The 277,880-nt window shown below is 59.0% G+C and overlaps 6 protein-coding genes across 10 annotated transcripts in view; 3 read left to right on the top strand and 3 right to left on the bottom strand.

Moving 5' to 3' along the window:
* KBTBD12 (kelch repeat and BTB domain containing 12) overlaps positions 1 to 40,470 on the top strand; it is a 46,965-nt gene extending 6,495 nt beyond the window's left edge. Inside the window, exons 2-6 of the mRNA XM_065935451.1 lie at positions 722 to 1,903; positions 6,716 to 6,986; positions 10,006 to 10,156; positions 27,546 to 27,743; positions 39,075 to 40,470. Coding sequence (XP_065791523.1) covers positions 834 to 1,903; positions 6,716 to 6,986; positions 10,006 to 10,156; positions 27,546 to 27,743; positions 39,075 to 39,256 — 1,872 coding nt within the window. The 5' untranslated portion in view covers positions 722 to 833 and the 3' untranslated portion in view covers positions 39,257 to 40,470. The remainder of the gene's footprint in view (positions 1 to 721; positions 1,904 to 6,715; positions 6,987 to 10,005; positions 10,157 to 27,545; positions 27,744 to 39,074) is intronic.
* A 19,017-nt stretch (positions 40,471 to 59,487) lies between these two features.
* SEC61A1 (SEC61 translocon subunit alpha 1) lies at positions 59,488 to 72,743 on the top strand. Its single transcript, XM_065934038.1, has 12 exons — positions 59,488 to 59,632; positions 59,769 to 59,836; positions 62,620 to 62,685; positions 62,772 to 62,850; positions 63,798 to 63,929; positions 65,590 to 65,699; positions 65,972 to 66,125; positions 67,731 to 67,891; positions 68,796 to 68,993; positions 69,239 to 69,430; positions 69,790 to 69,866; positions 70,917 to 72,743. Exons 1-12 carry the CDS (start codon positions 59,626 to 59,628, stop codon positions 71,101 to 71,103), a joined length of 1,431 nt encoding a protein of 476 aa, XP_065790110.1. The 5' UTR covers positions 59,488 to 59,625; the 3' UTR covers positions 71,104 to 72,743.
* Positions 72,744 to 78,003: 5,260 nt separating this feature from the next.
* On the bottom strand, positions 78,004 to 108,999 carry RUVBL1 (RuvB like AAA ATPase 1). Its single transcript, XM_065934037.1, has 11 exons — positions 108,782 to 108,999; positions 105,250 to 105,336; positions 97,656 to 97,788; positions 92,449 to 92,600; positions 89,818 to 89,907; positions 88,948 to 89,097; positions 87,344 to 87,407; positions 86,117 to 86,315; positions 82,237 to 82,339; positions 79,203 to 79,294; positions 78,004 to 78,389 (listed from the first exon to the last, which is right to left on the bottom strand). Exons 1-11 carry the CDS (start codon positions 108,920 to 108,922, stop codon positions 78,230 to 78,232), a joined length of 1,371 nt encoding a protein of 456 aa, XP_065790109.1. The 5' UTR covers positions 108,923 to 108,999; the 3' UTR covers positions 78,004 to 78,229.
* A 6,613-nt stretch (positions 109,000 to 115,612) lies between these two features.
* EEFSEC (eukaryotic elongation factor, selenocysteine-tRNA specific) lies at positions 115,613 to 224,620 on the top strand. 2 transcript variants are annotated; one of them, XM_065934035.1, is made up of 7 exons: positions 115,627 to 116,019; positions 163,244 to 163,451; positions 170,759 to 170,855; positions 171,634 to 171,798; positions 207,665 to 208,306; positions 212,444 to 212,600; positions 224,241 to 224,620. In XM_065934035.1, the coding sequence occupies exons 1-7, from the start codon at positions 115,722 to 115,724 to the stop codon at positions 224,426 to 224,428; spliced, it is 1,755 nt and encodes a 584-aa protein (XP_065790107.1). In that variant the 5' UTR covers positions 115,627 to 115,721; the 3' UTR covers positions 224,429 to 224,620. The 2 variants fall into 2 exon arrangements, with proteins under 2 accessions (XP_065790108.1, XP_065790107.1); XM_065934036.1 differs by lacking the exon at positions 212,444 to 212,600 and having other exon boundaries at positions 115,613 to 116,019; positions 224,241 to 224,384.
* Positions 224,621 to 245,382: 20,762 nt separating this feature from the next.
* DNAJB8 (DnaJ heat shock protein family (Hsp40) member B8) lies at positions 245,383 to 246,078 on the bottom strand. The gene has a single exon (XM_065935450.1). It carries the CDS (start codon positions 246,076 to 246,078, stop codon positions 245,383 to 245,385), a length of 696 nt encoding a protein of 231 aa, XP_065791522.1.
* Positions 246,079 to 260,877: 14,799 nt separating this feature from the next.
* On the bottom strand, positions 260,878 to 276,519 carry GATA2 (GATA binding protein 2). 4 transcript variants are annotated; one of them, XM_065934032.1, is made up of 6 exons: positions 273,237 to 276,519; positions 267,267 to 267,543; positions 266,249 to 266,890; positions 264,790 to 264,935; positions 262,850 to 262,975; positions 260,878 to 262,518 (listed from the first exon to the last, which is right to left on the bottom strand). In XM_065934032.1, the coding sequence occupies exons 2-6, from the start codon at positions 267,493 to 267,495 to the stop codon at positions 262,219 to 262,221; spliced, it is 1,443 nt and encodes a 480-aa protein (XP_065790104.1). In that variant the 5' UTR covers positions 267,496 to 267,543; positions 273,237 to 276,519; the 3' UTR covers positions 260,878 to 262,218. The 4 variants fall into 4 exon arrangements, with proteins under 4 accessions (XP_065790104.1, XP_065790106.1, XP_065790105.1 ...); XM_065934034.1 differs by lacking the exon at positions 273,237 to 276,519 and adding an exon at positions 270,380 to 271,266; XM_065934033.1 differs by lacking the exon at positions 273,237 to 276,519 and adding an exon at positions 268,785 to 269,090.
* Between the last annotated feature and the right edge of the window lie 1,361 nt (positions 276,520 to 277,880).

Below are 277,880 nucleotides of genomic sequence, written 5' to 3'. Positions count from 1 at the left end.
GCTGGAGAAAGCCGCCCAGCAACCAAGACCCAGCGCGCCACAGGCACACAAGTAAAATCATTTTCTAAAAAGGTGGCCATCTATTCTCTCTTCATTCACCTTGGCAGGGAGGTCTTTCCAGCCCTCCTAGAAAGATCTCTGCCATAAGTCAGAGAAGTATTGTTCGTGGTTAATAATTTATTAGTGTGCGGTTTTGTTTTTTTTTTACTATCAATGCCATTGTTTTAGATACCACAGTAGTTGTCTTTTGTTGTTTTTTTGCTGTTGTTCAGTCACTAAGTTGTGTCTGGCTCTTTGCGACCCCATGGACTGTAGCCCGCCAGACTCCTCTGTCCATGGGATTCTCCAGGCCAGGATACTGGAGTGGTTGCCATTTCCTCCTCCAGGGGATCTTCCTGAACCAGGGACTGAACCCGAGTCTCCTGCTTGGCAAGTGGGTTCTTCACTGCTGGGCCATCAGGGGAGCCCCCGAGTGGTTGTCTTAATATAAAAAGTCTCTGCTTGGAATGAATGGTTACTTATAAGTGACAACCCACTCTAGTATTTTTGCCTGGAGAACCCCATGGACAGAGGAGCCTGGTGGGCGACAGTCCGTGGGGTCGCAAAGAGTCAGACGTGACTGAGTGACTAATGCTATACTGCCTCTTAGAACTAATGCTGCATGTTTGAATTTCAGAGAATCTTTTTCTTAGAAGAAACCTGCCTCTTTTCTTCCCCTCAGGAATGTTTCATGACATCTCTGTTGCCTGGTGAGTAATCAGACATGAAAACAGGCCCTCAAGAATCAAGCTACGTTTAAGGAAGACTTACTTAGAGACGTTGGAGAGGACACCATGGAGTGCAAATCTGAGGGGAAAGAAAAATACCAACACAGCTTGAACTTACTGAATAAAATCAAGAACATGAAAGATTTAGCGGAGATGATTGATGTTGTAATCGTCGCGGAAGGGGAGAAGTTCCCTTGCCACAGACTGGTCCTGGCTGCCTTCAGTCCTTATTTCAAAGCCATGTTTACCTGTGGGCTCCTCGAGTGCACCCAGAGAGAGGTGGTGCTCTACGACATCACGGCGGAAAGCGTGGCGGTGATCCTACATTACATGTACCACGCGGCTTTGGAGATCAGCAACGCCAACGTGCAGACTGTGGCCATGGCCGCCTACTTCATGCAGATGGAGGAGGTCTTCCAGGTGTGTCAGAAGTACATGATGGCCCACATGGATGCCTCGAACTGTGTCGGCATCTATTATTTTGCAAAGCAGATTGGCGCTGAAGACTTAGCTGATCAGTCGAGGAAATATTTGTATCAGCACTTTGCTGAGGTGAGCTTACACGAAGAGATCCTAGAAGTGGAGGTGCACCAGCTCCTGACGCTTATTCAGTCGGACGATCTGAACGTGTCCAGAGAGGAGAGCATTCTGGACCTTGTTCTGAGATGGGTCAATCATCGCCCAGACCAACGCACGGGGCATCTCGTGGAGCTCTTGAAGCAGGTTAGGTTGCAACTGGTCAGCCCTTCCTTTCTGAGACAGGCCCTGCGGAGGAACACAGTGCTGCTGTGCGATGCAAACTGCATCGACCTCATTCAGAACGCGTTCAAAGCCATCAAGACGCCCCAGCCGCACGTCCTGAATCTTCGTTACGGCATGGAGACCACCAATCTCCTGCTGTGCATCGGCACCAATGCTTCAGGGATCAGGTCAAGACATAGGAACTATGGGGACGCCAGCTTTTGCTATGACCCTGCATCGCGGAAGACCTATTTCATCTCGTCTCCCAAGTACGGGGAAGGTTTGGGCACCGTGTGTGCTGGTGTCGTCATGGAAGACAACGCTATCGTCTTGGCTGGGGAAGCCAGCGCCTCCAAACTCTCCAGACAAAAGACCAAGAACGTTGAAATCTACAGGTTTGTATCCAGCGATGTGCTTGTAAGTTTGTTTCCATTATCTGGCTTTGACACTGGCAGCAGAAGTTACTGCTGAGAGAGCATGTTTTAAGTCACAGGTGTTCTGAATTACCCCACGATCATGTATTTTACATAGAGGTAAAATTCATAATGAAAGCATCCACATTATTTTCCCTCTCCGTTTCATTGTTAAGAATCCACCTGCGATGCAGGAGACCTGGGTTCGATCCCTGGGTTGGGAAGATCCCCTGGAGAAGGGAAAGGTTCCCCACTCCAGTATTCTGGCCTGGAGAATTCCAGGGACGGTATGGTCTGTGGGGTCGCAAAGAGTTGGACACGACTGAGTGACTTTCACTTCACTTTCATTGTTAAGAAGGTATAGATGAAGTTGCGTGAGTTAGATGTGTATATTTTACAATTCCTCTGTATATTTTCACTCAGTTTTCACTGTTTATCCATATGCTATAATCGCTTTGCTTTTGAAGAATTGCATATAACTTTTAACAAGAACAGTGACTCCTTTGAGCTGACACTTTCTAGTTCACAATTCAGAGAAATAAGTAATTTTTTTCTTGACCAAAATATACTGTGTATCCTGTTAGTTTTCATTCTGTGCCCTGAATGAGCCTGTCTTTCCTAAACCTCTTGGAGAAGGAAATGGCAACCCACTCCAGTATTCTTGCCTGGAGAATCCCATGGGCAGAGGAGCCTGAGGGGCTACAGTCCATGGGGTCGCAGAGTCAGACACAGCTGAGCGACTAACACCCACTTCCTAAATCTCTAAGAGTGTAGAACATTGGCAGCCAAAGGATGCTTCAACCTAGAGCTGTAGGAGGAGAGGGGTGACTGCTTAGCACCCGCATCTGTCTAGGTCTTGTACGTGAAAACAGCAGGACTTCAGCCCTGAAATGGACCTGGGTGAATAACTCTGCACGTAGGTCCTCAAGCTCTCCTCACACACCATCCCCTCTCGGGGCCCCCGAGCCGGACTTTCTCAGACTTTTCACTTGGGAAGTGCTTCTCAACAGCAGAGTGGGGACAGAGAGAGGAGGAGAGGTCTCTCTTTAGCTGTCATCTCCTCGCATCGCTGGACCGCTTCAGGCTCCAGCGGGCGCCCCTCACCTCCTCACGTTAAAGGCATGTCGCTTCTGCCCAGCAGTGGGGGCGGGCATGGAAACCCTAGACAGTGACTGCCCCTCTAGTCTCTGCCCGCAGCCACAGAGCCACCCCTGAGCGGGGGCGGGTTTGCACCCCAGGTCCCTGGGGGGAAAGGGGCCTGGGTCTCCTGGGGGGAGTCCTCTGGGCCCCCGATGCGGGCTTCCTGTTGCTCTTCCCCTTGGAGCCTCAGGTTCTTTTGGTCTCTGCTTTCTTCCTCAAAGAGGTGCAATTCTGCCATCAGAGTTCATTCTTCACAATCTCCAGTCCTCTCAAATCTGCGTTTTGATCCTTGAATGTCTCTCCTCGTAACTGTCTTCAAAACCCCACTTTCTATTCGTCTAACTACGCACCCTGCATCCCCTTTCTTCTCTGTCTTGAACTCATCGTGTTTCGCGTCACCCACAGGCTCTCCCACGCTGGGCAGAATTGAAGTCTCAGTTTCCCTCCTCACTTCCCCCAGTGATGAAACTGACAGCAAGGTGAATAAAGAGACAATCAGAAGCGTTTGCTGTTGGTGTTGCTCAGTTGCTACATCGTATCTCCTTGTGACCCCGTGGACGGCAGCACGCCAGGCTCCCCTATCCTTCACGATCTCCCAGAGCCTGCTCAAACTCATGTCCGTTGAGTCAGTGATGCCATCCAACCATCTCATCCTCTGCCGTTCCCTTCTCCTTTGCCCTCAATCTTTCCCAGCATCAGGGTCTTTTCAGATGAGTCAGTTCTTCGCATCAGGTGGCCAAAGTATTGGAGCTTCAGCTTCAGCATCAGTCCTTCCAGTGAATATCCAGGGTTGATTTTCTTTAGAATTGACTGGTTGGACCTCCTTGCAGTCCAAGGGACTCTCAAGAGTCTTCTCCAACACCACAGTTCAAGAGCATCAATTCTTTGGTGCTCAGCCTTCTTTATGGTCCAACTCTCACATCCATACATGACCACTGGAAAAACCATCGGTTCAGTTCAGTTCAGTTGCTCAGTTGTGTCCAACTCTTTGTGACCCCATGAACAGCAGCATGCCAGGCCTCCCTGTCCATCCCCAACTCACAGAGTTTACTTAAACTCACATCCATTGAGTCGGTGATGCCATCCAGCCATCTCATCCTCTGTCGTCCCCTTCTCCTTTGCCCTCAATCTTTCCCAGCATCAGGGTCTTTTCAGATGAGTCAGTTCTTCGCATCAGGTGGCCAAAGGATTGGAGTTTCAGCTTCAGCATCAGTCCTTCCAATGAATACCCAGGACTGATCTCCTTTAGGATGGACTGGTTGGATCTCCTTGCAGTCCAAGGGACTCTCAAGAGTCTTCTCCAACACCACAGTTCAAAAGTATCAATTCTTCAGCACTCAGCTTTATTTATAGTCCAACTCTCACATCCATACATGACTACTGGAAAAACCATAGCTTTGACTAGATGGACCTTTGTTGGCAAAGTAATGTCTGTGCTTTTTAATATGCTAAGTTGGTTATAACTTTTCTTCCAAGGAGCAAGCATCTTTTAATTTCATGGCTGCAGTCACCATCTGCAGTGACTTTGGAGCCCCCAAAAATAAAGTCAGCCACTGTTTCCATTGTTTCCCCATCTATTTGCCATGAAGTGATGGGACCAGATGCCATGATCTTAAAACCATACTGGAAAAACCATAGCTTTGACTAGATGGACCTTCGTAGGCAAACTAACTGTCTCTGCTTTTTAATACACTGCCTAGGTTTGTCATTGTTTTTCTTCCAAAGAGCAAATGTCTTTTAATTTCATGACTGCAGTCACTATTCACAGTGATTTTGGAACTCAAGAAAATAAGGTCTGTCATGGTTTCCATTGTTTCCCCATCTATTTGCCATGAAATGATGGGACCGGATGCCTTGATGTTAGTTTTTTGAATGTTGAGTTTTAAGCCAGCTTTTTCACCCTTCCTCTTCACTTTCATCAAGAGGCTCTTTAATTCCTCTTCACTTTCTACCATAAGGGTGGAGTCATCTGCATATCTGAGGTTATTGATATTTCTCCTGCAATCTTGATTCCAGCTTGTGCTTCCAGCCTGGCACTTTGCATGATATACTCTGCATTTAAGTTAAATAAGCAGGGTGACAATATACAGCCTTGACATACTCCTTTCCTGATTTTGAAACAGTCCAGTTCAAACTGTTGTTCCATGTCCGGTTCTAACTGTTGCTTCCTGACGTGCATACGGGTTTCTCAGGAGGCAGGTCAGCTGGTCTGGTATTCTCATCTCGCCAAGGGAACATTTCGCGCAAAGATAGGCACAATAACGGACAGAAATGGTGCGGGCCTCACAGAGGCTTGTGACAGGAGCGAGCGGTCTCTGTTTACATCTCTGCTGTGTGACGTCTGCTTCTCACGCTGTTTATCTTTGCAGGATGCCCTGTCTGCCTGTCCTCTGTAGTTCACAGACTTCCATGCAGATATCCTGCCTCTTGACTTAAAAGAGGAAGTAGATTCCTCGCACTGCATAGGTTGTTTCTTTTTTAAACACACACCTTCCCATCTCTTTCATCTCTCACGCTTTGGCAGACAAGCCGCTGAGGACGTGTCGTCTTTGGACTCAGCCTCTGAAAGCGCCGCGAGCTTTCCCCACTGTCGTCTTCTTTGTGACACATCTGAAACAGTAAGCTCTCCAGCTTCATCTGGGCGCTTTATCTCCTCGTTCTTAATTCAGAATGCTAAATCAATTACCCAGTTGCCCAGCAAACATGTACTTCCCAACCTTCACGGGATATATTTTTGTTCTTGGCCTCTTAAACCATGTCTCAGAAAACTCAGCTTTTGAAGATTTTTTTTTTCTTTAACGTGGACTGTTTTTAAGGTCTTTATTGAATTTGGTATAATGTTTCTGTTCCATGTTTGGCGTTTTGGAGTAAGGCGTGTGGGGTCTTAGCTCCCCCACCAGGGATGGAACCCCCACGCCCTGCATTGGAAAGTGAAATCTTAACCACTGGCCCACCAGGGAGGTCCCCCAGACCCCAAAACCCATTTTCCATCCTACTGACACATTCACCGTCTATTTCAGGAGCCCCCGCCTGTAGACACCCGGCCCTCCCTTCTATAAAATCCCCACAGTTCAAAGCAGTGGTGAAAATATTGTCTGTGATGTTAGGAACCCTGGTTTCCTGCCTAAAATCACTGAGAAGACGGCTGTCCTGAGGTTTGATAGATGTCAGCATTCAGTTTGTGACCAGCCAGACAAACTTGAAGGAAAAGAGCGATCTTTTGATAGAAAAGAACAATCTTCTGACTTCCCTGTCCAACCTGAAGTAAAAGGTCGTCCTGGGGAAGAATGTAAGAGTTGGTCTAGAACAGCTTGGAAAATGCCTGTTATATGTTCAACTGTCAAATGTTTGACGCAAAATAAGTAACCTATGCTTAGAAGCCGTACTCTGTAAAGAACACACATAATTTTTTTCATCTGTTTCCTAACAGAACTGGTTTTTTTTTTCTTATTTTCCATATTTTTCCTGGGGTTTTTCAGGCATGACTTAGCAATCAAACAACAACACGTATCACTATCTTATATTGATGCTTCTTTCCTCTCCAATTAGAAGAACCAAATCCTGTTGTTTTCGGTTGGAAAAGAAGCTTGCGTTTCTTTGGCAGGTTGTTTCCATGTTAAATCTAACCCTGGTTCTCTCTCTGTTAATTCACAGGTACCACGACAGAGGAAACCAGTTTTGGGAAAAGTTATGCACTGCAGAATTTCGAGAGCTCTACGCTCTGGGCGCTGTCCGCAACGACCTCTATGTGATAGGAGGACAGATGAAAGTTAAAAACCAGTATCTTATCACAAACTGTGTTGACAGGTACTCTGTGGAGCGGGACGCCTGGAAAAGGGTGTCTCCGCTTCCTCTGCAGCTGGCCTGTCATGCGGCGGTAACGGTGAACGATAAGCTCTACGTGATTGGAGGCTGGACCCCTCAGGTTCGGAGAGCTCCCGTGTGCCTACTTGGCGTGGCTGCGCTGAGCCTGGCCGCTCTGTTGAAAAACGCTGCAGTTGTTGAATACTAAAAGAGGGTGGCCCACGTCTTTGGTAACATGCTTTTTTTGTTACAGAAAATCAGACAAGATTTTATGGTGTGAAAGCGGCTTTGCTGTTGTTTAGTCACTAAGTCGTGTCCGGCTCTTTGTGACCCCGTGGACCGTAGCCGCCAGGCTCCTCTGTCCATGGGATTCTCCAGGCGAGAAGACTGGAGTGGGTTGCCATTTCCTCCTCCAGGGGGTCTTCCTGGATCAGGGTTCGAATTGTGTCTCGTGCATTAGCAGGCGGGTTCTTTACCACTGAGCCACTTGGGAAGCCTGATGAAGCAGCCTAGGGGAATGAATGTTAAAGTGCATTATTCTAGACCTGGTTTCACTCAGTACTTGTGCTGTGTCCCTCAAAACCCGCCCATCCTTGCAGATGATGAAGGAGGCCTGTGCTGAGGGCTTATGTGTGGGAAGCATCTCAGCTCAAGGCAGGAAGCCGGACCCCCACCCCAGTTCTGTCTGCGCTACAGCTGCGTGACTGGGGGGTGTAACTCTTAGGTCTTTTTATATAAAACTTCTCACTCTAAGTGGGAAATTGAAATACGTATGTGTGATGTCACAGCCATCTTCACAAGAGGATACTGTGATTTTCAGCCCCTCTGGCTCTGCTGGGCGTCAGCAGAGGGAGAGACCAGGGGCCAGGCTGAAGTGCGGCGAGGCACGGCTGCAGGGTGGGAGAGCCCGTGGTCCCAGGCACGGGCTGGGACCCTCTCCCCTTCTCTGCTCTTTGGTGGCCCTGCCGCGCCTGGGCCGTCACAGAAGGCTCGCCCAGCTGCCTTCTGCCCCGGCCGTCCAGTGCTTGTAAAAAGATTAATCTCACTAGCGCGTTGTCTGCCCCACGCTGTCATTGTTGTTCAGTCGCTAAGGCGTGTCTGAGTCTTTGCAACCCGGAGGACTGCAGCTCGCCAGGCTTCCCTGTCCTTCACTGTCTCCCAGAGTTTGCTCAGACTCTTGGCAAACTCTTGAGTTGGTGATGTCATCCAACTATCTCATCCTCTGCCAGCTTTTTCTCCTCCTGCCCTCAATCTTTCCCAGCATCAGGGTCTTTTCCAATGAGTCGGCTCTTTGCATCAGGTGGCCAAAGGACTGGAGCTTCACACGACATATACTAGTTTTATTTTTGCCTGTATGAGTTCTCCTTTCTCCAGGTTTGCTTCGTGATACATCAGTTGTCTGATACCTCTTTTTGTAAGCATTTCATGAGTTCCATTTTGCCTTTTAGGATGTATCATATTTGTTTTTAAAATTTTAAACTTCACATTTAATACATGTTTTAAGTTCATGCTATGCATCGAAAAGTAACTTAGATTTAATCACAGCTAGTAGCTGAAGCCTGAGAGATTATTTGTAATTAAGCTTTTTCAGAGATATTCATTATGTAGTTAATTTTACATGAATGTGCTCCAAAGAAAAGCTTTCCTTCCATTTTTTTAACACTAAAGTAGAGATTAAATACTTAAATTATAAGGAAAAGTAAAACAATAAAGTCAGTATTTCCTAATTTATGTCTTTGAACATGTGACTATTTCCTAGATAATGAAAGCCTTTGCTAATCTGTACAGAATACGATACATTAAATTGCAAGATAGCCTGTGATTGCAGTATAGTGATTATAACCCTGAGCCAAAACTAATTGCATGACTTTATCATAAGCAAGGAAATTATTTCAGTGTTGAACACCTGCACGAAAACAAAAAGCAACAGACACTTAGTCATCTTTAGCTTGACGTCTTAGAGGTTCCTAACACATCACAGACAGAAAATATTACTTTACCTGAAGTTTGTTACTGGTGTTGTTGCTGGAAATTTAGGAGTAGGGAAAGCCACATTCATCTATGTGTATTCAGCTTCTAATGTCTCTACTCATTTTATATATATTTATATATCTGGAGAAGGAAATGGCAACCCACTCCAGCACTCTTGCCTGGAAAATCCCATGGACGGAGGAGCCTGGTAGGCTGCAGTCCATGGGGTTGCTATGAATCGGACACGACTGAGCGACTTCACTTCACATATATATATATATATATGTGTGTGTGTGTATATACACACACACACACACATACACATTTATTATATATATATATTTATATACATTTATTGTATATATATAATAAATGGGGCTTCCCTGGTGGCTCAGTGGTAAAGAATCCACCTGCCAATGCAGGACACATGGGTTTGATCCCTGATCCAGGAAGATCCTCTGGAGGAGGGAATGGCAACCCACTGCAGTGTTCTTGCCTGGAAAGTCCCATGGGCAGAGGAGTGTGGCAGGCTACAGTCCATGGGATCTCAAAGAGTTGGACATGACTCGGCAACTAAATAACAAATGTAAAATAAATACATAAAAATAACTGCAAATAATTTCTATTAATCCATATATCTTTAAAAATTAAATTCAAACCACTCCTATACTATGGGATAAAAATACTCTCATTACTAAAACACTCAATTGTTTTTGTAGCTTTGCTCTATTTGGATTATAAAAATGTTATAAAGAAAAATGCCTTATAAATTATTAAAGTTAGTTTCTCACAAGCATTATTTAATCAACCACTATAAAGTTTGGTAAAATAAAACTACACTTTAAATACTATTCAATAAACCTTGGCTTCATTTTTTAAGGCTTTGCAATGCTTCATTTAAAAAAAACACTGTATTGTCTTCCTGCTAAAATCACAGATTCTTTGCTAAAACCAACACCTTACCCCCATTAGCACAGAATATAAATCGCTCCTCTATTGACAGTGTACTTATAATCCCAAGCCTTGGGATTTGGAGTGTCTGTGAATATAAGTCACTGTAGTTAACCTCTATTTATCTTGCTGGCTGTCTGCTTTGATTAATTGCACTCATGTGCTCACAAAGATCTCTAAATGGGCTGTTATTATATTGGCTGTCATATTTCATATAGATGGATCTTCCTGACGAAGAACCTGATCGATTGAGCAACAAGCTGCTGAGATACGACCCCAGCCGAGATCAATGGACGGAACGGGCGCCCATGAGGTACTCCAAGTACCGGTTCAGCACAGCCGTGGTCAACAGTGAGATTTATGTTTTGGGTAAGGAGAAGCTAAATGACTCCTTTTATTTTTCTCAGCAGTTTGCCTCCATGAAAATGAAATATTCTTCCTTCTCGCATCCCAGTTCAAGTACACACACCACTAGCCCCTGATTTTCTTTTATTTTCTAGAGCACAGTCAGATAAGATTACATGAAAGTCCACTGACGTGTTGAAAGCAAATTTACTTTTATCGAATTTTTAAGTCATCTGGAATCCAAGAACAGTAGGGATACATCCTAATATACCCACCAGGTAAAATGCTGTGAAAAGGCAATAAGCCTTTGGCCACCTTACATGGATCAAAACATACGCTTTTACAACCAACTGGTTCTCTGCACTAATTAAAGAGACTCATGTGCTCTTTAGAGGGTTAAAAAAAAAGAAATGTCACCGGTTATGCCAGTCCTCTTCACTTTGCCTCACTCACCAGAATTCTACTAAGGTGTTATCAGATGATGTTTTATCTGAATGCACTTGCCCCTTACCTTTGGAATGAGTGTGTGTGGTCTAACACTGGCCAGTAGGGGTTGGTGAGAGGCTGGTTCCTTCCCACGGAGGCGGGTCCAAGGACTTCAGGGCATCCTTGCTGCCTCCCTGTCCTTCCCAGTCCTGGCCTAAGCTGCTTCCCTCCTCCTAATTCACCCTCCGCCAGCTTGCCGTCCCCCTCGCATGAGCATGGGAAGACAAGGGCTGAGATAGGCTGAGTGCACTGGTAAAATGATGCCGATTCGTTATTTCAACCCCTTCTGCAATGCTGGCCAACTGGCAAAAATAATGGGTAACAGAGAAGTGGCAAAAAAAAAAAAAAAAAGAGAAAAGAAAAAGAAATATGGGCTGAAAGCAAACCACATCTTTGAGTAGTTTCTTTTTTTTTTTTTTTTTTAAGCGAAATGGAAGCCATTATCTCTTGGCTGTGTGCACAGCATGAAACAAAATAATTAATGCATTGCAGCATTAATAGTTGTGTGATTTTAAGAACAAGAACATTATGCCACATGATTTATGACTGCCTCAGTTAGGAGACCCACTTGAGATTATAGTTAAGCTTTTCCTCTGGGTATACATTTGTTGCTTTGGTTGTAACTATATGCAGTGCCACCTCCAGTAGTGATAACATCTAAACTAGGATCAGTCTCCTGGGATTGATGTATATGGAACTCAAGGCGCAAAGGGCCGATCTACTAATTATATTAAAGTTGGAGGCAGTGGAAAGTGGGATAAAAGTGATTGTCGGTGGAAGCACAGTGAGATTCTCAGCCCCTCCCCAATGTGAAAACACAACTAGGCTAAATGTGAAGTAAAACCAACAGTGTCATTTCTGTAAATTGTATGGAAGGGACCAGATGGTCAATACAGAAATCAAATTGATTATATACTTTGCAGCTAAAGATGGAGAAATTATATACAATCAGCAAAAACAAGACGTGGAGCTGACTGTGGCTCAGATCATGAGCTCCTTATTGCAAAATTCAGACTTAAACTGAAGAAAGTAGGAAAAACCACTAGGCAATTCAAGTAGGACCTAAATCAAATCCCTTATGATTATACAGTGAAAGTGATGAATAGATTCAAGGGATTAGATCTGATAGACAGAGTGCCTGAAGAACTATGGACAGAGGTTCCTAACATTGTACAGGAGGCGGAGACCAAAACCATCCCAAAGCAAAAGAAATGCAAGAAGGTAAAGTGGTTATCTGAGGAGTTTTTAGAAACAGCTGAGAAAAGAAGAGAAGCAAAAGGCAAAGGAGGAAGAGAAAGATATACCCAACTGAATGCAGAGTTCCAAAGAATAGCGAGGAGAGATAAGAAAGCCTTCTTAAGTGAACAACACAAAGAAATAGAGGAAAATAGTAGAAAGGGAAAGACTAGCGATCTCTTCAGGAAAATTAGAGAACATTTCATGCAAAGATGGGCTCGATAAAGGACAGAAATGGTAGCGACCTCACAGAAGCAGAAGATATAAAGAAGTGGTGGCAAGAATACACGGAAGAACTGTACAAAAAAGATCTTCACGACCCAGATAATCACGATGGTGTGATCACTCACCTAGAGCCAGACATCCTGGAATGTGAAGTCAAGTAGACCTAGGAAGCATGACTACAAACAAAGCTAGTGGAGGTGATGGAATTCCAGTAGAGTTATTTCAAATCCTAAAAGATGATGCAATATGCCAGCAAATTTGGAAAACTCAGCAGTGGCCACAGGACTGGAAAAGGTCAGTTTTCATTCCAATCCCAAAGAAAGGCAATGCCAAAGAATGCTCAAACTACCGCACAATTGTGCTCATTTCACATGCTAGCAAGGTAATCCTTAACATCCTTCAAGCCAGGCTTCAACAGTACATGAACCAAGAACTTCCAGATGTACAAACAGGATTTAGAAAAGGCAGAGGAACCAGAGATCAAATTGCCAACATCCTTTAGATCATAGAAAAAGCAAGGGAATTCCAGAAAAACATCTATTTATGCTTCATTGACTATGCTAAAGCCTTTGACCATGTGGATCACAACAAACTGGAAAATTCTTAAAGAGATGGAAATACCAGACCACTTTACCTGCCTCCTGAGAAACCTGTATGCAACAGTTAGGAAAAAAGCAACATTTAGAACCAGATATGGAACAATAGACTTGTTCAAAATTGGGAAAGGAGTATGTCGTCTTCTGTATATTGTCACCCTGCTTATTTAATTTCTATGCAGAGTACATCATGTGAAATGCCAGGCCAGATGAATCACAAGCTGGAATCAAGATTGCTGGGAGAAACATCAACAATCTCAGATATGCAGATGATACCACTTTAACAGCAGAAAGAGAAGAGGAACCAAAGAGCCTTTTGATGAAGGTGAAAGAAGAGAGTGAAAAAGCTGGCTTAAAATTCAACATTTAAAAAACTTAAGATCATAGCATCCAGTCCCATCACTTCATAGCAAATAGATGAGGGAAAAAACAGAAACAGTGACAGATTTTATTTTCTTGTCCAAATTCACTGTAGACAGTGACTGCAGCCATGAAATTAAAAGACGTTTGCTCCTTGGAAAAATGCTATGACAAACCTAGACAGTGTATAACAAAGCAGAGGCATCACCTTGCCAACAAAGGTCCATCTAGTCAAGGCTGTGGTTTTTCCAGCAGTCACCTATGGACGTGAGAGTTGGACCATAAAGAAGACTGAGCACCAAAGAATTTGATGCTTTTGAACTGTGTTGCTGAAGAAGACTCTTGAGAGTTCCTAGGACAACAAGGAGATCAAAACAGTCAATCCTAAAGGAAATCAACCCTGAATATTCAGTGGAAGGATGGATGCTGAAGCTCCAATTCTTTGGCCACCTGAGGCAAAGAGCCGATTCACTGGAAAAGACCCTGGTGCTGGGAAAGATTGAGGGCGGGAAGAGAAAGGGACAACAGAGGATGAGATGCATGGATGGCATCTCCGACTCAATGGACACGAGTCTGAGCAAGCTCCAGAGATAGTGAAGGACGGGGAAGCCTGATGTGCTGCAGTCCATGGGGTCACTAAGAGTCAGACATGACTTAGCAACTGAACACATGCTCCTTAGTTCAAGGATTGTCCATGGACCAGATGCTTCTGGAGGTCATCTGGAGAACCTCAGTTTAAGATCCCTAATGGGTGTTTGTCCAGTTCTGTTTACTTTCTGAAACTCTTTGAAAATGTTCATCCCACATTAGATCTAAATCAGCAATCTTCCATTTCAGTGCATTTTTTCTGAGACTCGTTTTTCAGATTAGAGGCCATTTACAAAAAGAATTGTTGTTTGTTGTTCAGTCGCTAAGTCGTGTCTGACTCTGCAGTTCCATGGACTGTAGCCCACCAGGCTCCTCTGTCCATGGTATTAACCCAGCAAGAATACTGGAGTGGGTTCTCACTTCCTTCTCCAGGGGATCTTCCTGACCCAAGGATCGAACCCAGGTCTCTTGTGTTGGCAGGCAAATTCTTTACCGCTGAGCCACCAGGGTACAGTACAAAAAAAGAGGACAGCGTTTTCTGTACCTTAACTCTTGGGTGCATTCAAGAAAACTGAACGTTTCCTAGAGTCTATGTGTAAAGTCTCCTACTGATTCACCTTTATGGGTGTTTGCATTTTGAATCTTTGTATTATTGTTGCTTGTCCAGCACCACTTAGATGATGACATGGACAAGGTCTTTGTCTGCAAAAGGTTTTTCATCTTACCTGCAGGATAAAACCACCTTTAAGTGAGTAGACAATCCAGCTTTGCAGTCTGAGTTCACAGTAGGGCAGAAACTTTTCGTGGTGTTGGAAATTGAAGAGTCTGTGCAGCTACACTTTCCAGATAACTGATGCCAGCATCTTTACCATTTTACCTGTTTGGCTGTGTCGGGCCTTAGTTGTGCCATTTGGCATCTTTCCTTGAGGTGCGCGGACTCAGCATTTACAACGCATGGGCTTGGATGTCCCACGACAGGTGGGATCTTAGTTCCGCCACCAGGGATGGAACCTGCATTCCCCTGCAATGCGTGGTGCATTCTTTTTGTTTGTTTGTTTTTCAGAGTTTTCAAAATTATTTTCTTTCATGTGTTTCCATGGTATTTATGTAAGTTTTCCATTTCATTTTTCAGATGATATTTATGCAATATTTGGTAAGATTCTCTGAGAAATCTTTGTTCCTTTGTTTTTAAAAATTAATTAATTTTAATTTGAGGATAATTACTTTACAATATTGTGGTGGTTTTTGCCATCCATCAACATGAATCATTCACGGCTGCACATGTGTCCACCGGATCACCAGAGAAGTCCCAATGCCGGCACCTTTAAGTGTGAAATTTTGGCAACATTTTTAACTAGAAAAAAATGTTTTTAAGTTATCACATTCTTCTCTATGTCATGAGAAATTACTTTGAGAGAAAGTAATAATTACTGAAGAATTACTAGATGCTAGGTGCTGTTTCCATGTACCGTCGCAGTTGTCACAATAGCCTAGAAGGGAAGGTCTTCGTTTACGTTTATCACCCAAACAGTGTGATTAAATCTGGGATTCGGACCCAAATCTGCCCCATTTCAAAGCTAAAATAACTCTTAAAAGTGACTCGGCCATTCTGAGCAGCAAAGTCGCGCTCCCTGCATGTGCGCGCCATCCCCCGGTTACGAAGGACGGCTTCTGCGGGCTGCGCGTCTCACCGGTCCTTCCTCTCCCTTCGCCGCTGGTGCGGTTTCTTCACTTCCCGCTGCTGTCACGGCCCGTCCATGCAGGCGTGCAAATTCACCTGCAGGTTGCCCGCGTCGGCCGCTGTGCAGACGCACAGACCTCACTGGTACGCTCCCTGGGGCCAGGAGGCCACGTGTCTTTAGCACAGACTCCAGGTTTTGCAGAGTAAAGCTCCGATGCCCGTCACGGCCCGCTGCTGCCTCTGTTCGGGGTTTGCACCCGTGTTCTGGGCGCGCAGTCTGGCCTCTGTCACGTGAGGGCGACTGTTACAGAGCTGGAGCCACGGGGACTGGAAAACCTTGAAGCTAACTGCCGCAGGGAGAGAGGCAGTCACACGGGGCAATCTGGGCTCTCTGATCCACAGCCCTCACCTTCACCTCATTATGTTTGTATAAGTCTTCTGAGTTAATCCCATCTGTACAAAGACTCCCCAAGTGTCTTCTTTGCTGAAACAAAGTTCCTTCTACCCTGTAAATTATGAACACCCTATGATTTCCCTGGTGACTCAGACGGTAAAGCGTCTGCCCGCAATGCGGGAGACCCGGGTTCGATCCCTGGGTTGGGAGATCCCCTGGAGAAGGGAATGGCTACCCGCTCCAGTATTCTTGCCTGGAGAATCCCATGGACGGAGGAGCCTGGTGGGCTGCAGTCTGTGGGGTCGCAAAGAGTCAGACACAAGTGAGTGATCCCACTTTATGATTTCCAGCAAGTTGGTTCACTTCTCTGAGTCTGTTTTCTTCATTCATAAAACAAGGCACTTAAGGGAGATGAACACTGCTGTGTGTTCAGTTGCCCAATAAATAGCAGAGATGGTGATTATTATCACTTGAAATAAGTAGGGGGGGGGAGGGCTCCCTCGGCGGTCCACCGGTTAAGGCTTCTCACTTCCCATGCAGGGGGCGTGGGTCTGGTCCCTGGTCAGGGAACTAACATCCATGTGCCTCACAGTGCAACCAGAAACAAACCAAACAAAACAACAGCAAAATACGTGTGTGTGTCAGTGCGTTAGTCGCCCAGTCGTGTCTGACTCTTTGTGGCCCCTTGGACTGCAGCCCACCAGGCTCCTCTGTCCATGGGATTCTCCAGGCAAGAATCCTGGAGCGGGTTGCTATTTCCCTCTCCAGGGATCTTCCCCACCCCGGGATTGAACCCAGGTCTCCTGCATTGCAGGCGGGTTCTTCACCACTGAGCCAACGATGCCCGTATTAAAAACTCCTGGTATTTAAAACGAGCTGATTTCCATGCTTTTTCCTGAGAGCTCCCTCGGGCAGCCCGTTCTCAGGAAGAGCAGGGCAGAGGGGCTGTGTCTTCACGGAACCCTTTGAAATTCTCTGGGAGGAGCCCTGTGGGAGGCTGCTGCTTGAGGCCATGCATTTTAAGATGCTTTTTTTTTTTTTTTAAGAAAACTCTTTTGTCATTTGTACTGTGAGAGCTCATTATAAGACACAATTAAGCTACTTTAATCCAAAATATGGCTTAATCCTCTAAAGAAAAGTTGTGAGTGTGCACTGTCATTTCAGAAGCAAGCATACTGTATTCAAAAGTGTAATTGTAATCCTCTAAAAAAGTTGTCAGTCCAATAATTTTAGGTTAAGATATCCTATTGCTAGGAGAAAATGTTCTTAATTCCTTGTTTTCAGGCTTTCAATCCTACTTTTATGAAGAATAAAGTAGGAAAGAAATTACATGAAGACTCCTTTGTAAAGTTGTTTTTTTTTAATGTGGACCACTTTTAAAGTCTTTGCTGAATGTGACACAGTCTGCCTCTGTTTTACGTTCTGGTTTTTTGGCTGCGAGGCATGTTGGATCCTAGCCCCCCACTGCTGTTCAGTCACTGTGTCCCACCCTGTGGCCCCGTGGACTGCAGCTCGCCAGGCCTCCCTGTCCTTCACCATCTCCCAGAGCTGGCTCAAACTCACGTCCTTTGAGTTGATGATGCCATCCAACTGTCTCATCCTCTGGTGTCCCCTTCTCCTTCCGCCCTCAATCTTTCCCAGCATCAGGGTCTTTTCCAATGAGTCGGCTTTTCCCATCAGGTGGCCAAAGTATTGAAGCTTCAGCTTCAGTCTTTCCAGTGAATATTCAGGGTTGATTACCTTTAGGATGGACTGGTTGGATCTCTTTGCAGTCCAAGGGACTCTCAAGCGTCTTCTCAAACACCACCGTTCAAAAGCATCAATTCTTCGGCGCTCAGCCTTCTTTATGGTCCAACTCTCACATCCATACATGACCACTGGAAAAACCACAGCTTTGACTATACGAACCTTTGTCAGCAGAATAACGTCTCTGCTTTTTAATATGCTGTCTAGGTTGGTCATGGCTTTTCTTCCGAGGAGCAAGCGTCTTTTCATTTCACGGCTGCAGTCACCATCTGCAGTGATTTTTGAGGCCAAGAAAATAAAATCTGTCACTGTTCCCACTTTTTACCCTTATACTTCCATGAAGTGGTGGGACCGGATGCCATGGTCTTAGTTCCGCGACCAGGGATCAAACCTGCGCCCCCTGCATTGGAAGGTGACGTCTTAACTCCTGGACAGAACTCCTCTGTACACTCTTATTAGTAAAGCTTTGAGAAAAATAAACCCTCCCGGGCTCCACCTCATTAAACCCAACTCATGACGCTTGTTATAAATCACTGATGGATGCGGTACCAGAGGCTTTCTTTCTCTGAAAAAAGTTTTTGTGAAATTCAGATTTCGTAGTATCAGTTACACCTTTGAATGCAGTATTCTTTCTTCTGAGATGACAGTGCACACTCATAAATATACTTGGGGTTTTCCTCAAGTGTTTTTAAAAAGCCAAATTGGATTCCAGAGTCCCTTTAACTTGATGGGTCAGGCGAAGTCAAATATAGAAAGTGAGCCACGAGATCTATTTGTGGAAAATGCTGAGACCTGTCCCGGGCCGGCCCCGGCGGCCACTCGGCCGTGTCCCTGCCTGCCCCGCCGCGGGCCCTGGGGGTCACCCCTGAACAGGCCTCCCTTCTGCAGCTGGGTTCCTCTCTTCCCTCTGCTTTTGAGCCTCTGCGTCTAGACTGGTGCATCCTCAGGGTCTGCAGGACGCCGCCCCTCGAGGGGGTTTGTGTGAATCGGGGGCGCTGCTCTCAGCGGGACTCTGGCCAGGCTCCCCGGACACCCAGGGGCAGAGACCTGCCCTGCTCATCCGTCGTGTCCGTTCTGACGGCCAGCCCGGCTGTTCACGTGACCGGCGCTCGCAAACATCAGTTGATGGAACTGACCTTTCTCTCCTCCTCCTCCATCAGGGCAAAAAGACTCAAACAGCATCAGAGTTCCAGGCGTTGTAGGGAATGTTGCAAAGCACAGATTTTTCACTTCCCTGTCCAGGGAGCCAGCTAACACCAGGTCTCCCCACGTGGCCATGGGGTCGTTTTCATAGGGTGATGGCACCCCTTGAGGGGCTAGTTACACAGAAGGTTCCAGTTGTTGCAGTAAATGCGTGTCAGTGAGCAGTCCAAGGTGAATTACATTATGAGAGGACCAAGGCTCATCATCGTGCTGATTTTGCCTTTTTATGTCTTTTGATAAAATTTGAAGCAGTATTTTTTTTAAATGTTTTCCAAAGTAAGCTTAAAAATTTTTTTTTAATTTATTTTTACTTTGTAATTTTTTTTTGCTGCAGCAATCGGCATGTGAAATCTTAGCTTCTGCACCAGGGTTTGAACCTGTACCCCCTGCATTGGAAGCACAGAGTCTTAACCTTCTAGACCCCCAGGGAAGTCCCCTTGAAGCAGTTTTTAAAAAAATATAAGCTTGTCTCACGTCACCCAGGCTATTGATTAAAATGGCAGAATCCTGGCCCCGACCTGTGGCGAATTCTGGGCTATCAGGTCTGAAGTGGGGCCTGGGGTCTGCTCTGTGAGAAGCACAGAGTACCAGGCGACTCTGGTACGGATGCCTGCAGGACTGCATGTGGCAAAGCTCAGATGCTGGGTGAGGAAGGGAAGAGGGGACGCCGTGTTCACGGAGGCTGTTTTTTTAACATGCTCACAGCATTGACTAAGCTTCTGATGCGTGAGCCGCCCGGCTGGTTTTTAGGCGAGAGCAGAGGTGAAGGGGCAGGGGTCCCCCGGACAGCGCGTGTCCCAGGAACACGGGCCGGCACTGCCCAGAGCCCCCGTGTCTGCAGGCCTCAGGGCGGGCTGGGGTGCTCTGATCTCGTCCCGAGAGTCTTCTGGGCCTAGAGATAGCTTCTTAGGCGTCTTACGCTCATGGACAAGGAAAGAAGGTGCTTTTCCAACGGCCACAGAAGTTCAGTGGGGCGTCCCAGTGCCCGCTTTATTCTGAGAGCAGACTTGAGTTTGGAGACACAGCAGCTGAAGTGGCCTTGAACCAGACAGAATGGCTCGCCGTGTTTTTGCGGTCAGTACCCGTGAGAGGTCTTTCCAGGGAACCCTGTGAAGGGTTTTCGCCTTGATTACCTGGCCCCCTCGCTGGGGAACCCAGGATCAAGGGCTCCCAGAGGCCAGAGCCTGCCTGGGGTTCTCACGGGCGAGCTGCAGTCGCGGGGCCGCAGAGAGTCCACGTGACTGAGCCTCCCAGCTTAGCGCTCATCGCTCCCGTCACTGACATCCTAAGGCCACAGAGTCGGCGGACCCACATCTCAGCGTGGCGGCTGGTGGGGATGTGTGCTCTGCCCGATCGATGTGTAACGGTAATGCCGTATTATAATGGCTTCATATTTGCCTTCCATTTCCCAAGACTGAGCTTTATGTACAAAAAAAACATAAAACACACACACACACAAAGAGCTTAAACTTGTTCTCTAGCACCTAGTAGAGACATGAAGTAAATACCCAAAATATACATATGAATTGCTTAAAAGTAACTGGAGTGCCTTCCCTGGTGGCCCAGAGGTGAAGAGTCTGCCTGCCGGTGCAGGAGACACAGCTCTGATCCCCGGCCTGGGAAGACCCCACAGGCCTGGGAGCAACTAAGCTTGGAGCCAGAACTGCTGAAGCTCACACACCCCGGAGCCTGCGCTTCACAACAGGAGAAGACACCGAAGTGAGAAATCACAACTAGAGAAAACCTGCCCTGCAACTAAGACCAGCACAGCCAGAAATAAACACATAAACTAAGACCAGCACAGCCAAAAGTAAATACATAAAATTATATATATAAAAAACACTAGCTAGAAGTTCACAGCGATTTTGATGTTGAAAGCAGAGAATGTCAGAAGCTGCTACGCTGTGAAAGCCCCGGGTGGACAGGGATGAGACCGTTACCGAGAACAGATGAGAAATGTCTGGCGGACGCTGTCCGGGTCTCTGACTATGTTTGCCGAGGAGCTAAGGATGCAGCCAAAACCTTGAGCAAGTGCACTTTCTACGCTTTGCTATCATGAAAAGAGATAAATTGCTCAAAGCCACACCCAAAGCAAGAATTCGTTCAGCAAAGCAGATCTAGGTGTGTTTTCACGCGGCCTGGTGTCCAGACCGATCAAACCTGGGCCCCAGCTATAAGAGTGCTAGAGTCCTAACCACTGGGCCCCCAGGGAATCCCCGAGATCTTTTCTCTACAGTAATTATTCACCACACACTATCAAGCCCCCTTTAGAAGAAGCTCAGGGAGCAGAATGGTGCATACTCTGCCTTCACACATTGCATCTTGTGTCTATGTTTGCAAGCTGTGGAGTGCATCTGATCAATGCGTCTTTGCTTGGTCGCCAGACAGAATTATCGGTACAAACTCAGCCTGTGTCCTGTTACGTTATGTCCAGCCTGAGTTAGGGGGGGTCAGTGACTCTTTAGGCAGGCAGACCCGGGGGCAAAGCTGAGCCCAACAGCAGACAGAAACAAGGTCCATACCTGCGCTGGGAGTCCTATATCCATAAGCAGATCCTGTCTACAGTCTGACAGGGAGTGAGTGTTCAGCTGTTTGCACTTAGGGCTTGACCAGCTCTGGAAAGCTAGTCATCACTCTGTGTTTTGACAGAAGAGTAGAAGAAGAAAATGGTACCCGCGACGTGGGTGAGGGGCTGGACCACACACACCCTCAGCAAAGCTTTGTTTCTCAGCTGTCTGCCCCAGTGAGGAGCGTGGGGTGCACGGACGTGAACGAGGCATCCTTCTGCCGTCCAGGGGCCTGCAGCCTAGGAAGACACACAGGAGCAGCGTCCTCATGGGAACCTTGATCTCTATTCAGAGAGCAACAGGCGCCCAAAGGAGGGGATGGCCGCTTGCAGACACACAACGCCTTTCTTTGGGGTGATGGCTGAGCTGAGCCTTGAAGTAGGGATTTGTCCTCCTGGGGAGGAGAGACCCGTCCAGGCGGAGGCCAGCCTCCACAGCGGCCTCAAGGGGAACCACCTCAGTGTTCGGGGCCCAGGCTGAGCCAGCCTGGAGCACAGGGTGCTGGGAACAGGGCGGCCAGGAAGACAGGCAGGGAGGGGAGGACTGGGCAGAGGGGTGGCTGAAAGCCAGGCACGCCTTCGGGAGATGGACAGACCCGAGACATCTGGGGGCGCCTGTCTGAGGGTGGCAAGGTGGCAGGAGGGCAGTTCCAAGGTTCTGATCTCTGCAGGCGCTCCTTCACCCCCCTGCGGGCTCGGCACTGGACCTGCTAGGACCTGCAGGACGAGCTGGGGAGGACGGCCAGGGAAGAAAGGAGGCAGAGATGGGTCAGAGTCTGGAGGAACAGAGGTGAGGCGCGCTGAAGTCCATGGAGGCCCAGGACTGGGCCGGAGGGAAGCCCTGCGGTTGTCCGGAATCAGCCACAGACAAGACTGCAGCTTCTCTGATGCCCGGGACTTGGAGCCAGAACTTCTCTCAACCGCCTGTATTCCCACTCGGCAACTGTCAGACATTTCACGCCCTTGAGTTTCCCTCCAAAATCAAGCAGAGTCAAGCGCTAACCAAGGGAACTCGGTTTTCCCTTTCAGCTCTTTTGATTTTTCCTGGTCATCTGTTTTGAAAAGCATGCAGAATGGAGGCCCGTGGTTGTTTTCTTTGCAAGAAAAGCTGGTGACGGACGGGCAGGGGTCAGCGGGTGAACAGGACGCCGCACAGACGGAGCGACACCGCCCGGGGGTGAGCGGACGCTCCTGGGCGCGGCCGGGGAGTTTGTGAAGGCAGCTGACCCTGCCTCTCACCCTGTGCTGGAGGGCTTTTTTCTTTTTCTGAAAACACCCATTAGAGCCCTGCGTTAACTAACAGGGGATGAGAAGTGAGGTCGTGTCTGCGAGGGGCTCAGGCTTCACATCTGGAACTCCTAAATGAGAGCAGAACAAAAGCAGAGCTCTTCCCTGGCGGCTCAGTGGCAAAGAATCCGTCTGCCAGTCGGGGGGGCGGGGTGCGGACACAGGATTGATTCCTGACCCGGGAAGATGCCATGAGCCACGGGGCAACTAAGCCCGCAGGCCACAGCCACTGAAGCCCGCACACCCTAGAGCTGTGCCCTGAGCCAAGAGACGCCACCGCAATGAGAAGCCCGTGGGCACCACTGGAGAAAAGCCCTGCACGGCAACGAAGACCCAGCACAGCCATGAATAAATAAATACGATTGAAAAGGGAGCGCAGACGGCCTGGGTAGAGTGACACCGCCCCGGGCACTGCAGTCTCAGGAAGGGACCGTGCCCCACGCTGAGTCAGAGCAGCCCCTCCGCCCGACCCGCGGCGGCCTCACTCCTGGACGCCCCCACCCCCCAACAGGATCCTCCAGCCTGTCTCCCGTGGGGCCACGTGACAGCTCCCACCCCCGAAACGCTTGGCCTGGTGCACCGTGTCAGGGAGCCTGCCTCCCTGCCCGGAGGTTCAGCTTATCGCTCAGCCCTTCAGCCTCCCATCGCCGCCATCCAGCCTCGGAGGAAGCAAGATTCGCCCCTTCAGTCAGTAAGCCCTTAATCACAGACATGCAGATAGTTGAGAGCAAGCAAACCGAAGACTTCAATGGCTCCTGTGAACGCTGGCTTACTAACAGCGTCTGGAACACGGAGGAGGAGGGATGACCATCCCCCCGCCTGGCTACGTGCTGGCCGCTTGCTCACACGGGTGCGTGGGAAGAAATCAAACTCCTATCCTACTGGTGATACTTGGGTTTGCGACACATGTCTGCTCCTCCTCACCACTCTCCTCCGTCACCTATAGGTTAATCTTTGCAACGCTTTACGAAACTGAAATTATCACCCAAAACTTACAGATGAGAAAATTGAGGCTTAGAGAAATTATATTGCCTAAAGCTGTTTGGTGGCTTAGGCAGTAAACAATCTGTCTGCCATGCGGGAGACCTGGGTTCCGTCCCTGGGTGGGGAAGCTCCCCTGGAGGAGGGCATGACAACCCACTCCAGGATGCTTGCCTGGAGAATCCCATGGACGGAGGAGCCTGGCGGGCTGCGGTCCACGGGGGTCGCAGAGAGTCGGACACGACCGAGCAACCAAGGCTTTCACTTTCATTTTCTGTTTTCAAAAGCCCAGATTTTTTCCACGGCCCAGGGGAGCCGGCAGCAGTGAATGTATTTATTAAAGCTTGCCGAGGGACTTCCTTGGAGGCCTGGAGGCTGACTCCGAGCTCCCAATGCAGGAGATATGGGTTCAATGCTTGATCCGGGAACATGGTCTCACATGCTACACCTGAGACCTAAAACAACCAAATAAATAAATAAATACCTTTTTAAAAAGAAAAAAGAAAAGAGCTTGTTCAGCCATGGAAGCAACTCTGGGAGCTTGTCAGACTCCAGAGTCACCCCTCCTCTGGGACCGAGCCCCGAGCGGGGCAGAATAAGCCTCCCGATGGCAGCCTGCAGGGCAGGGACACAGGAGCAACCCCGCGCCGCGGCCCAGGCCACGTGGACAGCAGGTCCTAGCGGAAGTCAGGGAGGACCATGCCTTGCCGTCCCCAGCCCCTGGCCAGGCTCTGTGTGGCGGGACATTGCAGCTCCGCACAGGGAAAGGCCACGATGGCCAAACGCACGAGGGGCAGGCCTTCATCTTGGCAGAAATAAAGGCGGGGAGAGAGGCACCCCCTTCTGTAACTGACCCCGTCCCGGCCCACCCCAGCCCAGAAGAACTGAGGTGTGTACATTGCGCCGGGGGTCCGCTGACGTAGGACTCACAAAGAGAGCTTCTGGGCGCCTGCTTCTGACCTCAGGAAGTCAGGCTCTGGTGGCACAGAAGTGAGAGATCCGGGGCGGCTCATTGACATTCTAAGGACGCTCTGATCCCATTGCAGGGTCAAGAGGCTTCTCTCGGAGTGCCGGCGCCGACTTATTAATAAAGACCACGCTTTCGTGGGACGGTTTATCTAATCAGCCTCCACTTTCAGGTTAAGTTCGTTAAGTCGCTGGCACTAGAGGGCCACCGAGAGCATGCCTGGTGGTGGAATTACATCCAGGGGAGACGGGGGGTGGGGGGGGGGGTGCGTTCGGGGGCCGACGGTCAGAAACAAAGGCAGAGCCCGCGTTGCCCGAGTGGAGCCTGTTAACTCTCTGCCAGCTTAGCAGAAGGCACAGTTACGTAAAAGGGCTGAGCGGCACCATTAAAGGCACTTAGCGATGGGGGGAGGAAAGTGACAAGCGACTAATTATCCCAGCGGCCTCCAGCATAAGCCCCCTGCTTCTTGCACGTGATCCTGGGGGAGCTCCCCTGATGGGCTTTATGTGAACTTCTGATCACATCCAGGGCACGGGCTGCTGGCTGTGCCAGGCTAATGGCCACCGGCTTGCATGCCCTCTGCACGCCTCCATTGACCGGTCGTCCCCAGTGCTCGTATTAACAACAGAAGCCAGCCCCGTCACCGCTCTCCCCATCTCAGGGAGCAGGGAACTAGGTGGTCTCATTCTTACCTGATGGGTGGTTCCAGGGTCAGCGGCTATGGACAAAGGCTCTTCCTTAAGGCCGTCCTGCCCCCCAGACAGAGACTCCCCGATCTGTTGGACGAAGCAGCCTCTGGCCACCCCAGCGCCAGGGGGGACGTGGGTCTGTGAGCGTCAGACAGCGCAGTTGACTGAGGCCCGCGTGGCCCCTCCTTGGAAGCGCAGCCACTCAGACTTGGCATGGTAATGGGCTAAATTATTTATCCAGGCGGAAAAGAGAGAAAGCGCTAAGAGCTTCCTATGTTTACAGCCTTCATCCCTGGATATGTCCTCAGACCGGAAACGGGCCGGGCTCCATCAGCAAAAGGGGGGAGAAAAGGCTTCCTCCCACACTCTCCTCCATAGTGTCTATTCTGGGTGGGCCCGACCCGGGTGAGAGCAGCCATCCCTCAGTCCTCTCCCATCACTCAGGGCCGAGTGTCACGCATGTAACACGAGGACAGCTGTGAGAGCTGGCCCATAAACAAGGCTGAGCGCCCGAGAACCGATGCTTTCACACTGTGGTGTTGGAGAAGACTCCTGAGCGTCCCTTGGACTGCGAGGAGATCCAACCAGTCCATCCTAAAGGACATCAGTCCTGGGTGTTCATTGGACGGACTGACGTTGAAGTTGAAACTCCAGTACTTTGGCCACCTGATGTGAAGAGCTGACTAATTGGAAAAGACCCTGATGCTGGGAGGGATTGCGGGCAGGAGGAGAAGGGGACGACAGAGGATGAGATGGCTGGATGGCGTCACCGACTCGATGGACACGAGTTTGAGTAAACTCCGGGAGTTGGTGATGGACAGGGAGGCCTGGCGTGCTGCAATTCATGGGGTCGCCAAGAGTCAGACACGACTGAGCGACTGAACAGCAACAGAGGAAGGAAGACTGAAAACCGCCCGGCGGCGGATGGAAGGGTCACCGGCAGCACACGCATGGGCGCGGGGTTAAACGACAGAAGGAACGCCACGAGGCGTCCTGGTATTAGTCCCTAAGAGACACGACACGCTGGGCAAAGCCTGGGAGAGCCGAGAGGTCTCAGCGCTGGCCTCGCTGTTGCTGTAAACACCAGAGCCGAGCCCCACCCACACCCCGCTGCCGTGACCCTTCCCCGACCCTCCGGGGTGGCCGAGGCTGGCACCGTCCCGACTCTGGCGGGCCGTGCAGAGCAGGTTGTCCGACCGGGTCTGCGTGCAGTGGGGTCACCGATGAGACGACTGCCTTCCGCTCCAGGGCTTCACCTGCTTCCCAGGAGCCGCGCTTCAGACAAGGAGAGACAGCCCCGACGTTTACAGCCTTTCGTGGTAGGCAAGCTCCTGTTTCTTATTACGGTGGACTGGAAGTCCTTATGCCATCACCGCCCAGGTGGAGGGCGGGACTTAGAGCCATAATTAAGTACATGGCGTTTCTGTTAACTTGTTGCAGTCTCTGGACTTCGAGCGTAAGCGTGTCTCCTGAAAGGTGCCTGTCACGACGTCTGCTCTCTGTTATTTGTCCATGTGGCTTTCTGCCCCGTTAACTTCCTAACGGCAGGAAACGGGCCTCACTCTTTTCTCCGCTCATCATGAGCATGCTGCCGGCTGTGTAACAGGCCGTCAGAGAGCGCCTGCTGAATGAACGGGCATTTGGGTTTGGGGCCTCCCTTTGAACCCTAAAGCTAAAATTTACTAAAGGCTGGCCTGCCCTCGGGGGGAAGATTCCTGCCCCCTGAGAAGAGAGGGAGCGGGGACCCGGTGGTTAGGCCTCTGCCCTCGCATTGCACCGGGGACAGGTTTGACGCTTCATCAGGCAGGTGAGATCCCGCAAGCTAGTAGTCAGTGCCGCCAGAAATAAATAAAAGCAGGAGGCGAGGGGGACATGGGCTGCGACAATGGGAGGGGGAAGGACGTTTGCTCGAGAGCCGGGTCCCTGGAATCCTAACGACCACAGGACGGCAGATGGACGGTGGAACTGGGTCACCCTCACACTCAGACCGCAAAGTCCTCCTCTCAAGGGAGGCCCTGAGACAGCCAGTGCGCTTGCATTACCAGACGTAAAGTAGGTAGCCCACGGGAGTTTGCTGTAAGTCTCAGGAAACTCAGGGGCTCCATATCAGGCTGGAGGGGTGAGATGGCGGGGGAGACGGGAGGGAGGTTCAAAAGGGAGGGGACGTGTGTATATGGGTGGCTGATTCAGCGTGAGGTTTGACAGAAAACAGCAAAATTCTGCAAAGCAATTGTCCTTCAATTAAAATAATTAATAATTAATTTAAAACAAGAAAGGAAGCATCCCGGGAGAAGCACCAGGTGCCCGAGAACGCCCAGCCGTGAGCCTGGGGTGAGGGCCGGGTGGGGCAGGGCATGCCCGCGGGGACGGCCCACCCCGGTCACTCTGTCGCGTGTCCCCCTCCGCAGGTGGGATCGGCTGCGTCGGCCGGGACAAGGGCCAGGTCCGGAAGTGCCTGGATGCGGTGGAGATCTACAACCCAGACGGGGACTTCTGGAGAGAGGGGCCCCCCATGCCCACGCCGCTGCTCTCTCTGCGCTCCAACTCCACCAGCGCAGGCGCCGTGGATGGGAAGCTCTACGTCTGCGGGGGCTTCCACGGAGCAGGTACCCACTGGGCTGGAAATGCCGCCACACCGCCCTTAACCGGCCCAACCGACCATCCCTGGGGGGGTGGGCTGAAAGGCTGCTGCTGAGCCGTGAAAGACGCTGGAATTTTTGGCCTCCAGAGGAGGGAAATTCAATCCAGGGCCAGTGACGCAGCTTGATCGCTCAGAGCTTTTGTATGATAGCTTTATTAAAGTATAAAAGAGATAGAGAAAGCTTCTGACGCAGACATCAGACGGGGGCAGAAAGAGTGCCCCCCTGCTAGTCTTTGGCCAGATAGATGTTATATAGCTACCAGCAGGCTGCTAATTAGAGAAAGGTGAGGTCTCAAAACTCAGAGAGAGGCACCAGGCCCCTCCCCCACAACATGCATTTTGAGATAAGCTTGGTACCCGGTGAGTCATCCCGGGCCATCAAACGATTGACATGAATCTTAAAGAAAGGCAGATTCCCAAGCAAATATACAGTTTCATTAACATAGATTAGGAGAACAATGTATGAATGAAACATACTGGTTTGTCAAGTCGGTTCTGAGTCTTAGGCGGAACTGCCTTGAAGACAGAGTCTAGGGTAAACGCATAGCACGTTAACATAGCTCAAGACAAAAGCATCCATGAGAAAACCGCGTCTAGCTCAAGGTCTGAGCAAATGGGAAAGTTAAGTTCAGGTGGAGCCAGGCGTCGTCATGGCAACACAGAATGTTAAGAGAAGCCTCTTGTTAAATTTGTGTAGAGAAGGGGAAAAATCTTGACCCTTATAGTTTGTTTCCTCCTGCCGCTTAAGAGAGAGAGAAAAAATGTCTGACACTTGCTGCCTATTCCTCCGTTTGGAGACCCCCGGCCTTCCTGCCTCTTACCCTCTCAGGAGGCTGACTCAAAGTCGGTGACCTCGAGCGACCTGCCAACCTCTGACCTCGGGTCTTCACACCCTCGGGGTGGGGCTGCTCCCTCCTCGGTGGGTGGCAGGAATGCGTCTGGCACATGGCGGACACGCGATGAGAAGGAGTTGAACACGAGGAGAGGAGGAATGGGCGGGGAGGCTGATGTCCGACCGCATAACTCACACGCGTGAGGAGCACACGGGAGCGGGAGGAACCGAGGCGCTGGCGCCATCCACGCCTTTATCGTCTTTATAAAGATCCTGTCCTCCGCAACTCCTATTCCTGCACCGCTGCCACTCGAGATGGATTGCTTGAAAGCAGTTCTAAGAGAATACGTGATCCATGCATTCATCACCAAAGTCAGGTTCCATAAATCTAACTGCTTCCGTTGCTGCCATCTGCGGTATGGATTTATAATTTTTAATGCAACAGGGAGAATCTTAAATATGCGTAAATCTAATAAGCGGCTGTCTCCAAAGTTTGATTAGTTGCCCTGGTAACTAAGGTGGAAAGCACTTACACTAAAACGACCAGACGTTTCATTCTGACCTCCCTAATGGACGCTGGAGGCCAGGACCGGTCCAGGAAGAACACGCCTCTGGAGCACTTACAGCTTTGGATGCATGCCAGATAAAAGTGGCACAGCCCTGCAGAAAGCCAAGCCCGGGACACGCCTGCCTTCCTGTTGAAAGCACATAGACATGTTTAAGTTAAGGAATAAAGTTTTCATTAGGAACTAAGAGGCTTTGGAGCTATGTGAACCCGATACAATGAGTGTGCCTTATTAGGCTCCTGATTCGAACAAATCTTCTGCAGAAAGATATTTTTTCAGATACTCTGGGGAACTTGAACGTGGACTGGAGTGTGAGATGTGTTATGCCCGATGTCCGAATCCCCGAGCGGGAAGAAAAAAAGGCTTCTAAGACAATGCAACTCGCAAAAAAGGGAAGTTTATTACTGACTCGAGCCAGGGCCTTCTGCCTCACCCATCACAGTGGTGCAGGGTCAGAAAAAGCCCCGAGCCCAAGCTGTTAGCAAATTTATAAGATATGCATAAGCAATTAGTAGCTGGCTTAAGCGGACTGGTTACATGTTTGCAAAGCAATTCTATTGGTACAGACTTTCGCGGGCTTTTTCAAACCTGGGCGTTCGCGGGCTTTTCAGTTTTCCCTTTGTCTCTTACTGGGCGCATATTGATTGGCTGGCTCCAGGTTACCTGATGGGGGTAGGGAATCTTACCATTTCGGGGGAAGCTAAAACTTAATCCAGGCTGCCTGTCATGGTATTAACCCTGGCAGCCTCACAAGATGGACTGGAGTGTTAATAGCATCTCATGCAAGATGGTGTTGAGGAGCTGGTAGTTCTGTTCGGTCGTGATAATGTGTGTTGTGGGGCTCTCCTGGTGGTTCAGACAGTAAAGAGTCTGCCCACAGTGCGGGAGACCCGAGTTGGGTCCCCAGGAGGCGGGCATGGCAACCCACTCCAGTATTCTTGCCTGGGAAATCCATGAACAGAGAATCCTGGTGGGATATAGTCGGGTTCGCCAAGAGTTGGACACAACCAAGGGACTAACACTTTCACTTTTTTCCCTGTAGTTTTACATGAGAGAGGAAGGAAAAGAAGAAACGTCATGAATGATTAGAGACTGTATAGAAGTTTTAGAGATGAAAATGACATGCCGTCTGAAATCTGTGTTGCTCTACCCTAGCAAATTTTATTTAATCGAATGAGGGCTGGGTGCTGGGGGTGGCAGGAATAGATTTCACAGCCTTGGTGAAGTGCTGGTCATGTTTACAGCCGGGTAACGGCTCCAGGGGCTTTACTTACTACTTTCTTATTTTCATTTTGGCCACGTGGATTGCGGGATCTTAGTTCCCTCACCAGGAATCAAACCTGGGCCCCTGGTGGTGAGAGCACTGAACTCTAACCACTGGACTGCCAAAAGCCTTATTTACTAGTTTTTGTATGCTTGAAAGTCCCCGTAATAAGAAGCCTCAATTTTCCTCTATTTGTTCTTCATAGAATTTTCCAAAATGTATTTTTAATGGCTGTAATAGCTTTTATTAGTATACTTTGGACACCTGATGCGAAGAGCTGACTCATTGGAAAAGACCCTGATGCTGGGAAAGATTGAAGGCAGGAGGAGAAGGGGACGACAGAAGATGAGATGGGTGGATGGCATCACCGGCTCGATGGACGTGAGTTTGAGCAAGCTCGGGGAGTTGGTGATGGACAGGGAGGCCTGGCGTGCTGCGGTCCATGGGGTCTCAGAGTCAGACAAGACTTATCGGCTGAACAACAAAATCTCTTTTATGTTAAACATCAGACGGTCACATAAAGGTGGCATCTGTCACAGCAGCAAGAACCCTGGCCGGGCAAGGAGTTCTTGTCGGGATCCTCACTGGAGCCACGAGTGTAAGGAGGCGTGGGAGGGAGCAGAGAGAGCCAGGCGCCCCATCTCCACCCCCCACCCCCGCCTTCAGGGCTCCCTCCAGCAGTGAGCTCAGCGCTAACCGGGCAACAGGAAGAGGAAGAGGAAACCACAGAAGCCCTGCTGGCCACGGCCCTGCCCTCTGTCCTCTGACTGCGGGCTTCCTCTGCACCCGAAGAGATGGGCAGACGAGGCACAGGGCAGCCTGGGGACCTCCGGAGCAGTGACTGGTAACCAGTGTCTAAGGATCCAGAAGATACACTGCTTCATCTCGTTCCGTGTCTTATCTTCCTTTGTATCATACTGAGTTAGAGAATTGATATCCTGTTTTTCAAGACTGTCTGAGCCAACCTCTTCTCCTGGAACAGTAATGGACTAATAATGCTTCCAGCCAGAGGGAAATGGATTTACCACACAAGCTCTCAAAGTCCATTTTAATTATTTGCTTCGAAGACAGTAGACTGTCCGAGACTGGCGGAGTGAGTTGCCACAGGGGTTTATGGAAAACAGAACAAGTGCATTAATACAGTTGCATGCTCATGATGAACTGGGGATCTCAGGATCGGGCCTGAAAACAAGCACTGAATTTTCTCTTCTTATGCAACACAAGCCTACACGTCCCACTTATTTACTCAGAAAACCACAGTCAGGAAATGTCTCTGGCTTCTTCGGTGGCTCAGTGGTACAGAAGCCGCCTGCCTTGCAGGAGACCCGGACAGAGAAGAGTGGCAGGCTGCAGTCTGCGGGCCGCAGGGGTCAGACTTGACTGAGCAGCTGGGCTCAGCTCGATGGACCCCAAAGCGCATAATAAACACAGCGATACGGTTTTGGATAGAATGGTGGGTGGAACACCTCTGTTTTCCCCACACTCCCTGAGAAGGACAGTACGAGGAACGGACACAGTCAGACGAGGAGGAGGGGACGGCGGACAGCAGCGACACCGCGCGGGAAGCGCAGAGGCTGGGCGAGTGGCCGCCCCGGCGGGAGCTCGGAGCTCACCTGGCAGCAGCAGGAAGCGCAGACCACAGACCCCGGGAGGGACCAGCGGCTGCAGGAGGGGAGAGGGTGACGCTGAACACACGGGGACAGAGGCAGGAAGGGGACCCCAACTCCTGCCCTCCCACACCGAGAGAAAGCCCCTCCTGCACCCCAGCAAAGACAGAAGCCGAGGACGGGGCAGGGGGTGGGGGAGGTGATCGGTGATAAAAACAGGGAGCTTAAGAGAACAGCTACATCCCGAACCTCGAGAGCACCAGCTTTCTTCCTTCTCTGGCTCCCAGATGTGGGCCATACCTCTAGGCAGGAGACTGGACGATTCTCCCCTGGGGATCGGCCAGCACCCCCCGCCCCAGAAAGGAAAAGCAAACTCACCCCCTAAAGAACCTCACAGAAAAGGCTCCGTGGCGTCCCTCTGTTACAGGTGAGCAAACAGCTGGGAACGATCGGACCTCTGCGGAAAGTGTGTACATAGCAGGGAGAAATCAAAACACAGAGACGAAGAAACAGGCTGCAGGAGACAGGCTATGCCAGGAGGGGACGCGTCCTTGGAGAGAAGGGAGAGAACGTGCGTCGGTGCCACAGGGTTCCTGGAGGTTGAGAACACAATAGGAAAGAAATCCAGAGCAGAAAGCCTGGGGTGCAGGGTGGAAGGGACACCTCAGCAACGAGAGACAGAAAGAGTACGTCTGCGACGCCCAGCATGTGAATAACAGGCGTTTCAGCAAAAAAAAAAAAAAAAAAAGGAAGAGAAACAGCGATTGGACGAAACACCCCTGCTGTGAATGAGGAGAGTTTCCTCGAACTGAAGTCCCCGCAGAAAGGAATCGGCCACCCCAGCAGAGCGGGAGAAAACTGACGTGAAGTGAAGCACGTCCACGCAACGACACGGGACACGGGGACGCAGGAGGGTCCTGAGAGTCCCGGAGAGAAAGGGCTCGCCTCGGAGAAAGGGTTGGGAATCAGAGGAGCCACGTTTAGGAAACAGGACGCTGGGAGCCAGAAGAAAGGGGGGCCAGTGCCTTCAAACGCCTATCGGACAGCCGCCTCCCTGCGCCGCCGCCGTCCCTGCCGAACCGCCAGATGGGGGGCGCGTTTTCAGATGTGAGACACGCTGTGTCTCCCAAAACCTGTCTCCCCCGTTCCCTTTCGTTGGGTTTTCCTTCACCAAAAACATCATCCAAGCCAAGTAAGAGTAGGAAGTGGGGGTCCGTTGGCTAAGACTCCGAGCTCCCAGTGCAGGGGGCGCAGGTCCGATCCCTTGTCCGGGAACTAGACCCTGCAAGCTACAGTGAGACTGAGGATCCTACGGGCCGCACACAGCTAAGACCCAGCGCAGCCAAACCAATACACAGAAATAAATATTTTTTAAAGAAGCATAGCTGGGGGCCGGGAGACAGTTAAACACTGCAGGGGCGGCCAGTCGCGCGTACTGGCCATTATAAGAGCTCCCGGGTGCTGAGCTTGGGGCTCCCCTCCTCCAGAGCCGCCCGCTGGCTGCTCAGGTGCCACGGGCGCGCTCCGTGCTGCCGTGGGCTGGGGGCTCCAGTTACTGGCAGCTTTAATATGCGGGTGCACGGGGTCCTCCCTCCAGACCCAGGCGTTTCGGGCCATCTGCGGTATCCTGGAGCTGCAGCAGGCTCACCGGCAGATTCTCAGACTCCTCAGAGCTCTCGCCCGGAGTCCGGGACTCACAGGGTAAAAGACAGACTCACCACCTCTGTCGTCCACCTCCAGCGCGGACCGAGGAAGCCAAGGTTACATTTCAGAAGGATCAGCGCTCATGACACCAACGCTTCACAAACTCACGGGATACAGGAGAGGGGGGAACATTTCCAGCTCTTCTGGTGAGGCCAGTATCTCCCAGATACCAAAACTGGACAGACATGGCAAGAAAGCTACAGGCCAGTATCCCTGAATGAATACGGATGCCAAAGTTCTCAGTAGAAGCCGGCAAGCTGAGTGCAGCAGTGTGGAGAAAGTTACTTATGCCCCACAACCAAGCAGGGTTCACCCAGGCCCGAGAAGTTGGTTCACGAGATTAATCAACGCGGCATACTATCCGTATATCTGCAGAACAAAGGACAAAATCAGGTCGATCATCTCAGTAGATGCAGAAAAAGAATTGGACAAAATCCAACACCTTCCGCGGCATAAACGCCCAAAACGGGGACAGAAGTGGACTTGCACAACCCAATAAAGGGGTCTGTGAAAACCCACGGGTAGCACCAGACTTACTGCCAGACTAACCGCTCTCCCCCAAGATCAGTAACAAGACAAGATGCCCCCCGCCCGCCCCGCCACTTCTACTCAACATTGTACTAATCAGGGCAGTCAGGAAAGAAAATAATAATAAAAGGCATCCAGATTGGCGAGGAATAGGTAACTGCCTAGGACATGACATTTTATTCGGAAAACCTGAAGGGACCCACCAGAAAAGCTCCGAGAGGGACTTCGCCGGCGCTCCCTCGCTTGGGACTCACCTCGTGGAGCAGGAGATGCGGGTCCAGCCCCTGGTCGTCGGGGAACTAAGATGCCACACGCAACGGGGCAACTTGAGCCCGCACGCCACCACTACGCAGAAGCCAGCCTGCCGCAGAGAGGGTCCGGGCGCTGCAGCTGCGAACAGATGCGGGAAAACAGACAAACGTTCACAGAAGAGAAACGCCACCCGAGCTAACACGAGCTCATCAAGGCTGCGGGGCACCAGACGGATGCACAGAAGTCAGCCGTGTCTCCACTTGCTCACAGCGACTGCTCCAAAACTAACGTGGGGAGAGCAGCCCCAGGACGGCCCTGGGGCCAGCGGCTCAGGCTCTGCGCTCGGGCCGGGTCAGGGAGCTCAGTTCCACACGCCGCAACTAAAGGTCCCGAGTGCTGCAACTAAGCACGGCCAAATAATTACTAAATAAATGGATTTTCAAAAAGAAAAAGTTCCATTTATAGTAGTGTCAGAAATACCAAGGGCCTTCTTTAGTGGCTCAGACGGTAGCGAATCTGCCTGCAGTACAGCAGACGAGGGTTGATCCCTGGGTTGGGACGATACCCTGGAGAGAAAGCTGAATGGCACCCACTCCAGTGTTCTTGCCTGGAAAGTCCCGTGGACAGATGAGCCTGGCGGGCTTCAGTCCCGGGGGTTGCAGAGTAACACACACACACACAATGTGACCCCCAAAACCGCAGGACTGGTACAGTGAAAACTGCACATCATTAAAGACATTGAAAACCCAAATAAACTGTAAGACATGGCACAGAAAAATTAGCAAACTGATCCTAAAGTTTACATGGAAATGCAAGAGACCCGGAACACTCAAAACAATCTTGTAAAAAGAACAAAGTTAGAAGACTCATACTTCCTAATTTCAAAACCTCCTTCACAGATATAATAATCAATGACTGTGTAGCAGGGATGCCATGATAGACATGGAGATCAATGGAATATATTTGAGAGTCCAGAAATGATACCTTATTTAATGGTCAGTTTATTTTCAATAAGACTGCTAGACAATTCAATGGGGAAAGGATCCCCCTTTTCAGCCAACGGTGCAGGAATAATTGGATATCCACGTGCAATGCTTGGGTATGCATTCACGTGCAAATGAATGAAGTTTAGACCTCACACAGGCACAAAAATGAACTCAAAATGGATCAAAAACGTAATCCCAAGAGGTAAAACTATACACTTTCAGAAGAAAACGTAGGTGTAAATCTTTGTGATCCTGAATTAGGCGATGGTTTCTTATATAAACTTAAAGCCCAACTAAGAAAAACACAGATACGTTGTACATCAAATTTTAACTTCCGGGCAATGTCAAGAGAATGAAAGTACAACCCCAAGGATGGGAGAAAACATCACACATCTAATAAGAAACTCGAATCTTGTGTCTATTAAAAGAAGTCTTACAAATTAATAATACAAAGAAAACTATTGGTAACACTCTTTAAAAAACTGCCGAAGGACCTGAATAGACATGCATCCAATGAATATAAAGAAATGGCCAAGGGGTCACATGACCAGCCACTAGGGAAATGCAAATCAAAACCAGAGTGAGACAGTCCTTTACGCCCACGAGGGTGACTGTGAGGAGGAGGAACAGACAACAGCAAGTGCTGACAGGACTGGAGAAGCTGGGCCCTCATCCACGGCTGGTGGGATTGTAGAGCGGAGCGGCTGCCGCGGAATCTGAAACCCGAGGTCTCTGGAGTCACATTGTGTGTGTGTTACTCATTGTAACACATGGACAGCAGCAGTTCCCCTCCGAAGCACATACACCAGAGAAATGAAAATATCTGTCCACACAAAAGCAGTACACGAGCGTTCAGAGCAGCGGTATTTCTAACAGGAAAAGTAGGAACAATCCAAGTATCTGTCAACTAATGAACGGATAAATAAAACACGGTCCATCCGTGCAATGGAATGTTACGTGTCGATAAAGGAATGAAGGCTGACACAGGTTACAGCATAAATGAACCTTGAAAACGTTGTGCTCGGGGAAAGACGGCAGTCACAGAAGACCCCAAATGAGTCCATTTATACAAAATGTCCAGAAAAGGCAAGTGTGTGGAGATGGGGTGTCAGGGGCGGGGCAAGTGTGAGCAGGAACTTAGTGCTGATGGGGACAGGGTTGCTTTCTGGGGGTGCCGAGAGTGTTCTCAAGCCAGATGGTGGTGGTGGTTGAGACAGTTCTGTGAATATACAAAAAACCACTGAACTGTTCACTTAGAAAAAGACAACAGCAATGTGAGAGTTGGACTATAAAGAAAGCTGAGGGCCAAAGAATCGATGCTTTTGAGCTGTGGTGTTGGAGAAGACTCTTGAGAATACCTTGGACTGCAAGGAGATCCAACCAGTCCATCCTGAAGGGTATCAGTCCTGGTGTTCATTGGAAGGACTGATGCTGAAGCTGAAACTCCAATCCTTTGGCCACCTCATGTGAAGAGTTGACTCATTGGAAAAGACCCTGATGCTGGGAAAGACTGAAGGCGGGAGGAGAAGGGGACGACAGAGGATGAGATGGTTGGGTGGCATCACCGACTCAATGGACATGAGTTTGAGTAAACTCCGGGAGTTGGTGATGGACAGGGAGGCCTGGCATGCTGCAGGCCATGGGGTCACAAAGAGTCGGACATGACTGAGCAACTCAACTGAACTGAACTGAATGTTTAAGAGCTAGAGAAAAATAAGAGATAACATATGAGGAAAAATTATTAGAATGACTGTAGGTTTCTCCAAGCAAAGAGACCGGAAGCCAATGGAGCGGAATTTAAGCACAGAAGACGCACACGAACGCACACAGTCGGCCATCTGAACTACAAATCCAGCACAAACACCCTCCAGAATTGAGGGCAAAATGACCATCACACTGTCTCAGGCGGGGGAAAGCTAAGAGAATGCATTGCCATCCGGCCTGCTTTAAAGAGACAGAAGGAAACTTCTCTAGACGAAGGGCAACGGTATCGCTGAGACGATGTACTGGAGGAGAAGGAGAAACAGGAAAACGGTGAAGACCCGGCTAAAGGTGATGGACGAGGTTTCCCGCTCTCGTTCTCGAGCACGTGGAGGGCAGCTGGCAGGAGAAAACAAGCGTTGTCTGATCGTGTCCTCAGGGTGGTCAGTGCCACACTGAGAGGCCGCCTCCTGAGGCGACAATTAAGTGGAAAGGGGTCGGTTGGCTGAGGGTCTAGATGCAGAGAGGGGAGCTCCCGCCTCCACCTACGGGATGAGGCATAAATGCAAACAGTCTGTTCAAAGATGCTGCAATCCTTAGAACAACTACTGAAAAATAGCTGTACAAAGAAGTATGCTTAATAAAACAAAATTAGAAAAAAAAAAAAGCATGCTTAAAGCTCAAGATAAATTAAACTGGGATATTTAAAATATTCAAGCAGTCCAGGGACTTCCCTGGTGGTCCAGTGGCTGAGAACCTGCTTTCCAGTGCAGGGGACGCGGGTTGGATCCCTGATCGGGAAACCAAGATCCCATATGCCTCAGAGCAGCTAAGCCCGTGAGCTGCAACTACTGAGCCCGCTGGTCTAGAGTCTGTGGTCCAAAAGAGGGTGACTAGACAAGCCCCCGTACCGCAACAGAGACGCAGGGAAGCAAAAAAGAGAGAGGGAGAGAGAAAGAAAAATCCAAGTAATCCCAAAACAGGAAGGGGACGCAGAGCAGAGCAGAAGTCCGCGCTCAGCAGCTCGGGAAGGTCCCCGGAGGAGGAGACAGCAGCCAGGGCTCTTGCCTGGAGAATCCCGTGGACAGAGGAGCCTGGCGGGCTACAGACGCTGGGGTCACAAAGGCTGGTCGTGACCACACACAAGGGTGAACCTGGGGGCCGTTGTGCTAAGCGGGACAGTCCAGACTGAAAAGTCATCCCCGTGTTGTCTGACTGAGACACGGACTCCAAAATAACCAAACTCACAGAGGCGGACAGTGGAGATGGGAGTGCTGGGGACTCGGTGGGCAGTGGGGAGGGGCAGGAGACGGGGAGATGCTGGCCGGAAGGTCCAGACCTCCAGCTCCAAGGTGAGGGCATTCTGGGATCTAAGGACTGGCTGGGGCCTGCAGCTGATGGTACTGGGAGCCCCTGGTGGTCCAGTGGTCAGGACTGGGCGCTTTCCCAGCTGCAGCCCAGGTTCAATCTCTGGTCAGGGAACTAAGATCCTACCGTTTGGCCGTTTGGCCAGGAAAAGAAGAAAGAAAACAACACTGTATTGTGTACCTGAGATTTGCTAAGTGTTCTGAACACACACAGAGGCACCATGTGGGGTGAGGGGTGTGTGAATAGCTTGACTGTGGGGCCATTCCACAGTGTGTGTACGACTCAGCCGTGCATGTCTGAATAACGCCTGAATGTGAGGCCTCGCAAGGCCTTGCTTAGTTCCTTAAATGTCAGGAGCGCTGCGTCTTCCGCAGTGCGATGTTCATGCTTGGTAGCTGACTTTTGGTGCACGCTGCCTTCCAGAGGAAGCTGTGTAATGGCGGCAATGACCTCTGCGTTCAGTGCCGTCCTTCTCTGTTCCTTTTCAGATCGCCACGAGGTTATCTGCAAGGAGATCCTGGAGCTGGACCCCTGGGAGAACCAGTGGAACGTCGTAGCCATTGATGTCCTCATGCACGACAGCTATGACGTCTGCCTGGTGGCCAGGATGAACCCCCGCGACCTCATCCCCCCGCCATCGGATCTGGTGGAGGAGGGCGGGGGGCGCTGAGGCCAGCGTCGCCGGGGGCCTCCCGTGGTGTCTGCGGAGGCGGCACTGAGCCTGGGGGGTCCACATGTGCATCCGTCACCAGGGACCCGTGCGTGTGCATGCGTAGTGGCCCCCAAGCAGAGCAGCGCGTGCTGGGCACTGCAGGGGATGTAGGGTATGCAGACAGGGGACACCGCCTTTGCAATGTCTTCCTTGAGGTCGGAGAATAAGGACGGAGCTGCCCGCTTCAGTCACAGTTGAGCAGCATCGGGAAACAGCCTTCTCCCAAAATATAATTTAGGAATGTTGTTTGAACAGCCCTTGGACACCCGTCTATTTCACTCATCATCTCTGCTTCTGGAAGCGCACTGCATCCAAAGAGTGCATTCTGCTCACCGTCCTTCACCAATTTCCCAAGGGCTTCACATGCACAAGACTCTTACTTAAGCAGGAATAGCCAGTGGATCCCCGCTAACTTCCCCAGGGGAGACCAGCGTAGACAGAGACCACTTTGGAGCAGAGCCACGTGACTGTGTGGTTGGTGTTCAGTCGCTCAGTCGTGTCCGACTCTTTTTGACCCCATGGACTGCGCACGCCAGGCCTCCCGTTCCATCACCAACTCCCAGAGCTTGCTCAGACTTATGTCCATCGAGTCAGTGATGCCATCCAACCATCTCATCCTCTGTCGTCCCCTTCTCCTGCCTTCAATCTTTCCAGCATCAGGGTCTTTTCCAAGGAGTCAGCTCTTCGCATCAGGTGGCCAAAGTATTGCAGCTTCAGCTTCAGCATCAGTCCTTCCAACGAATATTCACAGTCGATTTCCTTTAGGATGGACTGGTTGGATCTAGACGTGACTCTGAGCTCTGGGAGACAGCGGAGGATGGGGAGCCGGGCGCACTGCGGTCCACGGGGTCGCAGAGAGTGGGACCCGACTTAGAGAATGAGCAAGCTCCTCTTGTTGGACAGAGTTAGCGATCCGGCCTCAAATGCTTCCCTGTCCGCCCCGTTCTCAGCTGAGTTGAAGGCTGTCCCAGTGTGTGTTGGGGCGGAAGTGGGGGGACTCAGGAAACCTGGACGGTTGCTGGTTCTCTTCCGTGTGAGACAGGATGGCCTGGGGCTGGGCAGGGGCACAGGGTGGGGCTGGGGGAGTGATCTGGGCGCTGAAGCATCATCGTTCTCACTGACTGACTTTATAGCGAGCAACCGCTTTACAATGAATCATTAAATAGGATCTCACTGACAAAATGCTGCTCCCACTTTGTTTCTCCTGTGATTTAGGGCAGCTTTCATTTGAGGGGGGCGGTGCTAGGGCTCCCCAGGCGGGAATCAGAGTCAGGGAGGACCGTCTTCCGGGACATCGGGGGGGGGGGGGGGGGGGGGGCGGGTGGCCAAGGACAGGAGGTGGCCCCGTCCCCAGGCCAGTCGCAGCCCCAGAGGAGACGGGCCGATCACAGAAGGCCCCCGGCGAGCAGAGGGAGAGACAGGCGCTCTCCGGCCGAGGCCCCAGAGCTGCAGCGACTGCGGGCACCTGAGATGAGCGGCTGCTGCGGCCAGTGCCCCAGGGCGGGCGGGGGGCGCAGCCTGGACCCCCGGAGTCCGGGGACGAGGTCGCGGGGACAGGGACAGACAGGCCCCTCGCCCGCGGGGCCACCTCCGGTTGGCTCTAACAGGACCCGGGACTCAAAGGAGGGGGCTGGCACCACCCCCGAGGCGTCGGTGACTCGCTTCCTGGAGCGAGGTGACCCCAACTGCAGGGGCAGGGGGGCGGACGGGGGGCGGCCTGTGCCCAGGCCCGCTCGGGAAGGCGTGGCGGGCGGGGTCAGGGCAGGGGGCCGCCTCCGCGGGCTGTCCGGCCGTTCCCTCCCGCGTGCCCGCCGGCCCGCGCCCCCCGGGTCCTGGAGCCTCGCGCGGCGGGGCGGGCGGTCCGCGGAGCAGCTGCGCCCCCTGGCGGCGGCGCCGGGCAGCGTGCCCACCGCGAGCCCGAGCCGGGGCGCCAGGCAGGACTGGCCCCTCTCGGAGGGCGCGGGGCCGCCTGCTGGGGACACCGCCTGGACGGCTGGGCCAGGAGCAGCTCGGACCCCCAGGGAGACGGCCCGCACCGGGGATGAGCAAAAAAAAAAAACCTGGGAGAACAGGGAGAGGGATGAGCAGGCTTCACGGAAAGGGAGCCTGGCGGGGCCCGGAAACCAGCAACAAGAGCTCATCCGCTTGGATTCGGCAGCCGCAAGTCCACCCGGGAGCAGCGGCCGCTTCACGCCGTGCAGGCCAGAGCGCGGGCAGCCCCGGGGGCGCGGGCTGGCCCCTCGTGGTGGACGTGCAGGCGGGCCGAGCAGCCCCCGTGGGGGGCGGCCTGGCGTCACCGCGTCGCCCCCACCCCCGGAGGCTGGGCTCACGCTGACAGCAGGGTTTCTGCGATGTGACCCATTTGCAAGTGACCCTGCGCCCGGGGCCACAGGAGAATGCACGGGCCTGCTTGCAAACCCCACAGCAGTGAAGCGGATCAGAGCAGGCACGCTGGAGAAGGAAATGGCAACCCACTCCAGTGTTCTTGCCTGGAAAATTCCACGGACAGAGGAGCCCGGCGCCTACAGTCCATGGGGTCACAGAGAGTCAGTCACCATTGAGTGTCTGAGCACCAAGACCTGTTTCCCAGTGTCCTGAATTTTGGGGCCATTCTAAGGGTTTCTTCCTCTGTAACACTCTGTTTTCATTTATTAGCACTTCCCTTTCCAGGAGGAGAAGGGAAAGGTGGGCATAAGGGGATTGTGAGGTGAAAGAAAAACAGTGTTGACAAATAAACCACAAATTAAGGAGAGACAATGAGAAATGGCTCAAGGGAGAAACAAGTTAGGGAGAAAATTCACCCACCTCCTTCCCCAGTTTTAGCCATAAACAGCCCATTTCCCCTTCCTGCCTTTTCTTTTTCTAACAGCACCTTGCTATTTTGCTATGGTTGTTTCTCAAAAGTGGGTTAACTTTTTGAAAGCTGAAAGTAATACATGTACCTGGCAGAGAAAATGCAACATTTTTAATAGGATGTTCAGCAGAAAAGTAAGGTTCTCCTCATGGCAGATTTCTAGTTTACTCCCCAAAGGCAACTATGACTACTAAATTCTTTTGTAAACTTTCAGAGCTGTTATGCACATAAGTAAACATCCTCTCTGTTTCTACCTTAAAAAAAAAAAAAAAAAAAAAAGAGCAGGCACGTGTCTTCGAGGTGGAGGGGGAGCTCTCGGAAATACAGCGCCCAGTGCAGACAGGCAGCAAAGCAGAAACTGCGCACACCACCATGTGGTCGGGCTGGACACACACACACACACACACACACCACACACACACACACACACGCACACACACGACACACACACACAGACATACTCCCTAAGTGACTCAGAGAGACACACACACACACGCACACACACACACACGTGCCCTAAGTGACTCAGAGACAGGGCCTGGTGAAACAGAGTCACAACAGTCTGGGGGAGGACTCCGCGACCTGGCTGGCGGCCCGGAGGGAGGGGTACAGGACGCAGCGGGGCGGCTCTGCGGGCTCAGTGCCCTCCGAGCGTTCCCGGGCCTCAGTGACTCTGATCCACGCCACGTACGACACGGGGTAGTATCTGTCTGTCCTGGGTGTTTCAGCTCAGTCATGCCTGACTCTCTGCAACCCCATGGACCGCAGCACGCCAGGCCTCCCTGTCCATCACCAACTCCCGGAGCTTGCTCAAACTCATGTCCATTGAGTCAGTGGTGGCATCCAACCATCTCATCCTCTGTTGTCCCCTTCTCCTCCTGCCTTCAGTCTTTCCCAGCATCGGGTTTCCATGGCATCTTTTACCCATTTCTTTATACTTCCTTTTACTTTTACGATACATTTTGTAATAATTTGGTTACAGCATTTCTCGAACCTTGTTTGGAGTGAGCCCCACACAGCGAGAGCTCCCTGGACTAACCCGGCCTGGCGCCCCCTAGTCAGCGTGTGGCCTTGGTCACTCAACTTGCTGCTTTTGTTCATGTTGATGTCGGACAGACGCTCAGACCGACACTGTCGAGAGAAGTGAGGGAGTCAGTCCTCCAGGGAGTCGTCCGGGGGCTGCGATGAGCCAGGCAGGGGGCAAGGTGGACACCAGGGCTTCGAGGCTGGGCAGATGCCCTGGCTCCGAGGGTGGGGGCAGGGTGGCGAGTCGGGGAGCTGACCCGAGCCCCCGCCCGAGCCCCCGCCACGTGCCCCCCCAGGGCAGCCAGCGACGACAGGTGCACCCCACACAGAGGCGGCTTTTCAGCCACCTTACACCCTCCCGTCCGTGTCCAGGACAGGCCCGCACGGGGCACACGCAATTTTCTTTTCATCCAACCCGAGCTCACTTCCCTTTACACCTGAAAGACCAGCCTTTCTCAGACAATCGGCAGAGGAGGCTGGAACCTGAGGAAGCACTCGGTGGGCGGGGTGGTCCCCACACTTCAGGGTTTACAGCAGTAATAAGCAAACTTTCTGCATCAAGAGCTGAATGGCTAGATGGTCTGACTTACAGTCTTTGCTGGTTTCTGTTGGGGGGGTGGTGTTTTCCACATCCTTTAAAGGTGCAAGTCTTGCACTGAGGCCTCTAGGGTTACAGAAATCACTTGGGGGCGGGCAACCTAGGGACCTAGGCCCCGGCCCAGATGCTCTGCGTCGGGAAGTCCAGAAGGCCTGAGACGGTATCTTCCAGGGCAGCCACCTCCCTCTACCCCAGCCCCTGCCCTCCAGCTCACCCCACCCCTACCCAGACCCTCCTGTGGGGAGAAGGGGTCCCCCCGGCCCCTCCCGTCCGTCCCCTAGGACCCCAGGAAGGCCCACCGGGCCCAAGCCACCCAGTGCAGGCCTGGCGCCCCCTGCAGACCTGGAGACCTGGTCCCTGCGCCCCTGGCCTGGCCGGCCTGGCCTACAGCCGGCAGACGGACGGGACGTGTGGCCGCGGCTCTGTTACCCAAAGCCCAGCGCTGCTGGGACCTGAAGCTGGCCTCCCCCGCCCGGCTCCTCACCACCCATCTGCAGTCCCCCTTCCTCCTCCCACCCTCATCCTGCAGGTTTTATTCCGTTCCTACACCTCAGCCAAGCAAGCAGAGGGCCGAGTCCCCGATCAGCCTGCTGCATGCCTTTCCATCACCCCAGCTTGGGGAGGGAGGCCGCAGGGACACGCAAACGGCCCCCGGGTCAGCCCCCGGGTCAAACAGCTGAGCAGGGGCGGGATGGAGGAGTTCAGGGTCCAGAGATGGAAGACATGCTAGGCTGTGGCAGCCCTTAAACTGTACGCCCAGCTTCCAGAAACACCTTCTGCCAAGCCCAGGCCAGTGGGCGTCAAAAGGGAGAATTTCCAGCAAAGAAAACAAACCAAGCCTCTGCTGAGGAGTCGAGCGATCATCGGCAGAAGAAATGGGCCAGCACAGCTTTGTAGCGGTTTTATTGAGATTAAATTCGCACATCGCAATGCTCACCCACTGAAAATGCACAGTGATTCAGTGTATTCAGAGCTGTGCAACCATCACAACCACCAAGTGTAGGACACTTTTTATCACCCTGAAATGAAATCTCAAGGAGAGAAGGAAATAACAGGGAGCAGACACGGGACTGCGACGTTAGGATGAACAGACCTCACTGCCAGCCGCAGATCTCCACTCCTGTGTCCTCTGATACAAACAGGAGCTGAAATTGGCCTACTCGTGCTCGTTAGAAAAAGAGACCCTCACACACCCACTTTCCAGGCACCCCTTCACTTCCTCCATCCCCACCCCCCACCCCCGGGAAACACTAGCCTGACTTCTGTCTCTTTGGCGGCCTATTCTGGATGCTTCGCACAAGCGTGGGCCCCTGGGACTCTCCTTTCGCCAAGCACCATGTTTTCAGGGCTCAGCCACGTTGTAGGAAGAGTCAGCACTTCACTTCTTTCTGCTACCGCCGTAAGAATGGATCCCTTTTATCTTTATTCAGTCATGCCAAGGCATGTGGAACTTCCCCGACCAGGGATCAAACCCAAGCCCTCTGGAGTGGAGGCCGAGTCTGAACCACTGGGCCGCCAGGGAATTTCCTATTCGTCCATTCCTGACTGGCTGGGCTGCCGCCTCTTTTTAACTCATGTGAATAGTGGGGCTATGAACATTCCTGGCCAAGTTTCTGTTTGAACATCTGTTTTCAATTCTTTGGGGCTTATATTTAAGCGTGGAGTTCCTGGGTCAGCGGGTAAAGAACATACCTGCAATGCAGAAGACACAGGAGCTGCGGTTCAATCCCTGGGTCAGGAAGATTCCCCTGGAGGAGGGCATGGAAGCCCACTCCAGTGTTCTTGCCTGGGGAAACCCATGGACACAGGAGCCCGGCAGGCTACAGCCCACGGGGCCGCAAGGAGCTGGGCGTGACTGAGTGACTGAGCATGCGGGACAGCTCACAGGAACAACGTTTAACCGTTAAGCCATAAGTCACTCATTTAATTCTGACATTTAATCATTAGTCATCTAGTCATTGAGGAAGAGTCAGACGTGTTTTCCAAAGTGTTGACAGTGTCTTAAATTTCGCCCAGGAGTGTACCTGTAGGCAACCCTGCATCTGGGGAAATGAACCAGGAGGTCTGGACAGGACACTGAGTAAGTTGGTCATAGCTTTCCTTCCAAGGAGCAAGCATCCTTTAATTTCGTGGCGGCAGTCACCACCTGCAGTGATTTTGGAGCCCCAAAAAATAAAGTCTCTCACTGTTTCCTCATCTATTTTCCATGAAGTGACGGGACCAGATGTCATGATGTCAGTTTTCTGAATGTTGAGTTTTAGAGCAACATTTTCACTCTCCTCTTTCACTTTATGAAGAGGCTCTTTAGTTCTTCACTTTCTGCCATAAGGGTGGTGGCATCTGCATATCTGAGCTTATTGATATTTCTCCCAGCAATCTTGATTCAAGCTTGTGCTTCGTCCAGCCTGGCATTTTGCATAATGTACTCTGCATATAAGTTAAACAAGTAGGTGACAATATACAGCCTTGATGTACTTTTTTCTGATTTGGAACCAGTCTGTTGTTCCATGTCCAGTTCCAACTATTGCTTCTTGACCTGCATACAGATTTCTCAGGAGGCAGGTGAGGTGGTCTGGTATTCCCATCTCTTTAAGAATTTTCCAGTTGGTTGTGATCCACACAGTCAAAGGCTTAGCACAGTCAATAAAGCAAAAGCAGATGTTTTTCTGGAACTCTCTTGCTTTTGATAATAAAGGAACTTTAGCCAGAACTTCTCAAAATTCAGTAAGAAAATCCAAACAATCCATTTTTTTAATGGTCAGAATTCTTGAAAAGATAGTCAACCAAAAAAAATAAAAACATCTACAGATAGCAAATATGCATGAAAAGAGGCTAGAACGAGTCACTAGGAAAATATAATTTTAAACCACAATAAGAACTTAGAGCCGGTTATATAGAGTGAAGGGCTTCCCTGGTGGCTCAGATGGTAAAGAATCTGCCTGCAATGTGGAAGACCTGGGTTTGACCCCTGGGTCGGGAAGATCCCCTGGAGAAGGGACTGGCGCCCCACTCCAGCATTCTTGCCTGGAGAATCCCATGGACAGAGGAGCCTGGTGGGCGACAGTCCACAGGGTCGTAGAGTCTGACACGACTGAGTGACTCACACACACACAGAGTGAAGTACGTCAGAAAGAGAAACACACACAGTAACACAGGGGCCCATGTACAGGTGTGGCTGACGCACGCTGTCCCACTGCAGAAGCCAGCACGGCCCCGTGAGGCAACATCCTCCGTGTGAGACACACACAGTAAGATGCCGCACAAGAAAGACTGAAATTTTATTAAAAACCTAGCCCGAGCAACTGCTGGCGAGGCTGCAGAGCAACTGGAATTCTCAGATGCAGCTGGTGGGTCTGCAAAGCCATGAAGAGGCAAGCTCGGCACAGACAGGCTCCAACAACGCGGTGAATCGGGCGTCGGCCGAGCCGGAGGACCCAGCCGCAGAGCCAACACGGTCCCGTTCGTATGGAGGTGTGGAGAAGGTAAAACCGCGGGGACAGAAAACCCGTCGGTGGTCGGCAGGAGCCGGGACTGGGGGCTGGCGGGGGCGCTGAGCACAGAGGCACACTGGACCCAACTCTTGTTGGCTTGACTACGGTGGTGGCTGAGGACTGCACGCGTTCGTCACACGCTGCGCAGCCGTCCGGAAGAAAGGCGGAATTTGGGGGCCTCCCCCAGTGGCTCAGCGGGAAAAGAACCCACCAGCCAGTGCAGCAGGCACGAGTTTGACCCAGGGTCTGGGATGACCCCACGGGCCGCGGAGCAGCCGAGCCCGTGGGCCACGACTGCGGAGCCTGTGCTCCCGGGCCCGGGACAGAGACAAGCGCAGCCACAGTGACAGGCCCGCACGGCGACCGCAGTGACCCCGCCCGCTGCAGCGAGAGGAAGCGCGCACAGCCACAGAGACGCAGCAGAGCCGAAACGCGTGCTCTTGGAGAGAGCCGATCACTGTGCGCACAGCCGCACGGACGCCGCTCACAGACATGAAAGGCCCCACGCTGCCTGCCTCTGTGCACGCAGAGCTCCGGAATGTGCAGAGGTCTGGACAAGAGGTTGGAACGGCGCAGACCTGGCGGAGCCTGTGGAGGCACCAAGCTCCCTGTCTCGGGCCTGGACGTGCTGACCCAGGTATAGTTGCATGTGAACGCTTTTCCTGCTGCGTATCTTACTTAGGCTCAGCGATGCAGGCCCCAGCCTCCCCTGTGTGAGGAGGGACTGGATTCCAGCCTGTGAGAGCTACGGGGAAGGTGTGTGCACAGCCTCTGGAGAGGGTCTCTACAGGGAGGAGTGTGACTTTCCCTTCCTCTGTCCTGCTGGCTGGCCGGAAGGCAGGTGCAAGACTGGTGCTTGAGCAGCTCTGCTGGGTGCTGAGGTGGCGCAGGCGACGGGGCAGTGACAGGAGGGGCCTGGGCCTCTGAGGCCGCGGAGCCTGCCGGCCGCGCTGACACAGCCTCCTCCAGAGTCCTGGCCGCCGACAGAGAAACCAAGTGTCCGGGCTGCTGTTATTTGGGGTTTTCTGGAACAAGCAGCCAGACCTACTCATAAGTGATACAGACACCGGGGAGGACGCGTGAGCTCTAGAAGCCTGTGGCGGGTGGGCTGGCTGGGGCTGCCCGGGAGTGCGGAAGGGCAGTCACTGGGCGGTGGGTCCTGGCAGTGGACGCTGGGCCAGAAGGCGCTGCGGAGGTCAGCGGTGGATGCCGACGTGAGGACCATAACAGAGCAGCATGGGGGGTTCGGATTTCCAGGAATTGGGAAAATGAGGACTTGACAAACACGGCAGGAAGCGAGACGCAGAGCAGGTTTGTGAAGCCAGAGGGTGACCTTGATTTTCCTTTCCATCAACTCCTGAGCTGATGGACGCCTGAGGAAGCACCCAGCGTCCTGAGTGCGTCACACACCTCCCCTCCCTGAGTGCTCAGCGCCGGACACCGCTCAGGTGAGCACGACTCGGGCGAGGCTACCTGCCTTGGTTCCGGGGTCCATCAGAGACCTGGGCTTGAGGCTGCGCCTTCTGAGTCCAGAGCCTGAGCTCAGAATCCCGATGACGGGGCTCCTCCAACACCCTGGGCTGAGCACCGAGACCCCGGTGGGTCTCAAAGGTGGAAGGTGAGCCCTGCCCCACGGGCCTGGACCTACCCACTGGGAGCCGCCGGCACTCGGGGACCCTTTCTTGCTGTGGGGCGCCTGGCATCAGGCCCCCTTGGGTCAAAGTCGCTACTGCACAAGAACGCACGCGCCCCCTTTGGTCTTCAGCACTTCCCTGGGTGGTCCCCATCTCCTCCTGGGAGCAAACTGTGTTCGGAGAGGAGACGGGCAAGGCAGAGCAGCTGACCCGGCCCCCGACCCGACCCCCAGAGCCCGGCCACTCAGGACGGAGAAGCGGCGCGGGACGCTGGGCTGCCCCAGGCCTCCAGCTCCCGGGGCCCGACTCCCTCAGCAGACGCGCCCCGAAGTCCCCGGCACCCACTGCTTGAAGCTTCTCGGAGTCCAGGGGCAGGGCAGCACCCAGACTGGAGGCTGAGCCAGCCCGCACCCCGGGGCACCTCTCCCCTGGAACCCAGCCCCGTCAGGAGGCCGGTGGAGCCCCGACGCCCCCACAGAAGGTGCCGGGAGCAGCCCCTGCGCTCGGGGGGCCAGCGGAGGGTCAGGGGCTCCCTGGGCCACAGCCCGCTGCCGTCACCCAACTCCCGGGAAATACCAGAACCTGGTAATTAAAAAGCTCCAACTTTTTTCTCTCCTTCATGCTTAGCCCAGTTTCACCCAGCAGCAGGAAGCCGCATGCAGGGCCCACGCACCTGTCCCCTCAGAGGAGGTCCTGGTGCCCACCGACCGCGCCGTGCGACGCTGGGGCGCAGACCCCGCGCCGCGGGCCCCCCTCTCGCAAGAACGGCCGGCCAGGGAGCATGGGTTCCGGGGCCTCCAGCTCACGCTGTCCCTTCTTAAGGCAAAGGCTCCCTTTGCTTTTGAACTGACTCACTCTCGTCCTGTGGGCTCCAACCACCCAGGGCAGGAGGACCCTGGCCGGGGACCAACTCGGAAGGGTCGGGAACACTGGCGGGCTTCGGGAGGCTGGAACGCATGGGGAGCGACGTCGCCCAGGTGAGGAGGACACCCGCCCGCAGGAAGCCACAGGCGCCAGGCACGGGGGAGGCGTGGGACAGGGTGGGAATATTCCAGGCGGCATGGCCGGTCCTGCAGGCCAGGTCAGCCTGCATCCCGAGAGGCCCGCACACAGCCCTCTTCCACTTCAGCTGAGAACACCGGCTTTTCGTGTTTAAAATTATCACCTGCTTCAGAGTCAAACCAGGTGCAGCTCGTCTTCAAGAAACATAGCAACACACGCCCAGGACTTGGAAAAGGTTTGCAGCTGCTGACCCACCCAGAAACGCCCACTCCCGGAATTCTATCCCAAAGAAATAATGAGGGTATGTAGGCAACATTTTGGTCATGAAGCGATTCATCCCAGTGTGATTTGTAACAGGAAGAAAAAAACAGTGAAGACTCTAAACCCCTAACTTCAGGGAAATCGCTATATAACACCGTGGCTGTAACACGACTATATAACTCCCTGGAGGCACCTCCCAAGAGCAGAATATTCAAATATGGTTTATGGGGAAAAAATGTTAGTAATACAAGGAAAATAGTACACAGTAACACTGAAAATACTTATCTAAATATCAAAACTTTTGAAAATAAAAAATGATTTAAGATGTAAAAGCATTACATAAAAAGACCTGTGGTCACGATTACATTACAAACAGGTGCGGAACAAAGAGACAAGAAACCGACCTTCTTTCCAGACGGGAGATTTTCCATCACTTGTTTGTGCATTTCCGCATCTTCTAACACCTCTAATGCCCTGAGTCACTTTATAATCAGAACAGGGGCATCATGTTTGCTGAGACCCCGTCTTCCTACCAGCAAGAAGACACTACTCTGCTCACCTCCACCCGGTCACCGTCTCCTCCCTCCTCCCTGGTGAGACCCAGAGCCTGGCTGGACCCGACGGCCCCCTCACCCCGAGTCCAGTGACTGCCGCGGGAGAGAAGACGCCTCAGAACCACAAGCCCGAGCAGGCTTGCGAGGGCCCTGCTGCCCTCCTGGGTGGGGCCAGCCCGAGACGCCGGGCCTCTCAGAAAACCTGAAAGCCTGGGCTGACGTCCCTCGCTGGCACCAGGCTGGGGTGAGTCAGGCTGAACCCTGATACACTCTGCCCCAGCACCCCACACTGCACACCCAAGATCGCTTCACTCGCTCACAAGGCCCCAGGACTCACCTGCACTTGTGAGCCCACGTGAGAGTTGACACTCGTACCTTAGGACGCTTATTTTTCCTGCTTTATGAAAGAAGGCAGTGCAGTCGGGAAGAATGAGGTTTACGAGCAGAAACATGCAACGGTGAGAAACGGTGGCTCTTGGCACCTGGTTTTAGGTGTCGTGAGGCCCAGCTGCAGCAACGGCACCACCTGCCCTGCAGGTCAGTTGCTCAACCAAGTCCTGGATTTCATGAGCTTATAGGCAGCTTCCTCTCTTGCACTGGCCCTGAACTTGCCACTTAACCTGCCACCCTCAAACCCTCCCGATGAAATTGTTAACTGCTGTCTTACTCAACATTCGATTGTTCTGTTGTTCATGCCGGAGGAAGAAACGGAACAGGCTCCGTCTTGAAAGCAGGGTTCCACCTTGGGCCAGACTGTGGACTCTGAGCTCTATGCCCAGTATCTCTGGAAACGATACACCAACTGGAAAAGCAGGCCCCGGGAAGGAAGAGCCCCAGGGCTCGTAGCTAGACTCTCTGCCCAAAAGAATACCCTCATTATCTGTGTGATCACACAGAATCATACATTCTATTACGCTTATTGGGGTATGACCACAGGCCTATTGATAACTGTCCAGTGTTTACCACCTAGGCTTCAGGCATATGAATCAGGGCTTAACTTTGACTGTATCTTTCTTTTCCTTTGTTCGGACTAGTTTCAGGGAATTTGGGGAGGTGGGTTTGGGCACGTATATAAGGTTTTCACAAAAACTGTTCGGGGCCCTTGGCTAAGAGCAGACTCTGCCTTGGGCCCGTGGGTGTGATAAACTGCACCCCACTGTCTGCATCGTCCTTCTGAGTGAGTGTGTTTCCCGGAACACGTGGCTGCAACAGCGTCCACCCTCTGGCTTTCTCGCCCATCCAAGCTGAACCCCTAGGAGAGAGATCCAAGTTGGTCCCACAGTTCCTCAAAACAGTTTTGGAAATATGAATCATCCCTGTGCATACATTTCACTTATCCAACACGGAAGAACAGTTTCTAGTAAGTTTATTTCCAGAACAATAGTATTTGTGTCATGTTATTAAAAAAAACCCATAAACTTATGTATGTGACTAGACTGCAGTAGAGTGTAAGGAGTGACCTGTTAGTAATGATTTGCTTCTACGTATTGAGACTGAAATTGCTTACTTTAGATGTGGTTTCTGAGAGGGGATGCAGGTGTCAGAGACGGTCAAGAAGGTTACTACACACAAGCCAGGGGGCTGTCTGCAACATGACGGCCGCCAGGAACAGACATCCTGGCAGGACGGTGCGGAGGCCAGTTCATCCCGCGGCCAGGGACAGCTGCGGGATAACAGGACCCTGACTGCACACAAAACACACCTTACGGCCCCCAGGAAAGACCCAGGCAGCAGGCTGAGTCCTTCTTCGGTCTCACTGCCCTCAGGACCAGCCACCAGCACACACTGCCTCTGCTCGCTCTCCTTTGCCTCCAGATCATCTCAACTGACCTGCCCATAAGGCTGGATTCTCCCTCCTAGAGAAGTCTGTTAAGCCCTTAAGTGACTTTTTTCCACTTCAGTTATATTTTTACTCCCAATTCCTATTTTTTTATTGACATTCTCTATTTGGTAAGACAGTGTTCTCACGTGCACACGTGTGTAGTTGCTCAGTAGTGTTCGACTCTTTGTGACCCTTTGGACTGTGGCTTGCCACGCTCCTCTGTCTGTGGGATTTCACAGGCAAAATACTGGAGTGGATTGCCATCTCCCTCTCAAGGGGAATCTTCCCAACCCATGGATCGAACCCTCACCTCCTGCGTGGGCAGGCAGATTCTTTACCACTGAGCCACCAGGGAAATGTTTGTCTCTAGACCTGACTCAAGTCTGTCCATGTTCACAACAGCTGACTTAGTCTTGGCCTAAGCCCAACGTCTGGGTACCCTTAGGGATGGCTTCTGTGGACGGCTCGTTTCCTGTGTGTACACCGTATTTTCATTTCTTTCTTACCATGTTTCATGTCGTTGACAGCATGGTATTCTAAGCAACATAAAGTAGCGACTCTGGAGTCAGACTCGCTCCCCTCCCCGAGGCTGGCCTCAGTTTCCGTTGCTGTCTGCTGATTTACCTGAACTGCCTGCAAAGCAATGTGCGGGCCCTGGTGTCTCTGTGGAGACGCTCCGTGGTCAGCTAGTGGTCAGACAGGGCCCCCAGAGTGTGCCGAGGGCCCGGCCCCGTGCAGCTCTGCTCAGCCCTCACGCCTGCTGTGGGGCCTCGCGGTCCCGGAGCCAACACAGCGCCTCCCAGGTCTCCCTACAGCCAGGCCTTCCAGAAGAGCCGATGCTTTCGGGCTTCTCAAGGGCCCCTGGACCCCTGGTTGCCCATTCCCCTCCTTCTCCTTTAAACTTCTGGCTTAAGCATTATTCTCCCTCAGGCAGGCAGTTGTGATGTTAAACCACTGCTGGGGAAAAGGCATTTTGCACTGCATGAACTCTGAGCTTCAATTCAGTTCAAATAAAAACTGATTTGCACTTGGGGTCTTCCAGAGAACCTCCAGGCAACTCAGTCTGAGACTCAAATATTCTTTTTTTTTTTTTTTACAACTAAGTCACAAAAATCACTTCTGAAGTACCTTTTAACCAGCAGGTTTAATTTACTATTGTGTTCAGCCTCAATCCGTGTAGCTTCACAAAGCAGTTAGCCAAATCTCAAGATTCAACCAAAAAGTTCATCACTCATCTTCCCACCAAAACCCTTTTTATATTATTGATTAGACAACCCAAAAGTTTTTCTCCTGAAATTGATACTTCATTTTGTTTCAGTGTACCTACTTTTTATCTACATCTGTTTCAAAGTTTCCTTTGCTTGTAAGCCTATGTTTGGAAACCCATGGACAAGAGGAGCTTGGCAGTCTACGGGGGTCGCAGAGTGTCTCTACAAAATCCATGTTAAAGCCTTAACCCTCCCACTCAATGTGATGGTTTCAGGAGGTGGGGCCTTTGGGAGGTAATCAGGGCTGGGTGAGGTGGGAAGGCTGTGGACAGACCTTTTTGGTCATTTCTTCTCATACTGTAAGACTCATCTTGAGAACTTGCTGCAACACCACTTCTTCAGCCCCTTCTGCACTGATTCCGAGTCGGACGTTGGGCCTGGGAAGCTGCATTTCTAACGAGCTCTTAGGTAACACCAGCGCTCCTCCTCTGAGGCTCTCACTGTTTAGCTGGTGTTTGGCCCCAGAGTAGCAGCCAGTGTGCCGTGTGTTTTCTTGGGAGTCTCTGACCTTGCCCTGGGAGGGCATTCCAACATGCAAGCTGAGGCATCAGCATTCATCCCTTCTGCAGGCCGGGGGGCCGTAACTCAGCAGGGGCGCCAGGGTCTTGGACAGCAGCTGCACGGACAGGTGTCCTCCCAGCCGGCTGCCTCCCCCCTCCCCGCGCAGACGGCCTGCGCGCTGAGCTGTCCTCCATCACCCACTACAGTGCCCACCAGTCCCGACATGCTGCTTTCAGGAAGCAGAGCTGCCGGAGGAACGGCCGCCAAGAGCCCCCCTGTTTCAGACACGGGGCTGGGGCTGATGTAACTCCTGCAGCTTCTTCGTCCCTTGGCAGTAACGGATTCTAGCCATTTGCAAAATTTTAAACAAATACACATCTTGGGCTTCCCAGGTGGCACTGTGGTAAAGAACCCACCTGCCAAAGCAGGAGAATGAAGGAGACACGGGTTTAATCCCTGGGCCAGGAAGATCCCCTGGAGGAGGACATGGCAACCCAGCCAAGTACTCTTGCCTGGGAAATCCCATGGACAGATGAGCCTGGCGGACTGCGACCACGGGGTCCCAAAGAGTGGGACACGACCGAGCACACACACGCTCAGAGTCACAAGAGAGCCTGCTTTCTCTGCTCCGCTCTCCCCCAGGAGAACTCGGGAGTCTGCAACCCACAAGCGTGCTCACAGGACCCCACGGTGCTGGCTCCCCGCCCCCAACTCCGATCTCAGACTCCCAGCCTCCAGAACTGTGAGAAATACAAGTCTTTTATTTAGGAGTCACCCAGCCAGTGGTGTTCCGTTAACAGAAGCCTGACAGACTACAGCAATTCACACATGTTCAGTCATTCCATAGTCCGTTAAAACAATGGCAGCTCTCATAGTTAAGCTATTTTCTCATTAAACTAAAATAGTGATATTCCCATTTAAAACATCTCTCATTAAAGGCCAACACTCTTAAAACCTCTGCACTTCAGCTTCTATCAGAGAGAACACACAGCATACTTACTTCCAAATTGCTGCTGCTGCTCCTGCACGTCAAGCTGTCCATCAAGGTTCAGTTTTATTAATTAATCCGCAGCTCTTTCTGATATTTGCATGACACGTGGTAAGAAATACAGTTTGTTGAGAAAAATACAAGAATTACTTATTTTAGATCTTGTATTGCTTTATCCAAAATTAAGTTCTATCGCAAATTTTTTCACCTGAACCACATGTTTTAACAGCATCCTGATGAAATGTACATATTTAGCACTTTGATCTTTTAACACATAACTTTTGAGCACTATTTGTAGCCAAAACTTGTCATGAGCACTAACTCAAATTCCTGGTTAAAAAAAATCAAGTCATTTTTTATTCCAGGACTACAGGTTTTATGTATTGAGTTGGCCAAAATGTTCATCTGGGTTTTCTGTAACATCTCATGGAAAAACGCCAAAGAACATTTTGGCCAACCCAACAATATGTATTTAACACGAGTTTTACTTTGTGCAGAGTACTGCACAGTATCAAAACAAGTTCCAGGCTGGGACTCACTACTATTATAATTCCTTCTTAGTTCTTCAGACTAACAAGACTCAGATTTATTATATTTAAAAATATTAAAAATTATCCAGATTTTGTCATCTCTTCACTTTAGATAGTTGTTCTTAATATTTATAATACAATCTTAAGCGTATAAGCATAAAAACACTGCACACTTGCTATAATTTAAAAGAATTACACTGGGCAGACAAAACTTTAAGTCAGTGATTCTCCTAAAGCAATCTGCATTCTGTTAACACAAACAACTTAGCCGCAGTCCCTTCAGTGGCACAGACCAAACTGTGCCATGAATGTTCCTCAGATGTGGTTACAACAGCAGATTCATGTTCCCCAGTACTAATGTCCTAAAACTGTCAGCACAAACCACTGAGTTTACATGAAAATTTATATCAGCTAATTGTAAGAGTACAATTGGACAGGAGCAGTGATCAAAACCATCCCCAAGAAAAAGAAATGCAAAAAGGAAAAATGGCTGTTTGAGAAGGCTTTACAAATAGCTGAGAAAAGAAGAGACGCCAAAGGCAAGGAGAAAAGGAAAGATATACCCATCTGAATGCAGAGTTCCAAAGAACAGCAAGGAGAGATAAAAGAGCCTTCCTAAGTGAACAATGCAAACAGAGGAAAACAATAGGAAAAGACTAGAGAAGTCTTCAAGAAAATCAGAAATACCAAGGGAACTTTTCAGGCAAAGATGGGCACAATAAAGGACAGAAACAGTATGGACCTAACAGAAGCAGAAGATATTAAGAAAAGATGGCAAGAATACACAGAAAAACTATATAGAAAAGATCTTAATGACCCAGATAACCATGATGGTATCAGCACTCACCTACAGTCAGATATCCTGGAGTGCAAAGTCAAGTGGGCCTTAGGAAGCATTACTACCAACAAAGCTAGTGGAGATGAGGGAATCCCACCTGATCTATTTCAAATCCTAAAAGATGATGCTGTTAAAAGCGTTGCACTTATTATGGCAGCAAATTTGGAAAACTCAACAATGGCCACAGGATTGGAAAAAGTCAGTTTTCATTCCAATCTCAAAGAAGGGCAATGCTAAAGAATGTTCAAACTACCGCACAACTGCACTCACTTCACATGCTAGCAAAGTAAAGCTCAAAATCCTTCAAGCTAGGCTTCAACAGTACATGAAAGAACTTCCAGATGTACAAGCTGGGTTTAGAAAAGGCAGAGGAACAGAGATCAATTGCCAACATCCACTGGATCATAGAAAAAAGAAAAGAGAATTCCAGAAAAACATCTACTTCTGCTTCACTGACTATGCTAAAGCCTTTGACTGTGTGGATCACAACATACTGTGGAAAATTCTTAAAGAGATGGGAATACCAGACCACCTTACCTGCCTCCTGTGAAACCTTTATGCAGGTCAAGAAGCAACAGTTAGAACTGGGCATGGAACAGCAAACTGGTTCCAAACTGGGAAAGGAGTGTATTGTCTGTATATTATCACCCTGCTTATTTAACTTATATGCAGAGTACATCATGTGAAATGCCAGGCTGGACAAAGCACAAGCTGGAATTAAGATGCCAGAAAAAATAGCAATAACCTCAGATATCCAGATGATACCGCCCTAACGGCAAAGTGGAGAGGAATTAAAGAGCTTCTTGATGAAAGTGAAAAAAGAGAATGCAAAAGCTGGCTTAAAACTCAACATTCAAAAAATTAAGATCATGGCATCCAGTCACATCACTTCACGGCAAATAGGGAAACAATGGAAATAGTGACAGACTTTTGTTTTCTTGGGCTCCAAAATCACTGTGGACAGTTACTGCAGACATGAAATTAAGACGCTTGTTCCTTAGAAGAAAAGCTATAACAAACGTAGACAACGTATTAAAAAACAAAGACATTACTTTGCTGACAAAGGTCTGCAGTCACACATACGGTTTTTCCAGTCATCATGTATGGATGTGAGTGTTGGACCATAAAGAAGGCTGAGCACCGAAAACCTAATGCTTTTGAGTTGTGGTGTTGGAGAAGACTCTTGAGAGCCCCTTGGACAGCAAGGCGATCCAACCAGTCCATCCTAAAGGAAATCAACCCTAAATATTCATTGGAAGGACTGATGCTCTAGCTCCAGTGCTTTAGCCACCGGATGCAAAGAGCCGACTCATCTGAAAAGACCCTGATGCTGGGAAATATTGAAGGAACAGGAGAAAGGGATGACAGAGGATGAGATGTCTGGATGGCATCACCGACTCAATGGATGGGAGTTTGCATAAACTCTGGGAAATGGTAAAGGACAGGGAAGCCTGGTGCGCTGCAGTCCACGTGGTCACAAAGCACTGAAGAAGCAACTGAACAACAGTACAATCACTATGATAATTTTTACCAAAAGCGTTTCAATAGTTTCACCATCAGGATGGTGCAGGGTCACATGTGCTAAATACCAGCTCTGAGCTACGAGCTGAATTCTGCCCAGGGGCTAACACAAAGCTGCAGCAGTTATTACAAAGGGGTCCTGCACGGGACGATGGGGCTGCTCTCAGAAGCAGGCCGAGGAGGGTCGGACTTGACGTCTTCCTGTGGGGGATGCATAGCAAGTGCTACCACATCTGGTCACTTCACTGAAATTCCTGCCCACCTCCTGCTGGCATTTGCATTTTCCACCCACGGGTTAGGTTTCCAAGAATGGCCTTCCCAACTTAGAAAAAACCCCGAGGGAAAGACCTGCTAGAAATGGGAGGGAAGCGAAAAGAGAAATAGCAATCCCTAAACTAATACTGGTGGAGAAGGCAATGGCAACCCACTCCGGTGTCCTTGCCTGCAGAATCCCAGGGACGGCGGAGCCTGGTGGGCTGCCGTTTATGGGGTCGCACAGAGTCGGACACGACGTTAGCGACTTGGGAGCAGCAGCAATCTAATACTGCAGAAAGCACCTTTCCACCCCGGCCTCTCCTGCTCCACCCGGCCAGCTCCAGGCTGCGCTCCGGGAGCCTCCCCTAAACCCAGGCAGCAGCGCCAGCCTGCCTCAGACGCTGACGTCACGGAGTCTTCTTCCTCAGATTGCCTCTCGCGTGCCCCCGGCGATCACAGCTGCTCGGACATGAGCCCCAAACCCCGCGCCCAGCACCCCTCGCCCCGCCCAGCGGCCCCAAGGCCGTGAGCCTCATCGCCCCCCTCACGCAGCCCTCCGTCCAGCAGGCCTCCCACCCCCGGAGACCTCGGGCAGGCGCAGCGTCGGCCGCGCGCGCACGGCGCCTTTCCCGGGGCGCCTCCCCCGGGAGGGCCCCACGGGCGGCCCCGGCCCTTCCCACAGGCCGCGGGGCCCGCGCCCCGAGCGGCCGCGGGTTTGCATGCCGGTCGTCCCGCCGCCGCGCGCCTGCCGGGCGCCAGGCGCTCAGACGGCCCCGGGACAGGCCTGCACTAAGGGGCTCATGGTCTACACCCGCGAGACGAACCGCACTGCCCCGAAGCGTGGGCGCACAAGCCGCTGTGGGGAACGGCTTCCGGGGCCCAACACGCGGGCCCAACTGCGCAGGCGCACGCCCCCTTCTCGGCGGGCTCCGCGCCTCGCCCCGCCCCTCCGGCCTCCCTCCCGACAGGCCGCGCGGCCCCGCTGCACGCCGGGAGTTGTGGTCTCGGCGCGGGCGATGCGAGCGGGCGTGGCGCGTGGCAGGAAGCGGAAGCGGCCGCCGCGGCGCTAGCACTGACGTGTCTCTCGACGAGGCGCGGCGCTCCAGAGCAGGCCCGGCGGCAGTGGAGCGGCGGTCGGAGCGCGGCGGAGCCGAAGCGGGACCCGGAGCCGAGCAGCCGCCGCCATGGGGAGTGAGTCCCTCGGGGCGGCACGGGCGCGGGCGGACCCCCGCTCCCCCGGCAGGGAAGCCCAGCCGGCCCCGCGCCCCTGCTCCCCGGGGCGGCGCGGGCCCCCAGCCCTAACTCTCCTCTGTCTCTCCCCCCAAAGTCAAGTTTCTGGAAGTCATCAAGCCCTTCTGTGTCATCCTGCCCGAAATTCAGAAGCCGGAGCGGAAGGTGAGTTGGAGCAAGGCTCGGGGAGACTGCTGCACCCCGGTGAAGCGGCCCCGACGCGCCGAGTGGACGCCCCTTCCCCCGAGTCTGGTCCGGGCGGCGTGCTTTCCCCCGAGCCGCGCCGGGCTTCGGGTGGAGCGTCCGCTCTGGACGTTCCTCGGGTGGCCCGAACCCGGGGGTTGCGCTGCCCCGAAGAGGACCCTGGCCTGAGTGAGGAAGGCCTCGAGAGCCTCAGACGCTGCGGTTTGAGCTTCTCGCTCTCCTCCCGCTCCAGTGGGAGCGGATCGCCGGCTGTCCTCTCCCGGAGATGCTCTTTTTGTCCAGATGCTGAAGGGAGTTGAGAGCAGCCACTTTATGTGTGTAACTGAGTTTGTCCCTTTTCCGTGTGCCCTCACTGTATGGAGAATGAGGACATACTGTGACCCCTGTCTATAGCAGGTTCATTAAAACTTGGGAAGATAGGAATGTAGAGCTCTGTTGACGCTTTATCAAGGATTTTTGCATGTGCACGGCGTCAGGCCCAAACAGTTGCCAGTGTAACCGAAGCTGTTAAGCAAGGAAGAAAAGCTTCACTGGGTTCTTAGGATAATTAACAGGAAGGTGTTTTTGTCCTCACATTCTTTGCATCTCCTCGTATGTGCTGGCTTTGATGGGCTGATAGGCCAAGTTGTGTATGTGTCCCCAGCACAGTAGAAAGGGCCTGGCTCTGGAGGCAGGCTTGCCTGGGATCCACCCTCACACAGCCTCTTAATGTGTGACCTTGGCCTTGTGTGTAACTTGAGTGTGGGGAGTGAGCAGTAGAAATCTGTGCAGGGTATGGCAGTGGCTCCTGAAGGGACTGACTCTGGAAGACACTGTGTCTGATGGCAGCCTTGAAGGAAAGGATAGGAATGCTAATGGCATAAGGAGGATGGAGTCTGCTGAGGCAGAAGACCAGTGGGTGGGAGGGTGTTCAGTATTGATAGAACAGAAAGGGTGGGCAGGGAGCCAGACAGATGAGAAAATTGCTTTGGGGTAGGGTAGAGGTTGAGGGGATTCTGCCAAGAGAGTGAACTCCAGAGGAATGGGAGGCAAAACTGGGATAAACAGTTTTTGATGTTTTGCTGTTGAATTTGGCTGCCTCCAGGAGAGGAGACTTGGTTATTTAGGAATGAGGAGTGCTGTAAGACCTGTCCACTATCTTTCCTCATAAAGAATCATTCCTAGCTTGTTATGTTACTGGTCAGCCTGACAAGGCGTTGATCTCCTTGGCTGCCTCCTGATTTCCCGGTGGGAAGGGGTGCGGGAGCGTTCTCAAGAGGAAGAGTTCTATGGACTCCCCCCAGCACACATGGAGTGTCTCAGTGTCCGATCCCCGCGCCGTGGTGCACTTGTCCAGTGGGCAGCGCTGAGGTGCTGTAGCCTTGTCTGACCAGAGAGCTGTGGCTCCGGCTCTGTGCTCACTTAGAACAAAGCTTAAAAAGTGTTTCTGAAGAACACGATTTTGTTCACTTACTACCTTCACTCACAAGGTGTTTCCGTGTTAAGATTCTTAGTCCACAGAATAACTCCTGTGTTTTCTAAGCCTTTAAAGCCATTCATTCTTGCTGTGCAGGTCACAGGTGCTATGAAGACACTTAGCTTTCAGAGTAGAGGGGGCTTGGGCAGGGTGTCTCAGCTTCCCCAAAGATGCTTCTTAGTCATCTGTAAAATGATTCTGAATAGTCAGCTATCCTACTGACATACCTGAGGAGCTGTGAAAACTCTTGTTAAACAGACGCTACCAGTAGTTAGTGAGTCGGCTGAGGATGCAGCTCTCCCTGCTCCTCCAGTGTATATAACATCGTTTTACCCTTAATTCGAAGAATACTGGAGAATACACAAAGAAACACAGGTTTCAAATTAGTTGATTCCAGCATAGCAAGATTTTGTCCATTACAAAACCCTTTCAAGTGAGAAGTGATGCTCCTGTGCTGTAAGGCCGAGTCTGGTTTAGGAATCACTTTCTGTTTCAGAATCACTTTCTGTTTCTAGTCTTTGATCTTGGGTCGGATCCTAAACTGTTCAAACTGACGGTTAAGAGCGCAGGCTTTGTACTCAAATCCATTACAGCTGTGGAATCTGAGACAAACGTGAAAGTGAAGTCACTCAGTAGTGTTCAAGTCTTTGGGAACCCATGGACTGCAGCCCACCAGGCCTCTCCATCCATGGGATTCTCCAGGCAAGAATACTGGAGTGGGTTGCCATTTCCTTCTCTAGGAGATCTTCCCGAGCCAGGGATTGAACCTGGGTCTACCGCATTATAGGCAGACACTTTAACATCTGAGCCACCAGGGAAGTCCATTTTTCTAAGATTCAGTTTTCTTGTAAAACAGTAAGGATAACATTACGTTGTGTGAAGATTAATTGAGATGATGTACATGCAGGTCTTTGCATCTGTGCCTTATACACAGAAAGGCTTCCCAGGTGGCTCCGAGGTAAGGAATCTGCCTGCAGCTCAGGAGACGTGGGTTTGATGGGTCGAGAAGATCCCCTGGAGGAGGAAATGGCAACCCACTCCAGTATTCTTGCCTGGGAAATTCCATGGCCAGAGGAGCCTGGCGGGCTACATTCCGTGGGATCACAGAGTTGGCTGTGTGTGTGCGACACAGAAAGCATGCAGTACACACACTTGCGTTCGGTGCCTGGTGTGGACTGTCCTCGGTTTGCTTTTCTGTGAGCAGAGGGAGGCGTCTGAGCAGAGTCCGTTTCTGCTAATTTGCGTATGGAGATAACTTCTTGTCTTGATTCGCTCCGTTCTGCCCTAGATTCAGTTTAAGGAGAAGGTGCTGTGGACCGCCATCACCCTCTTCATCTTCTTGGTGTGCTGCCAGGTGAGCCGGGCCTGGGTCCAGGCGCGGGGCCGGGCGGTGCGAGGGGGCCGGAGGCATGTGCCTGACTCCTCTCTGCTTGCTTGCAGATCCCGCTGTTTGGAATCATGTCCTCAGACTCCGCCGATCCTTTCTACTGGATGAGGGTGATCCTCGCCTCCAACAGAGGTAGGGCTGGCCTCTGCGCCCCGGGCCGCGCGCTTGCCTGGCCGCCGGCGCTCACACCGCGGGCCTGGCGTTAGACGGAGCCCAGAGTGTTTGGAGGGAGCGTTAGCGTGCCGTGCTGACACCGCCCAGTGAGTGCCGGGCTCGGCGCCACGCACGCCATCCTGTTAGAGCTGCTCTGCAGGCAGGACGAAACCTGGAGCCGGATGAGTCTCCGTGGCGGAGGTCTTTAAAACACGTGGGAACGCAAGAATGCCTCTTACACAGCTGAAGTGGTGACATTTCTGTCTTTCTCCTGCTTTGATAACATTCTTTAGAATATGTAATTTGTTTCTCAGCTGTGTCTTGTCCATATCTACAGGTTCCATATACGTGTCCAAAGAAATAAGTGCATGAACAGTGTATTGTATACTCTAACCAGTTACCTGTTTGGGGTGAGGGGGGATTTTGAATGTTTATGCTGATACTGCTTTTGATTAACTCGTTTTAAAAATATGGTTCAAATTAAGTTCTAAATCAGTTGGAAGTATAGCTTGTTTCAATATAATGGAAATAGAGGTTTACTAGAAACTAGATACAATTGTATGGCCCTCATCTCCAGACTCTGGAAATTATTCTAATGTTATCCTTTTTTGTTAACTGATGAAGAGACAAACCTATCTTATCTCTGTACGACCAGCGTGAATCTGTTTTCATGAATTTAAATGTAGCAGTCAGTTTAAATGCCATGTGACTCCTAAACAGAATGTTAGCTGGCGGACTGAACAAGATGAATTGAATTACCCTCTCACTGCTGATATTTGGGGCGTCTGTCTGAGTTGAACGTCGCTGGCAGACTGAAGCATGTTGGGTTCGTGCTGGGGCACGTAGTCCAGCTGTGTGCGACCGTTTTCTTAGCAGCATCTTGCTCCTCCACACTGACGTCAGCTGTGTTTTGCCCCCTTCCTAAGGCACGCTGATGGAGCTGGGCATCTCGCCCATCGTCACCTCTGGCCTCATCATGCAGCTCTTGGCTGGCGCCAAAATAATTGAAGTTGGTGACACCCCGAAAGACCGAGCCCTCTTCAACGGAGCCCAGAAGTGTAAGTGGAGTTTTAAATGATGTTCAGATGTCTGTAGTTGAGAATTTGAATTTGCTATGAAGTTTGGGTCATCAAAAATTGGCTTGGGGTTTTCGGGGCGGGGGTGGGGGTTGGTTGTCTTCGGCAGGAGTGGGGGCGTCGTTGCTGTAACCCCCTATTCCCCCCAGCCCCCTGTGGCCTGTTAGCAAGTTGGGAGGGGCTGGAGCAGGCAGAGGAAGGGTGCTGGTGCCCAAGGCTGCAGGTCCAGGGAGGGAGCCGGGCTGGAGAGCCCGCCCTCCGCCATCACCCTGTCCTTCCCACTTAGCAGCGGGGCTGTGGTAAGAGTTCATTTGAACATTGTCTGTAAAACACCAGTGAGCGGCTCATGGTGGTGCCTGGCAGAGTGATTTTCCTCCTGTGGGAGTTTTAAAGGAGTCACTTTAGAGGAGTGATGGTTCTCTCCACTTAGCTCTGCCGGGTACCAGCTCTGTGACTCTGGGCGGTTAGATGCAGCTCGTGTCCCAGTTTCTTCACCTTAAAAATGGGGGTAATGGTATTTTCCCCGTAGTAAATCATAAGCAGCACTGGTAAAGTCATCAGAATTAGCCGAGTTAAGCCTGACTATGGATTGACAGGTATTAATCAGGAAATAATAATTATACTTTCCTATCTAGCCATTTTTCCTTCCACACCAGCATGTTTTAAGATCTTAAGTTAGTAGGTTAAAGAGTTGAGCACAAAAGACTAATCTAGTTTAAACTTGTCAGTTTCAGACACAAATCAGGATTTTAAAATATATATGTGCGTTATTTTTCAGAAGTATAGATCAGCTGTTTTCTCTTTGGTCTTGGACTTTATAAAAAAATTTTTTCTGCTCTTTTTTCTGCCTTAAGAATGCGGTCTCATTGAGCACTTTTAAGAAGTCAAAAAGGGACTATATGACAGGCGCTTTGGAGTAGAATATATATTGGGGCGGGGGGTGGCAAACTACGCAGAGAGGCTGGAGCTGAATCCCAGTCCTATGCTGTAAGAGCCACGTGTATCGTGCGATCCAACAGAAACGTGTGGATTCCATTGTGCGTCCCGGTGGAATGTAGTGAATGATACAGGATACAAGACTGTCCATAAAGAGGAAAGCCTCCTTTGGGAGAGCTCCGGGAGAGCTGTGTGGCGGGGGAGTGGGCTGAGTGAACTGGTGGCGTGATAGGTTTTTCCTTAAATAATACATTAAATACAGACTGGGAAGGGCTCGCCTCATCGAGCAGTGTGCTGTGCCCTGAAGCGCGAGCCTGTTGGGCGCCCTGGGCGAGCGCTCCTGGAACCCGGGCCCCCGATGATGACCTCAGTGAGGTGTGCAGGTTGCGGACGTCCCTGAGTTGTGTTCACATCTGTCGTAAGAAGCTGGGTGGTGACGCTTCCAGTCTTTCTCCGCCCGTCACTGAAAGGAGATGCGTCTGGGAGGAGGTAGAATGAGAGAGCTCACGAGCTTTTGTTCAGAGTTTGCGTTATCGTGCGTTATTGTCACTCTGTCGACGTGGGTGTGGAGCGTTCCTGGCCGAGCTTCCTGGGGGCAGGGTCTGTTGTCCTCACCTTGGTCCTGCTGGCACGCAGTCGGCATCTGGTCACCGTATCCTCAGGACGCACGGCAGACCCCTGAGCACCGTTCTCCTCCCGCCTCTAGTGTTCGGCATGACCATCACCATCGGGCAATCCATCGTGTACGTGATGACGGGGATGTACGGGGACCCGTCCGAGATGGGCGCCGGCGTCTGCCTGCTCATCACCATACAGGTAACACCAGGCCGCACCCCTCTGAGGCCCTCACACCCACCCCTGCCCAACAGCAGACCTGAGTCGGGCTAAGAGAAGCTTCCTGAGAAGAGGTCCAGGTCCTGGGTTGCCCTCTGAGTTCAGAGGAGACCCCAGCAGCTGGCGGGCCCTCTGCCTTCACGGGTTCACATCGGAGAAGCTAGTTCCTGAGGAAGGACAGAATTGTGCTATGGGGAGCAGTCATGCCATCTTTTTAGGTTTCTGTACTTTCTTTGTTTTTTTAATACTGACAGCTCTTTGTGGCTGGCCTGATTGTTCTGCTTCTGGATGAACTTCTGCAAAAGGGGTATGGCCTGGGCTCTGGGATCTCCCTGTTCATCGCCACGAATATCTGCGAGACAATCGTGTGGAAGGCGTTCAGCCCCACCACCGTCAACACTGGCCGAGGTGAGGCCCAGTGCCCGTGGACGGGGTTCGGTGAAAAATGCCAGCGTCCCCCCATTTCAGGGAAGAGGTGCCCGTGGATGGGGTTCGGTAAAAAGCCCTTGCGCTCCCCCGTTTAAGGGAAGACGGATCAGTTTTAGGTACAGCGCTTCTGATTGTTCTGTGTGTGTGTCGGTAAAGGTTTTGAAGATACAGGTTTCTGCTGACACCCATGTGTCACTTAGGGTTAGGGTTACAAACACGGGCGCTGCCGGGACAGCCGGCCCCGCCCCACTCGGCGCAACCTGGCCGTCACTGTACGGGCGGAGCAGGGCTTCCCTGGTGGACACCCACTTGCTTCCAGCCTCTGCAAGGGGCGCCTTGTAAAAGAGGCAGGGATGTGGGCGCTCGCAAGCTGAGCTCCGATCCTGGCCGCACCCTTGGCTGCCGGGATTAAAGGACAAATAACGTGAACTCGCGGGACTCCAGGCTCACAGCAGGCGCACGGTGAATGTGAGTAAGGGCGCCAGCTTACAGAGGGCGTGTGCAAGGAGAAGTTCCGAATGTTCAGGGAAGTATGGCTGACTAGGAAAGGTTTTTTCATCACTAAATGTGTTATTCACTCAGAAGAGGCCTAGGAGAAGCAAATGTTTGCACACATTTGACTGCTTTCTTTGAAGTAAGGGCCAAAAACAGTCCCTGACCTCCAGAATCCACGTAATCTTGTCACTAGACTGAAAGAGGTCCCCACACCGGTGAAGGCCGCTCCTGCTCCTTCCCGTGAGCCGCTGGTGGGCGCGCTCCGCTCCCTGACCCTCTTCTGGTCTGCTGCCGGCCTGCCTCGCGGCGCCCTAGTGGGCAGGCGTGAGCTCCGACGGCAGTCAGCCGTGTGTGGGCGCATGTGTTGTCCTCTCAGCCTGGCTGTTGGGGTAAGGAGCAGGGAGCCCGAGCCTGCCTCTTCTGGACAGCCTGGCCGCAGGGCTGGGTGCTGTGCTGCCAGGGAGCGCCCAGGGACGTGGGGTGGGCGCCTCTGAGCCCCTCGGGCAGGAACCCTTAAGCTGGAGCGCCTCTGAGCCCCTCAGGCGGGACCCCTTAAGCTGGAGCGCCTCTGAGCCCCTCAGGCCAGGATCCCTTAAGCTGGAGCGCCTCTGAGCCCCTCAGGCGGGACCCCTTAAGCTGGAGCTCCACAGACACAGCTCTTCAGACGTTGAAAGTCTTAGTCGATCAGTCGTGTCTGCCTCTTTGCAGCCCCATGGACTGTAGCCCGCCAGGCTCCTCTGTCCATGGGATTCTCCACGCAAGAGTACTGGCGTGGGTTGCCATTTCTGGATGGCATTTTCTCGACCCAGGGATTGAACCCATGTCTCCCACGTGGCAGGCTATCTTGACTGGCTGAGCCACCAGGGAAACCTGGTGTTTAGACAATCATTCCACATGCCTGATGGCCCTTGACTCAACAAGCCACAGAAGTAAGATCAGTTCATTCAAAAAGGAAGAATAGCCCCCTCTGCAGGTTGAAGTCTGCAGAACATCTCCGTGGTTCCGGAGCTGATCCCGTTCTCCTGGGTTCCGGCCGCCAGGGTGCTTAGGGCCGCCCCGAGCTCCTCCATCTACCTTCGCCCGTAACAGGAATGGAGTTTGAAGGCGCCATCATCGCGCTCTTTCACCTGCTGGCCACCCGTACCGACAAGGTCCGAGCCCTGCGAGAGGCGTTCTACCGCCAGAACCTCCCCAACCTCATGAATCTCATCGCCACCATCTTCGTCTTTGCGGTGGTCATCTATTTCCAGGTGCGCTCAGATCCAGCCCTGGGGAGTTAGGCGGGTCTGCATTTCCCGTGCCCACAGCCCAGGGGCGGTGTGAGCCATCGTATAGCAGTGAAATGAGCAGGGGGCATTTGACGGAGTGGGTTCTGTGGGCTTACGGGAACTTGCCTGAGCTAACAAGCTGAGGCAGCTCTAGAAAAGTGAATCAAGGCCTGAGACCTCGCTGCTGCTTAGCTGAGGTCTGTAGGTGTGAGTCTGCCTAGCTTGCTTCCGCACAGGAGACCTCAGCTGCCCACTGCTTTTCTCTAGTTGGACTCGTGTTTATCTTCCATCAGCCGCCTGTATCCTGACATACGGGTGTTTATACCGCCAGGCACTGGGGGCTGAGCACATCCGTTCCTTTGGTTGATGCTGGTTAATGACATGTTAGCTCTTTGGGGTCTTGGGATTTGATTGTCGAGGTTTTATTTTAAATATTCTGAACCCTGTTCTAGGCACTGGGAGGTTGTTTTTTTTAAAAAAGTACATAAAGGAAGCCCTTTTTATTTTTCAAGGGTTTCAGCGGGAAAGCTTGCATTCATAGAAAAATAGAGAAGCCTAGCTTCTCTGCAGTGAGTGAGACCGTCCGTGAAGGGCCCTGCTGGGCATGGGGCTTGTCCGGGGCTGCCGCGGGAGCGGGGGAGGACTCTGGCGAGCCACCGATAGCACTTCCTGTTTTCCACGTCGGTGTTCCTGTAATGCGGTGGACTTTGTTTTTTGACAAAAACACTGCTGTGCTTGGGTGCATTTTAAGCAGCTTTCCTGGACCCTTCTGTGCCTTTGCCCCGAGGGCGGTGGCGGGTCGGGGGGGACGTCGAGGCCCCGGGTCTGAGCCCTGCGCAAGGCTCGAGCGCGGCAGTGAGAACCTCGCTTCTGCTCGGCTCCTCAGGGCTTCCGCGTCGACCTGCCCATCAAGTCGGCCCGGTACCGGGGCCAGTACAACACCTACCCCATCAAGCTCTTCTACACGTCCAACATCCCCATCATCCTGCAGTCCGCCCTGGTCTCCAACCTGTACGTCATCTCCCAGATGCTGTCCGCCCGCTTCAGCGGCAACCTGCTGGTCAGCCTGCTTGGCACCTGGTCTGTAAGTGCAGCGGCTGCAGGAGCCGGGGCGGCCGCACGCCGGCGCGAGGGCCGTGGCCGGGCGGGGCTGGCCCCGTGTGCCTTGCTCACGAGCAGCCTTTGGTTTCCCCCGATGCTCTCCGGCTGTGCCTGGCGCAGACTCGGTGACGTTTCTGGGGGGACAGCTGCGCTGCGGGCGCCTGCTCAGAGCTGCGTCTGCTGAGGTGAGGTGAGGAGCGGCGCTCACGCTCTCTGAAATCCCCCCAGGACACTTCCTCCGGCGGGCCGGCGCGGGCCTACCCCGTGGGCGGCCTCTGCTATTACCTGTCCCCGCCCGAGTCGTTCGGCTCTGTCTTGGAGGACCCCGTCCACGCCGTGGTGTACATCGTGTTCATGCTGGGCTCCTGCGCCTTCTTCTCCAAGACGTGGATCGAGGTCTCGGGCTCCTCCGCCAAGGACGTGAGTAGGGGCGGCAGCCTCTGGGAGGGCTCCACGCGGCCCCAGCGTCCTCGCCTGCGGCGAGGCGGGGCTCGGCTTGGCCCTCCCGGGGTGGGCCTGTGCACACTCGTGGCAGTTACTCCTTGCTAGAGCCAGTCCCAGAGCGTTAGTGACCGTGGCCGCAGCCCGGGATAAATGAACCCGCGCTCGTCTGGGCGGCAGCGGGCAGAGTAAACGTGACTTTCCCTGCACCTTCTCGGCGGCGGTCTCACCGTGCCGAGGGTGCTGGGGGGCGCCTGCGTCTGGTGACAGGAGAGTCTGCCCGGCCTCGGACTCCACGTCTGAACTTGGCCCTTGTCCTCCCGGTGGGCGTCACACAGGTTGCAAAGCAGCTGAAGGAGCAGCAGATGGTGATGAGGGGCCACCGAGAGACGTCCATGGTCCACGAGCTCAACCGGTGAGTGCCGGCCCTGAGGCTGACGGGGGTCCCGGGGTCTTCAGGCATCCGCGAGCCTGCTAGTGCCGATGCTGGCGAGGTCGGCTCGGTGCCCCGGTCCCTGCCTACAGAGAGGCAGCCAGAGCGGGGAGACCAGAAGCTTGTGGCGGGCAGTGCGGTGAGGGTGCTGACGGAGCGGCTCCTCGCCCTGCTCCTGCGGGGGGTTCTCCGCAGGGTTCTCTGGGGGCAGTCCAGGAGGAGGGTGGAGGGTCGGGCGTCTCAGGAGCGTCCAAGTGCAGGTGAGGTCAGAGGGGCTGGTAGAGGCCGCTGGGGGGTCGGCGTGTGGAAGGCCCATGCCGGAGGCTGAGACCGCCGGGCCGGGTGAGGGGGCTGGACTCAGGTGGGAGGGGTGAGGAGGCTGCGGCAGTCTGCAGGCCTCTCCCCCCGCAGTGGGGCTGCCCCGTGGGCAGCAGGGTGGGCCCCAGTGAGCGCCTCAGACTCTTAAGCCACCTTAGCTCACTCTGCCTCGGTCCGTGAGTGAATGAGTGAACGTGGTGGTTTCCTGTAGAGCTGTGTCCAGGACCGGGTTCTGTAGTCAGGGCCAGGTCTGTCCTGGGGACCACAGCTCGCCTGCCTCGACGACAGGCAGACAGTGTGGCAAACGCCAGGTCATTTTCTGGTGCCTAACGGGGGCGGGCAGTTTCGTTCATTCCTTTAAGAATTCTCTGACGCCTCTAGATTCATAGTGCTGTTGAGGAGAAATATAACGAAAAGTCATAAAGGGACATTTTATGTTACCTGTCTTCAAAACCTTTTGTGATGTTTTCAACGTCTCGATTTGGATTGGTCCTATTTCAGTAGCCGCCAGTGACTTGCGTGGCAGCTTATGAGACAGCAGGGCCTAGTCTAGACCTCGAGGCTGCCTGAGCAGGTGAAACCTCACGGGGTCGTGGAGCGAGGGAGTCAGGGTCCCCGGGCAGAGGTACGTGGGTTACTGCACAGCGGCCCCCGTGGCCTGGATCAGGCCCGAGGACTCTGGGCAGCCTGTGGCTGACGCGCGCCCCTCCCCAGGTACATCCCCACGGCCGCGGCCTTCGGCGGGCTGTGCATCGGGGCCCTCTCAGTCCTGGCTGACTTCTTGGGTGCCATCGGGTCTGGAACCGGGATCCTGCTGGCGGTCACCATCATCTACCAGTACTTTGAGATCTTCGTGAAGGAACAGAGCGAGGTCGGCAGCATGGGGGCCCTGCTGTTCTGAGCCGCGGCCCCCGGACCCGGCAGAGGCGGCGTGCCCCACCGCGGCCGAGAGGGGACGAGGGAGCCACGCTGCAGAAGCTCGTCTCGGGAGCTGCTGAGTCTCAAGGACTTCGGTTCAGTCACGTGTTTGAATTTCACGTTCTTTTCATTCCACTTTGTAAAGTGTTAGAAATTTTCCAGTTTAGAATTTTGCTTTTCGTTCCGGCAGTGGCAGTGGCACTGCAGAAGTGGGGCCTCCCTTGGCTGCCGGCCGGAGGCGGGGCTGGGCCGTCGGCATCCCGGCGCCCACGCCGCTTTTGTTAGCCTTTGCACCTTCTCAGTGTCGCCGGCGACCGCAGCAGTCTCGGCTGCCCCGCGGAGGGAGCGTCTCGTTGGTTAGAAGCACAAACGTTGTTGAAACGTCTCTGTCTCAGGTGGCAGGAGGTGGGCCCCCGGCTGCAGGCTGTTCTCTGCTGCCTGAGGGTGGCTCGCTGGCGTGTCCCCGTCACAGTCCGGCCAGAACATCTGGTTTAACGGTTTCTCTGGAAGACAATCATTTTCCCTTTTGAAGTTAGTTGTTTAGGACAGGGTTTCTTCCAAAATAGAGGGATGAACTTCCAGAAGACCCGGCTGGCCCGTCTGTGCGGCGTCCTGTTGGCTGACCAGGTGTCCTCGCTGATGGAGCCGGGCTGGGGGCCGCAGCCTCGCAGCCGCGCCGGGCTGAGCGCGGTCCGTGGTGCGGGGGCCCTGGGCCATCACCGCTTGCTCTCTGCTGCGTCCCCCACCCCCGCTCCTCGGGAGGGGAGGAGCTGCGGCCGGCCCCACACACTGCCTTCTAGGCTGAAGACTTCCCATTTGTATTTTTTTAGAACGTTTTTACTGTGCTTAGGACCAAACACAGGTGAAGTCAGTGCCGGGATGCCTCTGGTCTGCAGTGTCACCAGAACTGCCCAGCAGAGAGGAGACGGGCTGTAGACCCAGGGCGACGTCAGGCTCGGAGACATGGCTCTTTTGCCAAATTTCGCCCGTGTTTGATACAGAGACAATTATGTCTGAGACAGATTCTGTTTGCAATAATAGGTGACCTAGATCTTAGGAATTAGAACCTTCTCAAAGGCCTTTAGGGGAGCCCCTCTCGGGGACCAGCAGAGTTAGGTGCCGCAGCCTGAGGGGTGCTCCCTGGAGAGGGTCCCCCTGGACGCGTGCAGCCCCTCGGAGACCAAACCCACCAGCAGTGGGCACACGGCGGCCTTTGAAGCACAGAGCCAGGAGAGGTGGCGAGTTTGGCACCCATCTGAGTCCAGGGGCTCCGAGACCTCACTGGCCGTGCTGCCCAGGAAGCAGACCAACCGAGGGACGAGACCTGCCCAGCACCACCTGGCGAGTCGGCAACAGCCAGGATGGGCCCCAGCCGGCCCCCCCAGGCCGGGGCCCCCACCCACCACACGTGGCCTTGTCTGACCCAGTCCCACGTGGAGACCTGACGCCCCGCAGCCCCGCTGCAGCCTCGGGCCACGGCACGGCTCGGGCGGCTGACCCGCCGTCACTGGTCATGGAGGCGGGCTGACCCTGACTTCCAGGGGACTGTCACTGTGGACGCCCAAGCGGCATAACTGAGATAAGGTGAATAAGAGACAAATAAAGCCAACTTTTTACAAGCTGCCTGCTGGTGGCCTCTTGGTTTTCAGTTCTGTTGCCAAGGCCAGTGAGAGGAGGGCATGGCCTTGGCTGCCCTTTGGGGGCCCAGGGGAGGTGTGACACTTGAGTCCCAGTTCTGCACGGGTGCCCAGGGCTCCCCCTTGATGGGAACCTGAGAGCTTCGTTGTCCAGGCGTCTGCCGCTGCGCGCGTGCGGGCCTCTGCAGCCCCTCCGGGAACGGGTGTTGGCCTTAGCTGTGAGCGTGGCGGCTGCCAGCGCTCTACGTCCAGGTCGAGAGGCTGCTGCCCGTGGCTGCGGCACGCGTCCTCCCACACCTGGCCGCTGACAGACGGCCGCCTCGGAGGGCCTCCGCTCTGCCCTGGACCCCCAGCACTGGGCGTGGCGCCGGCAGGCGCGATGGCCAAATTTCCAGCCGTTTCCAAAGAGCTGGATGGCAGGCGTTTCCACAGTGACGTGAGCCCGTGCTGTGGGCTGTTGCTCTTGTCCAGACGAGGCTGCACCCCAAGCTGCCCACCCCGCCTCGGGCCCACGACGACACGTGGACAGGGCCTTCCTCCTGAGCCATCCACGTGGAGCCCTGGCCCTCCTCCCATCCAGGAGATGTCTCTGGGGGCGTGCTGGCAGGGCAGGGTGGGCCCTGGGGCCCTCGGAGGGACAGGTGCCCGGGCCTGGCCTGCGGAAGCTGGCACTGAGGCGTGAGACAGGCGGGGTGCCCTGTCACGACCCCCAGAAACTCCGGTCAGAGGAGCTCCCCCGTGAGGCGCGGCAGCCCTCCCCGCCTGGCAGTTCGGCTCTGCCTGTGGCGGAACAGAGCCCTGGGGCCCCTGCCCGCGCTGCCCACTCAGGGCCTTTTCTGGAGGGCAGGCTCCTCCTACCCCACCAGAGAAGAAACAGGCCCCGGGAAGCTGCTGCGGGGGCCTCTGCCGGAGGCCTCTGCGGGGCAAGGAGAGGGGGGCCTGGGGAGGGCCGCCCACCCCACTGCACGCAGGAGCCTCCTGGGGCGCAACGGCCGCCCTCCACCCCTGCCTGCCCCACACCCTCCCCGGCCTGCTCCTGCTGAAGGCCTTTACTGGGCCCAGTTCCCCACCCGGCTAAGTCCTCAGGAAGCTCACTGCAGGGGAAATGGGTGGGCGTGTGTTCCTGTCCAAGGGTCAGCAGAAGGCTCTGCAGGGATGTCAACACCTCTTAGTGCCTGGTTCCAGACAGTCCCATGGGCCCCCTTGGGCTGTGGCCCCCAACTTCCCTGCCCCAAAACAGACTTTTGGGGAGGGGGGAGGGGGGCATCACACTACCCTGAGTGGTATATATGTGAACATGCATAAAAACAAGAAAAGTGCGAAGGAGTGGAGGTGAGAAATATCCCTGATAAAAATGCTAGAAAGCAGAGGGTGGCTGACGGCAGGGGGCAAGGGAGATTTTTAAAATTAAAAGCCGGGTTCAGTAAGGTTCCCTGATGCTCTTTGCCCCGTGGGCATTTGGACGCATGCTCCTTCCCTGCCCCTCCAGTGGCTTCCTCTCCATCGCGGGGCAGGAGGGCCCGCTCGGCCACCACGGGCTGAGGCGGGGCCGGGCGGCGGCGCTGTGCGCGGGCGCCGCGCGGGGGCGCTGTGGCTTCGCAGAGGCGGGGGGTGCGCGGCCGGCCGGAAAGCGGTAGGAGGGCCTGGCGCGAGCCCGGCTGCTGCTCGCCCCCGTCAGCTCCCTCCCAGCCGCCCCCGCAGCACAGGCTCGCGCTTCTTCCCGCCCGCATGCTGTCGTCTGTCTCCAGCCTGTACTCCGTCGCGCACGGGGCCAGGGGAGAATGAGGGCGATCGGGCCAGACCCCAGGTTTTCAGACGCCGGGCCGTGGGGAGAGGCTGGCGTCCCGCGGCGGAGATCGAACGGCGGTCCCCGCGCCCAGCCCTCGCGCAGGGCGGCGCACGAGTGTCCTGGGGCCGACGGCCCGGTGCGCGCGCGCGTGCGTCCCCCGCACCGCCGCGTCCCCATTAATCACACGGCGACGGCGGTGTCGAGCGGGCGGCCGACGGGCGCCCATCGGCGCATCTTATCGCGCCGGCCCAGCCGCCGCGCGCGCCGCCCATTGATCGCGCCGGCCGGGCCGGGGTCAGCGCGGGCCGGGCGCCTGACAGCGCATCCATCGCTGCAGACGCGCGCTGACGGCGGCCCGGGCGGCGCGGCCTGGCCATTAATCACCGCGCCTGCCGCGAGTGACGGCCAGGGTGACGGGGCCAGCCAGCGACAGCCAGCCCTGCGGCCGCCCCGGCACCCCTTCCCCGGGGCCTGCTGTCCCCAGGAAGCGGAGGCAGGACAGGACTGGATGACTGGACCCCGTTCCACTCTCAGCCGGCCTGTCCGCAGACGCCAAAGGGCGGGGCTAGGCTGGGACAAAGCGGCAAACCAGCGCCCCCATCCCCGTTGCCCAGCCCTGCCTGCACCTCGCTGAGGAGGGGGCCAGGGGGCAGCGAGGGCCAGCACACCCTTCCTGGAAGCAGTGGACATTGAGGAAAAGGCCCAGACCCCTGCCGGCTCTCTCCCCTCTCCAGCCTGTGGGCCTCACTGAAGGGTCCAGCTGCAGGGGACCTCCAGCCTTCCCAGGACGGGCTGTCAGGGCCGGGAGGGGCAGGGCGCGGCGCCCGGCTGCTTCTGGTTCCTGTTGGATGAAGTGTGGCCTCCTCCTCCAAGAGGGACAGGGGTCGGGACTCTTCACTGCATCTCAATAAATGGGGCGCCTGATGCAGCCACACCAGACCCCCCAAGTCCACACACCAATCCATCTTCACAGGAGGAAACCACAGCTCAAGGACCAGAGGGATCAGGGCAAGGGTCAAAGAGAACCCAAGCTGGGAACAGCAGGGAACGTGCCCGCCACTGCGGAGCTCCATGCTGTCAGAAAGGCAGCTGAGGAAGGTCTGCTAGCCCAGAAGTCACCCCGTCTGTTTAGTTCTAAAAACCAACAGCCTGTAAGAACCAACCTTGGGGGTGTAACCTAAGAGGTGTGGTGGTGAAAAGACATGGGCTGAAAAATGGAAGCAGGGACCCTCCCTTCCAAGAGCCCTTAGGCCCTGGGCCCTCACATGCATTCCTGGCCATTAACACCGGCAGCTCAGCCAACTGGTTTGCTGGGAGGCACCCAGGACAGCCTGGGACCAGAGCGTGGAAGATTAGCCACTTCCTACCAACAGCCCCCTCCTTGCCTCACGTTAATATTACAACAATTCTTCACGTCGGAGCTGAAATAGTGCAAAAAATGGGGCTGCTGTAATTGTTGGTAGATTGTGTGTCAGCCAGATAAGATGTAACAAATACTTCACTCCCCACCAGGGTCTGTTTCCCTCTTGGTAATGGATGGAGAAACTTCTCATAGTCGGCGAGGGATTGGTCGTAAAAACTTCGCCTGGAAGATTAATGTAATAATCACAAGCTTTGCTGGGAAAAATAGGAGGGAAATTAAAATAACCCAGCCTTCCTACCTGTCCAGACCCATCTCCCTCACTGTGAGTGCCGACGGACGAGCAGGCCATCTCTCTGGGCACCACCAAGGCCGGGAGACCTGGGGAGTGAGAACAGGGGGCTGTGAACACACACGCCCGTCCTCCCCAGGGCTCGAGGGCCCACCCCCGACAGCCCGGCACGCTGAGGGGCACGCCTCCGACCACCTGACGAATCGTCACTAGCTGGGCAAGGGACCCCGCAGTCCAGCCCCGGGGTGCTGCTGTGAGCACGCGTGAGGAGGCGCCCAGCCCCGCGGCCCAGCAGGCCGAGCTCTCGCTGCGTCTGCATCTTCGGTTCACGCTTCTGTGGGTCCAGCGCGGCTGCAGCTGGGAGACCAGAGACACGGGCGCAGACGCTGGGGTGAGGGGCAGCCAGGTCAGGCCAGCGCGCACGGCCCTGGCCTCGGGAAGCACCCCGCCACCCCTCCCTGCCCACTGCCCTCACACCCCCACCTCAGGACCCCCATGCTGGGGAGCAGCAGGACCCACACAAGACCCATGCTGGCAGCGGGAGTGTGCGGACCCCAGCAGTCCGCCCTCCTGCCCAGATTCCCGCTCAGGCTCTGGGGACGGGGTGCGTGCAGGCTGACAGTGGTGCTCAGGACTCCCGTCTCGGCGGGTCCCCTCTCGCGCACACGAAACCACCCAGAGAGCCTGCCCAGGGGCGCTGCTCCTGTGCTGAGCGCTGCCTCCGCTGAGCAGCAGGTGCGGGACAAGGGCTAGCCTGGCAGAGAGCGCCGTGCTTCTCCTTCCGGGCACCGACACCCAGGCGGTGTCTGCCCAGGCTCCGCAGGCCCTCCCTCCCAGCGCCTGACAAAAGACGTCGTCCCCGTGACGGGGGCACGGCTCAGGACACAGGGTCCAACTGAGAGGGATCCCAGTGGTCAGAGCTGAACAACTTGAGCCGGAGAAGAGCGTCGTGCTGGGTTATCAGCCCCAGGGATGTAATAAAAGTCCAGGGCCCTTCCTGGTGGTCCAGCGCTCAGTCTCAATGCTCCCCGTGCTGGGAGGCCACGTTCAAGCCCTGGATGGGGAACTCCATGCCGCAACCAAGACCCAATGCAGCCAAATAAGTTAAATAATAAAAGTAAAAAATCCAGAAGTCCATCCTGACACAAAAGGCAACAGATGATCTCCAGGGCAAAGACACTCAGCCTCCAGGAGGTGAAGTGAAGGTACCACCCCTCTGGGAGGGCTGTGCTTAAGGACGCCTTCCAAGGGGGACGGTGAGGAAGGCAGACAGAGAAACGTGATGGCACGAGCCGGGCCGGGGACCCGGGTCAGCACGGCAGCCAGGAGCCCTGCCGGCGGGCACGCCTGACAGGACGAGCCGGGCCGGGGACCCGAGTCAGCACGGCAGCCAGGAGCCCCGCCAGCGGGCACGCCTGACAGGACGTGTTGGAAATGGCCCACTGCTCTTTCTCCTAGTGACCCTCGATCCCAGTTTAATTATGAGAAAAACACCAAACCAGCCCCACTAAGGGTGATGTGACAGAGGACCTGACCAGCACTCCTCAAACTGTCTGGGTCATCAGAGACGAAGCCACAGGCGTGACGATGGGATGTGACGTGGGCGCCGCATGGCTCCTGGGGTGGACAGAGGACAGTGGACCGCTGAGGAACGTGCAGACAGCCCACGACGTGCGCCACGGGCTCAGCGCACGCCACACGGCAAGATGCTGACGGCCAGGGACCCCTGGGCCGTCTTCACAGTCCTCTACCTCCACTGCTCCAAAGCACAAAGGTTCCTTTTTAAAAATCAAGGGAGTCAAATATCATCGAAATAACCTATCAGGATTTATTAGAAAGCACACCAGAGACAGGGTTCCTTCAAAGCAGCCAGGAGAGGAGTTACAATAATTTAAAAGAAACACTTCCACGCCGACCTCACAGCACTGCTCTCCACCCGGGGGGGACAGACCCCAGCGTGGCTGGACCTCCTGTCCACGGCTGGCCTGGGCCTGGCTGACCGCAGTCCCCTGGCAGAGGCCCTCGGTCTTCTCACTTCATGTACTTGTCCTGCTGGTCAGCCAGGATCTTGGCCGAGGACTTGGCATCGTAGAAAAGCTCGCTGATCTCTTCCACGTGCTCCTTCTCGATGCCGTCCTTCCCATTGATCTTGGCCAGCAGGTTGGCCGGGGTCAGCAGCTGTACCGCGTACCTGGAGTGGCCGGGGCAGGGGTGAGGCGTGGCCACGGGCAGGAGCCCTCCCCATGCCAGCGGGAGCACTGCTGAGCCCCGGGAGCTCGTGCAGCTGCTGCAGACTCGGCAGGCGAGGACCGTGCTCACTTCCCAGGGGTCTGGACCTGCCACCCCACCAGAGGAGCCAGAAGTCACCAACGCGCCGTAAGCCCCGCTGCCTGAATCTGTCACCGCCTGAAGTGCTCCAGCAGGAGGCACCCGCAGTACTGGAAGGGGCCTGCAAACTGGGGTGCACACAGCGGTAGGGAGGCAATGCCAGGGTCCAGCCGGGGCAGGGCACGTGGCGGGGAAAGGAACACGTGCCCCTGAGAGCACACGCGCCGTCCAAAGGCGAGGACGTCCCAGCGCTTCTGCAGACACCGTGCCACGCAGCCAGCCTGCAGCTCTGCGAGCCCCTCAGAAGTGAGGAGCCGACGCCGAGGGGAACGGGCCGGGCTGAGCACGGGGAAGCCGTGACTCACAGGAAGGAATCCGGACAGAGGGGCGCCCTCCACCAACCGGCTCCTGGCTGCTGGGAAGTCAGCACAGCCGCCTCTGTCGGCGCGCCTCCCCACCCACCAGATGGAGGTGCCGGGCTGAAGGGGGCCGCCTGCCCCGCCCCCGTGTCCAGTCCTGTCCCCCTCCTGCACCCCAGGGGCCGCCGGGCAGGGGGAACATCTCAAGGATGGAGGACTTGCCCGCCACTCAAGCTTTCCCAACACCGCCAGCAGGCCGTTCTGGCCCTGGGCCGGGTCGGTACCCCCGTCCTGCCGGGGCCCGGCAGCCAGCTCACCTCAGAGTGGTCTTGGTACCGATCTCCCCCAGGTGGTTCAGCGCCTCCTCACTGATGTTGATCCCTTCTGTCTGGGCTCGGATCTTAATGATCTTTGGGAGAGAAACTGTGATCAACAGTGTCACCTCCTGAGAGCGTAGAGGCCCAACCCGGGCGGGCGGGGCAGAGCCACCCCGTGGGGACGCAGCCACACACCCCCGAGGAGGCAGCCAGAACCTCCTTGCCCTGCCCCTCGGGGGCTCCCTCAGGGCAGCCAGCCTCAGCCTCCCTCCCCAGGGCGGGCCCCGCCACCTGTAAGCGCATCGGCAAGGAGAGACGCTTTTTCTGTGCCTGACAAATGATGGTTCAATAAATTTTAAAAGTTACTTTTAAAGATTCAGCAGCCCTCATAACCTCACTGGGCGATATCACGTCCGTCAGGAAGAGGCTGACACACGAGCGCTGAAGATCAGGGGCTGGTGGGAGGCAGGCTGGGTGGGGACGGCGGCACGCGTGGCGCGGGGACCCGGGCCGCGTGGCAGCGCTGAGTGATAAGGGGCAGCGGGGTAATGACGCTGCGTGTTGTGTAGCTGAGATAACTCGGGCACGTCGAGCCTTGTATAATACAGGAATTTTTCACTCTGGCAGCTTCGTAAACAAGATATCAAGAAGCCCTTGTTTAAATTAAAGCCATAAAAATGTACCCGGGATACAGCCATGGAAGTGGGAAAGACTGAGCCCCAGGCTAAAGCGTCACAAGGGCAGAGGGACCAGAGGGTTAGGAGGTGTCATCAGGGAAGACGCTGCTCGGAAGCAGGTCCCACAGACGTGAGCAGGGAGTGGGCAGGGGGGCAGAGTGCATGGGCGGGTAGCCCCTCTGCAGTAAGTGGCGCCGCCAGGGCCAAGGGCCAGGTGCCGGCAGGAAGGTCTCAATTCAGACCTTTGTACTAAATGCCCTGAGCGCTAAAATGCTGTCCACTTATTTAAACATTTCACAAACACTGCGCTGACCACATCAAAGTTATCGGATCAGCCAGGGGGCTGCCAGGTGTGATCTCAGTCAAAAGCATCTATGTGCATGAGGGGTCCATCTGGGCGCTGCAGGGAAGTGCAGCTGAGCAGAGAAGTCACAGACGGGCACACGCAGATGGCGGGGAAAGGAGGCGCGGGCGGCTCCTGCCAAAGGACGGCCCTCCGATCATGCCCGTCAGAGCAGCGCAGCTCTGCACTTTCGAGTAAAAAGAGCTTCCCACCAGCTCTGCCCCGAGGAGTTCCCGGGGCCTCAGGGAGCTCTGGGGAGATGTGGACATGGGGCCCTGGAGCCGGGTGGGGAGAGCCCAGCCTGAGCGGCAGACCCTGCAGGGTGTCAGGGACGCTGCGCTCTCACTCTCCCTGGGGCAGGTCACAGCAACGCCAGGAGCTCCTGCTCCAGACCGCTCACCAGCGACAGTTCATAAATTAGATCTTTAATCATTTAATAACCTGCAAGGGATAGTTTATGAGGGTGTCGGCGCTGGTGGCAGAGTACACAAGTTACATCACTTTGTTTTTAGAAACCCCCCAAGCTCCAGTGGAAACGCTGAGACTGTCCCCTGAGCAGCAGGAGCAGTCAGGCTTGTCCTGGGGCTGCTCCGTCCGCTCCCCGCCCAAGAGGAAGGCAAGAGGCGGCCCCCGCTGAGCCCACAGGCCCTGGGGCAGCACGCACATGCCAGGGGTAGGGCAGCGTGCCCCGGGTGGAAAGGAAGCCACAGAGGCTGGCTGGCTGATCTTGCGATGCCAGCCTGGAGCCCTGGTCACTGAAAGCTGCTGTGAGGAGCCTGTGAGCAGCAGTCACGCCTCCCTGAGTTCCCACGCTCAACCCTGGGGCCTCCCAACGGCCCCGAGAGGAGGGAGCGCTTGTCCTGTGAGCAGAGGCGGAGGCCCACGGAGGACACCACTCAGCCACGAAGCGCTGCGGGGTGCAGGGTACCACCCCAGCCACAACAGTTGGGGTGAGGAAGGGACCAATTTCTCCTCTGCTTTTGCTTCTGCTCCTAGTCAAAGCCTTGGCTTCAACCTAGCATTCATCTAAGAGCAAGAGATTATTATGTGGGGACAAGGCCTCTAGCCATGGACCCCATCTCCTACCCAGCTGCTGCTGTCAACTACAACCACCTGGGTGTCCGACCCATGCCAGTCACGCAGGGAGCGCTCTGGCTCTACACATCATGGGGACTCCTGGCCGCTGGCCAACAAGACACGCAGGGCCAGGCCAGACAGGCCACAGGCAGGCGGGGGGCTGCTGGGGAGGGTCCAGGAGAGGCCCTCTGACCTCCGAAAGGAGCGGCCTGCTGACCAACTGCCACAGAGACTCCCTTCCAGATGAGACATTTCTCACGGGGAGGAAGCTGGTGGCAGAGACATCAGGAAAGGGGCTTCAGGATGAGACAGCCTGGGTCCCAGTCCCAGTCCTGCCACAGATGAGCCGTGTGAACCTGAGCAAGCTAACCAGCCTACGTCTCAGCACCCTGCTCTTTAAGAACATCAGTAATAACTGTCTACCCTACCTCGAGTGACAAACGACTTGGGGATCGAATGACTCAGTACACCATCCAAGAGAGTGATCTGGGAGGAGAGGGTCCAGCAGAGTCCCCAGGATGTCAGCGCAGCCCTGGGCCAACCCAGGTCCCCAGACATGGCCATACGCTGACCCCACAGTGAGAGACCTATGCCCCAGGGAGACCGTCTGGGGTCAGGGTGGGCAGAGCAGATGGCTGGGCCCCATGGCGCATGGCCAGCTTTGTGTTCTGGAATCGCCACTCAGGGCTCAGCTAGCACAGGGGGAAAGGATGGCTTGGAAGGCCCAGAAGGGACGGAGCTGCCAAGTCTGCGGGCACACGGCTGTGGCTCCGGCTCTGTATGGAGAGCTGGGGCTGCGCTCTGGGGACGAGACATGCCTGTGGCCGACAGCTCCGTGGTGGGCGGTGGGGGACCAGGGCCATTCACGTGTGCCAACCTGCTTGGCATCAGGGACCTGGAGGGAGAAAAGGGCAGGGGCGGGGGCGGGGCTGTCCACCTGTTTCATCTCCTGCGGGGTGTACAGCATGGTCCGGATGATCATGACTCGGTCCAGAAGGTCGAGAGGGATGCCGTGAGGAGAGGTGATGTCCTCCGTGCCCCTGCAAGGCCAACAAGTTCCACATCACTCAGGCCTCTCTGGACAGTGGAAACATGGCTGAGGCCCTGGTGATAACAAAGCAGCTAGTTCTTGTCCTGAGAGTCAGAAGCAGGACCGCAGAGGACACAAACTAACTGAGGCGGCATCAGAAACCACGTCATTATTTTTGCAAACATCAACACCACAGGAAATTGGGGGAGGAGGGAAAGGCCAACTGAAATCACATAAAAAATGTTCATATAGTTATCTGCCAAATTTTCCTAAGCTGTACTAAGTATGTAGATTTTTTTGTTTTGCTTTTGTCCATGTTGTTTCAGTATTAATAGCCTGTGACCCAAACGACTGGGCATTCAAGTAGTTCCTAGTTGTCGCTGTTATAATTAATGGTATTTTAGGCATACTGCCATGAACATTTCCTCAGCATCTCTCACAGAGCCTGACACAACCTTGAATATCTCCCTAAACACATGAACGGATGAATGAAGGAGTGTGTTAATTTTTGAAGCCACACAAGCGATCTGGCCCCACCATACTGCAGCCAGCACTGAGCAGTCTAGCAGTTTGCTCCTTAAAGATCTAGGAAAAGGAAGGTCTAACACCTCATCTGAATTTGCATTTTCTTGATTATTAATGAATCATTTGAATGCCTTCCCTTATGTTCATTAGTTATTTCTTTTTGGGAACTGTCCAATCACATCCCTTGTCTCTCTCTCTCAAATCCTCAGCCAAGCCAGTGAATGGCCACCCCACCGGGTTGAACAGCACCAGCTCCCAATGGGCTGTGCGCTGGGCAGACCCTGTGGCACACCTGCCAGGCTCCAGCTGCATCTGGAAGCCCTGCGAGCCGAGCTGGGGGCTCCTGCCTCCAGCAGGTCCCCAGCTCTGGCCTCCCCAACTTGACCAACTGCAGTCTATGGTCATCACCCGTCAACACAACCAAGGGAAAGGGCAGGTCAGCTAGCTTTAACTTTCAGTATCAGAACACTCGGTTTCCTATATCAGTAAACATTCTAGAAATGTAACTTCAGTAAAAGAGTATCTGTGGACATTCTATCCAAGTCAGTTGAAGTGTAAATGTATGTTGATTATTGCAAGTATAAAATGTTGTCGTGGACACATGCCATAACAGGATGAACCTTGAAAATGCAATGGTAAGTGAAAGAAGGCAGCCACAGAAGGGCAAACACCGTGTGATTCCACCTCAGGAAATATGCAGAAGAGGCGAACGCACAGAAGCAGGGTACATCAAAGGTTACCAGGTCTGAGGGACGGGAATGGGACTTCCTGCTGTGGGCAGAGTTTCTGTCAGGGCGACGGACAGCTCTGCAGCTAGATGGTGGTGACAGATATACAATGCTGTGAATGTCATTAACAGCACTGAGGTGTGCACTTAAAAATAACTAAGACAACAAACTATGTTATATGCATTCTACCACAAAAAAAAAAGAATAAAATACTACATTAATAATTGTTACATCTAATACTTAAAAATAACTAAGACCTTTTCAAACAAAAAGGAAACAGACTAGTAGCAAACACAAAATATTAAGATACCATTAGAAAAAACAAATCTTTTTCACCAACAAAGATTTCTAAAAATAATAGTAAAGAATTAAGATAAAATTCTATCATGATTAAAATCTTATTATTTGGTATACCTTTAATTGTCACATTAAACAAAATAACCTTTAAAAACTACATTGAATTTTCAGTTATTTAATTGTTTAGGTCGTATGTTTCTCTTTTTAAATCCTATTTAGATATTCTCCTGAGAAAAGTTTAAGAGATCTCAATTTGCCATCTTAAAATATCCCCAATTCTACAACACTCATAATAAATTATCTTCATTTCAGAGACTTCATAAATATAAAAAGTCTGAAGAACAAAAGATTAGGGGAAAAAACACAACAGAATTTATCAATATGTGTTAAAAATTTTTCTTATAGTTTTGAGTTCATAAAACTAAAAATTTAAACAGGAAAAAAATAAAAACAACAACCTCTGCTTAAAAAATACTAAGCACTTCTGAGGAATTAAAGACCAAAGACTGTGGAAATGTGTTCAAGCTCTGACTCTTAGGTACAAAGTTTCTTTCAGACAACTTATTAGAGAAAATGGCTTCTGGAACACACGTCCTTCTGGATGGGGCTGGGGCCAAATTCCCCAGGTCCCACTGGGTGGGTTCTGAGGTCAGGGCCACCCTCCCGTGCCTGTTTTTTCCCTAGATGGAATGAGACGAAGAGGACTCTGATCCCGAGAGCTCTCGGCCGGAATCGGCTCTGCCCGCGGGGCTCCCTCGGCAGGGGGCGCCATCCGTCCAGGCTGGGCCCATCTGCCCGCTGTCACACTGAAGCCAGGCCCCACCAAAGCGAAGTCCAGAAAACACACACGGGGTCTGTGTGGCCGGACACCAGGTTCACCAGGCCACATGTCATTTCCAGATGCTGCCCAGGCAGCCACGCCCTTGTTGGCCTGGTCCAAGCTGCCTTCCCTTCAAGACCAGAAGACACCTGTGAGGGTGACGAGCAGTGTTCTTAACAAGACAGCATTACCGGGATTCAAAGAGGGGCTGCAAGATGCTGCCGCCCACTTACACCGTGCACGCGAAGCCTCGTCTGCGCGAGAATGGTCACTTGAGTAGGGGGCCTGCCCAGAGCCAACAGCACGGCTTCCGCACAAGCTCAGCGGAGACAGAGCTCCTCTACAGAGGCAGGTCTAGGGTTCAGGTTGGTCTGGGCTCCTCACTCGCTTTGGCTGCAGCTGTGCTGAGACATTCATGGTCTTGGGGTCTCTCTTCAGATTCCCGCTCCCCCTGGGCCAGGAGCATGCATTCTCCGGGCCCTGCCGCCCTCACCACTGTGCGGCAGGCTTGCAGAGGGCCCTGCATCACCCTGTCATGGCCTAGCACTGCTGGGAGCAGGCCCAACACCCACGGGATGCAGAAGACCAGAAGCCAACTAGTGGACACACTGGTGCCTACTTAGGCACTGGAGAGGGGCGAGTCCTCTGGGCCCCCTTCCTTTTCTAACTGTCATTGGTTTCTGGCTGAGTTGGGTGTTTGTTGCTGCGTGTGGGCTTTCTCTAGGTGTGCTGAGTGGGGGCTACCCTCCATCCTCACTGCAGCAGCCTCCCTTGTTGAAGAGCATGTGCCCTTGGGCACGCGGGCTTCAGCGTGAGGGCTCAGGAGTCAAGCTGCACGGGCTTAGCTGTCCTGCAGCATGTGGGATCTTGCTGGACCACGGAAAGAGCCCATGTCCTTTGCACTGCAAGGCAGATTTTAACCACTGGACCACCAGGAACGCCCCTGGGCTCCCCTCTTGAAGGTGGGCCTTGGGGGTTGGGGGGAGGTGCCAGTGTGGCTCCAAGCAAAGGTCTGGACCAGAAGGAAACGACAGGCTTCGCTGTCTGAGGCCTGGGTTCTTGTCCGCTCTGTAGCCAGGGACACACCATGCTGTCCCTGTTTCCTCATCTGAAAAGTGAAGTCACAACACACACCTCGGGGAGCTCACAGGGGACGAAGTCAACACAGGCCATGTCACTGAGGGCTGGCCCACCTGACCTTTCCAACCAGATAACCAGGTCACACCCACAGGAACCCCAGTTACCACGAGGACGCCCTCATGCACAGGAACAGGGCGACTCTGCTGGAGTGAAATCAAGCCACTCCGAGTGTCTCCCTCAGAATGAACAGGGCGCCCTCCTCCCCACCTCAATGGGTGACGTGGCGCGGTGAAGTGACCCTGCAGACACCAAAGAGCCTGGGGGGAGGCGTCGGTACCTGATGACGCAGTTGCCTCGGTTGGACGCAAAGATGACGATGGGGGCGATGGAGGACTCGAGCGCCCGGTGCAGGTAGGTGAAGCACTCGATGTCCAGCATGTGGACCTCGTCCACGAACAGCACGCCCGGGACCAGCTCTGCCACGCCCTGGTCGATGTACTTGTTCACCACCTTGTTGATCTCTCCCCGCAGTTTGTCTAGGAGTGGGCGAGGGTGACAGGCAGGGTCAGCGCTGTGGGGGGGCCATCGCCTTTCTCTTCGTTCCCTCCGAATCCCATCCAAGCCCGAGTTAGAGCTGGGCTTGACTGTGAGCTGTGTGAACCCACCATCAGGCCACGACCCCACTGCAGGCTTCAGTTTCATCTGAAAATAGCGCTGTTCCCTAAAACCCGGAACACGGGCACGCTACCCTGAAGCTGTGTTAAGCCTGTAGACACTTGTCTTCACCAGGGCGCACACCTCTGGCCTGGTCTGTCACACTCCCCACCAGGCCTTATTATCTCACACCAGCGCCTGGAAGATGGCAGTTTTCATATGCAAATTTCCCTGTGCTATACTGAGTAAATGACCCTTTTTCGTGGCCTGTGTGACAAAGCTTCAGTTAATTAACTTTCAGTCAAGCGCCTCGAAGGAATAGGGTGCGTTCAGAATCCTCTCTGGAGGAAAACCTGTGAGGAATGACAAGGCCTGAGGAGAGGTCCCATCTCAGAGCTCGAAGAGGGACGAGCATCTCAAAAGCTGGATAAGTGTCCAAGGTCACGGTTCTCCTTCTGCAAACCAGCGCCTGCACCACCGGAGGAGGGGCAGCCCACACACCCAGCACCCTGCGCCAGAGCTGCAAGGCGGAGCTCTAAGGCCTGTTACGAGGACGCTGCTCTGGGGTGCACACTGTGCCGCTGGCTGAAATTTGAAAGAAAACAGCTTTAACGCTGACAGTTTTCAAGTGACAAAGCTATCTGCGGTAATTAGAAAAGAAGGAGCAGACAGTTAGCAAGAGGAGCAGGGTAATCACAGGCCCAGAAGGGCAGCCAGCCTAGGCCTCACCCGGGGAGGCAGGCGGGGGCTGCTGGGGCCAGCGGGCTGTGTGCTGCAGGCGGGACGCGCCCGTGACCGCCTGTCTCCCTCTCGGGGTGCGCGTGAGGATCCAGCGCAGCCCCCGCTGTCAGGTGGGGCAGGACCCCGCGCGCCGCCAGGCTCGGGCCCCCAGCACTGCGCCTCGCCTCACCTGTGATCTCCGTCTTCTTGGGCTTCATGAGCTGGCCCATCATAGACAGGATGTCTTGTCCCCCCTGCACAAGAGAAGGTTCAGCAGTCAGTCTCGCTTCCTAAGGCAGTTGCAAACGCCTCAGCACCACCCCCCCAGGGCCCCTCATCAACTGGTCAACTCAACAGGGGTCCTGAGAAGCAGAGACCCCTGGCACCTGCACTGGAAGCTTGAGGAGCGTCTCAACACAGGGCTTGTAAGAGGCTCCCCGATCCTGCAGAATCTGGCAAAACCCCCGCCCCAGCCATGCCTCTTCCCGGTCCTGAACGCCTGCCCGACTCCACAGAACTGCCAACCCTTCCCTGGGCATCTGACTCTCCAGGACTCACGTCGAGCCCACCTGCCAGGAATCACATCCTGCTTCCTAGGAAGCTCCGACCCTGTCCCGCTGCCCCAGCCCTGGGGGGCGGCGGCGACTCTGGCCCCGCGTCCTCTCTCCAGGCCGAGCCACTGGAGTTCTCAGGGCCTGGAGCCTGACGGTGCGGCAGGCGGCCCCACAGCAGGCTCCCCAGCTGCCAGCGCCCCGTGCAGGCAGCAGAAGCCAGCTCTCCACGGCCAGCCGGGGCTGCCAGGCCCTACCAGGCACACAGGCGGTCCCTGAACACACAGCAGTCAAAGGTGGCAAATGTTTCCTGACCACTGAGGACATCTGATCCCCAGAGCAGCCCTGCTAGGTAGGAAATATTATGCCCTCTTCTCAGAGGAGCAAAGAGAAAGCCAGAGAGCCCTAAATCATAGAAAACCCGAAGATCCAAAGTGACCATTAGCTGAGCCAATCAGTGTCGGAGCAACACAGTCCCTGAGCTGACTGAGAGTGGCTCCCACAGGCTGGTCTGGGACAGCCGCTGCACAGACAGAGCGGAGGTTCTTCAGCAGTTTCTTGGCCAAGGCTCCAAGGGACAAAACACCCACGGATCGGATTTCAGGTTAGAAAGCCTGTCCCCTTGCTAGAGGGGATAGCCTCTTTTAGGATGAAGAGGAAACCAGACCCAAAGACCACCAGCGGGGAAAGAGTCAGTTCTCTGAAGCGCACATTCCCCAGAGCCGGCAGAAAGTCATCCCGCGCTTCCCCACGTTTTATTAGTCAGGACACAAGCATCCATCTTCTACTCACATGAGGAGCAGGGACAGCTCCAGCTCAAAGCTATAAAACTGGGGGTTCTGCTAGGCAGGGGGAAGACCGCTTTGTGAGGCTCTCTGAAATCCTGCAAAGGGCTCAAAGAACACTCCTGCCCTCCGCCATTCACACCCAGAGCATCCCAGGCCCGAGCCAGTGCTGGAGGGAAGCCAGGGAGAAGCTGGCCAGCTCAGGCCAGAGGCTGAGCTGGGAGAAGGAACAATGCGCAGGAAGCCATCTGTGACTGGAGCATTTGAATTGGAACAAAGGAGCCCCTCGTCGCTCTTGTCGATGTTAATTGCTGAACATTACAGACAGAAAAGGACTGTCTGCCCTAAGAAGCGACAAGACTGACAGCTCATCCAGGAGCCCCCAGCCCGCATGAAAGGCTCCTGCTCACTCGCAGGGCCAGCGGCCGGCTGCCCAGCATGACCCGAGGGGTGGGTACCTGGGGTCGTGCGTTGGCCACGTCCAAGTCATGCAAGGTGACGTCCTGGATGATCTCCTTCTTCTTATGCACGTCCCCCTTGGGCAGGGGGACATACTCTTCAGCTTCAAGGTCAAATTCTGTGGCATAGGTGTCACACCTGCCTTGCCTCTATAGAGACAAGAGAAACCTGAGTGCCTGGTGTGGCCCCCTGCCAAGTCCCCATGCACTCAGTGCAAGATAAAAGTCTCCCGGTCCCAACTGCGGCCAACAGCCGCCTTGACAAACTCCAAACGTGGCCTGGTCCCATGCTGCCAAGAGAAAGCGCTATCTGCTCATCGTTGGGCTCCAAAAACCCAGCTGAGAACACCCGACACTTTCTCCCAGCATCTCCCCCTTGTTTTAACTGCATGCAATTCCCGATAAAGGGCAAATCCAGTAGATTAACTGGAGACGGAGGGGCTGCTCAGACTCTTTTGTAGGTGGGTGATTTAGTGCACGATATGAAGTATTATGCTCATCCATTAAACAGTGAGGAACTCCATACAGGACCCTTGAAATCAGATACTAATGCAGCATTCCTTTCCACATGCATATATCTTGGGAAGAAAATACCAAAGAGATAAAAGGAAGATTAAACACCCTGCACATTTCAATTTGGAAATGACTACCACTATTTCACCTCCTCACTTTTCTCCCCTTCCAAACAGGTTTTAGTATTTTTCTCACAGACTGTCTGTTTTCATCACGAGAAGGTTAAAGAATGCAGACAAAGGGAAAGCAAACTTGGGTAAACATAAAGGGGCAGCGGATCCAGCAGCCCTCCCCACACGCCCCGGACCCCGTGGAGAGAGAAGGCCCCTTCCCGCCCCCGGGTCTCTGCGGTGTTACCTTCACGGCCCCGCTGTTGGCTTCAATGTAAATCACATCTCCAGCTTCCACTCGCTCTTTCTGCAAACTTTCAAAAATGCTGGGGTCCAGCTTAAAAAAAGAAAAAAAAGTGAACCAGAGAACTGTAATTCACATTATATTCTGACATACTGTAAGGTAGCTTCCCATATGAGAGTTGACATAGTCAGTGACCACACGGAGAAAGAATGTGTGTGTGTGAGGACGTGTGAGGTGGGCTCTAGAGCCCGAGTGTCCCAGAGAGCAGGCAGGAGAAGGGCACAGAGCACTAAGCTCCTCGTTCCTTTGACTCCAGAGGCTGCAAACTGGCAAACACGGCTCTAACCACTTCCAGGTGGGGCCCATGCTGTCCGTGGGAGCAAAGACCCTAACACCCCCTTTTGAGACTGCTCTCCCAGCTGCAATCCCTGGCCCTCCCCACCTCGGACGGGGCTGGCAGTTTCTGCACCAGAGGCAGTGACAGAACCTGTTTACTCTCCACGACTGCCCTTCAGCAGGCCTGTGGTTTTAGACAAGGCTCTCTGAGCTTCACTTTCTTCACCCACAGGACAGCACCCAGGCGTAATCACATTACAGATGCGATTCCTTCAAAGGAAACATAAAACCAGGATCTCTCTGAAGGAGTGGATTCAAATCCCAGTCTCTGCTCCTTGGGTGCAACCGCTTCTCTATCCAGAAAGGAAAAGCAGCGCGTCTGGGGAAAGCTGCCTTTCTCCAGATCGTCCAGACCCGGGCCACCTAGGTGATCAATATTCTGGGAGAGCATCTTTCGTAAGGAGTCTTTATTTAGAAATGTTTCTCTCTGTTAAACTTCAAGGGGAGCTGCTACTCTCAACTCTCAAACAAAATTAGAATAAAAACTTACCAGGACTCAGTAGGAAAAGCCATACATAAAAGAACACATGTTGTATGATTCTATTTTTATGAAGTATTCAGAAAAGGCAAATATACAGAAACAAAGTAGATTAGTGGTTGTCAGGGCCTGGGGGTGGGAATGGGAAGTTACTGCAAATAGGCATGAGGTTTCTTTCTGGGGTAATGAAAATGTTCTAATATTGGATTGTGATGATAGCTATATCACTTTGTAAACCGATTAAAATTCCTTGAGTTGTTCACTTAAAATGGGTGAATTTTACTTAAAATGAGACTTCAATGAAGTTGTTACAGACAGTAACCACAGGAGCCCAGGGCTCTAACCTCCTGGACCATGGCCCTGAGTGAGGCTGGGGTGTGGCGGGCCCCCAAGGTGGGGCTGGGACAAGGGCGGCACTCCACAAAGGAAGAGGCTTGGCCTTCACGCTGAAAGAGCCGTCTCTCCAAACAGCTTGCACAGATGCTCAATGTGGCAGGAAGTATTCATTTTGAAAGCAAAACATTCATCCTCTTGTTATTTTCTTAAAGACTATGCAAAACAGCTTTATGGATAACTGAAATTTAAACTGTATACCTTATGTTATCTATCTTACATTGGATAGTACACGTTCTTTTTTTCTTTTTTTGGCGTCAATCATTTTTGTATCAGTTAATTTCCCAAATGAATTGACTGAAGATGTAATTACTGGAAAAGTGGCAGATCCTGCTAAGAAATGTAATTAATACAGAATGGGAGCGATGAGGGGGGAAGTTTAAGAGAGATATTTGCAGAGGCAAGCTCCTGAGATGGAAACCCTGTTAGGACAAAGAAAAATGGCGCTGTGCAGAAGTGACATTTTTATGATCTCCATAAAGCCGTGACCAAGAAACCACCTTACAGAATCAAAGAACAATAAAATCTCAGAGGAAAGCAAAGATGGAGACGCTACACGGGCAACCTACTGCCGTCTACAGATAGGGAAATGGAGCCCCAGAGAGCTCAACTGACTCCTAAAGGTCCCATAGAAGTTACAGCACAGACAGCATCGTCGGCAGGACTCGGAGAATCTGCCCCGCCACTGACTAGCTGCGTGATCCTAGGAGAAATGCTCAGCCTCCCCGTGTGCCTCAGGGCTCTTTTATCTGTAAAATAAGGGAAATTACACGCACACACACAGATTTGTTGATGCACTTGGTCCAGGGCTTGACACATACAATAAAGAAGTACTGTGAAGAAAAGCTTACTCCTTATTATTAATAAGGCAAAGCCACAATCAGATTGCTCCGCTTCACAACATCGACAGCTACTCCTTCCCACTGGCCCGTGTGTGACACTCTCAGTCATGCTCTTACACGAGAGGGGTGGGAGGCTCAGCCGGGACCTCCTCCACCGCCGCCACCACACTCCCCACAGAGCCCTGGCCTGTGCAGAACCCACCAGTGAAGCCGTCACGGTCTCAAGGTCCCAGCACACAAAAGGGACTGCAGCCGGGACTCCGCCCCGGGCCCCTCGAGACGGCGCTGCCACGGCCCTTCGGCTCTCACTGGACGACTCAGTGCTGCTTCTCCCGGGAGCACAGTCAGCGGCCAGGCCCAGGCGTGCGGTCACCCGGCGGGACACAGGACGGCATCACACAGCTCCGGTGCTCGCACACAGCCTCCTCAGCGCGGCGAGGAGGAGCCACCCTCTCCAGTCGCCCGCGTGCCCGCCCTGCCCGCACGGGGGCGCCGCAGCAGAGCAGCACCCAGGCCCTCGCTCACCTTCAGCTGCTTGGTCCCCTTGGCCGTCTTGAGCCCTATGATCACGTGGCTGATGGTCTTGCCATAGCCCCCCATGGGGTTCTCCGTCTCACACGGGGCGAGCTCCGTGACCTCACCTTCATATACCTCCTTGGTCTCCTTTATCCGAAGCCCTGGGAGAGATGACAGAACAAACCCTGGTGAGAAACTCGACGCCCCTCGCTTTTTCAACAGTCTTTTTAGCCATAAAACCTCCACGTTACAAGAATCAGCGAGCTAGCCTCGCTCACACATAGTCCTAGGGAGGGAAGCACTGCACAGACGCAGCCCCAGGGGCGAGGTGAAGGGTCCATCCCTCTCCAGGGAACCGAGGACTGGATCCGAGTCTCCAGGACCCCTTTCGTCTGACCACACTACAGGGCCAACTCACTGACAGCGTTTCCCATGAAACTAGCCCTGTCCTTCCCCTTCCAGTCAATGTGGGCCTATAGGCCCCATCACTCCCGTCCTGCCAGCCCTTGAGTATGACCTCCCCGCATCTCTATCTAGTTTATACTTTGCCCAAAGGTAAAAATGGAAACCTAAGGGAAACACAGACTTAGAAGATGTAAGATTGATCCCAACTAATCTATCATGTAGACCTTTATTTGTATCCTAATTGCACAATAATACTATAAAAAAAACATATTATGACACTTATAGGACAACTTGAAATTTAAACATTAGCTACATATGTGCTGATATTTAAGAATTTATTGTTAATTTCTTCTAGGGGTGAAAGTGGCATTTTTAAGTTCTTATTTTCCAGAGATACACACAAATATTTATATTTATAGGTCAGAAAGCAGGTCTGCAATCAGATGGGCCATGGAGAGCCTTCGTACCACTTGACTACTTTTCTTGGACACTTCCAAAATAAAAATTTTAATAAAAGCAAAAAAAATAAAATACTACTTTACAACCTCCAGAATCACTAAAATTAAAAAGACAGGCAACATCAAGGGTTGCTAAGGATGCAGGACACTGCCGGTGGGAGTGTGAGCTGGTGTAGAAGCAATGTGCTGTTTATTATCTCCTAAAGTTGAACACATGAATATCTGTGACCCTCCAATTCAACTCCAAGGTTTTTACTCTCAAGGCTGCAGTGCACGTGTGCACTCAGGGACACAGCCAGCAACGGTCATGCAACGCCAGTCTTACTTGCCAAACACTGTCAGTGTTTCCCCACGTCTGCCCACAGTGAAGAGACACCTGCACTGTGACATATTCATACAAAAGAACATCATGGAGCAATGAGAAACGATCGTGGCTACTCGCAACCACAGGGATAAATCTCAGAAACGGAAGGAGAGCTGCCACTATACAGATGCTTTGGGGTACTGGCGACCATCTCTTTCTTGACTGGGTGCTGGTTTCACCAGCTGGCTTTTCAACTTACAACAATCCACCAAGATACACACCGATGTTCCGTACACTCTTCTGTATGTATGCACCAAACTACCAAGTCACATCAAAAAGAAATAAAAAGCAATGTCTAAGTAAATAATGGGGCTTCCCTTGTGACTCAGTTGGTAAAGAATCTGCCTGCAATGTGGGAGACCTGGGTTCGATCCCTGGGTTGGGAAGACACCCTGGAGAAGGGAGAGGCTCCCCACTTACAGTATTCTGACCTGGAGAATTCCATGGACTGTATAGTTCATGGGGTCACAAAGAGTTGGACATGACTGAGCAACTTTCACTTCACTTCAAGTCAATAATAGCAGCAGGACCAGGCAAAGGAAGAACACTGCCGGCGGAAGCTGAGAGAGTACAGCTCCAAGTCTCTACTGTGTCCAGCGAAACGCTCACCCTGCAGACTCACCTGACCCCACCCTGACTGCATCTCAGCGAGACACTCATCTGCAGAGTGAGCCAAGAGCTCTGCTCTGCCCGTGCCGTGGAGATGCCAGCTGGCGAGGGTGGGGAGCCCTGCGGTGGCCTCGGTGCCTCACCATCAGACTCCTCTGTCCTGACAGGGAAGATCCCACTGGCCTGTGGTGTCACACCTTCTCAGTCACTTCCCACTTTCAAGCCCAGCCATTATCACTGGGTTGTTCTCCTTCTTTGCCCAGAAACCCAATCAGGACAAAGACTCAGATATTAGAGTTAAGGAACAGTTTTACTCTCCTTCATTCGACCTGACCGACTACAAACAGAAGTCTTAGAATAGCCCCGAAGGAGACGCTGAACTTCATTTCTACTGCACCTAATGCTTAGTTCGTGAGAATGAAGACAAAAGTTTTCCAAATGACATGAATGCACTAGAAGATTGTGACAACATGGAAATTTCTGTACCTTTAAAATGAACTTTGATTTTTTTTTAAATCAAAACTTATATCCCACAGAGACAAGCTCCTTCAAATGGAAGGCTTCCTTCTATTTCCTGGCAGACGACGGTGACACGAGATTCCTGAGTGGGGAAGAAAGGCATTCCCGTCTCTCACTAGCCCTGCATTTGTTTAGAAGGTGCTCTGTGCTGACAAGCAGGCAGGGGATGTGTGGACGGACAATGAGACCGGCTGTTAGCCAGGAAAGGGGCTGGGCTGGCGCGCTCTCTGGCAACGACATCGTGAACGACACAGGTTTCATCTGCTGGCTCAGGTTTCTAAATCCCTGACAGGGATCTTCATCACGTCAAGGAAACAGCACAGACTCCTTGCTTTTTATTTCTGGTCAGCTTACTGCTTCATCCCCACCCCCTCTGCCACTTCACAGGAACTCAAAGCAGAGGAAGATGCACAGGGTTCCTTTTTGAAGGCAGTCAATGGCCTGCCTTTTTATTGTGACAGGACCAAGAAATTCCTCTTCACCTAGCTGCCATCAAAAGAATCATGTTGCCCTCTCCCCTCAAAAAGGGCAAATCACTAGACAGATGCTCAGGAAATTTATATTTTTTTCAAATTTTAAGGCATTTAAATTAACTTAAAGCAACTCAGACATATGCATTCATGTAAAGGTGAGCTTTGTCATCTTTTACCAGTTTCAGAAAATAATTTTCTAAATAAATAAAAATATATTTTAAAAGCACTCAGATAACTGGAACCAATTGTAACATCTTACTTTTTTTTATCTCATCAGCTACTGAGTTAAATAAAATCTCTGGCACATGTTCCTCAAATTCTTGGAAAGTACTCAGAAAGAAGTTAAACCAGGAAGAGGGTCCTGTGAGCCCTTTCCACTGGTATTCCAGAGAGAACACAAATGTAATAACAGGAGCTGAACTTTACAAAGACGAAAGCTGTAAGGAAGCAAGACACAGCACCTGAAGTGAATTCTGTGCAGAGAAAGTTTATCAATGGGGCCAAACTACGGCGCACTGCCCGGGACACACACGGTGCACAGGGCTGACTGCTCAGAAGCCACCGCCACGGCCCTCACGCTCTGCGGGGACGTGTGCGGAGTGAGGGGCTGCGACCTGGGGCAGCGTGAGCCATGTCTGCTGCTCTGCACTCTGAGCTGAACGGTCGCTGCGTGAGCATCTACTTCATTACTGCTAAAATGTAGGTATTTGTACACTTTTCTATGTGCATGTTACATTTCAATTTAAAATATAAAATATATAAAAAATCCAGTGTTTCAGGGTAAAAAAATATTTAAAAAAAAAAAAAATATTTTCAGTCAGATTATTTTGCAGTTTAGAAAAAAATCCAGAACGTAGCCTGCTTTGCTGGGACCCCCGTGACTGTGCAGGAATGGAAGTGTTTCTCGTTTTACAGGACATATCCCAATTTCCAAACACCGGCAACTCATTCGAGAGTTATTAAAAAGCACTGTGTAAACCAAACAACATATATCGATCAGACACAGAACTGAGATGCAGAAGCTCTGTTTCCTTCTACCTGCTTCAAAGTGCAGCACTCCTCTTATTCAGAAAAACAGCACTGACCACCCCCCACCACGGGCCAGGAACTAGGGCGACACAGGGACGTGGTCCACTGCACCCACAGGGACATTCAACAGATCCTCCTTCCCACGCTTCCCCTCCACTGAAAATGGCAGCACCCGGCAATCACCCTCACTTCCTCTCTCTTCCAGCCCCACGTCTAATCTTTCAGGAAATTTCATCGCTCCACCATCCAACTGGACCCAGAATCCAACCATTTCTTTCTACCTCCACCAGGCTGGTCCACACTCCACCACCTCTCGCTCAGACCCCTCATCAGCTCCTTGCTTCTGCCCTCACTCTCCATCCCAGCCAGAGGGATTCTCGTGAACCCAAAACCATTCTTCAACTGCATCTCTTTTCACTCAGCATAATTTGCAAAAGCCCTATACAACATACCCTTAAACTAGACGCTAGATTCTGAGGAAAGAATTCTGGGCTTAGACAAATTCATTCTTTCTTAAAGTCTGAAGAAAACTTAAGTTTTCTAGTAAATGTCCCTCTTGAAAGGTACGACACAATGACACAGGTGTTCTGACAAGTTTTCATGACCTATTACGCAGCAAGTACATCCTAGAGATAAATGCAGGTCTGAGGGAGACTAAGATTTCCCCAGACCCAGGCCCGCAGGCGTGGGGCCAGGAGAATGCCCCAGAAGTGCTGGCTGGAATAAGGGACATTTCGGAAGAGCAGTCACTCTATGCTCGAAGTATGGAGTCACAGCATGGGCCCCAGGGTCAGACAGGTGTAGGCTCAGACTATGGTTCTGTTGCTCCTTACTAGGTAGATCACCACAGGCAAGTTATTTAACTTTATGAAACTCTGTTTTGTCAGATGCAAAATGCAGAGAACTTCCTCTTGGGCAGTAAAAGGTCACGGTCAGTAAAGGGCCTGACACGTCACAAGCCTTCAGCATGGGAGCTCCAGGCTCTGCGAGGTCAGTGCCACCGCCGCAAAGCTCTGCAGCCCCACACAGCTCCTGGCTCACTGACGGCACGCATGCGGGCCGGGCGCTCTGACGGCAGAACACACAGCGCTGCTGGCTCACGTCCAGAGCCTTCTCAGTGGGCTGTCAGCTCTGAGAACACAGTGAGGCTGCCAGGAGAACCTACTCTGTCAGACGAAACCCCAAACCATAGCTGGGGCCCACGTTTGCTGGTCGCTAAAGCACTTTTCTAGAAAAACTGGGGTTTTGTTTCGTTTGCAAAGATAGCACTAATGGTGCCAAAAGAAAAAGAGCAGCACCACAGATACAAGTCCTAGAGGCGCTTTCGCCAGGAGGACGCAGGCGCGGGCGGGTACTCACCAATGGCCCTGCGGAAGTTCTCCATGAGCACCTCCGTCTTCTTGATCTCCGTGGAGTACACTTCGCTCCCCACCATCGGGCAGAAGGGGACCTTACTCCCCAGCTCCTGAGCGATAGCCAGAGCGAGAGCCGTCTACACGAGAAAACAAAGGAAAGGCACTTGTTCCACATTCTTGAAATACAATAATTCAGGAACATATGCTAGAAGCAGAAATTATTAACGAGGGACTGAAACTCTAGTCCTTGCAGTTTTAACACTGCTTGCATGTTTCGCAATGACCACGTGATGACTCTTGCGGACAGTCACTTTCTCGTGTGAGTGGCGTCTCCAACGGCCCCTGTCATCACAATGGCTGTCACCACTGAGACTCGGCCAGTGCAGGCCCAGCCCCCGATGCTGCACAGGCCCCTCCCACTGACCCTATGAGCTGGACACCACTACTCTCCCCATTTCACAAATGAGGACGCTGAGACACAGATTAAACAACTCGTCCTTGGTGCTGTAACCTAGAAAATGGCAGAGTAGAGCCTCAGAGTCTGGCAGCAGGGTTCCAGAGATCATGTTCCCATGAGAATCAGCCGAGGCTTCCAAAACTGTTCCCTCAATGTTAAAACCCGGTTCTGACCACGTCGCAGTAGAACAGCTCTGCTGGGTCTCTGAGATACCGCTTTCTATCTTTAGAAAGAAGCCATCAACTACAGCCCATCAGAAATAAGTAATCAAGGAACAAATGACTGGATGCTCACTTTATGCTGAGTGGCCCCACAGTCCGTGAAGAATGACACCCAGGCTGGGATTCTGAGGCTAGGAGTTGGTAAAGGCACACTTGAACGTGCCCACATAAACTACAAAAAGACTTTTGCTAAAAACTACAGCTGCTGAACAGATGAAGACTTAGATATACGATCAAACATCAAGTATGAAGAGCCAGAACCTTAAATGCTGCTTTCAGCTTTCCTCGACTCTGACACAAAAGGCCAGGTAAGGCCAGCTCCCAAGGTGCACAGGCTAAGGAAGACAAGAAGCTTGCTGCTGGAGAATGACAAGGACCGCTGAGTTTTAAAACTGGCCCAATAAAAATTCCTCTTCTAGAAAAAAAAAAAAAAAAGGTTCCTCTTCTGTTCACTGCTGACGGTTTAATCTTCACTGTGACCCTGAGCACATGGGCCAGCCTGGTGCCTGACTCTCATCTGTCAAATCAAAGTCCTGGGTTAGTTACTGGTAGCAAGCTGATTGCCCACAGACTGCTCCTATTTTGGCCTGCAGACTCTCAGGTGTATTTTTCAACTTAGTTGCTGCCCACGCTTGAATGTAGGGAAATTTCACAGAAGAATAGTTTTTAGCTTCTTCTGAGAAGCAGGCAGCTCTGGCCACAACGGGCCCCAGTGACCATACGGCTGCACCGAGTAGACACCCGGGCCGCTGCCTCCCCAGCGAGGGCTCGAGCTGGCTCCTGGGCGCTTCCTCAGCCCCACCGCCCATGCGAGCAGGCGTCTGAGTCTGTGCCCTCGAGGCCGGTATTTCTAGAGCTGTGCTCGCCTGTGTTCTGAGAATGAAGGGAAATCTCTAGAGCATGACGGCAAGGTAGCAGCACGCTCAAACAGGACTCCTGTGGGAAGAGCCACAGCCCGGCCAGGCCCACCTTCCATCCAAACGCTCACCTTCCCAGTCACTCTTCTTCCTCTTCCCCCAACACTACAGGCCCCAACTCCCCTCCCTCAGTTGTGAACTCAAAGACAGTGCCACACCTGGTGCAGTGCAGACCCCCACCACAGCCAAATACAGAAGAAATGACCTGTCTATTCCTGTAACATATGAGAACTGCGTGGTTAAGAAATGCCTCGAGGGGGTCCAGTTCCTTCCACTTAAAGGCTCTCAGAAGGATGGCACAAGACATGGCTACTGCGTGGACTGTGCCCGCACCCGCTATACAGGACAGGGCGACTTGCACGAAGACTGCGTGACGGGAGCTGGGAACCTCCAGACGTTCACGCTGGGTTCAGAAAAAGCAGAGGGACCAGAGATCAGATTGCTAACATCCGCTGGATCACAGAAAAGCAAGAGAGTTCCAGGAAAACATCTACTTCTGTTTCACTGACTACGCTAAAGCCTTTGACTGTGTGGATCACAACAAACTGGAAAATTCTCCAAGAGATGGGAATACCAGACCACCTTACCTGCTTCCTGAGAAATCTGTATGCAGGTCAAGAAGCAAGAGTTAGAACCAAACATGGAACAATGGACTGGTTCCAAATTGGGAAAGGAGTACATCAAGGTTGTATATTGTCACCCTGTTTATTTAATTTATATGAAGGGTACATCATGCGAAATGCTGGACTGGATGAAGCCCAAGCTGGAATCAAGATTGCTGCAAGAAATATCATTAACCTCTGATATGCAGATAACACCACCCTTTATGGCAGAAACTGAAGAGGAACTAAAGTGACTCTTGATGAGAAAGTAAAACAGGAGAGTGAAAAAGCTGGCTTAAAACTCAACATTCAAAAAACAAAGATCATGGCATCTGGTCCCATCACTTCATGGCAAATAGAAGGGGAAACAATGGAAACAGTGAGAGACTTTATTTTCTTGGACTCCAAAATCACTGTAGATGGTGACTGCAACCATGAAATTAAAAGACACTTGCTCCTTGGAAGAAAACCTGTGACAAGCATCATCAGCATATTAAAAAGCAGAGACATTACTTTGCCAACAAAGGTCCCTATAGTCAAAGCTATGGTTTTTCCAGTAGTCATGTATGGATATGAGAGTTGGACTATAAAGAAAACTGAGTGCAGAAGAATTGATGCTTTTGAACTGTGGTACTGGAGAAGATTTTTGAGAGTCCTTTGGACTGCAAGGAGATCAAAACAGTCAACCCTAAAGGAAAACAGTCCTGATTATTCACTGGAAGAACTGATTCTGAAGCTGAAGCTCCAATATTCTGGCCACCTGATGCAAAGAACTGGCTCACTGGAAAAGACCTTGATGCTGGGAAAGATTGAAGGCAGGAGGAGAAGGGGACAATAGAAGATGAGATGGTTGGGTGGCATCACCGACTCAATGGATGGCGAGTCCATTGAGTCCAGGAGTTGGTGATGGGCAGGGAAGCCTGGCATGCTGCATTCCATGGGGTCAAAAGAGTTGGATACTGATGACACCACCCTTATGGCAGACTGAGTGACTGAACTGACTGACTGGCTAGCACAAGAGATCCCGCTGAACCCTCCCAACCAGCCTATGAACTTGATCATCTACTTCACATTTTATGGATTTAGAAACTGAAACTCAGAAATTTCCAACTCACTCAAAGTCAGTTAGCAAGCACCAGGGTCAGAATGCAAACCCCAGTCTCCAGGACCTACTTCTGCATGACCACCCCCAAGCAAGTGGCACAAAGATATTGTTGCCAAAAGATTAAAAAATCAACTTTATTTTCAGTCTCATATGAACACCTTTTTCTAAAACCCAAACACAAAGCCCCATTATTATGAGTGTGCAACCTTAAGAGGGGAATGGCCACATTCTGAACAAGCACCACACTCCTGCCAGCCACTCAGCTAAGTTGCCTACACCTTGGGGCCCACGGGCTCACAGTAACCTAGGAGAGTTACCACAAGCCTTGAACATGTGGAGAGGGACTGGACAGCCCATAGGCGCTGAGAGCCTCTCCTGTCTCCTAGAAGGAAAACAAAAGCACCAAGGACCCACGGTTCCAGCAAACTGGCCGAGAGAGCCACAGCCACTCCTTCCTGCTACAAGACATCCAGGGTGAGTAAAGAGTCAAGACAGATCCAGAAAGAAAAACTACCATGCCTGGAGAGCTGGGCGTGTGTTTGATAGATGCCAGAAACCATGGATACAAAGAAGCCTTAAAGAACACATGTCAGTAGACAAGCTGACCACAAAGAAACTCTCTAAGGGCCAAGGACGAGCTTGTCAGTCTCAGTGCAGCTCTGGCTGAGGAAGGCTCCCTAGTAGGCTCTCAGACAGCTTCAGGACTGGACTCTACACGGCCTGATGGCTAGAAAACCCAAGCCACAAAATTCCTATCACGTGCTCTGGGCTGGGAGCAAGCAGGGCCCCTCACAAGTCCCCTCAGGAAGTACTCGGCCCTAATCAGGAGATCAGGCGAGCCTCAGATTTGATCAAACACAAGTCCACAAGCAGACACAGGATATAAAATGAATAAGAAATTGTTTCATGAACAAGAAACAAGAGGCTATCAAAAATAGCCAGATTTTGAAGAAATGAAAAATTTTAAAATAAGAGGAGGGAGAGGCTTCTTCATTACAAAAAAAAGTAAAAAGAAAAAAAAAAGCAAGCTAATATATATTAATGAGGCAGGCATGGCAACCCATTCCAGTATTCTTGCCTGGAGAATCCCCACAGACAGAGGAGTCTGGCGGGCTAGAGTCCATCGGGTTGCAAACAGTTGGACACAACTGAGCAACGAAACACAGCACAGCACATATGTATTAACAGAGGACACAAGGGATTTAGAAAGTCACTGTCTTGCAACCACCAATGTGATAGCTGATACGGCAAAGACCACTGAAGAATGCTACAGCCATCGGGTAAAAGGATGTTCCCAACATCTCAGTGTCACTTCCCAGAAGACTGTGAGTTTCAGAGGGAGCCAGTCCCCTCAAAGGAGAACACGGCGTGTTGTCAGCCTTCTGTTGTGATGTAGGTTCCAGACACAATACCACCTATGTAGCGCTCTGCCGAAGTGCTGAATGTTTCAGACACAATCAGACAACTGCTGTAGGATATTCTACAAAACAACTGTCCTAGACTTTTCAAAACTGTCAACATTGTAAAAAGAACCAAAAAAATGCAGGGAAGGGTAAATGTTCTCAATAAAAAGATTAAATAAACTATTGTGAATGCAACGTGAAGTATGTGATTATAATTCAAATAAGAAATCTAAAAAATGAAAACAAAATGAAACAAACAAAAAAAAGAAGCACAAAAAATGAAAGAGCCAAAAACTAAAACAACTTACAGATATTTTAATATGAACTAAATATTAGCTAATACTATTAGCAACATTACATTTCTTGGGTGGATAACAGTATCATGGCAAAGAAGATCCTGGCACTTACCTTCAAATGGTTTAGAAGTAAAATGCAGAAAACACAAATGTCACAAAATACTTACCATTAGTTACCTATGAGTAGGGTACAGAGGCGTTCACCAAACTGTTCTTTCCACTCTTGTAGATTTCAAATTTTTCAAAATGAAAAATATTCAATGGACTGTACTGAAGAGTACCTTTCTCACAGGTTACAAGGCAGACTAGAAGAGAAATCTAAAGAAGCTACCCAGAATGCAGCAGAGGCAAAGAAACAAAAAACATAAAAGCGGTTAAAGACTCTGAGGACAAACTGAGAGGCTCTGGCCCAGGGCGCTTCAGGCTGGAGAACTCGCTGCAGGGACCGCTCTCTGCACTGCAGGCCCCATGGCCTCCACCCACAAGACGCCAGGAGCACTCGCTGTCCCACCAAGCGCAACAATCGAAAGTGTCTCAGGACAGGGCCAAAGGGTCCCAGAGGGCCAAGGTGGCCCAGGCAGAGGACCTCTGCAGTGGGGCATCACCTCACCGGACTTCAGGAGAGGAAAGAGACCAAAGAAAGGCAGCATCTGAGGAAAACAAGGCTAGTCAGTTCCCAGAACTGATTAGACATATTACATACTCAGATCCATATCAAGCAGGATAAATGAAAATAAATCCACTCTTTGACATACCACAGTAAAACACCAAAACCAAAATATCCCAAAAACACTCAGAGAAAAAAGACAAAATCCTCAAAACTAATCTTCTCAAAAGCAACACTAGTAGCCAAAAGGTAGGAAATACCATTGAGAGAAACAGCATTGAGAGAAAGCATGTGTCAGCTGAATGATATATCCAACAAAACTATCTTTCAAAACAAGGGCAACACAATTAACACAAACCTGACTTTGCCACCAATAAACTTCTAGAAGGAACTTCTTAACAACGTGGTTTAGGAAGAAGAAAATGGAAGGAGAGCAAAGGTCTTAAGATACGAAAAGGAACAGCAAGCAAATAAGTGGTAAACACAGTGATGGACCTGGAGAAGGAATGAACCACTCCAGGATTCTTGCCTGGGAAATCTCATAGACAGAGGAGCCTGGTGGGCTAGAGTCCATGGGGCTGCATGGAGTCGGACACAACTGGGCGGTAACACGCACACCGTGACGAGCAGAGAGGGAACGGACATTCACGTGTACAGCCCTTTAAAGTTTCACAAATATAGCACTTTTTCCTCAACTTTAAGACACCAATATAAGATATACTGTCAATTCAATCATATGACTTCAAAATGATAAAGTCATCATCTTATAACTACCAGTTTAATAACTCTTCAACAGGGAGGGCGGTGCTACTGCTTCAGAAAGCCTAAGGGACCTGCCTGGGGTCTCAGCACCAGGGTGTAACCCCTCTCTTTACAAACTCACTCCCAAGCTTCTCCTCTCCTGCATCAAGTGAGTGAATGAGTTGCTCAGTTTTGTCCGACTCTTTGCGACCTCATGGACTACACAGTCCATGGGATTTTCCAGGCCAGAATACTGGAGTGGGTAGCCTTTCCCTTCTCCAGTGGATCTTCCCAAGCCAGGGAATGAATCCAGAATTCCCGCATTGCAGGCGGATTCTTTACCAGCTGAATCCTAAGAGAAGCCCAAGGATACTGAAGTGAGTAGCCTATCCCTTCTCCAGCAGATCTTCCCAACCCAGGAATCAAACCGGTCTCCTGCATTGCAGGTGGATTCTTTACCAACTGAGCTATGAGGGAAGCATCAAGCAGCGCTCTTAAAGAACAAGTAGGCCCAGATGGTGTGTTTCAAGCACCCGGCCAAGCCCCTCACAGATCCCACAAGCTGTTAGGCATCTCAGCCTAGAAGGCCCTTTTCCTTCCTGCAAAGCCAAACCCTCTCCCAGCTTCAGGAGCAACTGTCAAGCCTCAACTCCTCCAGTCACACCAGCCCAGGCGCCACCTTCTGCTGCAGTGCCGGCTACATTTACGGGCAGGCGACGCCCTGCAGCTCAGGGCTCAGCTGAAGACTTCCCTGCTGCCACGGCTTCCTCTCTGCCCTGGAGAGCCTCTGAGGCCCCTGGAGAAAAAATCCTTGAAGATAAACATCTTTTTCCCTTCTCCTGCCATCTCTCACAGTCAGAGCAGTGCTGCGTCAAGTCAGCATTTGGAAAATTGCCTGCTGACCGATCTTCTTTCCCTCCCAAGTAAGATGTCACTCCCAAGATTTTACGACGCCCTAGGCCAACAGAAATGTATTTCCAAAGGAGACTTTAAAGAGATAAAAGACAAATTACAGGCAATGAGACCCCTCTGAGGACTTCATTCTCTTTTCTCTGGAGGTCAGCCAGGATAATTTGAATTTTAGAAGCATGGATTTTAGATACTCAATTGTATTATTGCACATCAGTTTTAAAAACATACATATAACCAATTCAGCTAAACAAAGACGAGTTAAGACACAAATTCAATTTGGTTTAGACATTAAGATCAACCTCTTGGGCAGATTTTTAAAATGAGAGAAAATGAGTACCTTGCCAGTTCCAGGAGGTCCTGCCAACAAGACAGCTCTTCCAGCCATTTTCTTGCTTTTGATTAATTCTACTATCACACCACATGCCTAGACACCACAATGGAAAGAAATAGTAAATCAGTATTACAATGCTTCACAGGAGGAAAAAGCCCAGTCTCTGGCACACACAGTTCACAGACTCATTCACTGAGGCCAGGACGCCACAGGGGCTGGGGGCCATGAGGCCCACAGAGCTCCAGTCCTAGCCGGGGAGACAAACGCAAAATCACCATGAAGAAAAGAGAGCAACAAAACGGCAAGTGGCTGGGGGCAGAGGTCACTCTATAGGGTGAGGAAAGACCTCTTCGACATTTTATCTGATATACGAAACTCCAGGCAGGGCAGAAGTCAGTGTTCCCGGCAATTCAAAATACAGGAATGAGCCTGGCACACCCAAGGGACAGAAAGGCTGCATGAACCAGAGCTCAGAAAACAAGCAAAGAAGATGAGGCTGTGGAGGCAGGAGGGGCAGGACTTAGAATAGGACCTTCCAGTCCACGGACAAGTTGGGATTTTACTCTGCCTGTAATGGAACATCAGTGAAAAAGTCTTAGGCTACATGTCCTGTTCTGAAGATCTGTTTTTAAAGATTCTTGATGGCTGCTATATGGAGAATGGAAATGGGAGCTGTGGCATATACTCCAGGGGCCCTCTAGAAATTGGACATAAAACTGTATTTATATGTTCACATGTGCATTTTTCCAGGGAGAAGATTCACAGTCTTCACTAGATTCTCAAATTAACCCACTAAGTACTAAGAATCAATGACATATTCTACTAGTTGGCCATCAGTTAACTATCCCAGAATACTGCAAGCAAACCCTGCATGTGATGTTTAATCTATGGCATCATAAGATTCAAGAAATGCCTTTCAAATCCTCAAGATTAAATTATTTGTTAGCATATTTTAAGTATTCTGAGTATTAAGCCATTTTGTACAGTATACACATTGTGTGTGTGTATATATATATATATATATAACCACATACATCTATATGTATATATAGTTGACCCATGAACCCTTGAAGCTGGGATGCGCGATCTCCACAGTCGAAAATCGGCACATAACTGTACAGTCAGCCCTCCGTATCTGTGACAGCAGCCACTGTCCCAGTACTTACATATTGAAAGAAATCTGCATATGGTAGACTCATGCAGTTCAAACCCATGTTGTTCAAGAGATGACTGTATACTGACACATATATGTATGTACATATACAGAAATTCTATAAATGGGTCACTGATTTTATGCATTTTAGAATACTTAAATATATTGGAGCAAGGCTGAGAAGGTCATGCGCCCTGAACACCTGCATCTCGAGACTACGTAACACAAGGTTTCTTACGCTGATTCACAGCGTGACTCTCTACAAGGCGCATTCTGCTTGTCTCAAGGCAGGTCACAGCTTTTCTCCCTGGGCAGTACCTTGCTGACAAGGTCTTGTGAACACATTTATCTCTTCTCTCACTTTCCCCCATGGACTACGGAGATATACCTTGCTCTCACACTTAAGACAGCCCCTCAAACAAACGGGTTCAAGGAAAGCATGTGGATGTGCTCTATTCCATTTCTGGCTCAGCTGGAAAAGCACAGTACACTTACACAGCCTAGAAGATATTCTTCAGAGGTCACATTTTTAAAAAGATAAAAGACCCACTGCGGTCTTTCGATAGTAACCTCTGATACCATAATCCTCAGCATTGGAACTCTTTGGGCAATTCAAAAGAGGTAGAAGACTTTTCAAGCCTTGTCTATGTACTCTTATTCACACACTTCCTCTTCCCTTTAATATTCTTCCACTTAGGCTCCTTCTCTCCAGTGAAACACTTCCAGTGAATTCCAAAATTTAAAAAAGTATAAACTGGAAGGGCCTTTAAAAAACTGTAACTCTCATTTTTCAGATGAGGCTATTAAACATCAAGGAGGCTGGTGAGTGACCAGACTCAAACAAGGACCTGGTGGCAGAGCTGGGATGACTAATAAATCAGTACATAAATTCTGAGTCCCTATAATAAGCCAGGTTCTGGATATTTAACACCACCCGGTCTCTATCCTTGAGAAGCTCATATTCATATGGAGGCATACAGCATCCGAGTTAAGAGCATGGATTCTGAAGTGAGGTTGCCTTGACTTTAAATCCTAGCTCTACCAATCACCAGCTGAGTAATCTCAGATCCATAACCTAATCTCTGTGAAACACAACTTCCTCATCTGAAAACAGAATTCATAACATAGAGGCACAAATGCTAATGGATTTACAGTAAAGTATACTAATGTCTACAACTGAGTTTGAAATGAAAGGCAGATTGCTGAATGGATAAATGAGCAGATAGAAGATAAAGCAACGGTGTAAAATGTTACTTGTAGAAACCGGGCACATGGGTCTTTCAATTTTGTCGTATGTCAGAAAAGTGTCATAAAAAAGTAGAGGAGGGACAGTATAAGGATGGAGGGGAACAATAAGACAATGGAAATGGAGCTGCTTAGCACATGGAGATCATTCAACAACTATCTGCAGTGACAGCCTCTCAGACAGCAGAAGCTGGATAAAGAGAAACTTCAGTCACCTTAATCCTGTCACATTTTCCCCTCTGGAAGGATGGTGCTCAAAATGAAGGCTTCTCTTTGGCCCTTTCTTAGCACAATTAGGCTAGAGGGCAAGAGTCTCAACCTGGACTTACATAGCTGCTGAGCCACAGCAGAGGTCCCCACGGGCAAGGGGCTGAGGGGGACTACACAGAGAGCGCTGTCTCAGGAGTCAGAAACACACAGGCACAAATCCCAGTCTTACTGAACTGAGTGGCCAGTGGGTAAACTCAGCCAGCGGACTGAGTGGCCAGGCCTCTCACCCTGAATTTTTTCATCTACAAAAAACAAGGAAAAAAAAAAAAAGCATGAATAATTCTGTGATAATAATGTAGGTGAAAGGACCGGGCACCATCATCACTTAGTAGATGTGGGCTTTAACTGGAATGGTCAAAAAGGACTCGGTACCTGACACCTGCCAAAGCTGGTCACTTTCCGACTTTAAAATCCCAGAGTCTCCCAATGCGCTCTCAGAAGCCCCAATCTGGGGCCCGCAGAGCTCCCCCCTCCCAGAACCAATCCCCAAAGTCTAACACTCCTTCTGTTTAGCGGTTTAAACGTTTGTATCTGAAGCGCAAACGGGAGAGCCGGGATTTCGCCCGTTTTCTCCCCGCCGACCCCCGCGCCGCGCCCACCGTCTGGGCCCAGGTCCGCCCCGCCCAGGCCCAGTTCAGCGCCCCCACCTCAGCCCCACGCCCACCTCAGCGGCCTCATCTCAGCCCCACGCCCCGCCTGAATCCCGATCTCAGTCCCCACCTCAGCCGCACGCCCACCTCAGTCCCCACCTCAGCCCCACGCCCACCTCAGTCCCCACATCAGCCCCACGCCCCGCGTCAGCGCCCCCGCCTCAGTCTCCTCACCTCAGCCCCGCCCCTCAGCCCCCGGCCCCGCCGCCCGCCGCCACACCTCACGCGCGTTCTCCTGGCCCACGAGTCCTGAGGCCGCTTGCTTGGCCAGGCCGCTGTCGTCCAGCCCCAGCCCCTTCACATGGCTGTGGGAGGCGATTCGCTGAGTCTTAGTGGTGCTCTTCACCTCTTCGATCTTCATCTTGACAACCGGAGCCGGGGAGCCCGCAAAGCCCAAGCAGCGCGCACCCTGTTACCACGAGGCCGTTACCAAGCGGTTGGTCCCGCCTTGGTCGGCGTCCCATTGGCCGCGGCAGGAACGTCTCCGCGCTCCATTGGCTCCTGGCTGCGCCCGTCGCGGCTGCCGGGGAGGGCCCGCCCACCAGCTTCCGGCGGTGTCCTGGGGTTGGCTTCCCCCCTGGCCGGCGCTTCCTTCCTGGGTAGGGACTAGAGGGGCGGCGCTGTAGCTCATTAGGGGCGCGCCTCGGGCACTTCACCGCGCCTTCCAGTCCATGAGCGCGTTCGAACCGGTACCGCTCTGCGGAACTCAAGTTCGACCTCGGTATTGGAGATGAAGAGACAGGTTTAGAACTTAAGCTTCGACCTGGGCCCGCTGAGCAGTTTTCTGACGGCCACTTCTCTCGGCGTCTTCGGGGAGGCCGTGCTCAGCTTCCTCAGGGGACCTGTCCTCCTCTGCTTTCCCTCGCCTCCTGTGGGTGACGTTTAGTGTAATTCCTAGTCCGGGTGAAGATGCGGGCGAAAAGAGGCCCCTCAACTCACCCCAGAAAGCGCAGCAAGTAATCGGCAGTTGGAATTCCTGCTGAGGACTTAAGGCGTGGCAGCCTGTGGAACCCTCATCCCATCCCTCAGATTAGACGGTCATCCCACGGCTGCGTCCTGTCCAGTTTCCATGATAATGTCAGCGCTGCCTGGAACAGTGTACCCTTCCCATCCACCCACCCTTTCAACAAACATTTGTTTGCACCTGCTCTGAGCCAGACACTCCAGCTCACTGGGATGCAGACTTAAATACAAAATCTCCAGCCTTATCAAGCTCAGTCCTTAGCTGGGAAGCTTGCGACGGTGAGGTGCCAGAGCAGGTACACCGGTGTGGTGTGCAAGCCCAGGGCAGGCCACCTGGAACAGCTGGAGAGCTGAGGAAGGCCCATGAAGTGGCATGGTAGTGCCCGCACAGAACCCTGATGGTAGGCTAACGTCCTTCGGAGCAGATGGTACTTTGCCATGTCACAGATAATTGGACTCAGGTCCAGAGAAATGAAGGACTTGCCCAGAGCTCAGGGGAGCTTTGCATCAGGGTTGAGACAGACCTGAAATCAAATCCTGCTGCAGTGGTTGCTGCTGACTCGTGTCTCCTTGTACTTCTCCTTCGTAACTTTTGAGTCTAGGTTTCCAATTATTTGCATGACTATCAGGTCAGTGTTACTCTCTCCCACTAAACTGCAGGCATTGTGAAAGTGTAGACCACGTCAGTGCCTGGCACATAGTCTGGCTCACAGCTAAGGCTTCTTCCCGGTTCTGGACCCCCAGGTACACATAGGGTCATGAAGTTTTGCTGCATGTACTTTACACACTGGATCTTACCAGACTTGGTAATGGTTTCTGTCAGTGAATGGAAACTTTTGTTTCCCACCTCCTCTTCCACCAGTGCTGTTGCATTTTTTTCCTGCTAAAGAAGTGTTCAGAAATCTGATCTGACCCAGTATTCTCTTTTTACAGGTGCGGAAACTGAGGCTGTAAAGGAGGATGGAGTTTGTCCAAAATCATAAATTGAGCAAATGCCTTTCCAGGCCTAGACCCCAGGTCCAGGGTGCAAAGAAACTGGACCTGGCCGCAGAGTCAGGCAGTTCCTTCTGTTTCAGTAGAAGATGATGTAGCAGGTCAGTCTCCAAGTGCGTGAAGGTAGGTGAGGCCATAGCAGTAGACTTGATTGTTATGCCTGCCCAGCATCCTTACCCCCTGACGCCCTCACTCTCATCCCTTCCCCCTCTGGGCACCACATGGCTTAGATGGGCTGGCCCTCCCTCAGCTTTGTTTCGGGGATGGACACAGGACCCTGGCCTGGCTGATCAGAGTGTCCCCTCATCCCCAGAATAGTGATTGCTTCAGAAATGTGAGCCGACAGTCCAGTGACATGCAGTCCTGCACCTTTATGGGAAATAACAGGAAAGAGCCTCGGTCCTGCGTCTCCAGGTCGTCTTTGCCACTTCATGGGAAGGCTCCGCCTGAGAGTGAAGCCCGCACAGAGGGAAAGTCCGCTGGCAGAGGCTCCTGGGGCAGTCCTTCACGTCCCAGATCCAGCCTTGCGCACTTGCAGGATGAACAGAGCGGACCTCGGGGCTTCACATAGCTTGAGTTAGGTCTCCATCCGTGGGCCTGTGAGTGACACATACAAGGTGCGGGGTGGACACTGCGTCCCAGCTTGTGCTGTGTGGGCCCTGGCTTGCTTGCCGGTCTGCCCACTGTCTCACTCTAACCCCTGACCCTTGCTCTTTCACCACACCAGTCCCTTGACCCCATCACTTCTTCATCCAGGCCTGATCATCTCAGCCTCTTGGTTTCCAACGCTTCTGCTCCCTCCTTGCTTTGAATTCTTTCACATCTGACCTTTGAACCCACAAGTCCAGGTCAAGCCTGCCTCTGCCTTCTCCACACCTTGAGAAGACTGCTGAGCCTGGAGGGAGGCAGTCACTCAGGGAATCTGTGGAGCCACACACCCAAAATGTTCTCCAGCCTCAGCTGAGCGCTCAGAGCATATCCTAACTAACAGGACATTTAATAATGGCCTCCGGTAACCAAACAGCGCGGCTCTGGCGTAAGGACAGACACAGACTATGGGACAGAATAGAGAATCCATAAATAACCCTCAGGATATGAGCAGGGGAGTCAAGGCCGTTCACAGGGGAAGAGCTGAAACTGTAAGTTTTGGTGACTTTGGGCTTAGCATAAGTGACTGCATTTGGGGCCTGTTGTTTTGTTTTTTAACAGCTTCCTCCTTCTGATCAGTGTCTCAGCCTGAGAGATGCGATAAAAATTGAAGGCGTTGGTGCTACTCTCAGCTACCGCTGTGGAGCCTTGCAGTTTCTGCTGAAGCTCTGTGCGGCGCTCACAGCTCGTGAAGCCGGGTTCACAGTCTTTACCTCAGAGATTCTGTTCCTGACGTTTCAGTCTCAGGCCTCTTGCTTGGTGGTTGGTGACTGCGAACACGCATTTAAAGCGTTTGACAGAATACAATGCACTATGAAGATTACGGCGATGATTATAAGCAAGATAATTCCCGGGGCCTGGGGTGCACTTCAGAGCCTTGACCCCCAAGATCCAAACCAATCGCAATCAAAGCCAAAGAAAGTCCTTGTTGAAGGAGGCCCCCTCGTAAGCTAATTGGCTTCGTCTCTGGTCTTATATTCCCACGTTCTTACCAGCATTTGGAATGACCTCCCTTTCCGATTGTTGCCGAGTGCACTGGTATGCTTGTTATTTCATCTCCAGGTTGATTTCTGGGAACAGAAGGGACAGATCATTTTGCTGGCATCTTGGAGGTGGTGCAAAGATACACAGCCAAATAAGATTGATCCACATGGTGAGAACATTACTGCCTTTTTAATCCTTTTTATTTTTTTTAACACTTTTATTTTTCTGGCCGCACAGCTTGTTGTAATGAACCTTGATCCCTAACCAGGGATTAAATCCCGGTTCCCGGCAGTAAAACCCCACGTCCTAACCATTGGCTGGCCAGGGAATTCCTCTGCCTTTTTAATTCTGATTGAGTGAATCTTAGGGGGTGGAGTATGACTCTCCCTTTTTAATACTTACTAGTCTCAGTTTTTATTGAGATTTTTGTTTTTCCCAGCTATTTGTGGCAAGTGATAATGTTTTTCCATGTATAGGGAAATTTTTCATTGACGTCAAACTAAAGAAAACTCTGTATACTTGGATCTTGCTTAAATGATGAAGATGGCTCAGATCACCGAGGTCGAAGAAACCTGACATGAAGCAGGGGTCAGCTGGCAGGGGGCAGAGGGCCTGAACAAGTCAGCGCTCGCCGCCCTGCTCCCTCCGCCGTGAAACAGCCCTCACAGCACCTTTGTTACTAGGAGAGGTCGGTGGGATCTCTGCGTCGGGCCTGGGCACTGGGAGCGGCACAGAAAGTGGCATCATAGCTCTGCAACGCAAAGGCGTGGGCTCTTTGCCCCTTTGCCGTCTGCCTCCTGTGTGTGTGCTGCCTTCCAGTCATCATGCCCTGCTTTCCCCCGAGAACTCTCCTGGGAGCTGCTGTGGAGCCTGGGGCTGGGGTCAGGTCAGCCAGCCGCCTCTGCTGGGACCTGTCTTCATGCCAGCAGACTTGCCCCACGGCAGCAGTGGAGCCTGGCAGTAAATGCTGGGGAAGCAGCTGAAGCCTGTGGGTCCCCAGGCACCCCCCATCCCACTCGTGTCTTGTGGCAGTGGGGTCAGAGGTGGGGGGAACGTGGTCGGACCAGAGGACAGGCGTCAGGCTGTTTCCGGTGTAAAGTCTTAGCTGTCAGGCTGTGATCCTCTGACCAGGTGGGAGGGAGTTATGAGCCATTCACTAACTTAATGAATGTGAACGCAGACTCCACAGTCTAGTTAGATGTCTGTGTTCGTTTCCTATGTCTGCAGTAACCAGTTCCTACAAGCAGTGTCATAAGACAACTCACACGGATCCTGTTACAGTTCTGCCTGTCAGTGTCCAAAACAGGCCTCACTGGGCTAAAATCCAGGTGTGGGCAGGCTGGCTTCCTTTCTGAAGGCTCTGGGGAGCTCCCCCACGCTGGGTTTTCCAGCTTCCACAGCCTGCCCACCTCCTGGACTCATGTCCCGCTTCCACCTTTAAAGACAGTAATGGCCAGCGACGTCTTCTCATTTCACCATCTCTGGTTTCTTCTCTCCCTCCTCCCTCCCAGGGCCCACGGGATAATCTGGGGTAAGCCTCACACCTCAACCTCATCTCAAGATCTTTAACTGAGTCACACCCGCCAGGTCTTGTTACCATGCAGGCCAACACTGTCGCAGGTTCCAAGATGTGGACATCTTTGGAGGTCACTGTTCTGCACAGCCAGCCTCCCCCGCAGGGGTCCTGTCACAGCCCAGACTGATTTCCACAGGTTTTAGTCCGTATCAGAGAGCATACGTTTGTACTGCTTGTCCTGGAAAAAGATTTCAGGTTTTTCTCTGATTGTGCTAACTTGGGTCACACGCTCACTGCTGAACCAGTGGCCATGGCTAGTGAAAGGAACCTGAGTCTCAGGTCCATCCCTGGAGCTAGAGTGGGGTCAGCCCCCATGGTGACCCGGAAGAGAAGAGTGTGATGCCTCCGAGGACAGTTGAGGAGGCTTACAGGAGAAGAGGGAGAGGACCCCGCCGCCTGCAGAACGTAAAGAGCTTGTATCCATGTTCAGGTGGCTGAAGCTGGGTGGGGGGTGCGGGGGCACACACGGGGCATGATTCCAGCTTGTGGGGACCAGTTCTGGCCAGGACAGCAGCTCCCGCCCTGCAGCTAAGGGGGCATTAGCAGAGCTGCTCAGCGCTGGCAGTGCGGTGGAGCACAGTGGTGGCCTGGTGACAACCTGATCGGACGTTAGTATGGGACATGCCGAGGAAGGTACATGGTTAACACAGTCACCAGCAAGGTGGATGGCCTCAGAGAAGACGGAAATTTCCATTTCACTCCTGAAAGAATCTTTAAAGCCAAAACTCAAATCAAAGAGCAAAGTATAATAACTTCCTCTGGGTAAATTTATAATTAATCCTGGATTAATTGGCCTTAATGAAGTTGAATTAATTACTAGCTGTTTGTAAAGAACTTTGAACTACCTTAATACAAAATAGCATTAAAAGAAAGGAACCAGCATTGCATTAACATTGAGAAGAAATCCCAAATAATCACAGTTCTGCAGGCTGCTCCCTGTCAATCATTCCCCAGGGACTGGGCCCAGCCTTGGAACCCAGGCTGGGACTCAGGAGTTTGCAGCAGAGGAGGGTGTCTTTGTGGGCTAGAGGTTTGGTGGTGGCTCCACTCAAGAAACAGTTTGCATGTGCCCGCCTCGGAGCAAGCAAAGATGTGCAAGGGTCCTCAGCCCCTGGGACAGGGGCGATCAGCAGAGCATCTGGTCTAAAGCAAAGTGGCTTCCCTGGGGTAGAAGCCAGCACAGAGACAAAGGACAGAGAGGCAGGCGTGATGGGACCTGCGTCTTGCTGGCAAAGGCGCGCCAGTTCCTGCGGGGTGTCCCTTACACTCCTCCTGGCACACCTGCCAAGGCAGAGCTCTCTGCTTCCCTGCTGGGTGCTCACCGCACCCCCAGGATACAGTCAATCTGGCCGACCTTCAGACAACCCAGAGCTGCCATCTCCTTGGCGCTTGTGGAGATGGGGCTGGACTCCCCAAAGGGGCTCAGGCCCCACCCCGAGGCCCACTGCTGGGGAAGGAGCTGCGTGTGAGCCGGCTGCTGGTGGAACTGGACTAAAGCTGCAGCCCAGCCACCAGTGAGCGTTTGCATATAAGTCCGGCCAGGTCATGGCTGCAGCCCACAGCCCCAGACTCAGGGGTTCAGCAGGCAAATGTTCCTGGGATTTCATACAGAAACACTCTTGACAGGCGGGGCTGGTAGCCCCAACCGGGGTCGCTTGGCTGAGGATGAGCAGTGGCACCCCTCCATGCAGGGCCCCTCTGGGCACTTTAACTCTGCCGACCTCTCTCCTGAGAGCCACCTGCCGGGCCCAGGCAGGCATCTGGAAGTGTGGTCCGTGCCGCTGGCCGTGGGCCACCGCTTTCCTGTGGGCGGCACTTCCAGAGCGTGAGGGCCCAGCCCGGGACGTCCGCGGACACACAGCTTCTGCTTCCAGTCTGGCGCTTCGGCCGCCCCGGCGCCCCGGCGGGCGGACCGGGGCCGGAAGCTTCGGCGGCGGAACTCGCGCGCCGGGCGCGGGCGGCGGGGGGGCCGGCTTCGCGGCGGACCGGCGGCGGCATGGCGGGCCGGCGGGTGAACGTGAACGTGGGCGTCCTGGGCCACATCGACAGCGGCAAGACGGCGCTGGCGCGCGCGCTCAGCACCACGGCCTCCACCGCCGCCTTCGACAAGCAGCCGCAGAGCCGCGAGCGCGGGATCACGCTCGACCTGGGCTTCTCGTGTTTCTCGGTGCCGCTGCCCGCGCACCTGCGGCCGGCGCCGGGGGCGGGGCCCGAGCCCGAGCCGGAGCCGCAGCTGCAGGTCACGCTGGTCGACTGCCCGGGGCACGCGTCCCTCATCCGGACCATCATCGGCGGTGAGCGCGGCGGGCCGGGGGGCGGGGGGCCGCCCCGACGGCGCCGAGCGTTTTAGGTCTTTTTACCACGTGTGTGCGTGACACACTTGCCCACTTGTTCGCAGCCCAGGTCGGGGAAGCTCAGAGACCCGCACGGGCCCGGAGGGAGCAGCTCGCTGTCCGCCGGTGCCCCGCTGCCCGTCCCCGGGAGTCGGCCGCCGCCCCCTCCCGCGCCGTTTCCGTTTCCGGGAGCTCCGCTTGGCGACAGGGCGCCTGTGTATACGTCGACCCCCTCCTCTTCTTGTTCTTCCTTTTTTTTGTAAACAAAGTGGTAACGCCGCCTGCGCTATTTCACTGGATACTCCAAGCTGCGGCCTCTATATGGAAAGCAGCACCCCCTCCAGTGTTCTTGCCTGGAGAAGCCCGCGGACAGAGGGGCCTGGTGGGCTACAGTCCATGGGGTCTCAAAGGGTCGGACACGACTGAGCAGCCCAGTGCTCACAGACACCGCAATACATCATTGTTTTTCAGCGTCACGTGAGAATCCGTAGTGCAAAGGCACCACCACTCTCTTAATGTCTTAATGATGGGCATTTATGTCCTTTGCCATTTTTGCTCACGATGCTTCTTCAGTGAGTTTTCTAGAACAGACGTCTTTGGTGGGTGGGCTTGTGTGTCTGTAAGGAGAGCCCCTAGAACGGACATGGCTGGGCAGAGGGTCTTGGTGGTATTTCTCAGATGCCCTCCTAGGATGTACCGTTTCATTAATTTTAACGGTACACGTAGTACATGAGTACATTCTACTCCTTTAGAAATAGAACATCACAGCCCAGGTAGAAGGCTGCTGCTTACCCCTCCCGTCCCTCCAGAGGAAGGCGCTAGTGTACCTCTGGGGAATTACCTTTTCACACCCACTGCAGTACACTGGACTTCACGGACAAGGAGTTCCTTTTATGTAGAAGAATGGTGCTTTAACGCAAGCACGTGGCACAGAGGGTGTGTAGCTCAGAGACTCTTCCTTCTCACTGTGGACCCAGGACCCTGGTATCTCCCACCTGTCTTCTCCTCCTGTTCCTTCTGACGGCACTCCCTGGGCCCACGGGCACATGTAGGAGCACAGATTGTTCAGATGGTCTCATTGGCCTGTTGGTGGACGGCGTCATTGAGCATAGGGGTCCCCGACTGTACAGATGACTGTCAAATACTTCCACCTTGTCGCCTCCCGACTGGTCCATGCTGCGGGCAGTCTGAGATCGTTTCCTGTTTTCAGGAGAGGAAATGGAGGCACTTCTTACAGGTGTTAACGCAAGACCTGAGCACATGGAGGCGATGGGCCCCAGGCTGCTGCTCTTCTTCCTTCAGTAGATCAGGTGCCCGCCTTCCCCTCCGGGAAGTGAGAAAAGAGTGACTTTTCCTTCTGAGTAGAAGGGAATGCGTTCGAGTGTCTGCCAGCCTGTGGCTACAAACCTGTGTCTGTGCAACAATGCTGAGTGGAGGGGCGTGTTGGGGGAGTGCGGCCCCATCTTTCCGCTGAGGAAACCGGAGTTCCCTGCACAGGGGCTGGAAGCTGCTCTGCTGCCCGTGACCTGGGTCTGTGAATCCCCGCGTTATCCTCATGACGCAGAGGCTTCACACGTCCTGGTCTTCTCGAGACGGCTCCAGAGGCTGAGTCCTGGCTTCTGTGCCCGGACTCCTGCGTCCTGGACCTTGTCCTTCCTCCCTGGACCACGGGCCCTCTGCTCCTCCCTCGGCTCATCCGTCACGCAGTGGATGGATGATCGCCAGATCAGGTCAGCTCTCAGCCTCAAGAGTGTCCTGAGGCTGCTCGTTGCCCGCGTGGGAACCACGGTCTGGCCTGTGTCCGTCCTTGTCTTCTGTTCCCCGGCCACCCTGGCCTTCTCCTTGTTGGACGGGCCAGTCTTGCATTTGCTGCTCCCCCGTCTCGGCCCATCTGACTCGTCCCCACCTAAGTCTCAGCTTGAGCGCCACCTCCTCGGATAGGCCCCCTCGGACCTACTGGCCCAGTGTCCCTGACTCTCTGCCCTCCTGCTTTCTCGTGTCCCGTTGTTTCCCGCGAGCCCTCTGTGCTGTCTGATGCGCTTGGTGGTCTCGCCTGTTGAGGCTCTCCGTCCTCCGTGGGAGCCAGCAGGAACAGTGCCAGTCTCACCAGGGTGTCCGCAGTGCCGTGACCAGGGCCAGGCCTGTGGGAGGCACTCGGTGAGTTCTGAATTAATGGAGCCGTGTGCCAGTCCGAGGCTGTCGGGGGCGGTGACAGGTCACCAGCAGGGTGCCCGCCCCCTGCGGGCTGACAGCAGGGCAGAGAGTGAGCAGAACACAGGTCAGAGGGTCAGAGCTCCTTCCGAGCCGTGCTGACCGGCCCATGGAGCAGTGGCTCTCCCAGTGTGAGCGGACGCGGTGCCCATCCGCCCTAACCCTGTGATGGTGTTTCTGGGCAGTATTTTCCTCTGATCCGTTTTAGAGTATAAATCTTTCAGAGTGAGAACTTCGGCAAGATTCAGTGATGGGGCTTGAGTGGGGGTGAGGGACTTGGACCCATCCTCGCTCTTGCCATGGCAGGAAGGAGGAGGTCTGACAAATGCTGGCGGCTGGGCTTGGCCATTTGTAGTCGTCTGTGGCTGCTAGGATTAACAGCGCAGTGTCGCCCGGGCTCTTCTGCCTGTGGGTAATGAACGGCCGCTCTGTGCCCGACTGTCGCCCTGATCACCGGCCCCCGGTGCCCCGCTTCAGCGGTACTTCCACCGAGCTTGCCCCGCTCTGGGCCTGCATGGCCAGAGCTACTGAGCTGTCACAGCCTTACGCGTGTGGCTGGGTTCCTAGCCTTGGAGGGCAGTGGGCAGCCCCCGGGAGCCTGTCTCTGCCGGCCGGCGGGGAGCATTCTTTATGACGCTTAAGCTTCTTCCATTCTTTGTTCTTCCACATCTCCGAGCTCACGGGACAGCATGGAGCAGCACCGTGCTTTCAGCCGATCTCTCCAGGAGTATGCCTGCAGCCTGTCTGCGATGCTCTCTTTGGACCCTGAGAAGGCCCATGTGTGAATGACCATGCGTTTCCCCCAGGTTTTGACTCTGCTCGTTGGCCGTCTGCATTTAGCGCCGAGCAGGCCGCGTGGCCCAAGCAGAGGGGCCACACAGGGGACCGGCCACCCCAGGAATTCAAGTGTTGTTCTCATGCAAAACCAACCAGGCAAAAAGACACTTCTTGTTTTCTCCACCCTAGTCTTTCATGGATCTGTCTAGAAATTTGTTGTGTTGAGTTATGGCATCTTATGCTTGTCCTCAAATGCTGAGGCATGTTTAAGGGCGATGATACAAGTGGAGACGCTTCCTCAGCTCTAACTCCTTTGGCTCCTAGAATCCGTTGGCTTTCGTCCCCTGCCGGGTAGGACCCCTTCTTCCAAGCCTGGATCCTTCAGTGTCTCTAGGAGACCCAAGTCAATCTCTGCCTGCAGCAGCAGCCGCTGGCCAGCAGGTGACTTTGCTGGAGGTTGGGTGACAGTGTGGGAGCTGTGTAATGTCAGAGACGTGGCCTCGAGTTTAAATGTATGCAGAATATTTGAGCAGGAACCAACCAGGAAGAAAAATGGAAGCAGGTAGTCATATCTCATTCTGCTGGGGTACATTTTTCTTCTCATGGGGCTTGCCCTTGAGAACAAAACATATCAAATGTTAAATCAAAGAATATTTTCTAGTCATGCTAGGAATAGAAAATAATGCAGACTTGCTTTGGCGAGGCGAATGTTTTGCTGGAAGGTTATAATCAAAGTCAAGAGGAAACCATAGCCACAGCTTTTGGTAAAGCTGTGACCACTTAAAATTAATTGCTTTAAATTTCTCACTCAGTCTCAGATTCACTCCATCCAGGTTGGAATAAGGTTTGGGCAGGCATCCCAGGAACCAAGCAGTCGGTTAAACCCTGAGACCTATTCCCTGCATGCCTGCCCTTGCATTGGCCGGTCCTGGCCCAGGCTGGGCCTGAGGCTCCCTCTGACCAGCAGGCCTTTGAGGCCATGCTGTGGGAGGTGATGCGGAGACCAGTCTCTGGAGCTCTGGGGACCCAAGGGGACCTGGAGGTCTTCCACCTGCTGTTCCCGCAAGCCTGGAGGCCTCCGGGTGGCTCTTGGGCCAGGCAGAGTGGACTGTCAAGGCTGTTTTGTTAAACATTTGTTCTGAGATGTAATTCACATAGCATAAAATCTGCCCATTTCTGGTACACATTTAAGCGTCTTCAGCCTGTTCCCAGAGCTGTGTAGTCAGTGCCGCAGCCTGAGCTGCATCGGTGTGAGAAGGTCCACACAGCCATAGGAGTCCCCACCTGCTCCCTGCCCCAGGCCGAGCCCCGGCGGTCCCCACGCCCTCCCTGACCCAGGCCGAGCCCCAGTGGTCCCCACACCCTCCCTGACGCAGGCCGAGCCCCTGCGGTCCCCTCGCCCTCCCTGACCCAGGCTGAGCCTCCGTGGCCCCCACTCCTTCCCTGACCCAGGCTGAGCCTCCGTGGCCCCCACTCCTTCCCTGACCCAGGCCGAGCCTCTGTGGCCCCCACCCCATCCCTGACCCAGGCCGAGCCACAGCAGTCCCCACCCTGTCCCTGACCATAGGGGTCCCCACCCCCTCCCTGACCCAGGCCTGGAAGCCTCTCGCCTGCTCCCGTCTGTCCGTGTGCCCGACCTGGAGTTTCGTACAAATGGAGTGACACGTGATGTGGCCTTTTGTGTCTGGCTTCTTCGACCAACATGTTGCTTCCAGGGTTCATCCATGTTATAGTGTGCACAATGCTTCATTCCTTTTTTAAAAATCCATTTTTGTTTTCAATTGTGGTAAGATACATTTTACATAAAATGTACCATCGTAACCATTTTTAAATCTGCAGTTCAGTAACCTCCATCTCCAGAGCTCTTTTCTTCTTACAAAAGCAAAACCGTGCCTGTTAAATTCCCCTTCCACCTTGCTCCTTTTTATGGCTGAATAGTACCCATTATAATCCTAACCCTAAAAATCCAGTCATCAGTTGAAGGACGTCTGGACTGTTTTCACTTTTCGACCATGATGAGAAACTCCACTGTGGACATTTGTGTTCAGAAGTTTGTGTGGACGTATGTTTTCACTCTCCTGGGTTTGTACGTAGGAGTGGAGTTGCTGGGTCAGAGGGTAACTGCTTCTCGAGGAGCTGCCGCTGGTCTTCCGCAGCAGCAGCAGCGTCCGCGCGTCGGGCTCCTCCGCGGCCTCGCCAGCACTGGGATTGCCCGGCTTCTGGACCACAGTCATCCTGGTGGGTGTGAGGTGATAACTCACTGACACCTAAGCCTGCGTTTCTCTGTTGTTTTCTTGTTCTGTTTGTTCGTCTTCTCTGGGGAGCGGTGTGTCCGGATCCTGAGCCCTTTTTTTCAAATGGCTCATCTGGCGTTCGTTATTCAGTTGTAAGAGTCTTTATGTATTGTGAGTACCAATCCTTTGTTAGGTATCTGATTGGCAAATATTTTCTCCCCTTCTCTGGGTTGTCTTTTCTCAGTAATATTTGTGGTAAACAAATAAGTGAGTTGAATTAAATGGACGTGGTTTGAGAGGACCGTGTGTGCCCGACACTATTCAGGCTGTGAGGGGTGTCTGGAAGTGCCATTTAAAGGCTCTTAGGGCCCCTTGGGTCCTCCTCCTGGACCCGCCCACCCCCGTCCTTAGTGCCGCAGGAGGAGGCTCTTCCTGTCTGCCCGCCCCGTGGAGGGTCTCGCCCCACACTGGGGTCTTGTGCAGGTATGTTATGATGGCCCCTGTGTTAAGCTCCTTTTTTATAAAAATTCATTGCCAGCATGTCACAATCAGGAGCTTTTATGTAACAGCCCAGAAGTCCACTGCTTCGCTGCGCGCGCGAGTATACACCCAAGCGCAGAGTCCACGGGGCTGGAGCTCCGGAGCCTGGGGCGCCTCCTGTCAGGGGAGGCCCTGGGGTGCTTTCACAGGACCTGGGGAGGTGCGTGGAGCGGGCACGGCGCCCGGGAGCGTCTCCCTTCCAGGTGGGTGCTCCTCTGGGCCCTCGATCGTCTTGCCGCGTCCTGCCAACTGGCCCCAAGGCGGGGGTTTCCCTCCACACTCAGGGTCGCCCCCAGAAACGAGGCTGCTGGGGCCCGGTCGGAGCTGCTGCAGGCCGTGTGTATGGCCTCAGCCCGCACTGCTTTGGGGGGAGCCCGGCTCCTGAGTAGCAGTTTGTACGTAAGTCAGTTTGTCGAAAGCGCAGACTTGTGCCTCCATTCTCCCTGGATTATTGGAGTTTTGTGTGTTGTTAATTGGGCCTTTATTTTCTTGTGATTAGGCTCCTGCTGCTTTGAAGTGGCTGAGGCTGGTGGGGAGGGGGACTTAGTTGACTGGTGATCCTCTCTTGGCAGGAGAAGAAAACAAATTTTGCTATTGAGAGAGGAGCTGAGTTTCCCTCTGCCATATCTCTCAGGCTAGGACGATGCCTCTGTGTCTCGGGGCTTCAAGAAGACTGCAATCGCTTCCTTTGTCTCTAACCTACTTCCCGAGGATGTCTGTCTGCTGGCACGCACAGGTGCTACTGCAGATAAACCTGACTGTTCCCTTTTAGAGTTAGTACTGGGAAATGCCAGCGCCGACCTGCTGGACCCCCTGGATGCGGGGCCCCTCCTTTGCCACTCGGGGTCACTCGGTGGCGTAAAGCTCCCTGAGTGGAGGACTCAGCCTCTGTCACCTGATGTCGGGATGAAGGCTGTCTGCCTCCTGGCTGTGCGGCAGGGCGGCGCTTACTCTGCTGGGGTCACGCCAGGTGAGTTTCAGGGCCCCCTGCCCAGGGCACCCGAGACCCTGCTATGTGTGTGACCCCGGCGTTCCCTGCCCTCTGAAATGCCATCCGTTCGGAGGCGGTCCTCAGAGCTTCTGCCCCAGAGAAAAAAGACTTTCCGTAAGTGGGGCTGCTTTCCCTAAGCACCTCTGGGGTCCACGAGTGGGCAGAGCACAGGAGGCCGGGAGGACGCTGGGGTCCCCAGCGGCGTCGGCCAGGCGGGGAGGGCTGGCCCCCACTGGCTGCACGTGGCGTGTTTGGAGAGCCGGTGCGGGGCATGCCCAGCACCGCCAGCAGGACGCTCAGGGCTGCCGGGGTGTTCTCACCGCACAGCGCAGCGATAGCGAGGAGCTGTGGGCAGCTGCGGAGTCCTTGCCCCGGGCTGGTGCAGTCGCGCCCGGACACTGCAGTTTGACTCAGGGTGCTGAAGTCACGTCACGGCAGGCGGTTCTCCACCTGCTCTCCAGGCGCCTGTGGAGCTGGCTGCAGGCCCCCAGACTCCCTGTCCGCCAGACTCCAGTGGCCCCTTCACAGCGCCCCGCGCCCCGGTTCTCCACAGCAGGGGCCCCCGCCCCTCCTGCTCCTCCAGCGGCGTCCTCAGCAGTGCGCCCGCCTGCCCCTCTGCCCAGCGCGGCCGCTCCCGGACAGGCCTCCGCCCAGCCCGCGCCGGGGGAGCGCCACCTGCAGCGTCTCGGGTTCCAGCCCCTCTGCACGCTGTCCTTCCCGCCCGAGCAGAGAACTCTCTCTGAACGGCTAACACGGTTATTTCATTTCGCTGCCTAAAAGGTTTTCATTTTCTCTCCGTTGGTGTAAAGGCCAAACTCGGCAAGAGGCTGACAGGGCCCTTCCCGAGGGCCGCTGTGTCTGTGTCTCTTGGGACCCCGGGCTTAAGGAGCTGCTTGTGGGTCTCTCTGGCTCTACCCCGTCTCGGGGAGCCTCCCCGTGCCCACGCTGGCCCACCCCCCAGACCCGCTGTTCTGCCCTCCGTGGTCAGTGCGTTCACTGCGCCCGATGCCTCCGAGGCGGGGTCCTGCCACCACCCGACTCCAGGACCACGGGCAGGGCCTCCGCGCAGGCGCAGAGCAGGCCGGCGGGCGCGGGTGAGCAGGCCGGCCCCTGCGCCGCGGCCCGCACCCTGCCTCCGGCGGGGCTGGGAGCCCTCCGCCACACAGGGTTCACTGCGGAGCAGACCTGCCTGGAGGTCAGACGAGTTAATCTTCCAGTGGAAATTCGATCCTCATATTTCATTTTCAGGCCACTTTGCGTAGCAAAGTAGTTTAACTCGGAGCAGATTGCTGCTGTGCTGACGGTTAATTTCATGGCCCGCAGAGGGTCAGCACGCGGGGCCGGGGCCGCAGTGACCCTGTGCAGCTGGCCGCACACGGTGACAGCCCACGGCCTGTTGTCTTAGGGAGCCCGTCTCAGGCATCCCTCAGCGCGGCGCTCCGGAGTTAACAGGGTGACCTTTTCAAGAACATTTTTAAAAGCTACAGCACAGATTCCTCCCACACCGTATATTTTCCTTTCTCCACGCAGTTCAAAGGGGCTGGGTTGTCTCATAGGTTTTTCGCCAGCGATCTTCAGCTTGACCCTGGTTGTTTAAATCTGCTGGAGGAAATTTGAACAAACTTGTACTTTGGTAATTCTTCTGCCTCTGTGAACCTTTAACCTTAAGGTTTCTTGGAGAGCCTGGGGCTGCATTGTCACCAGCCGGCCCTGCTGGGGCTCTCAAAGGCCATTGTCTGGCGCGTCTGTTTCCACTTTGCTACTGGAGTTCTCTGGAGGAAGGGTATTAATTCAGACCTGATCTGCAACAGGACGAGGACTTCTGAACTTGCCCCCGAGCTCGGGGATGGGGAAATGAACATAATGCGAGCCTGTGGGCCCCGTGGGGGCCTTCAGTAGCTGTGGAGGTGGGGGGCCTCTGGGGCGGGCCGGCGTGGTGGCTTCCCGCCGTGACCCACCTCAGCCAGCGCTTGTTGGCAGCAGGACCAAAGGCAGTTCCTGCCCCTGGTGGTCCAGCCTGGGGCCCGAGTTCCCCCTGATGGTGACCTTCCTGGTGCACCAGGCCCTCAGGAACCCGGGAGGCTGAACGTGAGCCTGGGCCCCACACCCTGACGGGCGCGCCTGTGACTGCACCCTCCTGGGGAGAGGGGCCGGGCTTCCCAGGCCAGAGGGCGTGGGCTGGGTGCAGGGCCTGCCAGGGTCTCCATCGAGTTCTTCCCGTGCTCCCCATAGGAGGGCTCCGAGACCCCAGGAGTGTGTGGAGCCTCGGTCACGGCATCGGGGGCGCTGGTGTTTGACATGGACTCTGCCCACCTCCTTCCTGATGGCAGCTGCTCTTCACAGGAGGCTGGGGGCTGTTGGAGCCCCTGGCCCGCCCCCGGGGCTTTCTTTCTCTCCTCCCAGGATTCATAGCGCCCTGAAGATCTGGCCAGGGGACCTGATTCCTTATGGTCAGACATTGAGGAAGGAAAGGCGTACTGATGCATTCACTTTTTCATTCTTTCTGCAAACCCTGAGCCACACACCCGCGCTTGGAGCGGGGTTTACGCAGGCGATGGGACAGAGTGGAGCTCAGTGTCCGCCGTGGGGGCAGGGCTGTGCGTGTGAGCGTGCGGGGAGGAGCAAGCAGGACACGTGGGGGCAGAGCAGCAGGCAGGTGGTCCCGAGGCTGCCCTGCGCGTCAGGGGCTGCTCCAGCCGGCTGCCAGAGCTGGTGTCCACAACAGGAGCCTGCTGTGGCCTGGCCTGCTGGACAAATGTGGCTGTTTGGGGTCTGTCCATCTCCGGTTTGCCAAAGGACAAGGCCGTGCGTGTCCTGCGGTCCTGATTGGAGGACAGAGGCCAGGAGGGAGGGCTCCGCCAGCTTCACATGCCAAGTCCTCTGTCTGGCCCTGGACCCCCTTCTCTTCCCAGAGGGGAGGGCAGGACCATGGGGAAACAGGAAGTGGCGGGTACTCCTGGCTCACGTGAGCTGGACAGCAGCCAGGACGCCGGGACTGCCGAGCCAAGCGCTGGGCGTGCAGGCAGGGCCTGGAGGAGCTGAAGGTGCCAGTGCCCCTGTCTTTCCCTCTGGGTGCTCCCAGTCCTCTGGGGGCAGACTTTGCACTTTCTTCCCCAGTGGGCGTCCCTGGCGGCTCAGCTGATAAAAGAGTCCTAATGCAGGAGACCTGCATTCAATCCCTGGGTTGGGAAGATCCGCTGGAGAGGGCAAGGCTACCCACTCCAGTGTTCTGGCCTGGAGAGTCCCATGGACTGCATAGTCTGTGGGGTCGCAACGAAACGGACACGACTGACGACTTTCACCTTCGTTTTCACCTTCCCCAAGATGAGTCTGGCATGAGGTCTGGCCCGTCTTGACCGTGTCCGGGAGGGTGCGTGTGGGTGTGGCGGCCGGGTGGCTTGTGGTTCCGAGCAGACCTGGGAACGGCCTGAGAAGCCAGGGCTTTCCTTGTGGGCTCCCGCCGCAGGTTGGCCTCCACTCCCGTCGGTCCTGTCCTGAGGGTTGGTGGTTTACATCCCGTGAGGCTCTCTCAAGATGCTGGGGCGGTCTTCTGGGCACGGAGCCCGGACCCCAGGGCGCAGGTCACCCTGCAGGTCGGGGCCCGTCAGAAGGAAGAACCCTGACTGAGCTCTGGGGGTTCCTCTGAAAAGCAGCAACTGGGGTCCCCCCACATGTTTATTTCTCCCCCTGGAATCAAGTGGAATATTTTCCTGGCAAATATTTCCTAGGTATAAAGAAGTACTGTAGACTTGCTTTGCAGATTCGTTAGTCGTTTCTAAAAGTTTGAAAAGTAGGTAAGAAAACCCGCCGTGGAAACCAGTGAAGTTTCTCTTCGAGGAATGACTCTTTTCTAGGAAAGATAAGGGACAGTTATTTTGGGTTTGACTTCGTCAGCCGAACCTCCCCGTCTCCCTCTTACCTCACTGTCTGTCCCGGAAGGGGACACTGGAGCCAGCCCCCTGGTAACACACGTGTCTCGGCCTTTCCCGACCACGGCCGGGCCGTGCGGAGGCGGCGCTGGGCGGAGGCGTCCCCATCTCCCTGCCGACTCGGGCCTGTTCGGTGCACAAGAGGGCAGTGTTTGCTCGCGGTCCTGGGTGGAGACATCCGTGTGGGGTAACAGGTCAGCAGAGTGAGAAGGACCTCGGGCTTTTCCGAGACAGAATAAGCCGTAAGCTTCAGCCAGGGTGGCTTCCCGTGTGCGCCTTTAAGCGCCGACCCCTCCAGAAAACAGCTGCTTGCTGTCTTTTTTTTTTCCTTAAAAAGAAAAATATTGTTTCTTTGAACGTTTATTTTTCATTTTTTTTTAATCAATGGAAATATGGTTTGCAGCCTTGTACGTACAATGGCAGAGGTTAAAGAGTGTTGCGAAAGAAAAACAACCGCCTTCCAATTAAAAGCCATATGGGAGGGTTTCTGTTTGAAGCCAGGGGTCAAATGTATATGCCGCCCCTTTCGCGTCAGTGTAAAGATTATCAGGCTTAACTTTTAAAGCATTTGAAGATGTGGGCTCAGTTGTCAGCCCTCTTCACTTGGTTTTCTTTTTTTTCTGCAAGTTTGTGATATTAGCCAAAGCAGGGACTTTCTAGGAGAAAAAAGAGGTGCTCTGCCTGCCTCCCCAAGGTCACAGTTCCGGCTGACTCGACTGCGTCTGCTCTTATCCGAGGATTTGCCTATTTTCAGCTCCTCCATGGCGTTTTCCCGGAGCGGCTTTCAAGGCTGGAAGACACGTCTTGGTGCCCAGTCCTCCTGACACCCCCGTCCCCCAGATTCGGGGTCTCACGGCCTCCTTGTTCCCCTCAACCTGGAAGTGCAGGTTTCAGGTGCCTCTGGGAGGGGACAGCCAAGCCCCCGAGGAAGTGGGTGGAGCCCAGGTGTGGCCTACCGCGGCTCCAGGCGGCCCAAGGCACGGCCACTTCCCTCCCGCCGGCTGCGCGCCTGGGCCGCCGGCGGTCACCCAGAGCACGGGCTGCAGGACCGCCGGCACGTGGTTGGACAGGCTGTGGTGATGTCGCCCCTCTGCCCCGCTACAGGAAGCCGAGGACTGGGGGTGCGGGACGTGAGGCCAGAGGCACAGCCGGGGGTGGCTGCCCGTTCTCCGTCGCCAGCCCCTCTGCCTGCCCGCGGCCGCGCGTGGGGATCCAGATGGCGCCTCCGGGAGCCATCAGGAGGAGAGGGGCTCCCAGGCGTGGCCTGTATGAGCTCCCTTTGCCACCTTTTCTGGTCGCAGCGTCCGTCTGCCCAGGAGACTGCCTGCACAGGGCAGATGCAGCGTGCAGGGCGGGCGTGTGAGCACACTGTCCCCTCGGGCTCGTCCGTAGGTCAGCAGCGTCTGACGCAGAACCTGACCGTGCCCGCCCTGCCGGAGCCTGGGGTGGCCTTCCCGCTTGTATTCCTTGGAAGTCCCTCTTCCAGCTTTTCTTAGCAGGGAGCCTGAGCTGAGGCTTTCAGAAGAGCCTCATGCCCTGCTTCTCCAGGAACGCAATCTGTGAAACGCCAGAACCCTCGAGGGAGCCTGGTTTGTAAGGGGACGGAATGCTGCTTCCACCTTGGGTCCTGAGCTGGTTACCATCTTCGGTGCCCGAGGCGGGGGTGGCGAGCAGGGAATGGAACGGACGTTCCTTGGCAGTAATTTCCAGGCAGATTCTTGAATGCCGTGTGTGCCTCGGGTCACCGTCAGCTCAAAACGGAGCAACACGGAGTGAGAATTCCTACAGTGGGGACGTGCACGGCGCCCCGCAGACATGCGATGGCACAGATAGGGAGCTTTCTGTGTGCGCAGATTCCCCGCGCTATCTGGAAAATTCAGATTGAATAGCCATTCTGAAGTGCTCCCTTTTAAAAGAAGTCCTTCCGCGAGCGTTGCAGCCCGAGTAAATACCAGTAATTTTTATTTCCCTCTCCTTATCGGTGCCCCTGCTGAAATGCTCCTGCACAGCCTATCTGGTCTTTTCAGGTGAACATCAACTGATTAGTGTCAGCTTCCAACCTGAATTATGATCCGCCCTTCAAAACACAGGCAGCTTCCGCACCTCTGCCTCTGGAGCTGATTGCCAACACCCCGCAGTACCGGGAGGCAGCCGTGGGTGGAGGGGATGTGCTGAAGCGTGGCCCCGGGCGCAGAGGGCAGGGCTGTGTGCCTACATGTGAGAGGGCGCGGGGCCTGCCGCTGCCTCTCGGGTGGGTGAGGGGCTGCGTGCAGGCTGGGAAAGTCTCCTGTGGCCTGGAGGAGATGCCCGCTCTGGCCTCTGCCCCCCGAACCACCCCCATTTCCTGGGACCTGCCCCCATGTCTGGGGGCTGCCCTGGGGGCGGCTGCTCTGAGACCTCACGGGCCTGGGGGGCCGAGGACAGAGCGGGTGTCCTGGACCAGGTTTCTAGCGTCGCCTCCTCGTGCATCCAAGTGTGCTCGGGGGCCTCCTCTCCTCCCGTAGTGCAGTCGGCTCAGCCCCAGGCCGCCCAGGTTTGCAGGCCCGGTCACTGTGGGTCCTCTGCGTGTCCTCCGGGCCATCCGCGGCTGACCTCCCCGAGGGCAGAGGCTGCCGGGCTGGGCCCTGTGGCCACCAGGACTGAGGGGGTTTTGGCTCTGGCGCTAGCTTGTTGTGTGACTGGCTGTCTGACTTTTCTGATCCCTCGTCTCTTTGCGTGCTGCGGAAAGGAGTGATGGCTCTTTCACGGGGCATGCTGTGGCAGCCGGGGTACGGTCGGCTCCGGCCTGGTGCCCTCTCTGCTGGGGGCGTGCAGACCAGCTCTGAGGGTCCGCACGGGACACCCCACTTTGAGGGCTTGAGAGAGTCGAGCACCCCCTTCCCTCAGCGCTTCAGACAGCGGGAGTGAGCTCTGAAATTATGCAAGAGCTGTGTTTCAAAGAAGGAAGTGAAATCCTTGCGCTTTTTCAGGCAGAGAAGGGGAGGGAAAATGGATCCATTGTTTTGCTTGGCGCTTGCACAGGATGCAGGGCCGAGCTGCCCCCACCCCCAATGGCATCACCGGCTGACTTTCTTTCTCTTTCTCTTCCTCCCTCTCGCCCGCGTCCTACTCAGACTGCACCAGCACCCCCTTCTCCCCGAGTCGGGCTCAGGTTCTGGCCTGGGACGGCGCCCTGTACTGGAGACGCGCTGACGCTGGGCTGTGTCCTCTTTGGCGGCCTCTGGTCAGCACCTGTGTGTGTTTGCAGGGGGTGGCCGGTGCTGGCCCCGGGGCTGAACTTGGGTCTCGTGAGGAGGCTCCCCATCCTGGGAGGGTGCCGTCCCTCGCCTGCGGCCAGGGCTGGGGGGGGAATGGATGTGGACAGAAAGCTGTGGGCTGACCGCTGCGTCCCGGGAGCCTGGGGTCGCAGGCCAGGCGGAGGCTGGTAGGCACCGGGGGAGGTTGTCTCGGGGGGCCATAAAGTCCCCGCCGCCTCCCATTCACACCTTGGCACAGCCCGGGCGGGCGGGACAAGGGCCCAAGTGGGAACCCCTCGGGGGCAGTGGCTGCTCGGAGCCTCAGTCTCCCCGTCTTCAAACAGGAGTCACGGTGCAGGCTCTGTGAGGCTCCCTCCGTAAGCTGTTGCCTTACCCCAGTGCGCGGCTCTGAGACCCACAGAGTTCGCTGCAGCCTACGTGCTCTCAGTAAGCAGCATTAGCTATTAGGAGCACAGCCAAGTGTGATGTGATGTTTTAATTTTTAAAAGATAGTTCCCATAAAAATAAACCATTTGTCAGAAGTCTCCTTGTGTCTGGTAGGAGAGAGAGGCCGGATGGATGGCGTCTGACATGGTGGGAACGTAAGATGGTCGGGTCTACTTTGTCTTCGACCGTGATGTCATTGGGGAGAAACTGAATTGCCACACTTGAAGCACAAGCGCTTCGTTACGTGAATCTGGCTGGAAAACTGCAAGGCACTTGGCACTGGGAGGAGGCAGGGCCCGCAGCAGGAAAGAGGGCCAGATAGCAGGGAGAGACGTGGACGCTTGTTAGGAAGTAGCGGGTTTCGTCTGCCAGGAGAGGCCGGGCGGCCGGAGGCCCTAGCTTGTTCTCTGCGTGTGCATTGAGGGGTGCCTGTCCCTGCTGAATGCGAGCGGACCCAAAATGCGTGATGGGGAGCACGCTTTCTTAAAGGGATCTGGGCATCCATACGGCACAACAGCGTAAGTGGAAATGCGGAACCGCTTAAACAGCTTCAGGTTTCGAGTCTGAGAAGCTGAATTTGAGCCGTTAGCTGTGTGACCTTGGACAGATTCCCCAACCTCCTGGGGCCTGGACTTCCGGTCTACAAAATAGGAAAGAGTCGTCCTTAGGATGAGAAGAAGCGAGCCTGGTGCGGGACGAGCTTTCAGGAAACGGTGCTGCCTGTGAGCGTTGCGCCCCGGGCAGCAGGCCCCGTCTCCGTGGCCGTGGACGTGGGCTTCCCTGAGACACTCTGGTTCCTCTGTAAACGAGCACCTGGACCGCCGGTTCTGTGTCGTGGGGGGCTCATGGGTGAGTTCACGGGACTGCGCCTGGGAAAGCTCTTTTCGTTAACTCCTGATTTTAGTACCAGGACAGAAAAAGGCTCTTCAGAGCCTTATGTGCTTAAACCTGGGGAAAAATTCAGAAAATTCCGGTTTTTCCAAAGACTGGATGGGGTGCCCTTCTTTCAGTTGGGAAAACAAGTTCCCCCCGAGTTTGCTGTTTATTTGGAGGGCATGTTTGGTTCCCACTATGTCAAATATAACACATAACATTGATGTATTTTGAAGTTTTCAAGCTAACAAACGTTAACCCTTTATGAGGGTTTTTAAGTGGCCTTGCTGATTTTCCATTTCCCCCAGATCTGCATGAGTGAAATTTCTGGAAGCTTTGTCTGTCTGGTCGAGCAGACAACACGTCCGTTTAGAGACGGTGGGGAGACCCACGGGCAGCCAGTCTCACTGCAGCAAACTCGGGGACCTGCATGCGTTCGCTCTGCTGTGGGGCTGGTGCCTGAGGCCCAGGGGTTGCTGCAGTGTAGAGGCTTGCGTCTTCGAGAAGCAGGCTCCAGTTTGTGTTTATAAACAGGAAGGTTGACCTGCAAGGAGCCGGGTGAAGCGTCCAAGAGAGAGGGCACGTGGCCCCTCGAGCGCGTGTTCGTGGCTGTCACACCCGTGAGCCGTGCACAGACATTCTTGGTGCAAGTGGTCAGCGTCCGGGCCTCCAGAGGTGCTGTCCACAGACGCGTGGCCCTTGAGGGCAGACTTCAGGCTCGGGAGGGGTCGGTGTGTGCCTGGACACCTCGGGCCAGCAGGGTGCGCCCAGCCCGCGGTGCTGAGCCGGGGCCCCCGGGACGCGGCACGACTCGGGCCTTGATGGCTCTGCTACCGAGGGGCTGGACTCGAGGGTGTCACCAAGGAGCGTCTCTGGGCAAGTGAGAAGTGTCAAAGCTGTCTGCTTTTCCCACAAGTGAAACTTTTAAACAGCTTTTCCCTGTGATGTTTTCAGCATATGAAGTGAAACTGGAAGCAGTCTCCATAAGTCACTTATATTCTGGGGGCTGAGAAGCATGAAAAATTCAGCTTCTGAAGACGACTCTTCACAGGAAGTCAGCAGCAGCCAGACCCGCCCTGGGGCGGACGTTCTCCAAGCCATAACCGTGGTACCGCGGCTGTATGCAGACTCAGCCGGCTTAACGGTGATGTCTCCAAGTGTGACTCTGGAGGTCAGTGCATTCGGGGGCCGGCATGTTGGTAGAGCTGGCATACAGGCTTCAGGTTCAGAGACACACCTTGCTTTCCCGTGAAGCTCACTCACCGTGCAGCTTTCCAGAACCTCCCGAGGCGCATCCATGATCGACGAAGTCCAGGCCCCGAGCCAGGTCAGCCTGGCTGCCCGCTCCTCTCCCGTGCAGCTCCCAGACCTCCTTTCTTTACCAGACCCAGACACTGCTTCTCACTGATAGCTCTGCCTTCTTGTACTGAATCTCCCAACCCCTGCTATTGTTACTGGCATTGTCATTTTACTGTGAAAACTCCTGCGGGACCAGCATGGGTCTCCGCAGAGAAGACGCGGCTGTGCCTTGGGCCCAGTGCATGTGAAGCCGCGCGGGGAGTGTGCCTGTGTTTGCGGGCGTCTGCACCTCACGGCCGGAGGGAGACTTGCTTTCACAGCCTGAAAAGGCAGCCGTGCATCCCAGTTCTGGGGGACGCCAGTGTTCATACCGACTTGTTCCAGGGAAAGGAAAGGAAGCCCTCGGTCCCGTTTGAGCCTCTGGGATGAATGGGGCCTATTTCTGATTCCGACTTGACCGAGGCGGTCTCTTCGTTTCCCCAAGTGCCGCTTCCCAGGATGAACAAAACATGTTCTGTGCACGAGAAACGTGAGATGCCGGCGGCACGGGGGAGGAGGGGCCGAGGAAGCTGTTTGCAAAACTACTTAAAATAAATTTGAGGGGTCAAACATGGAACACAGTTGCCAAAGAGAAAGGAAAAAACGCCTTAGGTCAGTTCAGCTGAGTAGCTGGGCATTCACATTGGCCGGAGGACTGAGTATTTCTTGCTAATCAGATACAATCGGCCCAGATAATATTTGCGTATCTGAAGCTCGATCTCCTTGCCTGTACGTCAGGGAAGTTAACCTAGCGGGGCGTGTTTCTCAGTTCGGTGATTTGGATGAACAGACGCTGCTCGGAAGAGACATGGGCTGTGCACCTCATCATCCCGGGTTCAGACCGGGGTCTGCAGGGTGCCTCCCAGAGCCCTGGGCCGCAGCAGCAGGGCTGGCTGCATTAGCACTTCACTGAAAAGCGATCGGTGCTTCTAAATTAAACATGCAGAGTTATCTTTGTGAGGCATTGAGTGGGAGGTTGCTGGATTATTGAATTTGGCCCGCAGTTTAGCGAGTTCAGCAGGGACTGGGGGTGTCAGAAGCAAATTAATATGCAAGCGCATCTGAGTCAGCAAGGCAGGAGGTTATTGTCTCATCAGGGCAAAAAATTCCTTCCCCGTGATCCATACTTTTCAGGAGGCAGATAAAACCTGTTGTTTGAGGTTCCCATCTGAGTGACGATTTCAAATTGCAGATTTTAACCAGTAAAACGCACACGATGGAATAATTGCATTAAATGGGGAAAAAATTGCTCTCTTATCTGCATGATACGTAGCATAGAGGAAGCCTGTAGTGGGGGGGTGGTGGTTGTTGTTGTTCTGGTTTTGTTCATATAGGTCGGGAGAAAACGTCATTTACTTTGTTATAAAAAAGACTGAGGTGACCGGAGCACGTGAACTTGCTTTGTCCCATAAGGCCGAGTGTGATTCCGCCTCTGCATCCTCTCGCCTGGCCCGGCGCCCTCAGCCGCCGTGGTTTCTCGAGCCTAATGGCCCGGCTGCTTCCCAGATCAACCCTGACCCCTGTCCAAGGCAGCCCCTCACAGCCCCCTCCCGGCCGGCACGACGTGCGTTTCTCATGGACGCTGAGCCCTGGACACGAGGCTGTGCAGTCCGGGCTCAGGCGTCCCTCCTAGTCCCCTGTCTGCAAGCGGGAAGGTGAGATCTTGCAGAGGGGTGAGGAGGCGCGTGTGCCCGGGCAGCTGACACGGCGGATGGCCCGGCTACCCCGCCCCCGGCCCCACAAGCGGGAGATGCTCTGAACCAGGCTGCCGGGGAGGGTTCGGGGTGGGGGGGCCTGTGACGGGGCCGGAGCTGCGGTCGCAGCCTCTGTGGCTCGGGGAGCTGGCGGGTCACCGCTCCACATCGCGGCCTGATTCTTGGAGGCGGGAGGCCTGGTATAGCCAGACGCTTCCGTCTTTCAAAGTCATCTGTGACTTTAAAGCAAAACGAAGAGAAGACGGGCTCCCAGGGTGGCAACAGCCTTCAGTTCTGTGTTTTCCGTGGAGCCCCTCTCCTGGAAGCCCCGGCCTGACAGCCTGCCTCATTGGGACCCGACCGAAGGTCATTCTTCCCTTTCCAGGGCCTGAGCTCCCCTCAAAGTGTGCAGCCCCGGCCACGTGGGGGCACTTGAGGACACGGCCCTGGAATTCACAGCCGGCCCACCGTGTCCTTGGTGCAGGAGATGCAAGCTGCATTCCGGACGCACGTGGGTGGCGGCCTGTCCCTGGCGCCGGGCCCTTTGTCCTGCAGATGAAGGATTCGGCGCGTCGGTGCAGTCCCACGCCCTTGCCCTGCGGAGCGCTCTGAGTGCGCTGTGTGTCTGCTGCCCTCCACCAGGACTCGTGTTCCAGTCACATCCCGCCCGGCCGGTCACACGTGCCTGCAGACGGTGCGCTTTCTGAGCGCTCTGCTGTGCTTTCAGCCGTGGTCCTTGGTTCCCAAGGGGTCCTCCTGCAAACCTCCCGCCTGATTTCAGATTTAAGGGGGAAAACACGCACAGAGCAAACAAAAGCTGTGGTGTAAATGGAACTGGAGCTTGGCGGCAGCTAGTGGGATTGCGATAAGGGCGGGACAGACCTCTGACAGGTCTGTCTTGGAGGAGTGTGCTGGCCCTGCACGGCCTGACCTGGCTCGTGGTGGGGGGCTCCCTACCCTCGGGAAGGTCCGAGGGGTGAGACGTGACCGTGAGTACTGCAGGGCTAGCGTGGTCAAGTCCTTTGTGGTTTGTTCATCTTTCCGGTGAAGACAGTCCCCGGGTTGAGTTTGCAGAGGGCAGCTGACGGTCCCAAAGCTACGGCTGAGTCCCTGCTCCGCTGTGCGGTCCCCGCTGATCCCTGCAAGATTTCTGGGAGGAAAGTTTGTGTTTGCTGTTGCTTTTTAATAAATGAAGGAAAGATGACTCAGAGGGTGCCCCACACTATGTAGTGGGAAAGTGACTGAGGTTTTATGAAAAGTGCTCTGTTTTCCTTTAGGCACCTCACATCCGCGGTGGGAAGCACACGGGGACTGGAAGACGCAGGGGCAGGATGTCCTGCGGCCTCATGTCTGGGAACTGCCCTGGGGTGATGCTGCTCACTGTCCCGCGTGGAATCGGGGTGTCCTCTTCCTCTATGCGCGTGGGTCCCGGGGTGTGGAATCAGGGTGTCCTCTGTGCACGTGGGTCCCCGGGTTTGGAATTGGGGTGTCCTCTGTGCATGTAGGTTCTGGGGTGTGGAATCGGGATGTCCTCTGAGCTCGTGGGTCCCGGGGTGTGGACTCGGGGTGTCCTCTGTGCATGTGGGTCCCGGGGTGTGGAATCAGGGTGTCCTCTGCCTCTGAGCTCGTGGGTCCTGGGGTGCGGAATCGGGGTGTCCTCTGCCTCTAAGCTCGTGGGTCCTGGGGTGTGGAATCGGGGTGTCCTCTGCGTATGGGTCCCGGGGTGTGGAATTGGGGTGTCCTCTGCCTCTATGTGCATGGGTCCCAGGGTGCAGTCCCGAGGAAGTCCTGCCTGGTGGCAACCCCCCCACACCCTCCTGTCCTCCTGCTGCCGGCTCCTGCTGCCCCAGCCAGCCTCCGGGGCCGTGTCTCGGATGAGTGGCTGATGGAAGGAGCAGCAAAAGGCCTCTCTTTCCACTTACCCTGTGTGTGGTCTGTCATCTCCACCATCTTTGGAATCCCGCCAACCCAGGCTTGAGTTCTGGGTCCTCTGCTTTATGACTCGCTGAGGGACCTCAGGCTACTGCTTAACCTTTCTGAACTTCAGCTGGGTCACAAGTGAAAATGGGGCTCATAGCTTCTCCCCGTGAGGCTTGCTATAAGAAAACAGGGGAGACACTCTAGCCCGCATCCCCCGCTGTCGGTCGGCACTGCCGTAACTCCTCTGGGCTGACCTCTGTTGTCTCGTCTGGTCCTGATAAAGCCCAGGCCCCATCCTTCTGAGTGACTTCAGTGAGGTCCCTGTGGAGGGCCGGCCTCTGATGGTGGTGGCGTGGACATGGGATGTCACACTGTAGTCCCAGAGTCCACGGGCTTGGCCGCTGGGTGGTGCCGGCCTGCCGCCTGCCCACAGGTCTGACGTCCGCTCCACATTCTGTTGCTGGTGCGGCTGGGGCTCTGTACACGCACGTTCATTCCGGAGACGGTCATGTCTTCCCGAGGACCAAGGAAAGCTCCTGGAGTTTGGCTTCCTAGGAACGTGACCTGGGACAGACGCCCCATCTCCTGCCGCCTGTTTCCATGTCTGCAAACTGGGGAGGCCGCACTTCACCCCTCGTGTGTCGTCAACACCCCCAGGGGCATGGCCCCGAGCAGGTCCACCCTCGGTTGTTGGCTGTATCCTTACCTGGCCAGTTCGTAAAACTTCTGAAGAAGAATCTGAGCTCCTGACCCCACCTGAAGTCGCCTCCTGCCCTCTGTCGCCCGTGGCGGGGACAGGGCGGGGGGTGCATACCGTCGCTGCTCAGGCCGCGCTGTCTGTGTTGGGTGTCTTTGTGCCCCGACCCCTCTCGGGACCTCACGGAAGCAGAGTCCTCCAGGAGCTGTAGACACAGCCTTCCTGACGGGCTCATCCTGCTCAGCGCTGTGTCCTCAGGCCTCCTGCACGCTGCAGCGTCTGGCAGAATCACCTTCCTTTTTGATGCTGAGTAATGCTCCGCTGCCTGTATGTTCTTCCAGGTTTCCACACCTGGATGAAGTACATGAGCACACTCCCGCGCATGCCAGTGCATGTTTATTTACGCCGTCCCTGTAGTTTTGCGCTTTGCTCTGACTTAAAGCGCGCTCTTCCGCGTGTAATTGTGGTCTCTGTCCGTGTTGTTGACGGCGGCGGCGGCGGCGCGTTGCGCTGTGCTGAGAGCGGCTGCTTGCTTTCCTCCTCTCTCGCAGAATTCGCTGTGTGGAGCTGACCGCGCTTCTCGGGACGCGGGGAGTGTGTGCTCTGCTCTGTCTCGCTGCCCCGAGATGCGTGGTTGCACCGTGAGGTCTGAAGGACGGCTGAGCCACGGCGGCTGCGAGCTGTGTGAGGCGCAGCCGCCGTTTCTGACACGCGATGCTAAAACTCCGCAGCCTCTAAAATCCTCAGTGTGTTTGTGGGAGTTTGGAGGTCAGCTGATCTGAACTGACTGAAGCTATGAATAAGTTTTTATAAAAGTTATTTGTGAACCTTTACTTATAAACTGTTTATTTTTTCTCATTTAGTGTGGATGTAAGTAATGCCCCATCCCTGCTGTGTCACTACATGATGAATGGTGTATTCTTATTTGCGTAGAATTACCTTTCTATGGGTAATTTTTTAAAATGTTTTCATAATCTGGTAATTGAAGTACTTCATAAGTAACTTCTTTTTACTTAATGATACAAGGTGGACATCTTTAATTTGTAATAGAGCCTTCCTTTGTATGGTGACTATATATTTTTGAAAACGGTTTTTATAACAGCTTTACTGAGATTTAATTCATGTGCCGTACAGTTCAGCCATGTAAAGTACCGATTCAGGGGCGTTTGGTCTCCACAGAACCGTGTGAGCGTCAGCACCACCTCCGTCACACAGTGCATCCCCCGGAAGGAGCCCCGGCCGGCGCCGCCCTCTGCCCCGCGGCCGCTCGCCCCCTGCCGCCGCCAGGTCTGTGACGGAGTCCCGCGTCTGTGTGGCCCTGCGTCCGCTTGTCCCGCTGGGCAGCGTGCTCTGGGGCAGGTCCCCCTGCAGCAGGAGTCTTGCTTCGCCCCTTTCTGTGGCCAGAGGACGTCCCGAAGTTTGAACAGAAGACGTTCTGTGTGTTCGTCATCTGAGGGACATCTGGTCTTCGGTTTTCCGCGGCTATGAGTCATCATGGGCATCTGTGTTCAGCTGTTTGTGTGGACGTATGTTTTCGCTCTCTTGGGTTTACACCTAGGACAGGCACAGCTGTGTCAGGCTCTGCCCCTGTTTTCTAAGGGTCCCCCCCCTACCAGCCATCAGACTCCACCCCTGTTTTCTAAGGGTCCCCCCCACCCAGCCGTCAGACTCCGCCCCTGCTCCCTGAGGACCCCCCCCCCCAGCCGTCAGACTCCGCCCCCGCTCCCTGAGGACCGCCCCCCCCAGCCGTCAGACTCCGCCCCTGCTCCTTGAGGACCCCCCCCAGCCGTCAGACTCCGCCCCTGCTCCCTGAGGGCCGCCCCCAGCCGTCAGACTCTGCCCCTGCTCCCTGAGGGCCCCCCCCCCCCGCCGTCAGACTCCGCCCCTGCTCCCTGAGGGCCCCCCCCCAGCCGTCAGACTCCGCCCCCGCTCCCTGAGGACCGCCCCCCCCAGCCGTCAGACTCCGCCCCTGCTCCTTGAGGACCCCCCCCAGCCGTCAGACTCCGCCCCTGCTCCCTGAGGGCCGCCCCCAGCCGTCAGACTCTGCCCCTGCTCCCTGAGGGCCCCCCCCCCCCCGCCGTCAGACTCCGCCCCTGCTCCCTGAGGACCCCCCCCCCAGCCGTCAGACTCCGCCCCCGCTCCCTGAGGACCGCCCCCCCCAGCCGTCAGACTCCGCCCCTGCTCCTTGAGGACCCCCCCCAGCCGTCAGACTCCGCCCCTGCTCCCTGAGGGCCGCCCCCAGCCGTCAGACTCTGCCCCTGCTCCCTGAGGGCCCCCCCCCCCGCCGTCAGATTCCGCCCCTGCTCCCTGAGGGCCGCCCCCCCCCCCCACGCAGCCGTCAGACTCCGCCCCTGCTCCCTGAGGACCGCCCCCCCAGCCGTCAGACTCCGCCCCTGCTCCCTGAGGACCGCCCCCCCAGCCGTCAGACTCCGCCCCTGCTCCCTGAGGACCCCCCCCAGCCGTCAGACTCCGCCCCTGCTCCCTGAGGGCCGCCCCCAGCCGTCAGACTCCGCCCCTGCTCCCTGAGGGCCGCCCCCCCCCCAGCCGTCAGACTCCGCCCCTGCTCCCTGAGGATCCCCCCCCCCAGCCGTCAGACTCCACCCCTGCTCCCTGAGGACCGCCCCCCCCAGCCGTCAGACTCCGCCCCTGCTCCTTGAGGCCCCCCCCCCAGCCGTCAGACTCTGCCCCTGCTCCCTGAGGGCCGCCCCCCCAGCCGTCAGACTCCGCCCCTGCTCCCTGAGGACCCCCCTCAGCCGTCAGACTCCGCCCCTGCTCCCTGAGGACCGCCCCCCCAGCCGTCAGACTCCGCCCCTGCTCCCTGAGGACCCCCCCCAGCCGTCAGACTCCGCCCCTGCTCCCTGAGGGCCGCCCCCAGCCGTCAGACTCCGCCCCTGCTCCCTGAGGGCCGCCCCCCCCCCAGCCGTCAGACTCCGCCCCTGCTCCCTGAGGATCCCCCCCCCCAGCCGTCAGACTCCGCCCCTGCTCCCTGAGGCCCCCGTGTTCCCCGCAACGGCTGCCCCGCTCTCCCAGCGGCCTGGGGGAGTCTGGAGTCCCCACAGCCTCGCCGGCACTCGCAGTTCCTGGCTCTCTGGCTGCACCCGTTCGAGTGTGTGATGTGCCGGCTGGTCCTGCGTCCGGGGGCTGAGGTGGGGAGGGGGCGCCTGGGGTCGGACGCGGACACTGGGCGCTGGTGACCGGCTTCCGCGTGGGGACGGGCAGCAGGACCCGGGGTGCCCCAGCAGGGCGGCGTGGGGCGTGGTGGGGTGAGGCCGCGGCCGGCCCCCGAGTCGTGGGGCAGATGAAAGGCGCCCCGACCTGCTGTGCTGTATGCCGGTCAGGTGCGGCCCTTGGGTTCCTGGCGAGCTGCCGCGTGGCCCCGGGCGGAAGCTTGGCGCGGTGCTGTTGCTGACCCTTTGTACTGGACAGGAGAGTATCTGCCTTGCAGACCAGGCTGGAGATCAGGTATTTGGAATGCATAGCTAATATGTTCCACCCCGACCTTTGGCATTATTATTCCACAGAATCACATCTAATTGACGATTTCCAAGCGTCCTTGTACATTTCGCCCGCAGAGCAGAGCCCGGGGGGGGGGGGGGGGGGGGGTGTGGGGGGGGGTTGCCCACAGCCCCTCCAGCCTCGCCCACCTGTTTTCGGCCCCTCTCCTGGGTGTAGAGGAGGGGCGGTCCCGTGGGAGGACGGCCTCCCCGCGAGGGTCTGCGGGAGCCGGATGGGGGTGGGGGAGTGCTGGGTGACCCACTGCGCCCTGCCCAGTCCTCTCGGCTCCGCACTGCGAGGGCGAGGGCCAGGCGTCTTTAGTGACTGCATTCCCCTGCGTGTGTCCTTGTCTTCCATGTGTGGCGGCCACAGAAACTGGCCTTTTTTGAAATTGTGATAAAATGCACAGTGTGGACTTCACCATCATGACCATCTTAAGCGCAAGTTCAGTCGCATTCATTGTGTCCCCACGTGCCACCATCACCATCCTGTTTCCAGAACTCATCACTTCAGACTGAAACTGTTCCCACGTGGCACCAACCCCCTGCCCACCGCCCGCCACTCCCCTGCCGAGCTCACGCTAAAGGGCTGCCTGGGGTCTGAATGGAGCTTGTCTGCTGCACGGCCATTTCTCTCAAGGAGGAAGGTTTCTCCTCGGGACTGACGGGGCGGGCGCTGTCCAGGCGGGGCAGGCTGGGGTGGCAGCCACTCCCAGCCCCGCGGGGCCCCCCAGCCCGTGCCTCCCCCCGGGGCCCCTGTGCCTGCCGGCGGCCTCATCTCCTGTCTCTGCAGGATGGACACGGCCGCTCAGGGCTGAGCCTGACACCTTCAGGGCCGCGGCCCATTCGGCAGCAGTTGGCCCATTCGGCAGCAGTTACTAGAAAGTTGGCTTGGCCCAGCGTTTCTGGGGACTGATTGTGGAAAATCTCTCTAGAGCCTTAAATAAATTCTACTTGTGATTTCGTAATTCACCTTCTAGGGAACATCGACATGAGCCAGAGCTGTATGCTCAGAGACGGTCTCGCCTCTCACAGTAGCCGCCCAGTGGGCGACCGAGGCGCTCTGCGCCGCCCTTCCTGGAAATGGTGTTTACAGAGGGATTTAAAACAGGAAAACTCCCATTAAACGTAAGGTTACGTGAAGCCGTGGGGCCAGGAATGCCGCTCCCGCCCAGCTCAGGAGTGCCTGGCTCCCGAGACACAGGCAGACGTGGAGAGAGACGTCAGATGTCAGTCCAGCGGCCGACTTCCGGGGCGGCTGTCGGTCTCTTGGTTTCCATGATGAAGGAGGGGCTTCTCCCGGTTTTTCCTTTCCCCGTGTTATTTCCCGGAGTGTCTGTAATGAGCCCCATGGGTCTGCCCGTCCTCCCCGCACAGGTGCCTGGACTCAGCCCCACGCGGGGCCGCTCGGGCGGGGCGGCACCGCGCACGGCCTCTGCTCTGCGTCTGTTGGCAGTCTGGGGCTCTTCCTTTAATCCAAACGCGTTTTAAGGTTTCAGGGCCAGGCTGTTCTGTGGCTTCTGTTGAGGAAACATAAAGAAAACCTACCTTCCTCGTATTTGTTAACTACTAAAGCATTTAAAATATTATTTTTCCTTCTCTGAAATAACCAAAGCACAGCTGACTCGCCGTCACCATGCGGGGCTGGAAGCTCGCCCACAGTTAGGTCCGCGTGATGGAGGGAGCAGATTTCACAGAAGTAGCTGCCACGCGCTTGGGGGCTTGCTACTCTGCTGCCCCAGAAAAGAGAGCCGAGCCTGGGTCTTGCTGAGCACCATGTTTGGTGACAGCAGAGGAGCGTCCCGGAGCCACTGTCACTGCCAGCTCTGCCGTCTGGGGGGGCAGGGGGCGCTCCCTCTGCAGCAGCAGAAGGCGCCTCTCCGGCGGGGCTGCCAGTGCAGGAAGCCGTCAGTTCTCAAAGATGACCGAACCTTCGCTCTGGCCCTGGAGGCTGGGCTGGGGGCTGGGCAGACGGCAGAGCCAGGGGTCTGCCGCAAGGACTTGCTGTGAGGTGAGGGTCAGCACGTCCCCACGGTGGCCAGACAGCCAAACTGGGCTCAGGTGGGGGGGAGCTCCGGCCTGTCTCCCCAGCAAACGGCGCAGGACTGTCCCGGCAGGGCCAGGGACCCCAGGCCTGCAGAGGCAACTCTGGCCTGGCTGGGCCCGGGTCACGCGCTGCCTGCGTGGGACTGGAGAGTGGGCAGCCCTCCCCGCACGCGGTTCCGTGCTGGAGCCAGCAGGGAGGCCTCAGAAAGCATACCTGAGGCTCTCGGCCACTAGTGTGAGGGTCGGTGCCCAGGGAGAAAGATAAGGAGGCAGCCCATTTACAGTGATTGTCTTCTGAGCTCCGTAAGCCCAGATGGCTCGTGAAGAGAAAGTTCGGAGCGAAACGACCAACCTCTCATGATGACCTGCACACTGGACACGCACAGAACCCCTGTGCTGGGTCTCCCGGCCCTGCTGCGTGTCGGGTTTTCATGGAAAGCAGGAGGGAGTTGCTGGGCTCGCGGGTGGGATGCGCGCTCCGACCCGGGAACACAGAGGCCCTTTATACAGTCTCGAATACAAAGCCATTGTTTTCTGACTGTGAAACTAATACAGGCCTATTTTAGAAAATTTGGATAATAGGCAAAATTATAAGGAAGAAAGTCATCATCCAGTTGACATGGTTGAAATTATAAATTTTATGTACGTTTTTTCTGCAGCTTTTAAAACTTCGCCATTGTATTCTAGGCAGTTGTCCCCACACCATTGATCACGTTGTGTAAGCATCGTGGTTTCATGCCCGCAGGCGCCCCATTGTGTGAACTCGTGGGGACAGGGACGCGCCTTGGCTCAGAGACGTGTGCTCAGAAGCCGGCAGTGACTCCCTGGTCCTGCTCGCTCCGGGCCTGGGCTCCCCACCCGTGACCTGGGGTCACGGTCAGTCCCAGCAGGCCCTGCGGAGCGTCACGAACCGGCCGCCCGGCTCCGGCCTCGCCGCTGAAATGTGGCCGTCTCTGTGCTGGGTGCTTCCTCTCGCACCCGCGCGTGCGTCCTGCGTGCTTGTGGGACCCCTGTGTCTCCCCTTTGCACCAAGGCAGAGGTGCGCACACACTCAGCCGCCCCCTGCGGCCCTGGACCCCGGTTCCGCTCTGCTGCTCTGAACAGTGGTGCCCGGGACGAGTCTGAGCCCCAGGCCGTCCTGGCTTGGTTCACTCCCTGGGGCTCGTGCACGGACGTGGCACCGCAGGGCCGCGGGCACGGGTGTGTGCACGCCTCTCATGCTCACCACCGGGTTCCCTCAGAAGGCAGAACATGCCCGCGCTCCTCAGCCCTAGGCAGGGCTTGTGGCAAGCCCTGGTCATCAGCCCCTGAGTCCACGTGCCCCCGCCCCTCCCCGTGGCCCGCGGGCCTCCGTGGCCACGCCACCGTCCCTGAGCGGCCCGGGCCCCTCCCCTCCTGGGGAACCTTCATCTGGTGGGAAGGCCTTGCTGCCGCCAGGCAGTCCTGCCTGCGTAGACGCCCCTCTGTCGAACAATGAGCACATTCAGGCCTGACTCGTGTTTTCAGTTATTAAAAAGCGGAGCCGCCTGTCTCTGCCTGTGACTTTAATCTCTAAGCCTTTATTCTCCCCCCACCCCACTTCCCAGCGCCTGGTATCTGTGTGAGTCCAGCCCCGGCGCTCCTGCGTGCAGGCCTTCTGGGCGTGTGGTGGCTCCCCAGCAGCGCCGATGCCTGCGGCCCTGAGCAGGACTGGGCTGGGGGCTGCGGCCGGGAGGGCAGTGGCCGTCCTTGTCCGCACGTCCCCGGGGCCTCACTCACACTTGCTTCCACACGGCTCTGGGTTCAGAGTCGGTGGAGCCCCATCTGCCTCGGGCTAGCGTAGTCTTTATGAAGTTTACATGGTCCTACGGCCTCTCAGCATTTCCTCCTGGGAACAGTTCTTGTGCTTGAATTATATCTGATAAAAGCAAGTCCCAAGAAAGGATCTTCAGTGATAACCTTAGGCCTCCCGAAACAGCCAGAGGCACGGGACTGGGCAGCCGTGCCCTCCGCCTCAGGAAGGAGCTCCCTGGGCAGCAGGGTGGATGCGGACACGGCTGAGCCCGGCTGCACATGTGGGGCCCCTGGGCTGCGGGGCTCTAGCAGAGGACAGCCCTCCCGTGCAGCGCCCCGTCATCCAAGCCATCTGCCGTCCTCAGGACCCGTGGGCACCCCACACCAGGCTGTCAGCGCTCGGTGTCCGCGCTGTCTCCTGGCTCTGCTAGAACACACCTGTCAGCACCTCGTGGACTCTCAGAGAGGTTCTGTCTTAGAAGCAGAGACTGAAGGGGCAGGTGCGTTTTCACAGATACGCCGCCGGCCTGGCAGTGGTAGTCTGGGTATCAAGTGCATTACCATCAGGGCCCCAAAGAATGGATGCTTCTGAGCTGTGGTGTTGGAGAAGACTCCTGAGTCCCTTGGACTGCAAGGAGATCCAACCAGTCCATCCTAAAGGAAATCAGTCCTGGGTGTTCATTGGAAGGACTGGTGCTGAAGCTGAAACTCCAATACTTTGGCCACCTGATGCGAAGAACTGACTCATTGGAAAAGACTGAATGCTGGGAAAGATTGAGGGCAGGAGGAGAGGGGACGACAGAGGATGAGATGGTTGGATGGCATCACCGACTCGATAGACATGAGTTTGAGTAAACTCCTGGAGTTGGTGATGCACGGGGAGGCCTGGCATGCTGCAGTCCATGGGGTCGCAGAGTCGAACACGACTGGGTGCCTGAACTGAGCTGAACTGAACCATCAAGGAAATGAAGGCTACGTCTAAACTCTCAGGACCACACTATCTCCCTTCTCTGCCCTGGCACACCAGCTCACACACCAGGGTCTGCAGACTTGGGATTGAAAAGCTTAGTCACCTCTCCTCTGTTCATCCTGGCTTTACTGCATGCCTACTGTGAGCCAGCCTCCGATCCCGTGGCGGGGGACACAGGAAGATATCCCCTCTCTGAGCGCCGAAGTGAGCCCTCCGTGGTGGCCGAGTGTTTGCAGCTCTGCAGCCTCGCCTCGGGCAGGCCGGGGGAGAGTGTGGGCGGGAAGCACACAGCACTGACTGTGTGAAACTGACTCGAACGCGGACTCGCTCAGCCGCCGCAGCAGCGCTGCGGGACAGGACTCTCTGTCCTGTGCGCTCAGGGTGACCCCTGACGTGGGCCATGACGTGGCCCTCGGGGTGGAGGGGAGGTGCGCAGGACGAGAGGAGTCCGAGGCTGTCCCGGCATGGGGCAGTTTGCTGTTGATCGTGCGCTGACCGCTGCTGACCCCAGACCCGAGCTGTCCACAGTGCACCCTGGCGATCTGCGTCTCCTCTGCTTGGCTGTTGATTTTTACTATTATTAGGGACGCATTCCTGCCATTGCAGTGAAGTCCGCCTGATGAAAGGCTCCAGACCCCAGCACAGGGTGCTCTGGTCTCAGGCGGCCTTTGTCTGCGAGAAGCTTGGCCTGTAAACGTTTTATTAGACCATTAAGTGGCCTGCGGCTCTCCCACACTCACTAATGCCAGAGAGGGCCGTGCACGCGCATCCACTTTTCTGAAACTCTTGCTCTTCCGGAGGCTTTGTTACACTTTGACCTGATTTTCTCTGAGTCTCGCCCCGCGGATCTGGCCTCACCTGCGTGACTGGGACAACCGTCTGTAGGGAGGACCTCCCTGGAGTGGGAGGCGTGCTGATGACTCCAGGGCCCAGAGCTCCTAAGCACGGCTCTGCTCGTGAACCTCCTGGCCATGCAGCGCTCGGGGGCGGGGTCCGAGGGCACCACCTGGGCCGCACCTGCGTCCGCCTCTTCAGGGTGACGTGATGACCCTGCACACCTCACCGTGCAGCCTCGGGAGCATGCAGACCGCGAGCGCTCTGGCACTGAGTCGTGGCCCATGCCGTGCGAGGCGTTCTGGGCACCCCGGCAGGAGCTGCCCAGGGACCCAGGCGGTGTTGGGTCCTTCCTCTGGGCAGTATCTGCAGCCCCGTGTTACTGGCCCCCTTGGGCTCCAGGGCAGGCAAAAGGTCCCCGTGTGGGTGACCAGCCACCAGCCTCGAACGCTGTCCGCGTCCTCATCAGGCCCCAGAGGAAGGGCTGAAGGGGAGGCCGCCTCTCTGCCAGGGGCTGAACTCATCGCCAGACGCCAAGGCAGTGTAGTGTCACAACTTGTCACAACAGCAGAAGAGAGTCTTCCCGGCCTGTCCACATCTTACGCGACCGCTGAGCTTGTGTACACGCCGCACTCTCTCTGCTCTCGCTGGAGCCGCGGGCGAGGTGGGAGGTGTGTGCGTGCAACACGTGCGTGCTGCCCTGGAGGGCGTGGCATAGGGGAGGTGCCGTGCATCGGAGCACGCCTGCACACCCCTCACGGTCCCGGCTGAGTTGGCATTTCTGGACCACCCTTAATATCATACTACAATTTCATAAGAAAAAATTTCGACCTAAAAAAAATCATTCGATGACAGATCATTAATATAATTTGGTTAGAAATACGATATGAGATTTAAAAGTTTCAGCTTCCTCGGTTACATCAAATGAGGCATCTAAGCAAAGTTCTGCTCCAGTCTGTGATGGCTCCTTCGAGCCTGCTTTCTCTGTGGACCGCGACCGAGCAGAGACCCGCGGCCATCGGGGGCCGCAGAGTGTCCGCGGGGTGGTGTCGGGCAGCGGGGCTCCCTGAGGCCCCTTTGTTTCCAGGGGGAGGCTGGGGGCTGCCGGGCTCCGTGTCGCCTGAGGGCTGTAAGTCAGGGGCCATTGAGAAGGTGTGTGGTCAGCGGGGAGCGGCTCCCCAGTCTCAGAGGAGGAGGCGGCTGCGCGGTGACGCCGTTGTGGAGGCCTGGGGGCAGCGAGGTGGGGTCCGGGCAGGTGGAGAGCTGAGGCAGAAGGTGGGGTGTTGGGTCACGAGGCCCCAGTGGTGGCGAGGGTCCGCACAAATGCCAGCTCTGAGCTGCAGCCGCTGCGCCGTGGCCCTTCCCTGCAGCCGGGACGGCAGTGGACGCTCCTTGCAGCTGGGCATCCGCACGCCCAGCGGGCTCCCGGACTGAAGTCCAGCTGACTCAGGCCCTGGGGGTGAGGGGTGAGGCCTGCTGCATTTAGGACGGGACTTCCCGGGAGGATCAGGCTCCAAGGAGGCGGACCTCCCCTCTGTGTGACATTGGGAGCAGGCCTGAGGGCGTGACGGCGGTGGCGGCCGAGGAATGCGCTCTGCACGGCCCATGCGGGTCGAGTGAGGCGAGTGTGCAAACGGGCACTGGGGTTGCTTGGAAAATGCCCTGAAAGGTCAAAGGCAGGGTGCTGAGGGGAGGAGAATCCTTGAAGTCTGCTGGTGTGTAGTCTTCATTCGTGAAGGGCAGACATTCCCCCCAAACTGCTGCTTGGAACCAGCAAGCCTGTGTGCTGGGTTCAGGCACGGCTGGATCCAGGCTTGCCTCCGGCCGCTGCCTCTCTGCAGTTGGGGAGCCGCCCCGGGCGCTCAGCACAGCTGCTTTCTGCCGGTCGGCGCCCCCGGCCGAAGATGCAGGACAGACCGAACGGCCAGCCGGGCCCCCAGCCTGTGCCTGGTGCTGGGCCCGGGGTTCCTGCCACGTTTGGGGGCGGAGCCGGGACAAGGGTTCTGGAGGAGAGTGGCGCCCTGGGCGGCTGGTGGCCGGGGTGCGGGGCGCCGTGTGGGCCGCAGGTGGGGCCCGCGCAGGTCTCCAGCCCCTCAGAGCGGGAGCTGTTCTCACGGCCGGCAGCCCCGCAGACCTACCGGCTTCCGTTACAAACCAAGCATTCGGCTATTTTTCTTGCTCTGGGAATTGTTGATAAAAACTGTCTGTTTAGTTGAAACATTGCAAAAGTTATACAGGAAAAATAAACAAATCTGAGGACCTGGCCAGTTGTGGCCTGGAGGGACATCAAAGTTTGGCCGGTCACCAGGCCCCGCTTGCTCCGGGGTGTGTCGTGTCCACCACAGGCCGGGGGCTGGGAACCAGCTCCAAATCCCGGGCTGCTCTCGGGGTGGGCGTCCTGAGCCCCCGCTGGAGCAGCGGGTGGTCCACGCAGGCCTTCCACCTGCCCCAGTCCAGGGGAACCCACCCCCCCGCCCCAGGCGGCCCCCTCAGGCCTCTCCTCCCTGGCACCCGCCCGCTCACCCCACCTCGCGGGAGCACTCACCAGGGGCCCTGTGTGCCGCTTGCAGGGCCAGGGTCCCAGGCCGCTGCTGGCGGGGCCACGCTCAGAGCAGGCCCGGGGCCCCCGCTGTCCGTGGCTGCTGCTGGGCTGCAGGCTGGGCTCTGTGGCTGGACGCTTTTCCGGGGGCGAGAGCAGACTTTCCCGCTGGCAGCGTCCTGAACGTCGCCCTCAGGTCCCTGGCGTGGCTGAGGGCGCCCTCTGCAGCAGACTCGGAGCGGGTAAAACGTAGCCAAGCGTCTTCACGCTAACGTCTTAGTAGGTAGTCACTTAAGTTATAAAGTATTTGTAGTTGTCGTGAAGTACATTTTCTTGTCCCAATTTTGGGAAACAGCACAGGAAGAGGAAAATAAAATTCGCCCGAGGCGCTGGGGCTCGGGGTGGCTGCAGAGCTTGGCCAGTGGGGCGAGAGGGGCGGGGCCCCGTCCCGGGAGAGGCAGAGAGCCGCGGCAGGGGCGCAGCACTGCGCGCTCTCTCTTAGCCCACGTCCCTCACGGGGCTCTCTGCCCGTGGCCTTGAGGGCCCAGGAGGAAACTGCATGCTGTGCTTTGCGTGGCTCAGGGCCCTGAAATCCAGAGGCAAGTGGAAGACGAAGCCCCACCGCAGCGGGCTGCCCGAGCGGACCTGTGTGCCTGCCGCCTGGCCCCGGCCCAGACGGGCCTGTGAGAACCGCTCTGGAAACAGCTGGTGACAGGTTCCGTGCTGTCAGCCTTTCTGTTTTCCTTGTTACCAGAAAAACAATCAGCTCCGTGTCTCACGCACTTGATGAAGCGGCCCAGGCCCAGCTGTGGCTCAGAGCAGCTTCTGCTCTCCTTGCTTTCAGACAGGCCATGGGCGGGCTCCCGGGCGGGCTCCCAGGCCGAGCGCAGGGCCCGCGTCCAGGCTCAGCTCGTCTGTTCTATTCCGTCCATCCTTCCCGTCTACCGGGCTCTGCTAGGCGTGGTGCTGGGCTGGCCTCGGGGATCCAGGAGCGCACGTGAGGGGGCAGAGCCCGGTCCCCCAGCTCCCAGCCGGTGGCTCTCCGTGTCAGGACACTGTGCTTTCTGGATTGAGGCCTTCCCTGTAGCCGCCTTCCTAAGGAGGCTGGGACCCTCTCCCTCCCGTCAGCCGAGGGGGCCAAGATGCTCGCAGAAGGACGCCAGGAGGCTGCTGTCAAGGAGCACGTGGTGGGCAGAGCAGCAGCCCCCGCTGGCCACTCCCCGGCAGCCACTCAGCGCCGCCCCCGGGCCTCCGGGAGCCGCCTGACCCGCCACCTCAGGCCTTGGTATCCGCGTGGGGGATCCGGGCCCCCCAGGCCTGTGGCGTGTGCTGCACAAACCGCCTCCCGGGGCCTCTGCCCGCCGCCCCGGCCTGAGACCCCGTCCCCTCCACCTCCCACAGACTGTCGCCAACGAAGCTTGGTAATGCTTCCTGGGAGATGGTGTATGTGATTTTATTCCTCACAGGTTATTTTATTTTAAGTTTTTCCCCACCCCAGTAATGTATGTGTATTGAGAATCTGATTCTCCACATAGAGGGAATTCTCAGTTCCCCAAAACAGAGGCGACGATGAGGAGCCGCTGAGATTCTCGTCACTGAGGACGACGCCCGTGAGCGTCTGTGCTCAGTTTTATGTGGCCGTGCGGTTCTCGGTCGCGGCGGGCGAACACTTCAGGTGCGAACTCAGGACCCCCTCCCTGAGCAGGGGCTCAGCCCCGGCCCCCGCACGGGGACCTCAGTCTCCACCGGTGGGCCACCCCGGCGGCCCCCACCTGCCAGCGTCTGACATGGTGTCTCCCTGCTGAGGACCCTGAATCTGGCTTTTCAGGGCCTGCTTTCAGGGTTCAGGGCCGGGAGTCTTTTCTCTGAACCACATGGGCCCTGACGGCTCACTCGGCAGCTCCTGGTCCTGCCGGCCACCTTGCCCGCCTCCCAAGGAGCACAGCGTCAGGCGCGGAGCACGCGGGGGCCACCCTGCCCGCCTCCCGAGGAGCACAGCGTCAGGCGCGGAGCGCGGGGGCCACTCTGCCCGCCTCCCAAGGAGCACAGCGTCAGGCGCAGAGCGCGGGGGCCACCCTGCCCGCGCCCCGAGGAGCACAGCGTCAGGCGCGGAGCGCGGGGGCCACCCTGCCCGCGCCCCGAGGAGCACAGCGTCAGGCGCGGAGCGCGGGGGCCACCCTGCCCGCCTCCCGAGGAGCACAGCGTCAGGCGCGGAGCGCGGGGGCCACCCTGCCCGCCTCCCGAGGAGCACAGCGTCAGGCGCGGAGCGCGGGGGCCACCCTGCCCGCCTCCCGAGGAGCACAGTGTCAGGCGCGGAGCACGCGGGGGCCACCCTGCCCGCCTCCCGAGGAGCACAGCGTCAGGCGCGGAGCGCGGGGGCCACCCTGCCCGCCTCCCGAGGAGCACAGCGTCAGGCGCGGAGCGCGGGGGCCACCCTGCCCGCCTCCCGAGGAGCACAGCGTCAGGCGCGGAGCACGCGGGGGCCACCCTGCCCGCCTCCCGAGGAGCACAGCGTCAGGCGTGGAGCGCGGGGGCCACCCTGCCCACACCCCGAGGAGCACAGCGTCAGGCGCGGAGCGCGGGGGCCACCCTGCCCGCCTCCCAAGGAGCACAGCGTCAGGCGCGGAGCACGGGGGCCACCCTGCCTAACCCCTCGAGGAGCACAGTGTCAGGCACGGAGCACGCGGGGGCCACCCTGCCTAACCCCTCGAGGAGCACAGCATCAGGCGCGGAGCATGCGGGGGCCACCCTGCCTAACCCCTCGAGGAGCACAGTGTCAGGCGCGGAGCACGCGGGGGCCACCCTGCCCGCCTCCCAAGGAGCACAGTGTCAGGCACGGAGCACGCGGGGGCCACCCTGCCTAACCCCTCGAGGAGCACAGTGTCAGGCGCGGAGCACGCGGGGGCCACCCTGCCCGCCTCCCGAGGAGCACAGCATCAGGCGCGGAGCACGCGGGGGCCACCCTGCCTAACCCCTCGAGGAGCACAGCATCAGGCGCGGAGCACGCGGGGGCCACCCTGCCCGCCTCCCAAGGAGCACAGTGTCAGGCGCGGAGCGCGCAGGACTCCTGCTCATGTTCCCGGCTGCTCGTGAGAGCTGTCGTCCGAGGGGACGGCTCCACCAGCAAGCGTGCACTGCTTAGCCTTACTGCAGTCCAGCAAGGGATCCGGTCTTGTCCTGGGGTCCCAGGACAAAGCCCCTGAAACTGGGATCCCCCGGTGGTGGTGCTGGGCCCCTAGACCGCACCTGAGTGCCACTGGGGGAGACAGACCGGCAGTGTGACTGGGGACCAGCTTTGGGCCGGAACAGCGGCCCGACTGCCTGACCTCTGAGGTCAAGGGCAAGCGGACTCAGTTCAGTCCTGTGGCCAGGGTCTGAATCACTCACGCCCAAGTGGTGAGACCCCAGGAAGTCTGGGCCCAGGGCTCCGCAGGGCTCTCTGGCTGGTGCAGAGGCAGATGGCGGGCGAGGTGCCCTGAGCCCATGGGGAGGCGGGGGGCGTGGCCCGCGCCTCTTCCTTCGGCCGGTCTGGGTCCGCGTGCTGCAGGGTAATATAGTCGGCGGCCCCGTCCTGGGTTCTGTGGCTGTGGCGCCTTCTCTGCGTCTGTTCTCAGGGACTGCGCCCTGGGCCGGGGGTGGCAGGGCCCGGGCCCCGACCCCGACGCGGCCTGGCTGCGCGGAGCCCTGGGGACGCTGGTGGGGTCCGTCTCCCCACCCCGGCCTGTGCCAGGGTGTCGTGCGGCCCCGTCACTCCCGGCTTGAGTCTGAGAGGCTCAGCGCCTGGGTGCGAGCGGCGGCAGAGTGGGCTCTGACTCGCGGGTGTAGGGGCCAGGGGCCAGCCCGTGTGCCGTGATCACAGAGGGGAGGTTGGTGCTCCTTGAAGAAGAGGCGCCCAGGGGTCCTGTGCTGCTCACCGCCGCCAGGAGTCCCTGAGGAGGGCACGGGGCCCTTGCGCCGGCGAGGTGGACGGCCTGCCCCCACGAGGACCCGCGTGTCCGTCCCGGGCGGCCGTGTGTACTGCACTCCGCGGGGAGGGGAACAGCCGTCCCGCGTTGTTGTGGCAGAGCGGGGTCTGGTCCCCGAACCAGCAGTCCACACCTCCAGTCCCTCCGAGGGGTCTGCCCCGTCCCCAGGGTCCGGGGGACATGGGACGCATCCCTGCAGCCCTGCCACGTCCTCGCAGGACCGCCCCCCCTCCAGCCACTGAATCCCCTCGTCGCAGGCTTTGCGTCTTGCTCTGATGTCCCCCACTGCATTGACCTTGTGGGTCTGAGTGTCTCCCCACTGCACTGGGAGCGCCTTGTGAGCAGGGGTGGGCCCCGCTGGGGCCGCATACAGAGCGCAGAGGCTCAACGTGGCTGGGGGCAGCTTGGGAGGGAGGCGCAGGGGGCGGCCGCCGCTCGATCCCTCTGACTCCGTCCAGAAAAACGTCTGCTTGTGTCTTGAACTCATTTTCATTGCTTGCTTCAGTGGCCTCACTTGGCAGCTGAGGCCATATGCTAATTCCACCCTTTTCATGAAGGAATTCTGCTGATTTTACTGGCTTTTTATGGTAGATTTCCCCCCCTTTCCTTCTTTTTTTCTCCTGCTTCCCCAGTAAACAGATTCCTGAGACCACGCTCTCAGGCTCTGCGACCTTGTCGCCCGGGGCAGCCTGGCCGGCCTCCCCCTCCCGCCCCTGCGCTCGTGCTGCCTTCCTTGCCTCGGGGCTCGCCGTGGCTGGGCCCCGTCTCTGGAAGGGCCTGCCTGTGTCTGAGGCCACAGCACCGAGCACCGCCGCTCAGAACGCCCAGAGCGCGGTCCTGCTGTCCCGGGACCCTTCCCTGGGGGAGGGGGACGGCCTGGGCTGCTTGCTCCCACACCCGGAGTCTCAGCGCGTCTCCCACGTGGCCCCACGAGGCTCCTCCCCGTCACTGGGGTCTCGGGGGTCTTCTCCCAAGGAACGCAGCCGCTGCAGGCCCGGGCCCTGGTGCTCACTGTGTGCCTTCCTGCCCAGGATGCGGCCGCCCGCACCCTCCTCCTCGCCATTTTGGCACATGGGCCTCTCTGGCGGGCCGGGGGCATCAGGCCCCAGGCCAGGGAAGAGTCTGCCCGCGGCTCAGGGCAGGCTGCCCAGGGCCCTCACCGCCCCCGGTTTTCTGCGTTCCCTGCAGAGGGGCTTGCTGACCGCCGGCTCTGAGTGGCGGGGGGCTGCGGGGGCACCGAGGCTCACAGGACGCGGCTGTGCTGGGCATCGTGGGAGCCCGGGGAGGGCCGCCTCGTCCAGACGGGGTGGTGGCGTCTGAGCTGCAACCCCCACGCGCAGTGCAGGGGGAGGGCCGAGGCGGGAGGGGCGCCGGGCGAGCGCGGGTGCCCGGGTCCCGGGATGCAGGGCTGGCGGCTGGGCTGGGCTCGTGGGGGAGGCTGGGGGGCCAGCCCCAGCACCCTGCCCTCTGGCCCTCGGGGGGCCCTCACCGCCCCACACTCTCGCCTTCTTGGGGGGCCCCGTGCTCTGGACCCAGGGCTGTGGGCTGGGTGCCCGCCCCCGCCCCTGCTCCCACCCCCGCCCCCGCTCCCGCTCTCCGCCCTGGCTGGGACGCGGCCATTCTGGGCCTCCGCCTGCAGGACGCGGGCTGGATAGGGCACCCAGCCCCTCTGGACGCCAGCGGCGAGGACGGCATCTATCCTCAGGGACATTCCACCCGGGGCCACCGAGGTTTCCGCCTTGCTCTGCTGGGAGAACCGTCGTCTCGAGTCCCCCTTGGGCTGCTCTTGTCCCAGGGCGCTGAGCCTGTGGGAGAACCTTGCCTGACGCTGGGGGGACATCCGCCAGAGAGCAGCCGGCCGAGAGGCTGCGGGGGGGGGGCCTTGGGCTGGGGGGGCCTGGGTAACCCCAGATGAGGCCTGCAATGCCCACCCCAGGGCCCCACGAGACTTCGGATCTCAGCTGAGGTTTCTCTGGCGACAGGCCCACGGCCTCAAGCCCCGCTCTACCCCCTGGGGAGCCCACCTGGAGACTGTGGGGGCCCTGCCCAGCTCCTCCGGGAGGAACCCCCCCACTGGCACCTGCCCTTCTCCCGAGTCCTGGGGCAGGAGGGCCCAGGCTCAGCAGGATTCACCGGCCAAAGAAGTGGGCGTTTGCTCCACGTCCTCCAGCCCCCTCCGGAGACCCTCCGCTGGGAGCTGCAGGCCGACTTTGGCCAGTAAACATGTTTTGTTTGGGCCATGCAGTTTAAACATGTTTTCGGAATTGGTTGTCAACATTTAAAAGTTGGCACAGTTTGCACAGTGGTCCAGATTTTTGGCTTCTTTTGAAAAATCGGAAGATCTGGCAACTCCAGGCCCACATTCCTCTCTGGCCACGTGGGCTGGAGCCGGGGGGGGGGGGTGCATCCCCCAGAGTGACCGTGGCATCCTCTCGCTCCAGGTCGAGGCCCCTACCAGCCCTGCAGGCCTTCGAATTTGCCCACGGCCCCCACCTCGGGACAGGCGTTCGTCCAGGGCTAGGGTCGGCGAGGCCAGGACCTCGGGTTCAGCGCCTGCTGTGCCAGGCCCGGGGCTCTGAGGTCTGCACGCGGCCCCGAGGTGACGGCGAGCCCGTGGGAGAGCGAGGCTCCGTGAGCAGGCCTCCCCAGGCGGCAGGGGTGGCGCTGAGGGCCAGCCCGCATGCCCCCACGTGCGGGGACCTTTGTCTGCAGGCCTTGCCCTCACTCCCGTCCGCAGGGAGGGAAGGCACAGCCTGAAACCCGGGGATGTTTCTGCTTTGGGCTCACAGGCTGCGTCTTCAGGAGAAACTGTCCCCGGTGCCCCTGAGGAGGAGGAGGCTGAGTGGCCCTGGGCCAGGCGGGGCCAGCTCCACCCTGGGCCCTCCGCCTGGGTGCCCCTGCCCCCCCTGCATGAGCCCCCACCACGCACTGAGCCCCCGGCTTCCCTTGCGAAAACGGGCTGTCAGTGCGCCTGACCAGCCGCGTGCAGACCCGTGGCCCGTGCAGCCGCGCTGCGGTGATGAGGCTTTCAGGCTCGTCCCCATGATGGGCGCTGGATTTGCAGAATTTTAGTGAAAATCATAGACTTAAACGTAGCGTTTCCCCAGGCACGTGGGAGTGCAAGCAGGACCCAGGCTGGGGGCCCCACGAGGCGCATACCGCACGAGGCTCTCACAGCTGCCAGCGGCCTGCTCCCCACCATGGGGATGGAGACCCCGGCCCTCTGCTTGGCCGGTGAGCGGAGCGGAGGTGCAGACTCGCCACCTGGGGCCTGGCCACGACCCCATCCCCGGATCCCAGCGGACCCTGCGCATCCAGGGTCCAGGCGGGGAAGGCTAGGAGTTGTCTGTCCTGGGGATCCTTTCGCTGCTGGCTGCTCAGCAGGTCCTGCGGGGAGCCGGCCTGGCTTACCCTGAACTCTGGTGCCCGCGGACCACGTGGCCCAGCCTGCTGGCTGCGGCCGTCCGGCCCCGAGGTCCCGGTGGGGAGGGCGCTGCCGGCTCACGTTCCCACGTCCACCCCCGGCGTCTGTCCACACAGAGCTCTCCCGTCCATATTTGGCGATTTGTCTCTCTCCCCCGCCTCTCCGAGGTGTCTGCCAAAATCCTGTATAATTCGTGTCATCTCCCGAGCTGTTACAGTATATGAGGGCAGGGGATAATTTAGTTATTTTTTAAAAAAGAGTCTTAGCAAAAGTCAAAAAGGAGGGGGGAGTTTTCATACTCACTGCATGAAATAGACAATATTTCCTGAAACAGGAGATATGAACCTCAAAGAATTTAAAATAAAACATCCATTTTATTATTTTTTTTAAAGAAGGAAAAACGAGGGGAAAAAAAAGTAGAATAGTCAGTCTTTTTATCCTAAGTACAGATGAAATTGATTAAACCTTAAAGACTGGCCTCCGCACACCCGGTTTATTAATTGAAGAATTTCCTCTTACCCAGAATGGGAAGTTCACATTAAACCGAGCTGGCCCCTGAGTGGCAGTGACACTTGAGAGCCAAGCGTGCTCCACAATCCTATTTTCTCTTCAGTGCAAGAGGAAATCCTAAAATGGTTACGGGGGGCGGGGAGGGGGAGCAGAAACCCCACATTTTAAGGAAGCCTTCTTTCATTTCCTTGTAAAGCATGAAATCAAATTATAGCTCATGGCACACAATTATTTTATTTCTACATTTCAAATTCCATTTTCTGCTCCTTCTCGCTGCTCTTAAACAGGAGTCGTGCTGTTGTGCAAAGTCAGCTAAAAAGATTACCCCAGGTAGACGACGACACAGTAGCTTAGGGAAGCGAGCACGGCCAGGACTGCTGGCTCGTGGTGGGCCCGGAGCCCAGCGTGCCTCCGTCCCCTCCATCCCCACGTCCCCCCTGTCCCCCACGTCCCCCCGTCCCCCCGTCACCCCTGTCCCCCGCGTCCCCCCGTCCCCCCGTCACCCCTGTCCCCCGCGTCCCCCACGTCCCCCCGTCCCCTCTGTCCCCTCGCGTCCCCCCGTCACCCCTGTCCCCCACGTCCCCCCGCATCCCCCCCGTCCCCCCGTGTCCCCACGTCGCCCCCAGTCCCCCCCGTCCCCCACCTCCCCCGCGTCCCCCCGTCCCCCGCATCCCCCCGTCCCCCCGTCACCCCTGTCCCCCGCGTCCCCCACGTCCCCCCGTCCCCTCTGTCCCCTCGCGTCCCCCCGTCACCCCTGTCCCCCACGTCCCCCCGCATCCCCCCCGTCCCCCCGTCCCCCGCGTCCCCACGTCGCCCCCAGTCCCCCCCGTCCCCCACCTCCCCCGCGTCCCCCCCGTCCCCCGCATCCCCCTGTCCCCCCGTCACCCCTGTCCCCCGCGTCCCCCACGTCCCCCCGTCCCCTCTGTCCCCTCGCGTCCCCCCCGTCCCCCCTGTCCCCCACGTCCCCCCGCATCCCCCCGTCCCCCACGTTGCCCCCACTCCCCCCCGTCCCCCGCGTCCCCCGCATCCCCCCGTCCCCCGCGTCCCCCGCGTCACCCCTGTCCCCCACGTCCCCCCGCATCCCCCCCGTCCCCCCGTCCCCTCTGTCCCTTGCGTCCCCTCCATCCCCCACGTCCCCCCCGTCCCCCCAGTCCCCCCCGTCCCCCACGTCCCCCGCATCCCCTCTGTCCCTTGCGTCCCCTCCATCCCCCACGTCCCCTCCATCCCCCGCGTCCCCCGCGTCCCCTCCGTCCCCTCCGTCCCCTCCATCTGGGAAGGCATGCCGGCCGACCCGCTGCAGCCCTCTGCACCGAGGAAACGGAGACCGCTGGCTATTGCTGTGCTGCCCTCCAAGGAGGGCGCCGCAAGCCATGTGTTGCTCTGTCCCAGACGTCCAGGGTGGCTGGGGAGACGGAGGCGGGTAGCTGTGAGCCTGGCACCCGCTTAACACCCCTGCCCGGAGAGGCTGAAGGTCACGACGCCTTTCCCGACTGTCACCCAGCCCTTGTTCTGTTGCAGGGAGAGAGGCAGCTGTGTCCTTCACGCACTCTTGCCGACCCCCTCGTGCGCAGCGGGCCTGGGACTCAGAGCGTCGCCTCGAGTTTTGCTTTGTCGTTTATCTTCCCTTTTAGCTGTTTTTCCTTGTGGCGGCTCTGGGTCTTTGTCAGCGTGCTCAGGCTTTCTCTAGCTGCGGCGAGCAGGGGCCGCTCTCTAGCTGTGAAGCGCAGGCTCCAGGCACACGGGCTTCAGTACTTGGGCGTCTGCGCTTAGTTGCTCTGCTGCACATGGGATCTTCCCGGAAAGAAAGAAAGTGGAGTTGCTCAGCTGCATCCGACTCTGCGACCCATGGACCGTACCCCACCAGGCTCCATCCATGGGATTCTCCAGGCAAGAATACTGGAGTGGGTTGCCATTTCCTTTTCCAGGGGATCGTCCCGACCCAGGGATCGAACCCTGGTCTCCCACATTGCAGGCAGACGCTTTACCCTCTGAGCCACCAGGGGTGCCCCAGACCAGAGATCAAACATGTATCCTTTGCATTGGAGGGCAGACTCTTAACCGCTGGACTACCAGGGAAGTCCAGGTAAATTCTACTTACAGGAAGTTTAATGCATTTACTGTCATCTAAAGTGAAACCGAAGTTGCTCAGTCATGTCCAACTCTTTGCGACCCCATGGACTGTAGCCTACATCCCTGAGATTCTCCAGGCAAGAATGCTGGAGTGGGTTGCCATTTCCTTCTCCAGGGGATCTTCCCAACCCAGGGATTGAACCCTGGTCTCCCGCATTGTGGGCAGATGCTTTACCCTCTGAGCCACCGGGGAAGAACCAGGGAAGTCATGTAACGTTGTGTTTAGTATGAGTGCATTTGAGTTCCAAAAAAAAAGACTCACTTTTAAACACACTTAAGTCCCCAGGACTAGCAGCAGTGTCCGTGGGCGGGGAACCGGTAACTGGGATGCCCTCCCTGACGCAGGGTCGCCTGCTTTCCAGACCTCCAGCCCCAGGTCCTCCCTCCAACCCCATCTTTATCAGCCCCGCCTCTCAAGAAGTTCTCTTAAAGGTCTACCCTTAAAGACTCTTATAGAGGCTTTCATGCTTCCACTTAAGATCCCGTCAGCCACACGGCCTGTCCTTCTGAACGGGGACCCAGCCCAGTCCAGCTGCCTCCTCCACAGTCCTCCCCTGCCTGGACCCCAGAATCAGGGCAGCCCCATGGCATTTCTCCCCCACCTCCACTGGACCCCAGAATCGGGCCGGCCCCACGGCATCTCTCCTGCCCCCGCTGTGAGTCCGGCTCCTCTGCCCAGCCCCTCCCTCCCGCCGTGCGGCTCACAGACCAGGGCCTGCGTTTTCCTCTGTGTTCACAGCCTTCAGCACAGGCTGGAGCTGGGTCAGGGCTTAATCAGTCTGTGGGCCTGAGCAGGCAGACGGCAGCCTCCCCAGCCTCCCCTCGGTTGACCAGGAATGTGGTCCCGAGGCTGAGCGTCCGCTCCCTGCTGGCGTGCAGAGCGGCCTGAGTGCCTTGCCGTGGCAGGGGGCTGGGAGGGGAGGCTCGAGTTGTCCACCCGCCTGCCCCCCCACCTCTGGTGCCTCCTGGGATCCTCGGGATGGGAGAGGGAACTGTCAGGCCCGGAAGGGCTGGTGCAGACGGGACCTGGACGCTCGGCTTTGTCCGCGGCCTCCCTCCGGCGCCGCACACCACCTCCGCAGTAGGCGCTTGGCACGGCCGACACCAGGGCCTTCTGAGGGATCCCAAGGTCACAGCGGCTCGAGGGGCCCCGCTGGAAGCCGGGTCAGAGCCAGGAGCCACCCGCGCCCAGCACCAGCCCCCGATCACTGTTTCTTCACCACACTTTGATCCGGGGACAGGAAGTGACATAACTGGCCTGTCTTGTCTTTCTCTAAATCCCCAGTATTTCCACAGAATGAATCAGGCAGTGTCTTTTCCGATTCCCATGAACCCAGGGTAGGAAATCACTCTGAGGCTGCAGGGCCAGAAGGAGCGAGTGGGTGGGAAACACAAGTCGCAAACTCGCTGCTCACAAGTGCCCCTCTATATTTCTGTCTATCAGCGCTTTCCATCTGCTTGTGAGGACTGCAGAGTCCTTTAAAGGTTTGCAGAGCAATTAGAACACGGCTGAAGTTTCTCAGTACTTTTAAAAATTACAATTTCCAATTCCATAGATTATATATCTTAATCGTTTCCGAAATAAAAGTAAAGAAAATCCTACAAAGATCAGCATTTAACACGTTATCTGTGAGATGAAATTTTCCTTCTGGGACTAAAAGGGGGGAAAATGTGTTTGGGGAGAAAAAAAGTTTTCAACGGGAGAAACTGAATATAAAATGTTAACCATTTTAGCAAAACCAGATCATTAACCCAAGTTTGAGTTTTAATAAAAAGCTATGGGCACCCTAAATAAGAAGTAATATTGAATTTAAAACAAAGGAAAAACTTTAACTGGTGACGTTAAATATTCAAGAAGTGGGGTAGGTGCCTACAACCCAGCGTAGAGCTGCAGTGGACCCCGGCGTCCTGCATCGTCGGGAGCGTTTCCCAGCACAGCGAGCGCCTCTGTGCGCGGGGACCGTCGGCTGGAGTCTCTGGACGGCAGCGAGGCTGCAGGAGGTGCCTCGTGAGGGGCCGTGGGAAGCGCCTCGGGCGCCAGAACCCTAGGACGTGTGCTGCTGGGGTGGTCCTTCCACGTGGGCGGGGGAGAGGAGCTGCGGCCGCGTGGGACGGTTCCGGGCAGCGTCCGGGAGGCCCTCCACGGCGCCGTTGGCAAGTGCCAGCCCGTGGCCTGGAGCACTGCGTGCCCCAGTGGGCAGGAGATTCGGACTGTGTGAACCTGGCCTGCAAAGGGGCTACCTCTGTGCGCGCGCGCACACACACACATCCGGCCCAGCGAGTGGCCACAGCTGTCCGACCAGCTCCCGTCAGTGATGCGCCGACCCTGCGTGCCGCCAGGCCCGCAGGAGCCCCGGAGCGGCTGCCGGCCCCAGGGACAGGCCCCGGGCTGGGAGCGGGCCTGTGCGGGCCGGCTATGGATGGCGGCCCGGGGAAGGACGCAACTCAGCCCGCACGGACTGCCCACACTCAGCCCAAGATGGGTCGGGTAGAATCTTTGGGAGTCGGTGGTGGTGGCCACCCCAGGCCTGCCTCTGATGCGGCCAAGGAGCCGTACTGCCGGGCCCACGGCTTCCGTTCGCCCCGCCCTGGAGTCTGTGCTAGCGGCCCAGGGCCTGACCGCACGTGCGCCTGTGAGTCCTGCCTGCTGCGCGCCAGCCCTGGCCCTCGGCTTGGCCCCGCGAGGAGACCCTGTCTCACAGCTGGGAGGCGGAGGCCCGGGCCCAGGACACCAAGCCGCAGAGCCAGGGCTCGAGCCTGCAGCGTCTGCGCCCACATGCCCGCTCCTCCATCGCCAGCTGCCTGCTGGCCGGGCCTGCGTTCCTGGGTCTCTGGGCCCCTGCAGCGTCTGCGCCCACACGCCCGTTCCTCCATCGCCAGCTGCCTGCTGGCCGGGCCTGCATTCCTGAGTCTCTGGGCCCCTGCAGCGTCCCGAGGAGCAGGTGGGCCAGGCTCCTCCGAGGAAGCCAAAACGACGGGGAGAGGACAGGGCGCGGCGGCAAGCTGCCAGCGTCCTCGGGACGACCTGGGCCGAGCACCGTCCCTGGGGGCGCGGGGCCGCTCACTTACCACCCCCTGAAGAGCCTAGGAGGATGATAGGGCCTTGTCAGCAGAGGAGGAACAGGAGGAACAACAAAGCCAGCCATGTCGGAGACAAGAAAAAAATAAACAGCCGAGGACAAGACAGCAGACAAAGAGAGGTGCTGGACCCCTGCCAAGAGGAGGACGAGCCAGGAGCCAGTGAATGCCGGAGGCCCGCGACACGGCCCCGCAGGGCTGGGTCCCGGCTGCAGGGCCCCCCGAGTGCGCCTCTCCTCCTGAGTCTCGCTGTCGGGATCTGCAGAGGAGAGAGGGTTACCGTGACTCGGGGGCAACGGGTCACCGTCCTGAGAACACTCACGTTAGGTCTCCACCTTGCATGTTAGGCCAGAATAAACTCCAAATGGGTCAGTTTGAAGCAGAGACTTGTAAGTAGTCACGGCTACTTACAAGTGTCTAAGTCACTGCTTAGACACGTTTGGCCGCATCGAGTCTCGGTTGCCCTTGAGGTCTTGGCGGATCTTCCGTTGCGGCGTGCGGCCCTCCAGTTCTGGCGCTCAGACTCAGTGGCTCTGCAGCATGTGGGATCTTAGTCCCCCGACTCGGGGCCGAACCCATGTTGGCTGCATTGCAGGGTGCATTCTTAACCGCTGGGCTGCCAGCGAAGTCTCTGAAACATAGACATTTAAAGCTGTAAAAGGACTGGAAGAAAACACGTGAGAAAATACATATAATCTTAAAAGTAAAAAATAGCTAGGTGACACACAAAGCCCAGAAACAAAAGGGAAAAGAGGAAAGACTGACCATTTCCGCATAAACAGGAAACATTTCTGCATGGGAAGGAAAGATTCGTAAACGCCAAAGGTGACTAAGGAGACCTGCAGTGCGCCTTCCCCGCCCAGGATAGCATCTTAGCGCCTCTTTAAATCCGACCCGAAGGGGAAACAGTATCCATCCGCGTCCCGCCCCGCAGGTGGCAGCGGGCAGGGAGGCCAGGCCAGCCCCAGGCAGCGCCCCCTGCAGGCGGAGGCAGAGGTACTAAGCATCCTAGGGAAACAGGGCTGGAAAGAAGGCTGGGACGGTGTGGGAGGCAGGGCGGCTGCCAGGACTCGGAGAGGCTGGGCAGGAGCCGGGGCAGAGACCCCACAGGGCGGCGGGGGTCCGCGGCCCAGCATGGAGGCTGATGGCTGGGGGCCGTCAGACAGCAGGCAGGGCAGAGCCACGACAGGCAAGCCGCGCGGGTGAGAGGTGGAGGCCCTCTGCGCCAGCGTCAGGAAGAAGCAGCTTGAGACTGCATGGAGGTTCTGGTTTCCCCCAGTGGGCTGACAGACTAACACTGACCACAGCGAAAGGGCGGCCTGGGAGCGAGTCCTCCAGCCGCCAGGACGCCGTGCGCACAGGCTCCCGGAGCCCCCAGCGAGCCTGCCGTGCTGCCCGTTTAGAGATGGGGAAATCCAGTTATAGAACCAGGAGCGGCCAGCGTTCCCAGCCAGGTGACCTCCCACCCAGCACTAGGGGCTGCGGTCGCCACACACACCCCTGCTCGCCTCTGACCTGGTCCTCTCTTCCCCCAGGGGCCCAGATCATCGACCTGATGATGCTGGTCATCGACGTGACCAAGGGGATGCAGACCCAGTCGGCTGAGTGCCTCGTGATTGGGCAGATCGCCTGCCAGAAGCTGGTCGTGGTGCTGAACAAGACTGACCTCCTGCCCGAAGGGAAGAGACAGGCCGCGATCGACAGGATGACGAGGAAGATGCAGAAGACCCTGGAGAACACCAAGTGGGTTTGCCGACGGGGTAGATGCCGCGGTGCTTCTGCCGGAAGACGAGGAGCTGGGAGGGGCGGCTTCCTGACGTGAGCGGCGGGTGGCTCCGTCGGCGTCTCGTTCAGGGACCCAGGCCACCTGCATCTTGCTGGCCCGCCACTCTGGGTGTGTCCTGGGGGAGCGGTCAGAGCCAGGCACCGGCCCACGAGGGTCCAGGGATCACATGGCCTGAAAGGGCCCCAAGCCGCCCCCAACCGAGGCCCTGTGGGTGACGCCTCAGTCCTGCCTGCTCACTGCCTGCTCAGCCGAGACCTGGTTATCAGAACGGGGGTGGGTTGGGATGATGCCTGGACGTGACTGTCACAGAGGCTTACGGAGTTGGAGGGACAGACGGACAGGTGGATGGAGGGGTGATGGACAAAGGCTGGATCACAGGGCCCTCTGGAGTATTTCATGCCGAGGGGTTTACGATTCTGTCCTGTGGGAAGTGGGGAGTCGTTGAATTTTGTGCAGGGGCGTGACCGGGAGAGGCAGGCTGTGGTCCGGAGGGTCCCGGAGACAGGGGCAAGCCCCGGGAGAGGGCGGCCGGGCGCCTCGTCCTGCGCCGGCTGCTGGTCTTCGGGGTTCGGGGGGCAGAAAGCCCCCTGGGTGCTCGGCGGCCATGGAGGCAAAAGCAGAAGACGCCCACGGAGCACGGGTGTCCGCGCACCTGCTGCGTCCTTGGGCCCCCCTCGCGGCCAGCGCCCTCTGATCAGGATGGACCCGCGGCCCTCGACTCCTTCGAGCCCCGGCCCCTGCTCCTCCCCGCTGGGGGGCGCGCACCGTGGAGGTGGTTTTGTCTCCCCGTCACAAAGATGGATATGCTTTCCCCTCTATGATGCTTTTTTCAGCTCTAACACCTGCAGCTCTCGCTCAGAATTCTCCAGTTGGTTAAATTAAAGCTTCAGCCCTGAGAATGGGCCAAATGTGTCATAAAAGATTTCCCAGCGCTGCCTTTTGTTAGCAAAATTCATCAATCCGATAAAATCGACACATTTAGATAAGTGTTGCATAAGAATTCAGACTTTGTTATTCCCAGCGGAAGTGGATGTGAGACTGTAAAAAGGAAGATAAAAAGTTATATCTTCTTCCTAGTGAGTTATTTGATCTCCCTGCCGTTTTATTTACTTGTCAGAAAGGGGCGACCAGGTCCTGGGGGCTCCTGCACGGCGTCCGCGTCGTTTTCTGTAAATGAGACCTTCTGGGAAGTGCTTAGGATGCTACTAAGGGTCAGTTAATACCCACCGTTTAGATCAGGTAAATTTAAGGAAAAGTCTCACGTACACCTTTAAATTACCCTTCCTATTTTAATTTATTGGGTGAAGGTCAGGCACAGCCTTTATCGCGCATGCAGAGGAGACTGGCCTCTGCAGGGCCGCTGACGCTCAGCTCTCCTCACGCAGCGCCTGGGGGTGGAGACGCTCGAGTGTGCCCACCCGAGTGTGCCCGCCGGGGCAGCCGTCTCGTGGGAAGAGCTGAGCTGCTGCCTCCCCGCAGCTGAGCGCTCCCTTCAGTCCTCGTCAGTGGCCGTAGGGCTTCCCTGGAGGCTCAGCTGGTAAAGAATCCGCCTGCGGTGCGGCAGACCTGCGTTCGATCCCTGGGTTGGGAAGATCTCCTGGAGAAGGGAAAGGCCACCCACTCCAGTGTTCTGGCCTGGAGAATGCCATGGACTGTATAGTCTAAGGGGTCGCAAAGAGTCGGACACGACTGAGCGACTTTCACTTTCACTTTTCCTTTCCTTAGGGTCCCTTGTCAGGTAAATCCTTTGTAACAGCTTTTTCAAGCGTGAAGCAACTTTCTGTCTAGAAATGAGAAATCTGGACAGCCAACCTATGTATGTATCAAAACCTAGAAAGTGGTAAAAACATGGTGCTTTATTTTTCCTATCCAAAGAGTAACTGAAAGAAACTTTGGAAAATAGAGGAAAGTTGTTAAAAGAAAGTGAAGCCCCCAAAAGGTTTGTCAGAGCAGCAGCTGCTGATGTGGTTTATCCCGTTCCTGTCTTCTAATCGCGCCGCATCGCCCCACCCTCTATTCTAACCGCATCGCCCCACCCTGTATTCTAACCGTGCACCGCATCGCCCCACCCTCTCTTCTAACCGCGCACCGCATCGCCCCACCCTCTCTTCTAACCGCGCACCGCATCGCCCCACCGTCTCTTCTAACTGCGCACCGCATCGCCCCACCCTCTCTTCCACGTTCTGAAAGTGTAGTAAGACATACATAGCACGATGTTTATGCTTTTATCCATCTGTAAACGCACTGCTGAGGCGCTGAGCGCCTTCGCAGAGCTGTGCGCCCGTCACCGCTGCCTGCAGCCCTTGTTCGTGGTCCCCATGACCGGTCACTGCTCCCCGCGGCCCCCCCGGGCCCTGCTGGCCTCGGCTCTGCCTCTGTCTCTGGGAGTCTGAGTGCCCTGGGGCCTCACGGGAGTGGAATCAGGCCGCACGTGGCCTTCTGTCTGCCCTGCTTCGCCGAGCGCGGCTCCAGGTCCGTCCGTGCTGGGCGTGTGTCAGACTCGCAGTCCTTCTACTGGGCTTCGGCCATATTTTGCCTGTCCGTTCATCTCCTGATGGACACGGGCTATTTCCTCTTGGCTGTGGGCAGTGACGCTGCTAGGATCGCCGGGAGTAAAGCTCCCTTGCGGTCCCTGTTCCTGTCCCCCTGGGTGTGAACCTGGGAGTGGGCCGGGCTCATGTGTTGACTCGTTCTCTCGGGGATTTTCTGGGGGACCCTGCGCTGTTTCCCACGTGGTGCTCAAGGGTCCCAGGCTCTCTACGTCCTTTCTTCGCAGCCCTCCTAGGAGGTGTGAAGCGGAGCCTCGCTGTGGGCTTCATTTGCCTTTCCCTGGTGACTGCTGTGGAGACTCCTATGAGCGTGTTGGCTGTTGTCTGTCTTCTTTGGAGAAGTGGCCATCAGATCCTTGGCCCAGTTTTTAATCAGGTGGTTTGTTCTTGAGCTGAAGGAGTTCTTTACATATTCTGAAGGCTAAGCCCACGTCAGACTTGTAAATGTTTTCTTTTGTTCTGAAGGCTGTCTCTAACTTGCTCGATAGTATTCCTTGATGCACAAAAGTTTTTAATTTTGATGAAATTCAATTTCTTTCTTTCTTTTGCTTTTTTGCCTGTGCTTCTGGTGTCATATCCATGAAATTGTTGCCACAGTCAATGTCACGAAGATTTTCCCCAATTTTCTTTTGCCTGAGAATTTTATTGTGTTAGTTCTCAAGTGTAGGCCTTCCCTCCGTCGCTGGTTATCTTTTGCCTGTGGTCTGCTTTAGAGGCGCACCTCCATTCCTTTGCAGAAGTCCCGTGCTCCCAGCACCGTCTGTTTCCCTTTTGTCCTTTTACGTGTGGGCTGCAGAGGCCCCTGTCTGTCCTCGCCGGCGCTGCTCTGCCTCGTCCCTGCCCCTTTGTGGCAAGCTTGCGTTAGGAAGCTAAGCCCCCCCAACTTTCTGCTTCTTTTTCAAGATTGTTTTGACTTTGGGGTCTCCTTGCAATTCCCATCTGAATTTGAGGATCTCCTTTTCTATTTCAGTACAGAATGGTGGTTGGAATTGTAATAGGGACTGAATTGAATCTGCAGATGGTTTTAGGTAGAATGGACAGCTTAACAGGAGTAAGTCTTCCAGTTCATTGACATGAAAGATCTTTGTTTAGATCTTTACAAGTGTCTTGTATCCAAGTTTTGTTGGTTTTGGTATACAACCCTTTCATGTCCTTGGTTAGCTTTATTCCTAAGTATTTCATTCTTTTAGATGCTATTATAAACAGAATTGCTGTCTTAATTTCCATTTCAGATTGTTCTGGCTAGTATATAGAAACACAAGTGATTTTTCTGTGTTGACCTTGTACCGTGCAGCTTTGCTGAATTCAGTTCTCCCCCTTTAAGCATATAGCTGTGGTCCTGAGGTATTTACCTTCGTGACTTGGGCTTCTGTTACTTAACATTTTATAGAGCAGTTCTTCATGTGACCATGACTCTGTTGCTGACGCTTGGGAATGGCTTAAGTTTTCTTTCTTGTAAATAATCCTTGATGAACATCTTTGACCAGCATTCAGCTGTGTCCGTCCTCTGAGTTTTCTCTCTTGAGAGAGTCCCGGGTCAAAGGGCAGGAGCCCTTCCGGACCTTTTGTGAGTCTGGGTGCTCTGACGTTTCTCACAGGTGGACGCTAGCGTCTAATTTAAAAATAGATTTGAAAACTTTAAGATAGAATGTTGTTTCACTCTTGCTATAATAATATGTGATTCTTTAATTACTGGTAAGGCTGAAAATTTTTTCTCATGTATCTAAATTGTTGTATTTTTGCATATTTAACTTGTGCTTGTATGTTTTGTCTGTTTGCCTCTTGCAGTTTTAATGCTTGCTTTTTGATTTTCAGGAGTGTTTGACATCAATAAGGATGTCATTAATTAACCCTTTGCCTGTCACATTTCCTATAAGTTAAGTCTTTAGCACTTGTTGTCTTTCTGTTTTTTTTTAACATGCAGAAGTTTCTGATTTTTATGTAGTCAAGCTCTTTGATTATTTTTCTTTGTGATTTCTTTATCTCTGAAGGCATTTAAATTTACTCTTGCATAAGTATTTATCAGTGTTAACAGAAATAAAAACAGACGGTAACAGTGTACCCGTATCTTCCCAACGCATCAAATCGCAGTGCGTTTCCCGCGGGCCCCTGCCCGTCTCCCCCACACTCACGTGACCTGATGTGGCTGTTATCGCTCACCGGCGCTGCTGTGTTCTAGGCTGTTCTCTTCGTTTCTCCACTGAGGCTGTCACCTGAGAGCATGCTGGGGACTCTTTCTCCCAGACCCACTCTGGTTCCCTCCTGTTTCTGTCCTAACCAAGCTGTCTGCTCACAGCGCCCCTCCCCTGGGCCTGGCGGCCCCCACGTGGTACGTGCTGCGCCTGCTCACAGCCGGCGTGGTCTCCGGCCCTGGCGTCCTCTCCCGGCCTTCGTGTTTCTTCCTCTGTGGAGCGCGAGCTGCTGGGTCTGGCCTCGGCGTGTTTGCCGTCAGGGAGCCTTGGCTGTGGGGCCCGGACGTCCAGGGGCTGCGTCACGAGCTCTCGCGTGTGGAGCACCTACTGCGCGCTCAGCCCTGGGCTGGGGCCTCCCTCGCAGCCACTCTTCAGCTACCCCCGGCTTTGTGTCTGGCTTGACTTGTGAGCAAAGTAAGGAATCATAAGTATCGCTTGTATTTTTTAATACCATTGCTTTGCCTGTTGCTATTCCAAACCTAAAGCTCAGATTCCCTTTGTGTACACCTTTTACGTGCATCACACACACACACACACACACACACACACCTGTGTGTGTGGTTTTAGCTGATCTGAGGTGGGTCTTGTGTGCTGACGAAGGTCAGCCTGCGTGCAGTCAGCAGGTCTGGGCCCCGCTCACACCGTGAGGAGCCGCAGCAGTGGTGGTGGGGGTGCCTGGTAAGAGGAGGCACCCTCTCCCCGCTCCCGTGCTGCTGGGAGGAGGGGCAGTGCTCCGGGCTCTTCCTGCCGTGTCTGATCAGCACCCCTGGGCCCCTAGAGCCCAGACAGCAGCCTAGGTCTGAACTGGGCAGGGGCCACCTGTCCCCCAGGAGCCAGCAGCCAGGATGCACGGCGTGCTCAGCAGACCAGCAGGCCAGGTCCTCGGGAGCCTGGGGCAAGGCCAGACACAAGCCCAACACGCCGTTGCATTCTGTTACAGTGCACGGCCCAAAAGGGTTGGGATAAACAATAATTGAATTTCCGAAAGCTTTATGGTTAATCGCTGGAATTCTCAGCGCCTGCCTTCCCCACCTCTGCGGCCCTGGGCCCGGGACTGGTGGAGCATGGGCCAAGGTGTGTGCATGGGACGGTCTCCGTGGCCTGCGCCCCACTTCGGGCTGAGAGCTGGGCCTGCTCCCTGCTTCGGGCTGAGAGCCGGCTTCCCAAGGAGCCGCCAAATAGGAGAAATGACGCCGTTTCCCAGGGAGGGGCTCCGAGGGCGCAGACACGCCGCCGCTCGCAGTGGCCGCTGGGCTGCTGCTTTCCACTGTGACCGAGACTCAGGGGCTCGAGTCTCCTGCAGGGGCGAGGAGGGCGCATGGAACAAGGCAGTTACAGCGCTGCAGCGGTCCCCTCGCCCAGGGGCTCGCGCTGAGATCGGCCGTTTCTCCTGACTGAGCCTTCTGCAGACAGCTGTAGGCCTCTGTTGATCTGCAGGGTTCTGAGAAGGCTGGTTTTGATCATGTTTCCAGCGCTTTTATGAAGAGCCTCTCTGAGTGTCTTTGCTCCACATTTCACTGGTTTTCAGTTTGTTGAGTCTTTGACATACACCTCATGAATGTAGCCCAAATCAAGGCATATACACCAGCATGTGTATCTCAGTGTTATTTGTAACAGTGAAGAATCTGAAATGTTCTGGATGAGTCCCATTCGTGGGGACAGCGTGTGCATTCCGGGCCCCACGGTGGTGCAGCTGTTGAGGGCGGAGGTGGCCTGGGTCGTGAGCCTGAGCTCTGGAGGCGGCAGCTGCAGCCTGGCCCTGCCGCTGACGGCGGACTTCGGAGCAGACTGACTCGCCTTCTGAGCCATTCCTTCGCGTCTGTAAGACGGTGACACTTCCGTCCTCGTTTCAGGGGTTTCAATGAGAGTGTCCTTGTCGTATTCTTGGCTTAGTCAAATGAGTCGTGATTATTGTTGTTATTTTTCAACAGAAAAGTCTTTCTAACATAATGGCAAATAAGCTAGAAGGACATGAGCGTGTGTGACTGGCGTAACCAAACTCTGAACACAGTGGTTCCCTGGCAGTGCGCTGGGAGGCCGAGGCTGGAAGAAGCGCAGCCCCGTGGTGGGACTGCAATCTGGGTGTTTTCTCTTCTCTGCGTTTGTGGGTTTTGTCTGTTTTCCAGTGGAAAAGCTCAGCGTCTACTCAGTGGGAGTCTTTGCTTAAAGGGGCAGGGCTCGGGAGGCCGGAGGCTGTGGGGCGGCCTGCAGGCGCCTGGCGCATCCTGAGTCCCTGCAGAGGCTGGGCGGGGCCCAGGGGTCTTCCCTGGGGGTCTTTCCTCAGGGACAGGGCCTGGGCCTCACTCTGCCTCCTCAGGAGGGCTCAGCGAGGAGGTTAGACCCAGGGCCCCCCGCTAGCGTTTGTGGCTCAGCACGGGCCTCCACACGGGGTCTGCCGGGGGGAGCGTGACGGTCGCCCCGCAGTCCCTCTGGCCGGGTGGGCACAGAGGCCTCCGTCACACTCCGTCCTCCAGGCGGCCCCAGACGCGCTCCGTGACCTCGGCGGGCCTATCTCTCTTCCAGGTTCCGGGGCGCACCTGTCATACCTGTCGCGGCCAAGCCTGGGGGACCGGACGCCCCTGAAACGGAAGCCCCGCAGGGCATCCAGGAGCTCATCGAGGTACGTCAGCTGCATCCACGCGGGGCTGCACCTCCCTGCCCTTCCTCACGGGGTTAAACCTGCGGCACACCTCCCCACCCCCAGGGCCGGGACGGCGACCCGTCAGGGCGTTTCCGGCGGGGAGGTTGGTCGTCAGGTTCCCAGAGCCTCACTGAGCTCTGCTCATATGTGATCGTGAACATTCGTGGTCACGTGATCATTACCGAACCTCGGGAGGCTTCAGTAGTGACCCGCATTCTGGCAGGAAGGAGCCTGGGGCTCAGAGGGGTTAAGTGACTGGCCCAGGCTCACACAGTGAGCAGGAGGTGGAGCTGCGGTGCAGACCTAGGTCAGCCAGCGGGGATGGCTCCTGGGTCTGCAGACCTGGGTCAGACGTGACCACGTGCGCGGCCTCCGTTTCTGTGATTGTACAGGGCCGACTTTACGGGCTTAGCAAACCCGTTTCTGGGTGAAGCTTTACTGAGTTTTTCGTCAGCTCCAGGTCGAACTGGTCTGGGACGCTGAGGCGGTGGTTTCTGCTGGGGGACGTCTGTATGTCCCTGTCAGAAGCCTCAGGGCTGGGCCTGCTCACATACTCTGATCTTTTTCCAGAAGAGTCGTTACCACAAGACCAGGACTCTAGACCATTCGGTACCAGACAGTTCTTGACAGTGTCCTCTCTAATGAAGTCAGAAAGGAGCAAAGTAGAGAGTCAGGAGGTCTCCAGGAGGGCGGGAGGTCTCCACCCTCCCCGCCAGCTCCCCACCTGCCGGGGTGTGGCACAAGCCTGTCTTTCCAGCTCCTGACGTCCCAGATCTCCATCCCAACGAGGGACCCCTCGGGGCCGTTCCTCATGTCCGTGGACCACTGCTTCTCCATCAAAGGCCAGGGCACCGTGATGACGGGAACCATCCTCTCGGGCTCCGTCAGCCTCGGCGACAGCGTGGAGATCCCGGCCCTCAAGGTCAGTCTGGCCTCGCTCCCCCTTCCCCTGGGCCCCTCTCCAGCAGGCAGGGAGGGGGCCGGTCCCGAGCGCCCCCCGCTGCCGGGCCAGCGCTGCCCCATCTTCCCTCCATCTGTCCTGCCCGTGTCCTGGATCCAGGGCTCTCCTCAGCGTTCGGAGCAGCACCCGGCGGCCGGAGCCTCGCTGGCAGGTGTTCTCGGTGAAGGAGGCCCCCGGGGGGCGTCTGGGCCCAGGAGTGCGGGCCCTGAGTGAGGCGCCAGGCAGGGCCCCTCCGCTTTCTGCAAGCCCCTGAGTCAGGGCGGCAAGGGTGTGTGGGCGCTCATTCCCGAGTCCCTCGTGCTCACTGCGGGGATTTCACATTAAACGCCATCAGGACCGTGGCTGCCCCGGGCAGGACAGTCCAGGGACACCCAGATGACGGCACGTTCCTGGTATCATCGCAAGCGCCGCGTCCTCCGTGGAGGCCTGAGAGAAGGGTGGCGGCAGGGGGTCCTCACCACCCCTGCTCCTGGTCCCTTCCGGCCTGGTGTCCAGTGGCCGTGATCCCTCCCCTGAGGGGGAAACACTGATAGACTGACTGTCCTCTCGTCCGTGGGGAATACAGGGTGGGGAACGCAGGCCAGTGGGAACCTGGGAGACCGCCAGGCGTTCCGGGCCCAGGGAAGGTCCCTAGTCCTCAGAGGAAGCAAGGGTAGGGCAGTAGCGTGTCCCAGGACGCATCTCGGCTGGGTCCAAGGCCAGGGATGCAGCCCACAGGGCTTCCATGGGCCCGGAGGGTCATCTGCAGGGCAGGCCTGGGCGCCCACTGGGATTTGTTTTGCTGGGTTTCAGACTTGCCCGGGACCATGACCTCTGAGCTCCTTCCACGTTCTCCATGTGAGAGCTGATAATTTGTCCAGTTTCACGACCCACACAGGGCGGTGTCTTGCCCGGAACAGAGCACCCCGGACCACTCAGGCCTGAGATGGGGGCTTAGCTGGCAAGACGTGAGCTGGTGATGTTGAGAGGAGAGTTTGGGGCCCGTTAGCGTTAAGTCTGTAACGGGGTAAAGACCTGGATACTGGGAGGGCTGAGGGCATTTTGCACACGAGCTGGAGTGGTGTTCGGGGGACCGGAGGGTGGGCGGTCGTGTGTGGCTTGTGCCTCCAGGACCTCCAGGAGAGAGAGCTGAGGCTCTCAGCCCGGGCAGGGAGGGCTCTCCATGCGATGACAAGCACTGGGTGATGTGGGGACCCTCAGGGGAGGGGGCGTGTGACGCTGGGGGCTGAGGCTGGGGCACTGCAGCCCGAGCCCAGGGGCGCGCCTTGTCACCCGGCCGCCCGCAGCCAGGAGGGGTGGGGGGTGTCCCATCGGAGGCCCCGGGGCCTCAGCCCGGCCGACACCTGGCCCTTGGCCGCGTGCCTCCAGAGGCACAGGAGGACGCGCTCCCACTGTCTCTACGGTCGAGCCCGGGATGACCCGCCGTGGCCCCAGGAGTGAGTGGGGATTTCAGACGACAAACCTGAAGTCAGGAAGCTCTTCCCGCCCGCTGGGGCCTCAGGCCGGCCCTTCCGTGGCATCGTAGACGGCTCACCCTCTGAGCTGCTGGCAGGTGACCAGGCCTCGGGGCTCTGCGGGTGGGTCAGCGCTCACTGACAGCCAGCCCCACTCTCCCGCCCCTCCGCATGACCCCATCTGTCCCGGAGGAAGGCCTTGACCGAGGAGCCAGTAGTTGAAGCCGTTTGGCCAGCGCCAAAGGCCGGCTCTGGGCACTGTGCCCGCCACCCTGGGAGCCCCCGCTCAGCATCACATGCCCGGGGTGCTGGGGCCCTGCAGGGCCGGCTCCTAACTGGACGGCTCTGCCTCGAGGCCACGACATCCCCGTCAGACTCCCCTAATCGCCTTGGATGCTTCTGACTGCCTGAACTCCCCGGGCGGCACGGCCCGGCCCCTCCAGATAAACAGCCCCGTCGCCTCCCGGCCGCCTGCAGCCCGCCAGACCCCGGCCCGGCCCCGCCGCCATGTCCGCCCCCAGCTGGGGCCCGTTGGCTGAGGGGGAATGAAGAAGAACCAAGACCCCGGGGCTTAAACCGCAGCCCCCGCGCCCCCTGGCCTCCTGGGACCTCCCTACGCTGGGCTGGGGCCGTCCAGTGAGGCGCGGCCTCGGGGTGCTCAGCAGGCGACGTGTCCACTGGCGACCGCTGTCAGGGCTGTGTCACGGGACCCGTCGGAGGTGCAGACCGTGAGGAAGTGAAGGGGGGCCCGGGCCGGGCCACAGGCAGCGGCCTCCGCCCTCTGCCACACCGGCCGCCACAGCCCAGACCCCGAGGGCCGCCGTCCACGACCGGGAGGGTGGCGGAGAGTGCCCTGCGCCGGGAGGCCGCCTTGCCGTTCAGCACTGCCGTCGCACGGATCCGTGCGGGTCCACGCGCAGAGCATGTGGGTCCTCTCCTGGTTGTGCGGGGACAGGACGTCTAGTGGGCCCCTGAAGTGGGGTGCACGTCAGAGCCCGAGGGTCCGCTGAGAGCCACGTCACTGTGTCGAGGAACGGACGTCACCGGGGGTGTGGACACCTGTTTAGTGATGAGGCTTTTAGAGGCAGTTCGGGTCTTGATAGCGTACTCCTCCAGATGGAGCCTGCATGCAGGTGGACTCACCTCACTCAGACCCCACAGAGGAGACACTGTCTGAAACAGGACCCAGCGGCGTCTCCCCTCCCCGTGCCTCCGCTGGGCAGCCGATCCCCGGGGTGAGGCGAGACCGGGACTCCGGGAGGACTCGGTCCTCGCATCCCAACCTCCGCCGCCCCTGCCTCTGGCCGGGCCTCACCTGCACCCTCCCCGCCCGCAGGGGTCTCTCCTGGAAGCTCCTGGCGGTGCCCTGGGTGGCCACACGCCCCCACGTTTGTCTCTTCTGTGGGTCCCACCGCGAGGACCTCCTCCAGGGCAGAGACCGCGTCCGCCCAGCTCCATGCTCTCAGCAGCCGACCCAGAGCCCAGCCCAGAGCAGGCTCCAGAAACTGTTTAGTGAACACAGCAGTAGGAGAAAACCAGAGAGCAAATAAGCAGCTTGTTTCTTAGGAGGCTTTTGATGCAGTTGACGACCTCAGAGGGCTGTGCAGACGCTGCTTCCCGGGCCTGGGGGCAGGACTGGAGCAGGCAGCGGCCTCTCTGGTGCAGGGCCGCGTCCCGGCGCCCTCCAGCCAGGAGGCCCGGCGCCGACAGTAAGCCAGGCACCCAGGGCTGCGGCCCTGGCCGAGCCCTCTGCCTTGGTGCTCGCCTCCTCCTCAGCTGTATCCTGGTACGGAAGGCTCGTCTGGGAGGGAGCGGTAGAGGCCGGCCAGGCCCCTCGCCCAGCCCCTGACCCGGGCCGGCCTTGCAGGGACATCCAGCCCCCCTGGGCCACGGTCCCTCCTGCCCACCGTCCTCTCAGCTGCTGCCGTGACCCTCTTGGTTTTATTTTCCTCATTAAAGGAAAGTTGAGTGTTTCCTGAGTGTGTGTAGAGCCAGTGTACCACTTAACGCTGAATATTTATCATTCTTTCTTTTAAAAAATAAAACAATAATAAAAACACCATAAACCTCACTTAAATTGTGCACAGGCTTCAACTTGTAATAATCCCAGGGAAATGGCAAGTGAGATGTCTCCCTAAAGTAAAGGCACTTGCCTGCTTTTGTTTGAAGTTTTGCTCAAATGCTTTATTATATAACCTGTTCTTGTTTAAAAAAAAAATGCTGGCCATTATGTTTTTTTTTCAAAAGTACTTAAATGCTTCTGGGCAGCGGTAAATGAGAGTCAAGCCGGCCTTGGGGGACTGAGCAGCCACAGTCACGTCTTTGCTTGCTGTTAGTGACCCTTGTGTGTGAGGACACACGTGGGGGTGTGTAGGTTAGGACATGTCCAGTGGGTGATCGCATCTGCCTGCCCGCGCGCCGTCCCCTCCTGCCGGCGCGCCCTCCCCTCCTGCCCGGACGCCCTCCCCTCCTGCCCGCGCGCCCTCCCCTCCTGCCCGCGCGCCCTCCCCTCCTGCCCGCGTGCCCTCCCCTCCTGCCCACGTGCCCTCCCCTCTTCTGCCCATGCACCCGGGTGGAACTGTGGTCCTCGTGACAGGGTAAATTCCTGGAGAGCAGGTGACAGGTTCCCGTGTGAGGCTGGCAGGGGGTGGGGCTGGGTGCTGAGCCGGGAACGCGCCTGCAGTGGCCCTGCTAAGAGGCCACTTAGAGAAGGTGATGACCTGAGTGGGGGAGGGGTGCTTTAGCGGATGCTCGAAGATGGGACGGGTGGGCAGGGAGGTAGTGGGAGCAGGCCTCGGGGTGCGGCGGTCTCAGCCTTGAAGACGGTGGTCCCTGTAACGTGCAGGAGGTTCTGAAGGCTGCAGAGGACAGCGTGGGTGTGTGCAGGCAGAGGCACAGGCCGCAGGGGGCCGGGGGGGCTGCCGTGTGGCCCAGCAGTTGGGGCACCCGAGTCCAGCAGGCGGCAGCGCAGTGGGCCTCAGAGCGATTTTGGAGGCGGCATTCCCAAGCCCGGGGCTGGACTGATGGGGCCAAGTGCAGGGGCGGGCGCGTCCACACGGCTCCCAGGCCTCTGACTTGAGGAGCAGGTGGGCTGGTGCGGCCGTGTGGAGGGGGAGCCAGGAAAGTCAGGGTGGGGGCAGAAGCGGAGGGGAGCGTGGGCTGATTTCAGTAGGTTTGGGGTCTTGGGGCATCCAGCTGGGGGGTGGTCTCAGGGCTGGAGCTCAGATGTGTGGGAAGGCACGAATTCGTGCACTGTTGGCGTGTCCAGCGCAGCCTGGGGGCTCTGGCGAGCAAAGACAGCTGTGCTCCTGAGGTTTTCTTCCTGATGCCTGGAGGCCCCCAGGCCTCCTCCTGGCCCTGGCGTGGGGGCCGTCCAGCTCTGCAAGGTGCGCTCTGAGAGGCCCCGCGCTGGCACCTCGGGAAGGAGAGAGGGTCCTCCCGGGGCTGTTTACTCTCTCCAGGGTGACGGGCCCCTGGGCCGGCCTCGGGCGGAGCTGCCCCGGCCCGCACCGTGCCCGTGCCGGTCGGCAAAGCGTCCGGCCTCGGGGAGGGCCGCCGTGCCCCCAGCCCCCGCGACGCTGCCGCCGCCAGAAACAAGCAGGGTGACTGGGCGGAAGGTCAGGAGTTTAAGAGCTTGTTTTATTCGAGACGGGACTAAGAGACAGGAGGGAGTGCGCCGGTTTATATGTGGATCCTGGTATTTGCTTTGAGCTGCGGCGAGTGGTCGGGCAGGGAGGGAGGCCGCCCGCCAGGGAACGCTGCCAAGCAGAGCTCCGCTAATGCGATCCAGACGCGGCCCATCTCCCGCCTAATACAGTCTTTGCGGCAGGAAGGGCCCAGCAGGGCCGCTTAACCCTTCAGGTGCTGTGGTCGGACCACGCTCAGCCCGGCCCCACCCACCCGTCCCGGGAGCCCCCGCCCCCGTCGGGGTGGCTGGGGCGCCTCTGGCCACTCGACTGCCGGACGCACCCTTCAGGGCACTGACCAGGGCCGAGCGCGTGGGAGACGTTTGCTCAGGAACAAGGTGGCCGCACGGTCTACAGGGAGCGGTGACTTGCCCAGGATCTCGGGGCTGGTAGGAAGCGGAGCGGGGATGGGACCTGGTCCCTGGGTACAGCTCCGCGCGGGCCCGGCACCCTCCGCCTGGGCAGCGTCCCCGGTTGCCAGGGGGGCTGTTAGACCTTGCTTCCGGGAGGACCGGCCACCACATCCGTTCCCCTGCCTCTCCCAGGGCAGCAGCCACGGAGCGCAGGGTGTCCACGCGTGAGCATCCCCGACAGGGTGACGAAAGTGCGGGTGGAGAGGCCGCACTGGGACTGCCAGGCCTGCGAGGGCATGGGTGCCCGCCGGGCTGCGCTGGGCCCTCAGCCTAGCGACGGGGTGAAGGGCTCGCACGCATGTACGCGTGCTTCCAGCCTTGTGGGAAAGCGTGTGCGTGTACACGTGTTCGTGCGTAAACTGGCCGGAAGAGACCTGAGACGTGGTTCACGCACTGCGCGTCGTGGGTCCCTCTCGGGGGGAGGGCGGAATCAGGGCACAGAGCGGCGTCCGTGTTCTCACCCCAGTGGTCGGCGTTCAGACCAACAAGCTGGCACTCGCGCTTCTCGTGTGGCTTTTAGGGAAGGAGAACCAGACTCAGTGGAGGGGCGGCGTCTGTCCTGTGCGTCCGTCTCCTCTCCTCCCTCAGCCCCCGGCCCTCACCTGCAGATAGGCAGGCAGCCCGACCCCGACCGTGCTGACGGGAGGCAGGCGGCCCCAGGGAGGCGGCCGCGCATGCTGGGGCCGTGCCGGGCGTCCTGCCTGTCTCCTGTGCGGGCCAGGCCCGGCGTGCCCGCGTCAGGCCCGGCGTGCCCGCATCAGGCCCAGCGTGCCCGCGATCCAATCCCTTCCTGGCCGGCCGCGGGTCATGGGAGCCGCGAGCACTTTTGAAGTACTGCCTGGATGTTTGGCTTGACCATGTCTGTTTGCTTAAGCATCACCCTTGCCAGTTCATTCGGACCTCCTCTTTCTTTTAAAAACATGCCGCTTGCCAAAGGTTATTTTGGATCTGTTTTTGTTTATCAGGTGAATTGTTCCAGCACGATTGGAAGCAGACACGCGCCTGAGCCATGCTCGGCCACATGCACACGCGCGTGCACACACGCGCACGCACACGCACGCACGCGCAGAGGCTCTTGCACGCCCCTCAGGGCCCTAGAATGTACTCCGCACACGGCGGGCCTGGGGGCTGCGGCGGGAGAGTGCCGCCGTCCAGGAGCCAGCAGTCGCAGGGCTGTAGGTGGGAGAAGCTGCGCGCTGACCTCGGGCGACCCAGCCAGGGGAGTGTGTTGGAGCTCTGGGCCAGAGCAGGGCTCCTGGCTAGGTGAGCTGCTTCCTGCCCCGGCGCCTGCGGCGAGTTTCTTCTGCAGATGCGTCTTCCGCCGTCGGGACCCACTGTGTGCGTGGGGGGCTGCGCAGAAAGCCCTTCCTGCTCGGAGGGGCGCTGTGCCAGAGGGGTGGAGGGTCGGCTCTCTGGGGCTGGCTTGCCTGAGACGAGCCCGCGCGGAGGAGCGGGTCTGCGCACCTCAGGCTGTCATGGGCCCTCCGTGTCTGGACTTTGCTCTGCTCCGCATGGCATGGCCTTGGACCACCTCCGGCTCCCAGGAGCCTCTCGAGCTGTGCTCAGCCCTCATTTCCAGTGACGCTGCCTGGTTCTGCGGTCCCCAGGCCCGGGGTGCCGTCTGAGGCTGGACCCGGACACGGCTGCTGTCTCCCAGTGACAGGGCTGGGGTCCCCAACACGATGGCTGTGTGATGTGGCCACCCCCCACCCCCGGCCTGCAGGAACCCGCTTCCTCCCCCAGCCTGGGACCAGCGGAGGGAGGTCCAGCCAAGGGGTTTGGAGACAGCTTCCTTCCTCCCTAGTTGGGAGCAGGGAGGCTCACGTTTTAAAGTTTTTTTTCACATTAAAAAAAAATGCTCATCAGTAAAAAAGTTTCTGAAAAGGATGTGAAGGTGACCTCCAGTCCCAGCTGGGCCCCTTTGTCGGCACCCTCAGCCAGCTCAAAGGACGTGCAGACGTGGGGCAGCGTGATGCAGGGGGCCCTGATGTGTGTGGCTGCGTGTTCTCCCACACACACGACCTATGCGCTGCTCCTTTTTAATATGCAGATAGAGATTGTGCAGTTATGAAGCTGACTGTACAGCACAGAAGTAGTTATGTCTTTATCTGAGTTTGGGAATCTTTCTAGAATGTATTTTATACTCCTCTCGTTCCTTGAACGTCTCAGTTCTTCCTAGAATACTGCATATAATTTCATCTGTGTGTGATGACTCAGCTCATTTGGATGAACCAGGGACACTGGCGGGTTGGCGTTGACATGTGTGGTCTGTTTGCTTCTTGGAAGGGGGCCCTGGTAGCCTGTCCAGCCGGGAGAGGGGATGGTCCACGGTGCACTGTCCACGGGGGCCCTGGTAGCCTGTCCAGCCGGGAGAGGGGACAGTCCACGGTGCGCTGTCCGTGGGGGCCCTGGTAGCCTGTCCAGCTGGGAGAGGGGACAGTCCACGGTGCGCTGTCCGTGGGGGCCCTGGTAGCCTGTCCAGCAGGGAGAGGGGACAGTCCACGGTGCACTGTCCGTGGGGGCCCTGGTAGCCTGTCCAGCGGGAGGGGATTCACCGTGCAGGCCATGGGGCTGCTTGCAGAGGCCAGGTGTGAGAGAGGGTCCAGGTGGGCTTCTGGGCACTCCGGGTTTTGCCTCATGAGGGGGGAACCCTCCCATTTGCCTTAACCCCAAGAGCCAGGGGACCCTGCGGGGTGTTATCAGAGGAGGAGGGGGGAGAAGTCAGACTCAGGGGGCCAGAATGGGTATGGCGAGCTGGCTGGTCCCGACGAGGGATGGTGGAGGTTCAGTCCAGGGTGGGTCTGGGAGAGAGGATGGCCGTGCCCAGCAGGCGATACCCTGGATGCGGGCGGGTGGTGCTGGGAGAAGGTGCCCGTGGTGTGGGGGCCGTGGTGCCCGAGACATCCGGGCAGACAGCACGGCGCTCCGACGTCCAGAGCAGGAGCGGTGTCCGGAGTCCTCCTGGACGGCAGGTCCCTGGAGCCGTGGGCAGAGTGAGATCATTTGAGGAGTTTAAAGAGGAGGCCTTGCTTTCTGCAGAACCTTGGGGCGTGCTGTGTGTGTGTATGTGTGTGTGTGTGTGAGAAGTGCCTCTCCAGGCTCGCCCCCTCACTGTGGACCCCACCCAGGCTCCCCGGCCCCTTTCACGCCGCCCCCAGCTCTGTGTTGGGCTTCGGGGCCTTACCTGTGCCTCTGTGTGCTTCCCTGTAGCTTCACAAACACCTTTACGTTCGTTAAGTTGAAGAGTGAGCTGGGTAACACCCATGAGCCCACGAGTGTGCTCAGCCAGCTGCACGTGTCGCGTCGGGACTGATGCAGCCGCCTCCCCCGCAGAGGTGTGCCCTCGGCCGTGGTGCGTCTCCTGCTCTGCCTCAGGCCCCCGGTGGCGGTCACATGCCTGTGCCCCTGCTCCCGCCTGCATCCCGTGTGCGTGGGCCTCTGCGGGCGGGGGTGGCGTTGGTCCCGGCCCCGCCCGTCGCGTGCAGGCCCGTCAGCACGCGCACTGTTCTCCCTGCAGTTCCCGCAGCTTGCATGGAACTCTGGGGGCTCTTGCCCACCCAGAGGGGTGTGTCTGGGGCTTGTCTCTGCCCCCCACACGCTGGAAGCCCCCTGAGGGAGGTGGGGCGGCAGGGGCCGTGACAGCGCTCCTCTGGGGAGGTGTGTGCATGCGCTGTCTGGCTCCTTTCTTACGGGAGCTCTGTCGCTTCTCACTGCTTGCTTGTTCAGTGTGTGTGCACGTCTCGTACGCTGGGCTGAAGCGCGTACCTCCTTACCCTGATGTTCAGCCAGCCCCGCTTGTCAGGCTCCTGTGTCTGCCAGACGAGCCCCATGCCGAGCGTTCTCAGCCCTTCCTTCATTCCTGGGGCCGCAGGCCCCCTGTCCGGCCCCGGGGTCAGCCCTTTCCCCAGGGAGCCCACTGCTTCCCCAGGGAGCGCCGGGCGCAGAGGCCGGGGTGGGGGCTGGGCTGTCCGTGCGCCTGGGCCTCTGGCCCACCTGAGCTGGGAGACCGAGCGTGCACACACGTCTGATTACAGACACACGCATCTGTCCGTCTCTGTCTCCACCCGGCCGCGCACGTGGGTGAAGACCGACGTGCGCTCAGTGGAGCCCCTTCCCCCAGGGACCAGGCCCGCCGCCAGCTCCCCCCGCCCTCCGTCGTCCGCCTCCCTGTCTGCTGAGCTAGTTTGCCGGGCTGTGAGCCCAGGCCCCGGGCCTGGGTCCACGGGCACCCAGTGGCCCTGAACCCCAGTCCCTGGCTGTAGGACGGTCGCCGTTCTCGCAGACGTGTGGGCTCTGAGACCTAGCTTGGCAGATCAGATGGCGAACGCTCCCTCCAGTCTGCCGTTAACCTCTGTTTCTAATTGTTACAAAAGTAGGTGATGGCTTTCTGCTGGTGGAGAAATCCAGGCTCCACTAAGATGAAAAGCGTGTGTCCCTCCCTTGCACCGTTTCCAGCTTCTTTCCAGGAGTATGTGTGCCCTCAAGCCCTTCCCCTGTTCTTTCTTTAGATTATTGATACCTGAGAAAGTGCATTGTCGGCGCGTTGGTTTTTTCCCATGGAAGCCCTGTCTCCTAAGACAGACTGAGGACCGGGCTCTGCCTTCATTTCTCACCAGCGCGCAGCGACAGCGCAGAGCCGCCCGCGCACCCGCGGCCTGTGCCTGCCCAGTGCCACCCCGCCCTGTGGCCACGGAGCCCCCGAGATGGACCCAGCAGGACGCTGGCCTCTTGCGTGCATGTCGGCTGGTCGGTCACCTTCTGAAATGACTGCTCAGCCCTTCACACGTCTCTGCGCTAGGTTGTTTATCTTTCTCTGGGTCTGTAGTTCTTGTTTATTGAGACGTGTCCTTTGTCAGATAACATGTATTGAGGTGATTCCTCTCAGGAGGTAGCTTGCCTTTTCATTTTCTTGATGATGTCTTTCGAAGGTTTTTAATTTTGAGAGCTTCCATTCATCGATTTTCAAGTACATGGCCTGTCTCTTTTTTTTTTTTGTCTCTAAGAAATCTTTGTATTTGCCCACCCACAGTTAGCAATATAGTCTATGTTTTTCTTCTGGAAGCTTTATAGTTCTAGCTGTATACTCCATGTTCTGTTCTATGTTCCATCCCAGATTAATTTCCTTGTATGAGATGGAGAAGGGATTGAAGTTTATGTGGTTTTTGTATGTTCCTTTCATTACCACTCATTGAAAAGATTTTCCTTTCCCATTGCATTGCAGTGGGATCATTGTAGGAAAAAATCAGTTCATATGTGCAGGTCTGTGTGTAGGCCCGGTTCTGAACCGTTCCTGTCTGCTCCTATTCTAACCCTAGGCCGCCTTGATTGCTGTAACTTTACCGTGAATTCTGAAGTCAGGTAGTGAATTTTGAAATCAGCGAGTCTTTTTGTTCTCTTTTGTTCTTTTTATTTTTTTATTTTTTATTTTTTGGCCTTTTTAGGTTCTTTGCATCCATATAAAATTTCAAATCAACTTAATTTATTTTTTTTTAAAAATATGTACTGGAGTTCTGATTGTCATTTGTATGGAATTCTGATTGTCATTTGAATTCATAGAACACTTTGGGGACAGTGGACATTTTATAAATACCGAATATTCCAATCCATGAACATGGTATGCCTTTCCATTGCTTTAGGTCTTCATTCTCTCAGCAATGTTTTCTTGTGTTCAGTGCAGAGTTTTGCAGTGTTTTAGTAAATCTGTCACCAAGTATTTTATCTGACACTACTTAAACAGTGCTTTACAATCTGCTGTTTGCTGTCAGAGTGAAGAAATGAGATCGGTCTCTCTGTTGATCCCGTATCCTGCAGTCTTGCTAGAGTCAGGTCACTGAATCTAGTGCTTGTTTTGTGGAATCCTTACGACTTTCTTTGTAAACAGTTGTGTTTCCCGGAAACACATGTGACCCTTTCCTGCTGTTAGGTGGCTAGAATAGGGAGGAGTCCAGAATGGCGGTGGCTAAAAGACCTGGAAGGGAAAAGCCCGCGAAAATAGAACAGAGGAAGGTCCGAGGGCTGGAGTGAGAACCTCAGGTAAAACAAACAACGCTCCTGGCCGGCCCAGTTTACATAAGGCAGGCCCGGGGACAGAGAAACAGATAGAAAGAGGAGCCAAAGCCCTCCTCTCCCTTTTTTGCTCTTTCTCTCTCCCGCGCGATGGGGCGCTCTTCTCTTCACGTCTTTGGGTCGACGTGCCCTCACGCCTCGAAGATGGATTTTCCTGCTATTATCTAAATAAAGAGAGCTGTAACACGGAGCCGTCGCACTGGTTTATTTAAGGGCTATAGCACGGTCCGTTCGAGACCTGAGAGCTATAACACGGCCTGTCCTCCGAGAGCTGTGACCCACCAGGGGGCTTCAATGTCCGTCACTCCAAATTTCTGTTGTGACGAGACAAAGAACCGAGGAGCATACGCTCTCCTGACACTACCTTTTTGCCTTATTTTCTTTCCTGCCTCAAAGTAGCAAGAAATATGAGAAGGCTGCTCCCTGCCCAGACCCAGGCCCTGTGGGCGGGCTGTGCCAGTGACCCTGGGCGTGCTCGGGTGGGGAGCCCCCCGGGGCCGGGCTGGGGGCCTCGGCCAGGTGCCCGCTGAGCATCCTCCCCCCAGAACCCGTGCTGTGCCCCTGGGGCTGACCCACCGGGACCTGGCATCCGGAGGGCTGGTGGGGAGAGTCACGTCTTCCCGAAAGTTTGCCCTCATCAGGGGAGCTTAGAGGGAAAAGCGAGTCAGCTCCGTCACGCGTGCGCCCTGGAAACAAGGTGATGGCGGCTCAGCTCTCCCCTCCGCATGTAGGGGGTGAGGCGTTAGCAGCACCCGGCCCAAGTGTGACCCGGCCCTGCTCTGAAGCGCAGGTCTGTCGGGGGAGGGGCCCCGGGGCCTTGAGGACGGTCCCTTAAAAGACCAGCAGCCTCTCCGGTGTCACCCGGCGGAGGACGGAAGGGCTTCCCGGAGAGCAGTGTGTATGGACACGCCGGAGCAGGGAGCGGCCGAGGCTGCGGCCGACACGGGGCCTTCCGTCTGCGTGGCCACCGTTGGGAGCAGACTCAGACGGCCCCTCCGTTCCGTGCTGTTGCATGTTGGCCGAGTGCCTCTGTGTGCGCTTCAGGCCTGCGCTGCACCCCCAGCGGGCACATCCCATGGGCCGGGCGGGCGGGGGCATCGTGGGGCCGCCGAGTGTGCACCCGTGGCCCCGTGCGGGCACGTGCCTGGTCGGGGGGTGTTTCATTCGGGCGTCCAGACTTGAGTGAAGCAAAGGGGGCCAGTTGCAGGAGCTGCTAGTCGGGGGTCCAGGCGCCCCGAGATGTGTCCTGCCCAGCACTGGCCCTTGATGTCGCCGGACGCAGGCTGCTGTCCACTCCCTGAGCCGCGCTGACCCCCAGGCCGCCCTCAGGGCCGGGCAGCAGAGGAAGCAAGTTCAAGCCTGTCACCTGTTTGTAGTTTTCATAATTTCTGATTTGGCATTTTGATCAGTCTGTTTCTGGTCAAGGAAATGCATCCGCATCTCATAACAGGAAACCCTTTTGTGATCTTTACTTCAAGGCATTTTTCTCCCTCTCTCTCTACTTCCCCCATCATTTTTTTCTCTTTTGGCAAAAATACAGGCCTAATATGATGTGCATCTTATTAAAAGTTCAGCATAATTTATTGCCATTGGTTTGTTTACAAAGTCAACAATCCCCAACTGCACAACGCGGCCTTCCTACAGTCACTGCTCTTTCCAGACTCTCTTGGCTCTTCCTTGGGGCTGGGGTTGCGGTGGGAGACAGGAAGGACCCACACTTGAAGGGGTTGTGTGGCTCCAGGCTGATTCCTCTCAGGTCACAGCGCTGACCAGACGCCCCACGGCGCAGCAGAGCCACCCCCGTCAACGCGGGGGTCCCAGGGGGTGGTGGACACCAGGAAGTCCTCCACCCTCCTCAGCCCAGCGGTCCTGCTGCCCACAGAGCCCGCGGGACGTGTGGGACCCGGCGGGGGCAGAGCAGGCCCCCAGCGCCTGCACGTGCCTCTCAGTGGGGACGACGGAAAGTGGGGGTGGGCTGGCCCCGGTCCCTAGGGCTGACCTAGCCCAGGGCCTTTGGGGGCGGCGTCCTGGCAGAGCCAGAGGGGCTGTCCCCTCCCAGGCCAGCGCTTCCCTCATCACTCTGCTGAGGCCGCTGTGAGCACCTTGGGCTGTGCTGACCTGTACCCAGGACCTGGGGACATAACCCGCAGGGTCCGGCCTCCCGGCCCTCCCTGGTGGGGGGGCTGCGAGCAGAGGGCGAGGGGGGAGTCTGAGCTGACCTCCCGGGGCCGCCCCCATGGGGCCCTCCCAGGAGCCGACCTCGCCTCCTCTCGTGGCCTGGCCCCCTCTGGCCCAGTATGCACCCGAGCCCCGGTGCTCGTGGGGCCGCCCCTCCTCCCCGCACCTCCCCTGCGCCCCCACGCCTGCCCTGCGGCAGCCTCGTGCGGTTACCCTGCAGTGGGGTGTCGCCTACAGGCCCCGGGCGGCGGGGACCTGTGGCCTCTGCCGCCGCCTAGCTGACCCCCATGCTGTATGTCCCCAGGGAGGGCCTCGCCCGGGGCCCCCGAGGCCGGGCAGAGCCGGGAGACCAGAGTGCGTGGTCTGACGGAGCGGCCCCTGCTCACCGTCGTGGGCAGGGGTGCGGGGAGGTCAGGGAGGCGTGGGCTGGCCCATGAGGCTCGCTGAGACTTGGAGGTGGGGGTCTCCGCTCCCCCCTCCTCCTGTCCCTTGGTTACGGTTAGATTGGACAACTTCCCGAGGACTTGGCGTCTGCAGGGCCTCCACCTGTTTCTAGGGCTTCCCTTGTGTGAAGAGGCAGAGCGCCTTCTAGCCTTGCAGTGGAGGGGCAGCCATGGGCGCAGAGAGCTTGAGACCCCGGGTGATGTAGAGTCTCTGCGACCTTTCCTCGCAGATCCCAGGGCTTCCTGCCTCCCTGCTCCCCACTTCCCAAGGGCCCGAGTCGGGCGTGGGGGCGGGTCTTCAAGGGGCTTCGTGCTTAGGCCGCGAGCCTCAGTCCTGGGGACTCTCCCGTGGTTGGAAAGAGTGCGTCCTCTAAGAGTTGAAAACACCAGCGCAGCAGACACGTGGCCCGTGAAGCTACCGACCCGGGTCTCCTGGCCTCTCCCAGATGCTGGGCTCACAGCTGGTGGCTGTCCCCGTTCCACTGGAAACGCTGGTGCGGGAGCTCCCGGCTGCCCTGCCGATTTCTGAGTGCTCCCTGGCCGTGGGGGTCCAAGAGCTGGGCGGGTGGGGCCCGGGGACAGGAGGGGGTGCAGGGTCCCGAGCGGTGCGCGTGTGGCCCCAGGGAGCCAGCCCCGCACAGAGGCCGCACGCTCCCTGTGTGTGTCGAGCGCTCTGAGTCTTGAGAGGCTGCAGTAATGATACAAAGGCCCTGAGATGAGCTGTGTGATCATATTATTCGGTGTCGGGCGCTGCAGGAGCGTCCAAGGAGGCTCGACCCGGCCTGGGGTGCGCCCCATCAGGGCCATGCCATGACCAGCGCCGTGCCCAGCCGGAGCAGCCGAGGACCCAGGGGCCATGTGCCCGAGCCCGGGACGGGCGTCTGCGGGGGGCGGGGCCGGATGCCAGCCCCCGCGCTCCCGACTCCCGCCCCCCGTCGCCCGAGCCCAGGGTCCAGGCCACCCCTGCGTCCAGACCTCGAGCCTCCTGCGGCTGCAGGGACAGGAGCTGGGGGGGAACCGGGGCCCCGGGTGGCATGCGGGGCTGGGTCGTCTCGGGGCCGGCAGGGCCCCGGGCAGGTGGACTGTGCGGAGTGGCCGCTGACCCCGAGCCCGGGTCGCTGCTGGCTTCTACATGAAGAAGACGAATTTTCTCATCGAAGGGGAAAAACTGCCCGATTTTTATCAGGGCAAGTTGGCTAGAGTGTTAGTTAAGTCATTTGTCAAAGCTCATTTAGTTGTCAAAATTAAATCATTTCCCTCCATTTCCTGGCGGATTGGTCATAATGATAACTTTCTTGGCGCAGCATTTATCATCCTGGTCCAAGTGGGGGTGGGCCCAGGGGCAGGCGGGAAGGGTCCCCCGAGCGACGCGGCTCCCCGGTGCTCCTGTGGCAGAAGGATGCTGTTTTAACAGTGCTTAGCGCCCGTTATTGCTCGCTGACCGCGGGCCTGCACTGAAACGGCAACACCAGTTCCCCAAGCAGGGGAGGAGCTGGGGGCTTGTCCACTCCCCCACCCCGGCGACACGGACGGCAGGAGAGGGCGGCCCTGCCACGCAGTGTTCTGGTTTCAGCCATGCAGTTAAAACAGTCAACACCCTAAAATAATCATGTGAAAAAAAACTTGGCTTATGAGAAAAAAAACTGCTTGCACAGAAAAGAAAAAGAGAAAACGGTCTAGTGTCTCATTTCTCAGATGTTCCCTAGCATTTCTGTAAGGTCAGTCACGTCCCTGCTCACAGCCCTTGAAGAGCACGGAGGTTACAGCTGGAGAGGGGATGTCCCCCTACCCGAGGCCCGCCCCAGGCCAGGCCCACCCCAGGCCCACCCAGGCCACCCCAGGTCTGCCCCAGACCCACCTCAGGTCAGGCCTGCCCCAGACCCACCCCAGGCCAGACCCACCTCAGGTCAGGCCTGCCCCAGATCCACCCCAGGCCAGACCCACCCCAGGCCAGGCCCGCCCCAGACCCACCCTAGACCCACCCCAGGCCAGGCCCAGGCCAGGCCCGCCCCAGGCCAGGCCTGCCCCAGACCCACCCCAGACCCCCCCCCCCAGGCTTGGTGATTTTTCTAATTTTCTCAAAAAATTGTAGGCAGTGTTGGCATACATACAGCTCTGTGTGTGTGTATCCGCACCCAAATACAGATATGTGTGTAAAATCCTGCTAATAATTATGCTCAGAAGAGTGCTTGCTTTTTGCTCGCCACTGTGGCCTTGGCGGTGTTGTTGGCCGGGTGTTCACACCTGTCTCCCTTTAGCTGCTTGCTATATAGAGTGTCGTGTGCTGTCCTGCGTCTCAGCCACCCGCCGCTCAGCCCTGGTGACGGACAGCTGTCCTCCTAAAAGTTCCAGCCGATGCTGCGACTAGGGCCTGTTTGGGATGCCCCGATGGACTTGCGTGGGAATACCCACGGGCCAGTCCTCCGCGGTGTGATCCTGCATTCAGTCCTGATGCTTACCGCCTCACCTGCCTTACAGAGGGGTGTGAAGTGGCATCCCCGCAGTCTCTCGTGAGACCTCTGTCCCCACCAGTCACGCTTTCCTTACGGGATCCCGCGACATGCCGCTCCGCTGGTTTACGAACGAGCTTACCCCTGCGTGTGTTTGTTGGCCATTTGCGTTTCGCTGTCGGTAAATTACCTGTGGGTGGTCTCTGCCGTCTCTGCACCGGGCTGTCCCTTCCACATTACTGACTGTGAGCCCTCCGCCATGAGCAAATCGGCCGTGTCGGCCGCGTCGTGAATTACTGGTCCCCCCGCCCTTTCTCGTGTCTCCGGTCCTTTCCACGTGTGTACGTGGTCTGACGTGTCAGCCCCTCAGGATGCTGCTGCGCACTCTGCCTTCTCAGAGCGGCCTCCAAAATGCCAAATCACGCTTTCTCCTGAAGGTATTTTTTTTATTGTTTCACTCGTTTGCAGTTGCTCTTTGACTTTATTTTCATGCAGTAGAACGGGGCACCAGCGCCACGTGAAGCCTCGCCTCGGGTGTCGGTTCAGATGCTTCTCTGAGCTCTGCCGTGCTGCGGGGTCTTCACTGATGGATCCTCTGTGCTCCAGTCAGACTATTTCTCTTCTCTCTGCTCCTGGTTCTCACTCAGCCTCGTGTTAACAGGCGTTAGCAGCCGAGCCTGGTTTCTGCCTCTTCCTGATCCCCTGTTTCCGTCTGTTTTTTTTCTCAGCATCTTTGTATCTGTTACTGCGTGTTTCTTTTTCAGATGAACTTTAATATCATTTTTTCAATTGCCAAAAAGCAATTTTGATATTGTAATTGAAATAGAGCTGAATGTAGACTAATTCAAAGAGAGTTTACATCTTTAGCTTCCTGTCTGACAACACTGTGTCTTTCCATTTACCTGCGATTCTGACTTTTCTTCGAGTAGATCCTGCGCGTTTCTTCCATTTTTACGTAAGCAGTCCATCTTTTTGGTTGCTCTTATCAATTGGCTCTTTCCTTTCATTGTAATTTTTAATTTGTACAGAAAGACTGTGGACTTTTTAACATTAATGAGCAATGCACCACTTCACTGAAACAGACTTCTCTGTAGTTTTTATTATTTTTTCCCACGGATTCTCTTGAGTTTTCTAGGTATATAATTATGTCCTTTGCAAACAGGGACAATTCCACTCTTTGTTTTCAGCACTTAGACCTCCCCTTTCCTTCTTTTGTCTTATTACACCGCTCGGCGGTCCCAGAACCGTGCTGAGTGGCAGGCGTCCTTGTTTGTAACTGCAATCAGAATGTGCCTAACGTTTTATCCAGAGGAGACCTAGCTTTTAGGATCATGTATCTTCCTTCTCTAAGAAGCAGATATTCGTTTCCTCTAATTTTTTTAAGTCAAGTTTTAACGTCAAATGTTGTCAGAACCCTCTTTGGCATCTTCTGGAGTGATTCGTGATTTCTCTGTTGACCTGCTCGTGAGCTCTTTTATATCAGCAGTTTTTCTAGTGTTACAGCCCCAGGTGTACTGTTTTATTATTTTAATATTCCACCGAGCCGTATTTGCCACCACAGTCGTCGCAGTGTTTGTGTGTTAATAGTCGTGATCGCACGGTCCAGCTGTCAGTTTTTGTCACTTCAGGCTTGAGCATCAGAATACCAGCTTCACGGGAAGAATTTGGAAGCTTTCATTCTTTATTCTTCTTAAACAGTTTAAATAGGCTGTATGTTCCTTAGAAGGCTGAAGGTCTCTGAAACCATCTGAACTTTGAGCTTTTGGGGGGTTAGCACTTTGATAACTGTAAACTTTTTTCTTTTTTGTTGGTTTTTTTGATTTCCATCTCTTCCAAGGACGATTTTGGTAAAAGATTTTACTAGAAAATTTTCTATTTCAGTTATATCTTTAAATTTATTTGCATTGAGTTTTGCAAGTGAAACCGCTTAATTTTTTATATGTTGTCACTCCCTGTTATTTCTATCTAATATTTTGTGTTTGTGCTTCACCATTTTTTAAGAAATAGCTTTTACATTTGTCTGCCAACTCTGTTGTTCCCTTTTCTGAATGTGTGACCTGCTTTTGTCCTTGCTCTGTGCCTCTCTGCCTGGGTTGGCGCTTCTGCTCTGGCTTCCTGACTTCGAAGCCAAAGGCCTCAGTCCAGGTAGTCGCCGAGTGTGGGGCCGGGTCTGCCCTCTGAGCCCCGTTTCCGCTGCATCCCTCTGTGTGTTCTGGGTTACTGTCTAGATATTCTGCCACTGCTGTTTTCAGCCTGCCTTTGACCCGAGAGTTGTTCAATGAGAAAATCTTTGTTTCCCAGTTGGGGTTTTTTTCCTGTTGGTTTGGTTGTGCATTTAGTTTTTGTTGCTTCGTTGGGGGAGAATGTGGCCTGTGTCATGCTGACTGGAGCTTATTGAGCTTTTCTTCATGTCCTAATCCTTCATGATTTTGTACATGTTCCAGGGGCTCTTAAAAAGAAGACTTATCTGTTACCAAGCTTGAGATAGACACCCGCCATGTGTCGCGTGTGTGGGTGTCGGTGCGCGCTGACGGCTCCTTCTGCCCCAGCCCGCTCTCACTTGCTCGCCCTGCGTGCTCTGCTGGAGGCTTGCCGGGGCGGGTGGCGGCGTCGTCTCCTCCTTTCTCCTCTGCTCCCGACACTTTGCGCTCCGCTGTGGTCCCTGACCCTTCACAACTCACCTCTTCCTGTGGATTAATACCTTCCCGAATCACCAATGGCCCTTGGGCTCATTTCAGCTTTTTCTGCCCAGAATTCAGGCTTGTTGGATTTCAATTTGGCAATTCAGACTTCTTTTTTGTTAGGGCAGTAATCTTGATCTTTTTTTACTTCTAACATCCCTGAGTCATTTTGTCTTAGAGGTGATTTTTATTTGCAGTACAACACCGTGGCCTTGAAAAATCAAAATGCATATTTAAGTCCCAGGGAGCTCCTTGGACTCAGTTTCCCTGTCTGTGAAGTGGGTAGCTTTCTTCAACCGAAACGTCGTGTGCCATTTACTGTACATGCTGTGTCACTAACTGGCATGACGCCATCCTTTTCAGGACATTTCTTCCTCTGACTTTGACAGACGAGCCAAGCAGGTCCAGGGAGGTGGGTTTCCCAGAGCTGCCCGACTGACCGTGTGTGGGCTCTGACTGTCCCCGGCCCAGAGCTCCCCGCTTCCACATCCCGTGTTCTTTCTGCTCACCGCTTGTAGCTGCCATCGCACCGGCGATGGAAGCCCAGGTCAGCCTGTGTGAAATGATTTCTGGCTTTCTGGACGAGCTGTGGCAAGTAGAGTAACCTAGTTACCAGGTTCACTTTTATACTTAATTGGAAGCAGACCGCGGCGGGCTCAGGGGTCAAGCAAACAGTCTCCTCAGCAGCGCCCGCCTACCCCGCCCGGCCGGGGCGGGGGCTGCTCACCCAAGGGCCGCCCTCTGGACACGGCTTCCGGCTCCTCGTGACCGTCAGAAACAGCAGATGGAGCCAGAGACTCGGGGAAAAAGGCCACCAAGTTCCGAGCCCTCATCTCCTGGGGCCGCGACCTCGGTGCTGAGCGTGGGGAGGCCTTGGCTCCTCGCTGAGGGTCGCAGAGGTGAGGGGTCTGCCGCAGGCCCTCCTGGTGGTGGATTGTCTCAGGCTGCCATGAGGAGGAGGGACTCCGGGGCCTGCTGGAGGGAGGAGGTCCGAGGACTTAGGGCTGGAGCCCCCCCCACCCAGTGTGGTCCTGGGGGACGGCCGTGTCCGCGCTCCCGGCTCTGTTCCTCCAGGGCCTGCATCCGGTCGGCTGGACGACCGGCTGCTTTGTCTGCTTGGGGACAGTCAGGGTGCACCAGCCCTGGGCTCTGTGACAAGCCTGCGGCCCGAGCTCGCCCTGCGTGGGAGCAGCCCAGCCTCACCCCTGCCGCTGCGGGCACACCATGGCTGAGCTCGGCCTCCTCTGCAGGGCCGGGCCTGGCCCCGTTTGGGGGATGCTGAAGGCGGTTGCAGGCGCGCCCGTGTCGGGGGAGCGCCCTGCGTGGGAGTGGCCCAGCCTCACCCCCTGCCGCCACGGGCACACCATGGCTGAGCTCGGCGTCCCCTGTCTGCGGGGCCGGGCCTGGCCCCGTTTGGGGGATGCTGAAGGCGGTTGCAGGCGCCCCATGTCGGGGGAGCGCCCCGCTTCAGTCCCTCAGCCGCGGGCCTGCTCGGCATGGTCCCAGGACCGCCCTCAGCACCCCTCGGTCCGTCTTGGCGGTTGAGCTGTGCTTGAGGAGAGTGGGTCAGGGAGCGGACCTTCCAGCAGCGAGCAGGGGGTCTCTGCGGGCAGAGAAGCACAGCTGGAGGAGCCGAGCCCTCAGCCGTGAGCTCAAGCCTTTTCGTTCGGCCCGGAGCTGGCCTCAGGAGAAGGGGCTGCAAGCCAGCCCGGCTCTGCCTCTGGGCGCCTGAGGGCCAGGGCCCGGCCCACTCGGGCTGCAGGGGGCCGGCCGGCCCATCCAGGCTGGGAGCTCAGCCCTTCTGGGGCCAGGTCCACCCTGGCGTGGTGTGAGCCCCCATTTGGGCATCCAGGGTGCAGGGAGGCGTGAGCAGGGGCAGACACCACCGAGCTCCTGCCGTGTGCTCAGCCAGACTTCCCCCCCACTGAGCCTCTGAAGGGCCGTCCGGGGCCGGTGCTCTGAGCCCCTCCGTGCAGACGGAGGCCGGCGTCCCTGCGTCTCACAGCGCTGGCATCAGCGCCCGTGGGGCGGCTCCTCCCAGCGCCCGCTGTGCCCCAGCTGGCAGCTTTGTCCTCTCGAGCTGGAAGGGGTGGCGTTGAGGCCTCCCATGCACCTGCTCACCACCTGGACCGTGGACTGGGGTCGTGGGAGGACCTGGGGCGGCTGGCCGTGTGCTGCCGGAGGTCTCAGTGAGAGTGAGCGTCCCCATGATGGAGGGGGCGAGGGCCTCGCGGGGAAGATCAGGTCTGGGTGAGTTTCCTAGGGCTCCGCATCCATCTGGGGTAGGTGGTCGTGAGTCGTGGGTAGGGAAAGGGTGAGAACCCGTCAGAGACCCAGATCTCAGGCCCCCGCCCAGCGCGGGGGCTGCAGGCGAGTCCTTGTGGGTAAGAGCCAGGGTGGCCCCAAGATGGCTCAGGCAGGAAGGCTGGGCAGGAAGTCGAGGGTCAAGACCCTCCTGGCGCGGGGTGGGCAGGGGACTGCCGCTTCTGAGAGCTTGCTGGGGCCTGGCAGGTGAGGCCCCTTCCCCAGTTTTCAGGCGGGGATCAGGTGCAAGGAAGCACGCGGGGATTCATTCACACGTGGAGTTTTAGCTGCAACAGACCGTGGGTCCTACCCTCAGGCAGTGACTGGGCTGCAAAGGTCCAAGCAGGCAGAGCGGACCAGAGGCCGGGGCGCGTGGCGCGGGGGTCCTGCCCACCCAGGGCCCCCCTGTGGGGCTGCCGCTCCTGGAGGCCTGCCCCAAGGGGGGCGCGCAGCTCTACTGGGAGGCTGGGCGCCACACTCTGCGCTCTGGCTCCCAGCCCTCTCCTCTGACCTTAACGTGCACGGGACCAGGGAGAGAGACGTTTACGGAGGAAACAAAAGCAGCACAGAGCAGCAGCTCGATGTGGCCGCGATGGGCCCGACAGCACGCGCATCCACACCTGCAGGAGCGCACGACCCTCACCCGCACCCGCACCCTCCTCCTCACCCTCCTCCTCACCGTCCTCCTCTTCCTCACCGTCCTCCTTCTCCTCCTCACCCTCACCCTCCTCCTCACCCTCACCCTCCTCCTCACCCTCCTCCTCACCCTCACCCTCCTCCTCACCCTCCTCCTCACCCTCACCCTCCTCCTCACCCTCCTCCTCACCCTCCTCCTCACCCTCACCCCCCTCCTCACCCACCTCCTCCTCACCCTCCTCCTCACCCTCACCCCCCTCCTCCTCACCCCCCTCCTCACCTTCACCCTCCTCCTCACCCTCACCCTCCTCCTCACCCTCCTCCTCACCCTCCTCCTCACCCTCACCCTCCTCCTCACCCTCCTCCTCACCCTCACCCTCCTCCTCACCCTCCTCCTCACCCCCCTCCTCACCCTCACCCTCCCAGGCCCCTGGGCCATGCCGTCTTCAGACGGGCCGACGAGCCTCTCGGCAAGGTAGCAATCCCGGACCCCCAAGCCGCGTACTGGGTGCGGCGGGAGAGGGCAGCAGGGTTTGCTGTCTTTGCCCTTCTCTCCCTGGCGTGTGCGCGGCCGGGCCGGGGAAGGCCGTGGGAAAGCACTCTCCGTGGGGAAACGCCCGCTCAGAAAAGCTTTGATTTTCTCGAGATGTCTGGTAAGGAAACAAGCTACACGGCAACGTGAGCTAACTGGAAGATAAGTGAGCAAAGGTTATTTGCAGCACAGGACACAGCCCTCGGAAAATTTTAAAAATGAAACGTTGGATTCAGACCACAGTCACGCGAGAGATCGGTGGTGTGTGCTGGAGAAGGACCGGCCGCGCAGTTCCCGTCACTGACGCGCCTTCCTTCGCTGGGAGGTAGCTGTCTTTACGGGGGTTTGGTCCCTGCCATTTGCAGAAGCGGGCGGCGTTCGGCACACGGGGCTTCTGGCGGGTTGTCCCTCCGCGAGGCCCGGGGCTCCCCTCCGGTCGCCCCCGCCCCTCCCCGGCCTTGGTGCGGCCACTCCCCTGTGTCGGCTACCCCACCCTCCCCCAGCTGTTGGAGACGCTCTTGGAAATCCTTCAGACTCTGACTGGCCCGGAGCCTGGCAGGTCGACGTGGGAGTCAGTTCTCCTGCTCGCTCCTGCTTCTCGTGTGAAGCACCCCGGCTGCTCCATCTTGGGGTCCCAGCCCCCAGGTGGTGCCCAGGCCACCGTCAGGCTTGTGTGTGGCCATCGGCCTGCAGGGGCCGCGTGGCGGACGCACAGAGCGTCCAGCGTGGCGGCCAGGGGGCCTGTGTTGGGAAGGTTCTGCAAGGGGCCTTGCTGCAGCGGAGGGAGGCCGCTCCTCGGCGGTCTGCGCGTCCTTCCTCCTGGCTTGGCCCCTGCAGCCCTGGGCACCGCCGTGATGCCCAGTCCCTCTGCCGCCACGGTCACGCGCGGAGGTGGGGGACGGACCCTGCTGCCCGCCTGTGTCCCGCGGCTGGGACAGGGGAGCCTTTGTTCGGCTGAGCGCCCGCCGGGACCGTGCCAGCATTCCCGAGGGCCTGCCCGCGCCCTCCAGGAAGGACAGGGCCGTCCTTGCTTGTTGAAAACTGGAACATCAGCTAATGAGGAGCCGTTGAGAGACAGGGGGGCCCGTCCCAGGCAGAGCTCACCACGGTGGGCCTTGCATCTCCCCAAGGTGCAGTGGTGGCCGGGCGGGAGACCACGGCTCCCAGCCTCCTGCTCACAGGACGTGGACGAGTGCCGGGGCCGAGAAGGTCGTGTTTTCCCTTCCCTCCTCACCGTTTAGCTGTGTCTTCTTGTGAAGGGCAGTCAAAGGCGGTGTTCAGCTCACCATGTCTCCTGGGGACGCCTGCAGAGTCAGCTCCCCAGGAAGGCGGCCTGGCCTGGGGACTCAGCGGCTCCTGGTTGGACTCGGGTTCGGTCCTACCGCGTGGCCTCGTGGGGCCTGGCTCCCGCCTGTGCCCATCTCGGCGCCGCTGGAGGTCACCCACTAAGGCCCTGGGGCCAGGCGCCACACAGCGTCCGGGTGAGACGCTGCCGCCTCCCCTTGCGGGCTGGGCTGACGACGGCCACACGGGTGCCTCTGGGGTGCTCGGGCAGACCGTCGGCGCATCCCCGCCCCCCTGTGCCGGGCCTTCCCGGCAGGGCCGCGCTCACACCGGCTGCAGGCCTGGGGGTCCACGTCCCGACACATTCAGGAGATGGCCGCGCGCAGGTCGCAGGGCAGGCAGGTTGTTGGGGGCAGGCCCAGCCACCAGTCAAGCTCGGGCTGCCGCAGCCTCTGCCTCATGGGTTCAGAAGGCAGGACGTGCCTGGGAGGATGGAGGACCCGGGGGCGGCCACGCTGCAGTTGCTCCCCTCTGGGCGGAGGCCCGCGGCCCCTGCAGCATTGGCATAGGAGGCTGAGGATCCGCCTCTGGAGGCCCCACCCTTCCAATGCAGGGTATGCGGGTTTGATCCCAGGTCGGGGAACTAAAATCCCAAACGCTGCAGGGCAACTAAGGCTGTGCACCATGACAAAGATTCCACATCTTGCATCTGAGACCCAGCGCAGCCACATGAAGAACCTGTGCCCAGGCTGCGGGTCACCCAGCAGCCAGCGCCTCCGGCCCGCCCAGCGTCTCCTGCCCTGCCCAGGCTGCGGGACTGGGGCTGTGACTTGGATGCACTTCTTCACATCTTTTCTTCTTCTCTGCTGAACACATGATTTTTCCTGATTGTAAAAGCAGTGTATGTACTTAGTGGGAAAAATACAGAAAACAGTATTGGGGGAAATTGACCATAATTCTATCGATCACTTTTAAATGAACTCCCTTTAATTCACTTTCCTGTTATAAGCTATATATTTGTATATGGTGGACATCGCTCTGTTTAATTTTACTTAATATGTCAGTATTTCTGATTCATGGAGCACCAGTTTCACAAATATATCCTGTATCTTTGAAAGCACTTAGCTTGTTGCCATTTCACTGTTTCTTAGTATTATCATTATGTTGTTTTCTTTCTTAAATTTTCCCGAAGCGCTTTCCGTGAGGCCTGAGGCACGCCAATTCCGCAGCGCCTCAGACTGCCGGGAAGGGCACAGCCTCTCTGAGCGCCCTCGGTGCGGCTGTCTGGCACAGGGTCTGGCCGGTTGTGTTCTTTTTTTTTCACTATTTATGTGGCTGCGCTGGGTCTCAGTTGTGATGCGTGGGATCTTTGTTATCATGCATGGACTTTGCTGCCCTGCAGCATGTGGGGTCTGAGCTCCCCGACCAGGGAGCAAACTCGCACCCCCTGCATTGGAAGGCGGATTCTGAACCACTGGACCACCAGGGAAGTCCCAAGGCCGCTCGTCTGTGGACCCGCTTTGCAGAGCGGCGTTAGGTGTCGCCTCTTTCACCTGCAGTGGAAATGCGCACTTGAGAAAGCTTTACACGCTGTCCCCTAAAACTGAAAGTCCTGCTCCCCAGAGAGAACCAGTGCTAAGAGCATGTGCACATCTGTTTGGTGTGTGCACACACACACATTCACACAGACACAGACAGGCACACACACACCCACACGCGTGTGCACCCGTGTACACACACACAGGCACACACGCACATCGGCACACACACAGGTACACACACACCCACACGCATGTGCACCCGTGTACATGCATACAGACACACACGCAGAGGCATACACAGGACACACGCACAGAGGCGTGCACACACGGGCACACACACACCCACACGCGTGTGCACCCGTGTACACACACACAAGCACACACGCACATCGGCACGCGCACACAGGTACACACACACCCACACGCATGTGCACCCGTCTACATGCATACAGACACACACGCAGAGGCATATACAGGACACACGCACAGAGGCACGCACACAGGTACACATAGGCACATGCATGCATGCACACGCATGCAGACACACGTACACGCAAGAACACACATACATAGGCGCGCGTGCACACACATGTACACGCACATGCACGCACGCGCGCCCTCGGGAGTAAAGGCCCTGTGGTCCCCGTGGCCTCTGGCTGTGGCTGTGTTCCTGTGACGCACTGGGTCTGGTTCAGAGGAGGCAGGCGCAGCCCCGCCATGTCCCCCAGGACGGGCTCCCCGGCTGCCCCGGGGCCCTGGCTGCCCGCGGCCCTCTGTGAGCGCCTCCTCAGGGCTGCTCCCGGCTTTCTGGACCGGTTGGCCCATGTGCAGGGTCACGTGGTCCTGGGGGTCGGAGGCCCCGTGCGGGGGACGAGGCACGCCCAGGCCGCCCGGAGCCGGGTGCAGAGGAGTGGGGGCCGGCCGGTGCCCCAGCCTCCGCGGCCGGCCGGCCTCCCTCAGCGAGCGGTGCCATCATTCTCCCTGCGTGACACTCGACAGCAGGGAGTTGGCCAGCTTGTTTCATCTCTCCTTAAGGAAACGTTAAATTTATAACCAGCCCCGACCTTCCTTGTAACTCATGTGCTCATCCTCTGCTCCCTGGATTGATGTATGGCACCGCTGTTTCATTAAACAACATACAGGAATAATTAGTTCGGCAACGATGCCTCAGAACAAAAGCCCTTGATTTAGTTGGACTTTATAAGTTGCTCTCTTTTGATGTGCAGGAGCACATCTGGGGTCTCAAAGAGCGCAGAAAGGAAAATAGACGACGTCTAGTCAGGCTGGGGCTCCGGCTTTCCCGAGCACAGCCAGTAACCCTTTGGTCCCGGGCCCCGGCAGCCTGCATGAGCCCGGCAGACCAACAGGTCCCGCGCTCCCCGCCCGGCGGCATGGCCTTGCCTGCAGCCCCACCTCCCGCATCCAGAGCCTCCTTCCCTTCCTTCCCTCACTCCGCGAGCACCGTGGCGGGGCCCAGGGTGTGCGGTGCCCCTCGACTGCTCCGGGGGCTGCGAGTGAGCAAGGCCCTGGCCCCGTCTATCCTGCTCTCGGGTTCTGTCCCCGCGGACCGCCTGGGGGTCTTCCGACCTCCCCCCAGCTCCTCCGGCCAGCGGATGAGGCTGCAGCCTTGCCCGACCCCCTGGGCCCTGTAGGACCCTGCGCTCACGGACGCCCCAACCCCCGCCCCGCCTGCACCCCTCTTCCTCAAGGCCCCCCGCAAACAAGTCCCCACCAGCTGGGCACAGCGGCTCCGCCCTGAGCCCCGCGTCCTTGCCGCCCCGGGAGAGCCCCTGGCACGCAGTGCTGGGAGGCAGTGCCCGTCCGTGCTGGAAGCGCAGGGGCTGGGCTCATGTCCTGGCGTCTGGCCTCCTCATACCCCTCAGAGGGCCGGGCACGCCACGGGCTCCGCGCACGGGGGTCCGGCCCGTGTGCTGCCCGGCCCAGTCGTCCGGGTGCGTGGGGACCCTGCTGCCCAGGACCACGCGAGCCGGGGCGGCCAGGAGCCTCGCGGGCTCGCGTTTACAGTGGGCGCCCTGGCAGTGGTGGTACCGTCCTTGCAGAGGAGTTTTGGACCAAATCCATGCAGATTCTGTTCCAGCTGGCTTTCGGAGTCACGGGGGCAGATTAAGTGGCTCTCTCTCTGGCTTTCGGTTTCTAGGGAACCAGGTCTGGGACAGGCAGACAGCGGGCTCCGTGAGCGCCTGTCACGCGCCCTTCACCCCTTGCTGCTCCAGCCGTGCCCCCCGGCACTCTCACCCAGGACACAGAAGGACGCGCCTGTCCTCGGCAAGGCCCGGTTGGAGCGCCGGGGCCGCCCTTGCCTCCCCGGCTGGACGTCTGGCGCCTGCCTGTGGGCTGCAGACCCCCAGGGCCCGCCCTGCCGGTGCCTGCACAGCCCCTCACCCTCGCCTGGCCTGGGGGGATGTGACACGCCCCAGCCCCGTGTCCTGGCCAGACCCTGGGCCTCGGCTGCCTGCCTCAAAGCCGCTGCTCACTCCACTGCTCCCGGGGAGGTCCCTGGGCTGACCACACACCTCTCCCGCCTCGGGGACATGTTTCCGCCCTCAGGTCCCGTCAGCCCACTGCCCGGCTGCCCGGTCCTGACCCGTCCGCGACCCCTGCCCCGTGGCTCCGGCTCCTGACCCTCAAGGCCATGGCGTCCGCCAGCGGGAAGGGGCCACTCCCCGTGCTGGCTGCATCGCCGGGGACAGCAGGCTTCAGAAGGCTCTCCTGTAATCTCTCTATCCACACGGCCCTCATTTTAATTTGCAAAATTGAACCCAGATCGAGAGCAGTAAAGCCAGAAGATGGTAAATATTCATGCCTCGGTGAGCGAGGGTGGCTCCATTACCGTCGAGAGATTGGGAGAATTACCTTGGGGATTATGTATATTCATGGGCCGATTTTTATTTGCGATATAACATGACTCCCCTTGGCCTGTGTGTTACCCGGTCCACCCCAAACAGACTTTGCGCAAAGCTCCTGCTCTTAAGCTCCTAGAAGTCCTCTCGAGTGGATCAACCTCTCCCCGCTTCCTAGGAGACGGGCGGGAATAGTAATGGCCCCGCACCCAGCCGGGGCGGCCATGCGTCCTGTGTCCGCTCTGCAGGGCGTGGTGTGATTCTCCCGTGCGGGCTGCAGACGAGGAGACGAGTTCTGTTCCCACGGCCGTCTCCCCACCCCCCGCACCGGGCTGCAGGACCGGGCCTGGCCTCTGCCGTGTGCCCGGATCTGGGGACATGCTCCCAGGTCAGCGCCCAGTGGGGCCGGTCGATGGCGGCCTGTCCCGCGGGGCGCCCAGCTCTGTCGGCGCGGCCGCTTGGGAGCACCCACGGGGGATCAGGTGCAGCCAGGCCTCGGCAAGGTGTCTGGCTGCCGCAGGCCTCTCCCAGGCAGCTCAGAGCCGGGCAGGTTCATCCAGCTGCTGCCCACCGCCTGCCCTCAGACGGAAAGCTTTTCACGCTACGCCAGCAGAGCTGAGCGGCTGCGATGCAGCCTGCAGGGCCTGGGAGCCCGAGCCAGTGGCCGTCCGGCCTTCTGCGGAGACATTTGCAGCCCCCGGTCCTTGAGCTTCAGGAGACGCTGGCCCTGGAGCCCCGCGTCGGGCTGAGCCCCGGCCCTCACGTCCTCTCGTGATTTCATCGTCACGGCAACCCCGGTGAAGCCGGGGTGCACGTCTCCTTTCTGCTGATGACACCGTATTAACAGTAATTGTTTTCGTGGCTCATCTTTACTAAAGGGTTCCTAGCTTTTGATGCCACGTAAATGGCTCTGCACGGATTGCCTGGAGTAATCCCCCCAGCTGCCCGGGGAGGCAGGTGCGATTTCCACCTGAGGAAGCGGAGAGGGCAAGCCCTGTGTGCCCAGCGTCACGGGCTGGCTCGAGGGGGCCGACCCGGGAGGTCTGACCGCAGAGCCTGCACCGCTGGGGCCCTTGCCTCAATGCAAGTTCATGAGGCAGCTGTGCCCCCAGCGCTGTGCCAGCCCCCTTCTGTGGGCAGGACACACAGGATCCCGTGTCTCCCGGGGGGCCCGGCCCAGGGCCTCCCCAGCTGGGTCTGCGTCCCGGCCCCACCACCGCCGTCGGGAAGCCTTGGGCCCCACCTGCCCCCTCTCCGTGGGGGTCTGTGAGAGCTAAGCGGGCTGCTGTCCACCAGCTTGTTGGAGCACTGCCCAGGGGGTACAGTCGGTGCTCCCTGAACGCCAGCCGTGGCGGGGGGAGGTGACGAAGTCCCCAGGCATCTGAGCGGCCCGTTGGCTAGTGCGTCAGCGGAGGGTCTGCAGACCGCGAGCTGCGGGCCAGAGGCCGGAGTGGGCCCTGGCCGTTGATTTGGAGCCGCGGCGAGCGGTGCTGGGCCCCCGAGGCCGCGGGCGTGGGTGGACTGGGGTCCACCTGCCCCGCCGCGGTCACGCCTCACCTGCGCTGTGCCACTCGTGCGGCCCGTGCTCCCCGATGCCCAGCCGGCCCCTTGGTGGGACACGCCGCCCGACTTGCCACCCCACCCGTGGCGCTCGCTTGCTTGGCTTTCTCCCTTCCGAGTTTTTGCTTTCCGGGTTTAATCTTCGTCCATCTCACCCGCGGTTCCGGAGCTCCTCAGATAACGTGACAGAGCTCGTCTCAGCCCCACCAGCAGGCGGACGTGTTGGCCAGACGTCTGCACTGGGGAACCTTCATGTCTGAGAACCCTCTCCAGATTTCCAGGCAGACCTCAGCCTGGGCTTCACCGGTGCCTTGCGAGGTCGCGCGGGCGTGTCAGAGACTCTGCCGCCCGAAGCTGAGCCTCTTGGCCCCGCGGCTCCCTGGGTCCTCGGCGTCCTCCCCACGGGGGGCTTCTCACGGGCCAGGCTTGGCGGGGAAAGTGCCTTCACGCGCGGCGGCCGATTCGCCAGCTCTGGCTGGGGTTCCGAGCGCGGCCTGGTGTCAGGAGCAGGTGAGTGCCCCGACCTTTGTCACCTGCGGCCCCGAAGCCTGCACACCGGCCGGATGTAGTTCTCCGTGGCCGGGCGTCGGGGTGGCCGCCCCCCCCTGGCCGGGGACTGGCAGCGCACAGCCAGCGGGTCAGCTTCCCGTAGGGGCAGTTTCCAAGAGGGCATTTAAACCCAAACCTTATTTTTATTTTAAAACAAACATGGACTTATCATGGCATCGAACACAAAGTTTTCCATGAACCTTGAACGTTGGAAGCAGTTCTGTGCCCCCAGCAACTGGCGTCCTGCACCTGCCCGCCTCTGCCGTCTCCCGGGACCGCTGTGCTCTGGGCCCCGTGGGCTGGCAGGCCCCTGGCACGGTGAGCCTCGCAGCGTGCCCTGAGGGGCCCAGGAGGGAGAGGTTGCGCTTTCATTTCTGAGACTCCCCCGGTCTCGTCCGAGTGGGCTCATCCTTTGAAACCCCGTCGTCTGCCTGGGACCCAGGCCTCCTGGTTGGTTCTCCACGGCCCGAGTGTGGCCGTGTCCCTGCTTGGGACGTTTCTCCAGGCCGAGCCCCCGTCAGAGCTGGCCCCCTTGGCTCACCTCCCAAGGATTCCTTACCCCCCAAAAAGCCCGAGGATGTCGTTAAAAACAATTAAAGCCCCAGTTGTATGGAAAACAGGAGAATCAGACATTGGGGTAATCCAATTTAAATTTTATGGGATGACAAATGTGTGGAGGGTGGCTGGGAGGAGGAGCATGGAGCTTCCTGGCAGGCCCCTTGTCACTTTTACGGTTTTCCGTTGTTGCCGGACTGGGTGGCTAAGAACCTGGGTGAGTTTGTGAGGTCGCAGTGGAGGGGTGGGGCCTCTGCTGGGCCCCGTGGTAGGAAACCCAATAACCCCCTCGCCCACCGCCGGGCGCCCACCACAGACAGCAGTGGGAGGGGCCGGCGGCAGCAGGATGGCACGGCCTGCCATGGACAGCCGCCCGCCCGGCACAGGCGCCCAGAGAGCGAAGCCAGACGTGCAGGCGCGGCGACGGCCGTGGGGCCTGACGGTGCTCATCAGCACCTGCCGGGGCCCGGGACTCTGGGCAGGGCCTGAGCCGGGGCGGTGCGCACGGGCCGGGGGGCACCGAGCTCCGGGCACGCAGCCTGGCCGGGCACTCGGGCGGGGCCGTGGCTGGAGTAGACAGACGCGCCTGCAGGCAGAGCCTCCGTCAGAGCCTGCACTCGGGTCCGGGGGTGCATGTGAGTCCCCAGGCTTCTGAAGACGGCCTCCTCCTCTTAGGGGCCGCGTCTTGTTCCTGAGCAGGGGCCCCTGAGAGGAAGGTCTCCTCACTCTCCTCCCCGGGGGCAGCTGGCTTTGGCTGAGGCCCCCGGGGACGTCTGCATGGAGCAGAGCCCACTGCTGGGCAATCAGTGCAGCCTCCTGGGACGAGGCCAGGTGGGAGGGGCCGGGCCGGCGCTGCCAGGCCTGGTTCCTGGTGGTGCCAGCACCCGGGGCAGGGAGGGGCCGGCCTGACCTCCTCGATGTCAGCTCCCCGGGAGCACGCCCGAGAGGCCGCTAGGCCTGGCCATCCGCTGTGGGGAGGAGCTTCACCTCCCCAGCAGGGACCCCCGAGGAGGCCCGTCCCGGTGGGCGGCCGCAAACAGCCCGCAGTGCGGAGTGGAGGCTCTTCCCGGCGCTGCTGGGGGCGAGCGGCCACAGTGGTGGGCGATCAGGGAGACTGAGGCAGGCGTGCACCCCACCACGGGTCTCGTGCAAGGCGGTGCTCGGGAACACGGGGTGGGGGCGCGCAGGAATGGCCCCCGCGGCAGCGTGCCCATGAGTGCGGGTGTGGGTAAGAGGAGGAAGGACCGCGGCAGTCAGGAGGGGTGACTGGACAGGGTGTGCGGCCCGCCGGCCGCAGTGTGAGCTGGTAGGCGAATCTGGAGGCATGTGCACGCAGAGGCGTCTCCCAACGTGGACAGACGTCCACCCAGGGCAAGGGGACGAGTCGTCGAGTGGGCCAGCAGCAGGCCCAGCCCTGTACACTCACACACGTGTGTGCCTCGCGGGGTGCTCGAGGCTGTGAACGCCCCTGGTGGGGCGCGGGAAGACTTGGTGGAGGCTGCTCCAGGGCGGCCGGGCCGGGCACAGGCCTCAGGGCCTTCCACCCCACGCTGAGACCCAGGGTGGGCGGCGGCTCAGACGGGTCGGTCCCGGGAGGGAGTGCGGGCGGTGGGCACCTCGCTCGGCCCCTGCGCCTTTCTGAATGGCTCGTTCTTCTAGAATACACGTGGGTGGGAACCGACCCCCGGGACCCATCCACTGCCCCCACATCCCAGGCCGCCCTCTCCCCAGCGGCGTCCCGAGTGTGGCTTTTTGTGCAAGACGCAGCTAATGCACTCGGCCGGGGACGTCTTATCTGTGCCCGGCCCGGCTCACCAGAGAGGGAGAAATAAGAGCAGCCAAATTGAAACCTTATTAAACCAAATTGGTTAGGTCTGATGGAGCCAAACCTAGACGGATCTTTAAAAGCTTATTTCATTTTTCCCTCCGGTCTGAGCCTCTTTGAATTGCAGTAACTGATCCTGGTGTAAGCTTATTAGTGCCGACCTTGTGTGTCTCTTCTCTCCCGACTTACATTTCATTAAGTGGTGATGCAGTCGCAGGGCCCTGACCCTCGCCTTGGGCACAGCCAGGAGCTTCCAGACTCATTAGTGGGCGAAAATGGATAACAGGGGTCCAATCTCATTACGGCCGGTGCCATTATTACAGCAACCTCTGCCCATGAGAAGCGCGGCTCAGCCCCTTCTCTCTGGCATCTGTTGATTCTGGAGGATGTCAGGGACCCCGCGCGCTGGTCCTTCGCAGTGTGTTGTGGTGGGTCTGGCTCCTCTGTCCTCCGCTGCAGAAACAGCACTGCCAGAGAGCTGGGTCCAGGGCTGCGGCGCTCGTGGACTCTGTAGGGGTCATGTGTGTGGTGTGATGGGAGAGGGGGCTTCCAGACGGGTCGATCGGGCGCCCCGGCACAGGCCTTTCCCCCAGGCCTCCATCCCGGTTCTGTGAAGTGTGGTCGCCGTAGCCACCTGGGGGTGGTTGGGCGAACGGCGAGGACCAGCTCGTCATTCGACAGGCGTCCCGCAGACTCCGTGTCTCTCCTCTGCCCTCGCCGCCGCTGGCGGGGTGTCCGATCCTGCAAGCTGGTGCCGTGCAGGGCAGCGACGCACGCCTTGGGACCCCGCCTTGGGCCACATCCCTGCCGGTGTTCAGCGGCCTGAGAAAGCGCCCCGGTCACTGTGAGCCCAGCCTCCCGCCGAGGGCCTCAGACACCGGAAACCACGGTGCAGAGGCTCAGAAGCCAGAGAGAGCCCCTGAGTGCGTGGGGCTGGGCAGACAGGGCATCCGTTTGCTGTCCCCTGGCCCGTCCCAGACCCCACGGAGGGAGGACCCATCCCACTGGGGCCCTGCTGGCCAGAGAGGGACGCCGAGGTAGCCGAGGGGTCAGGTCTGAAGTCAGCCGGGCTGGCCATCAGGAGGCGCGGCAGGGGCGGGGGCTGGGCCCTGCCTCCGGCTCCAGAGCCTTCTTCCTGGGTTCATGGGGGGGCCCACCGCACAGCCCCCGGCACCGCCCCGGGTCAGCTGGTTGGGTGGTCTGGGGTCGGGCCGGGCACCAAGCCTGCCTCGAGGTCCTGGAGCTGGTCAGCCCAAGTCTCAGCCTGTTTGCCTTGTGACCTTGGAGACCTCAAAATCTCTGCTTCCTCATCCATAAAATTGAATGGAAAAGTAGTGACCTGCCTCGTAGGGTTTTATGAAGAATAACTGACCCAGAGGATGGTAAGACTTGTGTATTAATCAGAAAGGGCCAAACTGCTTAGCCGGCACGAACTTGAGTTTGAAAAAGTGTTGGCTTGCTCAATGGTATTCCTCCTCCCCTCCCCGTGGAAGCTTCAGCTGCCAGGGAGACAGGCCGCGGCGCTGCAGGCCGCTGGCCCTCCCAGGAACCGCGCCGGGGGCCTTCCTGCCCCAGGAGACGGCACCCCCGCCCCCGCCGCCCCCTTCTCCTGCCTCTGCGGCTGTCACGGGTCCTTCCGCGTGTTGTGGGCGCGTCCCCCGTGGAGGCTCAGGTGCCCCCGCACACACGCTGTGGCAGTCACGCTGCAGGGACGGGACCCTGCGGAGGGCGGTGAGCGCATCGCGGGGCTGGGGAGGGCCCGTGGGGCGGCCGGGCAGGGCTGGTGTAAGGTGACACCCTGCGGTCACGCGGTCACCCCGCGCTGCATTCCTGGAAGGCCGCGTCCCGGCGCCCGCGCGGACCGTTCGGGGTGCCTCGTGTCTCTGTCTGATTGATCTTGACGGTGGCTCTTGACACCGTGCCTCTCACTTTCTCTGCCCCCTGACCTCCTGGTTAGGTGGTTAATGCTCTTTAAACAAACACTGGCGTTTCAGGCTCCGCAGGGAAGGACCAGGCTCCAGTAGCTCTCGCCAGCCCAGCACCCCACAAGGAGGGGGAAACGGGGGTTCCACACCCCGACCTCGGAGACCGGGCGCCCGCAGCCCCCAGCCCGAGGCCCCAGCATCATTCTGCGGCGTCGTTTCCTCCAAGCAGGGCATGAGCAACGCGCAGACTGTGGGCGTCAGTCACACGTACCTACACACAGGACGCCACGTGTCTGTTCTGTTGATGTTCACAGGCGTCGTTACTGTGAACGCACCCCTAGTGCTGTTTCTGGGTGCTGCGTTCTTTGCGGACACAGCTGGTCCTGTCCCCACACCCAGGACAGCGCCCAGAACAGCGCCCAGCACACGGCGGCCCCGGGCCCGTGTGTCTGGTGAACGAGGAGCAGCGCAGCCCGCAGGCTGGCGGCGGGCGGGTCCGAGTGGGCAGGGGCGGCACGGTGGGCGGCGTGGCCGGGAGGCGCTGGGGCAGTGCTCTGCCCACGGGGCTCTGGGCAGCCGTGTTTGTCCTGTACTTTTGAGGCGGCCGGGCAGGGCCAGGCAGGCGGGGGAGGCAGGCTGGACCGAGGGCTGGGGAAGAAAGTGCAGGACGGAGCCTGGGTGGGTGGCGAGAGGGGACCCCAGTGGTGCAGTCAGGCTGCAGTGGCCACCGCCCACAGCCAGGCCTGGGCACCCCGTGGACCTGCTCCGTGTGGGGGCGTCTGATCGGGAGCCCATGGCTGCTGGCAGCCCTGGGACACGGACTGCTCCGCTGGGCCCCCCGCCCCAAGGCACAGACTCAGCGCCCCCTCTCTTGCTCCGCCCAGGTGGTGAGGAAAGTGAAGTCCATGCAGATGTTCCACACGCCCGTCAGCTCGGCCGTGCAGGGGGACCGGCTTGGCATCTGCGTCACCCAGTTCGACCCCAAGCTGCTGGAGCGTGGCCTGGTGTGCGCCCCCGAGTCCCTGCACACGGTCCATGCGGCCCTCATCTCCGTGGAGAAGATCCCCTACTTCCGGGGGCCCCTGCAGACCAAGGCCAAGTTCCACATCACCGTGGGCCACGAGACGGTCATGGGCCGGGTGATGTTCTTCAGCCCCGCGCCCGACAGCCTCGACTGCGAGCCCGTGCTGGACTCCTTCGACTTCTCCCGCGAGTACCTCTTCCAGGAGCAGTACCTGTGCCCGGGCCCGGCCACGGCTGAGGCCAACGAGAAGGCGGGCCAGGGCTTGGCGGGCCATGGCCCCCGGCAGCAATGGGCCCTGGTGGAGTTCGAGAAGCCCGTCACCTGCCCGCGGCTCTGCCTGGTGATCGGCTCCAGGCTGGACGCCGACATCCACACCAACACATGCCGGCTGGCCTTCCACGGCGTCCTGCTGCACGGGCTGGAGGACAGGAGCTACGCGGAGAGCGCCCTGCCCGCACTGCGGGTGTACAAGCTGAAGCAGAGGCACGGCGTCGTGGAGCGGGTGAGCACACCGTCCTGCCGCGCCTATGGCCCTCGGCCGGGGAGCTGGGGCCACGCCCTCCGGCTCGGCCGGTGCAGCTGGTCAGCGCGGGCGGGCGGCTCCTCGGGCGGCCCCCCACCATCAGCTGTCCCCGCAGCCCCACCTGGGAGACCCGCCCGCTGGGCCGTAAGCAGATGCGCGTGCGGGCCACCCTGTCCCTGTGGCTCCCTGGCGTCGGCCCCGGGGGTCAGGGATGGGGGTAGGGGTGGCCTGGGACCCGACCGGTGTCCACAGGCTCAGAGCCGCACGCTGAGACCCCGGCACCAGGGATCTCGGGCTCCCGTGGGGTCTGCCCGAGGCCTCCGCAGGCCCCGTGGTCCTGACCCCCGAGTGGCAGAGGAGGCTTGGCTGTCCTGGTGCAGCCCTGAGTGTGTGCAGACACGGGCGATGGGCGGGGTGTGCAGGGCCCTGGAGCCCGTGACTGCAGGCCCTGTGGCCTCGTCTCCGACCCCTGTGGCCTCGTCCCCTGCTTGCCCCCAGCCCTGACCCCCAGCGGCCCTGGTGCACCACCGCCTGGGTGCCCCACACTGGAAGGCGTGGTGCTGTCTTCACCCTGGCTGCCTGCAGACCAGTTTCAGTGAGAGTTGGCACAGCAGGGCGTTGGCGAGTCTCTCTTCCTCAGGTTCCTTGCTGGAGAAACGGGGGCTGTGCACCCCACCTCAGGGCCGCGGGCGGGGGGCCGCCATGTGGGCAGGGCCGGCCCCGAGCACCGGGCCCCGTCTGCCCTCTTGGACTTCCCTCCTGGCGCAGCTGCCCGGGTCCCCAGCTGGCACCTCTCTCTCCGCCCTGCCGGGGTCAGCCTGGGTGTGTCGGCCCCCTGGGCCTGGCCCCTGCTGGCGCCGGACGGGCAGGGCCTGCGGGCTGGGCAGAGGAGCCTGCGGCATCGGCCCAACCAAGTGTGGACGCGCAGACGCCACCGGGCACGCTGGCCAGCTTTGAAGTCCGGGCGGCTCTGCCGCGGCTCCCGGCTCGCCCCGCTCCACTGGTGATGGCGTGCTAATTGTGCCCGGGGCCCCAGGGAGCACGCCGGCCCGGACGCGGGCGGCCTGAGACTGCCTCTGGCCAGCGTGGGCCCTTTGCTGCCCAGCAACGCTGCCCGCGGCCCCCTGGCCCCACCTGGCTCCCAGGCCGCTCGGGGAAATGGAGACTCTTCCTGGAGCCACAGCTGAGCAGAGCCGCCCTCGGGGAGATCGGACGGCCGCCCGCGAGTGCCAGCCCCGCCCAGCGCCTGGGTCTCTCCAGCCTTCCCCGTGGCGCCTAATAGCCTGTGCCTCTTAGCTCCCTTTTGAAAATGGTTTTTTCTGTGTAGGCAGAGGGTCAGGGCGGCTGGCCACGGGGGAAAGCACTGGCTCTGGATCCGATGTCCCGAGCAGGCGCTGGCCTGACCCGGCCATGGACCAGTCACCCCCGCCCCCAGCACAGAAGCTGTGGCCTCTCTCACAGAGCTGGTGGAAAGCTGGTGAGGGCCCGCGTGGGAGGGCCTGGCCCGAGAGGTGAACCCGGCCCACGCGCGGTGCCCAGCAAGTGTCCACCTGCTTCTCGTCCTGGAGCGCGGTGCTCTGGTGCCCCTTCGCCCACTCGGCGCCCAGCGACGGGACAGTCAGGGAGGCAGGGCCCGTGAGCTGGGGCCGTGGACACCGGGCCTGTCCCTGCTGGCCAGCGCCCTGGGTGCTCGGCAGGCCTTGGTCTTGAGGAGTGGGCCTGGGCATCCGGTTAGTGGGCGTTCGGGCCGGAGCCGAGCCCCCGAGACCCCTAGAAGCCGCCCGACAGCGTGAGGTGACCTGAGGGCCAGTCTCCAGCCCTGGGTTTGCCCGGGGGGGTTACATGGGACCAGTCGCCCCCAGAGACGCTGCGTCTTCCTTACGACCCCCTCGCCGGGGACACGCGTGTCCTGTGCCCCAGGAGGGGTGCCGAGCCCGGGGAAGGGCCTGGCTGCCCCGCCTGCACTTGGGGAAGGCGCAGTCACGGCAGCGTGTTCCTTAGGCTGGAAAGGATGGGCGTCCGGGGACCTGGGCGCTGCCGGTCCTGGTGGCTCTGAGGGCCCACTGGTGGCAGGGGTCTCCCCGGGGGCCCTCCCAGTGCGCGTCCTCTGCGGGCCAGGCACTTCACCCTTCTGGCCCCGGGCCATCAGAGGAGCGTCCACCCCTGCGCCCACTGCAGCCCCCAGCTTCAGCTTCTGCCGGCCGAGGTTCTGGCCCCTGGGTGCTTGTCTGGCTACCAGGTCTCCCCCGTTCTGGTCGACACCAGCATCCCCTCCTGACAGTAGCCCTTCCAGGAGAAGCCCCCGAGGCTCAGCAAGGCCCCGGGCACAGGCTGCAGGGCCTGGGGAGGCGGAACAGGCCCCGTTCCCGTGGCCGCCCCCGTCCCGGCGCCCGTCCTCCGGTTGGAGTGAGAACAATCGCCTCAGGACTCGGGCAAGTCCCAGGCCGCGCCGCAGAGCCGGCCCAGAGACACACGCGCGTGACAACGTGATTACATATGCCGCCAGCCAAGTCCCGCTCGGGGGCCGGGGCAGAGGGCACGCGCCCGAGTGGACCCCGTGTGAGGCTCGCTGCGCTTGGGGAGCGGCCCATGGCCGTGGGGCTGACCGGCCAGGTGGGTCCTTGGTGGATGCTGCGGCCCCTCGGAGCCGTCTCAGTGCCAAGGCTCAGCGCGGTCCCCGCCCAACATCCCGGGGCGGACTGAAGGGGAAGCCGGCCTCCCCGTGGGACGGGCTGGTGTCTGATCCCCGAGGGCTCTGCTGAGGCTGGGAGCGTGTGGAGATGAGCTTGCCCGCCACCTGCAGGAGGCCTCACCATCTGGCCCCAGGGGTCAGTGAACGCTAGTCCTGCAGCAGAGGTTTGCTGGGACCCACGGCCACACCCCGTCGCTGCTGGAGGCTGTGTTCCGGGTGCAGGGGCTGCCCTGGCCCCTCAGGGCTCCTGGCGGGTGTCTGTCTCCGCTGTCATCAAGCTCCGCATCCGCAAGCCGCTCAGACTCTGTCCCTGAGCTCGGGAAAGCCCTTGCAGACGAGTGCCTGCGGGCCCGCGGGGCTCTGAGGGCCCCCCTCTGGCCAGCAGCCTCAGCAGCGAGGCCGAGCTCGGGACCGGCCCCTGGGGGGGTGACGCGCACGGCTGGTCCAGACCCACGGGTCCGTTTGGCTGTTGTCCTGGCCCTGCTGGTGACCGGGCCCCCTGCGAGGCTGGGACCGGGCTTCATGCAGGCCCTTCCTTGGGGGCTGCAGCTGGGGGCCTGCGGAGGCGACAGGCACCCTCGCCCTCCGAGGCTGGTGACGCTTGCTCACCCAGACTCCCCGCTTCTGGGGTCAGAGCAGCCGCTCTGTGCAGTCCACGCGCCGCGAGCCCAGGACCCCTCACACAGCCTTGCTGGCTGCCACGCGGAGGGCAGGGCCGGGTCTGCGAGCGCGAGGGCACGGAGCAGTTCCCGTGGGGGTGAGGCTGACGGCTCTCTGCGTGGCCCGTGGACCGTCCACCCGTCACCCGGAGGGGCGGGGCGCACATGCCTGGTATTTGGCTGGTGAATCTAGCAGGGTAGGGTGTGTTTTTCTGAAAGGTTGTTAGGGTAAATGGGGCAGTTTCTGCTTTTCAGAGCAGCCCACCCGGGTCCTTGGTCAAATCTTGGCATCATGGGCAGGAGTGCGATGCTCCTGAGCCTGGCTCGTGGGGCCCCGGGAGGAGGTCCCCACTGACCGCACAGCCTGCCTCTGTGTGCTGCCCGGGCCGTGCCCGGGGCCAGAGGGCAGGAGGGGACTCCCTGGCACCCCGAGGCCCGGTAGAGCTGGTGCTCACACACACACACACCGCTTCCCCCTTCTCTGTGGAGGCTGTGGAGTGGACCCGGCAGGGGGCTGGGGCTGCGAGGTCGCCAGAGCACGGGTGGGGTGGGCTGGGAGCGGACGGCACCCCCTGGGCCTTCCTGAGGAGCTGTCGGCTCCAGGACGGGCGGGCGGGGTGGCTGTGGGCGCCCGTCAGCTCCGCGTGTCCCTGCGGGTGGCGGGGCAGGGGGCCGATCGTCGGTGGTGACGCAGGCCAAGCGCACGTGCGCGTGGCGGCCAGCCTTCCCCCGGCACTGACGCTCTCCCCGGGCGGGTGGGCGCAGGTGCTGGACGACCACAGCGTGATCGGCCGCTCCCTGTTCAAGAAGGAAACCAACATCCAGCTGTTCGTGGGACTCAGGGTGCACCTGTCCACCGGCGAGCTGGGCGTCATCGATAGCGCCTTCGGACAGAGCGGCAAGTTCAAGGTCCACGTCCCTGGTGAGTGTGGTTCTTTCCTGACGCTCGCGGGTGCGGTCACCCTGCCAGGCTAAGCCCGCGGGGCCTCGTGGCCTCTGCTCCCACCGCGCTGTGCCCGAGAGCCAGTGGGTCCTGGACACGGCGGCTGTGGGCACTGCGTCTGGTCTGAGCGCCCAGGGCGTGTCTGCCAGCCCACGCGGGGCATGGAGCCACTCTGACCAGCAGTTCGGGGGTGACCGGCAGCTCGGGGGGCACGTGGCTCCCTGGGGTCGGGGTTGCCACCCCATCCCTGCCTCCCACTTGGTCTGAGGCGGGCCAGGTCTCCGTTGGGTCATGGCGCGCGTCTGCTGCCTGTGGTCCCACTACTCTGGGACGGTGGCCTGCAGTGGCGGATGGGCCTCCCGCCTGCTCCGCAGGCCGGGAAGGAGGCTGGGGAGCCTTCTGGGTGTCCTGTTCCACCCCAGGCCCAGGCGTGCTGGGCCTCACCTGGGACTTTGCAGCCCACAGGGCCAGACCGGGCATCGGAGGCTGGGTTGCAGGTGCGAGGGAGATGCTCCTACTCGACGGGAATCAGGCCCGGGAGTCAGATTTCATGTGATGTAGTTTATGTAGAATTTACTGATGAAAGCCTGGAACGGTCTGAACTGCAGGAAACCTGTCTCTGGGCTGGGTTTGGCCACTGCGACCCGTGACGCCTGCTTGAACCTCAGGACCGACGCGGGGGCCTCAGGGCTGCATGTCCGTGGTGAGCAGCGCCCTGTGGGGCCGTGGATACTGCCCCCTGAGACCCTGAAGCGGGACAGGCTTGCGGGGCGGCCCCTCCCCGTGACACCTGAGGAGCTCCCCCAAGTCCGGGGGCTCACGGTTGAAGGGCCCGCGTTGACAAAACTGCGCCTTCTGAAGGGCCCCATCCGTCCGGCCTCCCTGCGTGGGTGGTGAGGGTGGGGGACGTTGCCGGCGGCGACGAGGACCCCCATCCAGCTCCGCATCGCTGGCACCCGGTGACCCTCCCCGGATTCCAGGTGGCGCCTCCAAGGGACCCGGAGCCTGGCCGTGGGGTCAGCCCGGGGTGGGAGCCTGGCGGCACCAGAGGCAGGTGTCGACTGGGTTCACGTTCTCAGCACCCCCTGGACGATGGTCTGAGCAGGCGCAGGCCGCCGCGGCACAGGCGACCGTGTGCGCAGAGTGGAAGCTCACGCTGGTGCCGGGGGCGGGGGGCCTGGCGTCCTGGTCACGGGTGTGGCCGTGTCCCTGCAGGCTTCACTCAGCGGGCTTTGGGTTTGAGATAAAACTGTTTTCTCTCCTGTAAGATGCGCCCTCCCCGCGCACACCATCCCGGACGCCGCGTCCCGCCTGCAGACACCGCCTGCCGTGGATCCTCGGGCACCCTCAGGAGCCTGTGCCTGGGACGGCCCCTTGGGGCGCCCGCCCCCCGGGGCCAGGCCAGCCTTTATGAAGCACTGCCGGCTGCGTGTGAGCCGGTTCCCAGCCCAGCTAGCCCGGGAGGCAGGAATCAGGGCTCCCGCAGAGAGCTAGGGCCCGCGGTCTGTCAGACCCGCCCTGAAATCCTGCTGGAATTTTAGCATTCCTGAGCCTCGGTTTCCTCGTCTGTGAGATGGGTCTTTTGTGAGGGTTTTTTTCTTCGCAACCTTTTTTAATAACTTGATCCTTGGGGGAAAGTGGAAAGAAAAGCGTCCTGAACACTCACGCTCCTCAGATCTCACACCTGTGGCACGAGCTGAGTCGCCCCGTCCGCCCCCGCCCCCCGTGCACCCGGGGCGCCTGGAAGGGCCCCTCCCGGGAGCAGGAGCCAGCAGGACGGTGCCCGGCCTGGAGCGTCACGTCCCCGGAGGAGCCCGGGGCTCCCGGGGGAGCTGGTCCCCCCGCGGGGGGCCGTGGCCGGAGCAGGCGGGGGCAGCGTGGCTGACATCTGACGTCACCTTTGAAAGGACTCGGAACATGAAGTCGCATGCAGCCGCATTGCCCGACTGCGTGAAAGGCAAGTCCTGCAGAGAAGAGAGGAGGAGCCGAGTGAGGACGTTGCGGCGGGAGACTGTGGGCGGCTCTGGTCCTCTCTGCTTTCCTCTGGCACGCGGCGTTCACTGAACCAGCCTGGTGGGTGCGTCTGCGACTCTGGGCCAGAGACAAGGAGACCACCCACCCAGCTCAGACGCCTGCACCGAGCCCAGACCTGGGCCACCCTCAGCACGTTCCCAGGGGCCACGGGGTTCCCAGGGTCACGGGAGGCAGCCCCTGCCGCCCCCGGGCCCCACCATCGAGAGGCCGGGGAGGCAGTGAGGGTCGCGGGCTCCTCCCGCCTGGAAGGATGAGTAACCCTTTGCTGGACCGAGGGCAGGGCCCACGGGCCGCGAGCCCCACCTCTAGGGCAGCGCAGGGGGCCGGGGGCTGGTGAGAGCCGTGGGAGGGAAGTGGGCGCACTCCAGAAGGGCACCCCTGCGCGTCTGAGCAGAGGCGGCCAGGGTTTGGGGGGGTGTGGGGTGGTGCGCGGGGAGGCTGCACACCCCCCGGGGAGCCCCCGCTACGTCCCGGCGGGCTGGAGAGCCTCTGCCCGAGGCCCAGGCAAGCCCCACCCGGGCCAAACCCGGCTGCATCAGGGCAGGGACCCCAGGCGGATCCCCGGGCGGTCAGCAGCCTCCCACCAGGTCCTGTCCCCGGCCGGCCGAGGAGACTCCAGAAAGCGGCCTGGCAGGGAGAAAAGAGGGCTGCGGGCAGGTGAGGGGGGAGCGCTGAGGCTCCAGAAAACCCCCGTGAAGGGAAACAAACCATCCCCCCCTGGCGCCTCGCCCGCGGGCCTGTGCGGCTCTGGCTCCGTCCGGGGCGGCAGCTCGGGCCCGTCCCGAGCCAGCCCCACGCCCCCCTCTCCAGAGCATCCTGACCGGGGGGACGTGTCACAGAGCGCGGAGCCCTTGGGGTGCCTCTTCTCCCCAGAAGAATGGCCCGCCTCCTACCTCTTTGGCTGGTGAAGCACTTCTAAGCAATTGTAAAAATTATATGAACCCCATCGAAGAACTGTTACAACAATGTTTATACCCGGTATTTGAAACAAAGACAATGATATTATAAATAATTGTAGATGATGAAGATAGGCAAGAAAAAATAACATCATTAAAAGAATTTTACAAGACGGACCGTTCACAAAGATGGATGGAGTAACACAATACGGTAAAAATATCTGCAATTAACATAAACATGGCCCCATGGACAGAAACCATCTGCTGGCCCCGCGCCCGGCCGGGCCCCTGGTCACCCCACGGGCCGTGCCGGGGCTCCTGTGCCCAGCAGGCCGGGGCCGCTTGGGAGGCCGCCCAGCAGCGCGAGAGCCGGGGCCGAGGGCTGTGCTCTCCCCGGCCTGCCCCGGCCAGGGCCAGCCCCTCAGTGTCCCCAGAGCGCCCGATGCTTCCTCCCAGCTGCTAGATGCGGGCTGTTCCCGGGGGTCGGGGACGTGTCCGTGGCCTCTGGGGTCACTCCGGCAGCGTGTGGTCGCAGCATCGCAGGCTGGGGCAGCAGCCCGCCGCCTCCTCGCCCACAGCGGACGGACGGCCCCCAGCAGACTGGACCCCACACCCTTTGGCCTTTAACCAGTGTTTGATGTGCTAAAAAAAAGTTTATTTTTAACCTGGAAAATCTTTGGTCACAAAGAAGAAAAGAGACTCCCCCGAAACCAGCGAGGTCAGAAGAGACTCCCCTGAAACCAGCAAGATGCTCGAGCCCTGCCCCCAGCCCGACCGGGAACCCCCCTCCCGCGCACCCCCGCGCCCCCTCCTGCGGCCGCGTCCCTGGCGCAGGCCTGTTGCCGCAGTTTCTGTGGCTCCAGCCTGGGTCTCGCAGGAGGGACCCTCGTGATGCTGCGTCCCCGAGGGGTCCCCACCGACCCACCCGCCCGCCACCCATCTGAGCTCAGGTGGGCATTTCCCGGGTTCGCATCACAGAGGATGCGGTCGGTGGGCTCCGGAGCTGCGTCCTCAGCCTGGCCTCTTGGAGGCCCAGCTCGGCCCTAAGTGTCAGGCTGTACGGGAAGACCAGGGCGGAGGGCAAGGGGACAGCCCAGCATTTAAGCGGAGACTGGACTGCTGTTTGCTACACCCCATCTCTGACGCCAGCCCCTGTCCGTCTGTAACGGGGTCAGAGCACCTTGGGCCCTGGGAGCGGAGGAACGCGCGGCTCTCGTGGGGGAAGTGCCATCTCCATGTGACCCGGCCTGTGATGAAGGGCTCAGCCCCAAGCAGGGGGGTCGTCCGGGCCTCCGTCCACGAGCTCAGGACGGAGCTGCTGCCAGAGCCAGCAGGGCTGCTTTGGGCACCCTGGCTGTGTGCCCTGAGGCTGGGCCGCCCGTCTCTTCCCCTGACCAGGCTCACCCCGCTTCCCGGACCTGAAGGACAAGTCTGGCAGCCTTTGGCCTCCTGGTGGCCCTGGGCCGACCTTGAGGGAACCGTCCTCCCCACAGCCCACTGGGGGTCGGGGCCTTGCCTGCCAAGGGCAGAGCCTACAGCCACCGGCAGGCCCATGGCTCGGGAGGAGGGTGCGGGCCTGACCGCCGCCTGAACCCAGGCTCAGGGTCCTCTCCCCGCAGCCCCAGGCCCAGCCAGCAGCCCCCAGCCGGCAGGAGGTGTGCGGGCTGGAGGTCCGCCTGGTGTCTGAGCGTGTGCGTCTGCCAGTGTGTGCCCGTGTGTGAGCCTCTGCCCGTGTGAGTGAGTCTGTGCTCCTGTGTGTGAGTCTGTTCCCGTGTGAGTGTGTCTGTGCCCGTGAGTGTGAGTCTGTTCCCGTGAGTGTGAGTCTGTGCCCCCGTGTGTGTGTCTCTGCCTGTGTGTGTGTGTGTGTGTCCGTGAGTGCACTCGTGTGTCTTGTTTTTTCATAGAAGGGGGGTGACTGAGAGGCCAGCTTCCTGACAGGGCAGTTGTAAAACATTCATAAAACTTTTATTGGACTTGCCACCCTTCCAGATAAATATTTTTCGATTTTATGGGCTTGTTTTAGGGCCCTAAGCTTAATCATGGCTTTGTAGCTGCTTTAAAAAAAATTAATTATTGTTTTGGCAGAGGGAGCCCCCGCCCCCACCCCACCAAAGCCGGCCGCTCTCTGCACTCATGAATTCCTGCCTCTCAACTCTTGCCCTCGCCCCACGCACCCTCGCAGCGCGCTGGGGTGAGCCTGGACGCGGAGACGAGGGGAGCTCACGCCTGTCCTCGCCGCCGCCCCGGCCTCGGGGGAGGGCGGTCGGTCCGGCCCCTGGCGCCCACGGTGGGACGGGCTCGGGGTCCCGCTGGGCACCTGCCCCCCGCCCGGCCGACGCGGGTGGGTTTGCACAGCCCCCGGCTCCTTCCTGCCCCTCGCGGGCCCCCAGCTCTCTGCTGCCGCTGCGTCCTCCCCACGGCAGTGATAGCTGTGTGCCCTGCAGAGGGGTTCACGCACACCGTGTGCAGGCCAAGGGCGAGCCCGGCTCTGTGGGCACTCACGCGTGCCCGGCAGGGCTGATGGGGTGTGCCCGTCCGTGCTCCGCGCTGTGCAGACCGCGCTTGTCGTTGGGCACTGTCCTGAGTGCTCCGCATCCCGTGAGCTCCCGTGGGCCCCGTGACGGCCCTGCCAGGGTGAAGAGACGGGGCACAGAGGGCGGGGGCCCCCTCTGCGGCCACACGGCCGACCCAGCACGGCCGGGCCCTTGGCCACCGCTGTCGACTGCGAGGGGCCCCACAGGCAAGCCTGAGCCCCTCCGGGTGCCGCACCTGGATCGAGCCCTGCGTGGGGGGAGCGGCTGGCCCTGAGCCCGGACGCAGGCCAAGGCTGTCCCAGCGCCTTGCACCGCTGGTCGCCAGCGCGGTGCGTCCAGGGACACTCTGGTGACAGAAACGGCAGCGCCAAGGCCCAGTGCGGCCGTGGGGGCCTGCCCTCACGCTCTTTGAGACCGAGTGGAAATGCAGACTCGCGTGTCCGGGGCCCTGGGTTTGAAAGTGGCTGAGTGATCCAAGCAGTTAAGAGACGCCGTGGAGGCGGTCTGCTCCCGGGCTGCCGCTTTTCTTTCTGGTCTCTGATGAGAACACGAGCCCCAGGAAGGAGCCCCAGATGCCTCTGCACAGACGGGGCCACTGCACCCGGCCAGGGGCAGCCTTCTCGGAGGCGGCGGCACTGAGCTTCACTTGAAGGAGGCGGGGAGACGGCCTGGGGAGCGCTGTTCCAGGCTCTGCCACCCAGAGTATGGGGCTCGAGGGGACGCTGGGTGGGGCGCGGGCGCCTTCTGAGTGGCAGGATCGGAGGTGACTGGGGGTCCTGGCTCCAGGAGGAAGGGCTGACCCAGGGCGGAGGAGCGGAGAGAGGAACAGAGATCAGGCCAGACGCGGCGACCAGGTGACGTGCGGGCAGGGGGGCCAGGACGTGCTGAGAGGCAAGGGTCACCACCCGTGCCAGGCCCCCAGTGACCCTCGCGGTCACGCGGCAGACGGCTGTCAGAGCCGCGCCGTGGGGATGCGCTGACCGCGCCACCAGCCTTGGAGGGCACACTGGGGCGCCCGAGGTGAGGGCTGGTCCCCCCAACACCTGCCTGCCCTGGGCCCGCGAGAGCCGGCCAGCCCGCTCTGCCCCGGCCAGGGAGGCTGGGCCCCGGGGCCCCTGCTGTCCGGGCGGGAGTGTGGACAGACCCGGCTGTCACCCCCAAGCCCCCGTGGCAACCGGGACTCCAGCAGCGGCGCCCGCCCGCCCACGTTGGAGCCGGGGCCGGTGCGCGATCAGGCCGCCACACGTGGGCCCAGAGCCGACCACTCCAGCCTCTGTGCCCCGTCGTTACCCCGGACGGGGCTTTTTCCCGACTCATAAAAATGACAGTTTTAATACGTGGAATTTTTTTTTTTTTTAAGAAAAGCAATATGAAGAAGACTTTTATTGTCAATAAGCTCTACCTTTTAAACCAGTTATCACAGTTTCTGCTCTAGGTATTTTAATTGAAGATTAACTGCTGTTAGTGGACGCGTTTAGGGAGTGAGTGTCTGGAGTGTCCAGATTCAGCTTTCTCGCCGAAGGGGACCGTGTTGGTGGGGCCGCCAAGTCCCGGGCCCGCACCCACCAGCCTCAGGGGGCTGTGGGTGGAGGAGGCCCCCGCAGGAGGGTTCCTGGAGGCAGGGCCGGCGGGTGTGTACCCCCAGCTGGCTCGTCCCGACCCAGGAACCCCCAGCTCAGAGCCGGGGGGAGGCCAGCGCGGCCGCCAGGAGCTGACCAGAGCCTCCGCAGCAGTGGCCCTGTGTCCGGGGTCCCCCGCTGGAGGCGTGTGCATGTGTGTGCGTGTTCTCTGCAGACCAGGCCGCCTCAGGACTGCTGTGTGTGTCGGGGGTGGGGGGGTGTGTGGGCAGGGGTAATGGGGGCTGTGCCGGGACGGGGGCCTGGCAGGGGTGCAGAAGGGCCTGGCAGGGGCAAAGCCGCGGGCGTGGGCGCACAGGTGTGCAGGAGACAGCTGGCACGGCCAGGCTGGAGAACTTGGACGCCGGCCTGAGGAGCGGCTGAGCATTTCTGAGAGGGGTGCTCGGGTCTTTGTTCTGGAAGGATCTCTGGCTGCCGACCCAAGGGCAGATCAGAGAAGGAGCTGGCCTGAGAACCTGGAGGCTTGTGCCAGGAGGCCGGTCCCGGGCCTGCTCCGCCCCCGCGCTGGGGCGCCCACCGCCATGGCGGGGTCCAAGGCCCGCCTGGGGCTCCGGGCTGCAGCCCGGGAACAGCCCTGTCACGCCTGCCCTGGCCAAGGGGGGCGGGAGCCGTCGCTGGTGTTGGGGGCTCCCCGGGCGTGGCGCAGCCCCGCACCAGCTGTGCCTGTTCCAGGCGACCTCGGGCGCCTCTGCCCCGGCCGCCCCATGACCCACCCTCTGTCTGATGCTCACAACCAAGTCATTTCCTGTTTCAGCATGGTTTTCTTTTTCACTTTAAAACAAAGTCCTTCCTTCCGCACGGCACCCTGCTTTCCCTCCCCACACACCCCCGGTCGCCAAAGCCTTAGCTGCATTGTAATTTCAATTTACACAGTGTGGGGAAGATTTCTGCAAAGGGTCCTTTTTTGTTTTTGAAGAATTCATCGTTGCTGCTAAGAAGCTTAATATAAATTAAAGGAGGAATTAGGCAACATTAAGACATCAAAATGCGGGCGCCCACTGCCTCGCCTCCGCCCATCAAAGCGCCTCGTGGACCCGTCGAGCGCGGGAGCCTCAGTCGGGCCGCTCCCGGATGGGCCTGTCGCTGCCGCCGCCCCGATTCCCTCTGTCGCAGGGACAGCGGAGCACACGTCTGATAAAAGCTTAATCACCTTATCTTTTTAAAGCAAATTGCATCTTTGTTTACATACGGGGTCCATAGCAGGAAGGGAAAGGAGGGAAACCAGGCCCCCTCCGCCCAGCCCACCACGCTCGAGGCTGGGAGCGCACGTGAGCAGCCCGGCCTCCTAGAGGAGGCGTCCAGAGTCTCCATCCCCCCGAGTCGGGGTTCGGCAGGGAGGGAGCCGGGGGTGCCAGTCCTCAGGCGGCTCTGCCCTGCCCGCCCGCCCGCGCCGAGCCCACTCGCCTCCCACGCTCCACCGCACTCCTTGGCCCAGGTCAGCCCCAGCCTCAGCCACACCCGCCCCGTCCAGAGTGGGGCTCCGGCTGAGCTCCCGTCACCCCACGGCATGACCCCCACAAAGCCCCCCACCCCGGCCCCGGCGTCTCACCTCTGCCCAGAGCTGCTTACCCCAGGAATGGCTGGAATGGCTGGACTGGGGCCGCCGAGGGGGGCCGCCGAGGGGGCCGCTGACCCCCAGCTACTTGCAGGGCTCGGTTCCCACTGGAGGGTGCGGGCCGCCCACCAGCGTGGAGGCCCCTCTCCGGGGCTGGCCCCTGACATGAAAGCCACGCCAGCAGCTGGAGGCAGTTTGGCGGCTTTGATGGCCGTGTCGGGGCGGCACCCACGGCCCGGCCTTGGGAAACAGCACGGCCACATTCTTCCCTGATTACCGAGCCCAGCCCGGCCAGCGGCCTCCGGTCCATTGTGCCTTTGTGTGGGGCTGGCGCTCGGTGAGAAAGGCCAGCCTGGCCCTGGGAGAGTGTCCCCAGGGGAGGCCGCGGGGAGCAGCGTCGCCCCCAAGGTCACACCCGCCGCCCCCAGGCCGCCCGGCCACTGGTCGGGGGTGGGGCAGGCCGGCCGGGCTCTGAGAGTCCCCAGGTTTAGGGATAAGGGGGAGGGTCACCCTGAACTCACGGGGTCCCCAGGTTTAGGAAGAAGGGGCAGGGTAACCCTGAGCCTGGGTTCGGGAGCTGCGTGAGCCTGGAACCTGGCGGCCCTCCCTCCTGCCCCCCGCCGGCCCGCGTCACGGGCAGGGCCCCTTGCCGCGTGGGCAGCGTTTCCCACTGGGTGGTCCCCTGGTCTGCTGCCCTGCAGACCCAGGCAGGACCCCACTCACCCTCTGTTTTCATCTGACACACCCGCTTGCACCCGCAGGCCAGAGTCCTGTCCCCGCCCTTGCCCCCAACAGGCCGCTGGGGAGCTCCGGCCCCTTCTCAGACCCGAGCTCTGAGGATGCCCCCTCACCCCCCCCCGTGTCCCCAGGCCAGGAGGACTGTGTTCAGGCTTCCAGGTGACCACCGACGCCCTGACCTGCCCTCAGTCCACGCCACTGGCCACTCGGCCGCGGGAAAGGCCCCCGCGAAACAAGGCGGTTCCGGGAGCATTGCCAGGACCCCAACAGCCAGCTGCCCCCGCGGACCATCTCTGCCGGTCGGCGTCCCGGCCTTGGGTCCAGGCCGCCCCGTAGCGGAGCAGAGGGAAGCAGGGCCGGTGCCTCAGGACGGCAGATACACAGCACGTCCTCGCCCACGTCCAGTGGACTCGCGGCCCCGCTGCTCGGGTCGGCACGAGGTCTGTGCCGTGTGTAATGAGAGCCCTCGCGGCGAGATGGCCCGCAGATTGGGCCGTGCCTGTCTCCCCACCGGGCACGGACCCGGGAGCCCCCGCCCCTGCAGCCATCAGACCTCGCGGCACCAGAGGGCCAGGGCGCCCGTGCCGTCTGCCAGGGTCTGTGCCAGCCCCCGCCCTGCAGGAGGAGCCCGGAGGTGGAGGGCACCTGCCGGCCTGGCGCCTGCAGGAGGGCTGGCCCGGGGCCCTTCCCACGCCCCGTGCCCTGGCCCAGGGCCTGCGGTTCCACAACCCGCTGCCCAGCAGGAGCCTGGCTCCCCGGGGCAGCGGGCCCCTCGGCCACCCCATCCCGGAGCCTCGTCGGCTGAGCGCCCAGCCTCCCGGCGGGTGCAGGCTGAGGTGGGCGGTGGAGAGGCGGACGGAGCCCCTGTGCAGGGGCAGGGCCGCCCCGACCGAGTCTGCGGTCATCCCCATTCCAGGTGCCCGCGGCTGCAGGGCTGGGCACCGCTGCCCCTGGGGCAGGTCCGCTGCGGCACCATTTCCCACAGTCGGCCTTGGGTGGACGCCCCCAGCTCCCAGTGATGGGCTGGGGGCGGCAGCCCGCATTCAACCCCAGATGTGGCCCAGAGTTCACACACCCCCCAGCCCAGCCCCCTCAGACCCCGCTCCCCACGGGCATGCGGGGGGCATGGGGCACAGGGGTCCTCCTGGTGTGACTCAGGTGGGCGCCCCTGCTGGCTCCGCCCCTCAGGGAGCCAGTCAGTGCCCGGGCGGGGCGGGGTCCGGGGGCCTGTGGCCGATAGAGGCCCTCGGTGTGTGTCAGGAGCGAGCACCGTCCTGGGGCACGCGGCCTGCCGGGACCCTCGCTGCCCAGAGGGGCGGGCACAGCTCCTCCCACAGGCACCCGGCAGGGTCACGGAGCTCACAGGAGGGAGCGACTGGCCTGAGGTGCCCGCTGGTGTGGGGCTGGCCCGAGCCTCGGCCGGCCCCCCAGGGTCTCGGTAGGGTGGCCCCCGCCCGTGGCCCACGAAGAGACTGCCTCCTGCTGCCCCCAGGCAGGCTCCTCGTAAAGACAAGCCCTGCAGGAAGGGGCCCTGGCGCTGGGGCGGGCAGGGCATCCGTGCCGAGGAACAGCGTCAGCCGTCGTGAGCGTGGCGAGGGTCCAGGACCGGCCTCGGGGACAGAGAGCAGTGGGTGGGGGGGGCGCCAGCAGGAAGCGAGCTCTGCCGTTGCTCAGCCAGCAGGGGAGACAGCGGGTCTGCACCGGCGTGGGTGCTTAGAGGAACCAGGGAGCCGTGGGGGCCGCCCCACTCGGCCTGCAGTCGGGGGACGGCGTCGGCCAGCACCCAGGGAGGGGGCGCCAGCCGGAGCTGCACGGCCCCTCCTTCCGCCCTCCAATCCACCGGGGTCCTGGGGCAGAACGCTGCTGCCGCCCGCAGAGTCGCCGCGGGCACGCCCTGGGTGGGAGACTGTCTCAGGTCTCGGGCGAGAGTCAGCGTGAGCGCCCGGGGCAGCGGGCCATTCATGGCAGGAGAGGACGTGGCCAGCGAGCGCAGGGCTGCCCCAGGGGCCTGGGTGCAGGGTGGGCGCTGGCAGTGGGCTGGGAGCCGGTGGGAGCCTCGCTGAGCCCCAGGCCAGAGGGGCTGGTGGCCGGACCAGCATGGGGGGGTGCGGGATCGCAGGAGGGGTGGGCCCGGCCGGTGCTGGGGTCCTGGCTCCATCGGGGGCGGGGTCACTGCAGAGTCGGGGACCCAGTGGAGTGACGGGCTCCCCCTCTGTGCCTCGCAGGTGGCCTGAGCCCCGAGTCCAAGAGGATCCTGACGTCTGCCCTCAAGAAGCGGGGCCGCACCGGCCGGGGTGAGGCGGCCAAGCCGGAGGAGGCAGAGCGGCCGGAGCCCGCCCAGCCCGTGGGCCTCAGCCTGTCCTTCAAGCGCTACGTCTTCGACGCCCATAAGCGCATGGTCCAGTCTCCCTGAGTGCCTGCCGGCCCCCCAGACCCGGCTAGGCCGCAGTGCCAGACGTGCCTCTGCCTCTGGGCGCCCCCCGGAGGCCCTGGACGGGCTCTGTGCCCGCACCCCCGTGCCGCTCGCCGGAAGAGCCGTGTCGAAAGGGTCACGGGGTCCCAGGCTGCCCAGCTGGCAGCTGCAAATAAACACCCATGGCTCCCACCTGCTGTGCTGGCCCCTCTGCTTTCACGGGCGCCCCCTCCCTCCCAGGGCACACGTCAGTGGGGCCGCCAAGGCTCCTGACGGGTGGGCTGGGGCGTCCACGAGGCGTCAGGTCCTTGGGCCGCCTGGGTGGCCCCGGATGTCCTGGACCTTGAGAGAGCAGCCACGTCCAGGGAGGGCACGTCCCGGAGGAGCACCCGTGGGGTATCTGGGAGCCGCAGGGGCCAGGCCAGTGCCATGGGGCTGGAGGCAGGCTGGGGGTTGTCCCCACACGCCAGGACTAGGAGCTCTCAGGTAGGTGCAGAGCCCCCCAGAGCCCCACAGAGCCCCCCAGAGCCCCCCAGAGACCTGCAGAGCCCCACCCGGCCTCCTCTGCCCCCTGCAGCCCTGCCGTCCCTGCGGACACTTCACAGGGCATCCAGGCATTTACAGACGTCTGCAGGACAGACAGATGCTGCAGCAACCCTGTGTTTGGCCTGCGGGTAGACACAGAGGCCTCGCTTTTACCCTGGTAATCGGTGCATCATGCTTTAATTTGCAAACACGGCATTAAAAGTATTACCAGGACAGGTTGTGATCAGTGACTAGGGCCTGGTCAGCCCTGAGCCAGGGCCCTGGGAGGGCAGGGTGCCGTGGGCCTGCGGACCCGCGCGCATGGCTGTGCCAGGCGGGAGGTCAGCGTCCAGGACGGTAGCAGAGGGCCGGGCAGGCAGGGAGGGTCCAGACCCGGCCCCCACGTCCCAGTCGAGAAGCCCCCGCGGACCGTCACCGACTCCCCCGTGCCGCCAGACTCCGGGCCCTGCTCCCATTCAGCCCCCTGCTGCCTGCACGCGTCTCCCCAGGACGGGGTCCCCAGGGGTGACTTTGGCAGAGGTCCCGCGGCCCCCAGACCGGTGCACTCCAGGGGAGCAGCGGCCCCAGGCGGGAGGTGGACTCGGGCGGGGCCGCTGAGGCACAGGGCGGGGGCCCCCGGCCACGGCGTGCAGCTCCGGAGCAGTGTGCCTGCCTGCGTGGTCCGCGGCCCGGGAGGAGACGCTATCAGGCCTGGCATCGGTCGAAACCCGAGCGCCCCAGCCGCGTCGGCCGGGCACAGCCTTCAAAGGGGGCGCACGGCAGGCGGGCGGGCAACTGGGGGCGGGCACCCTGTGCTCCTGCGGGCAGTGCCTGCCTCCCGTGGCTCCGGGCACCCTCAGACCTTCTGCGTCTCAGGAAGAGAGGGCCCTGCGGAAGCCAGTGCCATCTGCACCCGCCCCCACCTGCCGGGTGCCCTGGGAAGCAGGGGTGCAGTTTAGAAGTGGGGGCCGCCCATGCACAGTGCAGCCGGGCTTTGCACCCAGGGTCTGGATGTCCCCAGAGGCCCCCACCCTGCCCTAGCACCTCCGCTGCGGCCTCAGAAAGAGCTGCCCGCAGGGAACGGGCCAGGGGCAGGCGTCCTGCCACAGACTCGCTCGGCGGGAGGGGCAGCCGTGATCCGCAGGCCCCCGGCTGGCTGGCGGGACTAATGCACCAGTCGGGCGATAAGGCTTATCTGGAAGCGTCTCTGGAATCGAGACTGATGGAAACAGGCTTCTGGGTTAATACAGTTTTGACAGATAAAGTCTCCTCGACGGGAAACCCCGGGGGCCAGGGCAGGCAAGGGGACAGCTTCTGTCCTCGCCGGCCCCTGCCAGCTGGCAGTGCCCCGGGGCCCGTGTCTGGGGGGTGCCCCGTCCGGGGGCCCTGCCCGTCATGTCGTGGGAGCGGGGTGACGAGGCGGGTGTCAGGTCCAGTGCGCACAGGGCAACAGCGTTTCCAGGCCAGCTTGTCCCCGGGGCCCGGTGGGGTGGGCGCGGGGACTCACCGCCCCACTGCACACACCCGAGCTTCCCCGAGGGGGCCCAGGCCTCCTCACAGCGGCTGGAATTTCCAGGCTCCCTTCTGGGGCTCAGGACAGTCCTGGCCACGGCCTCCCAGCTCGGAACTCAGCCGTGTCTGTCCCCCTTGGCTGTGTGAGACGGGGTGAGGTCACGTCCCCCAGCCCTGGCTGGGCCCCTGGGAGCCTCCACAACGGCAGTTCTGATTAAAGAGAGTAATTAGCGTTTGGCTGATAATGGAGCAGGGCCACTCAGCCAGCCCAGCCAGGGTAAGGGGTGCCAGGCGTGGGGTGCCGTGCCCCCCGGGGCAGCTGACCCCAGCCCTGGGCCTGCGGCCGGGCAGGAGACGGGGGCGCAGCCGTCGAGGCAGTGAGAGTGTCAGCTCAGCGTTCAGAGAAGCCCCCAGCCCCCAACTCCACACCAGCTCTGGGCACCCCTCACCAAGCCCCAGGCCCTCCCGGGGGGCAGGGGCCTCTCTGGTTGGAAGCGGACCCGCAGGGCGGGCTGGTGATGGGCCAGCAGGGGCAGAGCTGGGCAGGGGGTGGGGGGCGTGCAGGCTGAGGCCGAGTTCCTGGGGACGGGGTTGTGAAGATGCCTGGGGCTGGTCACTGCGCACTCACTGGGCACCTGCCGCATGCCAGACTCAGCGGGCGGGGCGGCCCTGTGCCCCCAGCCCCCCGGGCCGGCAGGTTAGAGGTCGTGCGCCCACGGGGTGTTGCTCAACGCCGTCCCCCCGCTCCGTTATCACCAGCTCTGTTGGGGAGACAGCTCGGCAGAGAGAAACGGCCGCTTCCTGCGGCCACAGCTGGGCTGCAGATAAAGGGCAGCCGGGAGCCTAGCCGGCCACCCGGGCTGCCTCCCACCTGATCCCCCGGGGGCGCCCACAGACTCAGCCCGGGCCGCAGCTTCCCACAGCCACACCCAGCGGGGCACCCGCCTCCCAGCCACGGCCGCAGCCTCTGAGCCCACCCTGCAGCCTCGGGGGGCCGGGGGAGGTGGGGGTGGGCCAGCCAGACACAGGACCCGGGCTTCCCCGGAGCCCCAGGCAGGCCCTGGGGGCCCAGCTTCCCCGAGGCCTCCAGCCGGCCCCCGAGCACGCCGACCCCCACTTCAGCCCAGGGTCCCGTCCAGGCCTGTGCAGGCAGCCCAGAAGGAAGGGCCGCAGCCAGGCGGGGCGGGGGGTTCCATATGGCCTCTGTCCTTGGCACCGGGGCAGATGTCTGCCCCGAGGTGGGGCCCCACAGTGGCAGGGGTGCGGGACTCCTGGGCGTGCTGAGCCCAGCCCCATGGCTGCCAGATGTGGCACCCAAGGGTGGGGGGTGGGGGACGAAGCCAAACGGGAGAGGAGGGAAATTGGGGTGTGCTCTGCAGGGCTTGGGGGGGCGGGCGGAGGGGATCTGGACGTGACTGGAGATACTTAGCCAGGATGAGTCCGGCGGAGGCGGTGGGGCCCCCCGGGGGGCAGGCAGGGTGGGCAGACTGTTGCGCAAGGGGCAGGGACCGGCCTTAATCAGATGTGGGCCTCTGGTCAGCGGCGCCTCCTGGTTCTCAGGGCTCGGGGAGTTGGGGTGCCCCCACCGCGATACCTGCCCGTGCGGGGGGGGATCCAGCCGGGGGCAGGCTGGGGAGCAGAGACCCCGCTTCCTGGGCCCCCTCCTCACAGGGAAACAGAGGCAGACGGGGGTCCTCTGCCCCTCAGGGCGAGTCCCGGCGCAGAGTGGGGTCTGGGTGCGCGGGTGGACGCCGGGTGGGCCGCTGATAAGGAGAGACAGTTGTCAGAGTCACAGGGCGCCGCTGATAAAGAGACAAGCATCTCCCGGCGGGCGGAGGCGCTGGGAGGGGAACCCCCAGGGGTGCCCACAGCTCGGGTGGAAACACTGAGGCTGTCGGGCCGGCAGGGCCCCCCCACCCGCCCCCGGCTGGAAACCCTCACAGCAAAGCCGGGGGCCAGGCCTGGACAGGGGCGGCCAGCCTGAGGCGCCCCCAGGCACGAGTGTGGACGTTGGCGACTCCCGAGGTCACCCTGGGGGCAGGGCTGAGCCGGGACCCAGGCCCACGCTTGAGGCTGCAGCTCAGAGGCCCCCGGGGCGCTGGGGACGGGGAGCTACAGAGAGAGTGAGAAGCGAACAGAGACAAACAGCAGGAGAGAAAGAGAGATGGACCCCAGGGGAGACAGTGGGGCGGACTCTGAGAGACGCAGAGGGCCAGGGCGCCCCGAGAGCTGATTGCGCCCCGGGGAGGGCCCCGAGACGGTGGGGGTGCGGGGCCTGGGGCCGGCCCTGCTCCGATTGGCCGGGGCTGCCTGCAGTGGCAGCCCGTAATTGATTCCCTGGGAGGACGGGGATCATTTCCATGCAGAGAATTAAGATTTTCTTCCAAGATGGAAATAAAGATTAATTTGCAATTTCCTTCCTCACTGCACACAGGAGCGCAGCTCTGCTGGAGGCGGGCTTAAGCGGGCAGGTGGGCCGGAGGGGGGTGGGCGGGGGCGGCCTCCCCGGGGAGAGCGGCCTCCCGTCATGGCCAGGGGCGAACGAGCCCATCAGGGCCCCGAGGGGCGGCCTGTCCCCCGAGGGCCCCCGGCTCTGTGCCCCTTGCTCACGGCACCCCCACCTCCGGGCCTCCATTAGCCGCACCAGGGGCACCAGCCAAGCCCAGGCCAGGACCCAGACCGGGCCCCCCGGAGAGAAATGCTGGGTCCCCACGGCCTCCAGCTCTGCACCCTCCACTGGGGCCCAGGGGCAGAAGATGGTAGCCCGGGCGCAGACGCCAAGGACACCACACCCAGGTTCCCGAGCCGGGCATCCCAGGCTTGTCCCCGACCAGCAGGGCACGGGGGCCATGCCACGCCCTCCGGCCTGTCCAGGCCCGCTCCCTGCCTGCACAGCCTCTGAGCGAGCCCAGTCTGCCTGGGCCGAGGCCCACCCACAGCTGGGCCCCATGACCCCAGGGACCCCGTGAGCGGCCCCAGCACAGGCCAGGGGCTGGCGGTCTCGGCCGCGTCTCTGTGGTCCCCTGGGCAGTACCCCTGGGGGCACCGAGAATCTGACCTCGGGCTCTCGGCCATGTGCAGCCCTGAGTCCTGCTGCGCTTGCCTCCGCTCCCTGCCCACCCTGCGCTGCCTGCCTGGCGGCCCGCTGAGGGCCCCGCGCCCCGGGGTGTGAGCCGCCGGAGCTGGTCCATCGAGGGCCCCGCGCCCCGGGGTGTGAGCCGCCGAAGCTGGCCTCCGCGCCTTGTGCCAGCCTCTCCTGACGGTGACCTCTGCATGACCTCCTCCAGCACACGAGAGGCGGGAGGAGCAGCTTTACGAGCGGGAGGCGGGCGCATTCCTCCCGGGTGCAGCCCTCCGGCCTTCGCCTATCTCCCCATCGCCACAGGACTGAGGGGCCGGTTGCCCCTGGAGCCCCGAGCACCCCTCCCCAGCCCACCTGCGGACACCACGTGTTCCAGAGCGGGCACGTCACCCGGCCTGCGCGCCCGGGCCCTCTGGGCCAGGCGGGGCCCACTGCCGCAGCCTCTGCTTGCACACCTCCAGACACGGGGCGATCCGCCCCCAGCCGAGACAAGCAGTCCCTCACGGGGGGACTCCGCAGGCTCCAAGTCTGCACCTGCAGCTCCCTGCCCCCAGGGCTGGCCTGCGGGGTGGCGTCCCCCAGCCAGTACCCCCGAGAAGCCCACCCTGCCCTCATCCCTCCGAGACGCCCCGACTGCCATTGGCCACTGCCTGAGGCTCTTTTCCTCATTGATTCCTTCGGCCAGTAACAGGACCAGGGTCTCCTGCGTGCTGCCCGGGGCCTCGGGGCCTCTTGGAATGGCCTGCCCCCTCTGAGGGGCACCAGGAGGGCGGGGACAGCTGCTGCCCTGGCCTCAAGTCTGGGAGTCCCAGTCCGGCCTCTCTCCAGGGAGAGTCAGCATCCCGGTCCTTCCTGCAGGCTCCATGGGCCGCCTGCCCCGGCGGGGCACGTGGCCTGTTCCCAGACCCCACAGCCACCAGCACTCCGCTTTCAACGGCACAAGCAGATGGGGGCCCCATCAAGACGAGTGTCTGGTGGGACCTGCCCTGCTGGGGAGCGGTGAGGATGGGGGGGTGCACACAGCAGGTGCCCACCACACGCTCCCTGGCCGCCGCCGGGGGGTCTCCTAGAAAGTGAAACAGTTACTGCCCCAAAGTGGGAGTGGCGCTGACGTTTATCAGCTGATGAATCGGTAAGCAGCACGAGCTGGCTGCACCCACACACCACCCGGAATGCTGCCCCATGGGATACGGTCACCTGAAGTGTTGCTCGGTGATGATAGTGGTAACAAGGGGATGCAATGCTGATGCCACGAGGACGGGCCTTGCAGACACTGAGGAGAAAAAGCCAGACACTCAGGAAGCCGTGTTCTGTGATTCCCCACGTGTGGGCTGCCCAGAGCAGGCGACTCCGTGGAGACAGGGCGCGTCCTCGGGCCAGGAGAGAGTGGGAGGGGAGAGGGCGGAGATCGTGGGGGACAGGGTTCTCTTCCAGGTGCCGAGCAGGATCTAACGCTGACTGTGGTGATGGGGCCAGCTCGGTGACTGCACTGAAGCACAGAATCACACGCACGGAGTCAGCTGAGCCGTATGTGTTACATCACAGGGAAGCTGTTTTAAAAAGTAGCAATAAAGTTACCATCAGTTCAGTTCAGTTCAGTGGCTCAGTCATGTCCGACTCTTTTCGACCCCATGAATCACAGCACGCCAGGACTCCCTGTCCATCACCAACTCCTGGAGTTCACTCAGACTCATGTCCATCGAGTTGGTGATGCCATCCAGCCATCTCAAAAGTTACCATATGGCCCAGCAATTCCACTCCTAGGCCGGCACCAAAGAGAGCTGAAAACATCAGTCCACAGAAAGAGCTGAAAACGTCAGTCCACGTGAAAGCGTATGAGTCAGGATAGTGGAAGAGTAGGGAGGACCTGATTCTCTGATGAGTGAAGTGAAACGTGGAATTAAATACGGATACAGGCTCCACAAGGATGAGCCCTGGAAACAGGCTCAGTGACAGAAGCCAGACAGCAAAGTCACATCAGATTGTGGCATTTTCAGCAGGGTCCCGAGTGGGCAAGCCCACAGCTGTAGACAGAACGCTGTGGTCTCCAGGGGCCGAGTGACGGCTCGTGGGTGAGGCTCCCTTTTGGGGACAAAACGTCCTCAGCTTAGATCGTGGTGACGGTTGTACCACGTTGTCAACACACGAAAACCACTGACGTGTCTGCTTTCATTGGGGAGCTTCACGGCATGTAAATTCTGTCTCCGGGTGGTTAACACTGTGCTCCCGGCCTCACAGCCGGTCCTCGGCAGTGGCCGCACCCCATTCGGTCCTCTGTGGTGGGAAGCCAGCGCCCAGCCCCGGGGGCTGCGGGACAGAATGCGCGCGGAGCCTTGGCGATGGGGGCGGGGACGGGGACACCCAGAAACTCGTGCGCGGCCTGGCCCGGGCCCCAGCCGCCCGCTGCGCCAGGCCGCGGTGGCTGTCGGCTCCCAGGGCCGCGGGAGAGGCCGGCAGGGTTCTGCAGGGGGAATCATGTTGTTCTTGTTTTAAATCACTTCAGCATTTGTCGTGTTTATTAGGGAACTAGTTCAAACATGTGAAACATGCACACGGCACAACACAGTGCTCTCCCACCAACAGCCACGAGGGAAGTGAGTCGTGGGGGCAGCCTCCAGCCTGGGGCCCTCCAGGCTCCGCGGTCGAGCCCCTGCAGACCCCCGGCCTGCCTGTCGTCGTGGGGAGCAGGCCCCCCCCCTCCTTCCCTTTCCCAGGCTGCAGGATCAAAGCTCACCATCGGGACCAGAGGCGGGGGCCCTGAGTGCATCTGAAAGTCTGCAACTAGCTGTGTTTTTTGGGAATCATTGCTGGCTGCATACAGAGAAACACGCGCCTTTCACACACACACAGCTTGTGAGCCTGGGGAAACGCACTCGGCCCTTTGCAGTCGAGTCGCCCCTCCAGATCCTGCCGGCGCCCGTGACCCCTCATGCCGCGGTCAGATTTCTGCGCCTACAGTCGTGCGTCATCTCGGGGGTCCCGTGCCCGTGGCCGCGCTGCCTCCTCTGGGCCCGCGCACCGTCCATAACCTGGGCAGTGGTTGCCTTGGCCGCTGAGCAGGCTGCACTGTGCGCGCGTCCTCCAGCTGGGGAAGACTCAGGCGGTTTCCAGGGTGGGGCCGCTGTGAATAAGCCACTGAAATTTCAGGTGAACCTGAGTTTGACGTCTCCTGAGTAAGTGGCCGGTTGTAGAACGCTGGGATGTGAGGTTAGTGGTGTCTGATGTTCCCGGCGACCGGCACGCTGTGTCCCCTCCTGACGCAGCTGTATTGCTCCTTCCCCGGGGGGCCAGGTGCTGAGCCAGGCTGGCGGTGGCCAGGGGGCGCTGCCAGCCCAGTACAGAGGAGACGAGAGACAGGAGTCGTGAACACGCAGGCTCCTGTTGGGCTCCGAGGGTGACTAGGTGGGGACGTCGGCAAGGTCCTCGCAAACCGGAAGAGCTGTTGGCCTGAGGTCCAGGGCACTGAGCAAGGCCCCGGGCCCTGGGGCAGGCGCGTCCTGGCATGGCACCGCGCCCGGGATGGATTTACTGGGCACCACCAGTGCCCAGGCCGTGCAGCAGACCTCAGAGACGCCCTGCTCACAGCCGAGGGCCCGTGGGGGTCACGGCCAGGCGGCCAGAGCTGGGCCCCCCCGCCATCGTGCCGTGTGACCCTGGGCGGGTGGCAGGCCCTCTCTGAGCCCCTGCCCTCCCGCGGGCGCCGCAGCCCCTGGTGGGAAATGGCCCGAGGCGCCTGCGGGCAGGGACAGGCCCACGGGCGGGGTGAGCCGTGGGCCCCGTGCTGCCGCCGGCGGCCGACAGAGGGCAGGAGCGGCCCGCGCCTCCGAGGCCGGCGCGGAGGCGGCCCGGCGGGAACACCTGAATGCAGGGCCTGGCCGGGGTGCCTGCAGGCCCCGCAGCCCCGACCTCCAGGGCTCAGCGTGGAAAGCGAACGCAGACCGCCACGGCCAGCAGTGTTTACACGGGTCACCTGTTGAGCGGGCACTCTCTGGGGCACACCAGTTAAATAAAACCTGACAGTCAGCTTCACTTTCTTTAAACGTGGCTGCTTCGGGCTCAAGCTCCAAGCAGGCTGGCAGTGCTCTGTGCAGACGGGCATGCACCCCACGCCCCGTGACCCCCGTGATCCTCCCCGCGAGGCACGCCCCCACCCACGACCCCAATGTACAGCCGGGGTTCCGAGAGGGGACAGGCGTGCTCGGGGCCGCCCCCCGCCCAGTGCAAACATGGGCGTCCTGTGCCCGAGGCACGTGTGCAAGAGACGGACGGACCAGCGCCCAGACACACCCACACCCCGGCCACCCTCACGCACACCCTGCACCCCCGCAGCTGTGGCCCCGTCCCCGGAAGGCCCGAGTGGGTCGTGGTCTCCCGGTCACCCCGGGCCCGGACCGGGGAACCTGGCCACCACCGCGGGCGGGTCTGGGAGGCCGCCCCTGCGGGGAGCGGGCACGAGTGGCCTTCGCCCGGCCCTGCAGGCCCTTCCTCCCCGCCACACAGCATTTGCATAGCGCTCCCCAAGCCCGTGGATTGCATTACATGGAGACCCGATGATAATCTTTGTTGAAATAATATTTAACACATGCTGCACTTTTAATTAACTATCTGAATAATCTCAAATTAATACCAGAGCTTTAAAAATAAGTTTTCATTTTCGCGTTTGGTAACATAATAGCAGCCCAGCCGGCCCGCTTCCTCCTTTGATTTAATTAAAAGCCCTTTTGTGCGTCTCTTGTCACTTCAGAAACGGACAAAAGCCCCCGAGGTGAGCAACCCAGGCCCCCGACTCCGGGTCCAGGACCAGGGCCACAGCCGCGGGGTGCCATGCGGGGGCCGCAGTGTGGGTGCGCGTCACACATGCTCACACACAGGGGGGTGGGCCCAGTCACAGGCACGCACGCGGAGGCAGCAAGCTGCTTCCACCCTTCCACGCGCATCCCAGGCCACATGGCCACTCCCCGCGCCAGCCCCACAGGGGGACGGCCGGTCGGTCATCCGCCGGCCATCGGGGTGACGCTCAGGCCGGCCGGGGTGGGCACCCCGGGCCTGGGCCCAAGGCCACAGCTGCCGCCAGTCAGCGCCCCGAGTGTGTGCATGTCTCCCCCTCAAGCGGTCTGTCTGTGCGTCCAGACTCGATGCTTCAGAAGCGGCCGGGCAGGCACCTTCGGGGGCACACGGCAGACACCCCCACCCGAGCCTGGATTCCTGGGCGGGGGCCGCGGAAATCCCTTAGATTCAGGGGCTGGAGGGTCAGAAACGGTTCCTGCACTGTGTGAGGTGGGTGGGTGAAGGGCCTGTCCCTCGGGGCCCATCTGAAAGCGGGTCGCCCACAGCGTCGGGGGCTGGCACCAGGGAGCAAGCGGTCACATCTCTGCACACGCAGGTTTCTCCGGCCAGCAGATGCGGAGGGCTGCATGCAAGCTGAGTAGTGCCCGGGGTCCTGCTGTGGGCGGGAAGCCAGGCGTGGCCGAGAGGGAGGACGAGGTGGGTGGGCGCCTCCCCAGCCCTCAGTCAGAGGGGGCCCAGGGGCCGCAGTGCCCGACGCCAGGGTCCAGCCTCCCTCCCGGGCGCCGGGCCTGGAACCTGGAGCGTGACCAGCAGGGCCCGGCCTGGGAACCGGCTGCCCTGGGGCCCAGCTCTCCTCCCCAACACCAACCAGTCCCTTCCGGCTGAGGCGGACCGGCCAGCCCCGGTCAGCGGGGCCCAGCAGACTCCTGCCTCCAGGGCTGCCTGCAAGGCGGGAGAGCCCGCTCCCACCCACCTGCCCCTGGCTGGGGAGGACTGGCCCGGCCTCTCCAGGCACCTCGCCCCACCATCTCACACTCACACACTCCCACCCGTGGTCACAAGTCACCCCAGACCACACACGAGTGAGCACACAGGTGTCCAGTCAGCCCGCGGCCCACAGGAAGTAGTGACCACCGTGGGCTGGGCTCCCGGAGCCCGCCGGCCTGGGGAGGCTGCGTTCGGGCCGGAGGCACCCTCGTCCCGCGCTCCCACTGCGTGCTGGGGGCCCCGCGTGACCCAGGGGCCAGCATGGGTCTCAGGCAGGGCGGGCGGGGGTCCCGGTTCACAGGGGGCAGCGGAGCTGGTTCAGAGAGGCCAGGAGAGCGGCTCAAGGTCACCCGGGGGCTCTCGAGCAAGCCTGCACACCGGTCAGCCTCCCACGCCCCCTCTACTACTGAAGCCAGTGTGGCGGGTGGGCGACCTCGGCGCTGGCCCGGAAGACTCGGCAGCCGAGGCGGAAGAGGCTCCCTCAGCCTCCAAGGTGGTCACAGAGCAGGCACTCTGAGGCCTGACCCCGCGACCTCGTGCCGCCCAGCACACAGCTCCTGCTGAGGTCTGCTGGCGGGGCGGGGGCACGGTGTGAGCCCCAAGCTCCGAGAAGGGCCCGGAACCAGGGGCGCTGCAGGCCAGCCCCCTGCTCGCTCATTCGGTCAGTCACCAGGCATGTCCCTGGCGCCCGCGGGTCAGGCGCTGTCCCGACAGGCGCGGCAAGCCCGACCAGGGCCCTGCCCTCCCAAGAATGCCATTCCCCTGGGAAAGAGGGACCGCACACATCAAAGAGATGGAGCGGGCGATTTCAGATAATGATCGTGAGCCGGAGCAATCAGGGCGGGCTTCTCTGAGGAGGGCTCATGTGGACTGAGACCCGCCAAGGAATGAATCCTGGGAGAGGACTCCAGGCAGAGCGGCTGCAAGGGCGGCGGCCCAGAGGATGGAAGTTCACAGGAGGGGGCCCGGGCAGGGCGGGGGTCTGCTGGCCCGGCCTGCGAGCAGCCCGCTGGAACAGGCACACAGGCCTGAGCACCCAGTGTGGCCAGGGGTTCCAATTCGCCAAGAAAACCTGGCGGTCTGGGTTTTGACTCAAAACCTTGATCTTTTTTTAAATAGCCATAACCAGTTGTACTTTTCCTGAAACTGTTCTGAGGGCCAAAAACAGCCGGTGGGCCTCTAGTTCAAGACCTCCCTCGGAAGTGAAAAGTGAAACTGCAAAGTGTTTGGACTGGAGCCCGCCAGGCTCCTCTGCCCAGGGGATTCTTCCTGATCCAGGGATCGAACCTGTTGCAGGCAGATTCTTTACCATCTGAGCCGCCAGGGAAGCCCCCTCCCTGGGAAGCTGGGGCCTGGACTCGAGTCCTGCCTCCCAGACTTGCCGGCTGAGCCCCCCTGGGCAGGCGGCCCACTCTCTGTGGGTCTCAGCGCTTCCAGCTGGAAGGGGCTGCCGTGGACGGCCGGTGCTGAAGGCATCCATGCCCTCAGCAGCTGTCTGCTGGACGCCTCCATGTGCCCGAGCCAGCGGTCTGGGGGCGTAGCGGCAGACGAGAGAGACAGGGTCCGCCCTGGCACCCCTCCACGGGGAACAGGAAATGAGTGAGTGGTCGCCGCGCAGGACCGCCATGCGTCCAGAAGGCTGAGGGGAGAGAATAGCACCCAGAGGCAAACAGGTATCGGGTGGAGTGACCCAAGGAGGGCAAAGGGCAGCGCAATGGCCCTGGGGCCTGGCCGCTCCAGGAAGGAGGCTGAAGCGCGGGCTTGGGTGGGGGTGGGGGCAGGGCGGGAGGGAGATGAGCCCCTTGGGGGCTGTGGGGGCTTCAGCCTTCCACCCTGAGTCAGGTGAGCCCCGGGGACGGTGCGGAGCTGCGCACGGGTGAGGTCGCCTCTGGGGTCCACAGGAGCCTCCAGGCTGCCGCTGGGGCTGGAGGTGGGGGCCTGGGAAGGTGGTCCAGGCGGGGGTGAGGGGCCGGACCCGGCCACAGTGGGGCTGGGAGGACGGTGAAGGTCCCCCCAGCACAGGGAGGGGGCAGAGAGACGCCTGGGCTTGGTCCAGGCCCCTGGAGGCTGGGATGGAGAAGCGGAGAGAGCTGGTTCCGGGCTTCGGGCTGCAGCGGGGGCCCACTGGGGACATGACTTCCAGCGTCCCGCCCGGCATGGACGTGGACGCGCGGGTGGGGGGCGCGAGTGTAGACGGCAGTGGAGGGGCGGGGGCGGGACGCCGGACCGGAGGGCCCTCGGTGGCTGGGGCCCGCGGGCCTCCCCTCCCCCACGCCACCTGCGGGTCGGGCCGACCGGCCTTTGTCCCGCCCCGCGCAGCACCCCCCGAGCAAACACAGCTGAGCGCCGGGCTCGCGTGCCGCCCCGCCCCGGCTCGGCGGGCCCCAGCTCCGGGCGGGCGGCGGGCGCGGGGCGGCGGCTTAGCGGGCAGCTGCGGCAGCGGGCGGGTGGGCGGCCGGCCGCTCCCACCGGCGCGGCGCTTTGTCATGCAGATGCCCGCTGGCGGCGCGCGCCCGCTCCCCAGCTGACCCGGGCGCCCGCGCCCCGCACCGGCAGGCCAGGCGGCCCCAGACCCGCTTGATCGTCCGCCGCCGGAACCGGATCTGCCTGGTGCTGGGCAGCCCGGGCCGGGGGCTGGGCGCCTCTGGGCCTGTCTCCTCGTTCCCGGCAGAGGACCCCCGAGTCGCCCTTGCGCGGTGGGGAGCACATTTGGAGACCAGCCCCCATCCCTCCCGCGGATGGTCCTTGGCCTTCTCTGAGCTCTGCGGCCCGCCCCGCCCCCGCCTCGGTCTTTCCATCTGTGCTTTGAGGGCAGGTGACCAGGTGACCGGGATGAGCGTGGCCTCGGGCCGCGGAGGCTGATGACTCCGACAGCAGCCCCCAGCGCTTCCCCCCACCCCCAGGGCGGGCAGCTGGGACTTGGCCTGGGGACCCACCCACTTTACCCGAGCCAGAGGCACCAGGAGAGAGGTGACCAAATGGAAAGTTATTTACTCCCTGGTGTCAGGAGTCAAGCCCCAGGCCAGGCCGGGAGCAGGAACATTCCTGGGTGGGATCAGGCCCTGAGCCGCCCGGGTGCTCGGGGTCACCGCGTCCGCCCCGTGGCCCCAGTCCATGCTGGCCTGGGATTCACGCCAGAAGCTGCAGAAATGACCACCTTGTGTGGGCCTGATGCTCAGGGTCTGGGACCCTCCACCAGAGGAGTGGGTCCTCCCGGGCAGCCCAGCCGGGCAGTGGGCAGGGCCCCCTCCCAGGGGCGTCCCGGAGGGCACCCCAACCGCGCTGCGTTTGTCAATCCCAATCACGGGGGTAGCTCCAAGGAAGCTCTGGTCCAGAGATCTCACTCCTAGGACTTCATCTCCAAAGGGCGGTCCTGCCGCGTGTGACCTTGGACACTGACCTTTGTGTCCTGTCTGGAGGCGGGAACATCGGCACGCCTCCCTCCAGGGCCGCCCGAGGAGGGTGAAGACCCTCCACGTCGGGGTCCTGATGTGACTGACAAACAGAGGTGAGACCCCGTCCCCAGGTGCCGCAGGGTCTGTCCAGCCCCCGCCCCACCCTCCTGCACCCAAGCTCTGGTGGCCGGGAGAGGGGCGTCAGTGCCAACCCAGACCCCCTCTTGCCTGTCACAGGAGAGGGTGGGGGAGGCCGGGGTGGGTGACCCACACCTCCACCCCAGGCCCCCGCCCTCTGCTCAGGCTGGCAGGAGAGACCCTCCAGGGGGCTCACCTGAACACACCTCCAGGGAGGGGCCTCCGTGCCCAGATCCGGTTTCTGGCAGGACCGGTTGGTCTAGGTGGCCCTGATGGACGGCCGAGATAAGGCGGGTGCGTAGTCTGGGCTAAGAAGGGGGTGGCCCAGACCCCGCCCACTCAAGGGTGGCTGGGAGTCCGAGCCAGTCCTGTCCCAGCTTCTGGCACCGGCCTTGGGGGGCCACACAGGCGCCCTGCCTGCACCCCTCCCCTTCCTGCAGTAAGAGTGACCTGGGGAGGGGCTCCTGGCCCAGGTCACCCAGGCCAGACCCGCCGCAGGCGAGGGTTGTCAGGCACACGGCCAGCTCCTGGCGCCAAGAGGCAGGCGGACTGCGGTTCCCCGGGCGCGAGGTTGTTCCGGACCCCACGTTTCAGCGGGCCCAGGCCTGGTTGTGTCTCAGGTCTCCTGGGAGCCCCGGGGCTGGCCTGTCCTCAGTGGCCGCCAGCCTCCTGCCGTCTGACGTCCCCACGCCCACGAGACTCCCTTCATTTGATCCTGCCAGCTAGTTCTGGTGTCACCCCTCTCTTGCCGGGACCCTGAGCGGCAGACTTCTGGGGCCCCAAAGCCCAGGGGAACAGCTGTGGTCCCCACACTTCAGGGCGAGGACCCCTGAGGGGATGGCCACAGAGGAGCCCTTAGTCCCCCGGACAGGGCTTCCCTCAGCTCAGCACGGGCCTTGGGCAAGGCGGCTCTCGGATCTGCCTGGGAAATGGGTTTTGCGTGCAGGACGGAGTCTTGGGAAGTGGTCCTGGGGAACAGGGGGAGCCTGGGGTGGGTTACCAGGCCAGGCAAGGGGGAAAGCGAGCTGGAGGAGGTGCTGCTGCTCCGCGGTCAGTGGGCTACGGACCCCGGGGAGGCCAGCTGAGACACCTCGAGGGGTGTGCCGAGGACCGTCCCCCCAGGGATGAGAGGGGCGTGGGTGCAGCCCTCACCCCCCGGGCAAGGCTTGTCCGGCAGCCTCCAGGGCTCATGCACACAGGTGCCCAGTAGGTCCTGCAGGCGTCCTCACGCTGGGTCAGAGCAGCTCTTGGGCAAGGGCGAGCTGGGCCATCAGACGGGTCTGCGGGACGGTCTCCACGGCACCGCAGCTGGCGGGCGCATGGCATACATGGGCACGCGGCCCAATGCACACACCCGCACCCCCGTCTGCCCTGGGGCAGCCTTTTCTCACTTTCACGTCCGGGGCAAATGAACCCAGGTCGCCCCGCGTCCTGTCTGTCCCCCGTGCCCACCCCCACCACCCGCCTCAGTTCCCGTGATGGCCGGTCAGAGCCTCGCTCCCTCTAGACCGCAGTCCACTCGCAGGTGGGAATGATCTCCGCTCATCAGAGCCGACATGACGCGGCGCCCTGCCCGTGGCGTAGCGGGTGTGCAAACCCGTCCTCCCTCAGTGAGTGCAGCGAGTCTCTGGTGGTGGCGAGGGCACTGGGGTGACTGCTCACCCCGCTCCTGACCTTTCTCCTGAACCCGAGCTCACGGCCGCCTGTCACGCGTGTCACACTCAACAGGCCCCCAGTGACCCCCTGGCTCCCCCTGCCTCACCGCCATCCCATCTCAGAGCGGACAGGGCCCTCGGAAGCGACCCAGGCCTCCCCACAGCTGCTCTCCCTTCAGCAGGAGCCGCCGCCTCTGGGCCTGGGCACGTGCCCCCTGCAGGGAGCACTCACCCCACACCTCCCTCGCCCCTCCCAGGAAGAGCGGGCTTGCGACGCTGAGCCCAGGACAGGGGGCTTAGAGCCGCGGAGCCCGCAGGAGGCAGAGTCTATGATGCAAGGACTCTGGATGACCCTCGGAGGTCTGGGTGGGCGGCCAGGAGGCCAGAGGGACCAGCGCTTGGCAGGGGCCCGACACGGGGCAGGCCTGGGTTGGGGAGACATCACATCCATGTCCTGCACGAGGCGCGAGCAGCTTCCGTGGGTCCGGGCTGCAGCCCAGGATGGAGTTAGACAGTGGGCAGGGCCAGCCCGTAGCCCTGGGTCGGGCAGCACCCAGGCTCCTGAGCCAGCCGGCCCTCCGGGAGGAGACCCAGCAGCGGGATTTGTGCTGAGCTGATGCTGGCCGGGCTTATGGAGACACGCAGACGCTCACAGACCAGGTGATGTTGCCAGCCAGCCTTGCCCAGCCAGCAACTGGCAGGCAATCAATAAGCCTAATTAATAATTAGCTTTTTAATTAAATATCAATTTGAAACAAGTATGGGAATCAGTCTCTTGCAATTAACACTCTTGCTCTGCTTTCGGAGAGGGGCTGGACGGGCGATCTGGGCTCCGGGGCCACAGGGGCAGGGCAGGCACGCAGGATCCCGCAGCGCGGGGAAGGGGCCCAGGCGGCCCGCCCCTCCCCTCCTGGAGCCACGGGGGCCCCGGGACACCCGCCCTGTCTCCTCCAGCCGCAGGGAAAATGTGCTCGGCCCTGCGGTCACCACCGCGCTGCGTACACTGAACACGGAGCAGGAACCAGCCCTGCCTTCAAGGAGCTGGCCTCTTGAACGTTGATGGGGAGAGACCCAGCAACCTGCGAGTGGCTGGTTCCTGGGATCTCAAGGAAGGAGAAACCAGGGCCGCAGGAGGACGGCTGGAAGGACGCGCTGGGCGTGGGCACGGCTGGGCCAGAGGCATGCCGGCGGGAAGGGGCGGGCAGGCGTGTTGCAGGTCTGGGGTGGCCCGGGGCGGCCCAGCGTCTGCAGCGGAAAGTAGCTGGTACATACCCCTGCTGCCACCCCGGAACCCCACGACCCCAGGGGTTTCCTGACCGGCGGCTCGGGTGACCGCAGGCATAACCACGGCGCCTGGGGGCCCAAGTGGCTGGTGGTGCAGGTTCCTGCTTTGGGGAGGGGTGACAGCGTGGTGTGGTTGGCGGGCAGGGCTGCCCCGGGCAGACGCTCGGGCTCCCAGGCCCCACGGCGCCCCCCAGGGTCCTCAGGACTTGCCTGGTGGCCGCCGGGGGCATCCAGACCTGGAGTCCTGATGCAGAGGCGCACAGCACGGGAGGGCCTGCAGGAGGTCCGCACGGGGAGCGGGGGCCAGGGCTCCCCCAACACAGCAGGTTCCCGGGGAGGGGTCCCTGCCCAGGGGCAGAGGCCCAGGTGGGGACGGGCTGGGCCTTGACTGTGCGGGTGGGGGGCAGGTCCGACCGAGGCCGGGTCTCCGCCGGGATGGCATGCAGGCAGGCAACAGAGCCCCGCGGCTTGTCCCGTGCCCCCCAAGGCCCAGACCCAGGGAAAGCGGGCCGGCATCTGTTGAAGCTGCCGTGGGGCAGGGTGGTTGGGAGGCGGGGGTGCAGTGCGGCGGACGGGCGCCCAGTAGGTGCTCAGGGCCCCCCACCCCCAGCCTCAGGAGGAGGCTATCCCTGACGTCAGGAGTCATGATGATGCGACTGTCCTAGAGGCCAGACCAAGGGCGCTGGCCGCCACTCTGCACCGAGCTTGGACCCCTGCCTGGCCAGGGAGGGACCCTGGGGTCTGTGGCCCTTTTGTGGCAAAGGGGGCAGACTGGAGAGGTCTGAACACACCCCGGCGCTTCCCGGGGGGTTGGCAGAGAGGGCTGCAGTGGGGGCCGCGCTAGGGCTGGAGTCTGGCTCAGCCGGGCCCTGGACGGGGTGACCTCTGTCACCGCTGTTGCCCACCAGGCCTACCCCGAGCCGCGCGGGCATCAGTCCCGCTGCTGCCCCCGTGCCACCCCATCTCTCCCAGGCTCTCCCGCCTGGGCACCCTCGAGCTTCTCCCCCGGCTCCAAGGCCCTGCCCCGCGAGGGTCTCTGGGTCCCCCCTTGCCCCCACCGTCCTGCCCGCCCTGCCTGCCCACGGAACCCCTCCCGCCCACTGCAGTGCCCTTATCTGGGTCCAGCCCCTGCGCGATTGCTGGGAGCCCATCCCCATGACAACGGGGCAGATGGCGGCTGCGATTAGCTGCTCTCCCTCCCGCCACAGCTCAATCCGTCTTTGAAATTAAATCAGCTGCGATAACATCGACTGGCCAGGGGAGGGGGGCAGGCAGGAGGCTGCCCGGCCCGCACCCACCCCACCCCACCCCAGGCCTGGGCGCAGGGCGAGAGGAGCAGGAGGGTAGACAGGCTTCCAGTGTGGACGGGTGACCTCGTCCACGTCTCTTGGTCTCCGAGCCTCAGTTTCCCCATCTGTAAAATGGGGGCAAGTGGCCATCCCTGTTTTGGGGGTCAGTGAGAGTCTTTGGGGAGGGGGTACAGGAGGAACCCTGGGGGTGCTCAGTAGGGCTGAGAACGTGGCCCGCTTCATCCATGGAGAAGCCACAGCCCTGGGGGAGACCCCAGGCCCTCAGGGTCCCAGGTGGCCTCAGACCACACGCGGTCGGAGACTGCAGACCTGCCCTGTGAGCTGCAGTGCGTGCCTCCCCAGGGCTCTGCTGCCCTCACTCGTAAAGGCTCCAGCATCACTGAACCTGGCGCCCGAGGGGCAAGGGGGGACCCATGACGGCTGGGACGCCGTCATGTCCACCGGGCAGCAGGGGACAGTCGGGGGCCTGGGAGGAGGGACAGGAGGACCCAGGAGCGGCGTGTGGAAGAGGGGGTGTGAGGTCTCCCCGAGAGTGTGGTGGCAGGAGAAGCCTGGGTAGAGAGGGATGTTTCAGGAACTGGGTCGGTCTGTGCAAAAGTCCCACTTCAGGAAAGGGGTCTGCAGGGAGGGGACGGTGGGGTGAGCGGGGACCCCGGGGCAGCGGGGAGACGGGGCTCTGGGAGGAGGGTTCCCAGCATGGCATGGCCCGCGCCAAGGTCTCAAGGCAGGAGTCCCCCCAGCGAGTGTGCAGGAGCTGGAGGAGACCGCTCGGGCTGGAGCACAGAGCGTACTGGGAGGCCAGGGAGGTCGTGGGGGCCTCAGCGGCCACCCCGAGGGCTTGACTTTTCCTCTGAGTGTCTCACGAACCTCTCAGGTTTTCACAAGACCCTTCGGGCTGCGGGGATGAGAGCAGGATGAAGGGAGGAGGCTGGGGCACTGTCCAGGTGAGCCACGAGCAGACTTGGGCCCGGTGCAGGCGCTGAGTGTGGGGGCTGCATTCTGAACGGGGGCCTCACCATCTCTTGCCTCAGGACCTTTGCATGGGCTGTGCCGGTCCCATAACACCCCTCCCAGGCCCCTCTCTGCCCCACTTCCACGGGGCTTCAGCTCCGCCGTCTGTCAGATGGGGCTACGGGCAGAGACAAGGATGCAGAGAGGGGCTGAGGATCAGAGAGGGGCTGAGGATGTGTAGCCAGGCTCCATGTACTCAGAGGGACTGGAACAGGGGACTGCTAGGACCGGCCTGTGAGTCGGGGGGAGACACCGAGGTGAGGTCCTTGGGGTGTCTGTGAACGCCCGTGCCTCGCGACCACCCAGCCCTGGGACCCTGCGCTCGCCGGTGGGCTGCTGGCCCGTAATTGGATTAGCCGGGCAGCTGTCGGGGCTAAGCAGGCCCACTTGAGGCAACCGCGCTCGGCGGTAATTGGTGAAGTTAGCAGGTCGGCGGGGGCAGAGGTCGGGTGGTTAATGCTGTCGTTGGGGGCTTTGATGAAGTCAGTCCGGCTGCAGGGCTGCGAGCCGCGGCGCGACCCTCTGGGTGCCACGGGGCTCTGCTGCCCCTCGGCTAACGCGGTTAGGGGGCCTCCAGCTGCCGGACCTTCCCCGGGGTCCGCGGGGCCAGACCCAGGAGGCCTGAGCCGGGAGGGACAGCAGGTCACCTGCTGTGTGCCCCTGCCTAGGGCCCTGTAGCACCCGAGGGGGCTCACAGGCCGCTAGGGATCTTGGGGTGCTGCCCTGTGGCGGGGGCGGGGGGGCAGCGGCCGGGCTGCTGGGATCTCGTGGGGAGGGCGAGGCCTGACATCTTCATGCTGAAGTCGGGCAGCGCCCCCCGGGCCGGCGACGGACGCCCTCGGTGGTTAGCAGCCCCGAGCCGTGGACTGGGTAGGCGGGCGGCCGTCGCGACCCTCACGACCCCCACGACCCCGACAACACGTGCGCACGGACCCGCACGCACGCACAGGCACGAAGCCGCACGCATGGACCCGCACGCACGGACCCGCACGCACGGACCCGCACGCACGGACAGGCACGGACCCGCACGCACGGACCCGCACGCACGCACAGGCACGGACCCGCGCGCACGCAGGCGCAGGAGGTGCCCGCGCGGCGCCCTGGGGAGGTCAACCTGCGCCGGGCTCCTGACACGTCCGCAGGCCTCGCGGGTGGCCCGGTCGTCGGCGCCCCCTCCCCGCCCCTGGTCCCCCAAGCGAGCCACCGCGCCCGCAAGCTCACTTGGCATGTTTATTGAGCACCGCCGGGCGGCGGGCGCGGGCGGCGCCTACTTGCTATCCACCCGTTTGAGCTGCTCCTTGCCGTTGATGGTCACCGACTTGAGCTGCCCGTCCTCCTCCACCTCCACGCGCTCCTGCCCGTTCTCCACGACGCGCTTGGTGGTGACCTTGTGGCCGTTGACAATCTCGGTGGACGACATCACCGATTTGAAGCCGGAGCCGCCCGAGCCGGAGCCGCCGAAGGACGTGGACGAGAAGGTGGTCCGGCCGGCGCCCCCGCGGCCCAGGCTGTCAAAGGCCGAGAAGGCCTCCAGGAAGGCGGGGAACTCGCCGAAGCCGGCAGAGAAGGCCCCGCGAAGCCCGTGGCCGCGGGCCCCGCGCTCGCTGCCGAAGGGCGCGTCCCAGAAGTCGAAGGAGAACGGGTCCAGGCCGCCGAAGAACTCGCGGAAGATGTCCTCCGGGTTGCGGAAGGTGAAGCCGCCGCCAAAGGGGCCGCCGCGCGGGGAGCCGGCCCCGCCCGGCCGCCAGCCGTCGCAGCCCGCGCGGTCGTACAGAGAGCGCTTCTTGGAGTCGGACAGGACCTCGTAGGCCTCGGACACCTGCTTGAACTTCTTCTCGGCCTCCTCCTTGTTGTCGGGGTTCTTGTCGGGGTGCCAGCGCAGGGCCAGCTTGCGGTAGGCCTTCTTGATGTCCTCCGGGGAGGCGCTGGTCTGCACCCCCAGCACTTCGTAGTAGTTAGCCATGCCGAGGGCCGGGGCGCGGCGGCGGGGAGACGCGGGCCGGGGGCCCGGGTGGCCGGGGGGTGGGGGCACCAGTGGCAGTGCGGCTCGCTCGGCGGGGCCTGGCTGGACTCGGGCTCCTGGAAGGCTCTGCCCGGCCGCCTACCCTTGCATAGTACCAGCGCCGGCGACGGGTGGGCGCCTCCGCTAGAGGGGCGGGGGGAGGGGAGGGCAGTGCCGCTGGGGGCCCCCTCGGCCACAAGGGCCCCCGCAGAGCCGCCCGGCCCTTTGTGACACCGGGCCTGGGCGGGGCAGAGTCCAGCCCGTGGAGTCCGGGGCCTGGAACACGGCCGGCTCTGCGCAGGAGGCCACGCCTGGGGGTCCACACTCGGAGCTCAGGCTCTTGGAGCCGCGGGGCTGAGCCCCAGGGGCTGAGACAGGACCAGCCTCCGGAGGTGGGTCCTGGGCGTCCGCGCTGGGGGTCAGGGAGGGGAGTGAGGATTCCTGGGGTGCGCTGACCGAGCCCAGAGGCTGGGTGGTCGGCGAGTGAGGCGCCGAGGTGGGGGATCGGCTCGGGTGGGGTCTGGGGCGGGAATTCCTTCTGCTGACGCCCCGTGGTCCCCGCAGATCCTGAGATGAGCCCCGAAGAGGCAGGGGTGTGTCAGCATCTAGGACCGCACTTGGCTGACAGTACAGTTCCTTGAATGAATGAGGCCCAGAGATTTGTAGCATCAGACTCAAGGTCACAGAGCAGGTGGGTGAGAGAGGGAGGTGCTGAGCCGTGGTGGGCGGCACCCTGGAGGGACTTTCCACTCAGGGCCGGTGGGAAAGACACGGCTGGTAAGAAGTGTAGGTCAGTGAGCGCGGTGGGCTGAACAGTGGCCCCTGTGCCAACTGCAGAACCTGTGAGCGTGCTCCTATTACTGTTGGGGAAAAGGCTCGCTCCGTATACAATTAGAGATCACCCTGGATTGCCTGGGCAGGTCCAAAATCCATGACAGGAGTCCTTGGGAAAGACAGACGCACTGAGAGCAAAGCGGGATGCGTGGGGGGGTGTGGGGGGCAGAGAACACGGCAGGGCCTGCCCCGGGGCTGGCAGCAGCCCCCGCCCACCCTGAGGGAGGCCGGCCTCTGGCCCAGTGCTGTCTGCGGCGCTTTGCAGGGAGTAAGGCACCCGCGGTGCCCGGGGGGCGTTCCTCTGGTTTTTGTTCTTGTTCTGACGCTGGGCGCGTCCAGAAGCAGCATCAACAAGCGCGTTAACACCTGGGTTCCCGTGCCCCTCGCCCCCTCCAGGTGAGACGGAGGCACCCCCCGGGGAGTCGGCGGGCCCACCAAGGGCTAGTGGGCAGCGTCTCCCCGCGCCCGTCTCTGGTCGGCACCCCTTCCTGTCCCCCCCCATCCATGGCTCCTTTGCCCTGATGCTCACGGGTGCTGGGCTCCAACACCTCATGTTCTAACCAACCCCAAATGCTGGGGGCGCCGAAAGCAGACGTGGGGACCCCGGAGTGACAAGCACTGTCTCCTCACACGCCTTGCCCAGAGGATGGCTCACCCCGCGTCCCCAGCCCACCCACCCACACGCCCAGACGTGGGTGCAGGCAGCTTCGTAGGTGGGACGCCCGGGGTCTGTGGCTGCAGCGGGAACCTGTTCTCAGCAGGCTTGTCTGCGGGGGCTGAGCGGACGTGCCCACAGGAGGCTCCTGGTGGCGGAAGCCCGCTTTACTTGTCAGCACCCCTGGGGCAGCTGCTGGGGCTGCCAGACACACGGTCTCGTCCTGGAGCCCAGACCGAGGGGTCTCGGGGTGGGGGGAGGCAACTCCGAGAGCTGGCAGACACTGGGGACCCTCCCACAGTGTCTGGGACGTCACGAATGTCACTCTTGCCCACGGCACGCAGACAAGGCCATTTTCAGCGGAGTGGGGAGTGGCGGTCCTTCAGGAGGGGCCGCGCGTCTCCAACAGCACCCTGAGAGGCGCGGTTGGGCAGAGGGCGGAGGGCAGTGCGCCGTGGTGGATGAGACGGCCATGGTCCTGGCGGGGGAGGCCGGCCTCGCTCCTGCTGGGGGCGGTGATGGTGGTGGCGACTTGTGGCAGGAATAGTCGGGGTGCTGGCGGGGATGGGGGCTTGCGGGGGGGAGCGGCGCTGAGCAGGAGCACCAAGGGCGACGGCGACAGCCCTTGCAGACCGCAGTCCCGCAGGCCGCACTCACGCAGGGACTCCTCCATGGCCTCCATCACACCCTGGAGAGCCCCTTACGGCTGGAGTCTGCAGGGGCCCGAGGTGTGGAGGAGAAAGAGGCAGAAGCAGGCAGAGGGCAGCCCAGAGGTTTGCGGCAGCTTTGGGTGACCCTCCCGGAGGCCGTGCTTCAGGGCAGCGGGCTGAGGTGCTCAGGGCGCGCTCACCACATTGTCCCGGGGCTTGAGCAGCTGCCCGCGACCCTCGAGAGCGGCTGCTTTGGACCCGCAGACCGTGATCATCAGTGACCTGCTTCTCTGGTCTCTCTGCCCCAGGTGGGCCGGGGGCTGTGAACTCGGGTGCCACGTGTTCATGCCTGTTACACGGTCAGTACCCATCCGCCCCGTGGCACTGGCCCAGGCCGATGCGGGTGGGTGGTGGGAAGGGCGTGGTCACGGCGCAGTAACGTGACTGCGGTGACCACCGCCTGCTGAGGTCGGGATGCTGGTGTCGACGGGCACAGCGCCCGCAGTAACGATGACAATGAAGCTTGGGGCGGCGGCAGTGGTGCTGGTGGGGTGTGGGGTGACGACCCCCATGCAAGGGTGGTGTCCGTTGAGCGGGTGTGGAGGGAGCAGCAGGCGCGCATGCTGGCCTGTCGCCCTGAGGATGATAACAGGGGTGTGAACTTGGTGGGAGCCTAGGCCCCATAACAGCCCGGTCAGCAGTGTGGGGCGGTCACAGCAAGGTCGGACGTCGGACCCAGGGTGGTGAAGCCCCGGGGCATCCCGCAGACGCAACCCTGGCCCAGGCCCCCTCTCCCCACCCTGCCTGGGGCTCCCTCAGCCTCCGCTGCCTCCCGCGGAGGAACCTCATCTGACCGCTGATGCTGCCCGAGCCCCTCGGCGGGCTCCCTGCCCTGCTCTCCCCCTGGTCCTGGGCTGGCCTGAGGCCGCCAGAGCCGGGGGACGGGCGGAGGCCATGGGGAGCAGAGCGCACCGCAGGAGGCACGGGGCCGGGGAGGCCAGGCTCCCTGCCGCCGCGGGCCCAAGGATGGAGGGCGGCCAGGGACCGGGGGGAAGGCCCGTGAGGAAGGCCGCATACAGAGGGGTCCACTTCTTTCTCTGCAGGGGGCTCCCCTTCTTCCGGCTTGGACTGGCGTCCTCTGAGGCGCAGGAGCCGGAAGTGTCTGCAGAGACCATGGGAGCGGCGGGCCCGGGCCCCTCTGGAGACCCGCTGAGGCTCCAGGCTGAGCCGACATTGGCCGGCCATCCACCACCCTGCTCTCTGCCTCGACCGCCCGTGGGTGGCGAGGCTTCTCCGAGCAGGGCTTCCTGCTCTGGGGAGCCCCTGGCCTCCCTGGTCTCAGGCCCACCCTATGCCCCAGCCCAGGGCGAGAAAGAGGCCCTTGGGTGACCAGGCGCTGGCCGGCAGAGTCCAACCCCTGCCCGGGACACCCAGAGAGGGCCGGGCGCACCCAAGGTCACACCGCGGCCCCAGGGCGCGCTGCGGGGGGGCGACCAGGCAGCCAGTTGGTATTCTCAGCGGCCAGAGGCCCCTCTCTGTCTCCGTAATTAATGGAGTGGCTTTTTAAAAGGATTCTAATCACCCCCGATTCTGTCTGCTTATCACTAGCGTCCCTAATTAGATGATCCTGGCAGTCACTCGGTTAATTCCCCCCAGCCCCGTGCAGCCCCGCCCGGCCAGATGGGCAGCTCAGGCCTTGTCTCCCCTCCGGCCCCGGGGCGCTAAGTGCATTACCTCCAGGATGGATGGGCCACAGCGCCGGATGGGCCGCTGGGTGGGCGCGGACCGGTGAGCGCAGGGACTGAGTGACGGACGGCGGCAGGAGTGGACGCACGGACGGACGGGGAAGCTGAGCGCTTGGCCCGTCAGCTCAGACGGTGCTGCCTTCTGCTCACTGTGCGTTCTCAGGGCGGTCACTGTACCTCTCTGCCTCGGTCTTCTCCGTCACACGGGGCAGAAATAGCATCTTCCCCATCAGGTTGCTGCGAGGATGGCTTCGGACGGCGGAGGAGCCGGCCACCGTTGGTTAACGACAGAAGTGGGTGACGGGCAAGGTCAGGGTGGATGGACGGAAGGACAGGACAGATGGGTGAAGGCAGGGGGTGGACGGGCGGTCCGAGGAGTACTGGGCGAGTGGTGGAGGGACGTACAGGCTGGTGGGCTGGGAGTGGGGCCCCTGGGTGGGCGAGGGTGGGTGGCCTGTCCCCCCAGACACCCCAGGACGGCCTCCGCACAGATGAGGCTTGGGCCTGCCAGCCTTCTCCTGGATCTCCAGGGGAGCGTCCTGCCACTGACACGTGCCCACCGTGTCTCTGTGTCCTCACCCTCATCCCCACCCAGATTACACCCCTGGGGTGGGCCGCGTGGTCTCGAGGTTCAGCTCCAGCCTCCAGTGGGCGGTTACAGCCTGAGAGAAGGTGTCACATGTGGGACCACCCCCCAACTTCCAACGTGTGCCAGCCTCCAGGGCAGCCGCCCTCCCCTCTTCACCCCCGCCTGCAGCAGCCCTGGGAGGGGCTCTGATCCCAGTTCCCACAGCTGGTTCCAGGCATCTAGGAGAATCCAGTCCCCAGAAGCTCCCCCAGTACCCACGGGCCTCTGCAGCTTCCAAGTTGTGCGATTTCCTAGGTCTTTTTGGGAAAAGCATAGAACAAAGAAGCTTGAAGCCTGCATGCATGTGCCCGCATTCACACCATCCACCCACCCACCCACTCATCTATTCATCCTCCTCTGCATCCACCCACCTACCCACCATCCATCCTCCTATCCCCCCATCCTCCCACCCACTTATCCATCTATCCTCCTATCCACCCATCCTTCCACCCACCCACTTATCCATCCATCCTCCTATCCCCCCATCCTCACACTCGTCCCTCCATCTATCCATCACCCTCCAACTTATCCATCCTCCCATCCATCATCCATCCATCTACCCTCTCACCTGCCCACCCACCTATCCATCCATCCATCAATCAATCTATCCCTCCATCTATCCATCACCTACCCAGTTATCCATCCTCCCATCCATCAATCTGCCCACCCCTCCTCCCACCCACAAATCCATCCACCCATTTGCCCATCCATCCATCTACTCCTCCATCTTCCCATGCATTCATCCACCCATCTGTCCACCTGCCCACTTATCCATCTATCCATCCATCCACCCACCTACCCACCTATCCATCCACCTACCCACCCATCCATCTACTTATCCATCTACCTATTCACTCATCCACCCATTTATCCATCCATCTACCCATCCATCCTCCCATTCATTTATCTACCTACTCACCCACCCATCCATTCGTCCATCCATCCACCATCCACCCATCAGTCCACCCACCCACCCATCCACCATCCATCTCACACATTTCTTGAGCTCCCATCACACCTGTGGGGTGTAGGTGTCTCTGGGTGCTGCAGGTGTATATTGCCAGTGAATGCACTCGATGGAGTCTTGTCTTTGTGGAGGTGACTCGAGTGTGGAAGATATGAGAAACTGGTAACGAGTGAAGGTTTCATGTGTCGGGTAGTGAGAGGTGCCATGAAGAAAAAACAGAAAGACAGCTTCTCCTCCTGACGGGGCAGTCAACAGGGCGCACACCCTGCACACACATCCTCAGGCCAGGCCCCAGGTGCCAGTGCACACGTGTGCATGGGAACACACACGTGTACATAAGCACGCACAAGCCCCCCCAGGGCCAGAAGCACTGCTGTGCCTGGGGATCGGGCACGATGTCCCCTAAGGTGTTGATTCAGCCGAGTCACCTCCCTCTCCCCCTCCCACACAGCCTGCCCCAGGCTCTGGGGAAGACAAAGACGCGACCAGCTTTGAAGGGGGGCCAACCCTGTGACTGTGTGCATCACAGCAAACTGTGGGAAATTCTGAAAGAGATGGGAACACCAGACACCTGACCTGCCTCCTGAGAAACCTGTATGCAAGTCAGGAAGCAACAGTTAGAACTGGACATGGAACAACAGACTGGTTCCAAACTGGGAAAGGAGAACGTCAAGGCTGTATATTGTCACCCTGTTTATTTAACTTATATGCAGAGTACATCATGAGAAACGCTGGGCTGGATGAAGCACACGCTGGAATCAAGATTGCCAGGAGAAATATCAATAACCTCAGACATGCAGATGACACCACCCTTATGGCAGAAAGTGAAGAAGAACTGAAGAGCCTCGTGATGAAAGTGAAGGAGGAGAGCGAAAAAGTTGGCTTGAAGCTCAACATTCAGAAAACCAAGATCATGGCATCTGGTCCCAGCACTTCATGGCAAATAGATGGGGAAACAATGGAAACAGTGAAAGACTTTATTTTTCTGGGCTCCAAAACCACCGCAGATGGTTACTGCAGCCATGAAATTAAAAGACGCTTGCTCCTTGGAAGAAAAGCTGTGACTAACCTAGACAGCATATTAAAAAGCAGATATGTTACTTTGCCAACAAAGGTCCATCTAGTCAAAGCTATGGTTTTCCCAGTAGTCATGTATGGATGTGAGAGTTGGACTATAAAGAAAGCTGAGTGCAGTAGAATTGATGCTTTTGAACTGTGGTGTTGGAGAAGACTCTTGGGAATCCCTTGGACTGCAAGGAGACCCAACCAGTCCATCCTAAAGGAGATCAGTCCTGAATATTCGTTGGAAGGACTGATGCTGAAGCTACAGCTGCAATACTTTGGCCTCCTGATGCGAAAAACTGACTTGGTGGAAAAGACCCTGATGCTGGGAAAGATTGAAGGCAGGAGGAGAAGGGGATGCCAGAGGATGAGATGGTTGGATGGCATCACCGACTCAATGGACAGGCATTTGAGTAAGCTCTGGGAGTTAGCGATGGACAGGGAGTCCTGGCGTGCTGCAGTCCAGAGTCACAAAGAGCTGGACACGACTGAGCGACCGAACTGAACTGATGGACCAGGGGCATCCATTTCATTCATATGGACATTTAAAACCATACAGGTGAACTGTTTGGCTATTTACTTCCTAATAAATTAATAAAGTCAGAACCTCGAAACCTCAAGGAGTTGCCAGGCCTGAGGGTAAGAGGCTGCAGAGACCTGGACCGCAGGGCCCAGGTGCCAGGCCCGAGGGTGTGAGTGTTTCCTGGGCCGGGGAGCCCTGGGGAAGGTTTGAATCAGGAGTCAGGGAGGGACTCGATCAGTTGCAGGTTCCAGAAAGCTCTCTCCACAGCGAGAGACTGTTTCATCCCCAGCAACGGAGCATAAATGCAGTGTGCAAAATGTCCTATGTGGTGGCGCGGATGTGAAGTTCCCAGAACCGGTGGTGGGCTGTTAACTTGGGACAAGTTTGGGAACTCCTTGGCCTTAGCCCACAGGCGGGGGGCGTCTGGGGCGGGGGAGTCCTTTGGCTCAGTAACTGCAGTTCTAGGTTGCTCCCACTCCCCCGAGAAGGGGCTCTGACTTAAGGGGGTGTCGTTCTGGGACTCTGGGGCTTTATATAAACTCCGTCCAGGGGGTCCGTCCGTCAGAGTCCTGTCTGTTGCCGACTTAGAAGGAGCCGCTGTAGGGAAGGCGAGGAGCTTAGCAGCCGATCGGGCGTCTCCACAGTCCAGCCTCTGCGGAGAAGCCAGTGCTGGTGGCACCTCATCTGCAGCCACGTGAAGCCCTGAGCCGCCCCGCCCCGGGCTCCTGATCCACAGACGGTGGGACAGAGAGGCGTGCGCCTTTGAGCTTCTGAGTTGGCGACGATTTCTTACACTGGATGGAAAACCAGTGCCGGGTGGGGTGCGTGCTCGGTCACTTCAGTCCTGTCTGCCTCTTCGCGACCCCATGGACAGTAGCCTGCCAGGCTCCTCTGTGCACCGGATTCTCCAGGCAGGGATCCCGGAGTGGGTTGGAGGTGTCGTGTGGTTGGCTCTCTGGGTATTCACCATTGAAATGAAAAGGTCGCACGCGATCCCTGCGGCAGAAGAGACCGGGCGGGGAGTGACGGAGGAGGCCAGGGTGCTGCCCGTGCGTTGGGCGGAGCCGGGCAGTGCGCGGGGGTGGCGTGGGGGATGTGCGTCTGTACATCTGCCTGCATGCTCCTGAGGATGGGGGCCTCCCGCAGCATCCGCCCCGAGCCTGGATCACGGCCTCCCCCAGATCAGCACAGCCACACCTGGAGGGAGGGGTGGGGAGAAGGAAGAAGCCGGCACCTCCCCAGGGTCCCCCCGGGAGCCCTGCAGTCAGGGCTGGGGTGAGGGGCTGGGGGCCAGATGGCTGGAAGGAAGCAGCTGGGCTGGGCCCCCCGAGTCCCCTCTCCAGGGAGGAGCCCCAGCTCCAGCCTGCATGCCAGTGGGAGCCACCCTGCCTGCCCCTCCCGGGAAGCAGCCCCCAGTGTCCCCAGCCATACGGGAGGATCGTCCGGGGGCAGCCCGCCCTGCTAGGGGCAGGCCGGGGGGACATGCAGAAAGCACCTGCTGAACGGCCAAGGCCGTCCCCTTAGCACTCCCGTCCACACCAGCCGTGGGTGCCCTGAGGAAGCGAAATCAAAGTGGTCGCCAAGCACGTGGGCTTCCAGGGGTGGAGAGAAGCCGTGGGGCTCCGTCCGAAGCCCCCTGAGCTGGACGGCCCCAGAGGCGTCTCCTGCTTGGGTGGGCTGTCCAAGGGCGGAGGACCCTTCGCCTTCCTTATGTTGCCCTTTCAGCAGCCCTGCAAGGTGTGGTCTGCCTTTACCGAGGAGGGTGAGGATTCAGAGGGGCTCAGTCACTGCTCAAGGCCGCAGAGCAAGGGAGAGGCAGTGCTGTCTGCCCCACAGCCAGGCAGCGACACTGCTCAGGGACTGGGGACCCTGAGGGGCTGGGGGGAGGGAGGAGTCAGGTAAGGCTTCTGGTAAGATCCTCTGGAATCTTTGGCTGGGGTTTTGAGGGGTGAAGAGGAGTTCTCCAGGCAGATCTTAAGGGGAGAACCCCCAAGAGAGAGACTGACCAGAAACAAGGCAGAGCAAAGAAAAGTTCTGATGATGATTCTTTATTTTCTGCATAACACAAGCAGCAGCTTGCAATAATAACACAGATTTATAAAGTGAAAAGTACCATCTCCCCACCCATTGCCTCTCACACTTCCCAGAAGTAACAGCTATTACTCACGAGGTATGTCTTCCCAGATTTCTTTCTATATCCACACAAATATTTTTTTTAAAACAGAAAAGTCTGCATTACATATAGTTCTGCATTTTCCTTTTCTCCCCCCCAAAAAACCCCTGCAGTTGAACGTTTTATTTCTAGTGTTTCTGGGAAGTGCTCCTGAGGCGAGCTTGCTGGGCCAGGGAGCACGTGGAATTCCAGTCAACATTCCCACAAAGGGCACGTGCCAGCAGCCATCCCTACAGTCTGCCGGCCTTTTCCATCTTCCTGAGAGGAGAGGTTGAAAGTGGTGCCTCCGTGCAAAATCTGCATGGACTTGATTCTTCCTGGGGTTGAGCTCCCGTCCAGATGATCGCCGGGTGTTTACTTACATGTCTTTTGGGAAGGACCCTTTGGTCTCTCCTTTGCCTGTTTTTTTTTTTTTTTTTCGGGAGGGGGGCAGGGATGGGGGTGTGACAGGCAGCTGTCTTTTTATTACATGTTGCATTTTTTTGTTTTGAGTTTTTGCATATCAGCCTAATTGCAAAGTTTTTATCTCCCATTTTGCAATGGTTATTCTTAAATGATTCTGTTTATCATTAAAGCTATTAAACCTCATTGCGGAATAGTTGGAAAATGGGGAGAAGAAGGAGAAATTGTCTATCACAGAGACGTCACCATCTGTTAATGTTTGGGGACGATTCCTTCCCCAGACGTTGCAGCGACTGTTGTCACCGTGCTGAGCACGCGGCTCTGGAGCATCCCCTTCAGGAGGCATTTTCAAGGCTTTCTAGTGGGTGTCCTGTGGCTCCCTCACCTCCCTCCTTTTTTTTTCATTGTGGTAAAATACGCTTAACATAAAGGTTACCATTGTAACGTGTCCAGCCACTGGCCGTGAGGGCTTCCCCACTCATGTGCAGCCCTGACCACCGTCATCTCCAGGACCTCTGCATCTGCCCGAACCGAAGCTGTCCCCCGTAACCCACGCCCCGGCCGCCCCTGCGCCCCAGCCTGGTAACCGGCCTCTCCTTTCTGTCCGTGTGCATCGGGAGGTCTCGGGACCTCAGGCACGTGGAATCAGCCAAGATGTGTCTTTTTGTCACTGACTCGTTCCACTGAGCTTGAAGTCCTCACGGTTCATCATCTGTGTTGTGGTGGGCGTCAGAGTTCCCTTCCTCTCTGAGGCTGAGTGATGCCCCACTGTGTGGATGGACCACATTTGCTTTATCCGCTCATCCATCAGTGACACTTGAGTTGCCTCTGCCTTTGGGCCGCCGTGAATAAAGCTGCTGTGAGCATGGGTGCCAGCAGTACCTGCTTGAGTTCCTGCTTTTACTTCTTCAGTGAGGAAACACTCACCATGCCCTCTTCTGAGCATGTAGGCTGCATCCAGCCTCTCAGTTTTATAAGTAATGATACCCTGTGTCCGAGTTTCTTGCTAAAGGTATTTGGAAGATTACTCGGCGTTCTAGCCTTGGAGCCGGAATGTGATCCCAGGGCTCATTTCAGACGCTCGGCATGACCCCAGGCGTCATCCCCACTCCTTCCCTGCCCCAGAAGGTTTGCAGCCTTAGCACATTTCCTTAAAATGGGCCCTTCTTTCTCTTTGATTCCTTCCAAGGCCAGACTTCACCTAGAGCTTGCGGTGTTCCCTGGCCATTCTTTCTGTCGGAGAACCAACCTGGGTGACCCAGCTGGGTAGGTTGCAGGGAATGGTTTTGAGAACAACTCCTTGAGAAGTCAAGACGTGGCATAGACTCCATGGGATGCTGGGACTCAAGCCCCATGTCCCCGAGACCCAGACAGGCCTGGGCGGGAGGGGCCCAGTGGGGACGGACCAGGGCTTCTTGAGGGGAGCAGCGCAGAGACGGCCCTACACACCCTCAGCCCCTCAGCGCCAGCTCTTCGGCCTCTTTTTAAGTAAATCTCCAGTTTTTTTTCCTTGGGTGTGCCAGATGGCTTCCAGGATCCCAGTATCATGACCAGGGATTGAACCCAAGCCAAGGCAGTGAAAGCCTGGAACCCTAACCACTGGACCACCAGGGAACTCCCCGAATCTCCTAACTCAGAAGTATTTGCAACCCAGTCATATTTTTGTGAAACATTGTGCAGCCTGAACAAAACTTGTCCGCCGGCTGGTCTATCACCCAGGCTGTTGGTCCCAGACCTGAGCAGGCCTTCACCCGTGGAGGTGCTGCTGGCTGGGTGTTCAGACCCCTGGGACCGAACAGCCCTGCACCCTGCATCGATGCAGGATACCTTGTTGATCACCTGTTACCTTGTCAATAATCGGGTGTCTTTCGGGCTTACCCGAGTCTGAGCCGCTGATCGGCTTATTCTGTCCGCCCAGCCACGAGGTTTGAACGACGGAGATCAGAGGATCTTGTTTAATAGTGGAAAGCCACGCACACACACTGCGTTGTTTTTCCCTAATTTTCTGACTTGTTCTGCTGGTCTTGTTAGTTTTTCCAGATAAAATTCGGAATCATTTCATCATTTTGCCTGAAAGCAAAACAAGCCGGGCTGCCTTCTGATGTGCCGGCCGGCGCTGCGGCTCAGGACACGCCGCCCCCTCCGGGCCGGTCCCGTGGCTCACCTTCCCTTCCTCCCAGGTGAGCTGGACGCGGGCCTCCCGCCCACGCCTCGCTCCCCCGGGGTGGGGTCGGTCTGGGACCCTGGGGCCTGGGACGCTGGCTCCCTGCTCTGTTCCCAGGAGCGGGGAGGGCGCTTGGGGTCCAAGCCGGACTCTAAGAGTTACAAGGAGGGGTTGGGTCCATCCTCCCACAAATGGGAAGAAGGGGCCCCGCAGGAGGAAGGGCCCGGCCACCTGCCCCCCACCCCCGGCGCCCGGCGCTGCCCGCAGAGTCATAAAGGCCCCGGCGCCTGGAGCGCCCGCCAGCACGCCCGCCCTGCCTGGGAGCCGCAGCCACAGAATCGAAACTGCTTCCAGCACGGTGACCCTGGGCTGTGGGGGACGTCGCTGCGGGCGGGAACAGCACTGCGGGAGCGGGAGCCCGAGGCCTGGGCTGGAAGCTGGGCCCCCGGGGCCACCGTCCCCCTCAGCACCGCGCCCCCCCCCCCCCGCCACCCCCCACCCAGCTCGGTCAGAGCCCCCCCGCCCTGCGAGCCCGTCGTCCTGGTAACAGGTCCCCCCAGCAAGGAGCCTTGCGTGTCTCGGGCCCACCCCCACGCCAAGAACCAACGGGGCTGGTTCCCGTGTGCGGGATCAGTGACCGGGTCTGGTTCACGGGTGTCTGAAAAGCACCCACCAGCGACCCAGTGACCAGCCAGCTCGCAGAACCTTCCGCAGCCGTGGCCCGGGCCCCTGCAGGGGCTCTGGCGGCAGAAGGGGGCGGGGAGCACTGGAGAAGCGTTGGGGACAGGGAGGCCTCTTCCAGGGGTCGTCCCGGGCTGTGGATCTGGGTTTGGGTTGGGACTGGGCTCTGGTTCTGAGCTGCAAGCTCTGCTTGAGGCTCGGGGCCCACAGCAGGCCCCGGGGTTCTGAGCTCTGCTCTGACGCCCGATTCTGAGGTCTGGGCTCAGGGCCTCAGGCTGAGCTCCCGCAGGTACGTGCTAAGTTCTGGGTCGGGGGTCAGGCTCTGTGCCCCGTGCTTCGGGCTCTGGCTTCCGGGAGCAGGTTAGTCTTCGGGCTCCAGGCGGTGGCCCTGGACTCTGGGCGGAGGGCCCGTTGGCCACAGGCCACGCGGGGTCACCCTGCTGCTTACAGCCTGGAGCGTCCTCTGCTCGGGAGCGGAGACGCTTGCTGGTCTTGTGGGCCACGTAGCCCCCAGACCACAGCAGGGCCAGGCGTGAGTGCGCACTCGATGCCCCGTCCGAGTGAGACACCCTCTCTGGCAGTCGGGAGCTGGGGCGCAGGCCAGCAAGACCCCAGGAGGGGAGGCCGAGCACGGCGGCCGGCGGGGAGGGGAGATGCTGAGAGCCGGCCTGGACGACACAGTGGGCTGTTCCTGCCCCACCGAGGGTGCGGGCAGAGGGCACAGCAGAGGCAGCCTGAGTCAGGGCCCCAGGCAGGCACTCCCCTCCTCTGTCCTGACTCGGGGGTCATCTGAGAGCCCCAGCAGGCACCCGAGCCCGCGCCCTCCAGCCTGAGGTCTGGGCTGAGGAGGGTCAAAGAGGAGCTTCCTGGGCAAGGGATGTGAGGGCTCCCTGGGAGCGGGCGGCTGGCCGTCAGAGACGTGTCGCCGGGGGCCCGGGGAGCAGAGACGGCGGGGGTCAGGTCGTGGACGGCGAGCAGAGGGACTTGTAAGGAGGGACGTGACCTTGGGGAGATCAGAGATCCTGCTGGCGGGAGGGAGCCTTGGCCGCAGGTCCCCTGAGTCACAGATCAGGGCCGTGGGGAGTGAGCAGGTGACGGGGCGTCAGTGTCACCTCATCTGTGACCAAGAGTGGATTCGAGTTAGTGACCCCGACCACCCAGAGGTGTGTGATCTTCCGGGGATCACGGTCCTGATGGTTAGACACTGAGGTGTTCCCGGGGACCTGCGACATTGGCGTCGCTGCTGCTGATGATGGGGAAGGAGGGACACTGGTCATCGGGGACTTGGAAGAGAAGACTTGGCAGTCACCCGCAGTGAACGCGATGACCCTCAGTGGGCAGTCGGAGGGTTTGATGGCGGGGAGGCCCCTCCGTGACCAGGGGCAGTGGTCCCGAGGCCACTGGAGACAAGTGACCACAGCCATTGCTCAGAGACGCTGGAGCTGGGGCGGCGTGGGCCTGCACACGCGGACCGTGTGTGAGTGATCAGACGCGTCCCTGAGTAGGACAGCCCTGACCGGTGACACTGGTGGCCACTCTGCGTGACCCGGGACCGCAGTGCAGGAGCAGTGGTCAGAGCAGGGGCGGTCAGACGTGCTGGCTGTCGGGGGCGTCGGCAGCCAGACGCCCCGCGTGGAGATACCGCTGGGGAGGGTGCGGCGTGGCTGGTGAGAGGTGGTCAGAGACGTGACCGGCGAGCAGCGCCAGCTCCTGGGGAACATGGTGAGCAGTCAGTGACCAGGCGCGTCCCCGAGCAGAGGCCTCGACGCAACACTGGTGATCGGCTGTTAGTGATCAGGTGTCTCTGGTCACAGGCTCTGGCGATCAGATGTGTCACTGATCAGGAATGTCAGTCGCGATGACTATCTCCAGTGACCAGCATCACTGATTAGAGAACAGCGCTCAGTGACATCACTGATCAAAGACACCGCGGACAGGTTCACCGGTGACCACAAGCACGCGGACACTGGTGAGCAGGCAGCTCAGACACAGGAGCTCGAGGATGGCGGGGCGCCCGTCCCCCGGGCTTCTCCTGAGCCCCACTGAGCCAGCACGTGGCTAAAGGGGGCAGAACCCACAGCCTTCCTGAGCCTCCCCGCACCCGCCCAGACCCCAGGGTTAGGTGGTGAGCAAGTGCAGGGGAGGCGCAGGGCCCCGAGTTCCAAGAGCCCCTCCGTCCGAATCCCGGGGCTGTAGGACCAGTGCGCTCCTAACAACCTCCACACCCAGGCGGGACTCAGGCGCCCCGCGAGCCCACGAGACAGGCCAGAGGCATTCACAAAAAGTATTTTATTATTCTTAACAGTATTCACTTTGAAGGAATAGGAAGATAGCATACAATTTTTACAGACAATATATAAATGTTGTACATAATTAACAATAACTTAGTTCACTAATCCAAAATAAAACGAGCCAAATAAAACATAAAACCAGAAAATACTGCCGATTCTTCTTCTTACGCGGATACTAGTACAAAATAAGTTACTTCCGGCTGTGGTGCCCCTATTGCACTTGGCCTACACCAGCAGTCGTCTTCCTGGGCCGGCCCCGGCCAGCCACCGCACCCGCGCAGGCTCCACTCGGACGCGGCTATGTACAGCTGTACCTTGGGAAGGGTCCAGACACCCCCAGCGTGGCGCAGAGGGCCCCGGCAGCCTGCGGGCCTCGCCTGGGTGCAAGCGCAGGCCCACCTGCCCGGTCAGCCCCCGGAGGCCTGGAGAAGCCCTGGCCCCCGCTCCCCGCCCGAGGACGGTGAGCTCTGAGCGTCTCCCCAGCCACAGCCTCGGTTTGTAGGTTTTCTTCCTTTCCACAGCAAGGGCACTCGTGGCCATGTACAATTGACTGGACCCGAAGAGTTTAAAAATAAAACAACTCGTCAGCGAGTTAAGCTTATGCAGGCTTTCTCTTTTTTTTGTTTCTCTTTTGCGTCGTGTTGGAGAAGGGGGGGGATCAGGGACTAGCAGAAAAAAGGACGTATGTACAGGGTCCCCCCGGCCGAGGCGGCGGAGGCTCAGGGCTGTGGAGGGCGCTCGAGTCAGGCTGGCTCCAGCCTCAGGACCAGGGAGCGATGTGGGAGACGTTTCCCCTCTCAAGAAAGCGCTTCCTTCCTGTGACCCAGCCCTGGCCTGGGAATCACACAGGGCCGCCCGTGATTGTCTCTGCCCTCTGAGGCCCGCGCGGCCCCCCGGGAGAGGCTCAGCCCAGCTGGGTTCGGCGCTTGCGGAGGGGGCCCGGGTCCCCCAGAGACTTGGCCCCCAGAGCCAGGCAGGCGGGCTGGCCACGTGGCACTTGGCCCCGAGAAACAAGTCTCACCATCCTCGTGAGAAACCAGAGCCAGATAAATTCCTCCGCCTACTCCCGCTTCTCCGCGGCCCCCGAGTGTCCCTCGGCCGCTCGTGTCTCTTCAGAGTCGTCCTTCACGCCCACAGTCGTCCTCGGCAGAAACCCCGCCTTGGCGCCTCCATGCCCGGGAGCAGCTTCACAGTGACGGCCGCGCGTGTCCAGCTGGGCGGGCGGGGGCCGCGGTCTTGGGGTGGGCCGGCCGGCTGGGTACCAGGTCCCCCCGCGCCCTGGAAGCACGTCCGCGGCGTCCATCCGTCGGTCCATGGGGGTGGTCCCTAGCCCATGGCGGTCACCATGCTGGACGGGTGGGGGTGGCCGAAGGACAGGCTGGAGGAGGGGTGGATGGGCGTCGGGGTGGGCAGGATGTGTCCGGAGTGGCTGAAGGGCGGCAGGTGGCCCACGGGCGCCATGTGTCCCGCCAGGGCGGCGGCGCTGAATGGGGAGGCCTTGTCCTGCACGCACCGGGACAGCTCCTCGAAGCACTCAGACCCCTTCTTGCTCTTCTTGGACTTGCTGGACATCTTCCGGTTCCGGGTCTGAATGCCTTCCTTCTTCATGGTCAGCGGCCTGTTCACCTAGGGGGCCATGCAGAGCTTTCAGAGGCCAGAGCTCCCCTCCCGGCCAGACCACACCCCCAGCCTGGCCAACGGGGGCCCCTGCCCAAGGCCCACTGCCCTCCAGGGTCTTCCCGCCCTCCCTGGCAAGAAAGGCGCCCACCCACTGCAGGCTTTGCTTCTGAGCAGAGATGGCCGACCACGGGGGGCGTCCTCCAGCAAGCTCGCCCCCCTCGTGGGAAGCCCTTCTGGCGCTCGCTTCCCAAGCCAAGCCATGCTGGGGCCAGCGGCCCAGGCCGCACAAAGCCCGCGGTCCCCAGGGAGGGGCGGGGCGGGCAGGCGGGGGACTCACATTGTGCAGCTTGTAGTAGAGGCCGCAGGCGTTGCACACGGGGTCCCCGTTGGCGTTCCGGCGCCATAAGGTGGTGGTGGTCGTCTGACAATTTGCACAACAGGTGCCCGCTCTCCTGGCGGCCGACTGGGAGGGGCGGGGCGGGGCGGGGTCAGCAAGCGGGGCTCCCACGGCCCCCCGCGACCTCCCTCCTGACCCTCACGCCACCCCCGCTCCCTTCCCCAACCCACTGAGCCCAGAAACCCAAATCTCACAGGAGTCTCTGCATCTCAGAATCAGAAACCTAAACCATCACAAAACTGCAGAATAAAGCGCTCTCGGAACCAAAGGGGCTGCAAGAGCTGCAAGGGGAAAGCAGCCACTCCCCCAGCCCCTGAACACGAATGCTGCAGACGGGAACCGAGGCTCAGAGAGGGAGCCCCTCTAGACGGCTGCCGTCCCCCTGGGCGCCCCGAGGTGGGGCTGCATTCCCACAAAATCCAGTCCTGGACACGTCCAAAGCCCCAGGGCCAGAGGACAGGGCCCCGCAGCTGCCCAGGGCAGGGACGGGAAACGCTCGGGAGTCGAGCTGCACACGGCCCAGCGCGGTAGCCACTGGACACGTGGCCATTTAAATTCAACTCAACTACAGTTTAACCAAGTTACAAATAGAGCTGCTTCAGTCTCAGCCACATTTGAGGGGATCCCTAATCACAGCACCGCTGGAGGCGACCACAGTGGATGGTGCACACCCAGAAGACGTCCCTCGGTCACAACTTACTGGACAACGCCAATCTGCGTGTCCAGCGCCCTGTCCCCCAGCCCCCAGGGTCCCGCCTGCCCCCAGCCCCTCGGGGAGTGCAGCCTGACCCGGAGCCTCGGGCTCCTGGAGGAGAAGACAGCGGCAGGCGCCCCCCACCCCAGAGGCGGGCTGAGAGGAGCTTCACCCCAGAAAGCAGACACCCTCTCCAGCCCCACAGCAGCAGCACGTCTCAGGGAACCGCGGGCGGGCGGGCTGGGGGCGGGGAGCCCAGGCCAGCAGGGGCAGGCGTGACCCCAGGCCCCAGTCTGGTCCAGAGGGGCCAGCCTGCAGCCCCGGGCGGGGAGGGGTGAGGGTGAGTAAGCAGCCGGAGCTGGAATTCTGACTCAGGGGCTGGCCTCGCATCCTCCGCCCGGCCGGCCCTCACCCCGCCCTCGCTCCAGGAAAAAAAAAACAGGGGCCCCCAAATCGGCAAGCGATTTAAGCCTCCCTCGTAAATCACTTTGCCCTGAAAAAATATATTTATTATTCTTAGCATTTTACGCATTATTTGCAGAGTGGAGGTATTAGAAATTTCAAAACAGCCCAGCGAGAGGCAGGACTGAGCCGAGGAGAGAGACTGAAAACTCGCGGAGTCCGGAAACAGATACGAGAAGTTTCCTTATCTTTGTGCTGCAGATGTCCGGATAGGAAACTCCGGCAGGAGATCCGAAAGGGCATTTTTTTTAAATCACTCAAATGAAAATACACAGTATAGGTGACTCCATGGAAAAATAATAAAGGGCAGGTTTTTTTTGGTGGTTGGTGTGTGTGTTTTATTTAAATAAGCACGAGGAGACTGTGTGTTGGGAAGCCAGGGAGAGCAGCCCCAGGCTACAGGGAACATGACTTCACGGCCCTATTTTTAAAAGTTTAACAGAGGCCAGGGGACGGGACCTGGGCCCCTGGATGCTCAGCTCTGGTGGTGGTGTTGGGGGGGAATCCCTGAAGGTACCAGGTGGGCTGCCCAGGGGAAATCGGGCCTGAAAAGAATCTAGCCTAAAAAGCCGGGCTGCCCCAACTGCCAGGGAAGTGATTCTCATGATAAAAGATTTCCAGCACCTGCATTTGAAAGCTTGTTTTTGCGTAATTAACTGTGGGCTCGGCCCAGGCCGGCACTCTGGCCCCGGCGCTCCCCCGCCCCAGGCCCCGCACTGCTCACCAGCCTCCGCTTGGGCTTGATGAGCGGCCGGTTCTGCCCGTTCATCTTGTGGTAGAGGCCGCAGGCGTTGCACAGGTAGTGGCCCGTGCCGTCCCGTCGCCACAGAGGGGTGGCCGTGGCCCCGCAGTTGACACACTCCCGGCCTTCTGCAAGGGGACGGGAACACAGGGTCACACGAGCCAGGCTGCTCCGGGCGGCGGACTCTTAGCTCCAGCCGGGATGGAGAGGGGCCAGGAGGTGGGGATCAGAAGGGAGGGCAGCGGGCCGGGGGTTCTGCTCAGGGCATTGGCTCGGGCCGGCCGGAGGCTGGGCCCCCTCGAGTCCCTCTCCCCTCCACCCCGTCCTCTCTCCCCAGCTGCGGCTGCCTCTCCGGGTCCCTGTCGCGGGTCCTCAGATTCTGCTGTCCAGCCCTGTCCTCGGTCACTTCCTTCTCTCTCCCCAGCCTCCCTTGCCTTCCGCCGAGGCCCTGGACTGGGATGGAAGTTGCTGCTCTTTCAAACGAAGTAAATACTCAGCCCTTTCGTTTTGGGGCTGAGTGGACTGAGCGACCTCGCGGGGCGGCTGCTGGGGGTGGTATTTTGTTTTGTTGTTGTGAAAAGACCATCTGGAATTCGAATAGAACGTAAAACCAATTTGAGAGAAAGGACTACTTAAGAGGCCAGCGAGCTGGCCGGAGCAGACCAGGGCCCCCCAGGGTAGGACCCCAGCGGACACGGGCGGCCTCAGTGCGAGGGGACCCTGCACGTTCCTCCCCACATCGTTTACATCGTCAGCCCACACGGGCAGGAATGTGTGGCTTCTGGACTCTGGGGCGAACAATCTACAAGTGGTCTTGAAGGAGCTGGAAGGAGGTGAGGACGGCAGGAGCCCCACCGCAGCCTCGGCGTCTGCTGCCCGGCCGGCTCCAGCCAGTCCCCGTGGCCCCGGGCAGAGGCAGCCCCTGACCCCCCAGCCCTGGGGAGGGAGAGGGAAGGACACGCCAGGGGGCAGGGAGCTGGCCGGTCCGGGAATTTGGCCTCAGGGGGGGGACTCTCCCCAGGAGATTGGGAGCCATGAGATCCCGATCGAGTTGCAGATCTAGATTCTTTAAGGGTCTGGAGCCCCGAGGAGGGCGGAGGGCACCCAGCGCAACGCCGATGCTCACGGAGCCGCCACGCCACACTCCCTGCACCTGGCGTTCCCTCTCACACCGTCGCGAGAGGTTCGCTTTAGGCTCAGGGAAGGGATGGGGGACCCCCGGGCGGGCAGTGGCCCACCTTGGAGGGGAGGGTAAGGAATGGGGACAGAAAGCAAACTCTAGGGCCACCGGGAGCGCCTAAGAAAAGGGCGAGGTCAGCAGGCACCTTCTCCCCGTTCTGGGGACTCACCCATCGCTTGGGGGCTCCTCGCCGGGTCCCAGCCCCCTCCCACCGAAGCGCGAGCCCTCCCCACTCCCGGGAGGCCCCGGGTCTCCCCTCACCTGAGCACGAGCGGGCCTTGCTCCGCTGCTTTGGGGTGAAGCTGGAGGCCGGGCCACCCAGGAAGCCTCCGGGGTGGAAGAGCCCACTGCCATAGTCGTGGGCGGCGGCTGGCACGTAGGAGGGGTAGGTGGGGATGGGGTGGTGAGTGGCAGGCTGGGTGCCCATGGCGGCCAGGCCCGGGCGCAGGGGGCTGCCGCCTTCCATCTTCATGCTCTCTCCCAGGGGCACCTGGTACTTGACGCCGTCCTTGTCGTCCCCCCGGGGGGCGGCGCTCCCCCCTGCGGAGGAGGAGGCCGGCGACGCAGCCCCAGTGGTGCTGGGGTCCGGAGACACTTCCTTGGGGGGCGTGGGCGGGAAGCCGAAGAGGTGGGCGCCAGAGTGGGCTGCGGTGGGGGTCAGGGAGGCCACCGAGCTGCCGCCGCCCCCGCCCCCAGCCCCGGCCCCTGGGTACACGGACAGGGGGCCCCCGGGGCCTCCGGCGGCCGAGGGGTGCAGGGGCGTCTTGGAGAAGGGGCTCACGGTCCAGGGGTTGTGGTGGTGTGCGGCAGCCGCGGAGAGCGCTGCCTTGCCCCCGTCCAGCCAGGGCAGCCCCGGGCTGTGCAGCAAGTGCGGTCGGCACATCTGGCCTCCAGTCAGGCGGGCTGCGGGCGGAGGGGGCGTCAGGGTGAGCCGGTGGGGGTAGCCTGGATGCCCCACGACCGCGACCCCTCCCCAACGACAACCAGAAACATAACACCCCAACTGGCAATTCACCAGGAGCGTCAGTCCCCAGCTGAAGGACAAGTGGCACAGAAGGACCCCTGGATGAGCCTGGAGGGCCCCCCTCCCCCCGGCAGGCCAGGTGAAAACGGGCAGAAGCCCCAGGGGCCCCGGAGCCTCCAGAAGAGGCCGCTGCCCGCTCCTTTCCCGCCCCGATTTCTCGGACCCCACATCCAGGAAACAGGCAGCGGGCCTCCCCGCGTCCCACGCCGGCCGCTGGGCGTCCGGGCTCCCGGTCACCCTCGGGCCGGGACTCACCGTGCGCCGGGCTGTAGGAGACGCGCGCTCGCGCGTGGGCCGGGTTGGCGTAGTAGGGATTGCCCTGCGAGTCGAGGTGGTTGAAGAAGACGTCCACCTCGTCGGGCGGCAGCAGCTGCGCCGGCTCCATGTAGTTGTGCGCCAGGCCCGGGTGGTGCGTGTCGGGGTGCTGCGCGTTCAGCACGGCGGGGTGCGCCATCCAGCGCGGCTGCTCGGGAGCCACCTCCATGGCGGGCGGCGGAGGCGCGGGGTCTGCGCGGAGGCGGCGGCGGCGCGCCTGCACGACCGAGGGGGCGTGAGGGGGGCCGTGAGGGGCGCCGCCGCGGCCGGACACCCCTCAAGCCCCGCCGCGAGGCGTCCTGCGCGCCGCTGCGCCCCAGCCGAGCTCAGCCGCGGACCAGTCCCGGGTGGGAGGAAAGCCCAGAGCTCAAAACGAAAGGAGGGGCGGGGGGAGCCGGCTCAGCCACGCACGCTCACGCGGTGACCCGGGTACCCACAGCCACACGCTTCTGCGCACGGGGACAAAACCCCGGCACCAGTGACCCCACCGCACGTAGAGAGCCGCACTTTAGTCACCCCCACCCCGCCCCGCACCATGCCACCCCGCTCCATCCCTGTGCACAAACGTGTAAACGCAGACTTAAAAGTTAAAAGCCCGGCGCCCGGGGGGCCCCCGCGGGCCGCACGATGCTGGTGACACTCACAAAACTACTCTTGGCGCTGACCTCACCCCCCCAGACACACACACGCAGGCAGCCCCACGGACCAAGCGCCAGCCCCCCGCGCGCTCCCCGGCGGCACAAGCCGAACCTCTCACCGAGGCTCCGCACAGCGGTCACCGCGGCCCAGCCCCCGTAGTGACCTCTCGGGGCCAGGCGCGCCCCAGGCCCCCCACCCCGCCCCGCCGGCTCTCGGAGCCCGAACTTACAGACGCAGCGGCGCGGGAGGGGCGCGGGCTCGGGGACGGCGCGTCCGGCGGGCCGGAGGGGTTCACGGGGTGCGAGCGAGGGTCAGCGCGCGCCTCGGCCTCGGGCCCGCCCGGCTCCGGCCGCTCCGCATCGTCCGGCCGCGCTGGCGCCAGCTCGCGGCTCCGGCACAGACATGAAGCGGGGGCCGCGCGCGCCTAAGAAGCGCGCGCCAGCCAATCAGCGCCGCGCGCCGCCCAGCCTCCGCCCCCCATTGGCCGGCCCGCGGCTCCCGGGCCGCGGACTCCGGACGCGCCCGCGGGCCGACCCCCGCGCCCGCCCGCCCCCTCCCGGCGGCCCCTGCTGCCGACGTCCCCCCGCCGCCCCGGGACCCGCGCCCCGCGGCCGGCTGCTGCGCCCCCTTCTCCGGGCCCGCGTGGTCCCCCTACCCTCCGGGCCCTGCTCCCAGTAACTACCCTCCAACCCGGCTCCCTCCCCGGGAGCCTGGGCGCACCCTCTGGGTGTTCGGGTGTCCTCTCCCGGGGACCCCAGTCCGTCCACTCTCGGACCCCGCCTCCTTTACCACTGAACGTAGCCGCGGTGGTCCACCTACCTCCCCAGGCCGTCCCGTCCTCCAGCGGGGGCTCTGGCCAGACCGGGGGCCAGGGGGCCGGAGGACAGCTGCGGGTCAGGAGCAGCGAGGGGCAGGAACTCCAGGACCCCCGTGGGCCCCTGGGCCTCGGGCAAGAGGCCGCTTAGGACCGCTGGACCCGGTGGAGGTGGCCTGGCTGGGGCTCCGGGGAGGGGGAGGGGGCGCCCCTTCCCGGGCGTGGCCTTCGCAGACCGACGGGCCGAACTGCCTGGGGCGAGGCCGTGCAGACCCGGACTGGCGCCGGCGCCGGCTCGAAGGAGACGCCTCGGGGCAGGAGGAGGCATTTTTCTTCCTGGGGGGTGGGGTGGGGGGGTCCCTAAGGCGGCCCCTGGGCAGAAGGAGAGGGTGGTCTGAGAACTAAGACCTCAGCCACCTGGAACTGCTCTCCACAAACGTCCAGTCCGGAGATGCAGCCGCGGGTGGACCCGGCCCCGCGTGCCGCTGTCTCTGCTCGCTCCCCTTGTACAGACGGGAGGCCGAGGCGCCCAGGGAGGGGGTCGGGAAAGGGAAATTGGGGAGGGGGCCTGGAACAGGTGCGGGGGCAACGGGGAGTCACCGACGTCCTCCAGCCCCTCTCCCCTCGCTGGGCCCGCGGACCTCGGGGGTAGAAGCCCAGAGGGATGCTAGGTGGGCCCACGGCAGGGGGGAGGGCCGGGGTCCCGGCCACCCCCGGGAGGCGGGGGGAGGGGCGGTGGGATTGACAGTCGGTAATTGGGTAACTGGAGGCGGCTTCTCCGGCCGGGCAGCCCCGCCACCGCGACGCCGGGCCCCTGACGTCACCCGATTCGCCAGGAAATGAACTTTTTAATAATCTGAGGAGGGAGGAAAGCCCTCGGTCCCCTCGGCTCGGGGGGCACCAGGCCAGGCCGGGCTCCGCCGGCATGCCCCCGTCACCCCCTCCAAGACCAGCTTCGGCAGCGCCAGGGGGGCCTCCGCCTGCCTCGGCGTCTCGCGGTCTCCTTCTGCCGGAGGCCCTGGCGTAGGTAAAAGAGCCGGGGGACAGGGGTGCAGAGCCCTGGGCCAAGGGAACCCGAGCGTCTCTGGCCCTTGGAGACACGTCTGCCCTGGCCGCCCGCCGCGCCTCCTGCTCCGGGGAGCGCGGGGCCGGGCTTCTCGGAACTCCGCTCCGCAGGAGAAGAGGCCGGTGCTCGCCGCGTAAGGCGCACCGGGGCCGGGAGCGAGAGCTCGAGGCCCTGAGCGCCTAGCCTCGGCTGCCGGCCGGCGCAGGTGAGTGGCCTCGGCGCCTCCCGGCTCGCGCGCCCGAAACGCGCGCGGCCTGGCCCGGACCCGCGGTCTCTCTGTACGTCTGTTTCTCCTCCCTGCCTGTAGCTTACGATTCATCAACGCGTAAAACGCGGTCGCCGCGAAGCATCCAGCCTGTCGTGCCTCCTCAGAGCCCGGCAGGGGCTTCTCAAAGACAACGCGGCACCGGGGACAATCCCCGGTGTCCGGCAAGGCCGCCCCATGGAGTTCAAACTCGGGGACCGAGCGCGGGAGGCCCCGGACTCGCAGGCCGGCCGCGAGGTGGTGAGTGCCGGAGCCGAGCGGAAGCTTACCGCCGGCCGCGATCCCAGCGTCGGCTCGCGGCGAGACGGTCGTTCCGAGCCTTCAGGAGAGCAGGTAATCGCCTTTTCCCCCTCAAAGCGCGATTCAAGTGATCTCCGGGGCTGGGTGGGTCTGCAGTTTCATAACCGCGAGCTCGGCTGCAAGCTCCTCCGGGGCAGACTGAAGCCCCTCCGGGGCAGCGTCCCGGCCACCGCAGGGACGGAGCGACCTGCCCGGTGGGTGGCTGCTCTAGCCGCAGCCCCGCGCTGCTCGCCGGCCCAGCGCAGCTTGAGGCCCGAACGGGGGGATTTAATTACTCCGCTCGGCGGCTCAGAAAATCGCTGCGAAGAGGAGCTTAGCAGCGCAGTTAAGCAATGCTCGAGCCGGGGTCTCCGGAGAGCCACCCCAGCCCCCGCTTCCCGCAGTCCCGGCCTAGAGGGAAAAAGGGAAAGGGGGACCCAGCCTGGTCTCCCGGGAACGGGGGTCGCCTTCCCGGAGAAGGCAGGCGGGCAGGCGGCCGGCTGGGCCGAGGCCTCCACGGTAACTGAGCCCCTGCGTTGGACCCGGGACTAACGCCCTCTCCCGCAGGAACGAACCCGCGGGGAGAGGAAACAGGGCCCCAGGCAGCTCGCCCCCAGCCGGCCAGTAACGGCGGGTCCTCGGGAGTGTGTCCGCTGGACAGACCGTGGGTGCTAACCAGGGGCGTCCCCCACTGAGCAGTGAGACCACCGGATGGCTGCTGCGGGAACAAACCTCCAGGGAGGCTGAGGCCAGCTCCCAGCTCCTAGGATGGCCTGGGCTGGGGGGGGTGATCCGGGGCTGCTGAGAGCGGATTTGTGTCAACTTAGGGCCTTGGACTTTGGGGGTCTCCAGACACCCACTTTGGAGGCACGTGTTCCTTTTTTTTTTTTTTCTTCTTTCTCTTTTTTTTTTCCTTCTTTTTGTTCACTCGAAAGGATTGTTGCGAATGCGGGTCGCTGCCCTTTGCTCTCACTGAAGCTGTCCCTTCCCTTACATGGGAACAAGACTGTCCAAAGGACTGGGGAAGGGCAGCCTCGAAAACTGAGTTTTCTAACAACCTTTTTCAAATGACTGGAGACTCTCCGGTGGAGCGTGGCTTGGAGGCGCCTGGGTGCTTTCGCAGGGAGCTGGGGGTGCAGACATCCGGAGCCTCAGCCCCGCGCCCAGCTGCCCAGGGCTCCCCAATCCCGGACAGCCCTCTTCCCCGCCCTTTGTTTCAACTTCGCTCCCCTCTGGGACCGTAAGTTCGCCCTTTCTTTGTAACCGAATTCTTCTCACCTTTTCCTGGGGGCATCTAATTGGCCAGCAGTGCAGGGCGTTTTAAAGAAATCCATTTGCTTAGCAGCTGCCTTCCATAGGGATATTTAATTTGCCCCCCTGCAGCACCCCCCAGCTCCACTCTGGCAGTGTGACTTGAGTGCTCCTGAGGAGGAAGAGGGGACTGCTCTGGCCAGAGGGGTTCAGAAGTCTCCAAGGCAGGGCCTGAGATCGGGCCTCAGCCGTCCTCCAGAGGGGGACCCCCGAGCGGGGACCAGGAACCAACAGCTGCCCCTGCTCCTTCAGGTTCACTTCCAGCCCTAAACTCCAACTCGCCCTCTCTCCCGCCTCCCTGCTGATTCTCCCACTCCCTCTATGTTCTGGGCCTTTGTGGATCATAAAGACCAGGGCTCAACGTCCTACGTGTGTCGGCACCCTGGGCCCAGGCTCCTGGGTGATCTTGGAAGGTTCTACCCGGCACCTCCAAGCCCGACAGCGTGGGGCCCTGCTGAGACCTGCAGGCAATCAAGCGCGATTCCCCCTCCTCTGCGAACGGCCACGGTTTGCTCAGAGGCCTGGCGGCCCTGCAGCCCGGCAGTAGGACAACGGATAAATCCGTTTCGTTAGATGCAATTTGTCTGCAATTTGTCAACCCGGCTGGGAAACGCGCCCCAGACGCCCGGGCTGCCGCTGGCCCTTCCTGCTTCTTGGATCCTGACTACTCATGAACGAATCCCAGCGCGAAGAGCCTGCGTAGACCAGAGCTCATGGCCAGATGTCCCCGACCCCCGGAGACCTGGCTTTTTCCAAAACAACGAATTTCCTTCCGTGTTTTCCGGGAAAGGAACGGCCGCAGCATCCGGGGGCCCTGAATGCCAGACCTTTCCCCTCGCGGTTGGGGCAACCTGGAGTTCAAGCCTGACCTCTGCGGAACGATTCTAAATGCCCTGGGTGTAGACAAACCCACACCCCCGCCGTCTACGCCTCCCACCTCCCCGGAGGGAGATCCCCGAGCCGGCGGAGGCCCCATTCTTATTGAAATTCCACTAAAAGGATTCCGACTCCGGCATGGGGTGGGGGGGGAGACTTCCAGACCCCAGGTTCTCCCCACCCGCACCCCAGCCACACAAGATAAAGGGCCGCGGGGCGCGGCGCGCGGGGGCGCACGCAAGAGCGCGCCGGGTTAAGCCGCGCAAAGCCGGCGCACGGGACCAGCCGGCAGGTGCAGCCCACGATCGGCTGCCCGGCTCAGGCGCATCGCTGCCGCGGCCTGGAGGTGGGGGGCGGCCAACACAAAGGGCCCAGCCCTGGAGCTGGGGCGGGACGGTGCTCTCTGCGTCTCTCTGAGTAACCGCGACTCGGGGCCTACGGCTCCGTTCGAGAAATGGGAAGGCCTGCTGGCCACAACTGCCCAAACGCTCTCTCCGGTTTTGGCCCCTATGACCTGGGGTTCCAGGTGCTCAGATAGCTAGGGCAAGCCCTGAAGGCCACATGTTGGGGGGCACCGGGCCAGGCGGACCGCGCGACTAGGATGCCAGGTGGGCGAGCCAGGGGCTGGCAGGGCCCTGGCCAGGCGGAGGGTCGACTTACCAAGTGAGATGAGGTGGGCGGCGCCCCCGGGCGGCCGGGGCTGGGGCAGAGCGGGGCGCCCAGGGCGCCACGCGGGCAGGCCGCGTCACCAGCGGGGCCCGGGCAGCGCGGAGAACGGCCTCATGGTGTGCGGCGGGCGGCTTTTGTTTGCGGGGTGGATGACGGGGCGACGGCAGCCAGGAGGAGACGTGAGCGGTGAGCCCGGCAGCGCTGGCCCTCCCTGCCCCCCGCTGCCGCGGTCTGCTTTTATTTCGACAGCACTTTGGGGGTGGGGGGGAGGCGGGAGCGCCGCGGGGGGCAGGCAGGAGGGTGCCCGGGGCTCAGTGCCCAGCCTCCCTGGTCCAGCGGCAGCGGCCGGGGGGCGGTGGGCACTCAGGGCGCCTCTCCCAGTCGCCTCCACTCCAGCCCACTCCCGCCCTGGCAGGGGTGCACACGCCGGGATGTGCTCAGAAAGGCCTGCGGTCTGTCTTCCGAGACGCTCCCCCGGGACCGCCAGAGACACGGGCACACGCGCTCACACACGCACGCACACAGATGCCTGCTCCTCCTCCGACCCACCTCCAGTCACACGGTCACACGTACATCCGTGCACACGCATTAGCACACTCGGCGTGGACGGACATCCTCGGGCAGGAGGTTTGGGTCACACCGATGTGCACACACTCAAATGTAGCTTAACGCACACCTGACATTCACTCCCAGGCTGATAAGTCTGGGTGTAAACAAAGCCCACGCCCTGGCCCACCTATACCCCACCCCAACTCCAGAGCACGCCAGAGGATTTTAGAAGTGGAGTTTGAGGCACTGCCTGGCCCTTCCCAGGGGAGCCCTGGAGGGAGCGGGCGGTGGAGGCAGAGAGGTGTTCTTGGGAGGCTGGGTGGCGGAGCGGGGAGTCTTCACCCCAAGAAACTCCTGGGGTTGGGAGCTAGGAAGGCCAGTTCTTGAACTTCCAAAGTTCCTACCAAGAGATTCAGCACAGTAGCTGGAGCCCCATTCCAGCTGCCCAGGGAGAGTGAAAGTGCCCTCGGGGACCTTCGGCCCAGAGACAAAGTGCTTTGCCTCCAGAAGCCTGGGAAGCGCTTGCCCAGGTGCGCTCAGAGAGGAGGCGTGTCCGAGCTGCCGAGTCAGGGGGCATCGCTGCGTGGGGGGCTTTCTCGGAAGCTGGTGGTGACTGCGAATCCTCTGGGCTGAGTGCCCGTGTGTATCTGTGGGCATTTGTGAGCACTGTGGAAGGGAAGTCTGCAGAGCTGAGGCTATTAGTCTGTCCGCTTCCTCTTGTGGGTCCTGGGTACTTTGTGTATAGTCTGTGTTCTGTGGGTCCCTGTGTGTTGTGTGTGGCTGTTTCAGAGGCGACCCGCCGTGCACTCGGGAGGGAGGGAGGGAGGGAGCAGCGCTGGAGTTGGATGTGTGCCCCTGTACATCTGTGAGATCAGTGTGACAGTGGACCTTGTGATACGGAGTGGGTGTTTCCAAGAGTCTGTGTACACGCTGCTGCCTGTCCCTGTGGACACACACCGGAGTGGGGCGGTAGGTCTCTGGGTCCCCGTGTCAGTGAATTGGGCTGTGGGCATCCGTGTGGTGGATCCATCTGGGGGCCGTGTGTGACTCCTCCCAGTGCTGCTGTGTCCGCGGGCTGTGGAGGAGTGTGTCTCTGGGCGACACTGCGTGTGTCTTCCCAGATCGCCTGCCGGCGCACCTTCCCTGACCAGCAGGGCAGGCCGCCAGCGGAACCAGGGTGCCATTTGCGAGGGCACTCGCTGTCTGTCTGTGGGAGGGGGAGATGAGCTGATAAGGCTTATCTGCCAAAGCCAGCGCCATGCTGAATAACCGCTCTAATGAGGTGGCCTCCTTGGGGGGGACGGGGGTGGGGGCGCAGGAGCGCACCCCCACAAACCCAGCGGGCGCGGCGTCTGGAGGGCCTTTTCTAGTCTGCCCTGCTCCCTGGGAGGGGGAATTCCCGGCCTCCACCCCAGTTACCACCTCCCTTCCCGGCAGGGCTGGAGCCTCCCTAGGGTGGATGGAGACATGCAGAGTCTGCTAGAAAGGCCCAGAGAGACCGGTGAAGGGGACAAAGCAGGCGGACCCCAGGACAGGCTGTAAAAAGCAGCAGCAACAGAGGGCCTGGTGGAGGGTTGGGGGACCCTCGGGGACAGAAAGAACCAAAAAGTAGCAGAAAGAAAAAAAAAAAGTGGCAGAGAGGGTTGGAGAGATGGGAAGGAAAGCAGTGAAATGAAAGTGTTAACCCGAGAAAGAGACGCGGTCAGAGAGAGGAGAGATACAGAGAGGAGGGCACCCGAGGGGCTCCTAGACCTCGGCGGGGAGGGAGAGCGGAGAAAGGGCCCCCCGGGGAAGGAGGGGAGAGAGGGGCGCTGAAAGACAGACTGGGCGGGTGGCAGACAGGACGGACCGCCAGCCGCATCCCCCAACCCCCGCCCCCCGCACTTCCGAGCATCCTCGAGTGCCCAGGCCCGCCGGCCCGAAGGGCGTGAGCGCGGAGCCCGCGGGCAGGCGGGCGGGGCCCCAAGGCGCGGGCAGGGGGGTCCGCGCGGGGCTGTGCCGCTGTCCGGGGGTAATTTTTCATCTCGGCCGGCTAATCTTTGTTCCCGGCGAAGATAATGAATAGCCAATCGTTATCTGCCCGGCTCCCGGAGGCTGCCCGAGAATGGGGCTGTACAGGGTTAGGGAATTGTTTCCAAAGTGCCGCGGAATAAATGGTGTTCCTTATCTCTGCCTTCCAGATTATCGGAGCCCTTTCAGAGCGCGCACAACAAATGCGCCCGCCATCGAATGCATCATTTACCACCGCAGATCCGCGCGTTGATGGGCAGGCAGATAGCCGTCCGCGGGGGGCATTCCGGCGCCCGGTGCGCGGGCCGCCGGCCTGCCTGCCTGCCGAGGGCACCCGAGTGTGTGTCCCCGGGTGTGCCCAGCGTGTGCAGATGAGCAGGGCGATGTGCCAGTGGGTGGGCACCGAACGAGCAGGGGCGTTGGCGTACCTGCGGGCAGGTCGAACAAGTGTGAGGTGAAGAAGCGGGGGTGTGTGCGCAAGCCAAGTGCGGGGGAGGTCCAGGTGAGGCTGCCTGAGAAAGGGGTGCTGCGTGAGCGTGCGGGCATGCGTGTCCCCCAGCGTGAGCAGACACGTGCGAGGAGCGGTTGTGGCAGCCTGTGCGTGCAGGCGTGGTTGGGGGGCTCTCCACGTGCCTGCCCTCCGTAAGGCCGGACGGTGTGTATCCGGGCGTGGGTGTGCCACAGGCCCTCGGGTCCACACGCTTCTGGGCGCGTGCATCTGCTGTGTGTCCTGGGGAGGGGCAGGGCGGGGCCGTCCCTGGGCCTGCCTGTGGGTGCGCCCCCCGCCCCCTGCAAACACCGGCCGGCCCCCTGCAGCCAGAGGCGGCGTGTGCCAGGTACCGTGAGCTGCCTGTGAGCCAGATGAGGAGTTCGGCAACACCCAGGGGTCCCTGGCCGCCCCGGGGCGCGCCTGCCCGGGGACCTGCGGCGAGAGAGCCCGGAGCCCCGCCGCCAGAGGTCCCCGCGCCGCCCACAAAGGCCGCGCTTTCCAGGCGTCCGCGCGCACCGACTTGGACACGCGCGCGCACGCGACGGTCCCCATGGCGACGCAGACAGCGCCGCAGCCATTTCCCCGTCTCCCCGGAGCCTGTTCCACGCCGGGATTAGCTCGCCGCCAGGCAGGTCGAAGCCACAGCCACCCCGCCTGCGGCGCCGCCCAGCCCCGGCCGGGCCCGCGCCCCCGGCGCGCCCCCTGGCGGCCCCGCGCGGGAGCGGCGGGCCGGGCCTCTGTCCGCCCCACGCGTCCCCAGGCCGCCGCTCCTCGGGACGCGCCCCCAGGTGTCTGTCGGGAGGGTGGAGGGATCGGCAGGAAGCCACAGACGCGGGCTCCTGGCACGGCCACGCAGCCTGTTTGGCAGCAAGATCGCCGCTCGGAAGGACCCTCGGGAGCCTGCCTAGCAGGCCTCACCGACCCTCAGACCCGCTGCCCCCGTCTCCTGCAGCGGCCGCAGGGGCCGTCTCCGCGCGCTCTGGGGCCGGAACGCTCCCGTCCGGGCTCTGCCCGGTGTGGCCCTGCCTGGCCCTCTGTCCTCCGTCTCTGCTGGGCGTTTCGCAGTGCGGACCGGGCGCAGCGTAAACTCGCCGGGTCTGTGACTCTGCTGGCTCCCGGGGTGGAGGGCCGGCTGGTTCCGGGCAGCAGCTCGGCCCTGGAACCCTTGGGGGTCCAGGGAGTGCGGGCAGGTGGGCCGACCCCGGCACCTCCGCTCGTACGCGCTGCCCGCCGCCCACGTCCCCGGGCTGCTTGGCCCCACGGCCCTGCTGCGGCCTCCAACTCTGGGGGTGGGGGACCCCCGCCGTGTGTTTGCGAGGGCGGGCCGGAGCCCCGTCCTCAGGGAGCCCGGCCTCTCCCCGCCACCTGGGCCCCGGGAGACTTCACTCAAGATACAAGATAACTGCCCCAGCCTTGTCAGCAGGTGCGATGATGAATTGCTGTGAGCGGGCAAGAGGAGGCCACGGCCCCAGCGGGCCTCCAGGTGGAGCTCGGCCTGCCCATCTGGGTGGGCCCCTGCCCATCTCCCTCATCAGGGGCTCCTCAGCAGTGCCCATGCCTCCTGGAGCAGCTCGGGCTCTGGGGCC

The sequence above is a fragment of the Muntiacus reevesi genome, chromosome 4, assembly GCF_963930625.1.
Source record: "Muntiacus reevesi chromosome 4, mMunRee1.1, whole genome shotgun sequence".
Classification (NCBI taxonomy): Eukaryota; Metazoa; Chordata; class Mammalia; order Artiodactyla; family Cervidae; genus Muntiacus; species Muntiacus reevesi.
This window is presented reverse-complemented; position numbering and strand designations above follow the sequence as displayed.

Bases quoted from the DNA above. Each gene is read 5' to 3' on its own strand.
- SEC61A1 (XM_065934038.1), top strand. The intron at 63,930-65,589 runs GTAAGTGGAGTT...TCCCGCCTCTAG, and splicing joins CTTCAACGGAGCCCAGAAGT to TGTTCGGCATGACCATCACC. The intron at 69,867-70,916 runs GTGAGTGCCGGC...GCCCCTCCCCAG, and splicing joins ATGGTCCACGAGCTCAACCG to GTACATCCCCACGGCCGCGG.
- RUVBL1 (XM_065934037.1), bottom strand. From the start codon at position 108,922: ATGAAGATCGAAGAGGTGAAGAGCACCACTAAGACTCAGCGAATCGCC. The intron at 89,908-92,448 runs GTGAGCGAGGGC...TCTTTTTTTAAG, and splicing joins AGGGGACCAAGCAGCTGAAG to CTGGACCCCAGCATTTTTGA. The intron at 89,098-89,817 runs GTAACACCGCAG...TTGTCTCTATAG, and splicing joins CCAACAGCGGGGCCGTGAAG to AGGCAAGGCAGGTGTGACAC.
- EEFSEC (XM_065934035.1), top strand. From the start codon at position 115,722: ATGGCGGGCCGGCGGGTGAACGTGAACGTGGGCGTCCTGGGCCACATC. The intron at 163,452-170,758 runs GTGGGTTTGCCG...TCTCTCTTCCAG, and splicing joins AAGACCCTGGAGAACACCAA to GTTCCGGGGCGCACCTGTCA. The intron at 170,856-171,633 runs GTACGTCAGCTG...CTGTCTTTCCAG, and splicing joins GCATCCAGGAGCTCATCGAG to CTCCTGACGTCCCAGATCTC.
- DNAJB8 (XM_065935450.1), bottom strand. From the start codon at position 246,078: ATGGCTAACTACTACGAAGTGCTGGGGGTGCAGACCAGCGCCTCCCCG.
- GATA2 (XM_065934032.1), bottom strand. From the start codon at position 267,495: ATGGAGGTGGCTCCCGAGCAGCCGCGCTGGATGGCGCACCCCGCCGTG. The intron at 264,936-266,248 runs GTGAGGGGAGAC...GTCCCCTTGCAG, and splicing joins CAAGGCCCGCTCGTGCTCAG to AAGGCCGGGAGTGTGTCAAC. The intron at 262,976-264,789 runs GTGAGCAGTGCG...CGCCCCTCCCAG, and splicing joins TCAAGCCCAAGCGGAGGCTG to TCGGCCGCCAGGAGAGCGGG.